This window comes from Bufo gargarizans, chromosome 2 (assembly GCF_014858855.1).
Source record: "Bufo gargarizans isolate SCDJY-AF-19 chromosome 2, ASM1485885v1, whole genome shotgun sequence".
NCBI lineage: Eukaryota > Metazoa > Chordata > Amphibia > Anura > Bufonidae > Bufo > Bufo gargarizans.
The window spans coordinates 62,227,134-62,495,759 of NC_058081.1; the positions used below are offsets into that span (position 1 = coordinate 62,227,134).

General features: G+C 45.3%; 4 protein-coding genes across 6 annotated transcripts; 1 reads left to right on the forward strand and 3 right to left on the reverse strand.

The window, feature by feature from the left end:
* Positions 1-3,139: 3,139 nt before the first annotated feature.
* Positions 3,140-33,592, reverse strand: LOC122927317 (gamma-glutamyl hydrolase-like). 2 transcript variants are annotated; one of them, XR_006387777.1, is made up of 11 exons: positions 33,487-33,592; positions 30,015-30,119; positions 27,516-27,630; positions 26,220-26,270; positions 24,726-24,810; positions 21,818-21,956; positions 17,427-17,533; positions 16,948-17,041; positions 16,728-16,865; positions 13,554-13,686; positions 4,192-4,219 (listed from the first exon to the last, which is right to left on the reverse strand). XR_006387777.1 is itself a non-coding variant. In XM_044279044.1 (10 exons), exons 2-10 carry the CDS (start codon positions 30,109-30,111, stop codon positions 4,098-4,100), a joined length of 948 nt encoding a protein of 315 aa, XP_044134979.1. In that variant the 5' UTR covers positions 30,112-30,119; positions 33,487-33,592; the 3' UTR covers positions 3,140-4,097. The 2 variants fall into 2 exon arrangements, 1 of the variants encoding a protein (XP_044134979.1); XM_044279044.1 differs by lacking the exon at positions 13,554-13,686 and having other exon boundaries at positions 3,140-4,219.
* Positions 33,593-45,348: 11,756 nt separating this feature from the next.
* ADAM9 (ADAM metallopeptidase domain 9) lies at positions 45,349-154,778 on the reverse strand. 2 transcript variants are annotated; one of them, XM_044279046.1, is made up of 23 exons: positions 154,474-154,778; positions 121,870-121,964; positions 120,210-120,271; positions 104,617-104,695; positions 99,190-99,266; positions 96,997-97,186; positions 88,891-88,956; positions 80,877-80,948; positions 76,792-76,961; positions 73,235-73,316; positions 71,965-72,098; positions 69,428-69,599; positions 69,079-69,171; positions 68,420-68,615; positions 67,800-67,905; positions 67,072-67,261; positions 66,862-66,942; positions 65,824-65,929; positions 64,967-65,102; positions 62,988-63,279; positions 62,589-62,656; positions 61,884-62,011; positions 45,349-45,578 (listed from the first exon to the last, which is right to left on the reverse strand). In XM_044279046.1, exons 1-22 carry the CDS (start codon positions 154,574-154,576, stop codon positions 61,933-61,935), a joined length of 2,649 nt encoding a protein of 882 aa, XP_044134981.1. In that variant the 5' UTR covers positions 154,577-154,778; the 3' UTR covers positions 45,349-45,578; positions 61,884-61,932. The 2 variants fall into 2 exon arrangements, with proteins under 2 accessions (XP_044134981.1, XP_044134980.1); XM_044279045.1 differs by lacking the exon at positions 45,349-45,578 and having other exon boundaries at positions 60,634-62,011.
* Positions 154,779-155,356: 578 nt separating this feature from the next.
* On the forward strand, positions 155,357-164,708 carry TM2D2 (TM2 domain containing 2). Its single transcript, XM_044282982.1, has 4 exons — positions 155,357-155,587; positions 158,266-158,353; positions 160,856-160,971; positions 164,225-164,708. The coding sequence occupies exons 1-4, from the start codon at positions 155,409-155,411 to the stop codon at positions 164,436-164,438; spliced, it is 597 nt and encodes a 198-aa protein (XP_044138917.1). The 5' UTR covers positions 155,357-155,408; the 3' UTR covers positions 164,439-164,708.
* A 2,580-nt stretch (positions 164,709-167,288) lies between these two features.
* On the reverse strand, positions 167,289-222,632 carry HTRA4 (HtrA serine peptidase 4). The gene is made up of 9 exons (XM_044282983.1): positions 221,788-222,632; positions 209,845-209,944; positions 205,503-205,707; positions 204,590-204,784; positions 204,434-204,466; positions 175,650-175,764; positions 173,211-173,268; positions 170,500-170,595; positions 167,289-170,345 (listed from the first exon to the last, which is right to left on the reverse strand). The coding sequence occupies exons 1-9, from the start codon at positions 222,227-222,229 to the stop codon at positions 170,180-170,182; spliced, it is 1,410 nt and encodes a 469-aa protein (XP_044138918.1). The 5' UTR covers positions 222,230-222,632; the 3' UTR covers positions 167,289-170,179.
* Positions 222,633-268,626: the final 45,994 nt, after the last annotated feature.

Genomic DNA, 268,626 nt, shown 5'->3' on the forward strand with positions numbered 1-268,626 from the left:
GACAGCAGCATGAGGAGACCACAGAGTGGCCCATTGACATAGTGGTGAGGTGGCAGCAGCATGAGGAGACCACAGACTGGTGAGGTGGTATCAGCATGAGGAGACCACAGAGTGTTGATGTGGCAGCAGCATGAAGAGACCACAGAGTGGTGAGGTGGCATCAGCATGAGGAGACCACAGAGTGATGAAGTGGCAGCAGCATGAGGAGAACACATAGTGGTACAGTAACAGAGTGGGGAAGTGGGGGGCAATACCAGTACCAGCTGAAGATGGTGGGTGGCAGTAGGAGCACCTGGCAGCAGGCATCAAGCGGGTGGGAGCATCAGAATGGTAGCTGAAGCAGGTAGGTAGCCAGAAGCAGGTCTCTTTTGACAAAGTTTAGGTGTTGCATTATGGATCATCTAGTCTGATGCATCAGGCACTGGTGTTTGAAAATCCTGGCTGATCCATGCCCGATTCAAATCACAAAGGTCAGCTTCTCTGCATTTTGGGTGGACAGGCGAGTTCTCCTTGGGGTAACTATGGCCCCCCGCCACACTAAACACCTACTCTGATGCCACACTGCAGTACGGGCAGAAAAGCTTGTCCAGGGCAAACTTGGCCGGTTGCAGCCACAAATAGAGTTTGGCTGCCCAGCAGTCCGGGGGATCTTCGATGTGGGGTGGCAGGGTGCACTCCAAGTATGCCACAACCTGCTGGTTCAGGTTCTTCTCTATGTCTAGCTTCTGCTGCTGGCGAGTACGTAGTTTCTTCAGTAGGCGGGTAAAGAAAACTGCTTATCTGCGACTCTAGACTTAAGTTGCTACTGATGGAGCTTATACTGCCACTGCATCCCTCCCTCCAGCAGCCATTACAGTGGAACGATTAGACCTGCGTGAGGATGGGCGATGGCGCACATAGGCAGCGGCCAACTGACTACAATAGTAGTTCAGTTTGTCCTACCTCTCAGTGGGTGGAAAAAAGGCCCCCATTTTGGACCAGTAGCGGTCTAACATGGTGGAGAGCCAGAAGTCATCCCTCTGCTGAATGGTGACAATTCGGCTGTCACTATGCAAGCAACTGAGCATGCATCGGGCCATTTGCGCAAGTGACTCGGAGGTACTCCCTGCCTCCATCTTCACTGCATACTGCCATGGTGTGTCTGGGTCCTCTGCCTCATTTTCCTTATCGCCCTGTAGCTCTTCCGCCTGCTCCTCCTTCTCCTGTCACCTGTGTAGAAAAAACTGCCATTTCTCTATGCATTGCTTGTGCTCGAATGTCCTCCTCCTCCTCTAGTTCAGCCCCCACAGGGCTCATGTGGCCATGAGATGTAGTCGCCACGTCTCCTGTCCCCTGGCCAGCCAGATTTAGCAGCATTTGTTCCAGGACATGAATCGGTAGAATGACGTTGTTCATCCTGTAGTCCTAGCGACTGACAAATAAAGTGACCTCCTCAAAGGGCCCAAGCAAACTGCAGGTGTCACACTTGCGCTGCCACTGGCTAACATCGAAGTTAAACAGGGGAGTACCTCTGTCTGTCTGTATCATCAAGAAATAGTTTAGAGCCTTTCTCTGTTCATATAATCGGTCCAACATATGGAGGGTGGAATTCCAATGGGTGGAAACGTCGCATATCAGCCTATGTTGGGGGACGCCGTTCTGCCGCTGCAGCTCAAGGAAGGTGTGCTCTGCGGTGTACGAGTGGCTGAAGTGCATGCAAAGTTTCCTGGACATTTTCAGGATTTTTGCAGATGAGGTGAAGACTTCAGAAACCGCTCTACAACCAGATTGAACACTTGCACAATGCAGAGTGCATCGCTCAGCCCTCCTTGACGCAGCGCAGACACCATGTTCTTCCCGTTGTCGGTCACCATGGTTCCAATTTTGAGTTGTCGAGAAGAAAGCCAGGATTCAATTTCTTGATGAGCAGTTCCTCACATGTGTGCCCAAGCAAACTAAGTGCAGAACAGCGTGACACCGCCGTGCCCTGCACATGTGGTATGCTGGAGGAGCACTGCAGTGGAGGCTGAGGACACGGTGGAGGCTGAGGACACAGTGGAGGATGAGGAGGCAGAGGCGGACATTGTCGCAGGACCAACGGTGTGAGAACTTGGATGGAGGAAGCAGTGTCACCTGGCCAAGTTGCTGGTGTGGCTGGGCAGGAACCACATTTACCCAGTGAGCCATAGAGGACATATATTGTCCTTGATCGTAGTTACATCTCCACATGTCAGCGCTGCCTTGCACTTTGGCAGACACCGACAGGCTCAAGGACTGGCCCACCTTCTGTTCTACAGAGGCAGGTTGAGGACAGTTGGGGGCACAGGGCCTGCTCCCGGACCATGCCAACTAAGCGTCCTGTCAGAGGAACCCACAGACTCTTGGCTGGAGTGTCTGATGTCACTTGTGACAAAGTCGAAGACAGAGTCAACAATTCAAGCACCGATGGGTTTCTGGTCAAGACATAACCGCTAGATGATGCTGGGAGCTCAGGCCTCTCGTTGCGACCCCCCCTTCTTCTGCTGCTACTTCTGCCTGCGACAGAAACATTTTGGCCACTGCCCGTTCCCTTTGAAGGGGCCTGTCACCTGTCTGTCTGACATACTGTATAATAAAATAATTTAATTAAAATTAAAATAATACACCCCAAAAAAGGCTGTAGTACAATGTAACTTAACCGCAGAATGGCAATTAAGACATATTCTTTTTACTATTAATAAACCCCCCCAAAAAGTAAAGCTATGTAAAATTTAACGCAGAACGGCTAATAGGACGTATGTATCTTTCCTATTAATACACCCCGTAAATGGCTGTATCACACAAAACTTGCACCCCAATCACAAGCAAGGTTTGCTAGAATTACTGATGTATCATATAGTGCAAACAACCTAAAAGCAGCAGTATAACTGCAACTTGGATCCCCAATTATGCAGCAAGGTGTAATAGAATCGTTCCTATTACCCAGGCTATATACTCCCCTATTGCACCCTGTTCTCCTTTTATAGCGTAAATAATGCCTCCCTATCCTTTCCCTACACCTTGAATAATCTTTCCCTGAACTTGTAAATCGATTTTTCAGCACAATGGAGTCTTTCATAGCACTGTCCCTAGCGCCTGCTTAAAATTACATATTACAGTATTTCAACCAGATAAATAAACATTCTTTTATGTTTTTTATTACTTTTTTTGTTGCTGTCCAAAACAATAAAAATCTTGAAATGTGATGCTTTCTGTAGATTTGCTGTATAGATTTAGACAGAACAGATTCATCTCATCAATCGAAAGTACAGTAGATAAGTTAATAGCAGCTCTATTGTACTGCTGGAGGCATAGATAAGGCAGGCTAGCAACATTATACGCTATATACACAGATACAATCTCCTGTCACTTTCTGGTCTCTCTGTACTCCATTGCCCCATGGAGCCTGTAGTAATCTACATTTTTCTGTCAATTCTGTCAACTGCCATTCATTTCACCTGTCATAAGAGCGCTGTACTGACTATAAAGACAATACAGGAAGGAGGTGTGTGTCTCCAATATGGCTGCTCTCTGGGAAGTTTAAAAAAAATGTAAAATATCTACAATGTTTAAAACTGATATTATTTTCTATAGACTTATGATACATCTAATGAATGAAACTAAGGCTGCTTTCACACTAGTGGCAGCACGGACCCGGCAGACTGTTCACCCGCCGAAACAGCCTTGTGCACTAGCGGCAGCACGGATCCGACAGGCTGTTCACTCGCCAGAACAGCCTGCCGGAGAAGGCTGCCACTAGTGTGAAAGTAGCCTAAATGAGCTCTCCCTCAAAACATGAACATCAACCCTTAGAGAATAGAGGTGGTTGTAGACACTTGGGGCACTGGTACAGGGGATGAGGTAGACAGAACTTAATGTGGTGATTGAGAGTGCAAAGAGACCCAGGGCATGTACCCTTGGTACCTGGTCCTATGAATACTGCCTCAGACAGGCAACCAACCAGAATACAGCATATCTGACATTATTTAACAGGAGAAATCTGTGACACTCCATCCATATGTAGGTCTGTGGTTCTTGAAGAAAGATTTTAATCTTGATACTGTCTTGATAAAGCCTTGGTCAAGGTTTGTCAGAGATGACTAATCGAAGAAATACGCCTGCTCATAGCCACTGATATTAGCTGTGTACGTCACTGGCCAGTTATAGATCAGAGCCAATTCTTCCTCTTTGGGGTTTGAGAAGCGATTTGCATTCTTTCGGGCTGTAAGACAGAAGAAGACAGTGAAAAATCTTTATAATTATTGTATTTTTACTAAGAATTGTGATGCCAGATCCTCCATGACTCCTGGCTGCAGTCTACAACTAAGAGATCATCAACAAAACTTATAGGTGGATGGTTCCTTTGGATCTTGTTACTACCTGACGAAGTTAAAGTTTTTTCTTTTGTTCTTTTTATTCCTCTCTCTCCAGTTTGGGTGGGGGTTGAGAAATATATGTGCAGTGGCCAGGTTTGGGCTTGTCCGAAAGCTACACTGGGTTCCCTGGACACTATCAAGGTATCGCCATGTGTTGCTGTTCACTGGGGGGGGGGGGGGGGGGTGGTAAGGTGTGGTGCACCCCAATGGGAAATAAGACCAGTGAGTCAGGGTCTGCAGTTAACCAGTGTTCTTCTTTAGTGGAGGATGTCAAGTAAAAAAACAATAGAGGTAAGGCACTGATTTGGCTTCACCAGTTTCCTCTCTGGCAGAACAAGGTTCAGCACTGAGGAAAGTCCTGAGCTAGCTGCCTTTTTCTCTCTCTCTCTTTATCTCTCTCAGAAAGCTTATATCCTGGCCCAAATGGCTGGTGGTCCAGGGTCAGTGGCTCAGTATCTCCATCTAAGCATCCTATTCCGGTCACTCATGCAGTCTGGCAGAGTCTCTTCTACAAAACACTTGTCACAATCTGCAGACAACTAGGGGCTCTGACTGCTCTCCTTAGATACAGTTTATAACGTAACTAGAACCTTCTAATGGGAGGGGTGGAGTAGAAAAGCACAGCCTAAACAGAAACATTGTTGCAGTTTCAGTCTGCCATAGACTTATATAGAGATTCAATAGAAGCCTATGGGAATGAACAGTTTTTCCAGACATAAACAAGCCTTCGGATGTAAAAAAAATAAAAAAATAAACAGAGCTAAACCAGAAAGTCAGAAGGTCAATGTGTCTATTTATATTCCTCCAAAATGTTGCTTAGTCCCTTATACTAACTGTGGGAGATTTCTAACTTCTCATTATATAGGTAAAAAGTGTAACAGCGGCTGCTGTACGCTGCTGTTCCCCCACTTATCGCCGCAGTCCCGGGCACCGAGCTCAGCGGTGACCTGTGGTCGGTGCTTCCCATTTCACCACTGTCTTCCTGGGCTCTGTTTCTGTAGGTGGTAATGCTTTTGAGAATTTCGCTCCACAGCTTCCACTTAGCCCTAGACACAGCAAGTTTGGCTGATTTTGTATTACACTGCTCTAAGGGCAGAGCGCATCACTCCCTGGGCTGTGTAGGTTAGGTCAGGTGACCTCGATGACCAACCCTGGCTCTCCTGCAGGTATTTAAGTGATTCAGCCCCTTCCCAGTTGCCTCAGTGTCAAGGTCCTTGAGTGTGCTGGTTTCTGATACTCTTGTGTGCTCCTGATTTGTACTTTGTTCCTGGACTCTGCTTTTCATCTGATCCCTGCCTGCTTGCCTTGTCTCTCCTGTTGCTGACCCAGATTGCCTGACCTATACCTGTGCCGCCTGCCCTGACCTTCTGCCTGTCTGACTACGCCTCTGCCTCATCCTTCAGTACTCACTGTTGCTCCTAGTAACGACCCTGCCTGCCTGACTACGCTTGTACTTTGGTACCTACTCAGGTATCTCCTGGTCCACCTGGACCAGCTGCCACTGACTCGGGGATTGCTCTGGAGTAGCCCCTGGCAACTACCCTAACGGCTCAAGTCTATCCTCACCACCAGAGGCTCTAATGAAGACACGCCCTGTTGTGCCTTTTCATAGTTAAATGCATTGATATCCAATTATTTTAGTCAAGATGAATGTTCATTCCCTTTAAGAGCCATGCTCGACTTTAGTTACAATTTTGTATGTCTTGAGAAGGCCACAATAAGGTCACACGAAGGTTTCTACTTTTTAGTGTTATTCTTCTCATGAATGTACCAGTCTGAAAAGAGGCCTCTTTGTCTACTTATAAATTTATGACGGGAGTTAAAGATAAGCTCTATGCAGCTGGTGATAATTACCTATACAATTAGGCATTTATCAATGAAGCAAATATATAATATTCATGTATTCATTTAATGAACCTTAGTCGTTAGCATAAGACAATCAGTAGAACATATAATATATATTATATTATACTGTTATATATTATGAAGACAACATGTATCCAGTATATTATATATATTTCTCATTAGGAGAGTATTCGTCTCTAAAAGAGTGTCTGTGAAGATGTGTGTTTTGTAACAATTATTCACATCTTTGGTGTAACAGGAGATACTGGTATCTCTGTGAGAAAACAAGGAGGTTCAAGTTATTTACGATACACAAATAAACAATGTGAGAAACATTTAGAGAGACGCCTAGAGGTCTGTCTCTAATTGCTACAAGTGTCAAATCTAATCCCTATAGCCTTGAATTAAAGCTTTTAAGGTCAAAATGTATATTATACCTTTATTCAGACTTACAGAAGTTAACCCTTTATACTAGGATGCAAAAAGCTTACACAGCAGTGCCACCTAGGTATGAGTAGGTGACATTACAACAGTAGCAAAAGTGCATTCTGGGTAAGGTTATGATGTCATTTCTTATCAATAGTCACGCCCATCCGATTATCATTGGAAACTTCCAAACTAGGAAGGTGTGTCTAACTGATAAGTTTGTGTTCATAAACCATACACAGGGGGGAGAAAAATCACAGAAAAATACACACAAGAAAGAGAGGAAAGAGAAGTTAAGCTCTTTAGAGGGGTCTATCAAGATGAAAGCCATGGTGAGATGTGCTATGATGGACCACCCAGCTTTCCTAGGAGCAGAAGTGAGATTTCTACTAGGACTTGGTAAGAGACACAGAAAATGATATTTCATTTTATTAAGACTAATTGGATAGTGTGGGTGAAATTATACCATCTAGATTGGCGAATAAATAAATGAATTAATTGATCATCTCCATATTGAGATGTAGTCTTAGGATATTGTGAGGCTTCATTCTACATGCAGAAGAATCAAGACTCATAATCTAGCAAAGCATTAAATAATTGCTTAGATATATATATACAGGAAAGACTTATTTCAAAGTCCTTCCCATTTAAGATATGATCTAGGGGGGCGTGGCTTGGCTTTCATGCTGCACGGAAGCTAAAAAGCAGAGCTCCGGCTTATCGCTGCCCAAAACCACAAATTAAAGCGGATCACAGAGAAAGGGCGGACGCAGGAGTTGATGAGGAGTGGGAGAAAGGGACGGAGGACCTTCTGGCAAAGTTTGGACACGCTCGCCATCGCGCTAGCAGGAGGAACGGAGACCGGACTGCGACGAGCGGGAGGAGGAGAAAAGGCGCGAACAGCTGCAGAGGGAGACGCCGGAGGAAGTAGCCTGAAAAGACTCACCTCGCAAGCATTCTGCAGAGACACCGGCGGTGAAGCGCCTGACGGCATCAGCAGTGCAGCGACGAGAGGAACCCCCACCAGCTAAGTAAAATCAGTGAAAGCAAAAGGGGGAAAACGGAGCTGTGGGGACACAGAGAGGCCGGTACTTTAAATAATCTGTAGTGAAGCAGAAAGGACTGCAAGCAACAACACAAATTAATAGAGACTCACCATATATCTAGCAGACAAGCATCCATTGGGAGCTTGCTAGTGGGCCTTTGGAGGGGTCTGTGGTCAGCAAAAAGAGGTTGGGATACAGGCTTAATCCTGGACTTTGAGGAACCTGTCATAAACAGCGCAGCCTAACCGTCCACAGGCACAATAGAAAATAAAAGCGGCCCCTCTCACCAGAAAATCCTCTTACTTCTATACCTCAAGCTGCATAGAAAATTAAGGAGGTATCAGCTAAGCATTTCAGACAAAAGAGGAAAGAAGGTTAAAGGCACAGACAAGTACAGATAAGCACACAAAAAAAAATAATATTAATTAATACAAAGGTATTACCTAATAAGTACGAAAAACCTCCTATACAATTTCAACATCGCAAATCGTACTGTACTATGCACCAATATAAACACAGCCACCCATATCAGACAAGAGGAATAAGTAATTTTGATCAACAAAGTACTCCTTCAAGAACTTCAACTTCTACTCATTTTTATGAATACGAGCACACGGAAGTCAACAGAATGCATAGCTCACAAAAAAGCAAAGCAAACGGTTCAAAAATAAAGCCAAACAAATCCATCAACAACAGATTTTCAACAATAGACAACCTAGATGACAATTTAGACGATGGAAATCGCTCAGATAACTCATCCGATACCTCAAGCCCAACCAAACAAAAAGCAAGAATAGATCAAAAGAAAGATTTAACAAATAAAAAAGAACCCTCTGCCGTCACGGAAGACATTACTACTGAATCAAATACTGATGCAGATTTAAACTCTATCACAGCTACGGACAAAACTGCTTCCGAATCCTTCATAAAAGAAACAATACTCCTCCTCCACAAATCCTTCTCCAAAGAAATTAACAACGCTCTTACGGCTACAAATGTTAAAATAGGAAAAGTAGAATCGAGAGTATCACATATCGAATCCAAGATGGAACAAATCTGCAAATCACATAACGATATTGCTGACGCCACCAACAATAACTCTGACGACATCGAGAGATTACAAATGAAATTAGCAGATCTGGAAGACCGCAATAGACGAAACAATTTAAAATTCAGAGGTATCCCGGAAAATATTCAACCATCAGAACTCACTGCCTATTTACAGAGATTGATGGCGGTGGTGCTCAAAGACTGTTCTCAGCACGACTTGGAAATAGATAGAGCTCACCGCCTACCCAAACCAAGAGGAATGGACCCGTCAATACCAAGAGACACTATAGCAAGAATTCACTTCTTCAAGATTAAAGAGCAGTTTACTCAAGAATTTAGGAAAATTAAATCCTTGCCGGAAGAGTTCAAAAGTATTCAAGTATACACAGACCTCTCTCAGTATACTATACAAAGCAGGAAAAAATTTCAGAACATCACTAATACACTTTGCTACCATAATATACCCTATAGATGGGGATTTCCGGTCAAACTAGAGCAGTTTACTCAAGAATTTAGGAAAATTAAATCCTTGCCGGAAGAGTTCAAAAGTATTCAAGTATACACAGACCTCTCTCAGTACACTATACAAAGCAGGAAAAAATTTCAGAACATCACTAATACACTTTGCTACCATAATATACCCTATAGATGGGGATTTCCGGTCAAACTATTAATCCAAGATGGAGGAAACACGAAAATAGTATCCACAGTAGAACAAGGTCTAGATTTACTGCAAAGATGGGATATAGCAGTTGAAGACACAGGACTTTCCTCTAAAGGAGCACAAAAGAGAGAAAGACAGCACCGAGATAACCCACGCTGAAGAGTTAATCCCCAAAATAGGAACTCTCCTAATAAAATTAATAACAATACTCTAAATGCTAATATGGGCAGGACAGCCAAAGAGCATTCACTTACCAAGCCTAACTGTTAGAAGTTTGTTTTTCGTGTTATACAATTAACCCCAAATTGTGTAGCGGATAGCTACTCTAAGTCTTTATACTATTCTTTATTAATAATAGTTGTTTGTAACATCGGTAACCCGGTGCTAAGTTATTGTTTGCTATAACTGTTATTGTTTGGATCCTCGAACATATATTGACCAGTCCTTGACACTGACCTTTAACCACTGCACATTTTTTCTCCCTTGCTCTCATATGTATACCTAACATTGATCGAATTGCTAAGCTAGAACTCATCTAAGGATCGAATATTTGTCAACAACTCTTTCATTGTGTGGAACCCCGACCTCAATAGGGTAAGACCAGACAATATATTATTTATTTTTATTTTCTTCTCTTTCATCTTCTCCACACAAACAGATCTCTCGACTGTCAGATCGAGAAAGGGAGAGATCAGGATGACACTACAAATCTTAAGTTACAATGTTAGAGGATTAAATAGTCCTCATAAACGCTCCTTCTTAAGACACGACATACAAAAATTTAGACCTGATATTGCTTTCCTTCAGGAAACACATTTTAAAAGCGATGCTCACCCCCAGATCAGGATTCCAGGGTACTCAAAAATTTACTACTCAAATACAAGTGCAAAAAAAGCGGGCGTAGCCATTTTAATCAAAGACTCAGTAACTTTTCAACTGATCGAACAATGTTATAGCCCAGTAGGTAGATACATCATTCTTACATGTAAAATAAACAACAGCACTTACACGCTAGTCAATGCATATGTCCCAAATAATAACCAAATTAGTTTTTTAAATAAGCTAATGAAAAAAGTAAACAGATTACAGAAAGGCACCCTACTGATAGGAGGAGATCTTAACTCAATTTGCGATCCACAAATAGACACGAATGGCAAAAGGAACAAAAATAGAACTATCATCACTAATTGGCTAACAGAAAATGCCCTATACGACGTTTGGAGATGCTTCAATGCAACAGAGAGAGACTACTCCCATTACTCACAAAGTCACAATAGTTACGCAAGGATCGACATGTTCCTTACAAAAGCCCAAACCCTCAACGAAATACCACTGTGTAAAATAAACAACATCACGTGGTCAGATCATGCATCCATCACCCTTGAAATAAAATTGTCAGGCCATCAAAAAAATGCCCCTTATTGGAAAAACAACACCTTCATCCTTTCAAACCCAGAAACGCAAGGAATTATTAGAAACAAACTAACGGAATTTTTCGAATTTAACCAAAACTCAACAGATGACCCAATACTATTATGGAGGACACATAAAGCCTTTTCCAGAGGGATTATTATTCAACAGACAGCCAGATTTAATAAAACACACCGAAAAGATATCAATGAAACCCTGAAAAAACTCAGTTCCTTAGAGAAGTTGCACAAATCAAATAACTCATATGTCACTTTACAAGCCCTTACATCCACCAGACTCAAACTACATGAACTTTTGGTTAAAAAACATTTAACAACGACAAAAAACATAGTAGCGAAATACTACAGAGATTTCAACAAACCCTCAAAGTTAATGGCCAGCCTCACAAAGCCAATTAGATCCCAATTTAGAATCAACCATTTAATCAATGATTCGACAAAGGAGAAGATATCTAACCCAATAGAGATTGCAAATCAGATTGCACAATATTATAAAAACCTATACAACTTAAAAGATGACACCACACTATTCCACCCAACTCAAGCACAACACAAACAATACCTAAACAATTGTAAACTACCAAAAGTAACTAGAGATGCTAAAGAATCACTTAATGCGCCCTTTACAGATGCAGAAATAGGAGCGACAATCAAGACATTAAAGTCGGGTAGATCCCCGGGACCTGATGGTTTCTCATCAGAATATTACAAAACATACAGTGATGTCCTGATTCCTTACTTAGTTAAAACTTTTAACAAAGCCAGAGAAGACGGTGAATTTCCCTCAGAAATGTTGGAGGCGAACATCATTACACTTCCCAAACCTGGGAAAGAGCCCACGTGTCCCGGAAATCTCAGGCCTATATCGCTGTTAAATACAGACATAAAATTATATGCAAAATTAATAGCATATAGAATACAGGACATAATACCTTCTTTAATACATATGGACCAAGTGGGCTTTACTAAATATAGACAACCATATGACGGATCTAGAAGAGTTATAGATCTAGCTTGCTGGGCCAAAATGAAGAAAACGCCTTCCCTGCTCCTCTCCTTGGACGCAGAGAAGGCGTTTGACAGACTTCATTGGGAATATTTGAAATCGGTCCTCAGACAATTTGAATTCCCGGAAAATTTCATTAAGACTATTTTCTCACTATACTCGAGACCATCAGCTAGGGTCCAGTGCAATGGAACTTTCTCAGATGCTTTTTACATAAGTAATGGAACCCGGCAAGGATGTCCCCTATCGCCGATTTTATTTATATTAGCTATAGAACCCCTAGCTTCAAGCATTAGGAACAATGGAAAAATTGAAGGCATCAAAATATCCGGCAGAACATACAAAATTTGCATGTTCGCAGACGACATGATCCTAACATTAACAAACCCAAATCAATCTGTCAGAGAGGTTCAAAAAGAACTTAACAATTTCGGGTTAATATCATATCACAAAGTAAACCAAAATAAGTCACACATATTGGGAATAAGACTGGACAAAAATATTATAGCCAAAATACAACAAAACTACAACTTTATTTGGAACCCTAAATCAGTAACCTTTTTAGGAGTAGAAGTAGCTCCAGATAAACAAACACTAATAAAAGAAAATTACCCTAAACTGCTTACCGAAATACAAAAAGAAATAAACACATTTTCAAACCGAGAATGGAGCTGGTTCGGTAGATTGATACTCTTCAAAATGCTCATTCTGCCAAAAATCCTCTATAAATTTAGGACAATACCAATATCGCTACCCTGTACCCTTCTAAAAAAATTACAAGCCCAAGCCTCCTCCTTTATTTGGAAAAACTCAAAACCCAGAATCTCGGCACACATCCTTAGTAAAAAGATTTCAAACGGAGGCATCGCATTTCCAAACTTAGCAGCATATCACAATACCACCCTTATAGCACAATCCATAGATTGGTTTAAAGACAAAGATAAACTGAAACCATGGTCGCAAATAGAAACAGACTCCCTCCAAACTTCCGATTGGCCACAAATTATAGTAAATGCCAATAAATTCTCTGACTTACCGAAGACGTGTATACCCACTATTAGAGCAACACTAGAAGCTTGGAACCTACACCTCAAAACAAACAGAAACCTTCCAAACTTGACAAAACATGATGTAAAACTAACACATCTTAAACATTTTACAACACTAAAAAACATAGATCCATGGATGGACATGGGAATCTCATCCCTTAAGCAAATAATTAGGGACAATAAGATCTTAGAATTTGAAGACCTCCAAAATAGCTTTCACTTAGCTAACAAAGATAAAACTACCTATATTGCTTTAAAAACCCTCACACAGAAATATATCTACCACACAACTTATCAAATCTATTAGATATATCATCTAGCCAACAAACAACAAACCATTTCAAAACAATATATGATCTAGCAAACAATGATATATCACAAGATAAACTTGTCTATCAACAAAAATGGGAATCAGACTTGAATAAACCTTTGAACGCACACCAATGGAGCAAAGCAATGATCTTGCTTAAAAAAGCCACTACTTGCACCAACCACAGAGAACAATTTTTCAAGACAATATCTAGGTGGTATTACACACCAGTAAAGCTACACAAATTTTACAACTCATGTTCGAATATGTGCTGGAGGAATTGTAACCAATGTGGTACTATTTTTCATATCTTTTGGACATGCCCAAAGTTGGGAAAACTTAAAAAGGACTTACATGAATTAATCAGCATGATAGCAGGAAAAAACATTCTGCTTACTCCGGAACTAGCCTTACTAAATATAGGAATGGAAGCGATAGACCCATCAGTCCAAACACCCATAATGCATATCTTCATAATTTACCGCACCTAGTTAGCAAAACATTGGAAAACAAATATGATCCCTAAAGTAAGTGAAGTTACAGAATTAGTATAAAAAAACTACATAAATGAACATATACATGCAACAATAAGGGGGAAGGGAGGTATTATGGAAAGAAAATGGAGGAATTGGTTGTTCTACTATGCAAAATAAAAATTATGCATATAACAGAGGTCAAGGACTGGTCAAACCTTTAAACCACTAAATATGTTAATGAATATGACATACAAATACGTACTCACAACAGAGGAATGTTAATAATGTTTTCTAAAATGTTTTTACTTTACTTTTACTTTTAGTTTTTCTTTCATATATTAATTTCATAATTTTCTTTTGTATTATTTCTTTACTTGAACTAATTAACATACTTGATCAGTGACATAATAACTGATTTTTATTGTATGTACAATTAACTGCAATACATGTAAAAGTATGATTCTCATGTCCTATTGACAGCTATTTGTCCCAACTGTACTTCTGTACATCTGTACATATACACAAGTATGCAAAACTGTTTTTCTCTCACTAATGAAGAAAATCCAATAAAAACTTATTATGACTAAGATATGGTCTAGCAATGATCCTAGATCCCTGTTATTTGTCTAAATAGTCTTACCAAAGTCATATGTGTGAAAATAGTCCAGGATGGGGCGGAAGGATACAGTTATCTCTTCTAAGTTATATCCTTGGATGGATTTGCCCATGCCTGAAGTCATGTGATGTGTAGTTGGTTAGAGGGGGCAGAATGTATTTAGCATTCCATATTGATGTCTAGGATTAGACATGCCCATCCTGATATCATGATGTTTCCTCTGAACAGCAGTACTGTATATAACTTATGTTCCTACTTTGATATCCTAACCTAATAATAGCTTTGTTATAATGTGACAAGTTATTTCCACTCACATGTATTGTTAAGCTTGTAATGCTTTATATTAATGCTATATATATTCATTTGCATGTATCATTGTGTTTATTTACTTATTTATGTTTATAATCTTGTAACCAATAAATCTGCATATTTTTATAATACCTGTGTATTATTGTATAATGCAGAACTACATGTTTTATCATTAACGTCATCTCACGTCAAAAAGAACTTATTTATCTGAGGAAATAGTCGGACTCAGATGTGAATTGTATCGATTAGGTCGTCCACAATTCACCAGGTCATGATTTTAAGAATTTATGACAAATTTCATAAATTTTATTTTTTATGATTAATTATTTTTATGACCATAAATAATAATCCTTAATTGAATTATTACAACCCGACAGCCCCTCCAGAGTATAGCCAGTCAGTGGCACAGTGGGTTTACCCACGCTGATCCATGACAGAAAGTCTGAAAATCTCTTAGTATTAGCTGGTTGTGCATTAATCCTTTGCATAGAGGAGTGCAATAACTGTGCAAATAAAAAGGATACACGGTATTACAATAAACATATAAGATTCAGTTCAACAGTATAAAACTGTACACGTGCACACAACAGCATACATCACAGTGCAAGTTAAAGGGGTATTCCAGTAGATAAAAGTTATCCCCTATGCACAGGCTAGGGGATAACTATCAGATTGTAGGAAGCAGCAGGGGCTATGGGGCCCCCATTCTTGTGATTGGTGGGGCTCCCAGCACTAGGACCCCCACCGATCTTAAATTTATCCCCTATACTGTGGATATGGGAAATCTTTTATCTACCCCTTTTAACCTTTCAAAGTGCAATAAAGCAGGGAGTTGGTGGCTTTGCATAGTAGCAATAAGGGCAAATGTCCACAAATGTCCATAGTTAAAATTACCCTTTCTCCAGGGCACTACACTTATAACTATTATGTGTTTTTTGTACAGTACAGACATGATTGTCGATTGTGAATGCATTTAAAGGGTTGTCCATTTTGGGTAACCCTTATTTTGGTCGAAGGGTTCCTTGAAAATAAATTGATCACAGTGATTTATCTGCAGGACAATCAAGTGTAGAAATTCCCTACAGTGCCACCCCAGAGGAAATGAAGCATTAGGCCCCATGCACACGGCCGTTGTTCACGGCCGTGTGCGGGCCGTGGAACCGCGGCCTGGATCCCTCCTGAGAGCAGGAGCGCACGGCGTCACTGGTTGCTATGACGCTGTGCGCTCCCTGCTGCCGGCACAGTACAGTAATACACTGGTATAGATCATACCAGTGTACTACTGTATTGCGGCGGCAGCAGGGAGCGCACGGCGTCATAGCAACCAGTGACGCCGTGCGCTCCTGCTCTCAGGAGGGATCCAGGCCGCGGTTCCACGGCCCGCACACGGCCGTGAAACACGGCCGTGTGCATGGGGCCTTACAAGGTGCTCATTGAAGTAAATAGACTTTTCTATTTAACGCATGGGTCCTCCAGAGAAGGCGATATTCTTTTCAGTTCTTCTCAGCTCCATAACATTGATGAAAGTGATAAATGAGAAACTGTTGACCAACTTTGATTTGATCATAATTCAGCTTATATGATCGCTCAGGAGTGGTTGAAGATCGAGCTGTCAAAATGCAGGAGCAGGAGCAGGAGCCAAATAGTAAAAAGTTACCAAAAAGGATTTTAACTTAATTACATACATTTCAATAAAATAAAAAAAAACTAAATGTATCCATAACCAGTTTTAATCTACCCCATCAGGGGATTTTCAGTTAAAAGTATAGTTAATTTTGGGAGTCCTCTGTTTAGGATCCTCATGTTTTGGTCAGAGTGGAGACTGGTAGTAAAGAGTGTCTCTCTCGATGGAAGACCTGTTCTGCATTACATAGACAGCCTATTGATTTTAATAGTCACTGTGTAATACTTCATTTCTCCTGTAGTGGGGGTATAGAGAAAGTGAACACTCACTACCCTATAGATGTTTTGTGATTGGCTTAACATCAAGAGACGCTCCTAACACATAGTGATTTCCCAAAGTAGAGAACCCCTACAATAGGACACAGGAGCATGAATGCATAAAAATGGGACTTGTGCTTTAGTAAATAAAAAAAGTCTATTAAATTAAGGACCTCCCATGATTACCTTCATCCACAAAGAAATTTGCAAGATATTGTGATATCCAAATAGCGTTGACAGAGTGTGGAAAGGCAAGATCACTGCGCCACTGGAAGCGGTTCACCTCTGGATGCCATTGTACTGCATAGATTGGATAATCCCGAGCTGTGGGGATGGAAGACATTATTATGACTTCTAGAATCATTCATAATCACATTTATTGTGATGCTGCTGGAAAGCTGCTCACCCTCCATGGTGGATATGAACTCCACATCATCCTGATCCTGGTTTGTAGATAGGATACGGTAAAATGTTGCAAGCTTTTCATTGGCAAGGAAGGTCTGTAGACAACACAGTGGAGAGAACAGACACCTATTAGGAAGGGTTTTCCAGGACTTATTGATGACCTAATGTTAGGTTAGGTCATCAATATCAGATTACGGGGGTCTCACTCCCTGCACCCCCACCATAAGATAACAGAAGGAGCCATGGTGGGCCATAACTATCTCAGCTATTTTCAAATGAATGGGACTGAGCATGCAGTACATTTTCTGGACAATACACCATGTTTGGAGATATGCTCGTTCTCGGTATGGGTGGAGATGCCAGTAGTCAGACCTCCACCGACAGTATCTAATATTGATGACCTATCCTAACAATAGGTCATCAATATTAAAGACCTGGAAAACCACTTTAAGCAGACATTGACAATTGTGTAACTAGTACCTTTGGGGTGATTCCAAAATGGTGGAAATTTGCTGTTATATTTTCTTCGGAGACTGCATGCAGCAGCTCCAAGGGAGCATGACGAAACATTTTGCTGGAAGAGACATCTGGTCCAAAAAGAGATATAAGAGGTAGAAACAAAGGGCAGGATGTGAGAGAGAAATAAATAGATTGATGATGATGACGATGAAGACAGATGATACATAGATCGATAGATGGATAATACAATAAAATTAGATTAAGATAAGATTAGATAGACAGACACAAATGGTTGAAAGGGTTTTCCTATCTTCTGGATAGGCCTTCAGTATCTGATCGGCAGGGGCCCAACATAAGGCCCCATTCACGCAACAGTATTTTTGGTCCGTAACTTATCTGCAAAAAATGCAGACATGCCCGCAATAAAGATAGAATATGTCCTATTCTTGTCCGTTTTGCAGACAAGAATAGGGATTCTTGCAATGGATCTGTAAAAAAAAAATTGATGCAACGCGGACATCATCCGTATTTTTGGCGCATCCGCGTTTTGGGGACCGGAAAATACATACGGTTATGTGAATGCACCTTAACACACAGGTTCTATAATGAACTATTGAAGACAAATTAAAATAAAGTACATAGATAAATAAGTAAAATATATTTAGAGATCATATTCACTCTGACAGCTAGTAAGATAATAAGGCTACTGGGATCCTAAACCAGCCATCAGAGATTACCTTTTGGGGGGACAGTTATTATGGCTGTTAAATTCGCAAATTATGGCACATGCCATATTTGCACCACAATTAGCAACTTTTTCAGCATGTGGCCACTTTTCTGAAGTGGCAAAAAAGGGGCAGGGATTGGCTAGAGGGGTGGAGCCTATCAGAGCCTGCCTGATTTAATATAATTTACGCCAGAAACTGGCATAAATTATAGCTCGAGTTGGATTTGAGATTCTGGCGGACAGAGTGGCAGAGATGAGACTAATTTATTAAGAGACATTTGCCTACTCTAGTTCATGGGGGATCAAGACTGGCATATGGGAATGCCAGTCTTGATAAATCTCCCTCAATGTCAAGGGGCCCCCATAGGAATTTGTTGGTGGCTTAGTCACTGGCATATTCAGTTTAAGGGTTTTTGCCCTAAAAATTCAGGGCAATTTTTTTAGGGGTTGGTTCCCCAATATTTGCTCTTCTCCTCTCTTGTTCTCCTCTCATGTTCCCCGGTTTCTGTTTCTTTCTCTTTCTCATCCCCCCTCTCTTTTATTTATTACAGCAGCACTTTCAGTGGCCAGATTTGGCGGTGACCCCAAAACTATGCATGGTCCTCTGGACATTGTCAAGGTGTGATCACTTATATACAGCTTCTAGCTGAACTAGAACCTTCTAGTGGGAGGGGCAGAGTGGAGAAGCGCAGCCTAAACAGATAAAATGTTACAATTTCAGTCTGTCATAGACTTGTATAGCGCTTTAATCTAAGTCTATGGGAATGAGTAAGCAGTTTTTCCAGACATTGAACATCTTCAGACATAAACAACAGAGCTAAGGCTACTTTCACAATTGCGGCAGAGTGATCCGGCAAGCAGTTCCGGCAAAACGTATGCCAACTGATGTCATTTGTAAGACTGATCAGGATCCTGATTAGTCTGAAAAATGCCTGATCAGTCAGAAAAATGCATTGAAATGCCAGATCCGTCTTTCCGATGTCATCCAGAAAAATGAATCCGGCATTTATTTTTTCACTTTTTTTCGGTCTGCGGAAGGTCGGATCTGCCATTCCGGTATTTTGAATGCCGGATTCAGCACTAATACATCCCTATGGCAAAAAAAAGGGCGGCATTTAGACAAGTCTTCAGTTTTTTGGCCAGAGATAAAACCGTAGCATGCTGCGGTTTTATCTTTTACCTGATTAGTCAAAAAGACTGAACTGAAGACATCCTGATTCATCCTGAACGGATTGCTCTCCATTCAGAATGCATGGGGATATGCCTGATCAGTTCTTTTCCGGTATAGAGCCCCTAGGACGGAACTCTATGCCGGAAAAGAAAAATGAAAGTGTGAAAGTATCCTAAACCAGACAGTCAGGAGGTCAGTGTGTCTGTTTTTTTCCCTCCAAAACTTTACAAAGATAAAAAAAAAAGTCATAATGTCTCTTAGTAACAGCTGGCTGTGTATTAAACCCACAGTGCAGTGCACATAAACATCAACATTGTAAATGAACAGGATATATTAAAATAAACATATAAATGCAGTTCAGCAATAGGAAAAAGTGCACGCAACAGCATAAATCACAGTGCAAGTTAACCCTTCAAAATGCATTAAAGTAGGCAGTTGATGGCTTTGCATGGTAGCAATAAGGGCAAATGTCCAGAGTCCAAAGTCAGCTGAGCAGAGCATGAGCAGTTTAATCTAGTTATTTCTAGTCCAAGAGCGGGGAGATTTTAATCTATTTATTGGCTGAAGTTGTCAATTGCTCAAAAAATCCCCTTTATATTGCAGTGTTTAACAGTGGTTGGAGTCTGTTCGAGAAGATTTAGGATGAGCCCCCACCCACCCTTTATGCTTTGAACTGTGTTTGTTAGCGGGAGTTTTGTCACCAAACTAATTCTGGCTGGACTGGTTGATATAATATCTGATGGACTAATTGATGATTTTAGTATTTTATGGGTTTTAATGAAAATATTATTTTTTATGAACTCATTATGCTAATTTATTGAAATATTTACACGTTACTAGTGTTGGGCGAGCATGCTTGGCCGAACACTAGTTTGGCTCGAGCATCGCAGTGTTTGGCCGAATACCGCGTGTGCTTGAGCGCAATGCTCGAGTCTCCTCCCCGCACGTTTGTTGGCTGGTACGCAGCCAATAAATGTGAAAGTAAGTACTGCCATCCACTGTAATGACGTAGCCATGTTGGCTGCTGGCATTACAGTGATTGGCTGGCCGGAACGCGCCATCGGGTGCTATATAGTTCGGCTCAGTATTAGTCAGGGAGAGCTGGAGAGCAGAAGGGAAAGATAGTGTAGGGATTGAAATAGCAATATTTAAGTTTTTATACTTGTTATAGACCCAAAAGTGCTTTTAAGGACTATTGTGTGTGGCATCAATATATATTTTTAGCGCAACCTAAATTGCTAAAACTTGTTAGAGACCCAAAAGTCCTTTTAAGGACTATAGTTGTATCTGGCAGCAACCTGCTCTAAAAAGCTTGCAATTGATTGGCCGCTGCAGACAGCGACAGTATCTGCGCTACATCTCCTGTGTAACATGTATGCAGCCTAAAAGTATCAGTGTATTTTTTCCATAGACAGTGTCCGCTGCGGACATTTACATGACCTGCGCTACATCTCCTGTATAACATTTGCGTATCCGAAATATCAGTGACATTCAGTAAAAAAATGTTGCTGCTGGTGGCAGCGACATTACTTGCGCTACATCTCTTGTATAACAATTTCCCATCCTAAATACAGTTTCAGTGTCCATAATTCAGTCAAATGTTTTATTAGCCGGTGGTGACAGCGACGTTACTTGCGCTACACCTCCTGTGAAATGTGTGCGCATCCTAAATATCAGTGACATTTATTCAGTAAAAAAAATTATTAGCCGGTGGTGACAGCATCATTACTTGCGCTATACCTCCTGTTTAAGGTGTGCGCATCCTAAGCATCAGTGACATTCATTCAGTGTCATTTTAGTACCATTTAATATCAGCAAGGTGAGCAGTAAGGGACGGGTAAGTGGCCATGCTGCTGATGGTGCACGCAGAGGTCGTGGCCCTGAGCGAGGTAAAACTGTGCCTGCTGCCAGAGCACAAGAAACACACTCATCCACGATACCTAGCTTCATGTCACCGTTTGCAGGGCAGCGCAGGAGACCGTTCTCAAAGTCAGACCAGTGCGACCAGGTGGTCGGTTGGATTGTAGCAGATAATGTTTCCAGTCGGTTAAGCTCCACCCTGTCTTCCACAAAGTCCAGTCTCAGTAGCCAAGAATCTGGTCAACACAATCCTCACCCTGATACTCCTTCCACCCACCATGGATATTTCGAGGAGCTCTTTTCAGCGCCATTCCGCTTGAAGAGGGACATAAGGAGATCTTGTGTCCCGATTCCTAAACTGGAGCATCCACAGTCAGAAGAAGATGATGGTGGGGAACGGCAATTAGTGTTTCACGAGGTGGATTATGATGAGGAGACACAGTCGCCAATAAGCCAACCGCAATTAGTGTCTCAAGACACAGTTGTCAATAACTGAGGTTCTTGTTAGGTCAACAGGTCAAGAGGATAACCAGAGTGAGGAAGTGGAAGAGGAGGTGGTGGACGATGAAGTCACTGACCCAAACTGACCCCTAGTCTAAAAACACACATAGGTACAATGGCATCCCATGAAACTGTACTTGAGATAGGGCTTACCATCAGTAAGGAAGAGTGGGAGGGATATATTCTCAGCAGACGTTTTACATAATAAGTTCTTCCCAGATGTCAGTGCAGTAAGAATCTGGAAACCCATACAAGTGCCCCAGATAGGGAAATAAATACCAGTGGATGCGGCCTGAGAAACAGACGAGAATCGGTTATTATATATCAATCAGAAACAGTAGCGTAACTAAAAATGACTGGGCCCCACAGCAAATTTTTGAATGGAGGCCCCCTTCCCCTAGTAACTTGCCTAGTAACCCCTCCTTTCATGCAACCTCCACCCCTGTGGCTAGTAAAGATTGCTCTCTCAGACCAGGCCTGGCAGCCGCTCCATGAGTTTCCTACACTGTCTATACGGTCACTGTACATAATGTCATTGTATAATAATGTTGAGGGAGCACTTGTGAGTCTGGGCCCCAAAGCAGCTTCTTCCCCTATAACTACGCCCCTGATCAGAAACATCAGCCTGATAATATTGGTCAACTCTATAGTCAACACTGATTGGAGGAGAACTGTCTACTGAAAGAGAAGTCCCACCAACACTTCCTTTTTCTGTATACAGCACCAACCTACCTAAAAATTACAGGCATTTTTTTAATGGAAAAGTTGGAAAACCATAATGAATGATACAGATTATAAGTAATACATGTCTATGTAGCTCAATATATAGATATGAAATTATTAATAGTGATGAGCGGCAGGTCCCATATTCAAATTCGCAATATTTCACGAATATGTGGTAGAATATTCGTCACATATTCGCGAATATTTGTATTTGAGATTATTACGCGATTGCGAAAAATCTGCAGTGTAAAAATTGCGTAATGCGAAATGGGTAAAAAAAAAAATATAACACTATAGAATATAGTGCTATATATTAGTTTTTTTTTGAATTTTCGTCATTTTTTTTCCATCTGAAGTGAACAGTCATTGCCCCACAAGCAATTTAAGCAGGGAGGAATCAGGAGTTCAGATGGAAAAAAATGATGAATATTCTAAAAAACGAATATATAGCACTATTTAGAATATAGTACTATATATTTGTTTTTAGAATATTCGTAATTTTTTTCAATCTCAATCTGAAAACATGATTCCTCACTGCTTCTTACTTGTGGGCCAATTAGTCATTGGCCCACAAGCAACTTAATCAGGAGGGAATCATGACATTTTCTAACATCTAAAAAACATGATTCCTCCCTGCTTAAGTTGCTTGTGGGCCAATAAATCATGATGTTAAAAAATGCCGAATATTCGATATAGCGGATATATACCATTATGTTCGAAATATTCATGAATTCTCGAAGTTGCGATATTCGAGATAAATATTCGTGATTCGAATATTCGCGCTCAACACTAATTAATAGCATTCACTGAGAGATGTAAAATGCTGATAATTTATCATAATACTCTTCTCAGGTGCCACCAGTCTCAAATATAATGTTGGACGCACCTATAAAATATCATGGATGTTGGAAAAAAGTACCCAATTTTTGCAGACTGTCTGTAAATGAAGAGATGGTTGGAAACTCTACTCTCTGTGCCCACTCAAACTTATAGGAGCCATTATATAAAAAGGTTGTCCAGCAAAGGAAAAACATTTCTCAAAAGGCTAGTAGTGTGTTAAAAACATAAATGGTGTGATACCCACCTCACCGATCCCCCACCTTTGTGGTCCTGAAGCTTACCAGATGACCGCTGGTCTCTACTTCCTGGTCCCATGTTGACAGACAGGAAATGGAAGGACATTTTCCCACAGCCAATCGCTGGTGGTGGCCCAACTCAGCCAGTGATTGTTTTAGGTGACATTTCCTGTGTGTCAGAAAGTGGAGGTCAGTGGAGACCAGGTAAGCATCAGAGTGGAAGTGAAGAGGAAGGGGGTATGGTATTAAACCACCCTGAATACTTTGATAAAAAATTTCCCTACTGAAAAACCCCCTTAAAAAGTTACTGTATCATAACAACGGAACTTCAAAAATATTTCTAACAATGTGCAAAACTAGAAATATGAAAAGTTCTCATAGCCATGGAGCAGACAAACCTCAGAGATGCATACTACCCCAGCGGTATAACATGAGACCTAGTGTTTCTGAGAGACACTTAAAGGGGTATTCCAAGACTTTTATACTGATGACTTATTCTCTGGATAAGTCATCGGTATCTAATTGGTGGGTGTCCCACACCCGGGTTCCCTGCCTCAGCTGTTTGAGAAGTCAACAGCACTCGCAATAGCGCTGCAGCCTTCTCGCAGCTTATCTTAGGCCATGTGATGTCATGTTCATCGGTCACATGGCCTAGGCACAGCTCAGCCGTATTGAAGTAAATTAGGCTGAGCTGCGATATCAAGCATAGCCGCTGTACAATGTACAGTGCTATGCTTGGTGAGCTGAGAGAAGGCCACAGCGCCACAAGAGAGGCCATCACTATAAAAGTCTTGGATAACCCCTTTAAAATACTCTATCTTTGTCAGTATTATTAGATACAGTGCATGGACAGCAAACAATATTTTCCTTGAGTAATGGAAAGCCCAACTATGGGGTGTAGCTATTGCTATAGCTGGTGCAATGGTAGCAGTCATACCTGTGGTGCCTGAGGGAACTCAAATGCCTCCAGAAACAAACTCCAGTATTATAAATAACACATGCTTATTGAGGAGCCCTCTTACAAATGTTGCATTGGGGAACCAGGAGTTACGCATTGTATAGCTCTACCTATAAAGGTCTGCAGATAAGTAGATGACCCGAAGAGGCCAGTCATACTTTGTGGGAAGCTCATTGGGTATTAAAGAGTCCCGTCAATTTTTATGGGGCAAAACAAATGTTAAAAGCAAATTGTAATTTTTTCCAGATTGGGGCAGATGTCACACAGCACCCATAAACTTTGTATCTTCCTCTTGGTCGCTCACCTCAATAGCTAGCTTATAAAATATGTCAGCTGTCCGCGAAAAGCTAGAATTCAGGATATCAACTGCTCCTCCCGGAAACAGGACTCTAAGAAAGAGATAGATAGCCATTATACAACACATAAATAATACATATATTATACCCCTGGAAATTGATGACCTTCTGGTGCTCTGATGGGTCAGTCTGACTCTGCTTTAAAAATACCCTCTGTTTTTGTGTAAGTCTCTCCCCGCAATTTTCATCTGTTTTACATTGGTTGGTTGTGTGGTGGAGAGGTAGAACCTCTTCCACCACCATATAGCAGGCTAAATGAATGGTATCCAAACATTCAGATGGCTTTGGTGCATCCTAGATGGTCAGGGAGGAGAGGGACCTTGCATCCCCACACCAGCTACACCAAAAGTAATATTTTTATTACGTTAATATCCACCATTTTGAGATGTCAAGAGATCAGTCCTAATGGCCCGAATATATTTTGTGAAGTATGCATATGTGCAGGTAGTTATTCCCAAAATATACACTGATTCCTTCTACTGATGCACATGGAGTTGACAATTGCTTGAACGTCTGGAAGATAAAGAAGGATCTCAGAGGGGATTGGCATTGAGTCACTAACTAAAAAGAGGAGATGTTCACATCACACAGGGTCGTTGACCAATACATCACTAATAATACATAGCAGCAATTTTCAGTTTCCTCTCCTATAACAGCTTTTAGGACGCCAACTCCAGGCAAACAAAGTCAGGGACTACACTATAAAATTTTCAGTTGTGATCCAGGACTTCACACAATCTAATTTAAAGAAAAAGTTTAGTACACAATACCGGTCATATCGGTCTATCCTGCATTATCTAGGTGGGCCATCTTCTACAAGACTGTCTACTGTATAGAGCGCTAGGAATTATTTTAAACACATAAATATTATAAAAGTTAAGTTTTATGGGTAAATAATATATGGGGATTAGCAATTCATAGGGATCAATTGAATATAAAATGTGACCTAAGGCTACCTGCACACATTTCAGATTATGAGTGGTTTTTCACATGGATTTTTATGTGGAAAAACCACAGCATAATACAGTACCAGCAAAGTGAATGAGATCTGAAAAATTTGCTTTTTACCATATGGAAATTTACCCGCCACGCAGATTTTGAAATCTACAGCATGTCAATTGTGGGATTCTGCAGCTTATCTATAGTGGTTTTACCTACAGACTTCAATGGGGTTGTTAACATAAAACAAAAATGAAAATCCAGAACAAAAACTTCTCCAAAACCGCAATAAATAGTGCAGATTTTTGTGCAGATTTCATGTGGATTTTGCAGGTACCCCAAGAGGGTGAAGAGGTCCCACTATCACATAAGATGACAATAGTATTATAAATGGTACATAGTACGAGTGGAAAGGGGGGGGGGGGGATGTTTTTGATTTTCAGTTTGGGGCTTTGAAGCTTCAAGTTTCACCTATTTATGACCTTCAAGCTCCCAAAACTCACCCATTGATGGACTTGAAAAGATGGACATATTCATCCTCACTCAGATTCAGCCTGAAATAGTAGAAACATCATGGTCTTAATTTGGTATGTGAAAGTACCTACTGATGTTAGTCAGTAGTCCTTTTTTTTAGCCTCCAGGGTTGGACGGAAAACAAAAGCTCAAGGTGATAAATGGCAACAGCCTATACATGAATTTAGCAAGGACATACACTCTCTATATATACATACAATTATTACACTTGTGCACCCACAAACCACCCATCATAAGTGGGTTTCGGTCAGGCAAGCCACTGTGACATCACAGGTGGGTTTAAGGCAAGCCACTGTGACATCACAGGTGGGTTTAAGGCAAGCCACTGTGACATCACAGGTGGGTTTAAGGCAAGCCACTGTGACATCACAGGTGGGTTTAAGGCAAGCCACTGTGACATCACAGGTGGGTTTAAGGCAAGCCACTGTGACATCACAGGTGGGTTTAAGGCAAGCCACTGTGACATCACAGGTGGGTTTAAGGCAAGCCCCTGTGACATCACAGGTGGGTTTAAGGCAAGCCCCTGTGACATCACAGGTGGGTTTAAGGCAAGCCACTGTGACATCACAGGTGGGTTTAAGGCAAGCCACTGTGACATCACAGGTGGGTTTAAGGCAAGCCACTGTGACATCACAGGTGGGTTTAAGGCAAGCCACTGTGACATCACAGGTGGGTTTAAGGCAAGCCACTGTGACATCACAGGTGGGTTTAAGGCAAGCCACTGTGACATCACAGGTGGGTTTAAGGCAAGCCACTGTGAAAACACATGTGGATTTTTAAAAGTAACACGGTGTAACATTAAAATTATCTTTAGTCAGGTAAACAATTGTCAGGTTATCTGCTGTGATGTCACAGTTAGTTTCCCTCAGGTGTCTCAGGGTAGGAAATACCATATGTCTCATCAAATTGGCAGTTGTAAAGATCAAGGAGCCCCTTTATTGTTTTTGTAGATGTCCACCAATGTGTCATTAGCCATGTGTGCCAGGACCTCTTGAGGAAATAACTATATTTGTAAGCTTGTTGGCATTGAAGAGCTATTAGTGCCAGTCAAAGAGCCTCTTTTCTTAACTGAGTATTGTCATCATGAAGACCTCAGTGGTTCATTGATGGTCAGAAAGGCAAGTGTTTTATCAACCCATTCAATCCTAACGTAATTATATCACACTGCATAAAGTCCTCACTTTACAAAAATGGATAAATTAGACATCTTCATATGACATGTTCAGCCTAAACTTGCAGATTTTATCATGGACGTTCACACTCACCGGATAGGAACCACTCTGCTACCAGCTGACTCAAGAAACTTTACATAGGAGTCCGCAATATATGTTTTACCATACTGAAGGAACACCTCATCTGAGACCTCCTGAGTTATGATTCCTGAGAAATGTGATACAGGATAAATAGGCTCTTATAAATATGCAGTATTATAGTCACACGTCTTCTAGTAAACTTACCAGGACCACGGTGTGTTCAATGTGTTCTGTAACACCTTTAATGCCACGAGCTGTACCCCTATTTCTCTAGCTGCCAATATGTTAAAGAGAACCCTTCAAGGGATAAAACACCTTACATTTATTTCACAATACAGGCAGGGGCGGATTGAGTGTATCATAGGCCCGGGGCTGTTTACCCATTTTGGGCCCCCTTCCTCCCTTTGCTCAGACCATCCCCCCTTTCCCCCACATTTATTTTTTCTGGTAAAATATACCACCAGGGGTGTAACAATTGCAGTCGCAGAGGGTGTGGCCTTGAACGGGCCTGGCAGGGGGAGGGGGCCCGCTGTGCTCACATGTAATAGGACCCCCGGCACTGTCACTGTACTTTATGCTGGGCCCCATCAGAGCGCTCAACTCACCTACATCACATGCGCTCCAGCATCTATCAGGCCCCAGCGCTGCCCTACTAGAATGCTGTACTGCATGTGCTGAAGGTGAGTCGAGCACTGACGGGCCCGACATGAAGTACAGTGACAGTGCCGGGCCCCGTTACATGTGAGTGAAGACAGGGGGCAGTGTGAGACACTACTAGGGGCAGTGGGGGACATTACCGGGGGCAGTGAGGGACACTACCGGGGGCAGTGGGGGACATTACCTGGGGCAGTGGGGGAACATTACCGGGGCAGTGGGGGAACATTACCGGGGGCAGTGGGGGTCATTACCGGGGGCAGTGGGGGTCATTACCGGGGGCAGTGGGGGTCATTACCGGGGGCAGTGAGGGTCATTACCGGGGGCAGTGAGGGTCATTACCGGGGGCAGTGAGGGTCATTACCAGGGGCAGTGAGGGTCATTACCGGGGGCAGAGAGGGTCATTACCGGGGGCAGTGAGGGACATTACCGGGGCAGTGGGGGTCATTACCGGGGGCAGTGGGGGACATTACCGGGGGCAGTGGGGGACATTACCGGGGGCAGTGGGGGACATTACCGGGGGCAGTGAGGGACATTACCGGGAGCAGTGGGGGACACTACTGGGGGCAGGGAAAGACATTACCTGGGGCAGTGGGGGACACTACTGGGGGTAGTGAGAGACATTGCCTGGGTCAGTGGGGGACATTACCGGGGCAGTGAGGGACATTACCGGGAGCAGTGGGGAACACTACTAGGGGCAGGGAGAGACATTACCTGGGGCAGTGGGGGACACTACTGGGGGTAGTGAGAGACATTGTCTGGGGCAGTGGGGGACACTACTGGGGGTAGTGAAAGACATTGCCTGGGGCAGTGGGGGACATTATTGGGGGCAGTGGAAGGGCACTATAGGGATATTACTGTGGGTGCTATTAGTTGTATTAGTGGTGGGGATATTATTATTACCAAAGACCACAATCACAGTCACAGAAGGTGAGACCGGGCACGGTGTTGGGGGGTCCTGATCCAGAGTTTGCCCTGGGGCTCATAGAACTCTAGTTACGCCACTGTATACCACATATATAGTATACCACCCCCAGTCCCACACAGTATATAGTATAACACCCCAGCCCCTCATAGTACATAGTATAGCCTCCAGTATATAGTATAACACGGTACTCAGTATACAGTATAACACCCTCTGTCACCTTCTCCTAATGTAATCTCCACATCAAACTTCAGAAAACTTCTTCTGCAGCAACACTCCTCCTGGATGCTTATAGGAGAAAGGACCTGTGTTTATGTCATTGTCATGTGACCAGTAATATCTACATGTTACATCATCACAGGACCTTTCTCCTACGAGCATCCAGCACTGCAATTCAAATGAGGACACCATAGTGCAAACCCAACAGACCCCATTATAAGTAAATGGGTTCTGTTGGGATGTCCTGATTACAGGTTCTCTTTAAAACCTAATTTTGAAAAGTTATTGTCGTACAGTCAACTGCCCTTTATGCAAAAATGTTACCTACGCACTAACTTTGATGGTCTATCTGTAGGATGGACCATAAATGTTTGATTGGTGAGGAACTGACCTCTGGGACTCCTGACAATTAGCACAATAGTGCTTCTATGAGTATTACATCGCCCTTCATGGTCTATACAGGCATGGTGACTTGTCCAGATGGTCATGCCTGATACTGCACCTTGTCTTAAATTTTAGAGGACTTGGATGAACTGTAGTCCTAGGCTTGGCCACTTAACCACTATGTCCCTGTAGACAATAAGGGAAGGTTTCCTTGTTATGCTAATCGGCACAGGTCTTGGATCGAAGGATATTATAACTAGATATTGTCCTCATCATAAAAGGGGGTGGAATAAATACAAAAAATTGACTCCAGTGGTATTCCAGCTTACCTATTATTGGCCTGTCATTCTCTCCCAGAACGACAGGGTGAAGCAGAGTAAAGCTTAGCAGGTAGAGGAGTACGGGGGACACTGCTATCAGGATCATCCTTGCGTCTGTAAGATGTCAAAGTGGAAGTAAAAGTACAAAGTGAGAAGCAGATGTTTTCATGTAAAATTGGGCTGCAAAAATCAGAACAGAAGAGTAGCCATAGGAGCATGCGGAGGTTGTGGTCATGCACAGGCCTCGGTGTGTGCTGTCACATAAGAAGACACCAGTATCATAAATGGTATGTGGAGGCCATGTTACAGATGTTTCACTGAGGCTCATGATCTTTAAAGTCAGACCTCTGAATCTTCATACAGGACCACTTCTTGCACTCTTCTCTCTGCTTCTACTTGTGCTGGACTTTCAGGACTATTGTGTGGCGCTCTACATAGGTACACAATGTAATTTCCAGAGGGTGCAGAGGTAACAATTGCATCTAAGCCCTAGTTCATGATGGGGCCCTAAAGCTTCTCTGCTACATGAGAGAAGACCATTTTCTTTTGTTTCTGTACTGTGACATCACTGTATGCATTATCCCTGTACTGTGACATCACTGTGTACATTATCCCTGTACTGTGACATCACTGTGTACATTATCCCTGTACTGTGACATCACTGTATGCATTATCCCTGTACTGTGACATCACTGTATGTATTATCCCTGTACTGTGACATCACTGTATGTATTATCCCTGTACTGTGACATCACTGTATGCATTATCCCTGTACTGTGACATCACTGTATGCATTATCCCTGTTCTGTGACATCACTGTATGCATTATCCCTGTACTGTGACATCACTGTATGCATTATCCCTGTTCTGTGACATCACTGTATGCATTATCCCTGTACTGTGACCTCACTGTATGCATTATCCCTGTTCTGTGACATCACTGTATGCATTATCCCTGTTCTGTGACATCACTGTGTATACATTATCCCTGTACTGTGACATCACTGTATGCATTATCCCTGTACCGTGACATCACTGTATGCATTATCCCTGTTCTGTGACATTATTGTATGCATTATCCCTGTTCTGTAACATCACTGAAGGCATTATTATCCTTGTACTGTGACATCACTGTATGCATTATCCTTGTACTGTGACATCACTGTATGCATTATCCCTGTACTGTGACATCGCTGTATGCATTATCCCTGTACTGTGACATCACTGTATGCATTATCCCTGTACTGTGACATCACTGTATGCATTATCCTTGTACTGTGACATCACTGTATGCATTATCCTTGTACTGTGACATCACTGTATGCATTATCCCTGTACTGTGACATCACTGTATGTATTATCCCTGTACTGTGACATCACTGTATGCATTATCCTTGTACTGTGACATCACTGTATGCATTATCCTTGTACTGTGACATCACTGTATGCATTATCCCTGTACTGTGACATCACTGTATGTATTATCCCTGTACTGTGACATCACTGTATGCATTATCCCTGTACTGTGACATCACTGTATGTATTATCCCTGTACTGTGACATCACTGTATGCATTATCCCTGTACTGTGACATCACTGTATGCATTATCCCTGTTCTGTGACATCACTGTGTGCATTATCCCTGTACTGTGACATCACTGTGTATGCATTATCCCTGTTCTGTGACATCACTGTATGCATTATCACTGTTCTGTGACATCACTGTGTGCATTATCTCTGTAATGTGACATCACTGTATGCATTATCCCTGTTCTGTGACATTATTGTATGCATTATCCCTGTTCTGTGACATTATTGTATGCATTAACCCTGTACTGTGACATCACTGAAGGCATTATTATCCCTGCACTGTGACATCACTGTATGCATTATCCCTGTACCGTGACATCACTGTATGCATTATCCCTGTACTGTGACATTATTGTATGCATTATCCCTGTACTGTGACATCACTGTGTTTATTATCTCTGTACTGTGACATCACTGAAGGCATTATTATCCCTGCACTGTGACATCACTGTATGCATTATCCTTGTACTGTGACATCACTGTATGCATTATCCCTGTACTGTGACATCACTGTATGTATTATCCCTGTACTGTGACATCACTGTGTACATTATCCCTGTACTGTGACATCACTGTATGTATTATCCCTGTACTGTGACATCACTGTATGCATTATCCTTCTACCGTGACATCACTGTCTTTACTACTTCTACACTGTGATGTCACTGTGTTTATTACCCCTGTTGTATGACATCATTGTGTGTATTCCTATATTGTGACATCACTGTAGGCAACAACCCTTTCCTACGATAGCACAATGTTTTTTTTCATGTAGTGTGATGTCACTTTATGCATTATTCCTGGGTTGTAATATGTTGTAAGTATTATTGCCCTCACTGGGTGAATCACTCCTGCCCTGTGACGTTCAGGGATGGGCCTACACTTGGAGATGACCAGTCAGTACATTATGTTGACACCCCTTTCCCCCCATAACGTACTGTCATATAATATACAAATAACCATTCCATAAGGTGTCTCAATTCGGTGTTATACAGTATAGTGCCTACTGAGAAAGCGCTGTCAAACAGTTGGATAAATAATAATAGTATATATTGCCGCCACCACTATACACTGCAGATATATTATCCAATTCAGTATCTAAGCAGTATGCCACGGATACATACCACCATAGAGTGCTGAAAAAATACCAACACCCAGTGAAAAACAGCAGCTTCATACCTTATCTAATAACACTGTTATACAATGGTTCAATAAAATAAAAGGGGTTTTCTCAGGACGGTAACTTCCAACATGGACTAACATGTGTATGAATGAGTTGGCATAACGATCGTTCACCAGATGACTGTTCAACCATCAACCTACTTTTAATGTGCAGGACCACCGTGAAGGGGCTGTCTCATCTCAGATAATAGGGGCATATCGCTAGGATATGCCCCCCATTGTCTAATAGGTGAGGGTCCCAGGGCTGGGACCTGCACCTATATCGAGAACGGAGCCCAGAAAGTGGTGAAGGGCGCCCTCCATTAATTTTCTATGGGTTTGCCGAAAATAGCCAAGCACTGGCTTGGCTATTTCTATCCGACCCATACAAGTGAATGGGAGTGGTGGCCGGTCATGTGCCGTGAGCTCCAATTCATTTCTATGGGGAGAGAAGTCCTCCAGCCACCACTTTGCGGGGCTCCGTTCTCAATATAGATGCAGGTCCCCGCAGTGGGACCAGCACCTATAAGACTATGGGGGGAGCAGGACCTGACCGGTCACTTCATAAAGGTGGGGGAATGGGAACGTTCTCAGGATCGGTGGAGGTCCCATCAGTCAGACCCTCAGTGATTAGTTATCTCCTATCCCTTGGCACAACCTCGTTAAAGACAAATAACATGAGATAAGGAAGCATATAAAACACACAACAATCAGGAAGACACAGCCTTACCTCCAGGATCAGAAGACTGAGCTGTTCGTTACTCACTGCTGGGAACGCATCCAGGAAGAAGAATGTCCTGTGCAATGACTGGGAGGGGTCAGAATAAGGAAACTAAACAAGTCAGCATTCGAGAAAGCAACCCTTACCCAAAGCTGCGACACAACTCCAGGAAGTCTACTAACAGTCATCAAATACTAAAACACAGCATATAAAATCAGGTCAAAAACAGATGTAAAGATCGGATGTCATATCTTATTGTGGACCTGTTTACACCTCGTTTTTGCTGTACATCAGGTGGATATGTTTATAGAAAAAAAAAATGCACACAAATTTTGTGGTTATCTATCTTTTTTTTTTTTTTACATATACGTTTGGGTAATGTATACATTTTTTGTTAAACCTTTCTTTTTTTAAATAAAGATTTGAAGGCATTACCTGAAAAACCAGATATGTTTAATGGATGGAAACGTGTCGTCTTACATTTTATATCACTGTAATGTAAAAAAATAAAATAAAAGTATACTTTAAATTTTTTGCAGGACGGAAAAGCATGGTATGCTACGTTATTCAGTCCTGCAAAAAAAAAAAATGTTCAGGAATGTAAACAGTGACAAACAGAGTCAAGCGTATTCACTTTTGGACTAGGTTTGCCCAATTATAGTCTATAGGTACATCAAGCCATACGTTTCTATACGTTATTTCTGTTTACAAACGTATCCACTTGATGTACAACAAAAAACGTGATGTGAACAGCTCCTAAATGTTTTACTTTCCCTTTCCCCCTTTTATTTTTTTTGAATTTTCGGGAAACATTAGCAAGCAAGTTAGCATTTACATCTTAAAGGGGTTTAACTTGGCTATTAGTGCGTGAATTATGGAGGGTTCACAACCAGAAACCGCATCTCTCTGGAAAATAAACCAGGGAAGACTTATCAAAACTGGTGTAAAGTAGAACTGGCTTAGTTGCCCATGGCAACCAATCAGATTCCACCTTTCAGTTTCCAAATTAGCTCTGAAAAATGAAAGGTGGAGTCAGTGGCATGCCTAGGTTGTTTGGCACCCGGGCGGGTCCTTTCTCTGACACCCCCCCCCCCCCTTAAAACGTAAAAAAAAAATCGTACTCCCTCACAGTAGTTATGCCCACATTGTGCCCCCTTAAAGTACTTACCTCTTCATTGTGCCCCCTTCACAGTTGTAATGCCCTATCTGTGCCCCTTCACAGTTCTAATGCCCTTTTTGTGCCCACTTCATAGTAATAATCCCCATTGTGCCCCCTTCATAGTAATAATCCCTCTGTGCCCCCTTCATAGTAGTAATGCCTTCTGTGCATTGCGCCCCTTCACAGTAATAATGCCCCTTAATAGTAGTAATGCCCATCGTACCCCCTTCACAGTAATAATGCCCTCTGTGCCCCCTTCATAGTAGTAATGCCATCTGTACATTGTGCCCCCTTAAAGTACTTACCCCTTCATTGTGCCCCCTTAAAGTACTTACCCCTTCATTGTGCCCCCTTCACAGTTGTAATACCCTATCTGTGCCCCTTTCCAGTAGTAATGCCCTATCTGTGCCCCTTCACAGTTCTAATGCCCTCTTTGTGCCCCCTTCATAGTAATAATCCCTCTGTGCCCCCTTCATAGTAGTAATGCCTTCTGTGCATTGCGCCCCCTTCACAGTAATAATGCCCCTCGTACCCCCTTCACAGTAATAATGCCCTCTGTACCCTCTTCATAGTAGTAATGCCATCTGTACACTGTGCCCCCTCCATAGTAGAAATGCTCATTGTGCCCCTTTGTTTAAAAAAAAAAAAAAAAAAAAAAACACAGTAACTACCCACCTTGTCCCGTTCCTGAAGCTCACATACCTCTCTTCCCTGCAGGCACAGATCGCTCTGCAGCAAGGTGTGGGCGGAGCTTTTGCAGATTTCCGGGCTGCAGACTCCTCCCACAAAAGGCTGGCAGCGCGATCTGTGCCTGCAGGCTGAATGGTGGAGCGGGCAGAAGTCTTCCTGCTTCACCATTGAGAGTGCCACTGGCCTGAAGGAGGGGAGGAGCGCGGGGAGGGACAGGACCCAGCGCTCCAGCAATGAGCGCTTTCATCTGTATTGATGGAAGCGCTCATTGCTTCTGGACTCTGGCACCCCCTGAGAAAGGCACCTGGAGCGAACTGCCCCCCCCTTAGCACGCCACTGGGTGGAATCTGATTGGTTGCTATGGGCAACTAAGCCAGTTCTACTTTACACCTGTTTTGATAAATCTTCCCTCCTAATCTCAATGAGCACTATGTCATGCTTCATTTAGCCTGCAGTGGTGCTTTTTAGGAATGATCATGGCTGTCGAAATCAGATTGGTGGGGTCCTACGCCTAGAACGCTTGCCGAATGCCTGACTGAAGGGGCTGCGGTGCTTACCTTCACCAGGCACAGTGTGTTACATTTGGTAGTGGTTGCACCTTGTTTCCCAGCTCAATCTAATTCACTTGAAAAGGACTGAGGCGCAGTACCAGACATGGCCACTACCAAGTCTACGGCGCTGTGTCCAGTAAACAGTGAAGGGGATGTAGCGCTTTCTGGAGCCCTTCAGTCAGTTGATCGTCGGGAGTGCTAGGAGTTGGACCCCCACCGGTCTGATAATGATGGCCTATCCTAGCCGCACAGATATCATAGGAAAGGTGTCTTCCCAACTTTATTAGACTGGTGAGCTCCCGGTTTATTCAGAAAGCAGAGCAGTGCATTGTGGGAGTTCAGAGGATAATTACACGATAAGGCCACATATGTCCGACATCGAGGAGGAGCTAAATGGGTGTCTGATAAAAAAAAAAATCCCAGTTTTTATTTAGTGTAAAAAAAAATGTCTGCCCTGTTTTGGTAATGGGGTTGTCTCATCTGAGACCATGGAGCGTATCGCTAGGATATGCCCCCATTGTCTGATGGGCGCAGGACTCACCGCTGGGACCTGCAGCTATATCGAGAACAGAGCGGGCCAAAGTGGTGGCTGGAGAACTCCGGTCCGGCCACCACCAAGCTCTCTCCCCATAGAAGTTATTGGGAGCGGCCACCGCTCTAATTCACTTCTATGGGCTTGACTATTTTCGGCGGTCTCATAGAAATAAATGGAGGGCAGCTGCACATGCGCAGTGCACCCTCCACCAGTTTCGGGGACAAGCACCTATCAGACAATAGGGGCATATCCTAGTGAAAAGGCCCTCATTGTCTTTAATTTTTTCTACATGCCAGTACATTAGGCTGTGTACTTACCTTAGTATGCCCTATCAACAGGAAATATTGGCCACACAGCACTTGGGGTCCTTTAATAGATACCCCGTAACGCAATTAAATCCTCAGGATAGGCTATCAATAGATGATCGGTGAGGGTCTGACACCCCACACCTCTGCCGGTCTGGTGTTTTGGAGAAGCTGTGAAAGTTGGTACCAAAACTACACAGCTCCGTCTAGTGGATGGATGTGATTACTGCAGCTCTGCTCCAATTGAAGTGAATGGGAGCAGTGCTACAGTAACCAGCTCTGTCCAATACATTACAGAGTTGTATAGTTCTTGCGCTATCCCCTTGTGGGGGTGTTGGGTGGCAGACCGCTGCCAATCAGATATTGGTGACCTATTGTGAAGATAGGTCATTGTGATAAATAGGTGGCCCTTCTTGTGACATACAGGTTAGTTGATTTTATGTGTTATGTCATGTATCCCATACTGTACTTATGTATACGTAGTCCCTCACACATGCAAATTACTTGATCCCTTGGAAATTCACTTGCAGCAGGAGGCCTAGAGGCAGCATGGATCTACATGGGCACATATCGTAGGCTGTAAATCCTTCCTGGTAAGACCTACATGTTAATCATTTTCATAATCACGTTTGGTACATCATGAGCTTCACAAATACCCCATACGTCCCCACGTAACAAAGATCTCCTGTAGAGCCTACATGTCTCGTTTTTAGTGTCTATACGATCCGTATGATGAAACGTGAATCAACTATAGTCATGTTTTGTTCATATTTTACATCTGCCAGTTGGATGGGGTGGTGGGGTGAGCATGCACCAGGATGGAAGGGGTTGTCCTCCCAACGCCCACCCCTGTTGTTGGAGATATAAAAATTTGGGATCACGAGGAGCATAGACATTTTAGGTGACACACGTTGGGAGACCCAGTCTGATTGGACGGTGTACATCTTCCCCGTCTCCGGGACTGCAAAGGACTTTTGCCATGCAACACACTAAGCTTTAGGCTTTCTGTTATTTCTCCTTATTATTTCCATACTGTCTTTGCACATGTACGGTATGTACAGATAGTATGTCTGTTTCTTTGTTTTTATAACCAGGTACTGTACCTTTTGCACATTAAAGTCTAAAACTTTAATGGTTTGCATTGTTGTTCTAACGAACCCAGGCACTCTCTATAGCAGGGATGCTCAACCTGCGGCCCTCCAGCTGTTGCAAAACTACAACTCCCAGCATGCCCTAATAGCTGTAGGCTGTCCAGGCATGCTGGGAATTGTAGTTTGGCAACAGCTGGAGGGCCGCAGGTTGGGCATCCCTGCTCTATAGAGTATAAGTGTGGCAGAGTGGGTCTTCAAGTGTTGGTGGCAGCAAGTTTGTTCGTGGGTGTGTGGACCGGTTGGGGGTGCGATTTATGCTCAATTGGCTGCCTGAGTGGAAGGTGGGTACAAGATTGAGTGAGTGGAGTAAAATAACCACTTGCAGTCACAGCCCCATCACGTGGTAGGATGGTACGGACATAATCATCAATATTAAAATCCCAGAAAACATCTTTAAGCCTTGCCAAAGAAAGTCTATAGGCCAGGCATCCTCAAACTACGGCCCTCCAGCTGTTGCAAAACTCCCAGCATGCCCAAACAGCCTACAGGTATAAGCCTATGCATTGTGGGAGTTGTAGTTTTGCAACAGCTGGAGGGCCGCAGTTTGAGGATGCCTGCTATAGGCAGTCTATTTATCCCCAGGACTGTGACGAGGGGACATCCTCTGCGTCTGCAGGAAAGAAGGTTTGTACCCAAACATAGAAGAGGATTCTTTACGGTAAGAGCAGTGAGAATATGGAACTCTCTGCCTGAGGAGGTGGTGATGGTGAGTTCACAAAAGAAGTTCAGGAGGGGCCTGGAAGCATTTCTGGAGAGTAAGGCTATTTTCACACTAGCGGCAGGACGGATCCGACAGGCTGTTCACCCTGTCGGATCCGTCCTGCCGCTATTTCGCCGTGCCGCCGCTCCGTCCCCATTGACTATCATGGGGACGGGGGCGGAGCTCCAGTGCAGCACGGCAGTGCACGGCGAAAGGCCGCCGGACTAAATATACTGCATGTCCGACTTTTTAGTCCGGCGGCCTCTCACCGCGCCGGAGCTCCGCCCCCGTCCCCATCATAGTCAATAGGGATGGAGCGGTGGTCCATCGGCACGGCAAAATAGCAGCAGGACGGATCCCACAGGGTGAACAGCCTGTCGGATCCGTCCTACCGCTAGTGTGAAAGTAGCCTAATAATGCAGTATTATAAGTTATAGGTACTAGAATTCTGGAGATAAAAGGGATTTAGTGGAATTGCTGAAATTGGAGTCTGGAAGGGATGTTTTCCTTTTCAGATGAGAAAAATTGTCTCCTTCCTCATGGCGTTTTTTTTTTTTTTTTACCTTCCTCTGGATCAAATTTGCAGGATGACAGGCTGAACTGGATGGACAGATGTCTTTTTTTTCAGTCTTACAAACTATGGGGGAGATTTATCAAACTGGTGTAAAGTAGAACTTGCTTAGTTGCCCATAGCAACCAATCAGGTTCCACCTTTCATTTTCCAAAGGAGCTCTGAAAAATGAAAGGTGGAATCTGATTGGTTGCTATGGGCCACTAAGCCAGTTCTACTTTACACCAGTTTGATAACTCACCCCTTAGTTCACTATGAACTGTACGTGTGAGCCAAAAGAACAGCCCAAACATGGTGTGAAAATAGACATATACATAGATACACGAGGTGCACAAGATCAAGTGATAAATTACCTCATCTTAATGTCTCGTCTCTAAGGCCATTAGGTGACACAGCGGCAACTGAGAGACAGTAGAGCCTCAGAGTACAGGGCTTTAAATACAGTCCACTACAAGCTAGCCATGTAAACCTTTAGGCTACATGCACATAATGAAAGTCTATGGGGCTATTCACATGGTCAGTGAATAGCAGCCATCAAAAAATAGGACATGTCCAATTTTTGTCCGTTTTCACAGCCAGGTGGACCACATTGGTATCAATGGGACTGTTTTTAATGGCTGGTTAGACTGGAGTTAAAAAAAGGTAAACTAGGACAATCTGACCTCATCCACTTTCACGTGCAGAGGCGGTCTCTCCTCTCTTCATTGAAAAGTACCTGCGCTCATAATGTCACCACGCGCTCATGGGGAACATCATTACTGCTGGGGCAACCATGGGGGACATTGTTACAGATGGAGCCACTATGGGGAACATTATGTTACTGAGGCAACTCCAGTGGTTGGGATATTTATAAAAAAAAAGCCATTGAAATTCATCCATTTTTCATGGCCATGCAAAACGGCCATTAAAAACGTACAGACGGCTAGAAAATGGTGCACAAATGGTTGAAAATGGCCATGAAAAACTGACTGTGTGTCTGTTTTTAATGATCGTTTTTCCCCCCACTGTCGTGTGCATGTAGCATGAAGGTGCCCATACACTGTCACCATAAACATGCGTGCTTGGACCGGCTGATCATGTACAGCATGGATGTCAAACTCATGGCCCTCCAGATGTTGCAAAACTACAACTTCCATCATTCCCTGATAGCTGTAGTATGCCCAGGCATGATGGGAGTTGTAGTTTTGCAACAGCTGGAGGGCCACGAGTTTGACATCCCTGATGTACAGTATGTGTTTTCAAATGGGGAGAGAGGAGAAAGCCGATGTCAGACACGTCTGATGATGACTTATATCCCAGGAAAACAAAAGGATCCATTTGTGACCCATACACTTTAGGCTACTTTCACACTTGCGGCAGAGGATTCCGGCAGGCAGTTCCGTAACCGGAAGTGCCTGTCGGATCCGGCAATCTGGACGCAGACGGATGCATTTGTGAGACGGATATGGATGCGGATCAGTCTCACAAATGCATTGCAATACCAGATCAGTCTTTCCGGTTGTCATCCGGAAAAACGGATCCGGTATTTATTTTTTTCCACAGATTTAATGGTCTGCGCATGCGCGGACGGAAAGAACGTATCCGTTTTGCCGGAACATTTGGGAGCACTAATGCATTTCAATGGTTCAGGATTTTTGGCCGGAGAGAAAACTTCAGCATGCTTCTTCTGCAAAAAAAGTTTGTAAAACAAATATGCAATTATTTTTTAAGTGATTTTTTTAATGCTGTTAACCTGTTGAGAGTAAGGGCGGAGTTCCATTGATTTATTAGATCGCCCAGAACTCAGTAGTTTGTTCGCCCCAGACGAAACCCGGGTCGGGAATGAACATAAGGCTATCTAGCGATGTTTTAAGGCATTTTAAACAACCTTGCTTGTGAGTATAATAAATTGTACATTTTAACCTCTTGTGGCGGTACTTCACTATTGCGCACGTCCCTTTTGAAGGTTATACCATCTACCAGGAGGGTTAAAGCCAAATGTGAAGATTCATATGTCACTACATTTGGAAAGTGCGAAAGAATCCTACTGGGAGAGGCTATCCCTTGATGGAGAGTGAAGCAGCGCGGTCCTTTACATAAAACGCATTGCTGTGTGAACTTGCCCACATCACTACAGGACCTGCAGCGCATCGAAGGAAGGCGACGTATTTTGAGACATTTTTTTCTTTATTGCTGGTATTGATTGTGGGCTGGTCCCAACTACGTTGCAATATGGATAATTTTGATTTTTAGAGCTAACCTTGTCTGTGACATTGACTCTATATTCTCTATGGCTCCGGAAAAGGAGCAAAGTAATGATTTAGACAATCTGTCCAATTAGAAAAGGATTTGACTAAAGAAGCAAGAACCTGGGATATCCTTGCACTAGAGAAATCTCTGGTGGAACAAAAGATCCCTGAAGGGTTGCGGTGGCAATTACCGTTGAGCTCTGATGATTGTGTGGAACAAGAAGAATGGGAGAAAGTTATGAATGAATGTGGCTTTATTGCTATGAGGTTCAGCATTTGTAAACAAAAAGACAAGTTGAAACAAGTAAGCAATAACATTGAAAGGCTTTATAAGCTATTACAGCAATATAGAAATACTCCCAAATATAGTGATTGGAGTAATAAGTGCCAAAATAGCATAAAAAAAATAGAGACAGAGGTTAAAAATAAAAAGCAAAAGAAATATATTAAAGTATGTGAGGATTATAGACATAAGGTGTATAAGTGGAAAACTAAAAAGATTGAGGAGCTTGACACTCGCATGGAGGGTTTGGTGAGCACAAATGTGGCAATACCTATACTGGGAAGACATATGAAAAACCACAATAGGCTGATGTACAATCAAAATGTGTATAATACTCCACAATATAGGGCAGCACATAATGCCCCACAGTACAATATGAATCAACATAATGGAAGAAGTTATAACCAATATCAACCACCTGGGGCTCACTATGGTTCTGGAGGCAACTACCACTTCGACTGCTGCCCTAAGGGTTGGGAGAGGGGTCGTTATGGAAGAGCCTGGGAACCATACGGGAACCAACATTCTTGGAATCAGCAAAGATGCCATTCACAATATCATTATCAGGAACCTAGGGAAGATCAATATTTTGTTCAACAAAGAAAGGAAAGAAGTCCTAGATGGGAACATGTCAGGGTGTTAGAAGGAAATAGTGAAAGGAGAGAGGAGGGAGTGGCTATTCAGAAAGAAAAAATGTTTCCACATCAAGCTATAAAAAGGGATACAAATGAACAAAAAAAAAAAATGGAGGAGGGACAGTCCAGAGAGCTGGTCAGAGCGACTCTCCAAAAAAGAAATATAGAGGAAGAAGAGGGAATGGGAAGCGAAAATCCAGTATCCAAAAAGAGCAAAGGAAAGTAATGGGGAGATTCAACCTGAGCTCACATACCCTGACCGAGCCCGAAAAAAAGAGTTCTGGGAAAGGGGTAGAATTTTGCACCGACCGCTATGCCCAATAAATTTTAGATGTTTTTAGATCTTCACAAATACATTAGAAAATTTCATATTGCGAAGTATTGTATCAATACACAAAAAAAATTATTGACAAGAGTGAAGTCCCATTCCCAAATAGTGAAGTATTGGAAAAAGAAGTAATCCATTGGGAAAAAAACTTCTTTTTTTCCTAAAATCAAAGAAAATGAGTGTGTGGAGGCTTTCAAGCGGGGTATGATAAAAGAATTTGAAAATATGGAAGTAAAACCGCGGTATTTTAATTTGACTAAAGAAGAAAGAACAGCTCTAAAGGATTTAGAAAAGGATTCCAACATAATAATAATAAAACCGGCTGATAAAGGGGGAGGAGTGGTAGTCATGGATCTGACTAAATATGAACAGGAACGTGAACGGTTAATATCTGATCAGACAACCTATGTGCCCCTGCAAGGAAATCCTATGTTCAAATATCAAGGCAAGTTGAACTCACTCCTGAAGTCAGGCTTTGACAAAAAAAAACATCCTGAATAAAAGAGAATTAGACTCTCTCATGACCAAGTCCCCAGTAGTCCCCATCCTATATCAACTTCCAAAAATTCACAAGGATTTGATAAATCCCCCGGGGAGACCGATAATTTCGGGGATCGATTCGCTGAGCAGCAGGTTGTCAGAATATTGTTTTTACAGAAATATGTGGTCAGTGCGCCCTCGAATCTTCGGGATTCGGGGAGTGTGATTGATATGATCAAGAATTTTGGTAATATCAAAGATGTCAGCAAATTTTGGCTAGCGACTGTGGACGTTACATCACTGTATACCAGCATCCCGTCCACCGTCGGACTGAGAGCTGTTAAAGCTGCATTAGATAAGGATGAGTTGATGCCAGAACAACAGGGACAATTTATCCTAGACAGTGTGGAGTTCTGCTTGAAGAATAACTTCTTCTGGTTTAAGGGACAGTATTATTTACAGCAGACTGGGACGGCGATGGGGGCGAAATTCACCCCCAGTTACGCTAATATTTTTATGAATCTGTGGGAGGAAGAACTTATCAAACCTATTTTGTCTAAGTTAATTTCAGGTGGCACATTAGTTGTCTGGAGAAGATACATAGATGACTGCCTGCTGTTTTAGGAGGGAGAGAAACGGGGATTGGAAGTCCTTATAGAAACATTAAACAGGAACAACTGGAATATTAAGTTTACAGGCACCATCAGCAATATCTCCATTGACTTCCTTGATCTAACCATTTATGTTGAACGTGACCGATTAAAAACTAAAAACGTAAAAAAAAAAAAAACACGGATGTCAATGGATATATTGATACCTCTAGTTGTCATCATGCCTCTTTGTTTAAAAACATACCCAAGGGGCAGCTTACTAGAATCAGCCGGAACTGTACGGAAGATGTTCTCTATGAAGAACAGAGCCAAATTATCCAAGATTGCTTTGCAGAGAAGGAGTACAATATTGGAGATTTGACTGAGAGCGAGAAACAGGTAGACAATGACAGAAGGTCGGGCAAGAAAGAAAGAGCGGTTTTGAAGAAAGAGAAGGATTTTCGCTTCTCATTTCTAACTCATTGGTTGATTTTGAAAAATTATGCCATTTTGGGAAGTGTAATACCCAAACAACCTGATATCATTTATAAGAGAGACCCCAATATGTGCAACCATCTGGTGCATAGTGCTATACAGGAGAGAAAGGGGAAGAAACATAAGCCACAATTCATATGGTGCGGCTTTTGCCTACCATGCAAAAATAGAGCCATGACGGATAGGGAGCGGTGCGCACAGACATTTGAATCGACAGTTAAAGGTAATCGCCATAAAATTAATGGAGAAATCACCTGGAAAATAGAAGGTGTTATTTATTTGTTGGATTGCCCTTGTGGGCTGCAGTATGTCGGGCGCACCACCCGCAAATTAAAAATAAGAATTCAGGAACATATAAAGGAACATCAAAAAGGGTCTTGAAACCCACAGCGTTTCACTACATTTTAAAAAGACGCATCCAAAAAATCCCAAGGGTTTGAAGTTCATGGGCATAGAACTGGTTAAACCATATTGGCGGGGTGGTGACCAGATTGCTAGAATCAACAAACGCGAAGTTGAGGGGATATACAAGCTGGCCACCCTGCAGCCAGGCGGTTTAAACGTAGAATTTTACCTCAAGCCATGCCTGATATAGTACTTACAAATGGTTGCGACATATGGGGTAGAATATTCCATCTTCTTCTTTTTGCAGCTAGGTATCTTAAAAAGACCTCCAAATGGTGGGTAGGGACCATGTGACTAGGTCCCGGATCTTGTGAATGAAAGTGGAGGAACTATAGTGGACACGTGATGGTTGAAGGATTTTGAATGAAAGCTGGTCCGCTTACATAAAAAAGTTCTGATATGTATTGGTTTTCATAGCGAACCAGTGGTATGCGATTTTTAAATATTCTTTATTTATCAATTTTCTTTGTATAATCACATAATAAAGAAGCATTAGGATGATACATACACGAGAGCGAGCGGTAACAGTACATATAAATACCAGCATTCTAGTACAAATAGTGCTAGTCAGCACTAAATGAGTGCAAAATAGAGTCACCTCTTGCCTCCTCTAAACTGTCTCAAATGCTATACAGTATCACTATAATACTTAATAGAAGAAAAAAGAGAAAGAGAGGTAAAGAAGGGTAAAGAAATAAATAAAAGAAGAAGATAGAAAAAAGAGAAAGGTAGAGAAGGAGGGGGGGGGGGGGAGGGGGGATGACACTAGGCGGCTACATCATGAGTATAAATGACATCGTCACCATTCGGCTAGGATCCATCTACGTCAGGTCTCTCCAAGGGCTCCAGATCTTGACAAATATTGTCATGTGTTCCATCTATCCAGCTGGTCATCTCTTCAAACCTGTAAATTTGAGTCATCTTTGCCTTCATCTCCTGCACAGTTGGGGGGTGGACATCCAGCCAATGCAGGGGGACTAATGCTTTGGTCGAAGCTATGATGTGAGAGATAAGTGGTATGCGATTTTTAATGTGACATTGTGTGGATATTACAAATTTGACACAAGTTTGTAAAACAAATATGCAATTATTTTTTAAGTGATTTTTTTTTTATGTTGTTAACCTGTTGAGATGAAGGGCGGAGTTCCATTGATTTATTAACAGTAAAAAAGTCACTAGTATACGTATCTGTAATCTTGCGCTGCAGGTTTTCAGTGCTATGTGGGAAGATCACAGAAGCAAGTAAATCAAGAAAGTGATTTTGTAACCCTTCTTGGTACGGGTTACAAAAGGCACGGGGAAAGGTCTGCAAGGGGTTAACCCGAGGATCTCTCCAACACTCCTGTGTGTAATTAAAGGTCGCAATAGTGAAGCCCAGACTGCCACCGTCACGTGCAAAATGTATTGTACAGTATCTCTGATAAAACAATGGTATGCACACTTTAGTATCGCCCGACCCAGGTTTCGCTGTCACACTTAGTCAGGAGCGAACATCTTAGCATCAGAAACCAATCTTAAATACCATTTAGGGTGCATTCACACGTCCGTGTGTGTTTTGGGGATCTACGCAAAACACGGACATCGGCAAAGTGCGTTCTGCATTTTGCGGACCGCACATCGCCGGCATTCTCATAGAAAATGCATTTTCTTGTCCACAATGTTCTATTTTTTTCGGGATCGGAATTGCGGGCCAGGAAGTGCGGATCCGCAGTTCCGGATCCAGGCAGCACATCGTGCTGCCCCATAAAAAATGAATGGGTCCGCAATTCAGTTCCGCAAAATGCAGAACGAAATTGCGGACGCGTGAATGGACCCTAAAAGGCACACCCTTTCCCTGTGTCACCACTCAGGGTCACACCTCCTTTGTTACAATATAAAAACACAATTCAAAAATACTTTCGCCCCCATTGCGGTCCCGGTGCACTGCAGGTAAAAAGTGTTCTCAAAAATACAATATTTATGGCACAAACAAAAATCGGTACATTTTAGTATGAAGTCCCTTTGGACAGGATTCATATTGGGGTTCCTGCTGAGGGCCTGCTCTACACCCCTCAGTTCCAAATGTGACCAGGTAGGACCTGGGATTGGGAGGAGTCCTTCTTAACTGGGATAGGATGAGAGGTGGATTGAAGGTCTGACTAGTCGAGTCATGTGATAGAATGAATGAGGTGATTGAGCATAGCCGCTGTGACCAGCTAGAAGGGGCCGGCCTGAGATAGAAGTGTGGAGGGGGATTGAAAGAGGTCGATTAGGAGCGAGTACTAGAAAGATGGTTTTAGTTGTTTTATGTATTTTGATACTGTGAATCTGAATCTTTTATTGAAATTATTTATACACTTCTTTTATGATAAATTTTGATGTATTTTTGAATTGTGATTTTATATTGTAACAAAGGGGGTGTGACCCTGAGGTGACACAGGGAAAGGGTGTGCCTATTAATGGTATTTAAAGGTAACCTGTCACTTGGATTTTGGGTATAGAGCTGAGGACATGGGTTGCTAGATGGCCGCTAGCACATCCGCAATACCCAATCCCCATAGCTCTGTGTGCTTTTATTGTGTAAAAAAACAAAATGATTTGATACATATGCAAATTAACCTGAGATGAGTCCTGTCCCTGACTCATCTTACGTAATTTGAATATTTATTTTAAATAATTAAAAAAAGGTTTTTTTTTACACAATAAAAGCACACAGAGCTATGGGGACTGGGTATTGCGGATGTGCTATCGGCCATCTAGCAACCCATGTCCTCAGCTCTATACACAAAATCCTGGTGACAGGTTCCCTTTAAGATTGGTGATGTTCGCTCCTGACAAAGCGTGACAGCGAAACCCGGGTCGGGTGATACCGAAGTGTGCATACCATTGTTTTATGCGTTTTATCAGAGATACTGTTGTAAGTACAATAAATCTTTGCATGTGACGGTGGCAGTCTGGGCTTCACTATTGTTGCGACCTTTAATTACCCACAGGAGTGTTGGAGAGATCCTCGGGAATACCTCTTGCAGATCTTTCCCCATGCCCTTTGTAACCCGTACCAAGAAGGGAGGAGGTGTATCAAGCAGCGCGGTTTTCCACTTTCTTGATTTCCATTGATTTATTAGACCGCCCAGAACTCAGTAGTTTGTTCGCCCCAGACGAAGAGTCAAGCGAAACCCGGGCCGGGAATAAACATAAGGCTATCTAGCGATGTTTTAAGGCATTTTAAACAACCTTGCTTGTGAGTATAATTAGGGTACTTTCACACTTGCGGCAGGACGCTATTTCGCCGTGCCACCGGACCGCCGCTCCATTCCCATTGACTATAATGGGGACGGGGGTGGTGCTCCAGCGCAGCACGGCGGTGCACCGCGAAAGCCGCCGGACTAAAAAGTCAGACATGCAGTACTTTTTAGTCCGGCGGCTTTCGCCATGCACCGCTGTGCTGCGCCGGAGCTCCACCCCTGTCCCCATTATAGTCAATGGGAATGGAGCGGCGGTCCGGCGGCACTGCAAAATAGCCGCAGAACGGATCCGACATGGTGAACAGCCTGTCGGATCCGTCCTGCCTCAAGTGTGAAAGTACCCTAAATTGTACATTTTAACCTCTTGTGGCGGTACTTCACTATTGTGCACGTCCCTTTTGAAGGTTATACCATCTACCAGGAGGGTAAAAGCGAATGTGAAGATTCGTATGTCACTACATTTGGGAGAGGCTATCCCTTGACGGAGAGTGAAGCAGCGCGGTCCTTTACATAAAACGGTAAATGAGATGGGCCTCCCGGCCCGTTCCCTTGCCCGCCATGCCCCCTTTTTTATAGGCCTGGCGTGAGTGGGGAAAACTTGCAGATTGCGGCACAAAGGATCTTTACACCACAATCTGCGCGAGAAATACGCCTGTTTAATAAATGACCTCCCAAATATTTTCAATGCAAAAGAGCCTGTGTGACAATACACCATTTTTTTCCATAAAGATTTTATTTAAAGGGATTCTGTCACCTCCCCTAAGCCAAAAAACGATTTTAAAGCAGCCATGCAGCACAGCTTACCTGGATTAGGCTGTGCTCTTTTATCTTGAAATCCGTCCAGCAGATACTGCAAAAAACGACTTTGATTGATATGTAAATGTACCCTGAATGTGCCCAGAGGGGCGTTTTTTTCTTCTTAGAGAGCCCAGTACCGCCCCTCTTACAGTGCCCAGCCCGCCTTCCTTGTACTTTCTAACCGCCGCCCCCAGCCTGCCACAGCCTCCCCTCCCTCTCCTCCCCCTCCCTCACGCCGAACGAACTCTCGCACAGGCGCAGTACCCACTGAGGGCTGCGCCTGTGCGATCAGCAGGAGACTGAGGGCAGCAGCTTCATCTTCGTCACTGGGCATGCGCCGAGCCCAGTGACGTCCGATGCTCGCTCTTCCCTGCTGACTGAGGGAAGAGCGAGCATCGGACGTCACTGGGATCGGCGCATGCCCAGTGACTAGGATGAAGCTCCTGCCCTCAGTCTCCTGCTGATCGCACAGGCGCAGCCCTCAGTGGGTACTGCGCCTGTGCGAGACTTCGTTCGGCGTGAGGGAGGGGGAGGAGAGGCTGTGGCAGGCTGGAGGCGGCGGTTAGAAAGTGCAAGGAAGGCGGGCTGGGCACTGAAAGAGGGGCGGTACTGGGCTCACTAAGAAGAACAAAACGCCCCTCTGGGCACCTTCAGGACACATTTACATATCGATCAAAGTCGTTTTTTGCAGTAACTGCTGGACGGATTTCAAGATAAAAGAGCACAGCCTAATCCAGGTAAGCTGTGCTTCATGGCTGCTTTAAAATCGTTTTTTGGCTTAGGGGAGGTGACAGAATCCCTTTAAACAAGAAACTCCCACAGGCAGTAGAGGTGCCTTCATGGTGAACCTGGAAATGAGTAAATGGAATGGATGTAACCTTGAGAAGGTGTGGGAGTAGATTCTTGTCCAAGACCATGGAGTGGACATGTTGTTTCTTGGTTCATGCTCAATCCAAATGTTGTACCAGCAGTCCATGCATGACACCATCTCTCCCCTCCCAGTGGGCACAGCTGCCAGAGCACTCACCTGCCCTGCTTTTTATTTTATGCCTTCCCGGCATGCATGGTCTCTGAAGTGGCACTGCTCCCTCCACTTCACGCAGGCTGAGGCCTGCTCCTTTGACTGCTGGCGTTAATCTTCCCCAGCTGGCCACCTTTGGGCATTTATGGCACTCTCCTCTGTGGAAGGGTGTCTGTGCAGTATGTTTTCTAGCCTGCAAAGGTGTGCTGTATTCCATCTGACTACCCGTATTTGACCCTCTGCTGTCTGACCTGAAATATATCCAATTCCCAGATTTGTGCTACCTCCCCTGATCTTTGGCCTGTTTCCGGATTGCACGCACCTTGCCTGATCCAACTCCCTGACTACAGTTTTGCCTGATCTATCAGTGCTCTAGACAAGTCTCTTAAACCCTGTGGGTCAGCAGTCACTAAACAGAGACTACTCCAGGAAGTCGTGGCCTGGTGGTTCCCCTGCAGCAGAGACCAGATTACCATATAGGGGTTAAAGGGTGAAGACCAGGGGGCCACCAGGACAATGCCCTTAGGAGTAAGGGCACAGCCGATCCACAGCCACTTCCATAAAAACAGTAAATGGTACCCTTTCCTCAAGATGGATGCATTACTACCATTATGAGAAGGAGTCCAACATCTAGGGTCTTCCTAATTCAGACAGGTATCCACAGGGTGGGTAGAAAATGAATGAAGGCAGTGAGTATTAAAAAAAAAAACATTCTTTATTGATTACAGTGTATTTTGTACACTCTTAATAAAAGCCCTTCAATAAAATCAAATGATAAAAAAGTCAAGTGAAATCTCAACCAACATATGTATAACGTTACATTAGTATGGGCATGGGACTAAACAACACAAATAGTGAGAAATCATCATTCCTGGCAACGCCATCAAGGTTTATCTAATTGCAAAACATGAGTTTTTAATCTGGGAAATAGGAAGCTCTGTAGTACGATGGGCCCCTATCAACATGGCAAAGGACCCTGGACACTCGTCAAGAACACATTGGCTTGGACTAAACTTGAGAAGTCATCATACCTCTCTATAGGCAAGTAGAGTACTCTTATCAGAGTCTGGATGGGTGGGTTACCTTACAGACCCTCAGTCCTCCTGGGTCCCATAATGGTAAGCCTCTTGTCCAATACGGTGGGATTGATCTTTAGCTGTTAAATTGCAATTAGAGAAAACCAAATCAAGCATTCCTGGTCATGTTACATACAATTGATTGCTTTTAGTATTATTCAAGTGAATAAATCATACAATAAAACTAAAGTGGTTTTATGAAGCTCATCAGTCCTATGACTTAAAGTCATTAAAAAGTTCAGTCAGTTGCAGTGGCGCAAAAGAGGAGTTCTCAATGGCCGAAGTGACTTGTGACAGTGGATAAATGTGAAGTGGACCATGTGACAGGATACATTCAGGATACAATAGGCCACAAGTACATAATGGCCCCTATCCATCCTCCAATCTTAACCCCCCCCCCCCCCCCTTTAATGGTAATGGAAGGTTTATATGAAGGTCCCATCTACATGACCTGCTTCATACCTGGGACCACCAGAGAACCATGGTGTCTGAGAGGAATATGAAGTTCTTAAATAAGAAAATAAAAAATGAACTCCATCCAACGCTAAATGTAGGATTTTGCCTGGAGTCACTTTTCCATATGTGTTGTGTGATCAAAAGTGTATCATCTATGGCAACGGATCAAGAAATTAGGGGCAGTATAAAAGTCCTCAAAAGTAGATTTTTTTAAAATTGAAATTGCTTATTTTACACTTCACACAAAGCAACCTAGATTTAGGGTATAGTTTCTGAAGTGGTCACAAGGCCAACACTGGTCTTCAGCTCTGAATAATTGTTGTTACATAGGAAAGCATTATACACTGTACATCTACCCACGTAATTTCCATTTTATAGACGTCCAAGCCACAGATCGGTCTAGATCAGTGATGCCCAACCTACGGCCCGTCAAGCTGTGTCATGCGGCCCATGCGACTCCCTGGAAAAATTCTAAGGCGTACCAATACGCTTAAGACTTTTCCCCCACATTCATCAGCACAGTGAGCGCTGTGAACGGCACAGGCAGCGCAGCGATGCTGCCTGCACCTGAAATAACCAATAGCAAAGCTCCGTACAGCAAGGAGCTTTGTTATTGGTTGGTATAGGCGGCGCCGGAGCGATATAGGTTCTGCAGCAGGGGAAGCCGGTGGAAGCTGGAAGGAGGAGGGGCTGGCTGCTGTAGGGAGAGCGGGGCGCGCTGCACGAGGACCTTAGACTTAGAAAACATGACAGGACCGCTGGAGACGTAAGGAGCCGTGGACTCGTGTGACTGGTCCCCGATGACCCTGCTCCCCCCTCCTCCTGTCACCTAACTAGCTACTATGCTTCCCCCTCCTCCTATCACCCCACTAGTGACCCTGTTCCCCCACTCCTCCTCCCACCCCACAAGTGACAATGCTCCCCCCTCCTCCTGTCACCCCACAAGTAACCCTGCTCCCCCCTCCACCATATTGGTTCCTCACCCCCCTGCCAAACCCCATGGGCTCTCCCTCCGGGGAGAGTTCAGACCTTGTTGAAGCTCCTGGCTGATGCCTTGGGTGGCAGCCTAGGCGAAAGCCGGGAGCATAGATGGGCGTACCCTTGGCTTCAGCTGAGGGTTGCCGTTTGTCCCAGTCCCTTGCAGGAGCTTCGGCCCCGGAGGGATAGGTAATGGTTTGTGGGGGGCCCTTCTTTAATGGAGAGGGCCTGCGATAGACCGCGACCTAGTGCAAGATTTTTGGGTGGCACGCTAGACTATTTTGTTCCACGGGGTGAGAGCACGACTTTGGGCTTTCGAAAAAAAATTATAAATAAAAAATACATAAATCTTGTTGTTTTGGACGGGATAAATCAAGACTCAAGTAAAAAGCTTGAAATATATTTTCTGGGATAATATGTGTAGATCATGCAGATTTTATGACCTCATTGAATATACTGATATTGAGAGATTTAGAGCTGGTTATTTCTATGCTGTAATTTTACAACAGTGGGTCAAAGGAGTAGCAAGGTTTTGAATAGGGACAGCGACTTGGAAATGTCCTTTGACTCAGATTCAAGTGACGAAGATGAGAATGGAGTTATCTGTGAAGTGGACAAGGAAAATAAAATTACCCAACGGCCACCTAACTTCTGATGTTCACATCACCCCAACAGAGGCAGTGTATCCTGATGCCTAGACCATGCCCCGTGACAGGTATCGATGGCTGAAAAAAAAATTCATCAGTCCCAGTACTGATTTTTCTGGTCAGGATGTCAGTAATGGTGTCCAATCCCGCTGCACACCACTGGAGTACATTAAGAAGTTTGTGACAGAAGACATGATCAGCGCTCAGTACAGTTTTCAGAAGAAAGGATCATCCATAAACACAAAGGAAATAGATCAGATGATTGGCATGTATCTGAAGATAGGTCTTGTCCAAATGCCTGGAGTTCGCATGTACTGGGAAGCAGACACAAGAAACAGTCCTGTCTCCGATGCAATGTCACAAAACATTTTGTGAATAATCTCACTGTGTCTGAGAATGAACAAAACACTAACAAACTGGAAACTCAGACCATGGCTTGATGCTTTCAGAGAGAAAAGCCTAAAGGTGGTCCCTGAAGAACATAACTCTGTTGATGAAATGATGATCCCTTTCAGGGGGAAATTCAGCAGCATCAAACAGTACATGCGCGGCAAGCCAAACCCATAGGGGTTGAAGCTCTGGGCAAGGACTGGAATCTCTAGTATACTTTGTGATTTTTATGTGTACCAAGGCAGTGTGAATGGAATACGGGCAAGATCTGAACTTGGACTATCAGGGGATGTTGTGATGAAACTTGCTTCCATATGGTCACAACTACAAGATCTATGCAGACAACTTTTTCACCAGCATCCCATTGATTGTTAGGCTGCTGGATTGTGGAATTTGTTACACAGGAACAGCCAGACAAGTGCGCCTTCCCAGACTGTTTTAGGCCCAGTTGGCATCTTCTCTTATCCTGATCGACACGGCTGTATCACTGCCAAAGCGAGGGCGACCATCTGCAAGCCCATCCAGGGGGGCCCCTTCACTTCCCAAAAGAGGCAGTATACAGATGATGGAGGTTCTTCAGATGCCAAGACAGCCAAAAAGTCAAATGCACACCCTCCAAAGGAAGTTTGCAAGGACATGATTGGACATTTTCCCATCAAAGCTGTGGTAAAGGCTACACCAACACACTTTGCAGGAAGTGCAATGTTCGCCTCTGCTTTTCAGAGCAAAATAACAGTTTTTAGGACAACCATAATTGAATAAATCAACAAATGAAACAAGCATGATTTGCACATATAGTCTGGATCCAGTGTTTTTTAAATATGATACTCATTTTTTGTATTAAATTGATAATAAAAGTTACTTTTTTTCTATTATAATATTCCTTATTGTGTAGATACATAAACTTATGTGGGTCTTTATAAGCTGTAAAGTACAAATAAACTTTTAATTGTTCCTTCCATGTGTTCAGAGTGTGAGTGATATTATTGAAATTCTTCTACCCTACAGGCCCAGCATTGCAATTTTACACCATCCTCCCCAAAAGTTACTAAAATGTCCAAAAAAAAACAAACAACAAAACACTGATTTAGGCATCACAAGCCTCCTAGAACAACCTGTTAAAGGTTGAAAAAAAAAATTTGGCTTTTTTTCTATATTTGGGTTTCTGGGGGCTTATATAAAAAATTTACATTCAAAAAGTCTCATCCGTTGTCTAATTCATATATATTATGGTGGAAAGAAAGAAATTTACTTCTTATGATTTCCTATGTGTGTGACGTAAAAGTGCAATAAAAATGGTTATGTCTGGGAAAGCTAGAGTAAACCAATATGGTCAACCATTATAATTTCACCCATCGTTAATGAAGAGCTGATTGAAATCCTCCATGAAAGACGCAATATGGCCATACTGGTTGTTGACCGGCTCTCACACAAGTAGATATAACCTAAGAACCATTAAATATCATTTTTAAGAACTTAAAGTGTTTGTCTTATCTTGACAACCCCATTCCATACGCGCAAATAGGGCACAATGAGGTCACTGAGAGGGGTTGTCCACTCAGGACGCCCCTCCTCCCAGTCAAGCAGCAGTTCTCATTCCGTTCATCTGAATCAGTACATAAAATACCTAATTTCTCCTGAAGCGGCCAAGTAGCTGATGGCAACGTCTCCCAACCAAATCAGTTCTTTGTTAGGAGTTTCAGCAGCCGATTCTCACATTAAAGTGCCGGACAAAGGTGAAACCGTGGATATTGCCTACCTGGACTTTAGCAAAGACTACTACAATGCAACATAAAAGGCTGAAAGATAAATTATTGAAGATTGGAATTACTCTAGATAATCCCAGAGCGTTGTTGTCAATGGGGTACATACTGAGAAGAGACAAGTTACAAATGGTGGCCCTCAAGGGTCTGTCCTGGGTCCTATTCTTTTTAATATTTTTGTAGGTGACATAGGAGCAGGTTTAGTAGGCAAGGTTTGTCTTTTTGCCGATGGCACAAAAGTATGTAACAGGGTAGATATTCCTGGAGGCATGAGGAACATGGAAAAAGATTTAGCTTCTCTGGATAAATGGTCCAAACAATGCAATTTGCAGTTCAATGTGTCCAAATGTAAAATAATGTACTTGGGGAGAAGGAACCCTCTATCTCACTATCCTATTGGCAGCTCTGTGTCAGCCAAGACTTCAGAAGAGAAGGATCTAGGGGTGCTCATATCCGATGGGTTCAAAATGAGTGCACAGTGTGGGGAAAGCAAGATGGATGCTTGGCTGTATAGCTAGAGGTAGAAGAGGGAGATTGTGATCCTGCTGTATAGAGCACTAGTGAGACTACATCTAGAATACCTACGTAAAGACCTTACCTATAAAGAGATAAAATGGAACGGGTGCAAAGGGAAATGGTGGCAGGACTGAAGCATAAAACATATCAGGAGAAACTTCAAGAATGTAATCCATATAGCCTTGAAGAAAGAAGGGAAATAGGCGACATGATTGAAACCTACAAATCTGTTAAAGGCATAAATACGGTTCTTGAGGGAAGTGTTTTTAATTAAAAAAAACTCAACACAAGAAGAGGGCAGAGTCTCAAAATTAGTTGGGGGGGAAGATCAGAACCAATGTAAGGAAATATTACACCGAAAAAGTCTGTTCAGGCTTGGAAAAACCTACCAGCAGATGTGGTTAGGAAATATACAGTAAGTGAATTTAAACCTGCCTAGGATAAACACCACCAATCCAGCGTTCACCAGACATGGAGCAGCTGTGTCACCACCTGACCATCCAGGGGAGGGAGCAGGTCGGTCTGTGGGGGTCACCACTGTGTTGGGATTATGTTAATATACAGTTTTAATGTTTTGTCTCCAGACAGATCCCAGATTATATTAATATTCAGCAATAAAACAGCCTTGAGTATTAAAAAATAAGGACAGACTAGATGGAGCATCTGCTGTCATCCTTCTATGTTTCTATATTTTTTGTGATGATCCAACCAGTTTAACATATCAGGAAAACTCACAGGCTTATATTTATCCAAGACTTTTTGATGCTGGATGAAAAACTGCGTGAAGTCCACTCAAAACATTGCAAACCAGAACCATTATATCCCCTTTGTATCCAGAGACATATGAGCCATATGGTCTGAAAAAGAAGTCTCTAGATAGTTCACAGGAGTTGGGGACCCCTGAAAGATCATCCATGGTCAAAAGTGACTGATAGGTGGGTGTCTTTTTTGGGGGGAAATCAGCTGATCTCGGAGAAATCATCAATCTCAGGGATCCTGATCAGCCCCGTTGATCACATTCTATAGCCCAGGAAGCTCACTAATTACAAAAACTTGGCCTAATTCAGTGGACATCTATAGTTCTCCTTTAGGTTTAGGCTATGGGTACAGGGAGACTTTGGTTGTGTGACGCCAAGATCACAAGGTCGCATTCAAGCTATGACTGGAAATGTACATAGTCTGCTCAGCATGCATGCTGGTATTTGTAGCCCCTGGATTCAATGAAGGCCATTTTGGCTCCACATAGACAAAAATCAAGGTGGCCCAGCATGCATGTGGGACCTGCACTTTCTGGATCCATGGTCGCTGTTATGGCACCCAACAGGTGAGTTTTAGTGTTAGGACCCTTCTTATAGAGGTCGCCTTGACGCCGGCAGAAGGGCTCAAATGATTTTGTACAAAATGTATTTGCCAAGCATCTCTAAGTTATTAGCATAGCACTTGCAATGTAATATACCTTTGTACTTTGCTTTTGGTTTGCAGAGTGCTGTTGCACCATGTTTGTCAGATGACTGGAAATGTAGTTGCGCAAAATGAAATACTGTAAACTGCAGATCAATGTAAATTTCGGGTCACTGCGTCCAATTGTGACATGTCAGCAGTAATTTCTTTTTTAGTGTCTAATGGGTGTTGTAAGTCTTAAATGGGGTTTTCCAGGATTACTATCTAGTGTCTAATGGGTGTCGCAAGTTTTAAAGGGGTTTTCCACGATTACATGGATTATAACAGCTATGTTCATGTAAATCTTCTCCATGCTTTATCTTTTTCAATTTGGCCTCTCCTGAACCATTCTCTCTATATAAACCAATCGCTCTGGATAGTTTTCATCCTGTATGTAGCACTTCCTGTTGCTGTATCCAACCAAACCCATGATGCACTTCTCCTTTCTCTGCCACAGCTCCAGCACTGCCCCTAACAATGCCCAGTTAGTTTACAGCCATTTACATAGACACTCCCCCTCACATGTCACTGCCCCGCCCATGGACATAACATCACAGGAAATAAGAAACCGCTGCATGGACATGGTCATGTGACCACAGCCCAGAATGGGAGACAGGAGCCATAAAGGTAAAAAGAAATTACAAAATTACAGCAACCTTCATAAAGGATTTTTTTAAAGGATGGTGATCCAAGTCACAAGCAGATTGTGCACTATTTTCAGTCATGTGACCAAAGTTGCTGTGTAGGTCATAGAAAAAGATAGAAAAGATCAATAGTAAAGCCCCTTAAGGGGTTTCAGAAATTGTTAAAATATATTGGATTTCCAAACAAACAATAAAAAGTTATGGGGGGGAATTTATCATGAGGCGAAAATTTGAAGTCAGTTTTGCGCGAGTCTGCGTCTCGCGTTACTTGATAAATCTCATCCTTAAATCTAACACTTTTGTCTAGAGAAGCTCCTCCAGTTTTCCTACTTCACCCTCCTGGAGTGAGGAGGTCTCAAATGATAAATATGGAGTGAAACTCAAAACATAGCACACCCACTTTTCCAACCACATTACAAAACTGGAGTGAGTGGTGTAAAAATGCAAAGTCGCAAAAAAAAAATAAAGTTGCTACATTTTGCGCAATCGTCTATATTTTGTGCAAAAGGTTACAAGAGCCCTATTTTTGCGACTTTTTGAAGCCAGAATTCAGGAGTGAAGGTATGCCAAATTAGGGCCATAGACGTGTGTCCTCATGACAACACTTCCTGCCCATGTGCTTTTATTGCTCTGTTTCTTATCTGGATACTGGAACCCATGGCAATGTGCGAGGAAACCGGAGTACCTGGAGGAAACCCACACAAACACAGGGAGAACATACAAACTCCATGCAGATGTTGTCCTTGGTCGGATTCGAACCCAGGACCCCAGCTCCGCAAGTCACCAGTGCTAACCACTGAGCCACCGTGCTGACACCAAGAAATTTGCTACAGCACAGGACAGGAAGTGTTGGTTTAGGGGTCCTACACTTTTTCTGGAAGCCTCCAGAAAACTCTGGGGGAGTTGGCAAGGACGGATGTAACCTACGCACTGCAACAGGTGAAATATGCTATGTGTACATAGGGTGTTTGTACTGTAAACTGGCGCGGAGTCTGAACTGAAAAGACGCGCCATTAATGCCAAGTCTGTCACGTGGCCATAAAGGGGTTGTCCCATTAGAGACAATGGGGGCATACCGCTAGGATATGCCCCCATTGTCTGATAGGTGCGGGTAGCACCGAGAACGGAGTGGGGAAATGTGGTGGAGGGCGCACTGCACATGCACAGCTGTCCTCCATTTATTTCTATGGTTCGGCTATTTCAGTCAGCCCCATAGAAATGAATGGGAGAGGTGGCCGCGCAAGCCCGTTCACTTGGGGAGAGCGCTTGGCGGTGACCAGACCCCAGGATCCTTCAGCCACCACTCGGCATAGGTGGGGGGAAATGGGGGGACCCACACCTATCAGACAATGGGAGCATATCCTAGAGACATGCCCCCAGTGTCTGTAACGGGAATACCCCTTTAAAAGGGCTTTAATTCTCCATTACATTAGCATATTACACATAATGAACACCTTTTCAGCTTCCAGATACACAGGATTACTCTATGTAGGTGGATAATGATCTACGGACAGATGTAAACTCTCTGGTTAAACAAATCCTACATTAAAAAATAGACTGAAAATACATAAAAATATGAGAAAATTTAAAGTGATTAGTAAAATAATTTAACGTTCTCATCATTCTCAGAAATGCGCCTCATCCAGCATCTATATTGTCTGCTTCACAGTATAACAATTCATAGGGGAACTAGGTAACCATGGCCGAAAGTGGAAGCAGCCATTTTTAGTGTCGGACAGTCGGCATGACAACACAGCCTATTTGGGACAAGAAGCAGGGATGGAGGATAAATAAAATGGCTTCTTCCACTATAGGTAGGTGGGAACACAATAGGGTCATATGTCAGAAGTAGTGCAAATAAAACAGAACTTGCTGCCCACAGCACCCAATCAGAAGTCGGATGTCGTGTCTGGATTATTCTGATTGGCTATTTTCGGCACTGCTCCAATTTTCTATTGAACTCCCTGGGGGAGATTTATCAAACTGATGCAGAGGAAAACGGGCTTAGTTGCCCATAGCAACCAATCAGATTATTATTTATTATTAAAGCGCCATTCAATCCATAGCGCTGTACATATGATAAGCGGTGCACATACATAATACAGACAATTGCACTAATCCTAAACCAGAAGAGTTACAGACTGGTACAGAAGGAGAGAGGGCCCTGCCCGCGAGGGCTTACAGTCTACATGGTATGGGAGAAGGACACAGTAGGTGCGGGTGAAGTGGGTCATGGCGGTATAGAGGCAGCAGGGTCACTGGGTTTAGGCTTGTCTGAAGAGGTGAGTTTTCAGGTTTCTTTTGAAGGACTCCACTGTAGGTGAGAGTCTGATATGTTGGGATAGCAAGTTCCAGGGTATGGGGGATGCACGGGAGAAGAGTCTTGGAGTCGATTGTGGGAAGAGGAGAGGAGAGAAGGAGGTCTTGTGAGGATCGGAGAGTGCGTGTGGGGATGTATTGGGAATGTAGGGAGGGGACAGGTTATGGACGGCCTTGTATGTATTTGGTAGTACTTTAAAGTGAATTTGTTGGGCAATGGGGAGCCAGTGAAGGGATTGGCAGAGGGGAGAGGCAGAGGAGTAACAGGGTGAGAGGTGGATTAGTCGGGCAGCAGAGTTGAGGATAGATTGGAGGGGTGCGAGAGTGCTAGATGGAAGGCCACAGAGGAGAGTGTTGCAGTAGTCTAGGCGGGAGATGATGAGAGGGCATGCACAAGCATCTTCGCAGATTCAAAGTTAAGGAAAGCGCGGATGCGGGAGACGTTTTTAAGTTGGAGGCGGCAGATGTTGGAAAGGGCAGAATCCAATGTCACTCCAAGGCAGCGGGCTTGGTTGACCGGGGAGAGTGTGCAGCCATTGATCGTAATAGATAGGTCTGTTGGGGGGGGGGGGGGGGGGGGTTTGAGCAAGATGGGGGGAAGATGATGAATTCTGTTTTATCCATGTTAAGTTTAAAAAAGCGAGAGGAGAAGAAGGATGATATAGAAGATAGACATTGTGGGATTCATCCTTTTATTTTTACAAAAGGAGCTCTAAAAAAATGAAAGGTAGAATCTGATTGGTTGCTATGGGTAACTAAGCCAGTTTTCCTTTGCACAGTCTTGACAAATCTCCCCCCCCCCCCCCCTTGTGCCTCAAAACTGTCTAATAGTAAAACTGTCTTTGTTACCTATAGCCACCAATCAGAGCTCACCTTCTAGATCGTTAACTGCTCTGGGAAAATGAAATCTGTGCTCTGATTGGTTGCTATGGGCAACAAAGACCGTTTTGCTGTTAGGCAGTAAGAATAAATATGGCCCTTTTTCTCCATATATTAGACATTGTCAAGAGCTCATAGTGGTAGAAATGGGTTTGAAAAATTATAGCCAAATACCCCTTTAATTTCATAGTTCATTTTTTAAGGGCTGATTCACACGATTGTGTTGAGTCCGGGAACCAAAAAGGGCTCCCCTGACCCGAAATGACTACATCATAGTGTTTTATGATGCAATCGGTTTGGGTTAGAGGAGCCGCAGACGTCCAGAGACACGCAACCAATCCACGACCGTGCAGATCATGGTGGTGTGAATCAGCCCTTAGGCTTCATCCACCTTTCCAAACTATTTTTGTGTATAAGACCACTGCAAGTAAAATGTAAAGTAATATTTCAAACAGTCCAGGTTAAAGTTTTTTGTGTTTCTACAGCACATAATTCCATTTTATGTGTCTCCATGGTAACAGACTACAAACAAACCCTGCGTAGTCTGATCCTGCAGTGTATATTGCCATCCAAATGTTAGTAAAAATTAGGGGAAGATGGAAAAGGAAATTTGACCTTCAGAGGCATGGGAGACATTTGTAGTCGGTTACCATGGAGACACATAGCTCTGCATAGGAGCTGTAGTCATAAACTGATCGAAGCATTGATACGTAAAAAAAAAAATTAATTGCTAATATGGACCTACCCTTTAATGACTATGAAGAAGACTGAAAATCCAGTGTGGGAAAACTAATGAAACCAAGCTGATGTGGTTGGTAAATAGACGGCATGCTAACACCCTATTATTTGGCCCAGTACAGGCAGCAATAGGTTTGTGCAGATGACAGGATGTTCTGAGGCCTGAAAATCCAATTCAACAAAAATCCTTCAGCAAAATCCTTCAAAAGTCTACTTGTTTAGGTGTGAGTAATACGTTTTTGAATGATTGCTCAGACATTTCTGAAGTCACGCGCTGTAAACTGAGAATCTATGACTGTGCTATGAAACTCGAGCACCATAGGCCTTAAGGCCAGCTTCATGTTTCTGGAAAGCAATCATTCTGTCTCCCAAGCATGGTAAAAGATGTGCCTCATGGAAACACATATGTACCTAATATTAAAGTCAGATAAGAAGGCTCTGCTGATCCGAAAAAGCAGCGTTATACTGGAGGAGCAGGCGGCGGGCGTGCTGGGGCGATGTTAAGATGTGTGACTTCTCTTTGGTGCGGAGGTGGAGGCCTGGAACGATAATATTAAAATGGAAGAGTATATCATCTTTTCTTTGCATACCCAACTGACGTTTTGCCCCTAGGCTATGACCCAAATAACATTTTTACTGTCTGTGGCCACCACTAGGGGGAGCTTGTGAGCTTACCGAAGACCATTTTATTATTGAGATGTAAAATTCCATCTTCGATAAGCGCCCTCTAGTGTTAGCTGCTGTAAGCAAGAATTGTATCATCTCACTCTATGCTTGTGCCACACTTCAATCCACAGGTGTGAAATATAAACGACAATGACCAATGGCTCCCTGGTTTCAAAATCCTGCAGCCATATGCAATGTTATATGACCAATGGCTCTAGCATAGTAAAGGTCCGGACACATGAGCTACTCTGAGGCTAGAAGCATGTCGCTAGGCAATGACCCAAACATATTATTCAGAGCATAGTTTACCAAAGCGGCCTGATGCCAGCCATCTGATTGCTATGTTCCACCAGTTTCGATAAATCTACCCCATTAAGGCTAAATATATTTTTGTTGGGGAGTGGTTACTGGATATTCCCGTTAGAACTCCATTAGTTTTTGGCGACTTACCTAGACGGTGTATGTTGAGGTTGTCTTACTGCATAGGTAGGAACTGCAGCGTTATTCGGTTTATAGGACTGTGAAGAAAGAATAAAATGTAAGTAACAAATTGTTTAAAATTATGTTCTTAGTTCTAGAAAAGGGTCCCCTGCTTGATATCCCCCAAACGCTATGTTCCAGAACAGAGTTCTGCTAACAGCTATAGCTCTGGTGGATGGAGTCTGTCCGTTTATTACACGGGCTGCCATTTAGTTGACAGGCCAAACGTAATACTACATTTCTCTTATAGTGACCGCTGCAGGTAAAATTAACAGCCAACCGTTCTTTAATCCCCACCTCCAGGCAAAATCATCTTGTGTTACTGATCCTTAGGTAGGAAATCTTTGCATCTTATATTTAGGTACTCACGTTTTCATATAATGGTTGGGGAATATTTCTGTTGGGTCCCATGGGTGGCACATTTCTGGGAGGAGCAGTAGCTGCAGGGCCCCCAACTGGTGGCACATTCTGCATATTTCTCTGAGGTCTTGCATTAGGGGGAAATCTAGCTGCTTGCATTTGTGATGCATTTCTTGGAGCACCTGTTGAGGCACCACCTCTATCTGGTACATTGCTTGGAGTATTTCTTGGTTCTCCTGCAGTTGGACCACCTCTGCCAGGGGCAGTTTTATGTATCTCTCTGTTACCATCTTGTGTTGTACTGTTGACAATCAAAAATAGACAGAGAAAGAGAATGCCTGGTTTAATCAGTGTTGATGCTGCAGTAATAATAGGACATTAGTAGCTGGATAGTCCCCCTCTACAGACACACAGACTGCATGTAATTACATATTTGGGTAAGCAGTCAAGTTACTTAAAGGGAACCTGTCATGTGGATATTTGATTATAATCTAACTAATTATATACAATCATTAACTACTAAAAAGTGCCTTAGATGTATTCACTTACTGGTGTGACAGATGGTTACCTCATAATATACACACAAAGATGCTGCATGCTAATTAGCTGATTTGAGTCCAGCGTGATGTCATTGAGTCCAGCGTATATTTAATTCAGAGATATAGACACTCCCCTGCCCCCCTTCTACTGATTCATATGGAAAATAACTGTCAATCAGCAGCAGGTGGGCGGGGAGAGTCAGGAGCTCATGAATATTCATGACTCATCATTATCAGCTGGAGCTTTTCAATACAAGATGTTGGCAGATTGACTGGGTTAATTAAAGAAAGTGACCCAGCATTTTGCTAACAGAAGCAGTCACTTATTTATGTTGCCCTTAGATAGGACACCATAAAACTGGTGACAGGTTCCCTTTAAGCTATCTCTCTCATTCATTCTCACTCTCTCTCAGCTGGGAGAAAGTGAAGGGCTACATTAATTCATGTATTGGATGTAAATACTAAAGGGGACCATTATCAATCTCTGTACACCAGAAAACTTGCATAAAGAAGTTTGTGACTATCCAGGGGCTTTGTGCCCCACTCAGCATGCTTCCAAAAATTGGGCAGAGCAGGGATTGGGTGATGCACGGCTGGGAATAGCCGATCATCACCGGCCTCCATAATGGCGTAGATTTCAGTTCTGGTACAGGCTTGCTAAACACATGAAATTAAAGTTGGCAGAAATGGCTGATTTCAGTCATTTCATCCATCGTTTGCAAAACTTGCATTTGCCAAATATCTTTATGGCCATATTGGATTTTAGTCATTGTTGGACGAAATTAATTAAAACGATTATTTTCCATTGTATCCGAGGATCATGGAATCAGTTTTTTTAAAATCTGACACCCTGATTGGCCAGTTTCGTCTGGCATGTTGCTGGTGTAATTATTCGTACCATGGACAACTCACCATTGACTAACGTAATGGTACAGCTCATTATAAGAAAGTTTGAATACATCTTATCAGAGTAAATGCCTTGTTCTCCATCTAGCAGCTCATCCTTCCTCCCCCTCTAAAGTCTACGGGCAGCATGTGAGCTGAACCTTCATTGAGCTGACAGACAAATTGTCTCTCAAGATGATGGATATAGCAGAACATGTTACTTTAGGAGGAGGAGGGGGAGAAAGAAGCTTATTTTTCAGCTAAGATACATCCACATTTATGGCCATCAATGTGTGACTTTTGGCAGTCCTACAGATCTGACGATCATAGTTGATTCTGTGCAATACCAGACATCACTGTCCATGTCTGGTACTTCAAGTGACTAGAGCTGAGCTGCAGTACCAGATAGATTCACATGAATCATGGCAGAAAACACATATTTTGCTGCTAGGGCTGTAGGATGCAACCCGGACCTTTAACAGTGTGCCAGGGTTCTCTACCTTCTATGCCACTGGTCAATCCACGACAATCAAGAACTTGCTTTGAAATGTTTTGATCACTTACCCGTGTGATCTTCTCCTTCCACAGAATTTCCTCTTTAGTTCATTTCTTCGGAAAAATACAAATACTCCAAGAGCCAACAGAGGTAGGACCAAGAGAAAGAAAACAAGCAGCCCATCCCTGAGAGAAGTGTCTTTATCTGTAATGTTCAAGAAACAAAATAGAAGCCTGTGGTCAGGAACAAGGACTAGAAATATACCGGTACTTCAACTCAACATGAATGTAACTTAGAATGTGCTGGGAAATACTGTAAAAAGAAAAACTACAACGGCATTACTAGACACTAACACAGGAGGCCTCACGGTCAAAGGGGCTGTCCACTTCTTGTGCAGTGAACAGAGCTGGTTTCTGAATGTTGCACCCATTGAAATGAATGCAGTAATCAGCTCAATCTACTACATGATGGATGGAGCTGTGTAGTTCTGGAGCTACTATTAAACAGCTGGGGGTGCGATCAGATACTGAGGACTATTCTGAGGATAGGCCGTCAATATACAAGGAGTGGACAATCCCTTTAAAGGTAGTCTGTAGCTCGATTAACGCGATTAACCACTATTAACCGACACTGACTATATGTCTATACCCCCCTCCCACTGTGCCTCCACAATGTAATATTTTGACAGGACTCATGAGTTCATGCTGAGGAGGACTTCTGCATTATGTGTGCATGCTCGTGAGTCCTGGCAATGTATTACTGGGGAATGTGGGAGGAGAGCACAGACATATAAAGTACCAGAGGTCAGTGTGTGGTCAATCAAGGGGACAGCCTCCCTTTAATGCTTTAAAACAGTTCTGATGTAGTATGAAGTTGTTATTCCCCATAAAAATTACTCCTTCACCACTAGTTTCCATTATCATACCGTTATATGTAGGGCCACTGTCAATGCTTCCACCATAACCCTTCTTTGTGCAGTCTGGGTAGGCCCAGCCATCATTACAGTGACAGTTCTTATTGCTGTTACAGACCTAGAAAACAAGAAGTCAGAAACACACTGATGAAATCCATATCTGCTTGTCACAGTGGTATTCCCACCAGAGATATTTAGCTCATATCCACAAGATATGCCATAAATGTCTCATATGTCACTCCCAGTGGGGAGACCCACACCTATCTCCAGAAAAGAGGTCTCCGTCCCACCTAGTGAGGTGCCCATTGATTGATAAGAATGAAGCAAGCATGGGCAGGACTGGAATTGGAGGACATGCCATAATTGTGTATTCATGGATTCACCTCTCTTCAGCCAAAAGGTTAGTGAGGTTAGAAACTGATGGGGGGGCTTGTTGTCCAGTTCAACACTAGAATTCTACAAAATGTCCCTTTCTCTTAAGATTTCTTTTACTGGAACTAAACACTCAACCAAAACTAAGGAAAACTGTCTCTTCCCCCAAACTATACAGGTGTCCTGAAATCTGCCAAACCTGGACTTGTTGGACTGAGGTTTTGGTGCAGCTGCTTAGCAATAGAAATTCAAACTCCAACAGTGCCACGTAGAAAAATACTTTTCATGAGTTGGCATACACACTTTTGATTTGAAAGGAGGAGGAACTGTATAGAAAAAGGGACCCTGTCATTCTTAAAATGTCTAAGGTTCCTCCCTGTTGAACTCCATAGATATAACATTTATGATGTACCTGTTTGATATGTCAAGAATGTAAAATTTGACAAACCCCCTTTAAATTGAGGAACCACATAGAAAACTGTTTGTCAACTCTACAATTTAAATAGAGGGGACCGTAATGGGTCCATCAAACACCCCTGATGTATTCCATGACAAAGAAGGATAGGAGCACATATCCAAAAACTTTACTAAACTAAAGCTGGTAATGATCATGACCCTACCAGAGAATGTGGGTTGAGATAAGCAACAAAAATGATGGATAAAAGGTGCCATACTCACCCCATTACCTCCACACTTATTTTGTACATCACAGTCATAACCCAGTACTGATGCATCAACACACTGGAAATCCTTACAGACCTAAAATGAAGAGACAACACAAATCCTTTAAAGACTAACAGATAAAATACAGATGACATTACTTCCTTGGAATAGAAGAATAATCAGTGTATGGCAAGAAAGGATCAAATAGGTTTTTGGAATCCTTACCTTGCCTTCTGCACACTTGGTGCCCTCATTGACCATAGCAGGATCTGGAACATCGGTACCAAGTTGGAAATCCACTCCCCAACAGGTTATACCCATACCTGGGACCACGGTCGTAATAATTGATGGCTCAATACCAAAGATAGGCATGGATTTCACATTTTCACACTGTAACTTTCCGCAGAGTGCATTCCTGGGGACAGAAAATGTATGAATATAACAGAGCCAGAAGACACATCAATGAACACAAAATACATGGCTGCGCTAAGTCCTCCAGAGTGAGAAACCCCACGTATGATGCCTGCATACATTAAAGGGCATACTGAAAGGAGCTGCCCCAACGAAAAAACCCCATTAAGAACACACAAAGGTCACTGCAAGTCACAAAAGTTGACTTTGCTGTTGACTGCTCATTTTCCCTGCAGCGGCCACTACAGGGGAAATGTAGCATTGCATACAGCTCAAATCACTCAATGAGAGTTGTCTTGTGGCTCTCCACTATGGATCATAGAGAGGGGTGTCTCAAGTTCGGAATCCCCCTCAATAATTTTACAAGTAGGGGGCTTATGCAAAGATACAATCGTGTGGTACACGTGGTCTTCAGTGCTGTATTTTACCCTATTATAAAGGTTTATCAGAACTGCAACTGATAGGAAATGCCAGGGTTCATATGCTGCTAAAAAAAGCGACCAAATGCCAAAGGTTTCTCCAGGCCGAATCTTACAACTTACCGTGATTCACACGATTTGTATGCACTGCCTTGATAACCGCAGTTCCCAAATCGGTCACCTTTGGAGTTTACATTTTGGAAACATATAGGAGCAGCTGCCTTTGCATCTACAACATACAATCATATACACATATTAGAAAGCTGCCAGGACCCTAATAGGACCACTTAACACCAAACTGGTTTCTAGGGCAGTGTTGTGCAAACTAGGTGTTGACTGAGAAACGCTGTCATAGATTGTAAGCTCTTAAGGAAACGGCTCATCCCCATAAGGTACCACCCACAGTGGTCCATGGACACGTTTGGTGTATGCACCGGGAGCATGTCCTCATGCATACGAAGTGTGAATATAAACCCTTTTACTTTCATACATAAAATTCTGAGGATGCCAGTGATACAAAAGTTTGGACAATGGATCTCGGTGTCCCTTGCCATCTCCGTGACCTCGGTTCCTAGAAAAGGTTCTCTACACAAAGGCTTCAGAACAAAACATACCTGCACTGTTTCCTTCGTAACAGCAGTTCCTCTCTGATGGCATCTAAACATGTGGCCATACTGCACATACAATAAGTAAATGGGAATACCAAATTGTGGCACAGCTCAATACTCAGGTCAAGCACTTACTCTGTCCAAAAATTCCTTGGCACTGGCCATCATAATACTGGCAAATGCCATTGTAACAATAGGCTTTGTTGTTCTGGCAGGGGTTTCCATTTTGAATGAATACGTCTGGTTGGCAGAAAGGTGAAGAACCATTGCAATACTCGGGGAGATCGCATTCATTGGTCACAGCTCGGCACACGGTACCACCAGGAGAAAACTGGAGGAAAAAAATAATAATTAAGAAGAGGGGATTAAGAAATATCGAATTTGGCAAAATGACTTCCACTACCCATGTCTTGGTAGTGTCAATCCATTTACATAGGGGCTTTCTAATAAGGCTACAAGCACACGACCGGGTGCCCCCGTGGCCGTATTGCGGCCCGCATATAGCGGGTCCGCAATATACGGGCATCGGTCGTGTGCATGTGGGGGTGCAAAGGGGTTAAATGACTGAGAACAAAAGTTCCTCTGATCTCAGTCAGAATGGTGCTGTAGCTGTGCAGAACAGTTGTTTTACTCCCGTCATGGTGGACTCAGAGGCACTGCTCCTGTGCTTGTACGCCCACTAACACCCCCCGCATAGTGACTTCTCATCGGCGTAGAACACACAATTTCAGCGAGTGTTCAGTCTTTGGCTACTCGATGAAACTCATGGGTAATAAACTGTGCATTACTCTCACCCGGCAGTTTTGGCAGCAGCCGCCATTCGCACACTCCGCTCCTGAACGCAGCTTGCACGTCCCAGGCTGGCAACATGGATCCTTCTCACATTCCTAGAAACCCCCCAAAAACACAGAAAAAGCAGAGAAGTCAATTTTTTTCCCATGCTGTGCAAGTCTCGTCCTGCCCACCAGGGCTAAATCATATTTCACTTTTTATACAGCAGTATGATGTCTGCCAGTTGCAATGGATGCAGCGAGATGTAAATTAATCATATACAGCACATAACAGCTTATTGCTTTTGTTGTGAAGCTACTTGGCCACTAGGGGCAGTGTTCCGTGAAGCCAACGGTATATTCATGCGCTCACCTTTTCATTTCCACAGTCGCACTCCTCCCCTGGGTCCACCAATTTGTTCCCGCAGAAGGGGGCGGTGTAGGACTCATCTGGCCTAGGCATATTCAGGAGGCAACTCCCTCCTTTGTTCAGAATCAGCTTCTCAAAGTCGTCTTCGCTGCAGCTGCTGAAGTTTTTAGAATCTCTGCCGAAAGGGGGATAAAGCAGGATTATATGTAAAAGGCCGGGCGACATGTGGCACAAGTTGCAGAAAAGTTGCGCAACAACAACAAAAAAAAACCAAAAAACAGCCAAGTCACACAAAAGTCAAATATACATTATATTATAGTCAGTGGAGTAAGTTGCATGCAACAACGCCAAATCCATCAGGTCTGGATTCTCTGCTGCCTCTCACTGCGACACTGACCATCATTATATCCAATGTCACCCCAGCCTAAGGCCTCATGCACACGACCGTGCAAAAAAAATATAAAATATAAATGCCTATTCTTGTCCACAAAGCGCAGACAAGAATAGGACATATTATTTCTTTTAGCGGGGCCGCGGAACGGAGCCACGGATGTGGACAGCACACGGAGTGCTGTCCGCATCTTTTGCGGCCCCATTGAAGTGAATGGGTCCGCATCCAAGCCGCCAAAACGGCGGCTCTGATGCGGACCAAAACAACGGCCGTGTGCATGAGGCCTTACTGTCATAATAATAAAATCTAAAGATAACGGAGGTTATTTATTATCCAGAAATACACCTGTATTAGGCGTATTTCTGGCGCAGACTGCGGTGCAACAGTTATTGTGCCCCAATCTGCGGCTTTCCCCCGCTCACACCAGGTCTAAAAAAAGCGGGCGTGGGGTGGGTAGGAAAGGGGGCGGGCCGGCCTAGTTTAGGCGAAGAAAATGGTCTAAATGTAAGAGAGCTAGGAAGCTGGCGCTGGATGCGCCGAAGTTATGGAGAGGCCTGTGCCTCTTCATAACTCCGGCTGATCCACCGCCAGCTATAGGGGTTCTTAAGACCGGCGTCTAAAACGCCGATCTTAATAAATAACCCCCAATCCCTTCCAGGAAACCACCTCTATGTAACATTTTCATAAACCCCATGCAGTTTCCTCCAGTGTGGATCACAGCCAGATTCTGTGGCAGACCCAGGCAGCAAGAGTTTAATTCTCCTGCAGCGCCACCACAGGAGAAATTAAGCATTGCATAGTTGTCATTGAAAAAAATACGGCTGTCCACATAATGCAAGGACAAAAAGGCGATCCAAAGCCTTCATGCACATGGCAGTGTCAGTATTTCAGTCCACAAAATATGGATATCTTCCATGTGCATTCTGCATTTTTCTCACTCCCATCAAGAGAAAGGACTATTCTCATCTGCAATATGGACAAAAATAGAACATGTTCTATAATCTGCCGAAAAGCCAACCAAAAAAAAAAAAAAAAAAAAACACAACAAGCATGTGTGCATGATCCCATAGAAATGAATGGGCCCACAAAAAATGTGCATAGCACATGAATGGAAAAAGATGGTTGTGTGCATGAAGCCAAAAGAAGACGGTGGTTGGATGCTTCCTGCGGCTCCACCTGCTGGACCCATCCGAACAACCTCTTCTTTAAAGGGGTTGTCTCCATTTAGCAAACAGCATTTATCATGTAGATAAAGTTAATACAAGGCACTTACTAATGTATTGTGATTGTCCATATTGCTTCCTGGATTCATTTTTCCATCAAATTATACACTGCTCGTTTTCAGGGGTTACGACCACCCTGTAATTCAGTAACCACCTCGTATCTGCTCTGCAGCTCCTGTACTGACCACCTTGTACCTGCTCTGCAGCTCCTGTACTGACCACCTTGTACCTGCGCTGCTGCTCCTGTACTGACCACCTCATATCCGCTGCAGCTCCTGTACTGACCACCTCGTATCTGCGCTGCAGCTCCTGTACTGACCACCTCGTATCTGCGCTGCAGCTCCTGTACTGACCACGTCGTATCTGCGCTGCAGCTCCTGTACTGACCACCTGGTATCTGGACTGCAGCTCCTGTACGGACCACCTCTAGTATCTTCGCTGCAGCTCCTGTACGGACCACCTCGTATCTGGACTGCAGCTCCTGTACTGACCACCTCGTATATCTGCGTTGCAGCTCCTGTACTGACCACCTCGTATCTGCGCTGCAGCTCCTGTACTGACCACCTCGTATCTGCGCTGCAGCTCCTGTACTGACCACCTCGTATCTGCGCTGCAGCTCCTGTACTGACCACCTCGTATCTGCGCTGCAGCTCCTGTACTGACCACCTCGTATCTGCGCTGCAGCTCCTGTACTGACCACCTCGTATCTGCGCTGCAGCTCCTGTACTGACCACCTCGTATCTGCGCTGCAGCTCCTGTACTGACCACCTCGTATCTGCGCTGCAGCTCCTGTACTGACCACCTCGTATCTGCGCTGCAGCTCCTGTACTGACCACCTCGTATCCGCTGCAGCGGTGGTCATAAACCCTGGACACGCGCAGTGTGAATTGTCAAATTCCAGTTTAATTAACAGCAGACTGACTTACGTGGCTCCGGAGTTCATAATGCAGTATTTCGTAGAGCAGGTGCAGCCTCTGTCGTCGTCGTGATTCATCCCCAAATTGTGACCCAGTTCATGGGCGACAATTGAAGAAAAAGACGGTACGTTCTGATTTGAGAACTAAGAGGAAGGACATAACCCATAATTACCAATCATAGAAGAAATCTAGAAGATCCTAACTCATCACAGTGCTTCACTTCCAAAGTATCAGTGGCCGCAGTGAGCCCTGCCCTATATGTATTCAGGAAGGGTCTGTGCTTGTGACCTGCCTGATATGCTGCCCCTCTTCTCACCACTCGTGCTGCTACATTCAGTCACCACTAGAGGGATCAGTGACACGTGCCGTATACAGGGTTACACTTGAGTTCAATGTGTAAAGCATATGCAGCAAGCTCCCACTAGTGGGGGCTGCAGACTATCATAGGCCTACGTAAGGGAACTGAGGTCCTGTATCAGAGCTCTGACTAAAATCTACTTCTCATCTCATCTGAGACTCTTCTAGTGCTTTACACTGCAGCCCTGCTTGTTCACATGCTTACCATGTAAGCATATAAGTGCCCCAGTGGAACACTCCAAAGGGTTAATTACTTCTAAAAGGGTTTATTATTTAATGTTACAAAGTTAAATGTCGTGATGTACTCTTAAAATCGCTTTTTTTATTTGCGCACTACGTATACATAATGGCAAGGTATAGACAACAAATGGTTAACTAACTGGCACATCTGGTTATATTACCAGGGTGATGGACTTGGTCCACCCCTCCTGCAAAGTAGGCCCAGAGAGAAGCCTCATCCAGGAAGACACCACTCCTGAGACTGAAAAGTTGTCAGAGAAGTATGGAACTGCCGGGATACCCGCGGGGGAAAGAGAAGAGACAACCATAGAAGGTCTCAAACCACCAAGGTCCTGCACTGGGTTTGGACAGTAAGGTACCACTTGTTTATAGCATTAAAGACTACTGCTGCGGCGGGAGTTCACTGCCTCCGGCATCCATCACACTTTCTAATGAACTGACCATGAAGATGTCAATTTTGCACCTCCCAGCCTGGGAACTGCAGAAAGAGTTAATGATAATGGAATAGCATGCCCATGGTTAACTTGAAAAGATAGCAAAGTGCTTAAGGAGTCACTCAGGAACTACTACTACCACCATCATCACTGCCGCTGCCGATACACTGGGGAAAAGTAAGCTCTGCCATAAACGAGTCCTATTAGGGGGTAGACTAACAGATATTGATACAGTACAGTTTTCATACCACATTTATTCCGCCAGCGTGGCTCCTGGAACAAACGGTACCCACAAAGGCCATTCCTGCGGTGCCCCCAAATCTTTTCTTCCTGCAAAGATAATAAAGAAAGACATCAACTAAATGCAGCAAAACTATAGTCTAATATCCGCTACAGGCTATGGCCTAATAATAACCACCATCATCTTTCATTATCAAGAGGGTACAGATACAACAATATCAGGCATTACACAGTAACAAACCAATCAGACAATAGGAGTGAGGGCCCTGCTCACAAGAGCTTACAATCTATCAGAAGATAGAGGTGACTCCAGAGGTAAAGGGGGAAGGCTTCGGAAGATGCTAGCCACAGATATAGAGATGAAGCACTGTGCAAAGGCTTCTGGAAGAGAGTGATAAGTTAAACTGTATTCTACAGCGGATGGGCATTGCAGTGACTGGAACAGGGGGGAGGCATCGGTCTAGTAGTGACTGGAACAGGGTGGAGGCATCGGTCTAGTAGTGACTGGAACAGGGTGGAGGCATCGGTCTAGTAGTGACTGGAACAGGGTGGAGGCATCGGTCTAGTAGTGACTGGAACAGGGTGGAGGCATCGGTCTAGTAGTGACTGGAACAGGGTGGAGGCATCGGTCTAGTAGTGACTGGCACAGGGTGGAGGCATCGGTCTAGTAGTGACTGGCACAGGGTGGAGGCATCGGTCTAGTAGTGACTGGGACAGGGTGGAGGCATCGGTCTAGTAGTGACTGGGACAGGGTGGAGGCATCGGTCTAGTAGTGACTGGCACAGGGTGGAGGCATCGGTCTAGTAGTGACTGGCACAGGGTGGAGGCATCGGTCTAGTAGTGACTGGGACAGGGTGGAGGCATCGGTCTAGTAGTGACTGGCACAGGGTGGAGGCATCGGTCTAGTAGTGACTGGCACAGGGTGGAGGCATCGGTCTAGTAGTGACTGGCACAGGGTGGAGGCATCGGTCTAGTAGTGACTGGCACAGGGTGGAGGCATCGGTCTAGTAGTGACTGGCACAGGGTGGAGGCATCGGTCTAGTAGTGACTGGCACAGGGTGGAGGCATCGGTCTAGTAGTGACTGGCACAGGGTGGTGGCATCGGTCTAGTAGTGACTGGCACAGGGTGGAGGCATCGGTCTAGTAGTGACTGGCACAGGGTGGAGGCATCGGTCTAGTAGTGACTGGCACAGGGTGGAGGCATCGGTCTAGTAGTGACTGGCACAGGGTGGAGGCATCGGTCTAGTAGTGACTGGCACAGGGTGGAGGCATCGGTCTAGTAGTGACTGGCACAGGGTGGAGGCATCGGTCTAGTAGTGACTGGAACAGGGTGGAGGCATCGGTCTAGTAGTGACTGGAACAGGGTGGAGGCATCGGTCTAGTAGTGACTGGAACAGGGTGGAGGCATCGGTCTAGTAGTGACTGGAACAGGGTGGAGGCATCGGTCTAGTAGTGACTGGAACAGGGTGGAGGCATCGGTCTAGTAGTGACTGGAACAGGGTGGAGGCATCGGTCTAGTAGTGACTGGAACAGGGTGGAGGCATCGGTCTAGTAGTGACTGGAACAGGGTGGAGGCATCGGTCTAGTAGTGACTGGAACAGGGTGGAGGCATCGGTGCAGTGACTGGAACAGGGTGGAGGCATCGGTGCAGTGACTGGAACAGGGTGGAGGCATCGGTGCAGTGACTGGAACAGGGTGGAGGCATCGGTGCAGTGACTGGAACAGGGTGGAGGCATCGGTCTAGTAGTGACTGGCACAGGGTGGAGGCATCGGTCTAGTAGTGACTGGCACAGGGTGGAGGCATCGGTCTAGTAGTGACTGGCACAGGGTGGAGGCATCGGTCTAGTAGTGACTGGAACAGGGTGGAGGCATCGGTCTAGTAGTGACTGGAACAGGGTGGAGGCATCGGTCTAGTAGTGACTGGAACAGGGTGGAGGCATCGGTCTAGTAGTGACTGGAACAGGGTGGAGGCATCGGTCTAGTAGTGACTGGAACAGGGTGGAGGCATCGGTCTAGTAGTGACTGGAACAGGGTGGAGGCATCGGTCTAGTAGTGACTGGAACAGGGTGGAGGCATCGGTCTAGTAGTGACTGGAACAGGGTGGAGGCATCGGTGCAGTGACTGGAACAGGGTGGAGGCATCGGTGCAGTGACTGGAACAGGGTGGAGGCATCGGTGCAGTGACTGGAACAGGGTGGAGGCATCGGTGCAGTGACTGGAACAGGGTGGAGGCATCGGTCTAGTAGTGACTGGAACAGGGTGGAGGCATCGGTGCAGTGACTGGAACAGGGTGGAGGCATCGGTGCAGTGACTGGAAGAGGGGGAAGGCTTCTATCTAGTGACTGGCACATGGCGGTGGACATATAGAGGAGCCTGGCTGCTGCCTTCGGGATAGATAGGAGAGGGGAGAGCTACATGAGGGGAAGGCAGATTAGTAATGAGTTACAGTAATCGAGGCGGGAATGGATCAGGGCCACAATGCGAGTTTTGTTTCCAGATTGTGGAGATGTTTTAGGTGCAGGTGGCACGAGCGGATGAGCAGGGGGAATGCATGCTGCCTAGGAGTTATAGTATACCTCAATGTATACACATGGAAATTAAGATATGAAATATCAGGTTTTGCTGTAACCTCTTGCATGGAGGCGCCACTCTAAAAAGGGCACACCCCCGGGTTACCAAAACGCTGTCCCTCAGCTAGCTTGTATGCTATTCTGTCACCCTTCCCCCTACACATTTCACCCATACAGGAGCTCATCAGGGAGGCCGGTAGCAACAGACAGCAAAAATACCCAATGGCTACCTGGCATATTGCACCCCATTTCTCTAAGGAGGAGGGATATAGTAAACGGATACCTCTGGACACGGAGGAAATATCAGGAAATGTCCGCTCAGCCAATCACCAGCGGAGGAGGGTGCGGCCAATGATATCGCCTGATATTTCCAGTGAGTCAAGCCCAGATCAACGGGGGCCCAGTAGGCATCCAAACGGCAGCTATGGGAGAGTGATTCATAACAATTTGCCCCTTATCTAAAAAAAAAAAATACAAAATTCCTTTAACTATAATCCCTTTAAGTATATTTCACCTTCTGCAAAAATTATACAGTAGCTGCAGACAACCCCTTTAAGGACTTAGGGTCGTTATATATTCTAACAGTGGGAAATGCTCTTCTTATCTATAGGAGAAGAAGCATTAACATCACATAACCAGCAGATGGCAGTGTTACCACCACAAAATATATACCGGTATTACATTAACCCTATTGAGAGTGCATATTATGGGTGTCTGTTGCGGATGTAATCAAATCACAGATAATGGGACTACTTATCATCGTTCTCCTGGTCTGTCACTTATCTATATTTCCAGTTAGCGCCAGTAGTTATAATGCAGCAAGACATGCACTGATTGAGTGCAATGGTAATAGCTTCCAAATTTAATATTGCCTCTACAGTATCCAACTCACCGATGAAAGTCTAAGAGTAAGCGACTACAACAGAAGAATGCTGCTGCATGAGGTAGGACAAAATAAGACCAGCCCTGCTAGATCAGCGAAGGCGGATTACTTACAGAACAAACTGTGCGCTGTCATGTCTGCGCCGCGGTATAAGTTGCGTCTCACGCCATTGCACAAAGCGGCCAAGCACTTCCCCGGCAGAGCCTTCAATGTTGATGTGATTCACATTTGTCCAGATCTCCAGCCCCACCAGGACAATTCTTATATTCAGCATGCTGTACATCTAGAGAAAATGAAAGACAACGCGCTGATCTCCAAGGAAGGTTAGGAATGGAGCTTGTAGGATCTGAACAGGTCATGTGGGCACTTATTAGGTCCTTGATCACCCCAACTAGTTGTTAGGGGGTCAGATATCTCCTCAGAAAATTGCCTGCTTCCATTCACACACAGTCACAGAATTAGGCTACATGCACACAAACGTATTTGGTTTCCGTGTCTGTTCCGTTTTTTTTTTTTTTGCAGATAGGATGCGGACCTATTCATTTCATCAGTATGTCCGTTCTGTAGCCCCGCAAAAGAAAAAAGAAAAAAAAAAAAGGGAGGGGGATGGCATAAGAATGTCATCCGTTTTTTTTTTTTTGCGTTTCCGCAATTTACTGACTGCAAAACACATACGGTCGTGTGCCTGTAGCCTTAAAGGGGTATTCTACCTACAACAATTTAGCCCCAATACGCTGTTAAATTGGCGCAAGTCCACGCATTGAGATCCCCACCAAACAAGAATGGGGGTGGTCCAGTGTCCCCCATTAGAACATAGCAGCTTTCGAGTATGCCAGGCATGTCCAAACTGCGGCCCTCCAGCTGTTGCAAAACTAGACCTCTGCTTAAAATTCCCAATAAAGAGTCCCCAATTCAAGACCCTAATTTACAGTGTCTGTGAAGGTTCTCATTTATCCAGGTCATGGTATATATCTGTAAAGAATAAATCAAGGCAACTGGACGTACTGTAGATTTCTTGAAAACGTTTCGCTCGTTCTTCCAACGAGCTTTCTCAATTCTGAGTGATTGTACAAAAATTCTGGGAATCAATATGTAACTGAATCCACATCTGGTAATTATACCCAGCATTGGGTCAAAGGTGTTGATTCCATTATCCTAATTGGAGTCAGTAGGTGATAAAGACTTCCCAGAAAAAGGTGTCAAGACAGCATTGTATGTGGCAGACAATAGATGTCTAACCCCCCCACCTCTATTCAAGCTTGGCTTCTCCATTTTTACGTAGATGGCCTCCTTCACGCCTCGTTTGTACCAATCGGCCTCCTTATCCAAAACACGTACTTGACTGTCTTCAAAGGTGTGACCTGTTCCTTTTAGATGTAAGTACACGGCTGAATCTTGACCAGAGGTTATGGCTCTTCTATGCTGAGCCATACGCTGATGTAGTTGTTGTTTTGTTTCGCCGATATACAGTTCTGAGCATTCCTCATTGCACTGGACTGCGTACACAATGTTGTCCATCTTGTGTTTAGGCGTTGGGTCTTTGGGGTGAACCAGTTGTTGCCTCAGTGTGTTGCTGGGTTTAAAGCAAACAGGAATGTGATGTTTATTAAAAATCCTTTAGAGGATTAACTGACGACCAGTGGTCTGACATACTAGAGGCGATACCTCTCTCTTCCTTGAGTGAAGGACGTAAACTCTCGCAGCTGTTTATTGTCCATAGAGTCTACAAAACACCGTTTTTTTTGTTCCGTATAGGGTTTAGACCCACGGATGAATGTCCAAGATGCTCTGTAGTGTCTGCAGATTTGATGCATATGATGTGGACGTGCGAGAGGTTGGGGAGATACTGGGAGATGGTACGTCAGACAACACAGGACGTTTACAAAGTTCGAATACCCTCTGACCCGAAGGTGTGTGTGTTGGGGTATGTCTCTGAATTGGCCACCGGTCAGGGGCATAAAATAGCTATAGGTAGAGTGTTGTATGTTGCTAGAAAATTAATTGCCCTACATTGGATACAGACAGCACCGCCAATTCTAGGCGAATATTTAAGTGCGGTTGACGTGATGCTGAGTTATGAACGGATGGTATACCAGAAGCGTGGATGCCCAGCGAAATTTGAAAAATTGTGGGAGCCATGGCTGTCGTTTCGACGTCTGAATAGAACTGTTTAACAATGTGCCTTTTGTATTTTGCAGCTTAGGGTGGGGTGGGATGGGAGGGGTGGGGGGGTTGGATTGAAACTTGATTACTACACATAGTCTGGTGTCCTGTTTGTTATTAGCCATGTGGACAATATGTCTCTATGTCATCCTTGTACGTACTGTGATGAAACGTGTAGTTACACTGTAAAATGTTCAATAAAAAATGATCTGATTTAAAAAAAAAATCCTTTTGAGTTTCTCAGACACCCCAGCTACATATGGGATAACCATATTCTTGCGTCTGTAATGCTTCTCGCCCTCACTGGTAGTCTTGGTGCTCTTTCTTCTCCTTCCTTCTGTTTTGACAAAGGCCCAAACTGGATACCCACAAGTTTTAAGTGCCCCTCTGAGGTGTTTGAGTTCCTTCGCCTTGGCCTCTGTGCTGGTGGGGATTTTCTCTGCCCGGTGGCGTAGAGTCTGGATGACTCCCAGTTTGTGGTCTAGAGGATGGTGGGAATCAAATAGCAGGTACTGGTCTGTGTGTGTGTGTGTTTTAGATAGACCGCTATTCCCAGCTTCCTTCCCTCTTCCACTGTTATAAGACAGTCCAGAAACGCCAGTTTGTTGTTGTGCATATCTTCCCGCCTGAAATTGATGTTATGATCCACTGAGTTGATGTGGTCGGTGAAAGCCTGTAACTCTTGTAAGTGGTCAGGGCTTTCCTTTCTACTTCCTCCATATACAGGTTCGCTACAATAGGTGAGACTGGCGATCCCATAGCACAGCCATGTTTTTGCTTGTAGAACTTGTCCTTATACTTGAAGTAGGTGGTACTCAGACAAAGGTCCAGTAAGGCACACACTTGGTCTGGGCTAAGTTCTGTTCTACAGCCTAAGGTGTTGTCTAGTAGCAACTGTTTCCTGACTGTTTCAATTGCCTCTGTAGTGGGTATGCAGGTGAAGAGGGATGTAACATCATAGGAGACCATTGTTTCTTCTGTGCCCAATACCAAGTTCTGGATTTTGGTGGTGAAATCTTGAGAGTTCTGTATGTGATGTGTGTTTCCAACCAAGGGCACTAGGATTCTGGCTAAGTATTTGGCCACATGGTAGGTCACAGAGTTGATGCTGCTGACAATTGGCCTGAGAGGGGTCCCGTCCTTATGTATCTTAGGAAGTCCATAAATACATGGAGGGGCTTCCCCAGGGTAGAGGCGATGATACATGGCCCGATCAATGATTTTGTCCTTTTCTAGTTGTAGTAGTTCTATAACCTTCTTCTTGAAGCCACTGGTTGGGTCTAGTCTTAGGGCCTTATATGTGTTGTTATCATCCAGGAGTGTGGTCACCTTGGCATCGTAGTCAGATGTATTAAGTACAACCGTGCATCTTCCTTTATCCACAGGCAGGATGGTGATGTTTGTGTCTTTCTTCAGGGATGAAACCGCCTTCCTTTCTTCTGTAGTCAAGTTTGAAGGAGGTGGTTTGGCACTGGCCAGAGCTGAAGACACTTTAAGGCGAAGTTGTTCAGCCTCACCCTGGGGTACTTCAACCCTTTCGCAAGGACATCCATCTCAGGCTGTCTTGACACCTTTTTCTGGGAAGTCTTTATCACCTACTGACTCCAATTAGGATAATGGAATCAACACCTTTGACCCAATGCTGGGTATAAATTACCAGATGTGGATTCAGTTACATATTTATTCCCAGAATTTTTGTACAGTCACTCAGAATTGAGAAAGCTTGTTGGAAGAACGAGCGAAACGTTTTCAAGAAATCTACAGTACGTCCAGTTGCCTTGATTTATTCTTTACAGATATATACCATGAGCTGGATAAATGAGAACCTTCACAGACACTGTAAATTAGGGTCTTGAATTGGGGACTCTTTATTGGGAATTTTAAGCAGAGGTCTAGAAATCCGTGAAGAACGGAGACATATATTCATCATATAATGACAATTTCTATATATTTTCTACAAATAAAGGAAAACTCCTTTAAAAGTAGAAGAACTGTGAGTAATAACAGCAGCAGATGTCAGGATTTTTATACTTACACTATCCAGGTAATTAGACAACTCCACCATTTCAGCTCGTACAGCGGAGGTATTCTGTCCCAACATGTCAAACTGCAAGAGATACATGAAGTTTATATATACATATATATATATATATATATATATATATATATATATATATACACACACACACACACACACACACACACATCACCTAATATATATCATGATTATAGATTACATTTATTTTTGTATTAAAGCTTGGATTGACAGATTGACAAAAGTAGACACTATGTAATCTAAACGTTTTTCTAATGGTTATCATTCACAGGGTATCTGATTGCCTCCAACTATTCCCTTGCTAGGTTTTTAATAGGGTTGATCCTGCTGACAGGTGCTCTTTAAAAGGGATATTCCCAATCTTGGTATATCCACAAAATAGGTATAGATCTAAGACCCCCGCCTATAAAGAAAATATGAAAACCCAGACCCCCAGGTAAGAAGGAGAAATAATACATAAGGGGAAGGCTTCTTTATAGTAAGAGCAACAGTAAAATATCAAGAGGGTGGCTGTCTGGCCGAGATTGGGGAGCATTTGGAGGGACTGTAGCTGGGGATATTCTGGCTATTAGTGGGCAGCTGTGAAAATTATCGCTGACTGGTATATTTTTGGGACGCCGTGGATGGCACTGTATGTGGGATAAACTGTGGCTGGCACTGTGCAATGGTTACTCCTCCCACCAATTCTATCTACAAGAGGCTCTGCAGCAGCTGAAGCCTTGGTGGCTTCTAATATGCTAATGGTTTACAGGATGGGGGGGGGTATAATTAACCTGAGCATCAGCGGTCTGTAATGCTGCGGGGATGAGGCCTTATGAAGGGAGGACACTGCGGGCGGAAAAAAACAACAGGGAGGAAATATTTGCTGACGGTTCTAATTAGATATTTGGATGTGGAGGCAAAATGACTGCAGCAGGGATGGAGTTATTAGGAGTCAGCGTATGGACACTGTGTTCATAGATTATGGAGATTAGAAGAGAAAGGGTGTGGACGCTGACACAGGGTGGAAATGTCCAGGGGAATTTTAAGAAATGATCCAATAACAGATGTGCAGCCACAGATCACCACAATCCACTGGAGTGCGAGGGGCACAGAACAACAGGGTGGGCACCGAGAGGGAGTCTGACTCCCAGCATCCAGAACAACAGGGTGGACACCGAGAGGGAGTCTGACCCCCAGCATCCAGAACAACAGGGTGGACACTGAAAAGGAGTCTAACCCCCAGCATCCACAACAACAGGGTGGACACCGAGAGGGTCTAACCCCCAGCATCCAGAACAACAGGGTGGAAAGGGAGTCTAACCCCCAGCATGCAGGACAACAGGGTGGACACTGAAAGGGAGTCTGAGCCCCAGCATACAGGACAACAGGGTGGACACCGAAAGGGAGTCTAACCCCCAGCATCCAGAACAACAGGGTGGAAAGGGAGTCTAACCCCCAGCATGCAGGACAACAGGGTGGACACTGAAAGGGAGTCTGAGCCCCAGCATACAGGACAACAGGGTGGACACCGAAAGGGAATCTAACCCCCAGCATCCAGAAGAACAGGGTGGACACCGAAAGGGATTCTGACCCCCAGCATACAGGACAACAGGGTGGACACCGAAAGGGAGTCTGACCCCCAGCATCCAGAACAACAAGGTGGACACCGAAAGGGAGTCTGACCCCCAGCATCCAGAACAACAGGGTGGACACCGAGAAGGAGTCTGACCCCCAGCACTATGAAAGTGCACTATGTGCCACAGGATTCTGGTCTGTCCGATCCCACAGTACCCACCGAGTACATAGGCAGTGCTTTCTTCTGTGTTTATTGGTGTCCAGGACACATATTTTCTGTCATCAGCCTCACAGACTTTGGTTTTTACTCATGTAAATATATTACAATAGCAGCTCTGATGCAGAACTAAGCAATTTTACTAGAAAAATACTCCATCTTCTGACAAGAATAGAACTGCTATAATACTGCCTTCTATGCACAAGGATATAACTGCTAGAATACTGCATCCTATGGACAAGGATATAACTGCTAGAATACTGCCTTCTATGGACAAGAATAGAACTGCTATAATACTGCATCCTATGGACAAGGATATAACTGCTATAATACTGCATCCTATGGACAAGGATATAACTGCTATAATACTGCATCCTATGGACAAGGATATAACTGCTATAATACTGCATCCTATGGACAAGGATATAACTGCTATAATACTGCATCCTATGGACAAGGATATAACTGCTATAATACTGCATCCTATGGACAAGAATAGAACTGCTATAATACTGCATCCTATGGACAAGGATATAACTGCTATAATACTGCATCCTATGGACAAGGATATAACTGCTATAATACTGCATCCTATGGACAAGGATATAACTGCTATACTCCCACATGTAAAACCACACAACTGATATAAAATTGCCTTATGTGTGCAGCTGGTAAAAAAACACATATGTGGTGAAACATGTCGGGGGAGCTCCGTTTTCTCGTTTAAATACAAAAGCATTCGTGTAGTGAAACAAGGCGGCCGACCTGCAGGCGTCCCCCAGGGTTTATCTGTGAGAAATAGAATTGAGCACTATAATGGAGGATATGTAGGAAATGGATTGTTTGAAAAAAAGCTAGCTCCGATTGAGCAGGTAATGAGTATTAGAGCGGCAGCGGTTATATCTAGAAAGCAAGCGGAAACTAAGGCTACTTTCACACTAGCGTTTTAGTTTTAAAAAAAACGCTTTAGTTTTGTATCCATTTATTGTCAAATGGGGACAAAACTGAACCGAACAGAACGGAATGCTCCAAAATGCATTCCGTTCCATTTCGTTCCGTTCCCGTACCCGGAGAGCAACCGCAACATGTCATAGTTTGCTTTCCGCCCTGGGATGCGGAGAAAGACCCCCAATGCAAGTCAATGGGAACGGATCCGTTTTCTCTGCCACAATAGAAAACAAATCCGTCCTGGCTATGTTACAGATAATACAACCGGATCAGTTCATAACGGATGCAGACAGTTGTATTATCAGTAACAGAAGCGTTTTTGCTGAATCCTGCCGGATCCAGTAAAAACGCTAGTGTAAAAGAAGCCTTAGCTGAAACTAAGTGAGTTGAATAGTGTAACAAACTACCTTACTAATAACAGGTAATGTTACCAATAGAGAAGGATTGACGCTTAGCACAATCAGGAAATAGAGCAGCTGCTAATATCTGATATTATATATCCATACCTAAATATTAGTACCATAAATACATACAGAAGATTTGAAAAAAGTGTGAGAAAAAACAAACAAAAAAACAACACGCTAAAAGGCTTTGAAAAAAAGATAACACATAGGGATATAAATACATATTATCTTGTCTTGTGTTTATTTTAAAATAATATAATAAAGGTTAATTTTTAAAAGAAAGTGAATAATTAGGCCTAAAACAGAATTGGTATAGCCCATGGCTATTGATTTGTGTTCATTTTCTAAAATATTCTGGGCCAAAAGGGAATTTTTTTTCTAAAATTGGTTAAAAAAATAAAAATAATGGGGACAGGGGCGGAGCTCCGGCGCAGCACGGCGAGAGGCTGCCGGACTAAAAGTACTGCATGTCCGACTTTTTAGTCAGGCGGCCTCTCACCGGAGCTCCGTCCCCATTATAGTCAATGGGGACGGTGCAGTGGTCTGGCGGAATAGAGGCAGGACGGATCCGACAGGGTGAACAGCCTGTCGGATCCGTCCTGCCGCTAGTGTGAAAGTACCCCAAGACTATAACTATATACTAGCACCTTTAAAACCACTGTAATACTGCCTCCTATGTAGAAAAATATTACTACAATAACTCTGCTCCCCATGTACAAGACTAGAACAATTACAATAATGCCCCATATATGCAAGAACATAACTAATATAATACTGCCTGCCAGCTTGACAAAGGCTCCATTGAGAGAGCTGAAATACTGCAATGCTGTTGGGTGTAATAAAGTCCACCTTTTTTTCACTTGAAGACCGGAGTGCTGCCCGCCGTTAATATAATACTGCCCCTATACAAAAATATAAATATAATTCTACCCCTATGTAGAAGAATATAACTACTATAATACTGCTCCTCAGGTACAAAAACATACTATAATACTGCCTACTACAGTCCTGATCAAAAGTTTAAAACCACTTGAAAAATGGCAAAAAAAAATCATATTTTACATTGTTGGATCTTAACAAGGTTCCAAGTAGAGCTTCAGCATGCAACAAGAAGAAATGGGAGTGAGACAAAACATTTTTTGAGCATTCAATTTAATGAAAACAACGAATAAACTGAAACAGGCTGTTTTTCAGCTGATCCAAAGTTTAGGACCACATGCCTTCAAAAGGCCAAATCTGTGCAAAGATGTGGATTCATTGTCATTCTCTGTCAGGTAGTCACACGTTGTGATGGCAAAGGCAAAAAAACTCTCGCTTTTTTAACGTGGTCGGGTTGTTGAACTGCATAAGCAGGGTCTCTTTTTGGAGATGTGGTCCTAAACTTTTGATCAGCTGAAAAACAGCCTGTTTCAGTTTATTCGTTGTTTTCATTAAATTGAATGCTCAAAAAATGTTTTGTCTCACTCCCATTTCTTCTTGTTGCATGTTGAAGCTCTACTTGGAACCTTGTTAAGATCCAGCCATGCTAAATATGATTTTTTGCAATTTTTCAAGTGGCCTTAAACTTTTGATCAGGACTGTATATACAAGAACACAAAAATATACCTTCTCTAATACTGCCCCATTATACTGTACCAGAAAATAACTACTACAATACTGCCCCTATCTACAAGAATAAAACTACTATAATCCTGCCCCCTATGTACAAGAATATAACTGCTATAATACTGCCCCCTATGTACAAGAATATAACTGCTATAATACTGCCCCCTATGTACAAGAATATAACTGCTATAATACTGCCCCCTATGTACAAGAATATAACTGCTATAATACTGCCCCCTATGTACAAGAATATGACTGCTATAATACTGCTCCTATGTACAAGAATATAACTACTACAATACTTCCCCTATCTACAAGGATATAACTACTATTATACTGCTCCTATGTACAAGAATATAACTACTACAATTCGGCCCTTACAAGAATATAACTGCTATAATACTGTTCCTATGTACAATAATATAACTACTATAATACTGCTTCTATGTATGAGAATATAACTGCTATAATACTGCTTCTATGTATGAGAATATAACTGCTATAATACTGCCCATACAAGAATATAACTAGTATAATACTGTCTCATATGTACAAAACTATAACTACTATAATACTGCTTCTATGTACGAGAATATAGCCATCATTTTCATATAATTGGAGATTTCTCTTAAAGGTTCTGATCAAACATTGATGTGACCTAACAGTTAATACTGGGTTTAATTAGTCATCCCTCACAGATCCTGTGAAATCTTGTACGGTTTTGTGTTGTGTCATGCGCTGAAGTAAAGCCAAAGGTTGGGTTTTCTGGACTCTTCGGTGAGGTTTCCAAAAGTTCATACAATGCTCTGTAGTTCAGAGAAACAGATGGATCACCCAGCGGCTGTTACTAGTAAAGAAGGGCTATTTACTTCCAGATTTCATATACTGAAAGTGTCCTTTCTGTCCCCAAGGGCTACAAACATAAAACCAGTACTGCGTATAACACAAACAAAAAGAACAAAGCTGCCGTCTAGCAGAAGACCTCTACAACTTGAAAGGGCTCTCCAACCTATGCACCAACCCTCTAGTCCATACAATGCAGATGCAAGGCTCAGAAGAGATTGCTCACGTTTTCCTGTGGCTTCAGGAGAACCCGTCTGTGCTCCAGCATTGGCACAGCGAGCCACTCACAAATCTGTGGGAGCTCAACAATCCAAGGTTGGTTCCTCTAGAAAGGAGACCCCTACATAAAAGGCGCCACACTGTGCCAGAAAACCTTATGACAAATGTGTAAAAGTGCACACACAGCAAAGAAAAATCATGTAGAATGTTCTCCTCCTCATAACCGCATGGACATCTGAATGGAATTATACAAATTCTTTGTTGTTTGCTTAATCTAGGCAGAGTGCTGGCAATGCACCATGGGAAAATAACATGCAAAGAGTTATCTCCTACTGAAAGAGAACCATCTGCTGTAGCGCCACCTTCTGGAAGTGGCTGTGTAGGAATCAAATTCTGACTTGTTATCAAGCATTGAAACATGACAAGGGTAAATAGCCAAGCCAAATATCCATCCGTGGACAGCTGCTTCAGGGAGTGCTTGCTCCTCAGACTTTGACTCAAAGGGAGCCACTTCCAGAAGGAGGCGGCTTGACAGTGGTTCGACAGTCCTTTTGAAATGAATGGTAAGCGCAGCGCGCAAGCATGGCTACTGCTCCATTCACTTCTATGGGGCTGACAGAAATAGCCGAGCCAACCCCTTTAAGACAGAAGGCCCAAAGAAACAGAAGTGAGTGCGGCCAAGGATTGAAAGTGCCATCAACCAGTAGGATCCCATCAACAGTGATTAGGTAGCCCAGGGTCACCTCCCCACCTGGGGCTTTCAAATTATCTAGCTACTGCCTTCAGTATGGTGACCGCCTGTATGAGGTAGTCAGCATCTTATTATTTGATTCCACTGCTATGTAAGAATGCCACGGGACCTGCTTCTGGTTTAGCCCCACTGAATAAAACTAAACTACGAGCAGATGCCGGTGGCAGTTTTCAGCAGCAATCGTCTGGACACTGCACCAAGAAAGGACATGTCGTGGCAACAGTGAGAGGCAGTTCAAGTGCAGCTGCCGGCCGCTTTTTGGTGAAGCATTTGAGCAAAATTCCTAAAAAGGATTTGGAGATATGGATGTAACAGAAAACCAGGAGCTCCCACCCCCACAATTATGGACCATGAAACCAATCAGCATAGAATTTGGATAGTGGAGCTCCCTTACATGACTCATTAAAAGGGATGGTCTGAACAAAATAAGAGATACTGACCTTACCGTTCTGACGCTTCCTGGTCTCACTGGTCCTGCTCGGCCAATCAATGTTTGAGGCAGGTCGTTTGCTCCAGCCAGTGATTGGCTGACCATTAATTTCCTGTGTGTCAAGTGGGACTAGGAAGCAGAGACCAGTGGGGAATCGGGAAGCATCGGATCAGTGAGGTGAATATCATTTTATTTATTTTTTTCATTCTGACCCCTCCATTACACTTAGGCTACTTTCACACCAGCGTTTTTAATGGATCCGGCAAGGTTCAGCAAAACGCTTCCGTTACTGATAATACAACCGTCTGCGTCCGTTATGTACGGATCCGGTTGTATTATCTTTAACATAGCCAAGACGGATCCGTCATGAACTCCACTGAAAGTCAATGGAGAACAGATCAGTTTTCTATTGTGTCAGAGAAAACGGATCCGTCCCCATTGACTTGGCATTGGGGGTCATGTCGGATCAGTCTTGCTCCGCATCCCAGGACGGAAAGCAAACTACAACATGTTGGGGTTTGCTCTCCGGTATGGAAACGCAACTAAACGGTACGGAATGCATTTTGGAGCGATCAGTTCAGTTTAGTTTTGCACAATTCACCATGAATGGGGACAAAACTGAAGCGTTTTTTTCCGGTATTGAGCCCCTATGACGGATCTCAATACCGGAAAACTAAATCATCATCACCTTATCATCTGTATTCAGGATCATAATCCCTGACAAGCAGAGAAGAGGATGAAGCAGATCTTTAGCTCAGTGTTCTGAAGTAACTCGTCCTACTGTGTGATGAGGACAGGTTTTGTGTGTACTAATAGGACAGCAGGGGTGCGTTACTATGGTTCCCAGACACAATGATACCACCCATCCACTGCGTTGTATGCCAAACAATAGTTCATATGAAATATGGGGAATGCAGGTAACAGAGGCGGTCAGTAGTAATTGTATTGGAGTACACTTGGTTGTTTTTTTCAAAAAGGAGGTACACTGTAGAGTGGAAGAGTTACCGTCCATGACTTACCCTTTCCTTGTCCACCACCAGGAACAGTTCCACATATCTGGTCTGGGGAAGGACCGCCCGCTTCTTCTAAACACAACAGGACAACATAGAAGACTATTACATGGGTGCACATATATCACCGGCTGGGTTTAGGCTACCTGCACACGGTGCGGATTACGCTTGGCTTTCCTGTGCCGATTGCCATGCATAAAACCCGCAGCGAATACCGTACACACTAAGCGAATGCGATTTGCCAAATCTTATGTACACATTGCACATTTAGACCGTCCAGAAATTGACCTGCATTGTGGACTTTATAATCTGGAGCCTGTCAATTGTTTGTGTGGCGCCACAACTAGCGTGTAGAGGTTTTCCTCATAGACTTCAATGGGGTTATTAACAGAAAAAGAAAAGAAAAAAAAGAAATAGCGATGCTTTATGTGTTTTTATGTGCATTTCCTGTATATACATATAGAAATCCATACCATGTGCAGGTAGCCTTTCAAAGACTTAGAGTTTTTCTCTATGATGGACACCACCGCAGCAACAATCCTATATGCTAATGAGCAGTTAAGGCCACAAAGGGCAAGGCCAAGCAATTCTGTGCACAGTTGCTCCTCCTACTTCCTCTGCCAGCCCCCCCCCCACCCTCCTTGATTGACAGGACCAAATTCCTGCATAGACCTCTCGCCTTGTCCGGTCAAAGAGGGAAGAGTCGGCAGAGGAAGTAGGGAGAGCAAGAGTGCACAGAGTGGCTTTGGTCCACCCTCGGTGCATATAACTGCTCATTTGCATAAGGACAGAAAGCACTTTTTCTCCAGAAAAAGTGAAATGTATCATTACTTTCAGGTGCGCTAGACATACAAGGCACTGTGCCTGGTTTCATTTTACTCCATGAAATACTATTTAATATTAATTTAAAAAAAGCTAGAATTTTAAAAAGCCATAAAATGAGAATGTGTGAAGGAGCCCTATGGAGAACAGCAGCTATATTGTTATTGAGATTACTTTATTTGGCACAGTATGTGCTCTGAATAACTACGGGCACCGACCCAAGAAAAGGAAATAAAATGCCAGTGTCATAAAGAGTCTTATCTATCTAAGCTAATTCAGTTGTTTGGATTATAAAAAAATAAAAATAAATTATTTAAAGGGAACCTGTCATCAACTTTATGCTGTCCATACTAACGGCAGCATAAAGTAGTAACAGGTGAGTTGATTTCAGGGGTCTGTCATTTATAAGTTAAAAGTAAGTGGTTGCCGAGAACCAACATCACAATCATTGCAGCCTGGGCCTGGAAAAGAGTCACTGCCACCTGAGAAGAGTCCTGGTTATCCATGAATTCCCGCTCTCCTCCCCACCTGCTGATGACTGACAGTCTTCTACCGAGTTGTCTCCCTTTCTCTCTAGGAGGGAACTGCCAATCATCAGCAGATGGGTGAGAGCGCAGGAGATTGTGGACAACCAGGACTCTTCTCAGGTAGATTTAACTCTTTTCCAGGCCTGGGCTGCAATGATTATGATGCAGGTTCTCAGCAACCACTTACGTTTAGCTCATGAGTGACACACCACTGAGATCAGAATGTCTGTCACTATTTTATGCTGCCCTCAGTGAGGTCAGCATAACTTTGATGACAGGTTCCCTTAAAAGGCTATGTACATCTTTTGAGGCAATTTTTGTTTACGATTGCATTTTTGGCTAAAAATCATATTTTTAATTGGCCTTTATTAAAAAATATTGAGCCATTCTGTCACAAAGGGTTAACACTCTAGCTGTGTGACTGGTACTTTCTCTAATGAACTTTATCTCTAAATTACTGAGAGGTCATAAACACTTATTTAAGCCTCATTCTTATCTGTAAGATAAAGACTGAGCTATAATGAATGTTTGTAATGTCAGAGAGCAGAGATAACTAGATTTTTGTACTTACCGTAAAATCTCTTTCTCTTCCGTTCATTGGGTGTGGACAGGCCTTGACCATGGGTATAGCTGTTGCCGCTAGGAGGTGGACACTAAGCACACAAGATGCAAGCTCCTCCCTCTTAAGCTATATCCCTTCCTTCAGGGACTAAGCTAAACCAGTTTAGTGCAAAAGCAGTAGGAGAAGCCAGACACAAGAAAATTACATTATGTATAAACCCCGAACCACACTGGCCCGAAAAGGCCCATAAACAAGAGAACGGGTGGGAGCTGTGTCCCCTAATGAACAGAAGAGAAACTGATTTTATGGTAAGTACAAAAATCTAGTTTTCTCATCTGTCTCATTGGGGGACACAGGCTTTGACCATGGGACGTTACAGAGCAGTCCCTGAGGGTGGTCTTAACTTCAACCTCCCTGCCAATCAGAGAACCGCTGCCTGCAAAACTCTATGCCCCAAAGAAGCGTCAGAAGATGCAAAGGTGTGCACTCTGTAAAAACTTGGAAAAAAGTATGCAAAGACAACCAGGTCGCCGCCTTGCACACTTGAAGGGCCAAGGCTCCTACTGCCCGAGCCGAATGAGCAGTCACCCGGAAGGGCGGAGCCCAGTCCTTAATGCAGTGCGCTTCCACAATAACCAAACAAATCCATCTGGAAATGGAAGTCTTTGACGCTGCCAGTCCTAGTCTCGGCCCCTCTGGAATCACGAACAGGGAATCCGTCCGCCTGAAAGATGCTGCCTGGGACAGATAGACTCGAACGGCTCATACCAAATCCAGGGTATGGAGCAACTGCTCCTGAGGATGAGATGGGTCCGGACAAAATGAACGGATAATAATCTCATTTAGATGGACTTCCGACACCATCTTTGGCACCAAGGACTGCACAGGGCGAAGGACCACCTTATCCTGATGGAGGATCAGAAAGGGCGACCGACATGACAGAGCCGCGAGTTCTGACACTCTACAGATAGAAGTAATTGCAACCAAAAAAGTAACGTTATAAAACATGAAGCACAGAGACACCTGCTTCAAAGGCTCAAACAGAAAAGATTGGAGAGCGTTGAGCACTAGATTAAGATACCAAGGATCCGATGGAGGAAGGAAAGTGGGTGCAGCATGCGCCACCCCCCCCCCGCGCAGAAAAGTCCGAACCGCCGAAAGCGAAGCTAAATTTTGCTAAAAAAGAATGGAGCGAGCCGATACTTGCCCTTTGAGGGAGCTGAGAGCCAGCCCCAAGTCCATACCCGACTGCAAGAAAGCCAAAAGCCGCTGCAAAGAAAAGCAAACGGGAGAAAGCCGTCGCCGCTCGCACCAACTAAAGTAGGACTTCCAGGTCCGGTGGTAGATTCTGGAAGACGACGGCTTCCTGGCCCGAATCATGGTCTGGACCACCGCATCCGAAAACCCACAAGCTTTCAGTACGGCGGCTTTAACAGCCATGCCGTTAAATGTAGCGACCCTAAATTCGGGTGGAAGATTGGCCCCTGCGACAGCAGGTCTTCCCAATGTGGAAGACGCCAAGGTTAGTCAGCGAGAAGGGCGACGAGGAACACGCGCCACACCCTGTGTGGCCAATCTGGGGCCACGAGAATGACAGGCAGTCCCTCGGACCCGATCTTCCGGAGAAGATGTGGAATGAGAGGAAGAGGCAGGAACACGTAAGGAAACGTGAACAGTCTCCACGGGATCACCAGCGTGTTGCATGCCAGGGTCATGGGGTCCCTGGACCGCGCAACGAATTCCTCGACCTTGTTGTTGAACCGTGAGGCCATGAGATCCACATCCGGCCGACCCCACCTCTCGCAGATGGCCCAAAAGACCTGCGGGTCAAGAGCCCACTCCCCGAGATAGAGACGCTCCCGGATGAGGAAGTCTGCGATCCAGTTGTCGACGCCGGGTATGCGAACTGCCGACAGTGCCAGAACATGTTTCTCCGCCCAGCTTAGAATCAGCGCCGTTTCCGCCATGACTGCCGGGCTCTGGGTGCCGCCCTGATGAATGATGTACGCCACTGCCGTGGTTGTAGGACTGCACCCGCACCAAACAACCCCTGAGATGGTCGCCACAATGTCGCAGAGAGAGACGAATCGCCCTCAACTCCAGAACATTGATTGGAAGGGAGTGCTCCTCACGTGACCATACCCCTTGAATAGAGAGATTTTCCAACACTCCCCCCCCCCCCCCCGACCCTTGAGGCTTGCGTTCATTCTTAACACCTTCCAACGGAGAGGGAGGAATGAGCGACCCGACCTCAACATTGGCGAGACCATCCACCATCTGAGGGCCCAGAGCACTGGGGCAAGGAGACGCACTGGCCGATCTAAGGAGGCTGGTGAGCGATCCCAGCTGGACAGAAAGGCTCGCTGAATCGTTCTGGTATGGAATTGAGCGTAGGGTACTGCTTCGAAGGCAGAGACCATGTGTCCCAGAGCCCGCATGCAGCGATGAATGGGAACCGGAGCTGGCCGCAACAAGGGGAGAATCTGAAGATGCAGAGCGGATATTTTTTCCGGAGGCAAGAACACCTTGACAAGTGTCCAGTACCATGCCCAGATAAGTCAATCGCTGCGATTCAGGATCCAGGGTGTCTAGAACAATGTTCAAGCTGTCCACCGTCGCCTGGAACGACGGACCCTTCACCAGGATGTCGTCTGAGTAAGGGATCGCCACGATTCCCCTGGCATGGAGCAGGGCCATGACCTCTGCCAGAACCTTCATAAAGATCCTGGGAGCCGTGGCCAGGCCGAACGGGAGGGCTACAAATTGGTAGTGAAATGGACCCATTGCAAACTGGAGAAACCTCTGATGACTGACGCATATGGGCACGTGAAGATAAGCGTCCTTGATGTTTATCGAGGACAGGTACTCCCCCGGTTCCATGGACGCAATGACCGACCTCAGTGACTCCATCCGGAATCTGCGGACGCGAAGGAAACTGTTGAGCACCTTGAGGTCCAGAACGGGACGGACCGTCCCCTCATTTTTGGGAACCACAAAGAGATTGTTTTCAGGGGTTTTACTCCAATCTTGCGCAGGAAACGGAACAACCACACCTTGCTGCAGCAGCGTGCGACTTGCCAGAAAAAAAAGAATCTGCGGCTGCGGGAGAGGCTGGAGGAGATGACCGGAAAAAACGGGACGGAGGGGAGGACTTGAAATCCAGCTTGTAGCCCTCTGCAATTACCTCCCTCACCCACGCATCTGAGACGTGAGCCAGCCAAACATGTCGAAACACATGAAGCCGGCTGCCCACCCGAACGGAGGGTGCAGGGAGCTGCCCGTCATGCAGAAGAGTTCTTAGTGTTAAAGGACTTGGAGCCCTGTTTAAGGAAACGCCAGGCAGGGTGCGGCTTGAAGGAAGGTTTGAGCTTCCGATCCGTGGCCGACTTGTCAGACGTCCTCTTGGGGCTGGAAAAACTCTGAAAGGGACGGAAAAAAGGCTTCCGCTTTTTTTTACCTATTAGACTGCCTGTTCTATGGTAAATGGGTGCTCTTACCACCTGTAGCGTCCGAAATGATCTTACCAGGTGCTTACCAAAAAGTCTGCTTCTGGTAAAGGGGAGAGCCGTCAGGGTACATTTTGAAGCATTATCTGCCGACCAGCAGGAGAGCCATAGGGTACAGTGAATAGACACCAACAGGGCTGATGAGCGAGCCATAAACCTGGCAGCGTCCAAAGATGCTTCACAAATATATGCACTGGCATGCGAGAGCTGCAGGGCCACATCTGCAAGTTGCCCCGAGGGGACTCCCGAGTCAAGACCCTTACGTAAATTACTTGCCCACTCTCCCATAGCCTTGCTCACCAATGTAGAGGCAAACACCGGCTGCAGCGCTGTGCCTACTGCTTCAAAGGCAGATTTTGCAAACGCTTCCAGCTTCTTATCTTTGATATCAGTAAAAGAAGCCCAAGGTAGCATGTTTAGCCAAGCGGGAAACCGGCGGGTCAACTATAGGTGGAGCCGACCATTTGTTAGTCAAATCCTCCGGAAAAGGATAAACAACAACATTCTCATCTGACCCTCTCTCCTTGGAACATGCCTCTTCAACTGAGGACACGTCGGAGTGAGACACTCTAGTAGGAGGAGGAGAGGCCGAGGAAACGGGAGACACAGACACCCTTTTGGGGGAGGATGTTCTAGCCCATTTTGTGGGACGGCCGTGATGGGCACGCGCCCCGTGATCCCCAGAGTCGGACCAGTTAGGGGACTGTCTTGCCAACAAATGCCCCAAAATATCCACAATAGCTTTTTGGTATTGGAGACATCCTGCACCACCCTAGACAGGGAACGCACCCATTCCGGTTCTTCCGCAGCTTGGGCAGCGGGAAGCAACGGGGCCGGAGCCGAGCCTCTTGATGCCGGCGCAGCACATGCAAATCAGAGGGAGTCTGACTGAGGGGATGGAAATTTAGCGCGACAAGACGCACAGGCAAAATGACGCACCAAAGGGACCGCCTGCTTCTGGACCTGGGTTCAGACATAATGGCACCCCTGGCATTCCAATGAGAAAAGAAGGAAAGGTTAGGCCTTGTAAGAAGGGACAAACAACACTCACCCAGCCTGTGTCCCTCCAAGCAACAAGCACCATCAGCGTCCCGCCAGGTGCTTAAAATCCCGGAAGTAGACGGAGCCCACTCTCCCTCTGCTCTGCTGTTGGTGTGGGGCGGGGCAAACACAAGCCCCACCCCAAATATGATGATGGCTCTCAGCGCCCACCCATCCTCTCTGGCCCCGGTCGGCATCCCCGGCCGAACTCAGACCGCCGGCCAGGGAAAAATAAGCCGCGGGGGAGGGCCCTGCAGGAGCAGGCTGCACAGAAGCTGGGGCCTCAATTACCAATGGCTCTGGTTGCCCCAGAACAGATGCGCCGACCAAGAAGTGGCGCTCAGGAAGAAACTCCGCCCCCTCCTCTCCCAGAAGTGTTTAGGAGGACGCCGACGTGAAAACGGACGCCCCCAGTAGTAGGCTCCAAAAGAAGCCTTGGCCTCAATTACCAATGGCACCGGCGGCCCTGTGGAAGCGGCGATATCCTCAACACAGAGGCGGGTCGGCCACACAACAGGAGCAGCCCCCTGAGCCATGCACCAGGTGCCATTTAACATTTAAAAGGCTCTTATTACTGCCCATGGTACAGGGCGACCACATGGGGACCATCACACATGGGGAGGAGAGGGAACTGGAGTGGGGCACTGTGGGCAGTCTCCTACTCACCTGTCTTCTGCCCCCCTGGCTCCAGCCAGATCACCACCTTCGGTGTGCAACCCCTTGGTGAGGGACGCTACAATGGAAACAGAGGGGACTTTCGCTGGGACGGCCGTGGTGATGCGATTGCTGGCGGGAGAAAGAGGTTTTTACAGGAACCTCTGGTCCTCCTTTTCTTCCGGAGAGCAGGAACGAGCAGGGGGTTTGCGTGACCCCCTGGTCTCCCGTCTCCTGGTTGGGAGTGCAGGCTGTTTAAAAGACTGCCTGAAGCTTCCCACTAGAAGGAAAAAAAAAAAAAAAAGAGACAAAATTAGTAAACTAGCAGACCTGCACGCAGGTAGGTCTGCCTCCTACAGACACTAAGCTAAAAATGGATTTAGCTTAATCCCTGTAGGAAGGATATAGCTGAAGAAGGAGGAGCTCACACTTTGTGTGCTTAGTGTCCGCCTACTAGCGGCAACAGCTATACCCATGGTCAAGCCTGTGTCCCCCCAATGAGACAGGTGAGAAAAGGAGTCTGTCTGCTCTACAGATGACGGAAAAGACAGAAAATCCACAGGCAGCTACTACAGCATGTCAGCTCTGGACACAAAAAAGGATTCCATATTGTTAATAAAGACCAACTAAAAAACTGAATTTTAGCTCAAAATAAGTACAATGCAATAATTTAAAAAAAATTGACCCCCAATGGTGTACATAGCCTTTATCTTTCATCTCGTATCTGTTTCTGAAAAAAAAATGGGTGAAAAGCAATATGGCCACCATTATAAATCCAAGAGGCTGTATCTCTTGAATTTCTGAGGATCCTTGATGGCGAAGGAACCTAGGTATGCAGCCTTACATCTCTGTATCAACGAAGACATGAACAGGTTTGCCATTCAGGATTCTTGAGCCAACTCCTGTAGGACGTGTAATGATGTCACCCAGGATATTAGAAATGTTGCTTGACAACCCCAGTAGGAAGTGTAATGATGCTGGTTGTCACCCAGTTACTGCTTACCCGGCGGAGTAGATGAAACATGCTGGGCGGGTGGCTGTGCTCACTCTCGGGTCCTTCTTCAGGACTGGAAACGCCGCACACCATTGGATCCTGCTTCACATCTTCAAGACGATAAATTAGGTGTTCAAAGTTGGAAGAAGACTGCAGAGGCTCAATGCCATAGCTTCCGTTACTCAGGTGTAGTAGGCCTCTGGTACAGACAGAGATTATCTTAGCGTTAATATCTGCACACTACCAGTCGTCTTCCGGTTTTAAGTGAATAAAGCTTATTGACTGTTAAAGGAGTTATTCCCACATTAAATGGGTTACCAAAAATTTAAGTAAAGGGGGAGTTTTCTAAAATACCTGTCCAACCTTCTGCCATTCACTGACCTATGCGGTCACGTGGGGTCAGGGACTACGCGGAAGCATTTTTCCTCTGCAGAGATGATGTGCTCGGCTTCCAAACAACATGACTGCTGAAGACAATGACTGGCTGCAGCAATTATGTGAGGTAGTTGGGGGTATCAACGCTGCAGCACTGGAAACAACAGCGAAGAACAGCAGGGAGAACTGGAAATGGAATGGTGGAGAGCAGACAGGTGGACAAGTATTGTTTTGGTTGGTTTATTGTAGAACACTCCATGCCTTTACTTTACTTTTGGGGGTCTTATAAAGTTTTTTATTTCCTCTGAAAAATAGTACAGATTTCTTACTAAAGGGATTGCCCAATTAAGAAACGTATTTTCTATCCGCAGGAGATAAGTGTCTGATTGTCTGATCGGCGGGGGTACGAACGCTGGTGACCCCACCAATCACGAGGGCAGGGGCCTGTGCTCCACCATCTGAATGAAACGACAACCATGCATGTGCGCTACCGCTTCATTTAACTCTATGGGGCTGCGGAAGATAGACAAGCCATCAGTTCCATAGACTTGCATTGAGTGTTGGACATGTTCCATTCAATCGGCGAGCATCAGACACATATCCTGTGGAAAGGAGATAAGTTGACTTAGCGGGACAACCCCTTTAAGATGGCAAGTGACATCTTCACCTTCCAGCAGCCTGTAGATCCCCTTTATCTGTAAATGTTCAGATGTTCAGAAACCTCCTTAATCACTAAAATAATTGTTTCTGGTGACATAGTAAATGTGGGAGAGGAGGGGGATGATGCTGCAGTCTCTCCTCCTCAGCCTGTGTGCTAGATGTATGCTGTGAGAGGGGAGGGGGAGCAGCAGTGCTGGGATGTGGCTTAAATAAACTGGGCAATTTTTTTTGCAGCTGCAATGTCACCTATAAAACATGTAACCCACTATGGTTCCCATTCTTCCTCCCTAAAATATCAAACTGGGCAATTATCATTATGACTCTCTTGTTTCTGAGCAATCCTAATGATCATTGTGATGAGTTTTTTCTCTCCGCCAGGAGCGAGGGTCGTCCAGATACATAATGTTTTCGGGCTGACGGGTGTCAAAACATAAATTTCACATGATGCCCGGTTGTCACATGACCTTCATTTTAGCGGGCAGCATGCTTATGGACGCTTTCCTGTTACAGCTTCGGTTACTGCTAGCAGAGAGATTAAAAAAAAAAATAAAAAAATAAAAAAAAAAATATTCATTTATAGGCTTTTTGCCTAGAAATTGAGGACCTCACCCAAAATTCTGCAGGAAACCTCCACCCATGTGCAAGAACCTAGAGGTAGAGATTTCACTCACAGAATAATGGGCGGTGTTGTAAGTCACGGAATATTGTACAATACAGTCGCAGGCAAAAAAAAGTTGTTTTTTTGTTTATTTTTTAAAAGGTAGAAAAATGTAAACTTGAAATGAGTAAAGGTGCCTTAAAGGGGGCTTCCACTTCTAATTTACAGATTTTCCCTGCACACCAAAGCCCCCGGCAACCCTATGGGCAGGGAGCTACAACTGCGCAATTCACCTCTGAAGAAAAGGTTAAAGGACCCTGGTGCCTTCGTTCTATGGATTAGTAAGGATCCTAGAGTTAGACCGCCACCAAAATAATCTTATGGCATGACCATGACCTTCACAGATGGGAACACCCCCCACAGGACAGGGTTCTGAGGGAAATAGCTGCATCCTTCACCTCCTTTCTTGAATACCCTTATTTATTGAGTGGTAGGTACCCTTTCAAAAGCTCCTGCCCGACAACTGGTTCGCAGTAAGCCTGGTCACAAAGAATTAAGAAGATGGTTACCTTAGACCTGAGCAGGTGCTGATGGCTACCCGGGACTCAGGATATCCTTCTGCATAGCCCTGATAATGGCACAGGTCCTGGAGGTATATAAAGAAGTGGAATAAGATAACAGGCACATGGACAACCATTCCTCATCTCACAAACAGAAATAGGAAATAGAAACGGACATTACAGGGGATTTTTAACTATCCTCTGGATAGGACCTCCGCCGATCAGCTGTTTGAGAGGCAACCGGTGTTCGCGGTAGCGCCGTAGCCTTCTCACCAAGCACAGCGCCATACACTGTACAGCGGCTGTGCTTGGTATCGCAGCTCAGCCCCATTGACTTCTATGGGGGTCAGCTGCGCCGAGGCCATATGACAGAAGAATGTGATGGCCTAGGAAAAGCCGAGAGAAGGCCGTTGATCGGCAGGGGTCCCTAGTGTCAGACCCCCTCCACGCCCCATCGATCAGATACTGATGACCTATCCAAAAGGAAAACGCCTTTTAAAAGAGGACAATGATCAAGAACTAAAGCGACTGTCCGGTTTAAAAAAACTAATATTCACATATCCCAAAAGAGAATTCTGAGTTGGCCCTTTTAAGATCCTCATCTCTTGGCCAGTGGGACCTTTCCTTCCCGCATTAGGGCTCGTGCACCCAAACGTATTTTTGGCGGGCACCCGATCCGCATTGTGGCTCGGATGTGGACCCATTCACTTAAATGGAGGCGCAAAAGATGCAGACAGGACATCGTGTGCTGTTCTCATCCATATGTCCGTTTCAGGGACCAAAAAAAAAAAAAATGGAACGTGTCCTATTCTCGTTAGTTTTACGGACAAGGATAGGACAGTTCTACAGAGGGCAAAATGCAGAACACACATGGCAGGTATCCGTGTTTTGTGGATCCGCAATTTTCGGACTGCAAATACTGCGATGGTCGTGTGCATGAGCCCTTACACTGATGAACCACTGATTTAAAAGGACACTGTGTAATGCTTAGTTCCTCCTGCGGTGGCGCACAGATCGCACAGAATGGTGTCCCATTCCCAGTAACAGCAATCTCTGAGCAGTGCCAAAGGAGCCTCTCATTCTGGTGGCCGGAGATCATCATCTGCGCCAATATGACAACTATCTAACACGTGCCTACGACATAGCACGAGATTGTCCTGGCAGGACTTCCCCCGAAACCACTCATATGACAGCTGAATCAGCTGGCTAATATGGAAGGAACCGTTCTTGCACAGTTACCCTCCAGGACGCCCGCTCATCTGACCAGTGATCTGCATTATTCCCTTCCCTTGTACCAGTTCCTGCCGCGTCTCTGACAACAGGACGTATGTGCGGCACACAATGTACCAGATCGTAAAACCGTTAATGGACTCAGGATGTACACGGCCGTCAAATAACACTCCTGGAAGGAAGAAGGGCCCACCAAAATATACAGTCCCTTTAGATATACGGACTGGACCGCCAAATGGACATGTATTCACTAGTGCACAGCTACCTTTCCCAAAAATCAACGCTAGAACATGTTTTTCTAAGAACTTTGCGTTGTATCATTACTCTGTTATTCCTCCTGGTAATGTCTGAATGAGCTGAAAACTGAACTGGACTCTGGGATACGACACATGGATGTGTGATCTGTGCGGGCCCGACTCCTGGGAATCCCACTGATTAGCAAAGTGTTAGGGGCAGCACCTCCACGGTGGTATTCAATACAGTGAAACCCCCACTGAGGAGAAGACGAGCGTAATGTGGTGCTCGATGGAGCCATCTAGACCGTTCACTGCGGTGACCTGCACAGCGCCATCCATGCAGTTGAGTACTGCATCTAAAGCTCTTTTCCTCTAAGCTGCAGGACCAGAAGCCCTACAGCCAAGGGTCCAGGGGTCTCCATGAAGCACCACATGCTCTTAAAGCTACACTCACAAGTGTAAGCATTTTGCGGCTGGCAAACCGCGGATCCATAAAACACGGATACCGGCTGTGCGAATGATGCATGCCCCGAGGACCTTCCATGTGCTTCCGCATCCGTGCAGCCATGACACAAAGGATAGGGCACGTCCTATACTTCGCCACAACAAGCGGACCACGGACATATTGAAGTCACCGCGATGAGATGTGCACGCAGCCAGTATCCGCACTTTGCAGACCGAAAAACACTTATGGTCGTGTGAAGGTAGCCTACATGGGTTGTCCCAATGAGACAACAACTCTAGGATAAGTGTCAGGTGGGGGTCCAACCTTTGAGGTCCCCGCCAATCACAAAAACGGGGGCCTATCATCTGCCACTGAAAGAACCGGCGGTCACGCACACATGCTGCTGCTCCGTTCAGCTCTATGGGACTAGGCCCCAATTCTCTCAATCAGGGGTGGTCCCAGTGGTCAGACCCCGCCAATCAGACACTTTAAGAAGTCTTAAAGGGGTCCTCTCACTTCAGTAAGTGGCATTTATCATGTAGAGAAAGTAAATACAAGACACGTACTAATGTATTGTCATTGTCCATATTGTTTCCTTTGCTGGCTAAATTCATTTTTCCATCACATTGCACAGTGCTCGTTTCCATGGTTACGACTAGGGTTATCACGATACCAAATTTTTTATTAGATTTCGATACCATAAAAAAATATTGTGATACTCGATACCACGCGAAAAAAAAAAAAAAAAAAAAAAAAAAAAATTTGCATTTCACATTTTATTTAACATCCAGCCCATAATGAAACAGTCCGATCCTATTTTTTGGGGGGACAAGGTGACAAAAAAAATGGCGAATCGAGCAGTTTTTTTTTTTTTTTTCTTTTACGGCGTTCACCATATAGGAGATATTTTCTAATATTGTAATAGTTTGGACTTTTCGGCTGTAGCAATATGTAAAATGTTTATTTATTGTTTCTGTATTTTATATGTAAAACTGGGAAAGGGGGTGATTTATACTTAATATTTTGGTGTTTTTTTTTTTTTTTACTTTTTTTTTTACTTTTTATTTAATAACTATTAGCCTCCTTATGGGCTAGAACCCTTGTCCTATTCACCCTATAGATCTCTATTATGGTAAATAGGACCTCACACTCTCCCTGCTGCCCTGTGCATAGTGCACACAGCAGCGGGGAGATCACCATGGCAGCCAGGGCTCCAGTAGCGTCCTGGCTGCCATGGTAACCGATCGGAGCCCCAGAATTACACTGCTGGGGCTCCGATCAGAAGCTGCCACTGTACCACCAATGAGGAGGAGGGGAGGGGACCCTGTGGCCACTGCCACCAATGATTTAATACTGAGGGGGTTGGGGGCGCACTGTGCCACCAATACTGGGGGTGGGTGGTTGGGGGCACACTGCAAATGTTTTTAAACTATTAATACAAATACAGGAGGCGGGTGCCGGTGGCAGAATCACATAGCTGGCACCCGACTTCTATAACAGGGCGCTGCGATCCGCGGCAATTAACCCCTCAGGTGCGGCACGACCACTACTGATGGATTGCCGGGTGGTCTGTAACCATAGAAACGAGCAGTGTATAATGTGATGGCAAAATGAATCCAGACAGGAATGGAAGCAATATGGACAATGACAATACGTTAGTAAGTGCCTTGTAGTAACTTTCTCAACATAATAAATGGCACTTACTGAAGTGTAGTGGCGTCGCTAGAGGGGGGCGAGGGGGGGCAATTGCCCCCCCTATGTTGTCCCTTGCCCCCCCGGGTGCCCCCCCGCTGATTCCCCAGAGTGAATACTAATGAGCGCTTCCATTATAGAAGCGCTCATTAGTACCGAAGGACCAGGAAGTGGTGAACGCTCTGTACTCACCACTTCCTGGTCCTCGGCTGTCGGCTGTGCAGGGCTGCGCCCAGCGTAAGGTCGCTCTGTGACCTCACGCTGTGCGCGCCAGTTTAGAGCACAGTCGACTGAGGAGAAAATGGCAGGCGGCATCCGTCCAGGAGCAGGAGAGGTAAGTGTTTTTATTTTTTATTTTATAAAAAATGTGGCTGCTGGGGGCATTATGGGGGCTAATAGGAGGCATATGAGGGCTAATTGGAGCCATATGGGGCATTTGGAGGCATATTTGGGGGCTAATTGGAGGCATATGGGGGCTAATAGGAGGCATATGGGGGCTAATAGGAGGCATATGGGGGCTAATTGGAGGCATATGGGGGCTAATTGGAGGCATATGGGGGCATTTGGAGGCATATTTGGGGCTAATTGGAGGCATATTTGGGGCTAATTGGAGGCATATTTGGGGCTAATTGGAGGCATATTTGGGGCTAATTGGAGGCATATTTGGGGCTAATTGGAGGCATATTTGGGGCTAATTGGAGGCATATTTGGGGGCTAATTGGAGGCATATTTGGGGGCTAATTGGAGGCATATTTGGGGCTAATTGGAGGCATATTTGGGGCTAATTGGAGGCATATTTGGGGGCTAATTGGAGGCATATTTGGGGCTAATCGGAGGCATATTTGGGGCTAATAGGAGGCATATGGGGCTGATAGGAGGCATATGGGGCTGATAGGAGGCATATGGGGGCTAATTGGAGGCATATGGGGGCTAATGGGAGGCATATGGGGGCTAATTGGAGGCATATGGAGGCATATGGGGGCTAATTGGAGGCATATGGGGGCTAATTGGAGGCATATGGGGGCTAATTGGAGGCATATGGGGGCTAATTGGAGGCATATGGGGGCTAATTGGAGGCATATGGGGGCATATGGGGCTAATAGGGGGCATATGGGGGCTAATAGGAGGCATATGGGGGCTAATAGGAGGCATATGGGGGCTAATAGGAGGCATAATGGGGCTAATAAGAGGCATAATGGGGGCTAATGAGGCATAAGGGCTGATATGGGGGCTAATGAGGCATAAGGGCTGATATGGGGGCTAATGAGGCATAAGGGCTGATATGGGGGCTGATATGAGAGGCATAATGAGGGCTAATATGGGGGCTGATATGAGAGGCATAATGAGGGCTAATGAGAGGCATAATGTGTCATCCACAGATGCCCCCATAACAGTGTGTCTTCCACAGATCCACCATAACAGTGCGCCTGTGCACTGACGAGAGACAGAAGGAAGGGGAAAGAATCCGTGGAAGCAAGCAGGGGACAGCACAGCAGACGACTGAAGTAGCTTCTTTTGTAAGTAAATTGCTTTATTATAACTGTATCCCTGCATACCGCAATTCTCTCGTATTTTGTAATCTTATTGATATATACTTATTTTGTTTGTGCCCCCCCATTTTTGACTGTGGTATCTTTGTGCCCCCCCTATATATTGTTCCTAGAGTCGCCACTGCTGAAGTGAGACAACTCCTTTAACGGGACAGACCCCCAATGATCCCACAACGATGGCCTATTCTAGGTGTAGACCATTGCTAGTGTTCCTATACGTCTGACGAGTAAAAACTAAAATACAGACACAAAATGTCAATCCCTATACACTCCCTATACATACCTGTTTGTGAAGCGGGCTTGCCAGCCGGGTCCCGTCTTCTGTGTATGTATAGACGGTAAAGTCTTTGGCTAATAAATCGCTGTAGAATAGTAAGAAGATAGAAGGAAAGTGTTAATATAAACTGTGTAAAGGTTTTTTGCATTTTTCAACCTTTTTATAATAATAATTATTATTATTTATATAATGTTTATATGATCAATTACCTTACCACTAAGCAGTGGTAGTTTGTAAGAATAACTAGTCTTCTCCACTAGCGGCTCTCATCCATATCCTTGTCCATAGGAGGGCAGCATTACAGCAGTTAGAGGGGCAGAACAAATGTGCATATACTAAAGTATAAACCCAATTCTAAACAAGTTGTATAAAATGTAAATAAAACCAGAATGCAATGATTTGCAAACCTCACAGACCCATATTTCATACACAGAACACATATCAGATGCTGAAAGTGAGACACTTTACCAGGTCATAATTTTTTTTTTTATTTAGAGCTGGATGGCAGCAACGCATCTCAAAAAGGTTGGGACACGGCAACAAAAAGCTGAAAATAAGGCGACTTTCACACTGGCGTTTTGGCTTTCCGTTTGTGAGATCCGTTCAGGGCTCTCACAAGCGGTCCAAAACTGATCAGTTTTGCCCTTAATGCATTCTGCATGGAAAAGGATCCGCTCAGAATGCATCAGTTTGCCTCCGTTCAGTCACCATTCTGCTTTGGAGGCGGACACCAAAACCGTCCTGAGCCAAACGGATTTTCACTGACACAATAGAAAACGGATCCGTCCTCCATTGACTTTCAATGGTGTTCAAGACTGATCAGTTTAGGCTATGTTAAAGATAATACAAACGGATCCGTTCTGAACGAATGCAGACTGTTGTATTATCTGAACGGATGCATTTGTGCAGATCCATGATGGATATGCACCTAACGCAAGTGTAAAAGTAGCCTAGGGTACTAATAAAAAAAACTGCCTGAGGAGCAATATTGCTAATAAGTCACATGACTGGGTATAAAAAAAATAAACGCATGTTAGAGACGTAGAGGTTTAAAAATCTGCAAAAAATTGCATCTAAAAATTGTGGAACTATTTCAGAAAAAGTGTTCCTCAATGTAAAATTGAGAAGACTTTGAATATCCCACCGTCGACAGTACATAATCTCATCAAAAGATTCAGAGAATCCAGAGAAATCCATGTGTAGAGTAGACAAGGCTGACGATCAATATTGGACGCTCATGACTTATGGGCCCTCAAGTGGTATTGCATTAAAAGCAGATTTGATTCTGCACTGGAAATGACTGCATGGGCTCAGGAAAACTTCCCAAAATCATTCTGTTTGAACACAGCTCACAGTACAATCCACAAATACCACTGAATGCTGCGGTATGCAAAGAGGAAGCCATATGTCCGCACGATCCAGAAATGCCACCGTCTTCTCTGGACCAAGCTCTTGTAAAATGTACTGAGGATAAATTGAACACTGTTCTGTGGTCAGATGAATCAAAATTTTAAAATTCTTTTAGGAAACCACAAATGACACGTCCTGCAGATTCAGGAGGAAAGGAACCATCCAGCTCGTTATCAGAGCACAGTATGGGGTTGCATTAGTGCCTATGGTGTGGGCAGCTTACACATCTGGAAAGGACCCATCATATCAATGCTGAACAGTATATTGAGGTTTTACAACATATTCTCCCATCTAAACAATGTCTCTTTTAGGGAAGGCTTTGCATACTTTAGCAAGACAATGCTAAACCACGTAATCCGAATACACAAATAGCCTTAAGCTATACCATTCTGTTTTAGGCCTAAATTGATGGTTATAAAAATTAAATGTTATTATATCCATCTAAAATAGACACAGTTGTATCATATCTCTTATGAAATGTATCCTGTATTCTTCTGTGCTACATTATTACAAAAAAGCCTTAGTGACATTAAAAGCCCAGTAAAAACATTGGTGTGTTGTTTTTTCAGATCCTTTATATATATCCCAGATAGTTTATAGCTGGGTATCGATATGTGCGGCAGTGGTGTTAACTCACACACTCCTCCGCTACATTAATCTTACATCTTTGTGGCTGCTGACTAACTTTGTTGCTAGTTTAATCATTTGTAACATCCAACAATTATCTTGATCTTATCAGAGTCTTCGTATCAACTGCCAGACTGGAACTCTTGGCTTGTTCTTACTAACTTTGTTGCCAGTACAGTAATTTATAGCCACCAGCTTTAACTTTATCTTATCTGCGTCTCTTAATATCAACTGCCAGACTATAAAGCTTGGTTTGTTCAATTCTAAGATCACTGGTTACTATTTATTCCTCCCCACGCTATCCTCCCTTTACTTTATCAGATCGACTCGTTCTTCATCAGTTGGGGGACGCCTGCAGGTCGAACCCCTTACTTTTTCAAACACTAATATTCCCCGATATTAAAACAAGAAACAAAGCTCCCCCAACATGTGGCGTCTTCAGGGGTTAGGAGCTTGTAATACGAGCGGTGGGCTAATCAAATCTTTATAGTAACCAAGGATCCTCCTCTCCTCCTTCTGCCCACTCACTACGCTCGCAACCAGATTGACACCTCGAATCACCTAGGGAACATGGACATGAAGATCACGAGACCTATAGGTGAGGACTCTTCCTCTGACAAGCTGATTCAAGTTGTCCAATACATCGCTGCGTGCGAAACTTAGGGCGCTTGAAGCGCTTTACCTTACCCTCTCGCCACGCTATGCTTCCCCTCTCTCCTTTCTGCGCATGTCTATAGACTTTGTTTCATTTTCCTACTAGTGCTATTCTTACTATCAGGTATCACCATATGAAGGAGAAAGGAGACTTGATCATACTGTATTCTAATAAAATGAATCATGTTATACCGGCTACATTCCATACTTTTATTCACTCATTAATGTCTATATTTTGAGATGGATGACATTATCTTCTATACCATGATCACCAGAAATTAGTAATGTGTCAAAATGGAGATTTGGAGTGGAATTAAAATTAGGGGTTGAGAGATCTAAAAAAATAATACAATAACTGAAGGCATAGCTGTACATATATTGATCCCCATTATTTTGAAATGTATATATCCCATATCAACTATAAGTTATTCTACTTCCTAAATTTTATTCTCTAATCATAATCTAGAATTACTCCTAAATTATTTTCTCCAAATTATGGCTTCTGTTTCCTAAATCATTAGAAATCATGGTCGAGTATCAATCAATTGAAAATCTTTTTATATAATCTCTTCACCAACATGATTACTTTTAACACAGGACACCTTCATGTATTTCCATTTGTCCTGATCGTCCCTTCATATTTTTAATTATCATCTCTTATTTGTTGTTCTTCTTTAATTTCAAAAAAAAAAATAAAAAAAAAAAATCTTTTTTCTCTAGAAACGATCAGGTGATTGAAGTGTGATATGCGACTTTTTTTTTTTTTTAAATATCTCAATTAGGTATCTTTTTTTATTTTTAACTTTTATTATTATCATCATCCCCTGTTTATATGAAGGCTGAGAATGAAAAGCCCTTATTGAGGCCTAATCTATTTGGCCTCATTTTGTAGTCATTTTATATCCAAATTCCCCCCTCTTGGTCCCATTTTTCTTTTTTCAATACCCCAGAATTTTAGGTTGTTTGGATTATTTTGATGGAAATATTTGATATGACGTGCAATCGATGTATCCTTATTTGCGCCGTCTCAATTCCTGCGTGGTTTTTCCCATATACAATTTGGGACAAGTACACATAGCAGCATAGATTACCCCCTGAGTCTTACAAGTTATAAGTTGTCTTATTTCATATCTTTTGCCATCACTTGGATTAGAAAAAAAACTGTGCTCTCAAAATAAATTTACAAATGAACAGTCCCCACATGGTACCGATCCCGTTGGGCCATCTTTCTTTTTCTTTTTGCATGCCTTCTGTTCTCGATAATGACTTTGCACGAGATGATCTTTGAGGTTAGGTCCTCTCCGGTAGGTTACGCTCGGGTATGAACTAATAACCGATTTCAAATCTCTATCTGATTTTAATATATGCCAATGCCTCTTTAGAATGGTATTAATTTCTTTAGAATAACCGTCATATGTTCCTATGCATCTTATTATTTCAGTTTTTTTCATTAGCTTTGGATCTAAAAGATCTAATAGTTTTTTTCATCTTTGCATTGTTAAAGCCTTTAAGGGGACGTATGGGATAGCCAAGTTCTTGAAATCGCTGAGATAGCTCCCCACTTTCAGCCATAAAAGAGTTCTCCTCTGAGCAATTTCTCCATGCTCTGAGATACTTTCCCGTTGGTATCCCTCTTTTTAATAGTGGGGGATGCCAACTGGTCCAGTGTAGGTAACTCTTTGATGACGTTGATTTCCTGTAAATGTCTGTATTCAGACTGCCATCTTCCAATTTTTTTATTTTTAGATCACGGAAACAAATCTCTTCCTCCTGCATCTCATGTGTATATTTCATACCAATATCATTAGCGTTTAGATTGTCAACAAAATCCTGAAAAAGTGATTTACTGCCCTCCCAAAAGATGAGGATGTCATCTATATACCTGCCCCAATAAATAATGTGGCAGGTATATAGAGCCATCTTATCAGTGAACACCACGCGATTTTCCCACCACCCTAAAAAAATAAAAAGATTTGCATAAGTCGGTGCACATGCCGTCCCCATTGTGGTCCTTTATTTTCTTATAGAACCGTTCCTGGAACTTAAAATAATTATGTTCTAAAATAAACTCATGTAGTGACAAAACAAAATCATTGCGTTTGTGAAAAGTGACACTTTTTGTGTTTAGAGAGTATTTTATTGCGTTTAGACCCAGACGATGCTGTATATTGCTGTTAAGGGACTCCACGTCCAAGCTTGCTAGAAAAGTGTTTGGAGGGAGAGACATATCATTGATTTTTAGGAGAAGATCTTTGGTATCTTTTATATATTAGGGAAGTGCTGTTACAAAACATCTTAACACTTGGTCAACGTAGTTACTTATTCCTTATGTTAGACTATCGTTTTCTGACACTATGGGCCTACCTGGCACTGGTATTTTCTTATTATGTACCTTAGGTAAGGCATAAAATGTTGGGACAGTCGGAGCTTTATTAGATAAGTACTGAAACTCATCTATACTGATCAAATTTAGCATTTTTTGCTCGTAAGAGAAGCTCTTTTAATTCTTGTAGATATTTTTCAGTGGGATTGGTAGAGAGAATTTGGTAGATTTGTTTATCATTCAGAAGACGGAGGACCGTCCTGACATAATCTTGTTTATCCTGTATCACAATATTACCTCCCTTGTCACTAGGTTTAATTATCAAGGTTTCATTTTTACTCAGTTGTTCCAAGGCCCCATTCTCTGAAGGGGTTAGATTAGATTTACTTTGTTCCTTTCTGAGTTTTAAAGTCTGTTTATCTTGCGTCACTAAGGTTACAAATGTATCTATTTCCTTACACTGAGAAAAGGGTGGCGTCAATTTTGATTGATGTAAGTTTCAATGTTGTGAATGGCGGATCTGGAGGAATTTCAAGGCCCTCATTTTCATGTAGTAAGCTTTCCAAAGCTTCCATACTTTCCTTCTCCTTTTCCTGTATTCATTTTATATCATGTTCCAAGTGTAAATGCATCTTATGAAGGGCAAGTTTTCATGCAAATAAATTGATGTCTTTCATCCACATAAATTTGTCGCATAATGGTACTGGTGAAAATGTTAGACCTTTTGACAGTAAGAATTCCTCCGCTTCGGTTAAAATGTGTGATGATAGATTTATAATCTGTTTATTTTCTGGTCTCTCATAATCTAATTCTTCTCTTATTTGTTGTAACCCCATTTCTCTCAATCCCGTAGCTGTACTCCTGGATGGTCTACAAAAATGGTCATGGTCGTATTTTTCTCCCCTGACGGGTTCGGTACCCCATCGCTGTTCTGTCATCTGATTTGATGAGTGCGTAAAAACAAAGGGTTGTGAGCCACCAAGTGATACCATAGGAGTGGTATTGAGGTTTGTATTTATTTCTTTTATCCTCCGAGAGGAGGTTTGAGCTCTGGATAATATCTGTTGTGTATTTCCTTCTGTATCCAGGCATGTTGATCTTTTTTCTGTCTTTTCTCTCGTTTGTCTTTTAGGTGTTTGATACCTTCTTTTCTTAAATTTCCTCTTTATACCTCCTCCTTGGTTATATGTTCCCGATTGTACTGAACCCACATAAGTGACGAAACATGTTGGGGGAGCTTTGTTTCTTGTTTTAATATCAGGGAATATTAGTGTTTGAAAAAGTAAGGGGTTCGACCTGCAGGCGTCCCCCAACTGATAAAGAACAAGTTGATCTGATAAAGTAAAGGGAGGATAGCGTGGGGAAGAATAAATAGTAACCAGTGATCTTAGAATTTAACAAACCAAACCAAGCTTTATAGTCTGGCAGTTGATATTAAGAGACGCAGATCAGATCAAGACAATTGTTGGTTGATACAAATTATTAAAACTAGCAACAAAGTTAGTTGCCAGCAAAAAATAAATCAGCAGCCACAAAAATCTAAGATTAATGTAGTTAACACAACTGCCGCACATATCGATACCTAAGTATAAACTATCTGGGATACAGTGAGGAACAGAAGTATTTGAACACCCTGCGATTTTGCAAGTTCTCCCACTTAGAAATCATGGAGGGGGTCTGAAATTCACATTGTAGGTGCATTCCCACTCTGAGAAAATATAAAAAAAAATATATATATATGTCACTTTGTATGGTTTTTAAAGAATTTATTTGTCTTGCACTGCTGAACATAAGTATTTGAACACCTGAGAAACAGCAAGAATTCTGGCTCTCAAAGACCTGTTACTGTGCCTTTAAAAAGTCCACCTCTACTCCACTCAATAATCTAACTTAGTAGCACCTGTCTGAGCTCCCTAAAGACACCTGTCCACCCCACAGTCAGACGCCAACTACTACCATGGGCAAGGCCAAAGAGCTGTCAAAATACACCAGAGACAAAATTGTGGACCTCCACAAGGCTGGAAAGGGCTACGGGGCAATTGCCAAGCAGCTTGGTGAAAATAGATCAATTGTTAGAAAATGAAAGAGGCTAAAGACGACTGTCAGTCTCCCTCGGACTGGGGCTCCATGCAAGATCTCACCTCGTGGGGTATCACTGATGATAAAAGAGGTGAGGAATCAGCCCAGAACTACAAGGGAGGAGCTGGTCAATGACATGAAGAGAGCTGGGACCACAGTTTCAAAGGTCACTGTCGGTAGAACACAACGCCGTCATGGTTTCAAATCATGCATTGCACGGAAGGTTCTGACTGGAATACATTGGCTAAAGTCTCAGTTTTTAACATCAGCCTGAGGGATTAGCCAGTGTTGTCAGTTGCATATCTTTGTGGTGCACCTTTTGAAGTGATTTATGCATTTGTATATTTTCATCCACACACTACTCCATCTTGTGTAGGATGCCTTTGTGGTGCATATGGTCCGCTGCCGACATCCTCCATTGTATGCATTTTTTTTGGATCACATGCAGAGGAATTGCTCCCCAGGTTATAAACACGCCACAGTGTTTGGGGTTTTTGAGCATTTCCTCCCATTTAGGCAGTTTTATTTTAGTGATTTTTCTTTATATGTATGGAATGTGCCATTGCGCAATGCTGGTAACATTCTGTTGCACCCGGTAGCCTGTATCGCATGGCCTGTTACAGGTGGGGCTTGCAGCCCTATCTCTTCTCCCACTGCATGAGTGATCTCACTATGGAGGTATGCGAGTTTGATCTTCGCACCAGTCAGACCGTGTTCACACACCATAGGTAGTCTAGTGGTAGGACCCATGCCACACTGAGATACCTTGACGGTGGTGCAAAAGGGCTCCGATGTGTTCCTGACTGGAATACATTGCCTGAGGGATCAGCCAGTGTTGTCAGTTGCATATCATTGTGGTGCACCCCTTGCAGTGATTTATCAATTACCACTTATATGTAGACTTCTGCGAAATTAAAACCACCTGTGCCGAATGGGAGGAGTGCTGATACCAGTAATAAAGAAGAAAGATTCAACATGCATATATCAAGGGGAGAAAAACAGAACTGGATCGCACATCCACTTTGCTGTTGTAGAGTCTGTGAAACTCCTGTAATCAGCTGGCTGTCCTGCCGCTTCTGCAATACAGTACATTACTCCTGGCTATATTAGATCTCTCTATGATCCACCTTCCTATAGTAGCAGAGAGAACTCACACACTCCTCAGTATCAGTGACTACTGGCACAAGGGAAAGTAGATCCCTCATGGACTGCAAAAGCAGAAATCCGTCCAGAAATTAAGATGTGCTGATAACAGAGAGCTATTAAAGGCAGCAGCATCCTGGACACACAGACCTCACAACCGATCTTTGGTTGTGCGAAGTGTGTTGCTGCCAAAGTGACTCTGTAGTCCCAGTGTGCAGTACAACCCTAAGCTCCCTCTAGTGGTGGCTACAGTCAACGATGATATTTTATGTCCATGCACGGTATTTAAAGCGCAGTATCAGAAACGTGAATATACAAAGATATCCTTTACGTAAGAGGCTTCTGCCTGTGACACATTTATTGTTCTACTCATAATAACGTCAAAGCTGAAATTGCTCTTTAACAGCGGCAATAAATCCTACACTTTCTGCTCCACCCGATTATGGACTTTGACATGCGCGTGACAATAGGACATATGATTATTATTCACAGTAAAGATAAAAAAAAATAGATTGTATGAAATAAAAACATATTGCTGCAATATACACTCTTCAAAACACTGAAATTGCAACATCAAGAAGGAAAAGTCATGGAATTAAGGAAATCACAGATTTGATAGACATGTTAATGATATGCAAATGATAATAAAATGGGAAGAAAATATTCAAAAATCTTAATTTAGTCAATATCAAGTATGAGCACCACACGCAGAAATACGCGCATTTACACTCCAATGCGGTTAATGGTTGTCTGAGGAATGTTCTGCCAGCCACCGGCAGACATCTCGTCCTAGGCCTGCAGTTATCTGCCGGATTGATAAAGGTCTCTTAGTTCAAGGATTCGGTCACCGTCCAATTGGAGATAAGTGGCACGTCCACGAACAGGAGGCATCACACCATCATGCCACATGACTTGACCTGATTTTTGAGGTTTCATGTGGCTAAAAAACTTTGCTTTCAATCTGGCTTTTATGGCCCTCCCACATGCCACAGATTGGAGCTAGGTGCTTGAAAATGTTATCATCTGGAGATCATAGTGACACCTACTACATCCTCGATTTGCATAACCTTACGGACTGTCCTTGTCGATGCTGCAATTTCAAGTTAAGGAAGGTATTAACTATTAAAAGGAAAAAAAAAAAAAATCACATTAACTGGGGAAGGAACAGAACACTTACCTGTGAACTCCTTTCCATCTGCTGATTATCTGGCTCCTGTCATTCAAGATGGCTGCTTCGCTTCTCAGACTACCACAGAAACATCACTCGGATGTTTACTCCAGGGCCCTGAACGTTGCGACCACAGGCTATTCAACTGTATCGTCATCCTCAGGACGGCAATATAATTAAATTAAAGCGGCAGGACGCGGGATCCAATGGTTCCTTGCCTCGCTGCTCACTGCCATAGACCGCTAGGCCTATGAAATAGTAGAATGGCACAGGCGGTAGCGATGTAATAACATCATTGTAACCGCCTGCCCTGGGTCTTAGGCAGGGCGATGAGTCCAGAGGTAAACATTGAAGAGGACGCAGCTCTCGCATGAGCGCCATGGCCCCATTAAACAGCTAATCGTGGGGGTGCGGGAAGTCAGACCACCACCGATCGGATATTGCTGACCTATACTGAGCACAGCTCATCAACATAATGAAATCAGACAACCTGTTTAAGCTTTGTAGGGATGTACCCGTCAACAGGCTTGTTGACGGTTTCCAATGACAATCAGCAAAACTGTGAATGCAGGTGTAGACTATGGCACAGGCAAGATAAGTACACGCTAAATTACTTCACTCTTCTAGGATTGTCTAGAAAATATAAAATTATAATATGGGGTGTCACAATTTAGCCGAAGGATCAGCTACAGTATGTTGAATTTCAATGTCTGACACTGAGGTGCTGCCAGAGATGTCTACCCTCTCCCCAGTCAGAAGACATGCAAGCTTAGCCAAGCTCCATGAGTATGGGGAGAAGGTCAGGAGGCATCGTTATCTGAAGACTATGTGCAGCCTTAGGGTCCTATTAGGCTGAATGGTTTGTGGGCCAATTATCAGGACAGGTATTGATGGAAAAGCTCGTTCCCAATAATTTTCCTGTATAATTGTGCAGTCAATCAACGGGAAAAAGCTTATTTGTCGCCTGATGTCCATCTTTCATCATAATGCATAGAACAGAATGAAGGAGGAATGACAGCAGTAACAATCGTTCCTCCCACATTCAGTTTGCATAGGCCTGATCGTTCAGGCTGGTGCAAATGAGCGCCAGTGGATGCGTTATCAGCAATCAGCGATTGGGTCCTTAGGCATGGACCAGTTTTCAGCCTCTGGACATGAAGAACAGTGCCATCTCTGTGCTTGGTTAGTACCAGACCAGGAGCATCTCATGCAAGTCATGAATAGATGAATGTGTAGCACCTAGTGGACTGCTCCATAGCAATCAATTAAAAAATGCCATTTTAAAAATAAAATGATGTATTGACAGTGCGACCCATAAAACTCCCGGAGCCGTGAACAAGCAGGAGAAGAGGCCTTGCTGTCCATACAGACCGGAGTCCATGTTTATGCTAATAATTACACTTCATCACAAGACTGTAATACATTTCTGATTGCCGGCCAGCGATTACATCATTTCTTCCTGTGAAACTTTTCAGAAACGTTCCGAGATGTTCCAAGAAAGACGACAAACAAGTCATGTTGGGATCTGTAAGCCAGACACTGTGCTATCAAGGTCTGCAAAGGGAATATATGTGTGTGTGAGCATGGGTGTCATAGTAGTTCTGGCTCTCTCCTTGTGGAGAAGGAGTCTTATAGGCCAGACAATGCTCCTCTTGGGGGGGTGAGCAAATTAAATCTCCTTCCATAAAATAAATGAAAGCTGAGCCTCTGATGCCACCTACCTCTGATGTAAGGTAGGTATCCTGTAAGCCAGGGATGCTCAATGCACGGCCCTCCAGCTGTTGCAAAACTACAATTCCCAGCAAGCCCTAGTAGCTGTAGGCTGTCCAGGCATACTGGGAATTGTAGTTTTTCAACGGCAGGAGGGCCGCAGGTTGGGCATCCCTGTTGCAAGTCACGGTTCGATCTTTTTTAAAACAGACCTTCAGTCATAACTTAGGAATATTGCCAAGCCAGTACCTCACATGCAGCCAGCTCTTTCAGGGTGATTGTTCCTCATCAGTGTAGAGAAGAAAGAACTGGCTGAACTTGGTGAGAAGCCTTTGTCTGGGATTTAGGGGCACTATTTCTCCTTGTGGAGAGCACCTAGAATGCATTAGGAGTCTTATAGGCTATGCAATGCTCCTACTATGTTCTCTCCACAAGAAGACAAGAAGAGATAGTCCCCTCGGGTTCCCAGACAAAGGCCTCTCACCTGTCTCAGCCAGTTCTCTCTGCTCTGCACTGATGAGGGGCAATCACCCAGAAACAGCAGTCTGCAGATGAGGTACTGGCTTAGCTAATGTAACCTATGTCTCAAGGCCTGTTTGGAAAGGTCAAACATTTTACTTATAGGATAGCTACCTTAAATCTGGTGGCATCAGGCTAAGCTTTCTTTCTTTTTTTCTTTTTTTTTTTTAGAAAAGAGCTAATCTGTTAAACTTTTTGCCCAGAGGAGCATCATGTGACCTATAAGATTCCTTACACCTACCAGGTGCTCTCCACCAGGAGAAATTGTATCCCCTGGATCCAGAACTATATCATAATGTTCTAACCCTAATTCCCTTTCCAGCTGGATGCCTAGCACATTATACAGCCCCACAAATTCTGGGAATAATACAGTTGAAACCTTAATGGACTTAAGTAACCCTAAGGACAAATGGTCTTCGAAGATCAACTATTCTTAGCGGTTCCTCTAGACTGCCTCCTCATCGAATACTGTCAAAAACAGCCATAGACTGGAAGGAAGACGTAGGGGGACCAGGTGAGACAGAAGACCGTAATGGTGGGAAAGCACCACAAATTGTGTTGATCTGTAAAAGTTCTTAGTTTATAGGCGTACAAAGAAGCAGAAGCATCAATTTCCTGAACATAAAAACTGTAGATCAAAGTCAAACCACTTCTCTAGTGCAAACCACCTTCAATGTCTGCAGGATGTTCATGGACCATGCACGGCTTGTCATCCTTAGGAATCATACAAAGATTTGAAATCTACGTTCCCGCGCTCATTCTGCAGATGGGTGTGGAAGACGCTATGGAAATTTCAACCCAAATGTAAAATTATCCACTAAGCACAGAAGTTTTAGATTTGTTCACAAGCTAGGTGATGGGCGAGGAGAAGGTGTTCATGCAACCAGCTGGCGTTCTGAAAATGTACAAGACCGGATGCTGCGAGGATCTGAAATAATTTGCTAAGACACCATTGAGGTCTTGGGATGAGGGGCCTTGTAGGAGTAGCAGTCAGACTGGTGGGAGTGCAAGGAACTATGAGGTCACTGTGAGAAATACTTTGTGAAAAAGCAGCTAAACCTAAAATACAAGACATCTTACAGTAAATGGGATAACCCTGCCCACAAGCTATGTTAGCTGAGTTAGGCTCAATGGACGGCCCCCAATTGGGACCCTGTCCTCGAAGAGTCAGAGTGAAGGGTCGGTCATGTAATAGTATGGTACAGGCTGAATGGCTGTCACGTAAGGCTGCTGCATCCACTAGTAGAAAACACCTCTCTGCTGACACAGCGACTGTCTGTCATATAACAACCCCTTTAAGAGCCCCCATATTGCAGCCACATAGGCAGCACTGCTTACAGGAGATAGTCTGACATTTATAAATAAAGTATTCTTGCAAACTGCAGAAATATTATCTAGGAAAGACCTTTAGAAGTGTTCATCCTGCTCTTTCTGGTGCATGCTGTTTCTGCATGTGTGCTGTGGTTTGTACATATAGTTTTTTTGCACATAGGAAGCACCGGGGGTGTTTAGATATACTTGTGGTGCCCCTTATCTATAGCAATAGCATTCTGCGCTTCCTGCTTCATGAACAATATGTTAGAATTATGCAGGGAGAGCATAGAAGAGAGCAAATAGGTGAATGTCCCCCAGTTCTATGAGTAGAAGAAATGACTGCCTTGATACATAAAGACTAGCTGATTACAGGGTCTCGTGCTGCTGGGTGACCGAGATCAGTGGTCATCTGCTGGGAAACCTGGTAGCAAGTGTTCAATATGTTTGCAGTGCCACCACAGGACAAAATAAACATTACATCGTTTCATTGGTGGGCTGTCTATGTAATGTATGGTCCACTAAAAGACAATTTTTGCAGCTGAAAGTTGGAACCCCTCAGAATTTCTTAAAGGGAGTCTGTCACCTAATCTGAGCGTTTTATAACGCTCAGATCATGTTATAGACTGTTCGGCCCTCAATACAAATGGTACCTCTCTTGTCTGTGTCCCTCGCCGAGAAAAATAAAAAACTTATGCAAAAGACCTTCGGCATTTGCAAGCGCCCAGGGGCAGCTTCTTTCAGCCCTCCCTTCTTTCCTACTATCACGTCCAACTGTGCCTCCCAGAACTTGTGCTTGCGCTGCTCCAGGGTTGGCCCGCACATGCGCACTGCTCCTCCCATTATCGACAGAGGAATAGGCATAGTCATATTGCGCATGCGCCGCCCCAGGGCACTTGCCAAAGCTCATTTGCATAAGTTTATCAAGTGTATTTTTCACGATCTCGGCGAGGGACACAGACAAGAGAGGTACCATTGTAATGGGGGCCAAACAGTCTATAACCTGATCTGAGCGGTCTAAAACACTCAGATTAGTTGACTCTCTTTAAGTACTTGAAAATATGTTAAAAAGTAACTAAACTTTTGCAAAACTTTCTTTAAAAACGTTCTAAACAGCCCAAAAATGACTATAATATATTTTGTTAATCGATTTTGTGGTTTTCCTACTCAAATAGGCACCCAAAGTCCTGGATGCTATCGCACCTTAAAACCATTATTCTAGTAAAGCGCTGCCATGTCAGAGGAGTATGGATTTCACTGGAGCCGCAGTGAAAGCTGCACACATTGCTGCTCCTGTCTATGCCCTCCTCAAGCTTGGGTAAATTCTGGTACAGCACATAGATACCCTGTACCCTCCATAGATGTGTTATGCCAGGGTTTAGCTGAGCCAAGTGAGCTCCTGCCTGAGCCTGTTTCGCTCAGCAGAAAACTCAATAACACAATGGTAGCAATGTGCTATAGAGAGCCTACATCTGAGCGGAACAGGCTCAGGCAGGGGCCCACTCAAGTCAGCTAAATCCTGGCCGGGCACATCTGTAAATAAAAATCATTTTTTGACTATTTAGAGAATTTTTAAATAAAGTTTTACAAAAGTTTACTCTTTAAACCAGCAAAATGAGAGAAAACGTTTACATAACAGAACTTACATTCATGAAACAGGTGGCACAGGATGAACAGTGTAATCATTCAGTTCTAAGTGCTAAGATGAACTATGGTTGCTCTCTCTCTGGGTGTGCTTACTGTACAGAAATAGATTTATGCATAGCTCTGTATTTGCCCATTTGTTATCTGTTCTATTGTGTTTGAAATAGGAATGGAAGATAAGAAGTTAAGAAAAAAAAACATCACTTTGAGAAATGTTCTTTCTTAACCAATAAAGTGAACATGCTGATAGATGCAATTTGACCCAGACAGGAAACGGTTATGTAAGATACTGTACATTTACTGGATGAGCCTGGACAGATTATCTATACTACACCAGAAAGCATACTTGTTCCATGTACAGTACAAGAATATCGCTACTATACTACTGCCCCTATGTACAAGAATATAACTACTATAATACTGCCTCCTATGTACAAGAATCAAACTACTATAATACTGCCTCCTATGTACAAGAATATAACTACTATAATACTGCCTCCTATGTACAAGAATATAACTACTATAATACTGCTCCTGTGTACAAGAATATAACTACTATAATACTGCCTCCTATGTACAAGAATATAACTACTATAATACTGCTCCTGTGTACAAGAATATAACTACTATAATACTGCCTTATATGTACAAAATTATAACTACTATAATTCTGCCCCCAAGTACAGGAATAGTAGTTATATAATACTGCCTTTTATTTGCAATATACAAACTATAGGTGAGATTTATCAAAGCTGATATTGCCCACAACAACCAATCAGATTCCACCTTTCATTTTTCAGACCTCCTTTGGAAAATGAAAGCATACATCTAATAGGTTGCTATGGGCAAGTAAGCCAGTTTTTCTTTATACCAGTTTTGATAAATCTTCCCCTATAACTCATAAAATGCTGCCCCCTAATATAGGGATGTTATACATTAGGGCGGGAGACACACCCACTACAGCAACATTTTCATATATTCCATGTTATATAGTAATGGAGAGAGGAATACCTGTTGTGCTCCAGATGTAATATGTGCTCCTTGCCTTCAGCCTGGATGACATAGGAAAGACCCTAAAAGATACAAGAGCGCAGTTACCCAATGACTGTGGTTATCGGGATTATAGCAGTATCCGTATATACGGTATATCACACAGACAAGCAAAGAAAAAACATAATGCAAGAATGGGGGGGCACCCATAAATGGGGAGAACCCTGCAGATCATAAATCCTTCAGAAGTCTTCTTCAGCCAAGATGATTAGTCACAACAGGTCCTGGGAGGTCCCCTCAATTCGAGGGATCATCTTCCAAATATGCTTGTTGTCGATCACTGCCTCGTGTAACGTCTTTTATGAAGGAAAAAAAAAATCATGGATTACTTACCTCACAGGTCCACGTGACTGGCTGAGCAGGGATTTCCTCTGTGTGGAGGTGGAACGAGAAAAGCAGAGACCAGCAGGGATACGGTAAGTGTTGGCACGGCAGTGGTGGGGCACCCGGGAGGTCCCTCTTTTTTTTTTTTTTTTTTTAAACCCACTCCACCAATTATGTAAAAATGTGTATCCTTTACGGAACGTTCACACTATGGATTATAAAGTGGAATTTTGGTGCTAAAAACTCACCAATGGCCATTTTTTTCTGCCTCTTATATACAGCATCTCAATGGGGCATGTCCCATCTCGACGCAGCTGTGGCTTCAAGCCACTGCTCTGTGATCCTTAGCGCTGCCTCCCAATGAACGAATGGGAGGCAGAAAGGAGACAGCCGCTGGCAGATTTTCTGCGAAATTTCAGTGCAGCTGTCCAGTCCAAAATTCCGCTGTAAAATCCGTGAACATCACCTTAAAAGGGTTGTCCGGGCTCTGAAAAAAGAAAAACTAGCTAACCCACTGACCTGCTCTGGTCATCCCAGTTCCTGTGGTGCATCTCCATTCCCACCAGCTCCAGGTTCCACCGGGCGGGAAGTGTGACATGCTGACTCCCCATATGTCACCGCTGACAACCAACCAGTTAGTGGCCTCGGCGGTCAGGTGCCATGCCTGCACACATCACCACTGAGACCTACTGATTGGCCACCAGCAGTGACATGGGGGAAGTCTGTACGTCACACTTCTGGCCAGGTGAGGACAGAGTTAGGATGAACAGAGCAGTACAATGGGCTTTTTGCATGGCCATCCCTAATTTAATTTTTTCAGGACGGTGACAGCCCCTTTAAATTAAGTACTGAACAATATGGCTGCCATTATGGTTCCAACAGATGTTATTACCAAAAACTACTGGAAGTAGACCCAACAAGTAAAATTCAAGGAGTTGGGGACCATCTACCTACAGGGGCAGATTTTGCTCATCTGGGGCCCCAGGAGTCTGGGGATCCCTGATGCACCGCTAAGCTCCTGCTAATGGTCTACTGCTGGGAAGGCACCCTCCGCCCATACCCTCTGCACGGGCAGTATGTTTACACATTTAGTTGTGCTTTTTTTTCTAGCCAACAGCTTGTGGTCAGCAGAGGGCCCTGCTGATCTCTGGGGCCACGAACATTTGCTGGGTTTGTGATGTAGTAAAGTCCATGCCTGCCACCTAAAACCCTAGTCTAGATGTCCACCTTCTATACCATGTATTTTCGGTGACTCAATGAAAGTACCCATAAGACCACTGATACAAAATTTAGTTACCTCCTTTAAGGAGCCAGACGCATCTCTTCTTAGACGAGTCACTTTCTGGGGCGTTATAATTTCATAAGAAGAAAGGAAAGATGAAGGGTCCAGGCCTAGGAAAAAAAAAAAAAGAACATTGTTTTTTAGAGCCCCACAAGCTTTATCTTCCAAGGGTGCAACGAACATGGCATATATGCTTAAAGGGAGTCTTTCACCTAATCTGAGCGTTTTAGACCGCTCAGATCAGGTTATAGACTCTTTAACCCTCATTACGATCATACCCGTCTCTTATGTGTCCCTCGCCCAGATAATGAAAATAACACTTTTTAAACTTATGCAAATGACCTTCTGAAGGTGCCCAGGGGCGGCGTTACTGGGCGATGTGCCCAGAAAAACACACCTCCAGCCGGCGGACGTCACGAGCGGCACCAGAGGACGGCGGGCTGGGAACTGGCCCGCACCTGCGCACTGCTCTGCCCATTATGGGCAGAGGAACATCCTTTCATATTGCGCATGCGCCGGCCGGCTGTCTTTAGTTGGCCGGCGCATGCGCAATATGAAAAGCTGTTCATCTGCCCATAATGGGCAGAGCAGTGCGCAGGTGCGGGCCAGTTCCCAGCCCGCCGTCCTCTGGTGCCGCTCGTGACGTCCGCCGGCTGGAGGTGTGTTTTTCTGGGCACATCGCCCAGTAACGCCGCCCCTGGGCACCTTCAGAAGGTCATTTGCATAAGTTTAAAAAGTGTTATTTTCATTATCTGGGCGAGGGACACATAAGAGACAGGTATGATCGTAATGAGGGTTAAAGAGTCTATAACCTGATCTGAGCGGTATAAAACGCTCAGATTAGGTGAAAGACTCCCTTTAAACTTTAAAAAAAATATATATATTTTTTTAAAATTGCTCCCCCCTTTTTTACACTTACATTAAGTCCCCTTAGGGGACTTGAACAGGAGATCGTTAGATCGCTTTAAGCATAGACTGCAATGAATTACCATTGCAGTGTATGGGATATTCAATACAGGCATGGGTTCAGGCATGGGTTCCATAGGAACTATTTCAGTGGTAGCTTCAGATCCTTCAGAAGGACCAAAGCCACCACAGGGAACAAACTGCTCTCAGAGAAAGCCACCACAGATGCCGTGGTGCAAACTGACCCCAGCATCTGAGAGGTTAAATGTCTGATCTGCGTCAACGCTGACCACAAACATTAGCCCCTGGTGTTTGCTGCAGAAACCTGGCAGCTAAGGCACGCGCTGCACTCTGGAGAGGGCGTCATATTTAAAGACCCAACTTCTGTCATACATGTACAGCGGAGCTCGGGAAGGGGTGAATGATAGTCTAAAAACAGAGGCTCTCCATTCCCTCACCCCTGCCTCCATGCATGAAGCAACAATATTTTTCATATCTCAAGATTCAGGTAAAAAAATTAAATGAGACATCATATAGTACTGGTCTGTCTCTTTCTTACAAAGCTAGAACCAGCCCTGTACCTCACATGGATCCAGAGATCTCCACATTTATTGCTCTGCTAGATTTATTTCAAGCTGGCAGCTCAGAGGGCATGTCCTTTCCCAGCGATGTGTCCTCTCAGCCACAGCTTCATCTCCCTGTAAATTTCACAGCATCTAACAGTAGATATGGCAGGTGGCAGTTAAAGGATGGAACTGGGCATGTGCGACCACCTCAGCAATGTCATTGAGGTGGACAGAGAACTAAAGAAAAGGAATTACGTGAAATTAGAGATACAGGTGCTAGTTTAAAATAAATTGTAAAGTAGAGGGGGGGATCCCGAAAATACCCCAGCAAGAGAATTCAGGTGAAGAAGGGTCAAGCATGTTGGAGTTCAACAAGTTCAATCCTTTTCTCAAGGGACAAAAGTGGTCACCAGGAGTCTGGTGGAGGCTTAAGGCCCATTTAATAATAGGCCAAACGAGTGTTCATAATAACGCTCAGTCCCTATAACTATCTACACCCTCGGCCTGGGACAGCTTAGAGTCCCATGGCTATCAGTATCACTTTTATGCTGACGAAACACAAATCTACCTCTGTGGTCCAGACATCACCACCTTACTATCCAGAATCCCACAATGCCTATCTTCCATTTCCTCCTTCTTCTCCTTTCTCTTTCTTAAAGGGATTCTGTCACCTCCCCTAAGCCAAAAAACGATTTTAAAGCAGCCATGAAGCACAGCTTACCTGGATTAGGCTGTGCTCTTTTATCTTGAAATCCGTCCAGCAGTTACTGCAAAAAACGACTTTGATTGATATGTAAATGTGTCCTGAAGGTGCCCAGAGGGGCGTTTTTTTCTTCTTAGGGACTCTTTCACACCTGCGTTATAGTCTTCCGGCATAGAGTTCCGTCGTCGGGGCTCTATGCCGGAAGAATACTGATCAGGATTTTCCTAATGCATTCTGAATGGACAGTCCGTCCTTCAGGATGCATCAGGATGTCTTCCGTTCCGGAACGGAACGTTTTTTGGCCGCAGCAAATAGCGCAGCATGCTGCGCTTTTTGCTCCGGCCAAAAATCCGGAACACTTGCCGCAAGGCCGGATCCGGAATGAATGCCCATTGAAAGGCATTGATCCGGATCCGGCCTTAAGCTAAACGTCGTTTCGGCGCATTGCCGGATGCGACGTTTAGCTTTTTCTCAATGGTTACCATGGCTGCCGGGACGCTAAAGTCCTGGCAGCCATGGTAAAGTGCAGTGGGGAGCGGGGAGCAGCATACTTACCATCCGTGCGGCTGCCGGGGCGCTCCAGAGTGACGTCAGGGCGCCCCAAGCGCATGGATCACGTGATCGCATGGACACGTCATCCATGCGCATGGGGCGCCCTGACGTCACTCTGGAGCACCCCGGGAGCCGCATGGACTGTAAGTATGCCGCTCCCCACTACTACTATGGCAAGCAGGACTTTAATAGCGTCCTGGGTGCCATAGTAACACTGAAAGCATTTTGAAGACGGATCCGTCTTCAAATGCTTTCAGTACACTTGCGTTTTTCCGGATCCGGCGTGTAATTCCGGCAAGTGGAGTACACGCCGGATCCGGACAACGCAAGTGTGAAAGAGGCCTTAGAGAGCCCAGTGTCACGGATGATCCGCGAGAATATTGAACTGTCCTCCCAATATTATCAATATTACTCTGCCTTATTGAACAGTGGGTCTATTAAACAGTAACTATTTCCCTAGGCCCCAGAACCTACAATTTGATTATTCAGAGCGTCTCCTTCTGTACTTCTGTTGTACCCAGAGAACAACATAGTCCTTTTGTTCAAGTCAGTCAATAGATGCCCAACAGATAACGCAATTACAGCTGGCTTCCTCAGGTTGACAAAAGAACTTTCCTGTCTGAAGAGATATCACAGCTAGGTGTGAAGACGGCACCTGGGGGGAGCCGATTGGTGTCGCTGCCATAAGGGTCTGTAAGATAACTTGCTGCAGACAGTCCGGCACCAAGGTTTCCCAGATTGCAACATGAATCTGAGATATGATTTTTACCTTTTTAAGAGAGCCCATGCATCTTACGGACGTAAAAATTACATCATCGTGTCACTCAGAATTCACTGGATGTTTACATAGGACAAACATAACTCTAAGATGTACCCAGATAAAGTTATGGTGTTACCCCATCATAGAACCAGTTATAATAGTAATATTTGGTATCCCTGAACTCCATATTTTGTGGGGAATGTGAATATGTGCTTGTTACTTGTGTACAGCGGAGACATCCCGCGATATGGCACATGCCATATTTCAGAACTGACATTCACCTCAGGAATACAGCCTGCCCAGCAGGCGGACTCTCAATTCCCCGCCTTGATTCTGGGACCCTTTATAACACAGACCTAGAATCTGCTAAAGGAGTTCTCCACTTTTAACAACACCTAAAGAGGGCCTCAGCCAGAGAACCTGTGGGCTGAAGGCATATTACACTGGACAAAGGCTTCTTGGACTTTACCCCTGCAACTGACTATTTCACCAACGGACATCTTTTCTGCGGAACCTAAGTATTTTCTTCCTTTTCTCCCTTTTGTTTATTGGACTATACTTTCCTTTATTATTGTGTTAATAATTACTGTGCATCGTGATAATTTGTATTGTATATAGATATATAATAAATGACCTCCAAGTCATTTCTCTAGCCATATGCCTGTTTTCAAACACTGCAAAAACTTACCCTAGCCTCTCCGAGGAGAAAGCTACTCGGTTGTGTTATCTAGCTAGTGGGTTCCTCGCTCCCATAAATTGTGAGGTGGTGGCAGTTAAACTACCCTGTGTGTAGTTCCGGTCGCAGTTCGTCGCACGCTTACTTGCGGTCAATCGGAGGTCCACTCCCTGCGCTTTCAGCCTATCGACTGTACGGACTCAAGTTAGACTGTTGGTGTGCTGAAAGTGGCTGGGAGGCCTGTTTGCGGATTGACCACTAGGGGCGCTGTGACGGTTTCGTGACGTATTGTGGCCGCGGCGGTCGCAGTTCGTCACATATTGGTAGGCAGCTACTGGGATTCCTTTTTGCATGTGTTTAGAACATCTGAACAGAGATTAACTAATTTACCTCTGTCAGAACCAAACCAATTTGGTGGTGGTGTGGCTGAGTGCAATACATTTATCTGTGTGTACAGAGAGACTGTGTAGTCCAGTACCCTCCCCGAAATCTTGTTTTCTTTATCTATCTTTTATTTGGCGTGAAAATGTCCGGGGAATACAAGAAAATGGCTTTGGCAGATCTGGAAAATCTGTGCCAAGAACGGGGCATTGAAGTCGGTCGCAAGACGAAGACCGACCTGATAAAAGACTTGTTCCGATGGGATAACCAACAACTGCGGCTGTTGGATGTGTCTACTGCGGGAGACACCGGCCCATCTGACTCAAGTCCTGAGGAACCGGAGACTGAGAATCCTGACTACTCGGAGGGGGAACATCCTGCGGGCCCTGTTGGCCCCCCAGCGCAGTATTTCAGTACGGATCCTAATTTTTCTTTAAGTACTCACCCGGAACCGGCCAGTACCAGACTATTTGTACAGACCCTATGATGCAGCAGGCCCTCCAAAAACTAATGGACACTGACCCGGTAAAGTACCTGCAGTACATGGCTGAGCGCGAAGAACGCCGAGCTGAGAGGGAGGCCGCTGCTGCAGAAAGCCAACGTCGGCATGAACTGAGCATGGCCAGAATACATCAACCCAGCCGAAGCTCATCACCCAACTTTCCTGCAGAAGGAGCAGCATCACACGTGAGTGCAAAATTTAAATTTGCTCCCATTGAAAAGGACACTGACATAGACTTGTTTTTGCGATCCTTTGAGAAAGCCTGCCGTCAGTATCGTCTGCCCCTAAGAGCAGTGGGCCAGACACCTGACCCCCCTGTTGCGCTACAAAGCGCTGGACGCGTTTGCGGAGTTATCCATGGAGCAGGATGAAGATTATTCCGCCATAAAAGACGCTATCATTGCTAAATACCAGCTGACCCCTGAAGTCTATCGGAAAAGGTTTAGGTCCTTACAAAAGGATCGTACGGACTCTTATCCGGATGTGGTCAGCAGCTTACGCACTACATTCCGCCAGTGGACTTTAGGCATAACAAAAGGGTCTTATGACATCCTAGATGACTTGATGGTGCTAGACCAGCTTCTTTGTATTTGCCCTGCGGATGTGAGACAATTCGTGCTAGAACGGAAGCCTGCGTCAGCAACCGCTGCTGCAGACTTAGCTGAGACTTTTGTCACAACCCGAGTGCCCGATCTGCGTAAATCTGCACCATCTCACTGGAGAGGAGGTCTGCCCAATGTCAGGGCAGACCCCCCTGCCTCTGTGGGCCGTCCACCACAGAGACCACCAAGTGCAGCTACTGCTTCCAGACCTGGGGCACCTAATGGAATCACCTGTCACTACTGCCGCAAGCCTGGACATATGAAATTCAACTGTCCTGAGCGGAGACAGCCACAGCCAGCATCTGAACCACCTGTACCTCGCCCACGACAGACACAGCCAGCCAGCGCATCCCAGCGTGAACCATCATCCTCAACTGTTTTGTTCGCCGGTGGGGAGGAGATTCACCCCATCACCAGCAATCACCAGCTTGTTACAGTGAATGACCAGCTAGTCGCCGGTTTCCGGGACACGGGAGCCGATGTCACCCTGGTGCGTCCGCACCTTGTGCCCACAAAGGACATCATCCCAGACAAGTATCTCACCCTCACTGGGGTGGGGGGCACTCTTTCTCACATTCCCCAAGCCCGGGTTTCCATCGACTGGGGGGTGGGTGTTCAAGAAAAGGTAGTTGGTATCCTAGACCAGCTACCAGTTCCTGTTTTGTTGGGGTCCGATCTAGGCAAGCTGGTATCCTATTATGAACCCGCCACGAACCCCTCGGGATCCCAGGAAGGGGGTCCGCCCTCTGCCCCCACCCAGGTGCTTGGCACCCGGGGGCAAGAGTCTGGGGGAGGGGGGTTGAATGTATCCAATATTAATGTTGATGATATGCATGACGTACCTGCTAATGTGATTTCTACATGTGATATTGAAAATGCTAATCTGCCTTGCTCCGAAGTCATACCTGTCCTAGCTGTGACTCGGAGTCGGGCCACCCAAAACTTGAACTCAGAACAGGGGGAAGAGGCTCCGGTCTCCTCCCACTCCTCTGACCCCAGGGAGGGTGACTGTCAGCCACAGGCCTCGTACGCCACGGGCCAGCTGGCTGAAACGGATCAGGCGGCCTTCGAGCACGCACTTCAAACCGATCCTAGCCTCGAGGGTCTCAGAAGACAGGCTGCTGAGCCCCTCGCGGATGGGGCCGGGTTCAAAGTGTACTGGGAAGGTGGGAAGTTGTATAGTGAGGCGATACAACCCACCGAAGGCGAAATGACCGTGAGTACCAAGTCGCTTGTGGTACCTAGTGCCTTCCGGGGGCATGTGCTGAAATCCGCACATGACATCCCCTTGGCAGGGCACCTAGGAGTTCGCAGGACACTTGACCGTATTCAGGGGCATTTCTACTGGCCTAGAATGAGGATAGATGTCATCAATTATTGTCGCTCCTGTACGGTTTGTCAGAGGGTTAAACGAGCTGGGAATCCGCGCAAGGCTCCCCTGTGTCCACTGCCAATCATAAGTGAGCCATTTCACCGAGTGTTGACATAATTGGACCTCTGCCCATTCCCAGCCACAGCGGCAAGAGGTACATCTTGACGCTGGTGGATTACGCGACTCGCTACCCAGATGCGGTCGCCCTCTCCTCCCTGAGGGCAGACAAGGTAGCAGACGCGCTAATTTCCATATTTTCCCGTGTAGGGTTCCCTGCGGAGATGCTCACAGATCAGGGACCCCAGTTTATGTCTGAACTGATGAACGCCCTGGCGGCAAAGATCCAGATGACGCACCTCGTCTCCAGTCCATACCACCCGCAAACCAACGGCCTCTGCGAGCGCTTTAACGCGTCATTAAAGCAGATGCTGGCCACATTCGTTGAGTCGCAGGGTGGGGACTGGGAACGGTACCTGCCTCATCTGCTGTTTGCCTACAGGGAAGTACCGCAAGAGTCCACCGGGTTCTCCCCGTTTGAACTCCTGTATGGCAGGAACGTCCGAGGGCCACTACAGCTGATGCGAGAGACGTGGGAAGGCAAAGGTGATCCCACGGATGTCTCTGTAGTGGATTACGTCCTGAAGTTCAGAGACAAAATGGAGTCACTCTCTGCCATGGTAACGGAGAATCTGGCCCAGGCCCAGGCCAAACAGAAACTATGGTACGACCGCACCGCGGGAGACCGGGCATTTGAAACTGGAGACAAGGTCTATGCCCTTCTTCCCATACGGCACAATAAGTTAGAGGCGGCATGGGAGGGGCCATACACCATAGAGAAGCGTTTAAACCCCCTGACATACTTGGTGAACATGGGGGGTAGAAAACAGAAGGCCTTTCACATTAACATGCTGAAGGCTCACCACGATAGAACCCAGTATGTACTCCCAGTGTGCAGCCGGTTAGAACAGGGCGAGACAGACCCTCTGGTAGATCTGCTGGCTGACACCCGGGAGACGGACGGGGACATAAATGTCAACCCGCAGCTCTCCCCGTCCCAGAGAGAGCAGTTACAGGAGGTGTTAGGTCGGTACCACCGGACCTTCTCAGGTATCCCGGGACGGACCAATCTGGTCGCTCACCGGTTAGATACCGGAGCACATCCCCCCATCAAGCAATCCGCCTATCGCGTCTCTCCAGAGGTGCAGGCGGACATGCAGCGTGAGGTGGGGGAAATGCTAGAACTGGGGGTCGTTCAGCGGTCCTGTAGTCCATGGGCGGCACCCGTCGTCTTGGTACCCAAGAAAGACAAGACAACGCGGTTCTGCGTGGACTACCGGAAGTTGAACGCTGTAACCACTACAGACGCCTACCCCATGCCTCGCATCGATGAGATGCTAGATAAGCTGGTGGCTGCCAGCTATCTATCAATCATGGATCTGAGCCGGGGGTACTGGCAGATCCCTCTTGCCCCGGACGCGCGGCAGAAGTCGGCCTTTATCACTCCCTTCGGGCTCTTCGAATTTACGACGATGCCCTTTGGAATGAAAAATGCGCCTGCCACGTTCCAGCGGGCTATGAACGACCTGCTGGAGGAAATGCAACCGTTCGCTGCAGCATATTTGGACGATATTGCGGTGTTTAGCCCCACCTGGGAAGAACACCTCAAACATCTGTCCCAGGTACTGCAACGGCTGGCTGCAGCCAATTTGACAGTTAAGCCAAGTAAGTGTCAGATCGGCATGACGGAAGTCCAGTATTTAGGGCACCGAGTGGGAGGGAACACCCTGAAACCGGACATGGGAAAGGTTGACGCCATCTTAGCGTGGCCTCGGCCTATCACCAAGCGACAGGTTCAGGCATTCCTGGGGACCGCGGGCTACTATAGGAAGTTTGTACCGGCCTATAGTGCCATCGCGAAGCCCCTGACGGATGCCACTGGTAAGAAGCACCCGAAAGTGGTTACGTGGACCTCTGAGTGTGAGAACGCCTTCCGGGCCTTGAAGCAGGCGTTAGCTAGCGCCCCTGTGCTTCAAGCCCCAGATTTCAGCCGTCGGTTCATAGTGCAAACCGACGCATCAGATTACGGTCTCGGCGCTGTCTTAAGCCAGGTGGATGGAAAAGGGGACGAGCATCCTCTTCTGTACCTGAGCCGGAAACTTCTTCCCCGAGAAGTCTCCTACTCAACTACAGAAAAGGAGTGTCTGGCGATTGTGTGGGCCCTGCAGAAGCTTCAATCCTATTTGTACGGCCGCTCCTTCACAATCATTACGGACCATAATCCTCTCAGTTGGCTGAACCGTACTGCGGGGTCCAACGGGAAGCTCCTACGTTGGAGCTTGTCGCTGCAGCAGTACGATTTTACCATCCAGCACAGGCAGCAGACATCAAAATGCGGATGGCTTATCCCGGTGCAACGGCGATCCAGACCGATCAGCGCAGGTTAGCGGCGACGCCACCCGTCTTGCGGACGGATATCTAGCCACAGACGCGGGGGGGGGAGGTGTCACGGATGATCCGCGAGAATATTGAACTGTCCTCCCAATATTATCAATATTACTCTGCCTTATTGAACAGTGGGTCTATTAAACAGTAACTATTTCCCTAGGCCCCAGAACCTACAATTTGATTATTCAGAGCGTCTCCTTCTGTACTTCTGTTGTACCCAGAGAACAACATAGTCCTTTTGTTCAAGTCAGTCAATAGATGCCCAGCAGATAACGCAATTACAGCTGGCTTCCTCAGGTTGACAAAAGAACTTTCCTGTCTGAAGAGATATCACAGCTAGGTGTGAAGACGGCACCTGGGGGGAGCCGATTGGTGTCGCTGCCATAAGGGTCTGTAAGATAACTTGCTGCAGACAGTCCGGCACCAAGGTTTCCCAGATTGCAACATGAATCTGAGATATGATTTTTACCTTTTTAAGAAAGCCCATGCATCTTACGGACGTAAAAATTACATCATCGTGTCACTCAGAATTCACTGGACGTTTACATAGGACAAACATAACTCTAAGATGTGCCCAGGTAAAGTTATGGCGTTACCCCATCATAGAACCAGGTATAATAGTAATATTTGGTATCCCTGAACTCCATATTTTGTGGGGAATGTGAATATGTGCTTGTTACTTGTGTACAGCGGAGACATCCCGCGATATGGCACATGCCATATTTCAGAACTGACATTCACCTCAGGAATACAGCCTGCCCAGCAGGCGGACTCTCAATTCCCCGCCTTGATTCTGGGACCCTTTATAACACAGACCTAGAATCTGCTAAAGGAGTTCTCCACTTTTAACAACACCTAAAGAGGGCCTCAGCCAGAGAACCTGTGGGCTGAAGGCATATTACACTGGACAAAGGCTTCTTGGACTTTACCCCTGCAACTGACTATTTCACCAACGGACATCTTTTCTGCGGAACCTAAGTATTTTCTTCCTTTTCTCCCTTTTGTTTATTGGACTATACTTTCCTTTATTATTGTGTTAATAATTACTGTGCATCGTGATAATTTGTATTGTATATAGATATATAATAAATGACCTCCAAGTCATTTCTCTAGCCATATGCCTGTTTTCAAACACTGCAAAAACTTACCCTAGCCTCTCCGAGGAGAAAGCTACTCGGTTGTGTTATCTAGCTAGTGGGTTCCTCGCTCCCATAAATTGTGAGGTGGTGGCAGTTAAACTACCCTGTGTGTAGTTCCGGTCGCAGATCGTCGCACGCTTACTGGCGGTCAATCGGCGGTCCACTCCCTGCGCTTTCAGCCTATCGACTGTACGGACTCAAGTTAGACTGTCGGTGTGCTGAAAGTGGCTGGGAGGCCTGTTTGCGGATTGACCAATAGGGGCGCTGTGACGGTTTCGTGACGTATTGTGGCCGCGGCGGTCGCAGTTCGTCACACCCAGTACCGCCCCTCTTACAGTGCCCAGCCCGCCTTCCTTGTACTGTCTAACCGCCCCCAGCCTGCCACAGCCTCTCCTCCCCCTCCCTCAGTCAGCAGGGAAGAGCGAGCATCGGACGTCACTGGGCTCGGCGCATGCCCAGTGACGAAGATGAAGCTGCTGCCCTCAGTCTCCTGCTGATCGCACAGGCGCAGCCCTCAGTGGGTACTGCGCCTGTGCGAGAGTTCGTTCGGCGTGAGGGAGGGGGGAGGAGAGGGAGGAGAGGGAGGAGAGGCTGTGGCAGGCTGGAGGCGGCGGTTAGACAGTACAAGGAAGGCGGGCTGGGCACTGAAAGAGGGGCGGTACTGGGCTCTCTAAGAAGAAAAAAACGCCCCTCTGGGCACCTTCAGGACACATTTACATATCAATCAAAGTCGTTTTTTGCAGTAACTGCTGGACGGATTTCAAGATAAAAGAGCACAGCCTAATCCAGGTAAGCTGTGCTGCATGGCTGCTTTAAAATCGTTTTTTGGCTTAGGGGAGGTGACAGAATCCCTTTAAACTTAACATGGATAAAACTTAATTTATCATCTTTCCCCCATCTTGCTCAACCCCCCCCCCCCCAACAGACCTATCACGTTAAATGGCTGCACACTCTCCCTGGTCAACCAAGTCCGCTGCCTTGGGGTGACCTTGGATTCTGCCCTTCAGACCATACATCCAAGCCCTTTCCACCACCTGCTGCCTCCAACTCAAAAATATATCCCGCATCAGAGCATTCCTCAACCATGAGTCTGCAAAAGTGCTTGTACATGCCCTCATCATCTCCCGCCTAGACTACTGAAACATCCTCCTATGTGGCCTTCCATCTTGCACTCTCGCACCCCTCCAATCTATCCTCGACTCTGCTGCCCACCTCTCACCCCATTACTCCTCTGCCTCTCCCCTCACTGGCTCCAGTTACCCAGCGAATTTAGTTTAAAATACAAAAAATAAAATAAAAATACATATAAAGCCGTCCACAACCTGTCCTCTCCCTACATCTCTGAGCTTCTTTCCCGATACACCCCCACACACACTCTCCGATCCTCACCAGACCTCCTCCTCTCCTCTTATCTTATCACCTCTTCCCACAATCGCCTCCAAGATTTCTCCTGTGCATCCCCCACACTCTGGAATTCGCTACCCCAACATATCAGACTCTCACCTACTGTGGAATCCTTCAAAAGAAACCTGAAAACTCACCTCTCCAGACAAGCCTACAACCAGTGACCCTGCTGCCTCTATACCGCCACCACCAGCTTCACCCGCACCTACTGTGTCCTTCTCCCATACCATGTAGACTGTAAGCCCTCATGGGCAGGGCCCTCTCTCCTTCTGTACCAGTTTGTAACTTGTCTTGTTCATGCTTAGTGCACTTGTCTGTATTATGTATGTGCACCCCTTATCATATGTACAGCGCCATGGAATGAACGCTGCTTTAATTATTAATAATAACTGTCCGGTACAGAAAGCGATCAGCAGCCAGGACGGGAGACGCATCGCTGGAGCAGTTTAACTGAACAAGCGAATGTTGTTTTTTTAATTCTTCGTGCACATGTGTGGTTGAACACAGATGCCCAGGGAATCCAGTGTCCTGTGGGACATACAGAGGAGACTGCACACAGGTAACAAAAGGGACCTCTTTAGCACAGTGGGGGCCGGAACATTTTGTCAGATTCTGACAACCTGTACATATGTACATATTTGTGATCTAATGTAATATAGGACATGACCAATCTGCTGTCACCCACTATAAAGCAGGATCACCCAAAATAGTCTGACCTCCCTAGCACACTGCTCCTCTGGCCTGGACCATTCAGGGACATGTGTCAGTCTGCTGATCTCCGCTCACCGCTCTTACAATGCAGGCTAATGTTCAGGAGGAAACATCTAGGACGTGATAACCAATGTCGTGGACTGCTGAGTCTGCAACACCAATTCCAAAGAAGAGAGGAACATGACAACACAACTGATACGTTAAAGATAATTATGACTCAATGTTAAAAAAAAAATCTGGTTTCTTTTTTATGACATTTTTGACTGTGGGAGTGCTCAAAATGTACTATTTTAAAAGTTCTTGGAGGGTCTTGTCTGCTGGTTTATTCTGGAAGTAAATAACTGTCAAACTAGAAAAATGGGACTCCCTAGTCTGGAGAGGACTATGTGACCACTATGGTATAGTGTGGTGGGCATGCTCTGTGACCTGTGCAGAGGTCAGGAGGTGGTCGTTAAGATATGATATAACCTATTGTGAATGGTGGATCCTGTGTTATCTATATAGATGAGTGTTACCTGTCTGTGATGATAAAGAGATGTCTGCTGAGATCTCTACAGAACAAGACGCATCAGACGATTATGGAGCTCAGTGGTTAAAACTGAAGGATTTCATGTTTTTTTTAAATAAAAATTATGATTTGTAAGAATCCACCAATTTTTTTTTGAAAATATGTTGAAAGGGATTGTGTCATCCAAGACGTTGGTGGCGTACGACTAGGATAGGCCACAATGACAGATGGGTGCAGCTCCGAAAGGCTGGAAACGGGGTCCCCAAAGCTCGGCTCTTCATTCACCACTAAGGGACTGCCAAAAATAGCAGGCTATGAAAGGAGGATGCCCCCATGGTTGCGTGGTGAACTCTCCTTTGCTTTGGGGGGGGGACATTATGGAGATAGAAGCAGGTTCCAGAGGTGGGACCTGTAGCTATCTAACACTGGTGGCATATGGTAGCAATATGCCACCAATGTCTGAGAAGAGACAACCAACCTGATTGAAACTATAGATCATTTTCTGACAACAAATTCCCTTTAGGAATGCTGGGAGTGGTAGTCCTTTTACTGTACTACCAGTAATGGTAATCTCTGGTGTCTAAAGGGTCATGTAGTTGTAAGGAGAGAAGCTGAGGAGCAGAGGAAAACTGAATATGGAATTATATTGCAGTGTCCTAATTATCAGTAATAGATTTTTGTACCCACCAGCCTCACCAAATAGGGACATATAATCCCTAAACAAGGATATGCCATCAATGTCAGATAAGTGTGGGTCCCACCTCTGGGACCCGCTACTCTATCTCCAGGATAGGACCCCTAAGCTAAAGAGAAAGCACACCCTGCACAGCACACAACAACCCTCCAGTTCATCCAATGTCAGACTGGGCAGGTACACACCTCAACTGGTAACACCCAGATGGACCTTTATTGCAGGCTGCTGGCAATTTATTCAGAAACGTCTAGTGAAGGAATTATGGCTCTAACACCTAAAGCACCCTCAGAACGTTCTGGTGACCCTAGTTTGGTTCAGTAGAACCACAGAGGCTCTTGGTTATACGTTGCCCCTTCTCTTAGTTCCATGTAGTGACTCCAATGCAAACATCTTAACTGACATATCTGCAACGTACACTCATTTTCTAATTAGTTGATATATTTTCCCTCTATACGAGGAGGAGAACGTAGGCAGGGTACTTTCATACTTGCGTTTTTCTTTTCCGGCATAGAGTTCCGTTCTAGGGGCTCTATACCGGAAAAGAACTGATCAGGCATATCCCCATGCATTCTGAATGGAGAGCAATCTGTTCAGGACGCATCAGGATGTCTTCAGTTCAGTCTTTTTGAAATATCAGGACAGAGATAATACCGCAGCATGCTACGGTTTTATCTCCGGCCCCCCAAAAAAACTAATGACTTGCCTGAATGCCGAATCCGGCATTTTTTTCCATAGGAATGTATTAGTGCCGGATCCGGCATTCAAAATACCAGAATGCCGGATCCGTCCTTCTGGTTTGCGCATGCGCAGACCGAAAAAAAGGTGAAAAAAAATAAATGCCAGATCTGTTTTTCTGGATGACACCGGAAAGACGGATCCGGCATTTCAATGCATTTTTCTGACTGACCAGGATCCTGATCAGTCTTACAAATGCCATCAGTTGGCATACGTTTTGCCGGCGACGGAACTGCTTGCTGGATCACTCTGCCGCAAGTGTAAAAGTAGCCTCACCTGGCTTTGAACCTTCTCCCCAGGCGTCCACTTAAGTCATGTTGCTAAAAAGACAACATTTGCCCTCCTTACACTTGGCAGTGGCACCTTACAAATGTGCCAGCCCGGATTAGCACTGAACCACGCTCTTAAGACCCCAAAACCACACGCCCCGTGTGACTCCTCACACCCAGCGCTGCACATACAAATACTCCTTTCAGACGCTCTGCAGTCACGGAAATATTTAAAGAAGTTATTTTCTCTTGGTCTGGAAAAGTGCTGACAAGTCTGATAATGAAAGCCAAAGATGGTCAGGACAAGGGGAAAAATAAAACTCCCCGGTCACAATACGGCGGTGCCAACCACAGATCTACCTGCACTGCAGAGATGTCCTACTTATAGATGCGGTATAATTATAGAGGAACGTACAAGGCGTGCACTGATCAACCAGGCTATTATCCAGAGCTGTATTCCTTCTACTATCTTCAACCTGACGTGTCCTCCATTTAAGGTCTGAGTGGACATCACTCTTCAAGAACATAAAGTGTTACATTTTTGGGGCAATTCTCTAGTGTCCCTAGTGCCTTCCCACCTAAGGGGTTGAGCTCCAGTAAATTGGGCATCCCTCGAATTTAGGGGTCGGCTGCTGTGAGACAAATCCCAGCATGCACCCTTCCTTGGCTGTTCTTCTAACGTCCACAGAAGTGAATGGAGGATTCTGGGAGTTCTAGTTTCAGAAGGGCTAGCTACATACTAGCAGCATGACTGAGCAAGGGGCTGTCCCATGAAGACAACTTATCTACAGGATAGGGGATAAGTGTCTGATCGGTGGGAGTCCGATTGCTGGGACCCCCTGCTGATAACATCATATCATATAGTACATGACAATCTCTTTCTAAGGCTACTTTCACACTGGCGTTTCTGGGTCCGCTTGTGAGATCCGTTTCAAAACGGATCAGTTCAGCCCCAATGCATTCTGAATAGAAAAGGATCCGCTCAGACTGTGTCCGTTCCGCCTCTATTCCGCTCTGGAGGCTGCTTGCAGTGTTTCGGTGTCCGCCTGACGATGCAGAGCCGTCAGACAATGGGGACAGATCCGTTTTTCACTGACACAATATGGTACAATTGGAAACGGATCCGTCCCCCATTGACTTTCAATGTAAGAATAATGCAAACGGATCCGTTCTGAACAGATACAAGCCTTTGCATTATAGGTGCGGATCCGTCTGTGCAGTTACAAGACGGATCCGCACCGAACGCAGGTGTGAAAGTAGCCTAACAAATGTAGAACCAGCCCTGTACCTGACATGGATCCAGAGATCTCTCCATTCATTGCTCCAATTGTTCTTCTAGATTCTTTATCCTGGTAGCTCAAGGAGCGTGTTCTATCCACTCCCTGTAACGGCCACAGCTTCTAACTGAACATATGTCTGGTGGCAGTTAAAGATTTAAACTGAGCGCGTGCGACCATCTCAGTGAGACTGACAAAAAAATAAGGAAAAGAACAAACAGCAGGTGGCGCTATACAGATACATTTTATTGAATAACTCAGTGGCTATGCTAAATTTTTGATTACATGCAATTACAAAAGTATTCAGATCCAGGTGCTGGTTTAAAAAATGTAAAATATGCTTCATGACACAACCCCTTTAAAGGAACAACCCTTTTAATCTACTTGCTCCTCAATGCTAAGTGCCCACTGGGCGCTACTAAAATAAGTGTGTAGGCCAATATACAGTACCTTCCGCTAAGGCCTCATGCACAGGAACATATGCAGAACCATTCATTTCAATGGGTCCACAAAAAATAAATAAAAAATGTTAGGGCTCATGCACACAAATGCATTTCCTTTCTGTGTCCGCTCCGTTTTATTTTCGCGGAATGTATATGTATGCAGAACCATTCATTTTAACGGAATTTACTCTGTGTGGGCTCGGTTTCCGTATGCCCGTTCCGAAAAAAAAAAAAGAATAGAACATTGTCCTATTATTGTCCGCATTACAGACAAGGATAGAAAATCTGGATACATACAGTCGTGTGCATGAGGCCTAATGCACACGTCATACGGACGGCAGTGTGCCTTATGTGGATGAAGATTATGTAACCTGTCCCACTCCGCACGGAGTGAAGGAGCAGTAAATTCCTCCCTTATCTGCTCTGTAACAGGATAATAGCAGCCGCCATCACAGGGCCGAGGACTAGCTCAGCTTCCTTCAGGTAACTGCGGACAGACATGGTCAGGCAGATAAACCAGCCATTGTCCGCCGGAGCCCGCTCCTGTGCGGAGAATACGCCCTGTCCCCCTAGAGCAAGCATGTCAAACTCAAAGGCTAACATGGGCCAAAAAAACAAAAGTTAAGTTTATGTGGGCCGCATCAAAAAAAAAAAAATTTTTTTACAATATAATGCAGACGGATCCGCTCTGAACGCAAGTGTGAAAGTAGCCTTAGGGGCGAGAACCTGGGATCTTTCATCCCTTGTCCTATTCAGCTCTATCAGGGTGAATAGGACTTCACACTGTCCCTGCTGCTCTGTGCCTTGTGCACACAGCATCAGGTATGTTACCATGGCAACCAGGGCTTCTGTAGCATCCTGGCTGCCATGGTAACTGATCGGAGCCCCAGGCTTACACAGCTGGGGCTCCGATCAGAAGCTGCCACTGCACCACCAATGAGGGGGAGGGGAGAGGTCCCTGTGGCCACTGCCACCAATGATTTTAATACTGGGGGGGTTGAGAGGGGCTGGAGCACTGTGCCACCAATGATTTTAATGGGATGGGGGGTTGAGGGGGGGGGGCACACTGCACCACCAATGATAAATTACCCCTTTATACAGGAGGCTGGTACTGGCAGATCAGCAGTTAACCCCTCAGGTGCGGCACCTAAGGGGTTAACTGCCTCTGATCGCAGCTCCCCGTCAGGGGCAGGGTGCCGGCAATGCGATTCTGCTGCCGGCACCCGCCTCCTGTATTGTGTTAAAGACTGACTTTCACTATCAGGCCACACAGAGCGGCGCCCAGCGATGTCTCAGCACTCACCATTAGTCCTGGGCGCCGCTCCGTTCGCCTGCAGTGCTCCATTACTGTCTCCTCTCCTGCTCCACATGCTGCTGATTACTATCGGAGCGATGGGAGGAGACATCAGCTTCACTAGTGGGCGTTCCTTCATCCTGGCTGTAGCGCTGTCCAATCGCAGCGCAGGGAGAAGGAACGCCCACTAGTGAAGCTGATGTCTCCTCCCATCGCTCCGATAGTAATCGGCAGCATGTGGAGCAGGAGAGGAGACAGTAATGGGGCACTGCGGGCGAACGGAGCAGCGCCCAGGACTAATGGTGAGTGCTGAGACATCGCTGGGCGCCGCTCTGTGTGGGAAATGGGAATAGTCCTATCATTGGTGGCTCAGTGCGCCCGCCCCTCTCTCCTCATTGGTGGCTCAGTGCGCCCGCCCCTCTCTCCTCATTGGTGGCGCAGTGCGCCCGCCCCTCTCTCCTCATTGGTGGCGCAGTGCGCCCGCCCCTCCTCCCCCCCCTCTCTACTCATTGGCGGCAGCAGCACAGGGGGAGGGAGGACAGCTTCCTTCTCCCTGTGCTGCTGAGAGAACGTGAGCGCGCTGATAGCAGCGCGCTCATGTTCAGAGATACTAGACTGCCGGGCTGCAAAGATATTCATTGCGGGCCGCATGTTTGACACCCATGTCCTAGAGGAATGTCAGATCCTAAACTGGGAAGACGATCCAAAAGTAAACTCCATGGAGAAGCCCGACTCATCACAGCGTTTGTGAGGTTTACTGATTCATTGCCAATTAAAAAGGTTTTTTTTCTGGAGTTCAATATAGATGACCTATCCTCAGTGACCTATCTGATCGGTGATGGGCTGACTCCTAGCACACCTCTCCCCCCACCGATCAGCAGCTAGAAGAGGCTGCAGCCTCCTCACAGCGCCGTACATTGCATAGTGGCTGTGACTGGTATTGCAGCCAAGGCCCATTCACTTGAATTAGGACTGAGCTGCACGTAGACCATGTAACTAATAAACGTGACGTCACTGACCCAGGAGGAGACCACAGCTCTCACCGTAGCACCATGACCTCTTCACGCGGCTGATCAGCAGGAGTCAGACCCCCACTGATCAGATATTGTAGATATAGGTCAGGGGTCAAAAAACGTTTTAACATGGTATCGCGTATGGCATACGCACTATGTAAATTAACTCTGCTCAGTTGGATACAGCTATGATCGTCAACTTCTGCACAGCTCCACTGTCCAATGACAGCTTGAAATAAACACTGCTGCTTTGTTCCTTCCCAATGCTTTACACTGCAGCTCCGGTTATAAGCTGGAAGCCAGTGCATGATTTCCATTGCAGGACGGAAAAACTACAAGCAACCAAACTGCTGATGAGAAATCAAGGATTCAAGCAATTGTCAAATATAAACTGCGGGAAATTACCACATTAAAGGGATTCTGTCAGCACGAAATTCACTGATCACCCAGGCACAATGCCTTTTAGGTCAAGCTCAGCTGAATGTAATGTAATGACTTTCAGTTAGCGATCCGTTGTTTCATTCGGGAGAAAAAGTACCTTTGATCTATATGCAAATGAGCTGCTAAGTGCACCAGGGGCGGGCTCAAGCCTCTCTGTGCACCCTTACTCCTCCTGCTTCCTCAGCCAGCCCCTCCCCTTCTTGATTCACAGGGCCAGGTTCCTGCACGGTAATTGATGGATATACATGAGTGCCTACCTGGATTATAAGTTCATAGTGGCCCTAGTTTTTGGTAGGAGAGCGAATGACGGGCAGTGCCCCCGTTTTTGGTAGACTATCGCTTGTACCCGTGTGGTCATGCGTCCATAGGATGGGAAATGAGTAGTGTTGAGCGAACTTGTGTTTTAAGTTCGGCGTCTAAAGTTCGGGTTATAGAAGTATCCCGTTATGGATTCCGCTACCACGGACCATAACGGAATTTAGAATCCATAACGGGATACTTTGATAACCCGAACTTTAGACGCCGAACTTAAAACACAAGTTCGCTCAACACTAGAAATGAGCTTTCTAGGAATGGAAAGTAAGTCCCCCTGTGTAATGTCAGAGATGATGGGAGTTATGACCGCGTGTCACGGCCCCGCTCACCATCGCCTCTCCTCAGGAAGCAGCAGCTCCCGGCAGGCCAAGAGGTTTCACTTTTTTTGGGAAATGTTCTCAGCATGTCTTGTTCCGGGATGTTAGACATATTTATGTTATCTGGGCAGGAAACCAACTTTCCTCTAGTAGTAACCAAACCACGGGACCCGTCTGGGGAGACGGGAAAACAACTGAGTGACGCAACCGCCCAGCAGTAGAGGTCTGGGACAGCGCTGTGTGCACCAGATGGAGCCAGTCACTGCGCAGGGGCAGGCAACCTCCGGCGCTCCAGCTGTTGTAAAACTACAACTCCCAGCATGCATACTTCCTCTGCTCTTCTCAGAACTCTCATAGAAATGAATGGAGCATGCTGGGAATTGTAGTTTCACAACAGCTGGAGTCCGGAGTGAAAATACACAAAAAGGTACAGAGCAGTACCTGGGGGTGAAGTAATAAAAAGGGGTGGGTGCTGGGGGGCACAACAAACCAACGAGCCTGATATGATGATATTGCAGACTGCTGCCCAATGGTCTCGCCAGAAACACGATCCGGTCCCTAAAATCTAGAAGAAAAAAAAAAAGAAAGACTTGCACGGACACTGCTTGCTGATTGGCAAGCAGCATCTGCAAGTTTCTTTTTTACCGTCTTTTTAAGTATACACCCCCAAAAACTTGGAAGTGGCGAGTGCGGTGCAGAAGTGCCCAAGCGACAAAATATTGTCGCACAAGCATGCACAAAAATGGAGTCTGGTGACTTTTTTTTACGCCAAAATATGGCCTGGCGTTTGTCGTAAATGACCCCATTATTTACAGGCAGATTCTGAAACCCTGTCCTGATCATGCCCAACAGAGATGGCTCCCATATACTGCAAGAAGCAGAGCGCCTGCATGAGCAGGACTAACTCAGGACAGGTTTTCAGCCTCTAGAAGAAGTTTCTCCATTCACTGACTGTAAACACAGATCTTGAAAATAGTAAGAAATTTAAACGCAAAGTATATCAAATAAAATCTGAAAATTTTCATTCTACTGTAGTGAAAAGGATTGTCCCATCTGGAATGTGTGGGTGGCCACAAATATCCCCAGAAGCCTCATTAAATTTTGGCTGCGCTGATTTCTCCAGAGGTCTATCATATCCATATGACATGTGCAAGGGGCTGTCGGGATAGGAATTTTGCAGGTTTTCCAACCATTTTTTTTTTTTAAAGAGTCCCTGTACTTTCACACAATTTCACTTCATTTAATAGAAAATGGTGTCACCAGCAAATGTCTAAATCACTTCATTTAAAAAATCTGCCTGCATCCACCTGAAAAATAGCTGAAAAGTTATGGCCACTCGGGGTCTCACATCCACCTAAACTGCAGTCCACTGTCTGTTAGACAAGATCAGTCCCATGTCACAGCTAGCCGAGATTGCGAGTCTGATAGAAGAACTGCTTCTTCACTGCTTCTGAAGGACAGAGAAGCTCCTGTGTGTCTGTAATTAGGATTCCCCCTCCTTATCTGTTCTGTGAGCTCCAGAGCTGAAAACAAACATAGTGGGAAGTAAGCCTCAACAGTACGGTGCTGGCACACTTCCATAGAAGGGATTACCACCCTGCTTGTGAGTGAAATGCATCTAGCTGTGCAGCAGAGACAGGGAATAATATGGCTAAAAAATAATATATAAATATAACTGTTCCTTCATAGTTATGACTGTACAAAGAAGCACAGCCATTATGCAATTTTTTATTTTTGAAAACTACGCTTTAAGCCTGTCCCTTTGGACAATCCCTTTACGGCTTTATTCAAAGGCTGCAATTGGTCTTCAGCCTTTCCTGTGGGGTCCTAATGGGATCCAATCCTGTTTTTGGTACTAAATATATGGCTTCCATGTGGAGCCATATTACGGCCAGCTGTATATAGCAGGGATATAAGCATGTAAACCACCAGTACAATACAAGCACAACAGGACTATTCCCAGCCGCCGGCGCACGTGTCTGCTCCTATGTACTACCATGTAGGACTGATGACATGGGAATGAAGCTCTGGGATCACACGACTTCCTGAGGATGAATGAGCACCCCGCAGTGAATAGCAGCTTGTGTAAACACCAGCCGCATGCTGCTAAAGCCCATCTAATCCTATTAAGACAAATATGACAAAGCCATTGTTTCATACGGGGATCATAAATGCAGGGCTAGTAAACCCGTATAAATGTGCAATGATGAACAGAATACAGAACGCCTAGACAGGATCATAACCCAGGAAGGTTTTAGAGGTGGCATAGTGAGTACTTGCCTAAGGGCCCATTCACACAACCGTATGGTCGCCCATGCCCATGTCGCGTTCTGCAAAACACAGCCACCAGCCGTGTGAACTCCACTTCGCAGATGCAGACCCGGTGACTTGAATGGGTCCGCGATCGGCAAGATATGGCAAAAGATAGGACATTTTTTGGGATCGGAAGCCAACGGAAACACTTGGAAGTCCTTCTGTGGGCTTTCGGGTCCTTGCCTCCGCTCCGCAAAAGATAAGACAAGACGTGTCCTATCTTTTGTCGTATCTTGGAGATCACCAACCCATTCAAGTCAATGGGTCCACACCGCAATACGGAGTTCACACAGTCAGTACCTGTGTTTTGCAGACTGCCATTTGGGGTCCGCAACTCGGGCACGGCGAATGGGCCATGTGAATGGGTCCTAAGGCTCATGTTTCCTAGGGGCTCACAAGGACACAAACCCCCAAGAGCAACCTGACAGAGCATTTAAAGAGCTTTTTCAGGAGTACTGACGTTCTGCCCACCAGTTATCAATATCTGGCCTAGGTCATCTACATATGATCGGTGGGGTCGAAGTCCCGACACCCCTGCTGATCAGCCTCTTCCTTGGTCAGTGAAGTTCCATTCATCGGTCACATGGCCTAATGCAGCTCAGTCCCATTCAAGTTAATGGTGCTGGGCTGCAATACCAAGCCTAACCACTATACAAAGTATGGCGCTGTGCTTGGTAAACTGTGAGGAGGCCGCAGAACTCACCAGAGCACCAACCTCCTCAAAACAGCCGATTGGGGGTCTGACGTCCGGTACCCCAGCCAATGATCAGATATTGATGACTTTTCCTGAGGATAGGCCATCAATACAGAACTCTTGAAAAACCCCTTTAAACTTCCCTCCAATTATAGCGCCACTAGGGACTTAGGCCTCATTCACATGTGCTTGTTGAAATCTGTGATAAGATGGTCAGTGATCATCCGTGAAGAATCCACGTTTGGTCCATGTGTCTGTTTTTTTGCTCTCCGTGTTCCACGGACACAGCACAGCTGAAAATTAAAAGGGTTTTCCGAGACTTAAATACTGATGACCTCGTCTGCATATGTCACCAGTGTCTGATCAGCGAGCATCCGGCGCACTATATAATGTACGGCGCTGTGCTTGCTGACACGGGTGTCGGACCCCCACCCATCAGATAATGATTACTAGGGATGAGCGAATCGACTTGAAAACATCCGAAGTCTATTCGCATAAAACTTCATTAGAATACTGTACGAAGCTTCAGAAATTTATTTCTACTGTTAAAAACCTTTTAGCGAACTCTGTTTCGGCTCCAAGTGGTACATTCTAATACTGTACGGCGAGACTTTGCGAAGTAATAACTTCGGCTCATCGGAGCCAATACATTCTAATACTGTACGGCGCGCGCGCTCCGTGCAGTATTCTAATAAAGTTTTATGTGAATCGACTTCGGGTGTTTCAAGTCGATTAAGACCGGCGTCTAAAACACTGGTCTTAATAAATGACCCCCATAATGTCCACACAATACAACCATCCAGGGCCGAAATAATGCCTCCATACAGCGATGGTCAGTTTGCAGTGTTCGCCAGCGAACACATGCGGGCTGCCATCTTTAGTAAGGTAGACTCACCTGTCCAGCGATGCACAGGAAAGCCCTTACCTGTGCCGCGAGCCGGTCTGAAATCAAATGCAGTCACCGGGAGCAGGCAGTTCTGAGAACAGCCCGATGAAGGCCCCCGGCGGCTGTTCTCGGAACTGCCTGCTCCCGGTGACTGCATTTGATTTCAGACCGGCTCGCGGCACAGGTAAGGGCTTTCCTGTGCATCGCTGGACAGGTGAGTCTACCTTACTAAAGATGGCAGCCCGCATGTGTTCGCTGGCGAACTGACCATCACTGCATCCAAATACTACCATACAGTGCCCATATTACACTGCCCGATTTATCCCATATAATTCTGTCATCCAATGCCCAGATAAAACTGCCATTCAATTACAAATTAATACCGCCACACAACACCTAAATTACCCCAAGAGGAGATTCAATAAATATCCGATAGATGTGCCAACCAGCATTGGAGCCCACACCTTTTGTTTAGAAAGGGGGGGGACTCCCCGACTCAATGCTGCCAGGATGTGACGGGCAGCGGTTGTCGGGACTATGGAAAAAGCCAAGCAGGCTGTGCCACGCTATGTCCACAAGTCCCATACAAGTGAATGGGCTCTACGGCTGCAAGCCACGACGTGACTGTGAAGAGGGTGCTGCATTGCGCCAACGTGATATGGCATTCGCCACATCTAGATTTTCGGATCTATAGTTGAAAACGTAAGAACAGGCAACGCTTCATTCCTCCCAACACAAGAAAACGTGCAAGTCATTTACCGACAACCAAAGTATTTTTAGTAAATGATTAAATATGTATGACAACTGAGACCATCATAAAAGCGCCCGCCCGCTCAATACTAAGAGACGCCTCAAAAGGACCAGCGAATGTCGATCTACAAAGAACCCAGATCAGTTTTGGGGAACATGTCTGACAACCAATAAAGTTACCATTCTATTCCCCCGGAAGTTGTCACCTAGGTCACTATGTTACACAAGAATAGTCCTCTAATTTCATCTGCTCGATCATCTCCAGCCCTGTACTGCGCGTGCGCCGAACACACTGCCGAAAGATTTGATCCACATTGCCTGGCCCTGTCAGTCAAAGTGGTGGGAGCACCGCCAAAAAGGAGTAGACCCTCTAGGTGCAATGGAAATGCACTCGTTGCACCAGAGGGCTCATTAGTATAAACTAAAAAGAGGATTATTTCTCTGAACAGGGGCGATGGATCAAGATGGCACAAAGGCCCCTTTCAGACAAGCGAGTGTCACACTGCGGACTCGCAACGCAGCACCTGTCCTGAACTTCGGAGTCGCATAGCATTATATTGATTTATGAAGCTATTTAACCTTTAGATGTCTGGAATGTACTGGATAACACTGACATAATGCCGTCAGGCCTAGGTGTACTGGAATGAGTGGAGAAGCGTACATCTATACAGGGAGAAGGTACCTGGTGACAGAATCCCTTTAAAGCATAATTTTCAGGTCCCTTATCAGAAGGCAGACAAGGACAGACGGGGAGATGATGAGATCAGAGATATATAATGAAGCAGGACTCACAGGCTCTCTCTCTCTCTCTGTGTGGTCGGGGGAAGCAGGACTCGCAGGCTCTCTCTCTCTGTGTGGTCGGGGGAAGCAGGACTCGCAGGCTCTCTCTCTCTGTGGGGTCGGGGGAAGCAGGACTCGCAGGCTCTCTCTCTGTGGGGTCGGGGGAAGCAGGACTCACAGGCTCTCTCTCTGTGGGGTCGGGGGAAGCAGGACTCACAGGCTCTCTCTCTCTGTGTGGTCGGGGGAAGCAGGACTCACAGGCTCTCTCTCTCTGTGTGGTCGGGGGAAGCAGGACTCACAGGCTCTCTCTCTCTGTGTGGTCGGGGGAAGCAGGACTCACAGGCTCTCTCTCTCTCTGTGTGGTCGGGGGAAGCAGGACTCACAGGCTCTCTCTCTCTCTGTGTGGTCGGGGGAAGCAGGACTCACAGGCTCTCTCTCTCTCTGTGGTCGGGGGAAGCAGGACTCACAGGCTCTCTCTCTCTCTGTGGTCGGGGGAAGCAGGACTCACAGGCTCTCTCTCTCTCTCTGTGGTCGGGGGAAGCAGGACTCACAGGCTCTCTCTCTCTCTGTGGTCGGGGGAAGCAGGACTCACAGGCTCTCTCTCTCTCTGTGGTCGGGGGAAGCAGGACTCACAGGCTCTCTCTCTCTGTGTGGTCGGGGGAAGCAGGACTCACAGGCTCTCTCTCTCTGTGTGGTCGGGGGAAGCAGGACTCACAGGCTCTCTCTCTCTGTGTGGTCGGGGGAAGCAGGACTCACAGGCTCTCTCTCTCTGTGTGGTCGGGGGAAGCAGGACTCACAGGCTCTCTCTCTCTCTGTGGTCGGGGGAAGCAGGACTCACAGGCTCTCTCTCTCTCTGTGGTCGGGGGAAGCAGGACTCACAGGCTCTCTCTCTCTCTGTGGTCGGGGGAAGCAGGACTCACAGGCTCTCTCTCTCTCTGTGTCGGGGAAGCAGGACTCACAGGCTCTCTCTCTCTCGTGTGGTCGGGGGAAGCAGGACTCACAGGCTCTCTCTCTCTGTGTGGTCGGGGGAAGCAGGACTCACAGGCTCTCTCTCTCTGTGGTCGGGGGAAGCAGGACTCACAGGCTCTCTCTCTCTGTGGTCGGGGGAAGCAGGACTCACAGGCTCTCTCTCTCTCTGTGGTCGGGGGAAGCAGGACTCACAGGCTCTCTCTCTCTCTGTGGTCGGGGGAAGCAGGACTCACAGGCTCTCTCTCTCTCTGTGGTCGGGGGAAGCAGGACTCACAGGCTCTCTCTCTCTCTGTGGTCGGGGGAAGCAGGACTCACAGGCTCTCTCTCTCTCTGTGGTCGGGGGAAGCAGGACTCACAGGCTCTCTCTCTCTGTGGTCGGGGGAAGCAGGACTCACAGGCTCTCTCTGTGGTCGGGGGAAGCAGGACTCACAGGCTCTCTCTCTGTGGTCGGGGGAAGCAGGACTCACAGGCTCTCTCTCTGTGGTCGGGGAAGCAGGACTCACAGGCTCTCTCTCTGTGGTCGGGGGAAGCAGGACTCACAGGCTCTCTCTCTCTGTGGTCGGGGGAAGCAGGACTCACAGGCTCTCTCTCTGTGGTCGGGGGAAGCAGGACTCACAGGCTCTCTCTCTCTGTGGTCGGGGGAAGCAGGACTCACAGGCTCTCTCTCTCTGTGGTCGGGGGAAGCAGGACTCACAGGCTCTCTCTCTCTGTGGTCGGGGGAAGCAGGACTCACAGGCTCTCTCTCTCTGTGGTCGGGGGAAGCAGGACTCACAGGCTCTCTCTCTCTGTGGTCGGGGAAGCAGGACTCACAGGCTCTCTCTCTGTGGTCGGGGGAAGTAGGACTCACAGGCTCTCTCTCTCTCTGTGGTCGGGGGAAGCAGGACTCACTGGCACTTTCTATATATTGGAGGGGGATACAGGACTCGCTGGCTGTTCCTATAAGTTCTTTGATTCAAATTAGAGAAAATGATATATCCCTGAGCTCAATGTCTCCCCTCTGTCCGGCCCTCACATAGAAGACCTGGCAGTAGCACTTTGCAGACAGGTCATTAAACCTGGTAAAGGTGAAATGAAAGGTTGGATCCATTAGCTCACAGCTCTTCACTAAAATGCAGGAAGTTACGTGGGTGTTACGGCGGTCCCAACTTGTACGTTCACGTTTTCTTAAGCCGGTATTTGTTTTTCTGTGTTTTCCAATGCAAAATAGCGTTTGTTGTTTTATTTGAGTATCAATGTCTTCTACTGTATTTGACCTCAGTGTACAAGGTCAGGAGGCCCTCCTGCAGGTCAGTGCACAAGGTCAGGAGGTCCTCCTGCAGGTCAGCGACGGTGCCTTCTCAAACTGCTGATTGGTGGGGGTGCCGGGTGTCGGACCCCCGCCGATCAGATGCTGATGATCTATCATCAGTTAAAACAAACTGCAGAACCCCTTTAAGATAGCTCCACAGTATGAGGGCACTGCAAGCTCCCTTAAAAAAAAAAAAATAATAAGCGGTCGCTACAGCAATCACCTCCACTGTATAGGGACACGAGGTCGCTGCAGCAATCACCTCCACTGTATGGGGACACGCGATCTCTACAGCAATCCCCTCCACTGTATGGGGACACGCGATCTCTGCAGCAATCCCCTCCACTGTATGGGGACACAAGATCTCTGCAGCAATCCCCTCCACTGTATCGGGACACAAGATCTCTGCAGCAATCCCCTCCACTGTATGGGGACACGAGATCTCTGCAGCAATCCCCTCCACTGTATGGGGACACGAGATCTCTGCAGCAATCCCCTCCACTGTATGGGGACACGCGATCTCTACAGCAATCCCCTCCACTGTATGGGGGGACACACGGTCGCTACAGCAATCCCCTCCACTGTATGGGGAAACGCGATCTCTACAGCAATCCCCTCCACTGTATAGGGACACGAGATCTCTGCAGCAATCACCTCCACTGTATGGGGACACGAGATCTCTGCAGCAATCACCTCCACTGTATGGGGACACGAGATCTCTACAGCAATCACCTCCACTGTATGGGGACACACAATCTCTACAGCAATCACCTCCACTGTATGGGGACACGAGATCTCTGCAGCAATCACCTCCACTGTATAGGGACACGCGATCTCTACAGCAATCACCTCCACTGTATGGGGACACGAGGTCACTGCAGCAATCACCTCCACTGTATGGGGACACGAGATCTCTGCAGCAATCACCTCTACTGTATGGGGACACGAGATCTCTGCAGCAATCACCTCCACTGTATGGGGACACGAGGTCACTGCAGCAATCACCTCCACTGTATGGGGACACGAGATCTCTGCAGCAATCACCTCTACTGTATGGGGACACGAGATCTCTGCAGCAATCACCTCCACTGTATGGGGACACGAGATCTCTGCAGCAATCACCTCCACTGTATAGGGACACGCGATCTCTACAGCAATCACCTCCACTGTATGGGGACACGAGGTCACTGCAGCAATCACCTCCACTGTATGGGGACACGAGGTCACTGCAGCAATCACCTCCACTGTATGGGGACACAAGGTCACTGCAGCAATCACCTCCACTGTATGGGGACACAAGGTCACTGCAGCAATCACCTCCACTGTATGGGGACATGAGGTCACTGCAGCAATCACCTCCACTGTATGGGGACACGAGGTCACTGCAGCAATCACCTCCACTGTATGGGGACACGAGGTCACTGCAGCAATCACTTGTCCCACAGGAAATCATTATTCCTCAGCAGGAGATCCGTATGTGCACAGTACGATCTGCTGCATGAAGATTTTGGGCGCTAGCAGAACGACACGTTCGTTCATTCAGCACATGATTGCCACCATCTTTTAAACAGGCCAATTATAGGCAACCAGTGTTTCTACAAACCCTCATCCCGGATAATCGGCCGGATCATCCGTCCACGGAAAAGGACCTTTAGCCGTACTGCAGTGGTAGAGAAATTTACAAGGCCATAAAGACACGAAGCGCAGAGCAATAAACCTTTAGATGGACTGCAGTATACACCGCCAATGGGTCACTAGGTAGAAAGATACGGTAAGTGGCGTCAGATAACGGGTACAGTATACCGGACAGCAGATCTGCTCTATTCTTCCTTTTCTGTCACATTCTTAAAAATTTCTATTGCGATATACTGACACGGGCACTACCATAGCTCCAGCCTAGGTTGTCACCCGGGATATGGTGGATCTCTACCATTGCATAACGGGGTATTCTGGTTCCAGCCAATGAAGGTTATCCTTTGTACGTTTTTTCTGTGTCTCCATCACATGACCGGGAGAGATCTTTATGCGATGGGACTAAACAATGAATGGTCCTTTTCAAAGAATACAAGCAGAGATCTTGAAAACCGCGAATTGATACAGACGATACATTAGGGAATTGTATCACTTTACATTATTTTAAAAAAAAGTTCATTTCCTCGTGTGCAGGGCTCATGCACACAAATGGTTTTTTTTTCCTTTCCGTTTATTTGTGGCCCTTAGCAGAATTATTCGCTTCAATGGGTCTGCAAAAAAAAAAAAAAACGGAAATGACTCCATGTGCATTCCATTTCCATATGTCCGCATGGCTATTTCGCAAAAATAGATAGAACCTGTCCTATTATTGTATGTTTTGCAGACAAGGACAGGAATTGCTACAATGGATCCGCACAAAAGTCACACGGAAGTCATCCGTATTTCTTGCGGACCGCAAAATACGTTGGAAGATGGCTGGTTGCTATGGAAACCCAGGCGCTTTTTCTCAGACAACTGTGTCTGCTAAAATCTCATCCGCTTTTCTACGACTGTAATACAGTGCGGACGTTCTGCCTCTAAATTCTGGGCAGAAAATCCACAGCGTATTATTCCCCCCCCCCCCTCCCCCAATGTGAATAAACACTAAGATTAACAGCTGCCAGTTTCTCTCACTTTGACAACGAACGCACAGACACCTACCCAATAATTAAGGTAGGTTCACACAATGTTTTTGGCATGTGTTTCATCACAGATTCGATCCTAAAACCGGTCGAATCTGCGCCGAAACCGCCTTCTGTTGTTTTCAATGGGAGGCCGTGCAGCAGTTCATGTGGCCAAGGATTTTTACTGTATGGTTTTCCATACCGCACCGAGAACGTTTAGGTCCATTCTCGACGCGCCTACTGTAGTAAACACCTATAAAAGCCACGGTGGCAGCCAGATTACGGTTTATATGATTTAGGGGATGCTCACCGGCAACTCCGGAGCTCGGCCCACTGCAAAATTTTCTAACCCCAAGTAATACCCAATTGGCTGGCTCACAGTAATTTGCATCAACCTATCAAAAATTACACTTTCATAGAAATAGTTCACATCAACTTTTACTGACATACAAAATTTACATTTTTTTATAGACCATTAATTGCCAAAGAGAGCAAATCTAACCCTAAAATGTGCTTCAATTATATAAATGGTAAAAAGTATAAATCTGAAGGTGTCGGCCCGTTAAAGAGTAATGAGGGGGGAGTCGCAGAGAGCGACGAGGAGGAAGCAAAGCTGTTAAATATTTTTTTCTCCAATGTATTCACTGAGGAAAATAAACTGTCAGATGAAATGCAGAATGTAAAAGTGTCCTGTCTGACCCAGGAAGAAGTACAGCGGCGTCTTAATAAGATTAAAATAAACAAATCGCCAGGGCCAGATGGCATATACCTCCGTATCCTAAGGGAATTAAGTAATGTCATAGCCAGACCCTTATTTCTGATATTTACAGACTCTATACTGACAGGGAGTGTTTCACAGGATTGGCGCATGGCATATGTGGTGCCAATATTCAAAAAGGGTCAAAAAACAGAGCCTGGAAACTATAGGCCGGTAAGTTTAACATCTGTCGTGGGTAAACTGAAGGTTTTCTGAGAGATGCTATATATCAGGGATCAGTACAGAGATCTATCCCATCAGATATATATTCCCAGGACTGACTGCGACGAGGGGACATCCTCTGCGTCTGGAGGAAAGAAGGTTTGTACACAAACATAGAAGAGGATTCTTTACGGTAAGAGCAGTGAGACTATGGAACTCTCTGCCTGAGGAGGTGGTGATGGTGAGTACAATAAAGGAATTCAAGAGGGGCCTGGATGTATTTCTGGAGTGTAATAATATTACAGGCTATAACTACTAGAGAGAGATCGTTGATCCAGGGAGTTATTCTGATGTCCGATTGGAGTCGGGAAGGAATTTTTTATTCCCCTAAACTGGGGGAAATTGGCTTCTACCTCACAGTTTTTTTTTTGCCTTCCTCTGGATCAACTTGCAGGATAACAGGCCGAACTAGATGGACAGAGGGCTTTTTTCGGCCTTATGTACTATGTTACTAAACAGAGAGCGGGACAACACCATTTACAATGAAAACCCACATTAGAAACCGCCAACGTCAAAATTCATGGTGTGAACCTACTGTTACTTTCCAGCATTCACTGATAATGATGGGAAGGATGCCATCGATCACCAAACCTTATATAAGCACATGCACACGGGTCGCAATATACGTTCACCGGCTGTGTGCGCAACGTTTCACGGATGCAGAAGCATTAACTTTAATGGAGGCACGGAGAGAACCCCCACGAAAGCGCTCTGTATTGCTTTCGTGGGGTTTCTCTCCGTGCCTCCACAAGTCAAAAAAATAGAACATGCTCTATTTTTATGCAGTGTGGATGGATCGCGGACCCATTCAAGTTGAACGCCTCTGCATCCATCAGCGCCGGCCACACGGATGTTTCCCGTACATTGGGGACAGCAATTTGTGGTCTGCAATGCACGGCACAGGCAGCACACAAAGATCTGCCCCGTATCTTATTGGCTGATCATTAACCATTTCATCAATGACAACCAAAAAGAACACAAAGCTGTTTTTTTTTGGGGTTTTTTCGGATCAGTCTTTTGCGGACCACAAAATATATACAGTCATGTGCATGAGACCGTATGAGGTCACTGTGCGCCATTTCATACAAAGAGACTTAAAACTGACACCATAACCACCGCCAATGACATTTCCCCCGTAATACTCATACCTTCAGCTGTGTGAGCACAACAAGGTCAGGAAAGACGGCCATTCACTGACAGCAAACAGAGATCTTGTAAGTGATGAAGAACTGATAGACAGTAAAGATTAGAAAGTTGCACAGTGGTTAATGCCCACTAGAGCGCCGCTGGGAGGCTTACCTAGGGCCAGAGAGCAGGTGAGGAGCAGGACAATCCCAGGGTACAGGGTGGCACATTTGCCCACAGCGGCCATGGCATGTAAATGTGCAGACAGCTGATGCATAGTGCAGCACCTTCTTCTCCAGAGCTGCAATCACTGCACTGCACACGCCTAACTGAGCCTCATAGTCCACAACACGATACCAGTCTATTCTTCCAGCTGATTACCCCCCAGATACAAAGCAGCCCCCCTAAAGTTATCCCCAGTCTGTGCCCTGACTACTTAACTTCCTCTTTCGCCAGAGGAGCCCTTATGCCCCCCTCCCCGGGAGGATGATGCTAACCCCCTACGTCCCGCCTCTGCCTCACTTCTCCCATAGAAGTGCACACACTGCACCCACCCCAGCTGATCACTCCCTGACCTCAATAATCCCAGGGCGCACGCGCGGCCCGGTTTCCCTCGCCGCTGCTCATTGGCTGACTGTTTAGCCTCAACAACAGCGACACCTGGTGTTCATATCGCGAACTGCAACTCACATTATTTTCGCATTGAGCCGACATAACGGCAGCAGCCGTAATCGTTCTAAGCCAGTCAGATAAAACATAACGTGACACCGGCTTATGATACAAGAAGAAGCGCCGGTAAATGACAGTGGACGTTTTAGCCGACAGATAAAACTACACCGTTTATAGGAGTAGGTTCACTCAAAGTGTGCTGCTGAAAAATGTCTGTTTGATTTCCTATGAAGAAGCCATGTTTAAGTAGACCGCTGTGAACCGTTAGAAACGGAAAAGACTATTCCAAAATGGCGCCTCTAAAGGGGACGAATAAAAGCTTCAGACGAGGACGTATGACGTAAAAAAGCGTCAACGTTACTGTTCTGCTTTGTGATTGGTTGACGCGAGTGTTGGCGGAAGAAGCCGGTTAGAGGGTGTCAGCTCGCGTTAGCAGGAATATGGGGTGGCTGTGGCCCCCTGTGAGTTACCTGCTGCTGGGGGGCCAGGGGCTGCTCCTTACCTTCTCCCTCATCGCCACCCAGAATAGCACCAGCCCCGCCACGTCTCCTGAGCCGAGCAGCACCCCGGTCCCCGAGCCCAGAGACCCCAGAGGACCCCTCGTATTGTGCGAGTACTTGTGAGTATGCACCATTGAGCTGTGATAGCCTAGGACCCCGCACAGCTGAGGGTTTGCTGCAGTGCATTCAGTCCAGGGGATTGTCTGCACTGGGTACAGTTGTGAGAAATATTACCCTTGTAGAGCCTTTCAGCTTCTGGATGGAAAATATTTCTATTCACTGACAGCCAGCAGAGATAATAAAAAACTGACGAATTCATCCAGAAAGCGGAGCATACGTTGTACACATTTTCATTATACAGTGGTTGGTTAAAGGGGATGTCCAAGAGAGACAGCTGATCAGCCTATCCACAAGAGAAGTGTCTAATTGGTGGGGGGTCTGACCGCCGGGACCCCCACTGATCACAAGAACTGGAGTACAGTGCCCCCCATATAAAGTGGGCGGGGGTCAAGCATGTGCACTACTGCTGCTCTGTCCAAAGTCTGTGCAGCAGATAGCAGAGCGCTGTCCTTTGCTTCTCTTCAGCTCTTCCATAGACTTTGAATGGAGTACCAGAGCACATGCTTCACCTCCAACCTGTTCAAACGGGGTGGGGGGACAGCTGTGACTCCTGAGAAACTGATGGCGGAGACTACTGCCACTGTGTCAGAGAACCGCAGTGACTACCAAGGAAGTGATGTGGCTACTGATGAGGTCATGGTGGGGACCTCTGTGGTGGGGAACCATAAGGACTTCCAAGGAAGTGATGGCAGAAACTGCTGTGATTAATAATGCAGGGGTGGCGGGGGCTGCTGTGACTACCAAGGAAACTGTGGTGGGGGCTGATGTGACTGCTAACAATGGGTATGAGGGGGACTGCTCTGACTTATTAAAGGGATTGTCATTTCTGCAAACAGGATTATTCATGTAGAGAAAGTTAATACAAGACACTTACTAATGTATTGTGATTTGTCTGTATTGTCTCCTTTGCTGCCTGGATTCATTTTTCATTATACACTGCTCGTATACAAGAGTTACGACTAGTGTTGAGCGAACTTGTGTTTTAAGTTCGGCGTCTAAAGTTCTAGTTCAGGTTATCGAAGTATCCCGTTGTGGATTCTAAACTCCGTTATGGTCCATGGTAGAGGAATCCATAACGGGATACTTCGATAACCCGAACTTTAGACGCCGAACTTAAAACACAAGTTCGCTCAACACTAGTTACGACCGCTCTGCAATCCATCAGCGATGGTCATGCTTGCACACAATAGGAAAGAGCACCTGCCTCTGATGCCCGGGACCATGGGAGTGCACATAGGATGGTGCTTTTTCCTACAGTGTGCAAGCATGACCACTACTGATGGGTTGCAGGGTGGTCGTAGCCATGGAAACGAGCAGTGTATAATATGATGGAAAAATGAATCCAGCCAGCAAAGGAGGCAATATGGAGAATCACAATACATTAGTAAGGGGCTTTTGTGACTATTAGGAGGAGGGGGAGCTTACTAAGGGTAGCCAGTTTAGCAGCCTTGTTAAACCCTGGTGTTCTGCATTGTGGGAATGATTTAATTAATTTCAGCTTGCTGCATCCTAAATGCATGCCAGACTGCACTGCGTGCCAGCACCCTAAGGTAGTGGTGGGGGCTGCTGTAAATACCAAGTAAAAGGTGGCAAGTGGACTGCTGTGACTGCAAAGGAAGGGTTGGCTGGGGACTACTGTGACTACTGAGGAAGGGGTGGCGGGGGCTGCTGTGACTAGTGGGGAAGGGGTGGCTGCTGTGACTAGTGGGGAAGGGGTGGCTGCTGTGACTAGTGGGGAAGGGGTGGCTGCTGTGACTGGTGGGGAAGGGGTGGCTGCTGTGACTAGTGGGGAAGGGGTGGCTGCTGTGACTAGTGGGGAAGGGGTGGCTGCTGTGACTAGTGGGGAAGGGGTGGCTGCTGTGACTAGTGGGGAAGGGGTGGCTGCTGTGACTAGTGGGGAAGGGGTGGCTGCTGTGACTAGTGGGGAAGGGGTGGCGGGGGGCTGCTGTGACTAGTGGGGAAGGGGTGGCGGGGGGCTGCTGTGACTAGTGGGGAAGGGGTGGCGGGGGGCTGCTGTGACTAGCGGGGAAGGGGTGGCGGGGGGCTGCTGTGACTAGCGAGGAAGGGGTGGCGGGGGGCTGCTGTGACTATCGAGGAAGGGGTGGCGGGGGGCTGCTGTGACTAGTGAGGAAGGGGTGGCGGGGGGCTGCTGTGACTAGTGAGGAAGGGGTGGCGGGGGGCTGCTGTGACTAGTGAGGAAGGGGTGCAACAGCACTCTGCAAACATTGAATATATGAGTGAACTAATGTGCTTACTATATTAAATGAATATGAGATACGTAGCAAATATATTTTGAGCATAATCACTTGTGCCCATCCACCACAGCAAGGTTACCTCTTCTGGATGCGTACCTACTCTGTATGATACTTCCTTCTGTGCCGATAGGCCTCTAATGAATTCCTGCAGAGCTGGCTCCACTTGTATACTGCACTGATTAAAAACAACCAGTGGGAAAGATGGGTTTATAAGAAGTGCACCACCGTGGAGAAGAGCACCACTGACATGTGAGGCCAGACGTGCACACCCTTGGTTGCAGTACAATGACTAGCCGTTCTGATTTTCTTCCATTTTCCCTAGTTGCTCCGTGGACCCTGCAGCCGCCTACTAATCCTCACTAAGATTAACAGAAAGTGACTTAATTCTCAGCAATCTTCACGTTCTTATTTCTGTTTCTCAGGCCAGAAGAGTTTATAGACTGCGATGATCCAGTAGACTACACTGGGAACGTGACCAGCCAGCTAGACCCAGACTTTGGCTGCACCAAGGTACTTACTGCTGGGGCTATAATAGAAAGGGGAACCCATTATAATACATTGGGCGAGATTTATCAAAGTGGTGTGAAGGAAAAATTGGTTTAGTTGCCCATAGCAGCCAATCAGATTCCACCTTTCATTTTCCACAAGAGCTCTGCAACATAAATTTGACATCCTGCTGCAACAGCCAAGATTGGAGCTAGTTCCGATACCGGCTGTTTAACCCCTTAGATGTCGCGATCAGAAGCAACTGCAGCATCTAAAAGGTTTACAGAGGGAGGGGACTCCCTCCCAACCCCATCAACCCCGCTGCTGAAGGCCGTACAGAAGCCTATCAGGCCTAGTGTCACTGTAAAACTGACAGGTACAATACACTGCAGTAGTGAACTATTGCAGTGTGTTGTACCAACAATCAGACCATTGTATGTTTAAGTCCGTTAAAAATAAAACATTTTAAAAGTCAAAAGTTCTAATAAAAAAAGTTTTTCCCCCCTTATCCAGTCTTTATTAATTGACAAGGAAAGGAAAAAAATAACATAATTGGTATCTCTGCATCCATAGCGACCTGATTTACCAAAAAAATAAACACATTAATTCATACCAATTCAAATCGCAAAGAGGGCGCGCACCGCTTTCATTTTTTTCATTACAGGCCACGCCTCTAACTCCCCCCAAAGCAAAATAACCGACTTTATCACAACTGCAGCAGCCGGGGATCTGTTAGGTGAGTATTAGTCCCTTTATTTATTTTTTACAGCGTGTGGAGCGCCTGAGACAATTTCTCACATTTCAATATCCAATTAAATATTAACACATAAATGATCAGATTATAGATATTTTAAGGTCCAACTTGAACCAAAATAATGAAGTTCTGGTCTAATATACAGGTAGGAACTATACGGACACTTCAGTAAGGAGCAATTTAGTAAATTTATTTATGCAGGTTTATACATTAATTCCCCAGGTCAAAAAGTGGGACATTTAAGCATCAAAGAGGGACATGGGTCAAAAAGAGGGACTGTCCCTCCAAAACAGGGACACTTGGGAGGCATGTTAACTATCGCACACTGTGAACACTCTAAACAAAAAAAAATATGAAAAAACAGTGACTGAATAGCTGTTTCTGGTCAAATCGCCTTCCAAAAAAGGGTATAAAAAAGATCCAAAAAATCATATGTACCCCAAAATGATACCAATAAAAACTGCTGCCCGTCCTGCACAAACCCTCACACAGCTTGGTCGACAAAAATAAAATAAAAAAGTCTTAGATATGTCTATGCAAAGTAAATTTTTTTTTAAATTAAAATTTTATGATGCAAAAGTAGTAAAACCTGGAAAAAAAACTTTATAAATTTGTTATCGTCATATTCGTATTCTGGTCCGACCTTCTGATGTGATGTGGTGTCCTAATAGTTCTGAAGTTGAGTGAGTCGGCTCGAGGTCAAGGCGCGCTTGCCGTCTCCCGTCTCTCTTCCTGCTCACTGCTGCTGTCCATGGCAGCTGATCGGCAGGGGTGTCGGGTGTCGGAGAACCCGTTTAAGCTAACACTACATATTATTAACTTTCATGTCACTATTGTATGAAATTCTGTGAAATACCTCTGGGGTCCAAATGCTCACTGCATCCCTATATTAATTCCTGGAGTGGTGCAGTTTCTAAAATTGGGTCTTTTGGGGGGGGTTGTTTTGGTACCTCATTGCCTCTGCAAACCTGAAATGGTGCCTGCCGAGTGTCAGACCCCCGCAGATCTGAACTTGGTGACCTTAATATACGCAAGTGATCCTCTAGGAGCAATGAGGACCTTGCCGTTATTCTGCAGCGCCCTCTGCACATTGATTGACAGGGCCGGGAAGGGGTATTCACTTTCATCTGTTGGATAAGTTAAAAGCGTCCTGAAGGCCAAAATTGGCTGTGTCTAGGGGTTGTCTGGACTACAGATATTAATGGTCTGTCCTCAGGGATAGATCATCAATATCAGATAGGTGGGGGTCCAACACCAAGCACCCCTACCGATCAACTGTTTCGAGAAGCCATGGTGTCAGAAACTACAGTGTATGGAGCTGAAGCAGAAGGCTTTGTACACCGTGCAGTTTCCAGCGCCACTGTACCGCAGCTCAGATCCTGCACCTCGACATGGCCATCGCACCATACACAATGTGGTTTAGAGCGCCGCTGTACTGCAGCTCAGCCTCCGCACCATACACAGTGTGTTTTCCAGTGCTGCTGTACTGCAGCTCAGCTCCCATTCACTTAAATGGTAGCTGATCTGTAGCACCCCGACATGGCCAATAGACCATACATAGTGTAATTTCCAGCGCCTCGGTTGTCCATTGGTGGGGGGTGCCGGTTATCAGACCCTCAGCAATCTGATATTGATAGGTCATCACTATCTGCAGCCCAGAGAAAGGCTGAAGGATCTGGCTCTTGATAAGTCGGACTATATTCATGGCCAGTGTGTTACATTTGACAGAACTGTGTATATAATCATTAATGCTTCCCTTTTCTCCTTCACAGTTTGGGGGACAGGCGTATGCTGAGGTTAATCACACAAAAGTATGGTGCCGAGCGTTGCCTGGCATTGAGTGCGATGGACCCCCTACCTTCCAACGTGGGAACAAGCCTTGCATCAAGTATGTGACTTCACACTGTTCAATGTGCCATTCCTATTATTCTACCTGGAAATGTACGAATTCATTAAGGACTGAGCATTCCCAAGTTTCAGACAGAATATGGACACACCTTATTCACAAGGAGAATACTAACTCCCCGCTGTCAGTTTATTTATACATTTCCAGGGGGACTAACAACTCAGCATTCTAAGAAAATGTGCTCCAGAATTATTGCATGTGGAATTCAAATCAGGAGAGATGATGATGAGTCCTTTTTAAAGGAGACAATTGGGCATAGGCTCGTCCTTCTAATTCAGGGGTCGGCGGCTACTGTGAGACTACAACTCCAAGCATTCATATTTGATTGGCTGTTCTTCTAACTATTGTAGGAGTGAATGGAGGATTCTGGGAGTTGCAGAACAGCTGGAAGTTGCTGACCCCTCTTGATTCATACCAGCTGAATGACTGAGCAAAAGTTTTAAAGGGGTTATCCCATTACAGCAATGTATGCCCTATCGCAGGATAAGTGTCTGATTGGTGGGGGTCCAACCGCAAGGGCCCCCGCCAGTCACGAGTACGGAGGCCATGATCCCCCGTTTGAATATAGCAGCGGACACACATACCTGTGCACTCGGCCATCTCCAGCTGCCCCATAGAGTTGAAAGGAGTGACAGAGCTCATGCATGTCCATCGCTCCTCCAGAACAGAGGAATACGGGCCCCCATTCTCGTGATTTGACCCACAATGGTTAGGGGATAAGTTGTAATGGAACAACCTCTTGATTGGTAGTAGTATAACCTGGGGCCTCAATCAGTCAGCAGATCAAAGGGGCCACAGTCAAGCTGGAATGTCATCCCCCTCCCCTTATTGCAGTGCCTGACACAGCACCCCTCTCACCATGTGACTGTTTCTGGTATTGCAGCTGAGCCCCATGAATATAAACAGGAAAGGGACCGCCGTGATCTCATCAGTGTTAGTCCCCTTGTCACAGCTTAGGTTTTTGTTACAATGTAATAGTGTAATCGGCTCTGTGCTAAATGCAGCAGCACAAATCTCTCTCTCTCTTAGGCCTCAAGCACAAAACCATATTTTTTCTGCATTTTTTTTTTGCAGATTGGATGCGGACCCGATCATTTCAATGTGTTCTGTCTGCGTCCACATGTCCGTCCAGCAAAAAAATAGAACATGTCCTATTTTTGCCTGTTTTACGTATTTTTACAATGAGGCCCGCAGAAATTGTGAGATGCACACGGCCGCTATCTGTGTTTTGCATATCCGTGATTTGCAGACTGCAAAATACATACGGTTGTGTGCACAAGGCCTAAAGCCTGTATTACACAGCCTGACGTGGCAGACAATTGTCCGGAGGGAAGTGTTCCCTGCCGGCAATCGCCTGATATTAAATGTAGTGATCTCCTCCGCAGCATGGGGAGGAGTGATCTCTATTCCAGCGCTCGCCCCCATGCTGTATAGTGGTTTGCTGGCAGTAGCTCATGATTGGACACCACGATCTGCCGTCTGCAAACGATAATTTTTTAACATGTCAAAAGATTTGGATTGCCCGATGATCAAACGTTTGCGTGTTCATCGGGCAATCGGCGGCTGTATTACACTGCCAGATGATCGCTAGTGAGCGTTACTACGAGCGAAAAATCGGGCAGTGTAATATAGGCTTTACCCTGGACTCCTGGCTGATTTGACCAGGTCAGGATGTTAAATGATTACATCAGCAACTCTCTTCTATGCTCTTTCTACTATAGAAATTCCCACCAGGCACTCGCATTCTCCATGATATGGGTCTTTATTCTTTTTGCATAGGGGGGCACTATTACATTTAGTGATAGCAAAGTATCCATCCTAGTCAGGACAGCTTCTAAATGAGCTCGAAAAGGTCTCTGCCCTTCCTCTGACATGCTTCACAGTTTAACCAGTGCCATATGTTATACCAATGGTACATTTACATGTAGAAAGGGACACTAGGCCTATAAATGAGATGGCCTGTATCACCTCCTGGTCTTGAGTGCATTCTGGCTATGAAACGGTCACAGTAAAATCGAAGGTTAACCCATCCTTGATGTTTCCGTGTGAGGGACAACGTCACAGACAAACGACGATGATTGGAAGAATGCCAACATGGCTGGAAATATTGCAGTTGTCCCTCTATACAAGGAGAGTTTGAGGTTTTGCCGCAGACTGGTAAGTATTCAAATGTTCACCAAGGAGCCTGGTCTGTAGGAGACATCCATGAGACATCATGTTGGTGAACTCCAAGCACAAAGATAGGCACTGGGAAAGAGAAAAGGCCCTCGTTCATGTCCAGGATGGTAGCTACGCTCTTCTTTTGAGGGTTTCCATTCATTTTAATGGCACAGCCTGGATGAATAGCAATTAAATACAGTATATTTAATAATTGAAAAAAGTTCTTTGAGGCCACGTTGAGTTCTTAAATGTGTACACTGAGAACGGAGCGGGGAAGGTGGTGGTCGGAGGACCACGGGTTTCCCCAGGTCCGGCCACCACCGAGTGCTCTCCCCAGTACTGAATGGGAGCGCACCGCACTTGCGCGGCTACCGCTCCCATTCATTTCTAAGGGGCCAAAAAGCTATTTTCGACAGAAATGAATTCAGGGCGGTTGTGCCCTCTATTAATTTTTATGGGGCCGCCGATAATAGCTGAGCGCTGGCTCAACAATTTCCGTTGGCCCCTTAGAAATGAATGGGAGCAAGTGCGGTGCACTCCTATTCAGTACAATGGGGAGAGCACTTGGTGGTGGGCAGACCCGGGGAAACCTGGGGTCCTCCGGCCACCACCTTCCCCGCTCTGTTCTCAGTGTAGGTGCGGGTATGCATTTCCTAGCGATATGCCCCCATTGTCTCAGATGGGAATACCCCTTTAACGAGGTTATCTGGTATAGAAAACCAATCAATACACTTTTTTGTGTGGCTATAAAGCATGTTTCCCACAATGCTTCGGCATGTTCAGCCGTTACCCTGAGCACATTGATCAGAACTGTGTAATACTTTTTTCTACCTGCGGGGGCACTGTAGGAATTATAATCACTTGCTGCCTATGCTTGATCTCTGATGGTCTCTGCAGCTGGACACACTGTGATCAGTTTTTTATCAAGAAAACGAAAATATTGGACAATCCCTTTAATTGCCAATTACCTAAGCAAAAGTTAATTGGTGTTATTTGACCTATCCTCGTCTGTGTGCATTGAGATGTCATTCTAGGAAGCTTGTGTTTCTATTAATGTCCTTTTGTCTTTTCACAGATACACAGGTCATTATTTCATTACCACCTTGCTCTACTCCTTCTTCCTCGGCTGCTTTGGGGTCGATCGCTTCTGCCTAGGACACACCGGCACAGCTGTGGGTAAACTCCTCACCTTGGGAGGTTTGGGCATCTGGTGGTTTGTAGATCTCATTCTGCTCATCACCGGAGGGTTAATGCCAAGTGACAACAGCAATTGGTGCACCATCTATTGACAGTGTTCCTTTAAGGAGGACGTTAATACATTGCAGCCATAGGCTGTCTCTGGGGCTCGTCCTCTCACAGGGTGGACAGGAGTCGCATCACCTCAGATGCACTCTTATGTATATTTTTCACATTCTGACTATACAAAGGAATAAGTCCATCCTTGGACCGAAGACCGTACTGAAGCTTTGCCGCATTCAGCCTGATTTGTAATATAAAATGCTGTAAATACGTTATAAATTCTGACACCATGTAACTATAATAAAATAACTACCACTGTAGCCCCCTGTGTGCTCTGAATGGTAGGGAGATAGCGGGCCCTGAACAGACCCATGCATAGTCACAACAAAAACTGTGTCTCAAATAATCACTGAATTCAATATCTCTTCTTGCTGTCAGTGAGTGGAAATGTTGTTTGCATCCTGAAGCTAAAAACATAACAGGCCTAATGCTTGTCACAGCCGAGCGATGTCTACAAAGCTTTGTTCAGACAGGATACCGCTAAGTCATCTGGATCCGTTCCACTTCTGCATGTACTTCTGTCCACTGGGTACAATTGTAGCAGATTCTCAGCTGTGAAAAGTAATGGGTCTGTGTGGCTTTTCTTCAAGGACAGGAACAATCATGAAGCAGATGGGTCTCCTTCTCAAACTCCATTCACATCTGGTTTGCATTAAAAACTGTGACGGATTGCAGGAATAGTCGCATGGCTGACGGCGCCGATATACCCATTGACTTATGGGGCCTTCCAGGGGGTCCATCATCGTTTCTGTTGTTTCGGCAAGAAGAATATTGGGTTTCTGGCAAAAGATTTTTCTCCTGCACACACGTGCACACGTGTATCTGCCACACGTGACGATGCCATAAAGCAGGGGTACTCAACTGGTGGACAGAATCCGGACCGCAGATGCCAGCTGTCCTGGTCCCTGTGTGTCCGGATTTAAACCATATACAATTGAATGCAATGATGAAGCAGGAAGCCGTCAGCTCTTCACCATTCCCCTACCATTGGTGCTTCAGCTCAGGAAAGCACGGTGAAGGGAGAAGACCTCATCGGGGAAACGTAAGATAGGTGAATATTCAAATTGGAGGAAATAAGGGACATCACTCTGTAGGGGCCACTTAAGGGAACAGCAAAGTGTTTGACGGACACTTAAAGGGCATCACTCCGTGAAGGGGCATGTGAAGGAGTTCTCCAGGGCTTTAATTAAATTCTGATAGCAGGGCTTCCTTCCACAGAATATCAGAAAGATGGAATTTAGTTAAAAGGGTATTCCCATCTGAGACAATGGGGGCATATTGCTAGGATATGCCCCATTGTCTGATAGGTGTGGGTCCCACTGCTGGGACCTTCACCTACACCAAGAACGTTTCCCTGGGTACGGCCACCACCAAGCGCTCTTCTCATAGTGCGACGCCACTCCCATTCATTTCTATCGGGCCGACAGGTATAGCTGAGCCAGCACTCGGCTATATTTGGCGGCCCCATAGAAATTAATGGATGGCGCATGCAATGTGCACCCTCCACAACTTTTGGGGCTCTGTTCTCAGTGTAGGTGTGGGTCCCAGTGAGAAAACCCCTTTAAAGCCCTAGAGAACCCCTTTAAAGGGATATCATACTATATGAGGGGCACTTCAAGTGTTGGGCCCAAATGGGACATTGATGGCATATCCTAGCAATATATCACCAATGTCAGATGGGTGAAGGAGAGCTCAGTTTATCACTTTGGAAGTTCTGAAAATAGCCAAGCAAGCACGCTCCCATAGCAGTGAATGGACAGTGCACCGCAAAAGTATGGCCACCTCCCCATTCACCACTAGGGGAGTGCTGGAAACAACTGAGCTCAGCTATTTTCTTAGCTCCCATAATGGTGGCTGAATGTTGGCCGCACATGCGAGGCTGCTCTCTGTTCACTTAAGGGGTGATATGCCATTAATGTCCCGGATGGGCCAACCCCATTAAGGGGGTATCATACTGTGTGTGGAGCACCAAAGGATCATTCTGATGTGAGCAGGGCACTTAAGGGCATCATTACTGTCTGAGGAGAGGCTATCACTATTATGGGTTAGCACTAGGGGGCATTCTTACTCTCTGGGGAGACACCATGGGGATGGAGTGGGGTTAAAGGAGTGACTTATTGTAAAATGCTATGCACCACTGCTGTTGTCTATCCTTACATTTTTCCCCTCTGACCTTCACCTGCTGGAAGACCCAGGTATGTGGTCCTTTACAAATAGTACTTGAGTGCCCCTGCCGTACAGGGTTCCTGAGGTTAATCCAAAACTAAACTTTAACAGGCCTCTTCTGAGTGGCTGGACCCACAGTGGGTTCATACTTACCTGGTGCCCGTCTCTGGGTTCTGGCTGCATCGCTCTATGGCCGCCTTCACAGGTTCCGGGTCTCTGTGAATCTACAACCTGTTGAGCGGCGTCACTTGACTGCTGCAGCCTGTCACTGGCCGCAGCGGGGACCTGTAATCTGTGCAGTACATGACCCAGTGATGTCCCACATGGGTGACAGGTCACCGCTGAAGTGCCATGACGCCCGTCAATGGGATGTTGCTTCCCAGAGACCCGGGACCTGAGAAGGCAGCCATTGAGCGGAGACCAGATAAGTACGAACCCCACTGTGGGTCCAGCCACTCAGAAGAGGTCTTTTAAAGTTTAGTGTTGGATAGACCCTTTAAAGAGGACCTGTCACCTCTCCTTTTAATAGCTACATGCAGTGGGGTCCAGATAAGTGAAGAGGTCTTTTAGTTTACTGTTGGATAACACCTTTAAAATATAAGATATTGACAGACGAAGCCATTTTCTTTTTGAATATTGAATGAGCAGCCATTACGTGTAAAAGGTAAGTGTACGTAACAAACCATTGTATTAGTAAAATGTAATCACATCATAATACAGGCGCGTTAAACATAGTATATATAATGTAAGTATAAAGTCAACATATTGAAATAAGTGTAAACTTATAACTCAAATGCTACACATTTTGTTTTTACATATTTAGGATAAAACTGCATAGCTGAAGAATATGATAGAGGAGATATAATATGGTGTTGATAGATGCACGTTTTTTAGTACAGGGAAAAAGACTTGTTTTACCTACGTGATGAGAAACTGCATTATGTACCTTAAAGGGGTTGTCTTGTTTTGAAAGTCCATTTTCTAAATTCACTCTTAATGAATGTTGGTTTCTGTTCAGGACTCTTCTCCATTAGTCAGAGTGTAGTATGGCTACAAAGGTCGGTTCTCACCCTGGAGGACCCAACACGCCTGCGCATTGCATGGACTTCCCATGGAATTCAATAATAAAGCCTATGTAATACTCAATTTCCCCTGCAGGGGCACTGCAGGAAGGTTGAGCATTCTCTTATTTGAGTATTTGGTAACCCAGAGCTGTATTTAAAATTCTTCAGGTAGCTTTTGGAACCTGTCAACAGAATGTCGACAGACACACTGTTGCTTTGTGTGTGTGATATAGCTGTATATAAACTGTCAAATGTGTGTTGAATTAGGGTACCCATGCAAAATTGCATTTCAAAGGGACATTTTTCCAAATTTATTTCACCCTGGGCAGAGCTTACAGTAATTTTCAGAGCGATGTGAAACATTCTGTAGATAATTAAAACTTAAGGGGTGTGGAGCCGGACACGTTATTTGTCATGGAGATAACAGCCACTACTTGCTATGATGTAGAAACAATACTGTGACCATAAACACAGGAGCGGGAGCTTTACATTCATCAAAACTTGTCATGGTAACCCCCCCCCCCCCCAAAGGGCCAGTTTTGTGTTATATAGCATACCCTTCCCCCCCACAAAATTTTTAGGTTACAAATTTACCCTTGCATTTTAGACAAGGCAATTGGGCCCCATCTACCACACCCATAGACTACCATTGTTCTTTATATGGACTTGTGATGGCCGAATAAAAATATCCATCACACGTTCTGTTTTTCGTGTGCATGTAGCCTTCCTCTACCATCTTAAAACCGCTGTCTCCTATATAATAGTAATTATGGTCACTGCAGATACGGGGGGTGGTTCCTGACTCCATATCCTTACATTGAGCTTTTCCCCGCTGGCTATCCAGGTTATATACATGCGGAGTACTCCTTAAATGCCTCTTACCCAATCGTATATGACCCAGTTACCCAGGAACCTTGCTGAAGAATCTGTTTTGCAGATAGTGGAATGAGGGGATGAGTCGGAGCATGCTGACATTTTTCTGTCGTAGGGAAGCACACCAGAGCGTAGCGTGAAACATGACCCCCCACAGGCTTGTTTTATCGTGCGCACCGCCATGTGCTATGATCCAAGCTTACTATGTAGATCGGCGTGAGTATATGGACCGGTATGTATTTGGAATAAACTAGTAAGATAATGCAATGTGTATTAGGCCTTCAGTATGTGCATTGCTAGCTCAATTGCATCAATCCCCATAATTGTGTTATTCTATATATATTTTCAAGACCGAGACGTGGTAACTTCTGTATATTAAGCTATTTTACACAGCTTATATAATACATTGCAGTTATTGGGGGGGGGTGGTCTGATTTTGAAAACCCATTTTCCAAAATCCAATTAGGTTGTACACTGTTGTATTATAGAAGCATGGCTGCTTTCTTCTAGAAGCAGCGTCACACTTGTCCATTGGTTGTGTCCGGTATGTGAATGGGGTGAGCGGCAATACCACACACAGCCTGTGGATAGGTGTGGCACTGTCTTTTTTTATTTTTTAAAGAAACCAACATTTTTCAAATCCTGTACAACCCCTGCAATAGATGGGTGTACCTCATTGAGAATCTCCAGCTGGACAACTCAGCATACCTGTACATAACAAGGAGAGCCCATTGATTTCAGTGGTCACCATGTAATACTAAATTTCTCCTGTAGTGGCGCTGTAGGATAGTTGATTACTTGCTGCCAGGTTCCTATGCAGATTACAGCCAGGGGTTCCCTGTGCTTGCGGGACATCCTATGATCTTTGTATTTTTTAGTGGGGTGGGGGGGGGGGGGGACCTTTCCAACAACAGTGGACAACCCAGTTAAAGAGAATTCTTAATGAATTAAAATATTGTTTCCAAAGTCCATAGGTATAATCTTCTATGGTCAACGTTTTGCTTTCTTCATATGTCTGCTTGGATCGTCTGTCCTCTGATGGGCTTTGTTTGAGGGATTTCCAGTCCATTGGTTGTTACTGAATTGGAGATTGAACAAAAGCATAGTATACAGGATATATACAGGGGTGGATTGGCCATAGACCCTTCAGGGAAATTTCCACGTGGGCCGATGCCCAGAGGGCCACTAGCCCTCTTGATGGCCACAGGTCAGGTACGTAATGATCTGATGCTCAACATCCCCATGTGCCCTCCTGAACTCAACTGTATTACTGTCCTCATGATGGTGATACAGTTGAATACTGTGGTTGGGGTGGCAGTTGGGTCAATTTGGACCCACCTACAACATGGGGCCACTTTTAAGGTTTTTTTCCAGGGCCACTTTAAGTTCCCAATCCACCCCTGGATATATACATAATATATATATATATATTGGTGTAATATTTGTGCCTATGGGATAATGATCCTCCCCTACAGCCAGTGGGTGTTTAGAGCAAGGACGTTGCCATAAAATGGAAACTCAAAACTGGAGCCGACTGGGGATATCCAAGCATAAATTTCTGTTCCGCGAGGCACTGTGAGGAGATGGGATATCTTACTGACGGATTAGAACATCTGTCCGTTGTGGTTTTAGCCCATCTCTTCCGGTACTATGTTAAGGATGATATCTTCATTGCCCCGTCGTACCACAATGGATAGCGTTTCACTGATCTTCACGGCTTCGCTCACGTCTTCTGTGGTGCTCACTGTTCTCCCATTAATGCTGATGATGACATCATGGTCCTTCATACCAGCACTGCAGGGAACAATGATAAGCAGAGAGAAATATAATATTTTACATATATATTCACTGCAAATTGCCTTGCCACCCATGGGTGTCAGTAGCCAGACCTACGGCGATCAGCTTTTGATGTGCTCCCTGGTGTTCAATGCAATCAATGGTCTCTTACCTTGCGGCTGCAGTTCCTGGGATGACCTCAAACACGTACACTCCTGCGTTAACATCAGGGAAATCTTTATCTCTCATCTTGAGTTCACGGATAAGACTGCAAAATTATAGAATATTTTCCTTCAATTTCAATCACTGTAATCATTTCCTTCATAAGCTATGAATTAAATCTTATTTGCACCTCTTAGGCCTCTTTCACACGGCCGTCATGTTTTTTGCCCGGATAAGAGGCGGGAAAATGCGCGATTTTTCTGCGCGAGTGCAAAACATTGTAATGCGTTTTGCACTCGCGTGAGAAAAATCGGCATGTTTGGTACCCAAACCCGAATTTTTTCACAGAGGTTCGGGTTTGGGTTAGGTGCTGGGTAGATTGTATTATTTAACCATGTTATAAGGGAAAAGAATAGCATTCTTAATACAGAATGCATAGTACAATAGCGCTGGAGGGGTTAAATTTTTTTATAACTCACCTTAATCCACTTGCACGTGCAGTCCGGCTTCTCTTCTGTCTTCTTTTTTGCTGTGTGCAGGAAAAGGGCCTGTGGTGATGTCACTCCGGTCGTCACATGGTCCATCACATGATCCATCTGCATGGTAAAAGATCATGTGATGACCGGAGTGACGTCACCACAGGTCCTTTTCCTGCACACAGCAAAAAAGAAGACAGAAGAGAAGCCGGGCTGCACGAGCAAGTGGATTAAGGTGAGTTAAATTATTTTTTTTAACCCCTCCAGCGCTATTTTACTATGCATTCTGTATTCAGAATGCTATTATTTTCCCTTATAACCATGTTATAAGGGAAAATAATAACGATCGGGTCCCCATCCCGATCGTCTCCTAGCAACCGTGCGTGAAAATCGCACCGCATCCGCACTTGCTTGCGAATTTCACTCAGCCCCATTCACTTCTATGGGGCCTGCGTTGCGTGATAAACGCACAACATAGAGCATACTGCGATTTTCACACAACTCATAAGTGATGCTTGAAAATCACCGCTCATCTGCACAGCCCCATAGAACTGAATGGGTCAGGATTCAGTGCGGGTGCAATGCGTTCACTTCACGCATTGAACCCGCGCGGAAAACTCGCCCGTGTGAAAGAGGCCTTACACGTTTAAAGGGATATTATGGTTACAGCAAGTTATCTTGATCCACTAGATTGGGGATAACGGTTATATCGGTAGAGTTCTACCTCAGGCACCCCCCAAAAATCTGAAGAATAGGGGTCCTGCACCCCATAGGAATGGATTGGAGAGATGGTCAAGCATGTGCACTGCCACTTCTTCATTCATCTGAAGTAAAGGCATGTCTGATTGACCACCATACCATTTTTATGGGGCCACACACTGTTCTCAACCTGCTGTGGGACCCAGTGGTCTGGTCCCATCAATATAATAATTATCTTATATCCTGTGAATACAGGATAACATGTCCCTAGTCTACTGCATATCTTACATATGCTAATGCTCCTTGATTTTTATTTATCCATAGATAAGCCTCAGCTTCTAGATACATTTCTTGTTGCAGGTTATGTTGCTAGCTTGAATATGAAGTGATGCTACCAGGTAGTCGATGAAAATGGGCTTCTTATGGAAAGCCACACTTGTAATTAAAGTAACAAATGGCATCAGTCCCTGCCGGTGAGTAATTTAGAACAGGAGCTCAAGACTCCTTGGCCCTGATGCAAATATGTGGTACACAAGGTTCCTTTTGGGCCTTTCATCTTCCACGGCCCATACGCAACTGCAAACTCCTCACCTCTTACAGCTACACAATTAAAACAAGCGTGCTTTGATGCTTGACATGCATTAAACATCAGAATGAGAAGATGAAAAGTATCTTAGGCCATTTCTAAGTGAAAATACAGTATGAACAAAAGGTCTAAACCTGAAGGATGAAAGTAAGATGAGAAAAATGTGGAATGTAACTGCCGTTGATGAGGATAACCAACATAACATGAACATAGAGAGTAAAGGAGCAGTAGATCAAAGACCATGGAGAAAAGAAGCAAGAACAGAGAGCTGAAGAACCAGAAGAGGCTCATAAAAGGTTAAGAAAATGTCCATCACCTAGTTACAGATTTGGGAGAACTATGATATAGTATAAAGAGCTTGGAGTTCTGTAAAAATTGGTTATGTCTTGTAAGTATGGGCATTTTAAAACACTACCCTTAACTTTTAATAATAGGATAAATAAAATGAACCCAGATCAAATAACTTAGAATAGTCAACCCCTCTGATGAGCAGTGGTAAACCAGGTCATCGAGGGGCTGAGAACATCTATGAGGTTAACCATTCTATGTTATTTGATCTGGGTTCAACTATATTATCATTAAAAGTTAAGTTTTATTATAGAAATCACCCCTTGATGCTTGATTTTTGTTTTAAATGTTGCTGGTGAAGTACCTCCATTGTGTTCAGAAATTGTTCTGGTACCTGGGCTCTGTCTGAGTGAGCTGTATACCTGGTCTCTGCACACACGTGCACACACTGGAGCATTATTCACTGCCCACATCCTGTCTGGGCGGAATCTCCTTTCCTGGTCGACCTGATAAAGGATGTGGCACCCTCTGGTGGAGGTAGAGGCTACAGCAGCACCTCAGTGTGTTATATGTCTTCTAGATGTATTTCATTCTATAAAGATCTCACAGACCAGGATACCTGTGGTGTGTACACTGTATATGACAAATGATCTCAAAAAAACTAAATTGTACCTGGAAGACAGCTGTAACATCCTCACCCCCATGTATTTCTTTCTTGAAATGGACTTTCCTGTAGAAAATAATTTCAGAAATTGTGTGTCAGCCTTTCAGTCCTTCCCTATCTTATAAAACACCAAGAAAAGTACAATATCATCATATATAGTAACCAGACAATGCTGGGAGGCGTAGTGCTTTATGTATAGAGTATAATATAATTGTTTTATGGTCATGTCCAGGGGTCAGGACATGTTGGGAGGTGTAGTGTTCTGTGTATAGTGTATGATAGAATTGTATTATGGTCATGTCCAGGGGTCAGGATATGTTGGGAGGTGTAGTGCTCTGTGTATACCAGGATTGATTATTGACTTATGTACTGGAATGGTCATGTTTGAAACAGTAGTGCTCTATATACAGTGGCCCCTATACATACAATAGTGATTTGTTCTGGCATAACCATTGTATGTTCAAGTCATAACTCTATGGAAAGCTGTTAATTGGTTCTGAAGCTTCAGAATTTCAACCCAAAAAAGGAGAAAAGGGAAGGTGGAAGGAAATACGGCATACAAATAACACAGACAAAGCAGGTTCTTACTTTAAGCAATTTTATCTGGTCTTAGCCTTTTGGCTGACACTGAAATGTGGGGCATTGGCTGGCACTGTTAGGGGGTATTGTGGCTGACCCTTATGGAGGGCAGAAGGTAGGGTTACCACCTAGCCAGTAAACCACCAGCCCAGGTGACATTAACATCTAAAGTCTGGTGCCCTGAAAATTGCTGTTATTGTGGAGTGACTTTTAATACAACTACATCCATGTCCTCAGCATGTGGATACAGCTGAAAACAGTGATGAAGCAGGGTGCCATCAATCCCGACGGCCAGACTGGGGAAGATCTGCATTTAGAGATCTGCTCTGCTCGGCATGAGAACATGGACATGTGTGCACTTTGTGGGGGACACAGCAGGGGGCATTATATTGTATGAATAGTAAAGCAGGAGGCATTATACTGTATGAGAGGCACAGCATAGGGCATTATAGTGTGTGTGAGGGGCACAGCAGGGGGCATTATAGTGTGCCTGAGGGGCACAGCAGGGGGCATTATACTGTGAGGGGCACAGCAGGGGGCATTATAGTGTGCCTGAGGGGCACAGTGGGAGGTATTATACTGTATGAGGGGCACAGCATAGGGCATTATAGTGTGTGAGGAACACAGCAGGGGGCATTATACTGTGTGTGAGGGGCACAGCAGGGGGCATTATAGTGTGCCTGAGGGACAGAGTGGGAGGTATTATACTGTATGAGGGGCACAGCAGGAGGCATTATACTGTGTGTGAGGGGCACAGCAGGGGCATTATACTGTGTGTGAGGGGCACAGCAGGGGGCATTATACTGTGTGTGAGGGGCACAGCAGGGGGCATTATGCTGTGTGAGGGGCACAGCAGGAGGCATTATACTGTGTGTGAGGGGCACAGCAGGGGCATTATACTGTGTGTGAGGGGCACAGCAGGGGCATTATACTGTGTGAGGGGCACAGCAGGAGGCATTATACTGTGAGGGGCACAGCAGGAGGCATTATACTGTGAGGGGCACAGCAGGGGGCATTATAGTGTGTGAGGGGCACAGCAGGGGGCATTATACTGTGAGGGGCACAGAAGGGGGCATTATAGTGTGTGCGGGGCACAGCAGGGGGCATTATAGTGTGTGAGGGACACAGCAGGAGGCATTATAGTGTGTGAGGGACACAGCAGGGGGCATTATACTGTGTGAGGGGCACAGCAGGAGGCATTATACTGTGTGTGAGGGGCACAGCAGGAGGCATTATAGTGTGTGAGGGGCACAGCAGGAGGCATTATACTGTGTGTGAGGGGCACAGCAGGAGGCATTATACTGTGTGTGAGGCACAGCAGGAGGAATTATACGTTGTATGAGGGGCACAGCAGGGGGCATTATACTGTCTGAGGGGCACAGCAGGAGGCATTATACTGTGTGAGGGGCACAGCAGGGGCATTATACTGTGTGTGAGGGGCACAGCAGGGGCATTATACTGTCTGAGGGGCACAGCAGGAGGCATTATACTGTGTCTGAGGGGCACAGCAGGAGGCATTATACTGTGTCTGAGGGGCACAGCAGGGGGCATTATACTGTGTGAGATTGGCACAGCACAAGGCATTATACTGTGTGAGGGGCACAGCAGGAGGCATTATAGTGTGTCTGAGGGGCACAGCAGGGGGCATTATACTGTGTGTGAGGGGCACAGCAGGGGGCATTATACTGTGTGAGGGGCACAGCAGGAGGCATTATAGTGTGTCTGAGGGGCACAGCAGGAGGCATTATAGTGTGTCTGAGGGGCACAGCAGGGGGCATTATACTGTGTGAGGGGCACAGCATAGGGCAATATTTAATTATAAACCATTCCAATGATTAAAATGCATTTTTAGGAAATAAAACCCTTACCCTTTAGCTGACGGTCATGTGATTCAGCCATGAATTGTCTGATTCTGTCGGAGGGAATAGCAAATGATATCCCTGCTGTCACCTTCAATGTGTTTATGCCAATGACCTCGCCATCCTACAGGAGGGAAAGCCAGAACACATCAGTCGTGGTCGGCAAAGGTGGTCATAAATTTTATATAGCTGTTGGCCAAATACTGGTTTGGCTATTTATCCCAACCTCCCCCCTATACACATGCATGCTAGGATCATCTGAGCCTGCATGTGTTCTTATTAGGAGAGAGGAATAATCCTCCCTTCTCCCATCATCTGCAGAAAGTCGGGACAACCCTGTGCCCTGTCCTGCTATAATCAGCCTGTTCTGCCGACATTAAGGGGGTTTTCTCGATACTGATGGCCTTTTATCAACATAGGTCATCAAAATCTGATCAATGGGGTTCCAACCCCCGGCACCCCCGCCGATCAGCTGTATGAAGAGGCTGCAGTGCTCCTTAAGCTCTACGACCTCACAGCTCACCAAGCACAGTGCCGTACATTGTATAGAGGCTGTGCTTGGTATTGTAGCCCAAGCCTATTCACTTGAATGGGACTGAACTGCACATAGGCCATGTAACCGATGAATGTGATGTCATTGGCCTAAGAAGAGGCCGTAGCACTCACCGGAGCACTACAGCCCCTTCACACAGTAATTGGCGAGAGTCAGACCCCCACGATCAGATATCGATCACCTATCCTGAGGATTGGCCATCAATGTCGAACTGACAGAAAACCCCTTTTGTCCAATTAGTATGGCCACCTTAAAGGGGTTGTCTAACTTCAGATTGAGTGTTAAATAGCGGGACCTACATATATACAGTTGCAAGAAAAGGTATGTGAACCCTTTGGAATGATAAGGATTTCTGCACAACTTGGTCATAAAATGTGATCTGATCTTCATCTAAGTCACAACAATAGACAATCACAGTCCGCTTAAACTAATAACACACAAATAATTAAATGTTACCATGTTTTTATTGAACACACCATGTAAACATTCACAGTGCAGGTGTAAAAAGTATGTGAACCCTTGGATTTAATAACTGGTTGAACCTCCTTTGGCAGCAATAACTTCAACCAAACGTTTCCTGTAGTTGCAGATTAGACGTGCACAATGGTCAGGAGTAATTCTTGACCATTCCTCTTTACAGAACTGCTTCAGTTCAGCAATATTCTTGGGATGTCTGGTGGGAATCGCTTTCTTGAGGTCATGCCAGAGCATCTCAATTGGGTTGAGGTCAGGACTCTGACTTGGCCACTCCAGAAGGTGTATTTTCTTCTGTTTAAGCCATTCTGTTGTTGATTTACTTTTATGCTTTGGGTCGTTGTCCTGTTGCAACACCCATCTTCTGTTGAGCTTCAGCTGGTGGACAGATGGCCTTAAGTTCTCCTGCAAAATGTCTTGATAAACTTGGGAATTCATTTTTCCTTCGATAGCAATCCGTCCAGGCCCTGACGCAGCAAAGCAGCTCCAAACCATGATGCCCCCACCACTATACTTCCTAGTTGGGATGAGGTTTTGATGTTGGTGTGCTGTGCCTCTTTTTCTCCACACATAGTGTTGTGTGTTTCTTCCAAACAACTCAACTTTGGTTTCATCTGTCCACAGAATATTTTGCCAGTACTGCTGTGGAACATCCAGGTGCTCTTGTGCAAACTGTAAACGTGCAGCAATGTTTTTTTTGGACAGCAGTGGCTTCCTTTGTGGTATGCCTCCCATGAAATCCATTCTTGTTTAGTGTTTTATGTATCGTAGATTCGCTAACAGGGATGTTAGCATATGCCAGAGACTTTTGTAAGTCTTTAGCTGAAACTCTAGGATTCTTCTTCACCTCATTGAGCAGTCTGCGCTGTGCTCTTGCAGTCATCTTTACAGGACGGCCACTCCTAGGGAGAGTAGCAGCAGTGCTGAACTTTTTCCATTTATATACAATTTGTCTGATGAACAGCAAGGCTTTTGGAGATACTTTTATAACCCTTTCCAGCTTTATGCAAGTCAACAATTCTTAATCATAGGTCTTCTAAGAGCTCTTTTGTGCGAGGCATCATTCACATCAGGCAATGCTTCTTGTGAAAAGCAAACCCAGAACTGGTGTGTGTGTGTTTTATAAGGCAGGGCAGCTGTAACCAACACCTCTAATCTCATCTCATTGATTGGACTCCAGTTGGCTGACACCTCACTCAAATTAGCTCTTGGAGATGTCATTAGTCTAGGGGTTCACATACTTTTTCCACCTGCACTGTGAATGTTTACATGGTGTGTTCAATGAAAACATGGTAACATTTAACTCTTTGTGTGTTATTAGTTTAAGCAGACTGTGATTGTCTATTGTTGTGACTTAGATGAAGATCAGATCACATTTTATGACCAATTTGTGCAGAAATCCATATCATTCCAAAGGGTTCACATACTTTTTCTTGCAACTGTACCTGCTTCCAACACCCAGTTCTTGGTCTGGGGATCTGCCGCTGTCTTCACTGCACTTTTGTGTCCATATGTAAACTTCCAGCAGTGATGTGTCTGCCAAGCGGCATGTGACCACAGTAATTAGTACATATTAGTAATATTTATAAAAATAAATAAAAAAGTTGTGTGGTTCAAGTAGTCAACAAAACATACAAAATAATCAGTATGATCTCCAACATTAGTGATAAATATAGGCCAAGACCGTAGCTTAAGTTCATAATGTGAGTGTTGAACCTGTCCCTCAGCGCCTGGATAGAAATCCCTAGGTAGTCAGCCGCCAAGATGAAATCTTCAAAGCCCTTCATTAAATAAAATCAAAATGTAAAAAAATTTGTGACACAAGAGGTGGAGCAGAGTCCAGCATAAAAACTGGCAGTGAGGCGCAGAGCCTGGCCACGCTGTTGAATGGCTGCTTGAACTTGTGCTTCTAGTCTGAGCTGGCTATATACCCCTTCATAAGCTGTTAACCTGCACAATTATGGGCAAGATTGGTAAAGAAAAGCCCAAAGAACAAGCTGGCCCCACTCCGGTTTGGGCAAAACAACCGGACATGGAAAGATACCTTCAGAAAAAGCTGCAGTCTCCTGCACGGGGAGCGGCCAAGAAGGCGCCGAATGCTTCCCAACACTCTGACACCAATGACATCTCTGAGACGGGAAGCATCTCAGACGCATCGGAGCGCAAGTCAGTCCGACTAGAACCCCCTATATCCAAATCGTTTCTGAGAGAGGTGCTCGAATCAGCACTCTCCCCATTGAAAAAGGATCTGACCGACATTAAAGAAGATCTACACCACCTGGGCCACAGAGTTGTTGCCCTAGAAAACACCCAGGAAGCAATCCTAACCTTTGGGGAGAAGACCGGGGACGCCCTGCAAGCCTACAAAACCTTACTTAATGAGTCTTTCCTTAGGCTGGAGGACCAGGAGAACCGCAGCCGCAGAAAAAACTGGAGGATTTGCGGCCTACCTGAATCCGTTGCCCCAGAGGCAGCAGCAGCAAGGGAGATATTCAGCTCCCTGCTTGGCCCCGAAAGAGCTGTGCATGTTACTATAGAACAAATTCACAGAGCCTTGAGACCAATGCCCAAACCTAACGAACCACCACGGGGCATCATTAGCGGTATATTGAGCTACGTAAACCAAATTGACCCAAGAGAGAGTCACCAGAACCACCCCATAGATGCACATCCGACAATAAATCAGTATCAAAAATATATAAAGTTTATTAGACACACCAATTGTATACAATTCGAACAAAGTGCGCTATGTAATAAATAATATATAACCAGCACATGCAGGTCCACTGAGTTGCCCCACCATAGGCAAAAATGTAAAACACCAGCATATAAAAATTCAATATAGAGTATAAAGCAAATATGACATAGGGTAAGACCTCTAGAAATACAAACAGACCTGAGTAGGGGCACAATCAAAGGGCCAAACCTACATGAGCGACTGGTTTAGTGGACCTGAGAGGATGAGAAAGCGCCATGTTATTGTTCATGGGAACCCCAAAGTGGTCACGAATACATGAATACATTTGTATTCGTGACCACTTTGGGGTTCCCATGAACAATAGCATGGTCATTTATATGTGTATTTAACACATGTTTATAAAGGTTATGGTGCCATCAGATTCCCTGTCATTTTTAATGTATAGCGGCGATGCGACAGGTGGAACGCATATGCGTTCCACCTGTTAACTATATTGACTTCCTACTTCCGGTTTCCGGTCATGCCTCGTCCTGCACGTCCATACATGGAGTCTATTGATTGATTTCTTGCTGCACAGGTGAATGTTATTTGCACTAAATTTATTATTTCATATAAAGTGATGCCCCAGCATTGGACTCTTTACCCCTGAGGAAGCCGGATTGCTCAGGCAATACGCGTTGGGCGCTTTCTCATTCTCTCAGGTCCACTGAACCAGCCGCTCATGTAGGTTTGGCCCTTTTATTGTGACCCTACTCAGGTCTGTTTGTATTTCTAGAGGTCTTACCCTATGTCATATTTGCTTTATACTCTATATTGAATTTTTATATGCTGGTGTTTTACATTGTTGCCTATGGTGGGGCAACTCAGTGGACCTGCATGTGCTGGTTATATATTATTTATTACATACCGCACTTTGTTCGAATTGTATACAATTTTTTAATGTGTCTGTTGGTGTGTCTAATAAACTTTATATATGTTTGATACTGATTTATTGTCGGATGTGCATCTATGGGGTGGTTCTAGTGACTCTCTCTTGGGTCAATTTGGTTTAATGTTCTCTCTCACCGCCCCTTGCACTCCGTAGATTATGTGGTGTGCCCCCTGATTCGGTTACTTAATTATATTGAGCTACGTAGATACTGCGGCACTTATGAAAACTAGCAGAGAAGCTACACAGCTCAGGTATGAAGGCGCAGACATTTTATTCTTCCAAGATCTGGCGCCATCCACATTAGCCAAGCGCCGCACCATGCGCCTGCTTCTAGATGCACTAAAAGCCTCGGCAACACCATTTTGGTGGCTTTACCCTTTCGGCCTGGCGATCGCAAAAAATGGCAAACAAATCACCATCCTGGGAGCCACTGGGAATTCCTCCCATCGACATTCCCTCCTGGATGCCCGCAGACCAAGGTGATCCAATACCTACTCCCCCTCGCGCAGATGACTGGCACCAAGTCTCGCCGAGGAAATCAGGTAAACCCAAACTAGCCCCCCCCCCCCCCACTATGCTGGGGTTTAGCCGGCTTCTTACCTATCCTGGTTTTCACACTCACCTTTCAGGAATCCCACTTTAAAATAGGTAAGACGCCTAAATTGCCACCTAGACAGTTCTCCCAATGGTTTCATAGTGCTTATACTTCTTCTAGCAGAGGCGTTAGCATCGACATTCACAAACAACTTCCATTTAAACATGCTTCCACTGTGGCTGACCCGGGAAGGGCGTTATCTCTTTGTCAAAGGTACAATTGCTGATACCACAGTTACCCTAGCAAACCTCTATGCTCCCAACAAGGGACAAGTTCAGTGGCTCGTTCGGAGGCTCAAGCTATTGGCATCTTAGAAGGAGGGATTAGTTATTTTAGGCGGGGACTTTAACCTCCCCATGGACCCAGAACTAGATTCCTCCTCCAAACGTACGCAAATATCACACAAACCTCTTGGGTCGCCTTAAGAGTTCTTTGAAAAACTTAGGAGTCACAGATGCCTGGAGAACCCTAAACCCTACTTGCATTGATTACACCTTCTACTCCCAAGACAAATCCTAATTTTCTAGACTAAATTATCTTTTCCTTTCTACTGCTTATATCTCACTGGTTACGAGGGCTAACATGGAAAAACATTACACTCTCTCCGATCATGCCCCAATATACCTTCATATTCTCTGAAGAAATCTGCCCCAGAGGTAATGGACTTTGCGTCTCAATGACACTTTAATTGCTGACCCCCTACATATTTCACAGCTCATTAGCTCTAGAGAGGAGTACTTCAAATTTAACACATTAACAAAAATATCCCCTTCTACCATATGGGAGGCACACAAATCTGTACTTAGAGGGGAACTTATAGCCTTGGGCTCTGAAATATAAAAAAAGACTCGCTAGGCAGCAATTGACACCTTTCTAGCCCAAATTTCTAAACTAGAAGTTTCACACAAACGGTCAAATGCAAAAGCGAATGCCCAAGACTTATCAAGACTGCGAACTGAGCTAAAAAACATTATTAAATCAGCCAAAGCACTTTGTCGTGCAAAATGTAAAGCATATGCACACGGAGATAAGGGTAATAAACTAATGACAGCTATGCTAAAAACAACAACAGTCTGATTCCTTTGCAAGTCCACAGCTGATATTGCAAAGGCTTTCCAAAATTTCTATGCTAACTTATACAACCTATCCCCCACCCCAATCCGCCGATTACCATGCTGGGCTCCACAGGAGCCGTCCTCTCATCCCTCAACTTGCCTACTTTGACCGCAACGCAATCGAAACAATTAACATTGCCTATCACTGAGAAAGAGACCTCACAAGTGCTATTCTCTATCCCATCGGTTAAAAGCCCAGGTCCGGATGGGTTTACTATCCAACACTATAAAACCTTTAAGAAAACCTTAATACTTCACTTCACAACATTATGTAACTCCCTTCTTACTGGTAGCACTTTGCCAAATCAAGCCCTAGAAGCTCACGTCACAGTGATCTGCAAAAGACAAAAAAGACTCACTGGACTGCGGGAGTTACCGCCCAATTTCACTCCTGAACACTGACGCCAAATGGTGGGCAAAAATCTTAGCCCAATGTTTACAAGTGGGTACTCCCTTTCATCATTGATCAGGAACAAGTGGGTTTTGTCTCTGACAGACAGGGAAAAGAAAATACAATCCGTCTGCTCATACTTATATCAAGGGGCGCAAAGTACACATACTCCCCTTACCTTACTTAATACTGACGCGGAAAAAACGTTCGATAGGGTTAGCTGGAAATTTATGTCAGCAGCCCTATCCAGCTTTGGAATACCAAGCCAATTCGTGCAAGCGATCTTTACTCTCTATTCCACCCCCTCGGCAAGAATAAAAATAAACCGCACTTTGTCCCCTTCGTTCAATATACTCAATGGCACTAGGGAGGGCTGCCCACTCTCCCCTGCCCTGTTTATTATGGTAATGGGAACTCTTCTCCGTAAGATTAGGCAAGACCCTGAGATACATGGATTCTCAGTAGGTACACATGTTCACCTGACCGCAGCATTCGCAGATGATCTCCTGATCATGACATCTAATCCTTTGGTCTCGTTCCCTCGCCTACTATCCATATTTAATTAATTTGGAACCCTGTCTAATTTTAAGATCAATTATAGCAAATCGGTAGCATTAAACATTTCTTGCCCAGCTTCTACTATCACTGCATTAAAGAAATCTACACCTTTTGTTTGGACGTCTAAAAGTGTACAATATTTAGGGATCCATATATCAGCCAGTCCAAATGAGCTGTACTTGCTAAACTATACTCTGTTTTTGCAATCCGTCCGGATTCAGCTCAGATCCTTTAGAATCCCCTTTATATCCTGGATGGGTCGGAAAAACTTTCTAAAAACTTACATAGTACCCAAGTTCCTCTATCTAATGCAGGTCCTTCCCATTCAACTCCCTCACACCTTCTTTACAGAGATACGTAAGCTGTTCTCCTTTTTCCTCTGAGGCGGAAGATCCTCTAAGATCGCAAATGCCACATTAAGAAAAGAAAGAAGATTTTGAGGCTTTGGTCTGCTGGACTTACATACATATTATAAGGCTGTACAAATGAGTAGATGTGCATCCCTTATGATTTTTCCCCCTCCAAATCTTTGCGCTGACCTGGTCTGGACTCTATGAAGCTCTGATTATTCAGTTCCCTTCTCCTAATCTACCTCTTGATCTCCTACAGCCCTATAGACAACCGAAGGTTATACAATCTTCGGGAGTGTGGTCCCAGCTGTCTAATCTCCCCCTTAAAGAGATCACTATGCTAGATGGTAGTTTGAACTGGACTACCATACTAACACTCCCCAGGGTCCAATCAGCTCCTTTTCTCCATCTTCTAGATTTTCGTAGAGACATAAGAAACCTAACGTTGCCTTATAACCCCTCTAGAACCAGCTCTTGGTTGGAACAACTGCTGGAGTAGACTAAGCTCCCTGAAACTTTACTTTCTCAGATGTATAAATCCATTCTCTCAGCCATGCCGCCGACAATTTATTTTCTACGGAACTGGGAGAGAGAGCTTGAGATAACTTACAGAGCCAGATAAAGCTTTCATTCTAACCCATTCTCATGGGTTTAATTGCTGTATCAAAGTTCAGGAAAACTCATACAAATTATTGACCAGGTGGTACAAGACCCCAGAGTTTCTACGTAGAATTAATCCTGATATATTGGACCAATGCTGGAGATGTGGCCTGATATATTGGACCAATGCTGGTGGTTTTGCCCACAAGTACAACCCTTTTGGACAGACGTGAGCTTTTTGATAAACCAAATCTGCTCTATTAGTCTATCACTGACACCTAAACTAGTTCTTCTTTGGTGCCCACAAGACGACTTCACCCCCTCTAAACACAACCTACCCACTGCTGCAAGTTTACTCTTACCTTCTCTCTGGAAAAGTGACCAAGCACCCGTAACCCAGTTATGGACAGGTAAGGTTCACCAGTTATATGGAATTGGCTCATTGGGAGTCACACAAACGTTCATCCTTTCTGAAGATATGGGGCCCATGGAGAGCCTACAGACACTTTGCTTCATAACACACTCCTACGACCACATACTTAGTATGCGCTCAGCCCACCTCTCACTCACAGCCTGGAAGCTGCTTATTTACTCCCATCCCGAGAGCTGTTAGTGAAAGTCGCTTCTTGGGGTAGCTTGAAATACCTCTAGTGAGAAGGTACACAACCAAGTCTGCCTATACCCCCACCCCACTTATAGCTGGCACCTTCACTCAACCAACATCATGTCACGGCTGAGAATGGGGGAAACCCCCAAACGTGCGATGTTAAAGGAATAGGGAAGCTGCTAGGCCAGGACAATAGGATCAGGGAGCAGGTCACCTCCTATTGCATCCCTAATTCTGACCCTGACTCCTAACCGTATGAGCCGACCCAGATGGTAGGAGGGCTCATACTCCGGAACCTCGGGCCCCTACTAGCCCTCAGGAAATCCCTGGACTAGGAGCAGGGTAAGATGACCCGTTCCTCCACATCACGGATGAACAGGAGTCTCAACTGGCCAAGCCACAAGGAGTAACATATACAGCATATGAAAATGGCAGGTAAGTGAAACCACTTCCACACCTACCTGCCACAGACACACTGACTGGAACCCGCGCACAAGTGCTGATGTCCACACACACATAAAAGGACACCGCACACACACAAATCACACAGGAAACCAGAACCATAGCTGCAATAAGGATAGACACTACACAAACATAATCTTAACATCTATACATTTGTTTTATGACCACAAGGGTGGCCCTCACTGGACAGATGGTATAAGAGACCAGGAGGACGACTCTAGCATAGAGCATGGCTGGAGTACCCCTCAGCTTCAGGTCTCCAGCGGAAGCTAAATAGCCCAAGCGACCACATCCACTCACACACACAAGGAGGGAGTTAACCCTTGCAACACCAGAGAGGGTAAGAAAGCCACTTAAAGGGAAATGCACACACACTAAACCCCGTGCACACCAAACAGACAAAGTGCACACCTACAAAGACAGGTTGCCAGGTGCAACCGCATGCTTTTGACAGCAAGCCGCCTAGCACTGCGGTACACAACCAACCTAACCGCTGGCAACTGCATGCGGCTCAAAGAGTCACGACCATAGGCCGTGACACATTAGTTATCTCTCTCACACTAGGCACTTAAGCACTGTATTGAAACCACTAAATGTTATGTCTACAAACATACCCTCACTTTCCCTAGCCCTTTTTCATACCCCCCCCCCCTCTTTTTACACTGGTATTACACACGGATATTTGGTTAGCCTCAGTTATGACAGTCTAGAGGTTTTGCATATATGGAAAATGCTTTGTTAACCTCACATTGTCGCCTATGTAGTCCTTACATGACGCAGTAAGTCTACTACTCCAAATACGCAGGGCTGAGCCTTAAACTATATTATGCATAGCCTGTTATTCTGCATTAATGCTCCTTATACCAGATTGTTTGTAACAATATGTTTCACTTTATTTGTATTACCTGTTTTATTACTTTCAATAAAAAGAGAATTGAAAAAAAAACTACCAGTGACATAGACTTCAAGTTTGGAGAAATCAAAGTCCAGTGGCTAAATTAGGATTTTTTAAATCAATTAACTGGAAGGCAGTCTGAATGGTTTTATCTAGACTTGCTGGTAGCCATGCGCTAATATACTAAGCTTAATCCCGGCCAGATGACTACCAATACTCTCTGTAATGGGAGGAAATAGTCTTTATTGTTCAGAAATGGGTTAAGAATTCTTATCATATCACCGCAAGCCCTTTCTGCAGTTTTTTTCTACATCCAGGTACACATTTCTAAATTCTCCCTTTCTCTCTGCTGTATTGATATTTAAAGCGGCTCTGTCACCAGAATCAACCTTATTAAACCAGACATACTGCCTAATAGGGCTTATTGTGCTGATTAAAATGATACCTTTCTTTTGTCTGTATGCTAAACAGCTGCTGAGAAATCAGCGTCTTTATTTACATGCAAATGAGAGGTTCAAGCACCAGGAGGCGGGGCTGAATGCTTGGAGCACTGCTCTGTAACACCCCCTGTGCTCTGCAAGCTCCCCCCTCTACTTGATTGACAGGATTAAGGTACTTTCACACTAGCGTTTTTGCTGGATCCGTCAGGGTCCAGCAAAAACGCTTCCGTTACTGATAATACAACCGTCTGCATCCGTTATGAACGGATCTGGTTGTATTATCTGTAACATAGCAAAGACAGATCCGTCATTAACTCCATTGAAAGTCAGTTTTCTATTGTGGTAGATTGTGGCAGAGAAAACTGATCCGTCCCCATTGACTTGCATTGGGGGTCATGACGGATCCGTCTTGCTCCGCATCCCAGGACAGAAAGAAAAATACAACATGTTACGGTTTGCTCTCCGGTCTGGGAACGCAACTAAATGGAACAGAATGCATTTTGGAACATTCCGTTCTGTTCTGTTCAGTTTTTTACCCATTGACAATGAATGGGGGACAAAACTGAAGCGTTTTTTTCCAGTATTGAGCCGCTATGACAGAACTCAATACCAGAAAACGTAAACGCTAGTGTGAAAGTAGCCTTAGACATCAGCATGCTGAGGGCAGAGCTGTGCCCTAGCATTTCCAATCATATACACTATGTACTATAGCTTCACTACACTGAGATCTGCTTAGAAAGATAATCTACAGATCACTGCTTTATTCACAAGCACAGTATATGATTATAAAGACACCAGTAATGTGTGTTAGCTTCTAGACATAGAAAAACATGCAGCTCTATGTGGTCATGCTATAGCTTTGTAGTAAGTGTATAGTTTTGGATGTAGAGATCCCAGGTTTGAATCCTCTGAGAGACTTCCAGGTTTTTTCTTTAGATATTATTTTACTTCCACATTTAAACCATAATAAAAGTCTATGGGGGTCATTTACAATCAGAAATATGCCTGTACTAGGCGCAGGTTTCGGCGCTAAGGTTATTTACGCCGCAATCTGTGACTTTTCCATGCTCACGCCAGGTCTAAAATAGTGGGTGTGGTGCGGGGAAGGGGACGGGCCTGTTTTAGGTGTAGAAAATGGTCTAAATGTAAGGCAGCAAGGTTGCTGGCTTACATTTACCCTAAGTTCACACCTGAGCGTTTTACAGCGCGTTCCTACGCGCTGTAAAACGCTCAACAAGGAGAAACCAATGCTTCCCTATGGGAATGGTTCTCATCTGGGCGTTTTACAGAGCGTACGTTAGCGCTGTAAAACGCCCGACGCGCAAACAAGTTCTTGAGCTTTTTTGGGGCGTTTTATCGCGCGTTCCCGTACATATATATTCGGGAACGTGCGACAATGGGCGTTCGCTTGTCTCTGTATGCGCGATTGTAAACGCCGGTACAATCGCACATACAGAGCTCTCCTTTCAGAACGCTCAGGTGTGAACCCAGGGTTAGGCCCCATGCACACGGCCGTGTTTCACAGCCGTGTGCGGGCCGTGGAGCCGCGGCCTGGATCCCTCCTGAGAGCAGGAGCGCACGGCGTCACTGGTTGCTATGACACCGTGCGCTCCCTGCTGCCGGCACAGTACAGTAATACACTGGTATAGATCATACCAGTGTATTACTGTACTGTGCCGGCAGCAGGGAGCGCACTGCGTCATAGCAACCAGTGACGCCGTGCGCTCCTGCTCTCAGGAGGGATCCAGGCCGCGGTTCCACGGCCCGCACACGGCTGTGAAACACGGCCGTGTGCATGGGGCCTTAGACCGGCACTGGATACTCTGAAGTTATGGAGAGGCCGGCGTCTCAACCGGTCTTAATAAATGAGCCCCAATATCCATATCAGATTGAAAATAATAATGTTTTTAGGCTTAAAAAGCGAATAAATATTCTGGTTTCTTTATAATCATATATTGTGCCTGTAAATAAAGTAGTAATATGTATATTATTTTCTGATCAGATCTCAGTGTGGTGAAGATATAGTACATAGAGGATATAATATGTAGATGCTAGGACACAGCCCCAACTCAGTCCTACAGACTGCTATGACAATTTCTTTCAGCAGTGGTGTACATAGAGAGGGCCCCATAGCAAGGATCAAACCAGGCCCCCCACACAGGACATTTTTCCACTGCCTCATTTGCTAAAAGTTGTTCCTTTAGAGGGTAGAGTCCTGACCAAGCTTTCACCCTCCAGTAGAAGAGGAGATGATCCCAACAACGACTGGGCCCCCTCTTGCCCTGGGCCCCATAGCAGTCGCCTGGTCTGCCGACTGCCGCTATGGTAGTTATGCCCCTGTCTTTCAGCTACATTGTGGTGCCCTCCAAAAAATATTGCTGCTCCTTGAATGCCCATTTGATAGATAATAACTACCAATTGCCCACATCATTCTTTCAGCCTGAGAAAACTTACTCAAGAAACAAGCACAAGGGCACAGATTGGTCAGTGAGGGTGACCCTTGAGACAAAACTCATCCCACTCCCTCTTCAGGTGCATCAACCTCCACAAAAAAGAGATGTAAAAGGTTGGACTAAACCAAAACTGGAGCTTCCATAAAGGCCTGCTTCAGAGTTTTAAAGGTTGAAACTGCCTCTGGACACCAATTCTGAATATGAGCTCCCTGATGAGATCAGTTAAAGACTTGACCATAGAAGAACAAATTACTAATATTTTCTATAATACAGTAATTGGCAAACCCAAGAAATCTCTGTAAAGCTGTGAGAGAAGTTGGTTGGACCTAGTCAACAATGACTGCCCTGGGCCTTAGCTGGTTCTATTCAGAAAGCATAAGGTGTAACGAACAATGGGTGTGGACTCACTGTACCAACTAAGGCTACTTTCACACTGGCAGTTTGGCTTTTCATTTCTGAGATCCGTTCAGGGCTCTCACACGCGGTCCAAAACGGATCAGTTTTGCCCTAATGCATTCTGAATGGAAAAGGATCCGCTCAGAATGCATTAGTTTGCCTCCGTTCAGTCACCATTCCGCTCTGGAGGCGGACACCAAAACGCTGCTTGCAGACGAAGCTGAACCAAACGGATCCGTACTGACACACAATGTAAGTCAATGGTGACGGATCCGTTTTCTCTGACACAATAGAAAACGGATGCATGCAGTTGTATTATTGTAATGGAAGCGTTTTTGCAGATCCATGACGGATCCGCAAAAAACGCTAATGTGAAAGTAGCCTAACCAGTTTGAGTTTGGTCTAGTGCTTAGAGTGTTATCCTGGTGATCCCCTGGTTTTAACCCTTCAACCCCTTCACAGGAATCTAGCCTTTGCTCTAAGAATAGTCACATTGTAGTTGGCAGCTAACCCACACCAGTGCAAAGGCCGAGATCAGGGCATAGTTTGTCCGTATCTGTGAAACTGGTCCAAGGTCAAGGCAGGCAACAATGGCTATAGTCAGGGAAGGCAGCAGATTATCCGAATCGATGAACAGGCAGAGATACGGTACACGGGCAGAGAAACAGATAAGCACACCTTCACTGGAACACTAACAAGCTAGGAAGCTAATTCTCAGGCAAAGGAGTGTAAAATAGCCCAGAATAAATAGGGAAGGTTAACCATTGCACTTCTACAGAGAAGTTTAACTGAATACTAGCCCCAATACACACAGGGTGAGTGGAGCAACACCTTTGTCTGCCCAGGATAGTGGGGCAGTTACAGACACAGGTCGCCAGTGTAACATGAGGGGTGAGAATGTATCCTCTGAATTTCCTGCACTCAAAAAGCACAAATCAAATTTGGTGTACAAATGATTCTCCCTCAGTCCCTGGAGAACAGATCTCAGTTGCCTGACGTGAAATAGCTAATTAGGGGAGAATACCAGTATATCATGAAGATCAACTACAACAAGTTTACCTGTGACAGACAGAAACAGATTGGTGGGTGTGGACCAATGGACAGTCAGCTGCGGTGCCCTTAATAGGACAGGTTCAAAGTCCTTAATCAAAGTAGAAATAGGTTTAACGGGTGCCGCGCTAATTTGTAAAGCAGTATACAGGATCAAGAACCAGAAAGCAACGTGCCAAATTCGTATGATGCACAAACAAAAAATTCCAAATCCATATACAATAATATACAGGCGGATCTCACACTTCCATATAAACCATGCGAAGATTTTCGGCAACCTATTACTCAGCTGCGCATATATGAAGACAACTGTCTTACGTCTCCCAGTTCACATGCAAAAAAATGGATGTCCGCCTGCAATATACAGTGAAATCTCCCCTTGTGATAACAGTCACACGAAAAGCCTGATCCGAAGACAGTCGGGAATTACCCTAATGAAGGACAGAAAAAGATTGTGCAATACCCTCGGGATTTAAAAGTAGGAATACTTTAATCTACTTACAAAAGGCAAGTTTTCACAAGCATATAAAATACCCGACCCGGGTTTCGCACTTAGCTTCGTCAGGGGCTGTAATCCAAATGCCGCCAAAGGTCAACACATATATAGCAGTCATTGACCTCGGAACAAGTACGGACTTCCGTTTGTCCGGCAAAATATTTAAACATATGTTTTAAAAAATAAATAATAAAATTGCCAACATAAATTCTGATAACACATACATTTAGCAAGATACATTAAAATACAATAAATTACACAAAACTAAAATAGTATTAAACATAGTGGAAAAACTTGCGTTATATAATAAAACATCTAAAAAAATTTTGGATTAAACCATACAGACAGATTTTATGTCCCACTCAATATTATGTCCATTTGGCTGCAATGTATTCATATCATAAATCCATTGCGCCTCCCTTTTATTAATCTGTGTGGCAGGATTACCTCCACGCCAGTGACGTTTCACCAATTCTACACCACAAAACTTTAGACCCGTGGGGTCTTTCTGATGGAACCTCTTATAGTGTGCAGAGACACTGAGTCTCGAGTCCTTTTTTAATATTTTTAATATGTTCGCCAACTCGAACTTTTAACTTTCTCAGTGTTCTTCCAATATACTGGAGACCACACGGACACTCCAGTACATAAATAACTCCCATTGATTCGCATGAGATACTACCACTGATTTTTTTAGAGATAGATTTGGAGGTAGACACAATATCATCTTTTCTGATTATTTTTTTATCTTCTCTTGTGCGATTTCTGCAGCATGGACAGAAGCCGCACCAAGTGAAGCCGTTGCGCAATTTCGGTGCACCAGAAGGCTCTCTCACATAACTGTGCACAATACGGTTTCTAACAGTGGGGGCTCTTTTAAAAATAAAGGGCGGTTTTTGGGGAATAAGTTCACCTATAACTGGATCATTTCGCAAAACCTTCCAGTTATTTTGAATTATTCTTTTAATATGGGGGCAATTAATAGAATAGGTGGTTGAAAAAGCAAACTTATATTTTTCTTGAATCTGTGTTTTATCTTCCGCAGACACTTTCTTTTTAATAGTACCCAAATTTTCCAACTTAATTTCTTCCTTTTGATTCAACAGAACTTCCTTTTTATATCCCTTTTCCACAAATCTATTTACTATGATGTCACTTTGTGCCTCATAATCTTCTATACTGGTACAATTTCTTTTGATACGTTTCAATTGTCCCTTCGGCACATTACAGATCCATGGTTCATGATGGCAACTGTTTCTTTCAATATAACCATTGCGGTCAGTAGGTTTAAAATAAGTGACAGTTTTTATCTTTTTTTCATCTACCCTGATCTCCAGATCTAAAAAATGTATAGTATTTTTACTAACATTGTGGGTAAAATGAATATTCCACTTATTTGCATTAATTTGAGAAATAAACCTCATTAACCCTATCTCCGTTCCATACCAAATGCCGATGCAGTCATCTATATATCTTCTCCAGAGTTGGAGGCTACCACCCTCCATCTCAACTTTAATAATCGGGTCTATATTAGACTGTTCCCAGTAGGACATGAACAGATTGGCGAAGCTGGGTGCGAATTTCGCACCCATCGCCACGCCCGACACCTGGAGAAAATAACTATCAGCATACCAAAAATAATTTATGTCCGAGGCAGTACTGTATGCAATCCATAATGAAAATTTTTTGCTCATTACACATTTGAACATCTCTATTCAAATAAAATCTTATCGCCTCCATGCCTATATCATTTGGTATAATTGTGTAAAGTGAGGTGACATCTAATGTCATCAAAATAGCATTTTCGGGTAAATCATTTATTTCTCTCAAAGCCTCAAGGATATGCCCTGTATCCCGTAGGTATGATGGTGTAATAATCACATATTTTTGTAAAAAAATGTCTATATACTCGGATACACGGCTAGTTATTGAGTCAATCCCTGAGACAATGGGTCGCCCTGGGGGGCGTTCTGCATTCTTATGAATCTTAGGTAAATAATATATAGTCTGAGTTTTTGGGTACAGGTTATTTAAATACTGATATTCTTTCTCATTCAGCACTTTTTGCATTAGACCCCTATCTAACAAAACTTTAAGTGTTTTTTATATTCAAATATGGGATCCCTTTTCAATTTTCTATATGTAGTAGTGTCGCTAAGAATTCTCTGCATTTCCGTGTTGTAGTCCTCATGGTTTAAAACAACTACACCTCCACCTTTATCTGCTGGTTTTATAATTATTTTATCATTCTTTTCCAGAGTTTTTAACGCCTCCTTTTCATTTTTAGTTAAATTATTCTTTTTTAAACCTCCTATATCTAATTGATCTAGCCCTTTGAGAACCCCACGTTTAAAAGCTTCTATACACTCATTTTCCTTATTATCTGGGAAAAAAGTGGATTTATTTCGCAGATGCGTGTATATTTTGGTATCTTGCGCATTGGAAGTTTTTATTGGATTCTTTTTCAAATATTTACATATATTTAATTTCCTTATGAATCTATGCACATCCAAATATGTTTCAAATTTATTTCCTCTATATATTGGGGCAAATTTAAGACCCTTATTAAGCACAGAAAGTTCATCTGGAGTCAAACTATGTGTGCTTAAATTATATATGCCTATGGAATCCCTCTGCCTTTCTTCGCAGTTTACCTGTGAATTTGAATCAAATTCTGAAAACAGCAGTGGCATTACTCAACCCAAATGCCATTACCAAATACTCATAGTGACCCTCGGGGACATTAAATGCCACCTTCCACTCATCTTCTTACCAGTTATGAACAATGCAATGAGTGGAAGAGGATATTGATTTTTAATGGTCATTTTATTCAGTTCATGATAAACAGTACAGGGTCTTAAACCACCCTGTTTATTCCTCAGAAAGAAAAATCCAGCATCCACCAGTGAAACAGAAGGTCTAATGTGGCCCTTACAAAGACTATCCTAGATATAATCTTTCATGGCTGCTTTTCAGGACCAGAGAGATTATAAATTCATCTCTTAAAAACTTGGAGTCTGGGAAAAGCACAATAGCACAATCATAAGCTCAGTGAGAAGGAAGTGTCTCACAACCTGACTCATAGAATACATCTGCAAAATCCTGAATCAGATAGAGATGGGCTGTGAGAAGAAGTAATAGAAATGGAGAGAAACATACAAGATTCAAAAGCTTTGGAACTCCATCTAACCATGCCATGCCCCCCTTCTTCCAGTTGTGGAAACATAACCAAGGGAATTCCAAAATCAGTTCTGTAGGCAAATTATCAAAGAAGGAAATTAATTAAAATGAATAGACCTCACAACTATGGCTACCAGCAGGGTAGTAAACTTAACAGGACCCTGAGACAAAAGGCATACCACTGTTGTTATACAGACTGGGCTGGAAAGCTGTCGCAACAGAATTGAACATTTTTGGGCAGCCTGAGAACCTAAAAAATTAGCTGCAGACTTACAATTCATTAAGGCTTGAGCTGAAACCACACTTTCTTTAAAGGAAATAGAGACAGGCAAAAATACTCGCTTAGAAATAATAGGAATAACTGGCCACCTATGTGGTCTTACCGGGAACAGCTTTGCTGCTGCCGTTTTCCGGCTTGGAACGCTTGGGGCAATTTCTGAGCAAATGGCCAGCATCTGCACTCTAGAAGCACAATCCCTAATATTTCAATTAGGTTCTATGATCCCGAGAAGACATAGTGAATCCTAAATTCATGGGCTTGTAGGATGATAATGGGCAGGTCTCGGGTTTACGTAAGGTGGCTGGCAAGGCAGAACATTCTTTTTTGTGCTCTCTCTTTAATATTAGTCAAGTCTAATGGCTAAATTCATGACCTCCTCCAAGGACAGTCTGCATGTAGTTAACCACAATATATTTTAAACAATCTGACAAACCCTGATGAAGAAAGAGTAGCTTAGCTTCTGCCACTGCCCTGCATTGTAATTCGGCATATAAAAGGTCTAAGGCTGCAAAAAATTACTCTACAGGTGATAGATAGTTCAGGGGCTTTGGAATCCAAGGAGAATGATCAGGCTTTTGAATCTCCCTGCAGAAGAGACATGATGAGACCCACCTGATGCTCTTCAGTATTAGATGCGTGTGGCCTCAAAAATAAAATATAACTTGCAACTCTCCTGGAAGGTGACAATTTTCTGTTGCCAAGGAACCTGTCTGGAAGATTTATCTTAGACCTTTGGCAAATTTGTAGGAAAAAGTGATGCATCTGTACTTCAGGCAAGTGCAGCCTTCTGATGTTGAAGCCTCCCTGCCAGATCTTGGAACAGCTGCATCAGACCCTGCATTTGTTCCACAGGATGCTACATCTGCTCCATAAAAAACTTTATTTTAGGCATGTGATTATGTTATGCATGCAGAGGTGAAAAAGGAATACCGGGTCACCCTCTGAAACCACTACTACCCATCTTCCTTCACCACTCCAGTTAGTAGATTTAAAGCTACCCCTAGGTATTCACCAGAGCCCGCTGTGAAGCTGGTTGGACATGGCTGCTAGGGACCCAGGTAATTTTGCAGAGCTCACAGGTAGCAGACCAATCAGATGTAGAAAGAAAGTCATAAGCAGGAAGGGCTGGTAAAGCCAAAACAATAGACAAGGGGTTAATTCAGAAACAAGCCAAGGGTTATTAGTATCTGATCATGGGGGTCAGACACCTGGGACCCCTGCCGATTAGCTGTTTGAGAAGGCACTGGTGCTCGCTGTAGCGCTGATGCCTTCTTTTAGCTTTCCCTAGGCCAGGTGATGTCATGTTCATCAGTCTCATTGCCTAGGCTCAGTTCATCCCTATTGAAGTGAATGGGGCTGAGCTGTGATACCAAGCACAGTCACTAAACAATATATGACGCTGAGCTCGGTGAGAAGGGAGAAGGCCAAGGCGCTCACAGGAGCACTGTTGCCTTCTTAAACAGCTGATCGGCGGGGGTCTCAGGTGGTGTCAGACCCCCACAACCCCCTATCAGATACTGATAACCTTTCCAGAGAATAGGTCAGTGAGTGAAGTTTTAAATTAATTTGTCATGAATCACTATGTTAAAACCCCATTCAGACTATCAATCAATAGGACCATTTTTAATGACCGCTTAGGCAGAAGTGCACCCGTCTAACGGCCATTAAAAACGGTAATACGCTAGTGCAATATGACCTTTTGGGTTTAAAAAAATCCACTTGCTCATACAGAGGCAGTCCATTTCTCTCTTGATTGAAAAAGACCTGTCGAAGGACCTGCGCTGAGTGTGATGACGGCACTGCGCGCTTCCAGCATGATCGCGTGGTGACGTCATCACTGATGATGCCAGCAAGGGATCAGGCACGAGTAAGTGGATGAGTTGAGTATCCCCCCCCCCCTCGTACTTTCTAAGACAAAACCAGCCGCCATTTTAGGAAAAATGTTTCACTTCGTTTAGAATCAAATTTTTCCTAAAATTTTGACCGAATTCCACTTTGGATGCTGAGCTTCGCTCAGCACTAGTCATCAGTACATAAGTCTTGGAAAACCCTTTTAATCCAGAAACAAGCCAAGCAGTCAAGACAAGAGAACCATAAGAAGTCTCCATACATGAAGCATTGCCTGTACCTCAGTCACACACATTCTTCCTTCCCTTCTGCATTCATCTAGCACTAGAGGTGGAAAAGCTGGCTTGACAAGTTACATTAATATTACTATGTGACATGTAGCAAGCACCTGGGATAAAATGTACAAGAAGGGACATGAGGTCTAGCAGTTATCTATCATGGGAAATGTTTGACACAACAAGTGCAGTCACCGCAGATAAATCTACTATTTTGTGGTGGATCTGCTGCTGTACATATAACCCTGCCGTATGGAGGCCGTCAGCAGTCTTATGCCCCAGGGCTCTATTACAGATTTAATAGCTATAGGATAAGTGATGTGTCATGAAAATTGTCTTAATCCCCTCACTACACACTAAACACATCATTGTAGCCAAAATGCACAATGTTCTGACCATGGATAGTCCAGTCCTCATCATTCAATTTCTACCTTCTCCTCCATTACTGCTCTACAGTGCCATCTCACAACCTATCCCATCCAACATTTATGGCTTTTAGATATTGATTGATGTTTTATCATCGGAGGTTTAAGTCTAGGAGATGTAGTGCCTCCTGAAGTTCTCTTTCATTTCTGTAGCCAACATAGTGCCATTCATATCCATGTGGCTGTACTTGGTATTGTACCTCAACCTTATCAAGTAAATGGTGGATTTACATATCAGTGTGGCAAGAGAGACCCCGTGATAGGAATTGAGTACTCTACAGCACTCCAGAGAGTACCATGATCCCTTCTTTCTGCTCATTTCTTGTAGTTCTGTGTATTAGGCCTTTCACACATCAGTGAATCATGGATGTTCGCTGTCCGTGGTCTCCACAGCACACCAAACTATTGTCTTGAATGTGTGTATTCAAGCATTAGTGGTTTTCTACTCACCATGGGTCTGTGGTGACGCCAAGGAAGTATGTCCTATTTTTGTCCATGATTATGGATCCCTTACACACATTATAGTCTATGGGCCTGTGATAACTGTGTCTGTGATTGTTGCTAGTATATGCTCTGGAAATTAATTTTTAGCCTAGCAGTGTATGTGAGATACGGATGACACGCGGAGGCCAAAAAACAGACACATGGACCAAACATGGATTCTTTACAGACATCTTCTCAGATGAACCACTGACCATCTTGTCATGGATGTCATCATGGATGTGTGAATGAGACCTCAGACCCCAACCAATCACACTTTATAGGCAATCCTTAGCCCCCAAGAACGCTTTCTCCCCGACAATCGCCTACTGTATTGACCCGTGTAAAGGGACCTTTAGATAATTAGCCAGTCCTGCCAAAATTGGTGGGTTCAGTCGACATTCCTGAATTGTGTATGGCCACCTTTTGCTTTCTAGCTGAAACAACACCATAAACATCTATGTGCCAATCAGAAGCTGGATACAAAAGGTGACTGAATATTCCTAGATTTTGAAAAGTACTAGTCAGGGACTCCAACCCTGCCACTTCTGTTCCATTGCTTCCTGGTCACCACTGGTCTCCACTTCCTGGTTCCTCTTGACACACAGGAAATGATCGCTCAGCCAATCAGGCTGAGACATGCCACCACAGCAGTCAGTGATTGGCAGAGAGGTCATTTTTAGAGATGAGCGAATTTTCAAAAATTTTATTCGGCCAGCTTGCAGAATTTTTCGGAAAAATTCGGTTCGATCTGAATTTATTCACGGCGAATCGCGTTAAAAAACGGCTATTTCCTGGCTGCAGAGAGCCTTTATAGTGGTGTAAAACACTGTGTCTTGTAGTAACACGCATAGGGAGTCTGCTGTGGTAGTGAAATAATACTGTGAGTCAGTATGACATGCAGATGACAGGCGTCGCTCTTAGAATCACTGCACACTTCACTCATTAGGGCAGTCACGGACCCATAACTGACCAAATAACTCAAGTGTGAACTCAGCCTTACAGGTCGTTGTTAGCGCCAAGAAGAAGCGCACTCCTTTTACACCGTCGTCAGCTGATTCCACATAGATGTCTACAGAACCTGTTCTATTAAACGCTTATACAAGTAGAGCCCCCGACAGAGTGAAGAGGGTGTCAGCAGTAAGTTTGTGTTGACGTCACTGATTAGTTTGCCCTTCCTCTGATCCATCAAAACAATAACCCCAAAAAACGGATCCTGTCTGTGGAGCATCCGCCTTCACTCTGTCAGCATTTGGTCAGTAATCCATCAGTATTGCTAATGCCAAAAAAAAAAAAACAGGAGTGGATCCAAAACAGAGATAACAGAGTCAACCAGCTGGGTTGCTGGTCAAGACACGACTGCTAGATGACACTGGGAGCTCAGGCCTCTCACTGCGACCTCTGCCTGCGCCAGAAACATTTAGGCCTCTGCCCATCCCCTGTGCAGGGTCTGGCACTTCTCTGTCTGACATACTGTTAGATCACATAAATAAATTAAAAGGAAATTAAAACACCCTAAAAAAAAGTCTGTAATTTTCTCACTTCACTGCACAACGGCTAATAAGCCCTTTTTTTCCCACTAATACACGCCACAAAAGGCTTTAGAACATATAACTGCACCGCTGAATGGGAAATATATTTTACTTTTGCCACTAATACACGACAAAAAGGGCTGTAATTTTCACACTTTACCACACAACAGCTAATAAGCCCTTTTTCCCACTAATACAAGCCAAAAAATGCTTTAGAACATATAACTGCACCGCACTAGGGCAAAAAAGACGTAGAAATATTTCCTTGTAATAAACCCTGTTAATGCCTGTTTCAAACAGCACTTGCACCCCAATAACAAGAACGGTTTGCTGGAATTACAGAGCTGTATAATGGCAATTTGGGTCCCCAGTCAGTGCAGCAAGGTGTAATAGGATTGTTCCCACTGAACCCTGTTCAACATAAATATTGCAGAATGATTCCTCCCTTACCTTTCCCTACACCTTGAATAATCTTTCCCTGCACTTGTAAATCTTTTTTTTTTTAGCACAATTAAGTTTTTTCCAACACTGTCACTAGCGCCTGCTGACATCTCTGTACAATGGTAAATGGCAGAATCTGAGATGGCTGAGGCTATTTGTAGAGCTGTGACATCACAGGGCTGGCTAGCTGCTGATTGGCTGCATGCATGCATTATGGGGGATCCCACCTTCCCAGAGTTCCTTGCTCCATGTCCTCACACGTGCAGCAGCCATTTTAGGAAAAAATGTGATTCGTTACCACGAATCGCGTGGAAATTCGGATTTGGTGAAAATCTAATTTTTCCGGAAATTCTGGTTGAATTCCACTTCGTCAACTTTGATTTGCTCATCTCTAGTGGCAGCAGCATCAGGAGGCCACAGAGTGGCACAATGACAGAGTGTGGAGGTGGCTGCAGCAGCAGCATCAAGAGGAGGCCACAGGGTGGCACAATGACAGTGTGGAGGTGGTGGCAGCATGAGGAGACCACAGAGTGGCACAATGAGGTGGCTGCAGCAGCAGCAGCAGCATCAGGAGGAGGCCACAGAATGAAACAATGACAGTGTGGTGGTGGCAGCAGCATTAGGAGGAGGCCACAGGGTGGCACAATGACAGTGTGGAGGTGGCAGCAGCAGCAGCATTAGAAGGAGTGGCACAATAACAGTTCGGAGGTGGCATCAGGAGGAGGCCACAGGGTGGCACAATAAGGAGGAGGCCACAATGAGGAGGAGTCCACCATGACAGAGTGTGGCAGCATGAGGAGACCACAGAGTGGCACAATAAGGTGGCTGCACTAGCAGCATCAGGAGGAGGCCACAGAGTGGCACAATGACAGTGTGGAGATGGCAGCAGCATTAGGAGGAGGCCACAGGGTGGCACAATGACAGAGTGTGGAGGTGGCAGCAGCAGCATCAGGAGGAGGCCACAAGGTGGCACAATGAGGAGGAGGCCACAATGAGGAGGAAGCCTCCATGACAGAGTGTGGCAGCATGAGGAGACCAGAGAGTGGCACAATGAGGTGGCTGCAGCAGCATCATCAGAAGGAGGCCACAGAGTGGCACAATGACAGTGTGGAGGTGGCAGCAGCAGCATTAGGGGGAGGCCACAGGGTGGCACAATGACAGAGTGTGGAGGTGGCAACAGCAGCATCAGGTGGAGGCCACAGGGTGGCACAATGATAGTGTGTAGGTGGCGGCAGAAACATGATAAGGCCACAGAGTGGCATCATGATTGAGAGTGGCAGCATGAGAAGACCACAGAGTGGCACAATGAGGTGGCTGCAGCAGCAGCATCAGGAGGACGCAGCGCCAACACCATGTTGTTGGTCACCATGGTTTCGATTTTAAATTGTCACGGAGAAAGCCAGGATTCGATTTCTTGATGAAGGACATGGAGCAGTTCCTCCCCTGTGTGACTCTGTTACCCCAGGCAAACGAGGTGCAGAACACCGTGACACCGCCATGCCCTGCACATGTGGTATGCTGGAGGGGTACTGTGAATTGTCTCTGCAGTGGAGGCTGAGGACACGGTGGAGGATGAGGAGGCAGAGGTGGACATTGTCGCAGGACCAACGGCATGAGAACCTTGAGGCAGAAGTGGCATCTCCTGGCCAAGCTGCTGGTATGGCTGTGCAGGAACCACACTTACCCAGTGGGCCGTAAAGGACATGTATTGTCCCTGACCGTAGTTAAAGCTCCACACGTCGGCGATGCCGTGCACTTTGGCAGACACCGACAGGCTCACATTTTCTGTTCTACATGTGTTTGCAGGGCTAGTACTGCCTTTTTGGCAAAGAAATGACTGGCTTGGGACTCTCCACCTCAGCTCGGCACAAGACATCAGTTCTCTGAAAGGTGCAGAGTTCACCACTTGGAAAAGGAGGGACTGCAGCACCAGCTTTGGTGATCAATTGCTGATGGAATCACTGACGAGGAGGAGGAGCCTTGACTGCCTGAAATCGGGTGCGTGCCACTGGGTGATGCAGCGGTTGCTGTGGCAGGCTGGACCACCACATCGGAGCCACGGTTCTCCCAGGCCACTTTATGGTGACACTGCATACAGTATGTTGACGCAGGGCCGTGGTGCCAACATGGCCTCACTTCACCTTCTGCCCACAGATTCTACAAATGGCCATGTTCACCTCCTCCGGCAGCTTAACAAAAAAATTGCCACATCGCCGAGTAGGTGATTTTACCCCCAACACTCCGCACTGACTGACTGCTACCGCCGCTGCTTCCGTGAACCCCTGCACCACTACTTTCCGGGCAGGTAGGCTCCTGTGAAGTGGGTGGTCTACTACGGACATGTTTGGCTCCTGACCTCCCACTGCTGCCACCCTGCTGACTCCTAACCACGCTAGCGACTTGCTGGTGCCGCCGCTGCCTCACAGGCAAGCTGCCACCCTCTTCTCCCAATGATGATGATGAAACCCCTAATTCACCCGGCTCCCAAGTGCAATCAGCTACATCATCATCATCGAGTACTGTCTGCACGTCACTGATGTCCTCCTCAACAGTCTCTGGGTATGGAGCCTGACCACTCGCAACACCAGCTCCCACGCCACTCTCCTCATCACTACTTGCCCACCTACTGGAGGAAGCGGTGGATGTCTCCTCCACATCTTGGCTGGCCAGTAGCTGCTGACTGCCCTCTAGTAGCTAGCGCTGTATATCTGAGCTGAGCCCACAGCATATAATACTTGTCTGGCTGAGTGAACAGAAAAGGACAGAGGCAGGTTGAGGACAGGTGAGGGCACAGGGCCTGCTCCCGGACAATGCCATCTAAGGGTTGTGTCTGACGAACCTACCAACTCTGGGCGGGGGGTGTAATGATGTCACTTGGGACAAAGCGGATGACCGAGTCAACCATTCAAGAACTGCTGGGCTGCTGGCCGAGACACGACTGCTAGATGACACCGGGAGCTCAGGCCTCTCGCTGCGACTCCTGCTGCTATGTCCCCTTACTCTGCTGCGACCTGTGCCTGCGCCAGAAACATTTAGGCCTCTGCCACTCCCCTGTGCAGGGCCTGGCACTTCTCTGTCTGACATACTGTTAGAGCAAATAAATAAATAAAATAGAAATTAAAACACCCCAAAAAAGTCTGTAATTTTCTCACTTCACCACACAACGACTAATAAGCCCTTTTTTTCCCACCAATACACGCCAAAGAAGGCTTTAGAACATATAACTGAACGGCAAATAATATATCTTTTTTGCCACTAATACACGCCAAAAGGGGTTTTAAAACATATAACTGCACCGCTGAACGACAAATATATATTTTTTTGCCACTAATACATGACAAAAAGGGCTGTAATTTTCGCACTTCACCACACAACGGCTAATAAGCCCTTTTTTCCCACAAATACAAGCCAAAAAATGCTTTAGAACATATAACTGCACCGCACAAGGGCCAATAAGACATAGAAATATTTCCTTGTAATAAACCCTGTTAATGCCTGTTTCAAACAACACTTGCACCCCAATAGCAAGAACAGTTTTCTGGAATTACAGAGCTGTATAATGGCAATTTGGATCCCCAGTCATTGCAGCAAGGTGTAATAGGATTGTTCCTATTACCCAGGCTGTAACCTCCCCTACTGAACCCTGTTCTGCTTCAATACTGTGGAACGATTCCTCCCTCTCCTTTCCCTGCACTTCTATTCAGCAAAATAAAAGTTTAAAAGTCTTTTCTAGCACTGTCCCTAGCGCCTGCTGACATCTCTCCTGCACTAAGTACGCTGGTGAGTGGCTGAATCCAAGATGGCTGAGGCTATTTATAGGGCTGTGACATCACAGGGGCTGGCTGGCTGCTGATTGGCTGCATGCATGGCATTGTGGGTGATCCCTTGTTCCCAGAGTTCTTTGCTCCATGTCCTAACACGTGCAGCAGCCATTTTAGGAAAAAATGCGATTCATTACCACGAAGCGTGAGGAAGTTTAGATTCGGTGCATATCGAATTTTTCCTGAAATTCGGATCGAATTCCACTTTGTCAACTTCGGTTCGCTCATCTCTAGTCATTTTCTATGTGTTGAGAGGGATGAGAAGGATAGCCATTGGCTCAACGAGACTCCACGACAACTGTCCCCTAAAGGCAGAGCCACCATGTTAGATTAGATTGCGCACCTTATGTCACTGGCTGGACTGGCACAGCACATTACCTGTCCATGGTGCTGAAGACAACATCTTATTTTGTTGTATACTTCTCTGTTCCAACATATCTTATTATAAGAGATACAATATCTCAAATATGTCACCGAAGAATATATTGTAACTTCTGTTAGATTGTATATAGCCATGGTATTATGGGATGTTAGGTACCAGAGCGGCTGTCCGCGGTCAAGATGGTGGACTAAAGCTAAATTAGTGCTCCAGAGAAACCCTAACGATCATCATTAATCCATGAGAGAATCTGGCAGCAGGTATTCTGTTTCTCTGCAGCAAAACCACAGGAAAAATAAAAGATTACACCGTAATCGATAAAAAAAACAATGTCCATGTCAGTGGTGCTCCTGGAGACAAACCATGCAGCTTCTATGGCGCACGGAGTGAGACAGAGACGGCGATTAACTCCATCTCTTGCCTCCAGACGTGAAACCACTGCATATTCCTGTAGCTGCCACTAGAGGGAGCTCAGTACATATAGATTTTTCCAGCTTCCATTAGGTGCAATGGTAACTGTATAAATTCCTATGCACTGAGCTCTCATTAGTGGTGGCTGCAAAAAGAACATTTTTATAATACACTGTGATGGGGAAGAAGAACTTTTATAGCTTTATACCAGATAGTTATTAATATATTTATGCCAGTTGTCTGGTGTAAATACATACAGAAATATGAAGTTCTAAATGAGTGCCTATATTGATGAAGCACCTGATCCACATTGTGCTGACATAGAAGTTGGGTAAAATGGGTGAAGTACAGCACGACTGTTTTGTATTTAAAAATCCCTCCATTTAAATTTGACAGAAATCTCACAGGGAGGGGATCCATGATATCTATGTACGCCACTGGTCCATGCTATGCATGCATGTGCTGGGTCCTCCAAAGTCAATAACAAGCTTTTCAGCTGCTCTCTGCTGTTCTCTGAACCAGATAATCCTTTAAGTTACTCCAACAGAAAAATATTGTAAGGAGAGTCTTCTGATGGTAAAGTCACATTGACAATATTAAGCAAAATGTAAAATATATCAATGCACATTTAAAAAAAAGTTCCTAGTAAATACTTACCAGATTCACCAAAGGTCCTCCAGAATTTCCATACTAAAACAAAAAAGAAAGAAATGATAAAGAGTATTAATGAAGCACAGTACCATCAAGTATAAACCTTTACATCTGAGTTCTGATTTCCTACATATAGCACAGCATGTAAAGCTGGAGACTCACATTAATGATGGCGTCTGTCTGGATGTAATCCATGTCAGAATCCTTCAGACCTAGCTCCTTCCCTCCTCGTTGGGTTGTGCTGATAATACCGGTGGTGACGGTGTTCTGTAGAGAGAATGGGCTGCCCAAAGCCACCACAAATTCTCCGGGTCGTAAGTCAGATGATCGGCCCAGCATGAGAACTGGAAGAGGTGCCTATAAACGAGATTTTACATTTGCAGTTGGGCTTGAATGGCCCATCGTGAGGTACTGATGGGCTGCTGTGCCTGAGCCCAAAGACTCCTTGCTCTGCCAGATGGTGGAGGCCCTTGGGGTTCCAACATTGATGGCCTATATCCTAAGTTACTATTAACGAGGAGACATCTTATATTCATTAACATTAAGAACTCTATGGGAAGGTACATATCAATAAATAAGTTCATTGAGACAATGGCCCACCACCTTCCCAGCCCCTAGTGGGTTGCTGGCACTAGAAGGGTAAGAAGTTCATAATACAATCCAATATAGGAAAAAACTACTGGCCTTTTGCATTATAAAAGCTCTGCTTGGGGTGAGTTGACACTTCAGGTATTTGGTCAGTTATTTCCATCAATTATTGTGCGCCAAAGCCATATCTGGGTCAAAAACACAGAACATTTCCAAACCTTCCCATTATAGTTTATCTCTGAGTAGGCTTCACTGCTGGTTTTGGTTCGCAATATCTGATGAAAATAACTGACCAAATAACTGAAGTGTGAACTCAGCCTATGCTATTAAGGGATGTGTCTGATAGCAAGCTTGCCGACTGTTTCTAGTGACAACCAGCAGAATTATGAATGTAGCTCTGGAGAAGTATACAAGCTCAAACACAAGATCAGTCCCATATAAGTAATGTAATATATCTACAAAGTGATTCAAATGGTTATGTACTTACATCAGGGTCAATCTTAATTAGTGCTATATCCAACTTCTGGTCAATGTCCTTGATCTTGGCATCATAATGAGCCCCATCTTTTACTTCTACTTTAATCCTCTGCTTGTTAGTAAGGACATGGGCATTTGTCACAATGAGTCCATCTTCAGACACAATAAATCCTGAGCCACTGGAAACAGGCATCTCCTGGCCAGTGAATGGTGACCTGCAGAAAGAAAACACTGGCTTGGATTACCACTACTACTACAGACTATTATCCTAATACCAGTCTTTTTCTTGGAGAAGCATAGAATAAAGGAGATGCTGAGCTCAAAGCTGTTTAACTGCTGGATGGACCCATATAAAAAGCCTTTGAGTCCTTTCTCCTGCAGACACATCAAGAAAGCTTGTGAGCCTTGATTCCCCCTCCACAAATACACAGAAAAAGCTTGTGAGTCCTGCTTAGCCTGCCTACACATAGAGACAGCCTGAATGTCCTTCTCTCCCTTGCCCACTCACAAGAAAGCCTATGAGTCCTGCTTCCTTTCCCACACAGAGAAAGCCTGTGAGTCCTGCTTCCTTTCCCACACAGAGAAAGCCTGTGAGTCCTGCTACACCCACCATCAAATAGAGAAAGTCTGTAAATCCTGCTTCCCCTGCCACACATAGATAAAGCCTGTGAGCCCTGCTTCCACTACACACAAATAGAGAAAGCCTGCGAGCCCTGCTTCCCCGGCCCACACCTAGACAAAGTCTGTGAGTCCTGCTTCACCACCCACAACTAGAGAAAGCCTGTGTATCCTGCCTCCTCTGCCAAAACATAAAGGAAAGCCTGTGAGTCCTACTTCCCCTGCCACACATTGAGAAAACTTGTGAGTCCTGCCTCCCCCATCCACACTTAGAGGAAGTCTGTGAGTCCTGCTATGCCTGCCCACCCATAGAGAAAACCAGTCTTTCTTCCACCATTCATGCCGACGGAGTCTGTCCACTACACTGGCTTTTGTGGGGGCTAGCGCACGTGCCCTAACTTGCACCAGCCAATGGCTGGCAAACCGGGGTACTTTAGGCACTTTAGGAGGTACTTTAGGACTGTTCCACAGGATTGGTGCTTAACAAATATGGTGCCAATATACAAAAAGGGGTCAAAAACAGAACCCAGAAACTATAGGCGAGTAAGTTTAACATCTGTCATGGGTAAACTGTTTGAAGGTTTTCTAAGAAGAAAGGGATGCAAATGAGCTCTTAAGACGCTCTGCCTCTGATGCCACCAGATGTAAGGCAGCTATCCTATAAGTCAATGTTCGACCCTTTAAATAGGCCTTGAGACATGACTGGAACACTAAATAAGCCAGCACCTACAGTCATGTGAAAAAATTAGGACACCCTTTGAAAGCATGTGGTTTTTTGTAACATTTTTAATAAAAGGTTATTTCATCTCCGTTTCAACAATACAGAGAGATTAAAGTAATCCAACTAAACAAAGAAAACTGAAGAAAAGTCTTTTCAAGATCTTCTGTAAATGTCATTCTACAAAAATGCCTATTCTAACTGAGGAAAAAGATAGGACACCCTCACATGTATTCCCTCTTAAATTGGCTCAGATCTCACACAGGTATATCACACCAGGTGCACATAATTAGTAGATCGTTACTCTGCATGTTGAATGAGGCTTGCCCTATTTAAACCTCAGACATTTAGTTTGGTGTGCTCCTGACTGTTGAAGTGAGAGTGAGCACCATGGTGAGAGCAAAAGAGCTGTCAGAGGACTTCAGAAAAAAGATTGTAGCAGCCTATGAGTCTGGGAAGGGATTTAAAAAGATCTCAAAAGATTTTGAAATCAGCCATTCCACTGTCCGGAAGATAGTCTACAAGTGGAGGGCTTTCAAAACAACTGCCAACATGCCCAGGACTGGTCGCCCCAGCAAGTTCACCCCAAGAGCAGACCGCAAGATGCTAAAAGAGGTCTCCAAAAACCCTAAAGTGTCATCTCGAGAACTACAGCAGGCTCTGGCTACTGTTGATGTAGAAGTACATGCCTCTACAATCAGAAAGAGACTGTACAAGTTTAACTTGCATGGGAGGTGTGCAAGGAGGAAACCTTTGCTTTCCAAGAGAAACATCGAGGCCAGACTGACATTTGCCAGAGATAAAGTTGACAAAGACCAGGACTTCTGGAATAATGTTCTTTGGACAGATGAGTCCAAAATTGAATTATTTGGACACAACAGCAGAGGACATGTTTGGCGTAAACCAAACACAGCATTCCAAGAAAAGAACCTCATACCAACTGTGAAGCATGGAGGTGGAAGTGTCATGGTTTGGGGCTGCTTTGCTGCAGCAGGACCTGGTCAGCTCACCATCATAGAATCCACGATGAATTCTACTGTGTATCAGAAGGTGCTTGAAGAACATGTGAGACCATCAGTTAGAAAATTAAAGCTGAAGCGGAACTGGACCATGCAACATGACAATGACCCAAAACATACTAGTAAATCAACCAAAGATTGGCTGAAAAAGAAGAAATGGAGAGTCCTGGAATGGCCAAGTCAAAGTCCAGATTTGAATCCCATTGAGATGCTGTGGGGTGACTTGAAAAGGGCTGTACGTGCAAGAAACCCCTCAAACATCTCACAGCTGAAAAAGTTCTGCATTGAGGAGTGGGGTAAAATTTCCTCAGACCGATGTCGAAGACTGGTAGATGGCTACAAGAACCGTCTCACTGCAGTTATTTCAGCCAAAGGAGGTAAAACTCGCTATTAGGGGCAAGGGTGTCCTATCTTTTTCCTCAGTTAGAATAGGCATTTTTGTAGAATGACATTTACAGAAGATCTTGAAAAGACTTTTCTTCAGTTTTCTTTGTTTAGTCGGATTACTTTAATCTCTCTGTATTGTTGAAACGGAGATGAAATAACCTTTTATTAAAAATGTTACAAAAAACCACATGCTTTCAAAGGGTGTCCTAATTTTTTCACATGACTGTAAATCTATGCCAGTTTCCTTGCTGACTTAAATTTAGACCATTTTCTATGGCTAAAACAGGCGTAGAAAATGATAAATCAGACAGGCCTGATGGCCTATTCCCTTCCCTACCCACACCTTGCCCACTTTTTTAGACTTGAAATGAGCGGGAAAAAGTCACAGATTGTGGCGCAACTGACCTTTGCACTGCAATCTGCGCCAGAAATATGCCAAAAATAGGCACATTTCTGTTAGTAAATGACTCTCCACTGTCTAACCTAACCAGTGTCTGATCACCATATTGACTCTTTGCTGCCTGCCCTGACCTCGGATTGTTTATGGACTTGCTCGAACTCTGCCTGCCTTTACCTCTGCCTGTCCCTGACTATGATTTTGCCTGATCCCTTGGTGCTCCACAATGGTGTCTTTGACACCCACGAGTCAGCTGTCAACCAAAAAGGTACTACTCCAGGAGATCAGGAGGTAACGACCTGGTGGCTCCGCTGCAGTGAAGTCTAGATCCTTGTATATGGGTTAAAGGGTTAGAACCAGGGGACTGGCAAGATAACATCCTTAGGACTAGCCAAAAGTCAAACCTGTTGGTTGACACAGTGGTTCCATACCCACTGCCGTAACAGTTTCTACCTTATTGACACACTATTTGTGCCAATTTAAAAAAAAGCTTTCCTGAGAAGCAAATGTGGAGAGCTATAATATGATGATCTCATAGAGCTTGAAGGTTCCCGCGTTTGCCAGCAGAATTATGAATACAGCTGTAGACTATAACACAGTCAGTAACTCAGGAGTAGTACAAGCAAGTTAAGTAATATAATGCATTCATTTACTATGTAGATTAACAATATTTCATCTGTCATCTTTTTACGTAAATTATATTTATCTGTAATATGGAGTAGAATAAACCCAGAGGGGTTTTTAAATTCTACATTAGGAATTTTGACTTTATAGATTGAGTTCCCCACACACATCCCTCATTTACATGCCCTGAGGACAGCAACTGCAAAGAGCATCTCTTCCTCTGGAGGACCCCCCCTTCCCCCCTCATGTCTGTGATAACCTGGGCAGTCCAGAAATGTGTAATACTTAATGTCTCCTGAGGTGGCACTGTAGAATTGAACCCTTACCGCCCAGAGAAAGACTGCCTCACTGCCTGTGATCATTTTATCCTCAGAGGACCCTTCTAAAAGATGGGATTATACAACATGGACAACCCCAGATGTTCTGACAATAAAAACACGATGGACTGGCCACCCTCAATATGTATATCTTTGAGTCTATGTTTAGCTTTAGCCTTAATGAAGACATGAAAAGAACATAATTTTTCTCATAAATGTGCAGTATATCAGTCAATCCTGATTGGATGTGACCCATGAAACTTGATGATTACCTTCTAAAAAGTTCCAGATGGACAACAGCTGGAGCGATCTTCTGCACCACGTCAGCTATGAAATTAAACTTGTATCTCAGGCTGTCAGGGTAACGTGAACCTTTAAAAAAATATTTTTCATGCTGTTAATATATCAAATAAATGTAAAAATAAGTGATTTCACAGGAAAAGTTCCATGTTATCATAGTCTCTTTAAACTAATCTGGTTTATGAAATAGGTGGTGACTGATTTAGAAGATATTTCCATGACATTGGACTGTCAATTTAATTCTTAAATATGATTGCGAAGAGTTGCTTGCCGGAGACGACTGCTTCCATCCTGAGTGTTTATGTTGGAAAACCATTTGTTGCACAAAAGTAGCTATAAAGTGAAAAAATGGCTGTAAAAGGGGTACTCCTGCCAGAAAAACAAATCACCTATCCAGTAGAAAAGTGATAAATGTTAAAGGGGGTATGTCAGCAGTTTAGAACAAGCTCAACTGCTGACAGCACTGGGTAGGGTCTTGGGAGAGCAGGACATACATTTTATGGTGATTTTATCATCTGAGTAGTGTGAATATAAAGCTTTACTCTGCCAGATTCAAATTGCTCCAGCAAGTGCTCAAGAGGCGGAGCTTTACTGTGAAGTGCTCTCTGCGTTGAACTGCTTCACAACCCCTCCTTTCTTAACTGAGTAACAGCTGTAGCATCCAACCAGGAGTACACTGCAGCTGTCACTCAGAACAGAGGGGAGGGGCTGTGAAGCAGATCAATGCAGAGAGCACTTCACAGTGAAGCCCCACCTCCTGGCCACTTCGTGGAGCAGAATCTAGCAGAATAAAAGTTCATATTCACGCTACGCCTGATGACAAAAGCTCCACAAAACGTATGTTTGCACAACTCTCCCCAGCCTCTACCTAGCACTGTCAGCAGTTCAGCACGGTCAAGACTACTGACAGACAGGATAGGTCATCCTGGCACTCACTAATTAGCTATTAGTGGCAGCCACAGGTTCCTGATGTAAACAGTGTATAGAGCTAGAACACCATAGCTCCATACACTGTGTATTCTTTGATTACTTGAATAGGAGCATTAGCTGCAGTACCCGTGAACGGCCACTACACAGTGTACGGAGCTAAGGTGTCCTGGCTCCATACTCTGTTTACTCCCACAACTTGCTAACAGCTGATTGGCGTTGCTGGGAGTCAGAGAGCCTCCTATGCATAGGTCATCAATATCTTGGCCCCAGAAAAACACCTTTAAGGGCTCATTCAGACAACCATAGTGTTTTACGGTCTGTAAATTGTGGTTCCGCAAAACATGGATATCGGCCCGTGTGCATTACGCAATTTGCAGACCGCACATGGCCGGCATTATGATAGAAAATGCCTATTCTTGGTCGCAGTTGCAGACAAGAATAGGACATTCTCTATCTTTTTTGCGGGGCTGCGGAACCGAATTAGAACAGCACACTGTGTGCTATCTGCATCTTTTGCAGCCCCATTGAAATGAATGGATCCGCACCCGTTCTGCAAAATTGCAGAACGGATGCAGACTCATTCATACGGTCGTGTGAATAAGCCCTAAATGATACAACAATTCTAACTGCCTGAAACCATTACTAGGTGGAGTTGCCTTTGGGTTTATACATCTTGAACTGAACTTAATGGAATTTGTATGCATTTGCATGTAGTGAGCTCGCCCTAGTGGTGGCTCTAGGTAACCACTTAGGCCTCTTTCACACTTGCGTTCTCCGGATCCGGCGTGTACTCCACTTGCGTTCAGTGTTACTATGGCAGCCAGGATGCTATTAAAGTCCTGGTTGCCATAGTAGTAGTGGGGAGCGGTATACTTACAGTCCGTGCGGCTCCCGGGGCGCTCCAGAGTGACGTCAGAGCACCCCATGCGCATGGATGACGTCATCCATGCGCGTGGGGCGCCCTGATGTCACTCTGGAGCGCCCCGGGAGCCGCACGGACGGTAAGTATACTGCTCCCCCGCTCCCCACTACACTTTACCATGGCTGCCAGGACTTTAGCGTCCCGGCAGCCATGGTAACCATTGAGAAAAAGCTAAACGTCGGATCCGGCAATGCGCCGAAACGACGTTTAGCTTAAGGCCGGATCCGGATCAATGCCTTTCAATGGGCATTAATTCCGGGACCCGGCCTTGCGGCAAGTCTTCAGGATTTTTGGCCGGAGCAAGAAGCGCAGCATGCTGCGGTATTTTCTCCGGCCAAAAAACGTTCCGGTCCTGAACTGAAGACATCCTGATGCATCCTGAACGGATTTCTCTCCATTCAGAATGCATTAGGATAAAACTGATCAGGATTCTTCCGGCATAGAGCCCCGACGACGGAACTCTATGCCGGAAGAAAAGAACGCAGATGTGAAAGAGCCCTAAGTTAGTGTCACCGAACTGGGGGAGGTTTAATGGTGGACCCCCTCTAACCACAGGCCCCATGGCAGCCACGTACCTTTATAGTCTGTGGATTTCAATGCAGAGGTAGTCATTCTCTCTGTGATTTGGAAGTAGAATATTGCAGCATATATCTCACTAGTAGACATGCTGATCGGTCTGATAAGGGCACATTCCCCCAACACACGCATGCAGCAAGAATCTGTATGTCACTGGGTGAGTGTTGCTGGAAGGCCGTCTCCCGTATATCCCCTACATATGTGCAACCAGCATGTTCTCGCATGATACTGACTCATAAACACACACTCACAGGTATTTCCCCTGCAGAAAGCTGCCTGTCACCTCCAGCTACGACACCGCAGATCAACACATCTGCAGCACGCTGCCTCACCACCGATAAACACGTCCAAGAAGAGAAAATCCTCCCTAAAAGGGCTACCACCTATAAATACTGTGGAACTGGTGGCAGGCTGAGTGGAGTTACTAGAAGGGGTGCAGAGGTAGCTGTCATACCCAGGCTCTGGACAGTGCCCATGCCTAAGGGCTCATGGATGGTGGGGGCCCTCATATACACTTTACACTGGGCCCCGACTGAACAGTCTGTAGGCCAGAATGCCCAGTGGAAACCTATAAAATATTTTTATGGTGGAGTTCCCATGTATTAATATTTATTAGGGATTATTTCTGACACCCTAATGTATCATTTCTGGTCAGCAACATCCACCAAGCAGTAGCCTAAAATAACACTGGATCTCTATGTTCTTGTGCCAATCTAACATACAAGACCAAGACAATGTGCATACTTCTGACCAGGGTCGGATTTGCCATAGACCCTACAGAGAAATTTCTTGGTGGGACAATGCCCTAGGGGGCCACCCAAGTCCTCCTCTCTGCCGCTGACCAGGTACATTACTCAACAGTAATTAACGCTGTGAGAATCAGGTACTCGTGTACCCGGCCACTGACTGCACATGCCCTCCTGAGTTCAACTGCTGTGGCCCGCACCTCACCTCCTAAGCCCCATGCTCCATAGTCAACTGGAGGAGGACCGAAGGTAGCTATAGATGACCACCACAGAGGGCCAGCTTTTGGGGCAGTATATTGTGCTACACTGTTATTTATGGTATTGTTGACCCTGCCTACTTCTGTTGTCGCGACTTCTGTTAATTTGGACCTGTCTACAAAATGGGGCCGCTTTTAGTTTTTTTCCAGGGCCACTTTAAGTTCCCAGTCTCAATCCCTTGCTTCTGACCCTGACTGCCAGGGAACGTGGATCTGGTGTGACCTAGTAGTGAAGAGGTCCAGCAGTGAATATATTATTCTTCCAACATAGATTATTTTGCAAGATGCCCATAAACCACCTATGACCTAGGTCATAAGATGTACCCCAGGATACAAAATCAGTATGTGATTGGTGGGGGTCCAACACCTGGGACCCCCGGCGATCAGGTGTTTAAGAAGGCATCGGCACTCACAATAGTGCCGCGGCATTCTCCCAGCTTTCCCTAGACCAGTGACAACACGTTTATCGGTCATGGCCTAGGCACAGCTCAGCTCCATAGAAGTGAATGAGGCTGAGTTGCCAGAAGTGAGCTGGTCCCAACCCTCTTATTGGAGTTGGAAGCTCCTCAGTTGAAGTGTGTGTAGGCTGTGTGAGAGCGGAGTGACGTGCTCTGTGAGCCAAGAGCAGTCGGCATAGTGATGGTGTGCCAACCCTGAGAGAAGAAACTGCTGGATTTAACAGAAGTTATAATGGCTATACAAAGAAGAGTGCAGAATGTATGTCAGAGAAGGTAATATCTATATTTTGGCTATAGACTTCCTTGCATTTTGGTTGGGATGATAAAACTCAGGTCCCTCAGCATATTAAAGAGACAGAATGGCCATCTGTTGGAGAACTGCACCCTGATGAGTGTACTGTGGAAATACAAATATAGGGGGAGCGAGAGAAATAGGTTGCACCCCTTGGCTGAATTGGGAGGATTTCTCAGGTTATCTGGAGAGGAACTAAGGGGGAACTTATAGACTGTCTACACCCCCTATACCAAATAGAGACATGCACACATTTAAAAAATGTGGACGCAAATAGCTATTTGGATTATAAGAGCTGCCACTATATGAAGTGGAAGAGAAATATACCGTACAGCCAGATGAGGAGAATTAGGAGAAACTGCTCCTAAAAATAGTACCATGGAGAAACAATTAGAGATCCTCAAACTGAGATTTATAGAGAAGGGATACCCAGAGGGTCTTATACTAGACTCAATGAAGAGAGTCAGGGAAGAAAACCATCAGACAGTCTTCAGTCTAAGAGGCCAATGAACTCCAAATCCATAAAACAATGCGTTACCAGAAGCTTCTGGAGAAAGTAATTATAAAAATCACTTTATAACACGGTAGAACGCAGCGCACCACAGAATTAAGAACATTCAGTATTAAACCAGCACTGGCCCGTCCTCATGGGAGACCCTATAATAGGGAAAATAATCCCAAAAAATCCACAGATTACATTCTGGAGGGCTAAAACTCTAAAAAAAACATTATGGCACGCTCCTGTCCTAAACTTAACGGTACTACAAATGGAAACAAAAGATTAGTCAATTCCATCAAACAAACAGTAGGGTCATATAAATGTGGCCCCAAGAGATGCAAGTGCTGTTCTAACCTCAGTGACAAAGTGAAAGAAGTAACCATCCTAACTTCTGGTGAAAAATTCCTTTAGGAGGCCGCATGGACTGAATATCACACAACATCATCTATATGCTAGAATGTCTGTGCGGTCTCCAATATATTTGGCGGGCTATACAGAGCGTAATAGACAGGACCAACTCCCATCGCTCAAATATAAATAAAAAATACATGAAACATAGCCATTTCGCACAGATCCATTCAGGTGACCCTACAGACTTAAAGATTACCCCAATTAAATGGGCCCCACTATCGTTCCAAACCCTGTGCAGAAAAGAGATGTATTGGATTTATCGCTTTTATTCTCTCACCCCTTTTGGCCTAAATGAAACACTAGAACACAATAATTACTAATAATATAAAAAAAAAAATATCTTAAATTATTCATGAATCAGTGCAAATATATTTATCTAGTTTTGCGCCCAATATTATTTATTATCATCTATTGACTTATACATTTTAACTTAATTTATTCTTCTTCCCTGTGCCCAATGGCATTAGAATGTATTCTGTTTTTTAACATGGGTTTCTATGTATTTTATTATTCCCATATATTTTATTACTATTATTGGTATTAAGATATATATATATATCCTCTTATATGTACTTATTCTGACATACTGTATCTATTGATGAATATATCTTATTGATATACTGTTTATTTATTCTACTGCCTTCTAGTCCAGATTGCCATATATATATATTCTTTTCTTCTCATTTTCTTCCCCAAACTTACTTGCCTCTGGCAAGTGCCACAGGAAGTGACCTCACAAGTCTAAGCCCACCTCTTCCTAAGCAATTTCCTATTTATATGTAAGTTTTTATGTGTATGTATGCTTGTATATCTTGCACCTGGGGAAGGGGATTTATTTACTTTCCCGAAAGGCGCCGAGCTCATTTTTATTGGCATGAAACAACCTTCTGTGAGGTCCCTGTTTTACCATTCCGGGATAAGAAATCCATTACATCTGTCAAGCGATCTCGGCGAGGGAGGTGAGGGTACAAGTGTATTGAGTTTATCTCGTACTCCCCTCCCTGGTAAAGTAAGTGGTTAATATATTGTTTCAAAACCTGTATCCACCTCACTCAGAAGTATGTCGTTTTTTATCTTTTACTTTGTAATTCTTCACTAACTAGCACTCCTAGGACTGGCATTTCTTTGGCGCCCCCACACTTCATGTGCACTCTGCTCTACACCGCTATACACAGCCTTGGGAAGTTTGCCTATGCCAAACTGTATCTATGAACTGCTGAGGTTGCCAGTAAATCGATTCCTCTATTACCTCCAAAATCAGCCCCATCAACACCTGATTTTCTATGGCATTATACTGTGCCTCCTCCACAAAGAGTGAGTCTCCAACAGGCAGGAGACCTCCCAAACCTAGGGTGTGCACCGAGGGGGGAAGGGTGCGTCTCTTCGTTCACTGCACATTCCAGGGAGTGAGGACTGCCACCATCTGCGCCACCACTACCTCTCATATCCTGCACAGCCCAGGGAGTGAGGACTGCCACCATCCGCGCCACCACTACCACTCTTATCCTGCACAGCCTAGGGAGTGCAGACTGCCACCTATTCGTGCTACCACTACCACTACTCTTATCCTGCACAGCCCAGGAAGTGAGGACTGCCACCATCCGCGCCACCATTACCTCTCTTATCCTGCACAGTCCAGGGAGTGAGGACTGTCAACATCCGCGCCACCACTGCCACTCTTATCCTACACAGCCCAGGGAGTGAGGACTGTCAACATCCGCGCCACCACTGCTACTCTTATCCTGCACAGCCCAGGTAGTGCGGACTGCCACCATCCACACCACCACTGCCACTCTTATCCTGCACAGCCCAGGGAGTGCGGACTGCCACCATCTGCGCCACCACTACCTCTCTTATCCTGCACAGCCCAGGGAGTGAGGACTGCCACCATCCGCTCCACCACTACCACTCTTATCCTGCACAGCCCAGGGAGTGCGGACTGCCACCATCCGCGCCACCACTACATCTCTTATCCTGCACAGCTCAGGAAGTGGGGACAGCCACCATCTGTGCCACCACTACCACTCTTATCCTGCACAGCCCAGGAAGTGAGGACTGCCACCATCCGTGCCACTACTACCACTCTTATCCTGCACAGTCAGGAAGTGAAGACTGCCACCATTCAAGCCACCACTACCACTCTTATCCTGCACAGCCCAGGAAGTGAGGACTACCTCCATCCGCGCCACCATTACCACTCTTATCCTGCACAGCCCAGGGAGTGAGGACTATCACCATCCATGCCACCACTACCACCCTTATCTTGCACAGCCAAGGAAGTGAGGACTGCCACCATCCTCGCCACCACTACCACTCTTATCCTGCACAGCCCAGGAGGTGAGGACTGCTGCAATGAGCAGGACCGTGGTACGGTTAAACGGACGCCAAATTATGCAGTGGGTCAGGATGAAGGTATAATAGTCTATTGTTTGTTCGTGACGCCAATTGCAGTGTGCGCAGGGTACTAACGCAGGGCCCTTTAAGGTGTTGTAACTCACGTACTAGGTTAGAAATGCCAGAGTGGTGTAATGTCTCTGTATGGTAGTGGTAATGGTGTCAATAGTGTCTCCTACCTGGGTACGGCTGGATCCTGGCTCACTTGCAATAAAATGAGTGTGGTGCTAGTAGGAGTAATTGAGGGATTTGCAGCAGTAATTGAGATCCAGACCTTAGGTAAAGTTCAAACTGGTCTTTACTAGTTGCAGCTTTCATCCAAGTGAGATACAGCATTAGTCTGAAGTCCCAGCAGGTATTGGCAATGTGTGGCAGGAATCTGGCTTCTGCTCTATCATGTGCCTGGAGCTTTTGCAGGAAAGCGACGTCTGCTTGGTAGCTCTGTAATGTGGCAGGAATTTGGCTTCTGCACTTACTATCTTATGCTGTATTGGGGACTGACTAGCTGAGGAGGAATTTGGCTTCTCCTGGGGTCTCTGGACGTTACTCACAGTTATTGTTGCAGGGTATGCTTCTTCCTGTAACTGGAGGTGGCTGCTTGCTTTCTCAGCTGAGGTTGCAAGGCTCAGGCTGGGGATGATGATCAATTGTCTCAGCCGAGACAAGATCCTGGCTTTGGATCCCTAGATCTGAGAGCTCCTAGCATGCACACACTACCCCTAGCAGGGGGTGGGTTACACTAACCTAACTTCCTTCTCTCCCCATGAGGCAGGATGTGGGAACATTCCACACCTCCTCACAGAGGGGGGGAGCTGAACTGGAATGTACTATTCCAGCTCAGAAACACTAAACTGGCTAAGTCCTTGCTGAACACATTGCTGCCACCTGCTGGTGAATATGGAAAATGACAACAATATACATTTACAAGTCTTAGAATGCACATATGTGAGAATATAATGTGAAATTACACAGGATGACAATGTTAATGCTCCTAACAGGTTATAGGGGGGTAAAAGAGTTTCGTAACCCAACTCTGGGGTGTTACACTGCCACCATCCATGCCACCACTACCACTCTTATCCTGCCACTATCCGTACCACCAGTCCACTACCAGTCTTATTCCGCTCAGCCCAGGGACTGAGGACTGCCACCATCCGCGCCACCACTACCACTCTTATCCCCCCTTTTCTCCCCCCAGGCTTACTGCACATACAATGAAATATAATTTACAGTATAGTAGGCAAATACCACCATACAGTACAAACAATTTCTAAATAGCACTGCTTTCAGTTAAGTTTAAAGAGGTATTCCGGTTGTAGCAAATTATCTCCTATCCACGGGATAGATCCTAGGGGTCTAATGGCTGGGACACCCACCAATCAGGAGAATAGAGACCCTTTACCCTGCGGGATGCCCCCAAATAAATGGAACAGCAGGTCTGGCAGTGTCACCACAGGAGACTTTCTTCCCTGTCATTGAAGCAAAGTTACGGAGGGCAAAAAGTTTTAGGCAATCCAATACCTAAGATCTAGATATCAAGCTGAAATCATCTTCTTGTTTCATTAAGGCTAGGCTTCTGCCCTGCTACTTTCCCTTGCTTTACACTGCAGCTCTGCTTATTGGGATCGGCTGCTGTGTACAAGCCAAGCAGGAAGCCAGTACATGGAGACAGATAGGCAGAACTATACACTATTCTGTATGGCTTTGCGGATATAACTCGGTCTTTCATAGTTTGGCTTTGTAACATGTTGTGGGAGGATTTGACTCATTTTTATGATATTGTGGTGTCCAGAAAAAGCTTTATCAACTTTAGGCCACATTTGACTTTTGACACATTGAATTGATCATTCCCATATGAGCTGGATGCTAAAATGTCCCCTCACATGTCACGGTCCAGGAAGCTGAGCTATAAGACCCTGTTTGTTAGGATCAGCATACTATAGATCTGCTTTATCTGTCCTAGTCCCTGTCGGCAACATAGTGGAAGCACAGTGGTCACCCATTATTTAAAGGGGTTGATCGATCCATTCAAACTCTATGGGACTGCCCTCTGGTCCTCATGCGTTAACTTCTGTTTTGACACAAATCATGTGGCCGCTGCAACCAGTCACAGGCCACAGTGGTGACGTTCCCCCCCCCATGGGCCATGTCACTGGGTTACGTGCAGGAAGATGAAAGTTCAAACAGGAAGTTGGAAGAAAGTTCAAACAGGAAGTTGAAAGAAAGTTCAAACAGGAAGTAGATTGAAGACCAGATGCAGGCAACAGCAGCTGGGGAGCTAAGGATCCTGAATCCAGCGGCTGGTAGAAGTTAAGCATGTTTCCCTTCACAGGTCCGCCACCGTGGGGGGTTGGTTGCCTATAAGGCCTCTCCAGGATGCACAACCCCTTTAACCTCCAACCCCTTTATCCCTTTATCTTCCATAGAATTTAACAGGGAGTAGTAAGCACAGTTATCGCAGTTCTAGTATCAGGACTCAACAAACATCTCCCTATATCTCAGCTTCCTAAGCCATTGTGAGACATGGGATAAAAACGCTAGATTTTAATGGAAGTAGACCCTGATTAGAGACAACAATTAATGTGGTTGCCCAGGATTCCAAAGACTTGGCTGCTTTTTTCCCAAAAAAAACAGCGCCCCACATGTCTATAGGTTGTGTCTGGAACTGCAGTCCGGCTCTATTAAAGTGAATGGGGCTGAGCTGTAATACCACACACAACATGAAATTCAAAAGAATCTATGAGGCTCGGTCATAGATATCAAGCTGGCTCAGCTGTTTCCATAAGGTGCCATGCTGTGTACTGCCTGTACCTAGGCGAATGCGCTTTTTGGTGCTGGCGTATGTGAACACAACTCTGCACTGTGCACATTTAAAAGGTCTGGGGAAAAATACCTCTGTAATACACCAGGCGACGATTTTCAGACATTCTGTATCAATTCAGAGGTACATGGCAGTATAGTTTGGCACCTCAGATTTCATGCTTAGTGCCTTATTCCCACAGACTTTAATGGGCACATTTGCAGCCACCTCTCTGTCTGCACCTCCAGATGTCTTGGCAGACCCCCATTCTCCTGACAGGTGGGACATCCTGCTATCAGGCATTTATGGCATGTTCTAGACTAGAATGTTTATTAGACATAGCAGGGCTGAATATGCCTTACAGCAGCACCATATTGAGCCATAGTGCTGCCTCATCCTCCTCTCTGCTCTGCTGGTCAGGGATTATGATCCTGAATACAGGTGAATCTCTGGGGGAATGGAGATGATGAAGGAGACGTGAGAGGAGGGTGAGGTGTGGATAATGAGCACTAGCTCTTGTATGCAGTCTCCATTACCACAGCCCCACGTTACCACAGTCTGTCCTGTCCGTCCTCTCTGTACTTCATGTCTCCTCATGAACTAAATTCCCCAGAGATTCAGCTAAAGTTCTTATCATCTGTATTCAGGATCATAATCCCTGACAAGTAGAGAGGAGGAGGAAGATGAGGCAGCTCTTTACCTCAGTGTTGTAAAGTAACTTGTCCTCATGTGTGATCAGGACAGGTTTTGTGTGAACTAATGGAACAGCGGCCATTTTGTTTCCCCTAATGATTGCTCCCCAGACAAAATGAGCCATTATAATGAATGAAAGGTATTTGAGAATATATTTATAATAAAGTAATATTTAAGTATTTTCATTTTCTTAATTCCCGGAGAACCCCTTTAACTTGACAGCTCTGCTATAAAAATAAATCATCTCCTTGGGGCTACAGATGTAGCAGAGCCATAGTGGTTATTTAAATCTTTTGAATTCGAACCATCATCTTTAGATGACATATCCAAAGACTTAACCGATCTGACACTGCTACATCTGTAACCCAGAGGAGACGGATGTATTATACATTTATGGAGCTGTGCTGCTTAGTTTTATCTATGATGTGCCATGGAGCCACATATAACATATCATGATATCACAGTGATACATGCCAAATGACAAACGCAGCACTGCTACATCTGCAAATTTCTCCAGTTTTAGGGCTCATGTGCACAAACGTATTTTCTTTCCGTGTCCATTCAGTTTTTTGCGGACCATATACGGAACCATTAATTTAAAAAAAAAACTTAGTTACTCCATGTGCATTCCGTTTCCATATTTCCGTTCCGCAAAAGAATAGAACATGTCCTATTATTGTCCGCATTACAGACAAGGATAGGACTGTTCTATTAGGGGGCAGCTGTTCCGTTCTGCAAAATACGGAATGCACACGGACGTCATCTGTATTTTTTGTTGATCCGTTTTTGCGGACTGCAAAATACATACGGTCATGTGCATGAGGGCTTAAAGGAACAAATAGTTGACAGTCACGATGAAAGCAAAGAAGGACTTCTGGAGACACTTACCTCACCTGGTCACCCTCCCACTGCAGTAACCCCTAATGCAGCTCCTTACCAGTATCACAGGGCCCCTTCTGGATATGAATGGCTGGTGGAGAATTTTGCAGTCTTGCCCTTCTGTTCTCGGCCTTCAGGTGGCACAGGTTCCTGTAGGTCTTCCCATCACTTCCACAGACTGGTTCGCTGGTACTACAGACACAAACACCTATTCTTCTCCTGGCCGTGCCTCCTACGCCAGGTAATACACACTCCAGACCTTCTCCGCATGGGGATCCCCCACGATGACCACAGGACTCTCCCTCACTTGCCCCACATACCGGACAGCAACCGCATGAGTCTCTCACCTCCCCCGCCTGGCAGGGCGACTGTGGACGCGGGCATCGAGATAGCTCACACAACCGTGGGCAGTTAGATGCCTGACGACGGGAAATACGAGGGACGGCGGAGGTGCAGAGGGAGAAGAGACATATGGAGATCAGTGTCCATAGGGGAGACATCTTCTTAGGTGGACCTAACCTGTTGAGCTTACCTCATCCACCTAACACTCCGCTCTTGGATCCTATGTCTAAAGACCGGACTCATAAAATAGGTCCCTAGCCTGTAACCCAAAATCAAATTTTTGGACACCAATGGTGAATAGCTTTCGGATTTGACCTCAATCGTAGGGTCTCTGAAGCTTGAAAAGAAGACTTGATGGACCTATGTCTTTCTTCAACCTTCTATATATCTATGTACCTTGTCATATACTCCGATATTATCCAGCGGGAGGATGACATATACAATGATCCTATAGAGAATAGTATCCTATGTCCTCCCTTGGTCTTCTCTCTCCTCCAGTGCCCCCTTTTCCCTCCCAACTAGAGACAAACCAGCAATATCCAGTCATTCGTGACAAGCGCCCCTGTGTTCTGGTCCCGGGACATGTAATCTAGCAAAAGACCCAGCTCTGCAAATTGTCTCCTCTCCTCATAGCCAGCTATGTAAATTTAGCTGGAATCATTGGCTCAGCCCTCTGGTTAGGTGATGTTTTTTTTCCATGAAGTCCCACCTCAGAGTGAAGCCGGCCCCTAAATTCCTGCCTCCATCGTCCCATCTCTGAAGCATGGTGCTGCAAGTGTCTGGAGAGACCTAGGTGAATACAACGAGAACTTTAGGAAGATATTTACTACAAAATCTATGGAAAATTGATGATAAATGAGGAAAGGGAGTGCATTTAGTATACCAATGTCAGGCAGCTGCTGGCAAAGCAAAATAGGTAATGGGATGCAGATGTGCACATGATGAGAATATGATTCTGACACTTTGCAAAGCACTAGTCCAGGGCTGGCCAACCTGCGGCTCTCCAGCTGTTGCAAAACTACAACTCCCAGCATGCCCAGTCTGCCTACAGCTATAAGTCTACAGCATGGCATGGTGGGAGTTGTAGTTTTACAACAGCTGGAGAGCCGCAGGTTGGCCAGCCCTGCACTAGTCAGATCACACATGGAGTATAGACATAGCAGAGCTTGAGGGAGATCAAAGGCAGGAATGGGTGGACTCTAGTACCAAGATTCCAAATGATCTAAATTGGTGTTTTTAAAGGGAGGCTGCTACCTTTCATTTAACGATCTCTTACTTCCTTCTTGAGAAAAATAACTTTGAATCCATATGCAAATGAGCAGTTAAGTGCACCAAGGGCGGATCAAAGCCACTCTGTGCACCTTTATTCCTCCTGCTTCCTCTGCCAGCCCCTCCCACTACTGGATTAACAGGGCCAGACTCCTGCATAGCCACCTCACCTGGCCCTGTCAATCAAGAAGGAGGAGGAGCTGAAAGACAAAGCTGGAGGAGCAAGAGAGTGACTTGGGTCCATCCTTGGTGCACTTAACTGCTCATTTGCATATAGATTAGAAATACTTTTTCTCCAGAATGAAGCAACAGATCTCTAAGTAAAAAAAACATTACATTCAGCTGAGCCATGTCTATAAGGTATTATGTCTGGATTTTCAGTGCAGCGTGCCACCCCACCCAGGGCCGATTGGGTCCCAAGGTTTAGGAATGCAGAGTGGTATATTGTGGCCCTAATAGTTTGTGTCACGGTGCTCCTATCTGGATACTGTCGCTCAGGTTTAGGCTCCATAGCAACAAAAGAGTTGTAGTTTGTGGAGTAAGTAGAGTCCAGACTTGGTAAAGTTTAATGTTTTTTGCTTGAATAAACTTGCAATAAACTTGTGTCATTCAAACAATACTTGATCTTTCTCTTGGCTCCAGCAGGCTAAGGGTAAACTGGCAGTAAACTTGAATATTTTGCTTTCTCTTTCTCTGCTGTGCTAATCTCTGGCTTCAGTCGGGTTACTGGACTTTCTAGCAGTTCTGGTACCTTTAAGTGAGGTGGCTTTGGCCGTTGCCCCCCTCATAATACTCAGTCTGTGAACTACCTGGAGTCGTGGTGCTCTACGAGCTGATGTCCCTGGAAGACTCCTCCTCCGGAAGGGGGGGATGCTCCCCTCTCTACTATAGCTTCCTGCAGCCCCTCCCTTGGTAGGAAGGACTAGCCAACTACTGCCCAAAAGGGGGGAGAATGGAATGCTAAGGGCTCTTTCACACTTGCGTTCTTTTCTTCCGGCATAGAGTTCCGTCGTCGGGGCTCTATGCCGGAAGAATCCTGATCAGGATTATCCCCATTCATTCTGAATGGAGAGAAATCCGTTCAGGATGCATCAGGATGTCTTCAGTTCAGGATCGGAACGTTTTTTGGCCGGAGAAAATACGGCAGCATGCTGCGCTTTTTGCTCCGGCCAAAAATCCTGAACACTTGCCGCAAGGCCGGATCCGTAATTAATGCCCATTGAAAGGCATTGATCCGGATCCGGCCTTAAGCTAAACGTCGTTTCGGCGCATTACCGGATCTGACGTTTAGCTTTTTCTGAATGGTTACCATGGCTGCCAGGACGCTAAAGTCCTGGCAGCCATGGTAAAGTGTAGTGGGGAGCGGGGGAGCAGTATACTTACCGTCCGTGCGGCTCCCGGGGCGCTTCACAGTGACGTCAGGGCGCCCCACGTGCATGGATGACGTGATCGCATGGCACGTCATCCATGCCCATAGGGCGCTCTGACGTCATTCTGGAGCGCCCCGGGAGCCGCACGGACGGTAAGTATACTGCTCCCCCGCTCCCCACTACTACTATGGCAATCAGGACTTTAACAGCGTCCTGGCTGCCATTTTGAAGACGGATCCGTCTTCAAATGCTTTCAGTTCACTTGCGTTTTTCCTGATCCGGGGTGTAATTCCGGCAAATGGAGTACACGCCGGATCCGGACAACGCAAGTGTGAAAGAGCCCCCCTAACTGAAGATCTCTACCAGGTAGACTGCCACCTGCTGGTAAACCAGGCAGAGTTCATGAAATACAATACATAACAGTTACATAGCAGCTAATGAATAGAACTGTAAACAGAAGGCATGGTGTTGTCACACATTAGTTAGGCATTTAAGACATTAGCGGGTTGTTGGAATAGTAGTGCCTCCCCTGGGTTACTACATCAGTGAATTTCTGCTAAAAGACTCCATTTAGGTTTCCATTTAAGTTTTAAAAAAATACAGTTCTAATAACTGTACATAATTTTTTACAGTATACAGGGTGGGCCATTTATATGGATACACCTTAATAAAATGGGAATGGTTGGTGATATTAACTTCCTGTTTGTGGCACATTAGTATATGTGAGGGGGGAAACTTTTCAAGATGGGTGGTGACCATGGCGGCCATTTTGAAGTCGGACATTTTGAATCCAACTTTTGTTTTTTCAATAGGAAGAGGGTCATGTGACACATCAAACTTATTGGGAATTTCACAAGAAAAACAATGGTGCTTGGTTTTAACGTAACTTTATTCTTTCATGAGTTATTTACAAGCTTCTGACCACTTATAAAATGTGTTCAATGTGCTGCCCATTGTGTTGGATTGTCAATGCAACCCTCTTCTCCCACTCTTCACACACTGATAGCAACACCGCAGGAGAAATGCTAGCACAGGCTTCAGTGCAGTCGTCCTGTCCCCTTTGCAGAAAAGCACTCCCAAAGTATGATGTTTCCACCCCCATGCTTGACGGTTGGGACAGTGTTCTTAGGGTTGTACTCATCCTTCTTCTTCCTCCAAACACAGCGAGTGGAGTTGATACCAAAAAGTTCTCATCTGACCACATGATCTTCTTCCATGCCTCCTCTGGATCATTCAGATGGTCATTGGCGAACTTCAAATGTGCTGGCGTGAGGGGGGCTCACAGGAGCATTGAAGATGGGTTGTGGCACGTTCTTCCAGCATGACAATGACCCGAAACACACAGCCAGGGCAACTAAGGAGTTGCTCCGTAAGAAGCATTTCAAGGTCCTGGAGTAGCCTAACCAGTCTCCAGACCTGAACCCAATCGAAAATCTTTGGAGGGTGCTGAAACTCAATGTAGCCCATCGACAGCCCCGAAACCTGGGAGAAGATCTGGAGAAGATCTATATGAAGGAGTGGGCCAAAATCCCTGCTGCATTGTGTGCAAACTTGGTCAAGAACTATAGGAAACGTCTGACCTCTGAAATTGCAAACAAAGGTTTCATTTCATAATAGAATGTAAATGATTGTTTCATAATAAAATGCAAATTAATTATTAAAAAATCATATTTTCAATTATTTTTTTCGATTCTGTCTCTCACAGTTGAAGTGTACCTACAATAAAAATTACATACCTCTCCATTCTTTGTAGGTGGGAAAACTAGTGTTGGATCACCAGTAGGGATGAGCGAACCCGAACTGTATAGTTCGGGTTCGTACCGAATTTTGGGGTGTCCGTGACACGGACCCGAACCCGGACATTTTCGTAAAAGTCTGGGTTCGGGTTCGGTGTTCGTCGCTTTCTTGGCGCTTTTTGAAAGGCTGCAAAGCGGCCAATCAACAAGCGTCATACTACTTGCCCCAAGAGGCTGTGATTGGCCAGAGCACCATGTGACCCAGCCTCTATTTAAGCTGGAGTCACATAGCGCCGCCCGTCACTCTGCTCTGATTAGCGTAGGGAGAGGTTGCAGCTGCGACAGTAGGGCGAGATTAGGCAGTGATTAACTCCTCCAAAAGACTCCATCCAGTGATCGATCTGCAGCTGTGGATGATTGAACTGCTGCTATTGAATTGCTCACTGTTTTTAGGCTGCCCAGAGCGTTTTTCAGTCACTTTTTTCTGGGGTGATCGGCGGCCATTTTGTGTCTTGTGTTGCGCCAGCACAAGCTGCCACCAAGTGCATTTAACCCTCAATGGTGTGGTTGTTTTTTGGCTAAATCCTACATCAGGGTGAAGCTGTCACACCAAGTGCATTTAACCAGCAATTGTCTGTTTATTTTTTGGCCATATACTACATCAGGGGCAAGCTGCGCCTGTCACCAAGTGCATTTAACCCTCAGTAGTGTGGTTGGTCAAGCTGTCACACCAAGTGCATTTAACCATCAATAGTGTGGTTATTTTTTGGCCATATCCCAGTCTAATTCTGTCAGTAAACGTATACCTGTCACCCAGCGCCTAAATACTAGGCCTCAAGTTTATATCCAGCTAAATCTGTCGTTACTGGTGTGGCTGGTCAAGTTATTTAGTGTCCGTCAAAGCACAGTTTTTGTTCTGGGTTGAAATGCAATTCCCAATTTAGCAATTTCCTAATTTAGTGGTTTCTGCTGTATCAGAGCTATTTGAAATCTATCCCTAAAAGGGTATATAATATTCAAGGTGCACATAGGGTCATTCTGAATAACTTCACACACACGCTACTGTGCATTTCCAAGTCTAATTCTGTCAGTAAACCTATACCTGTCACCCAGCGCCTAAATACTAGGCCTCAAATTTATATCCAGCTAAATCTGTCGTTACTGCTGTACTGTTGTGGCTGGGCAAGTTATTTAGTGTCCGTCAAAGCACATTTTTTGTTCTGGGTTGAAATACAATTCCCAATTTAGCAATTTCCTAATTTAGTGGCTTCTGCTGTATCAGGCCTACTTTAAATACATCCCTAAAAGGGTATATCAGAATCAAGGTGCAGATAGGGTCATTCTCAATAACTTCACACACACGCTACTGTGCATATCCCAGTCTAATTCTGTCCGTAAAACGTATACCTGTCACTCAGCGACTAAATACTAGGCCTCAAATTCATAGTCAGCTAAATCTGTGGTTACTGCTGTGCCTGTATTAGTGTAATACGGTACCTAAATAGATAGCCAGATAGTGTTAGGTGTCTGTAAAAAAAGGCCTGAATTTGAATTCAATACATTGGGCCAAATAATATTTTTGTTGTTGTGGTGAACGATAACAATGAGGAAAACATCTAGTAAGGGACGCGGACGTGGACATGGTCGTGGTGGTGTTAGTGGACCCTCTGGTGCTGGGAGAGGACGTGGCCGTTCTGCCACAGCCACACGTCCTAGTGTACCAACTACCTCAGGTCCCAGTAGCCGCCAGAATTTACAGCGATATATGGTGGGGCCCAATGCCGTTCTAAGGATGGTAAGGCCTGAGCAGGTACAGGCATTAGTCAATTGGGTGGCCGACAGTGGATCCAGCACGTTCACATTATCTCCCACCCAGTCTTCTGCAGAAAGCGCACAGATGGCGCCTGAAAACCAACCCCATCAGTCTGTCACATCACCCCCATGCATATCAGGGAAACTGTCTGAGCCTCAAGTTATGCAGCAGTCTCTTATACTGTTTGAAGACTCCGCTGGCAGGGTTTCCCAAGGGCATCCACCTAGCCCTTCCCCAGCGGTGGAAGACATAGAATGCACTGACGCACAACCACTTATGTTTCCTGATGATGAGGACATGGGAATACCACCTCAGCAAGTCTCTGATGATGACGAAACACAGGTGCCAACTGCTGCGTCTTTCTGCAGTGTACAGACTGAACAGGAGGTCAGGGATCAAGACTGGGTGGAAGACGATGCAGGGGACGATGAGGTCCTAGACCCCACATGGAATGAAGGTTGTGCCACTGACTTTCACAGTTCGGAGGAAGAGGCAGTGGTGAGACCGAGCCAACAGCGTAGCAAAAGAGGGAGCAGTGGGCAAAAGCAGAACACCCGCCGCCAAGAGACTCCGCCTGCTACTGACCGCCGCCATCTGGGACCGAGCACCCTAAAGGCAGCTTCAAGGAGTTCCCTGGCATGGCACTTCTTCAAACAATGTGCTGACGACAAGACCCGAGTGGTTTGCACGCTGTGCCATCAGAGCCTGAAGCGAGGCATTAACGTTCTGAACCTGAGCACAACCTGCATGACCAGGCACCTGCATGCAAAGCATGAACTGCAGTGGAGTAAACACCTTAAAACCAAGGAAGTCACTCAGGCTCCCCCTGCTACCTCTTCTGCTGCTGCCGCCTCGGCCTCTTCTGCTGCTGCCGCCTCGGCCTCTTCTGCTGCTGCCGCCTCGGCCTCTTCCTCCGCCTCTGGAGGAACGTTGGCACGTGCCGCCCAGCAAACAGGGGATGTACCACCAACACCACCACCACCACCTCCGTCACCAAGCATCTCAACCATGTCACACGGCAGCGTTCAGCTCTCCATCTCACAAACATTTGAGAGAAAGCGTAAATTCCCACCTAGCCACCCTCGATCCCTGGCCCTGAATGCCAGCATTTCTAAACTACTGGCCTATGAAATGCTGTCATTTAGGCTGGTGGACACAGACAGCTTCAAACAGCTCATGTCGCTTGCTGTCCCACAGTATGTTGTTCCTAGCCGGCACTACTTCTCCAAGAGAGCCGTGCCTTCCCTGCACAACCAAGTATCCGATAAAATCAAGTGTGCACTGTGCAACGCCATCTGTGGCAAGGTCCACCTAACCACAGATACGTGGACCAGTAAGCACGGCCAGGGACGCTATATCTCCCTAACTGCACACTGGGTAAATGTAGTGGCAGCTGGGCCCCAGGCGGAGAGCTGTTTGGCGCACGTCCTTCCGCCGCCAAGGATCGCAGGGCAACATTCTTTGCCTCCTGTTGCCACCTCCTCCTACTCAGCTTCCTCCTCCTCTTCTTCCACCTGCTCATCCAGTCAGCCACACACCTTCACCACCAACTTCAGCACAGCCCGGGGTAAACGTCAGCAGGCCATTCTGAAACTCATATGTTTGGGGAACAGGCCCCACACCGCACAGGAGTTGTGGCGGGGTATAGAACAACAGACCGACGAGTGGTTGCTGCCGGTGAGCCTCAAGCCCGGCCTGGTGGTGTGCGATAATGGGCGAAATCTCGTTGCAGCTCTGGGACTAGCCGTTTTGACGCACATCCCTTGCTTGGCGCATGTGCTGAATTTGGTGGTGCAGAAGTTCATTCACAACTACCCCGACATGTCAGAGCTGCTGCATAAAGTGCGGGCCGTCTGTTCGCGCTTCCAGCGTTCACATCCTGCCGCTGCTCGCCTGTCTGCGCTACAGCGTAACTTCGGCCTTCCCGCTCACCGCCTCATATGCAACGTGCCCACCAGGTGGAACTCCACCTTGCACATGCTGGACTGTGCGAGCAGCAGCAGGCCATAGTGGAGTTTCAGCTGCAGCACGCACGGGTCAGTCGCACTACGGAACAGCACCACTTCACCACCAATGACTGGGCCTCCATGCGAGACCTGTGTGCCCTGTTGCGCTGTTTCGAGTACTCCACCAACATGGCCAGTGGCGATGACGCCGTTATCAGCGTTACAATACCACTTCTATGTCTCCTTGAGAAAACACTTAGGGCGATGATGGAAGAGGAGGTGGCCCAGGAGGAGGAGGAGGAGGAAGAGGGGTCATTTTTAGCACTTTCAGGCCAGTCTCTTCGAAGTGACTCAGAGGGAGGTTTTTTGCAACAGCAGAGGCCAGGTACAAATGTGGCCAGCCAGGGCCCACTACTGGAGGACGAGGAGGACGAGGATGAGGAGGAGGTGGAGGAGGATGAGGATGAAGCATGGTCACAGCGGGGTGGCACCCAACGCAGCTCGGGCCCATCACTGGTGCGTGGCTGGGGGGAAAGGCAGGACGATGACGATATGCCTCCCACAGAGGACAGCTTGTCCTTACCCCTGGGCAGCCTGGCACACATGAGCGACTACATGCTGCAGTGCCTGCGCAACGACAGCAGAGTTGCCCACATTTTAACGGGTGCGGACTACTGGGTTGCCACCCTGCTGGATCCACGGTACAAAGACAATGTGCCCACCTTACTTCCTGCACTGGAGCGTGATAGGAAGATGCGCGAGTACAAGCGCACGTTGGTAGACGCGCTACTGAGAGCATTCCCAAATGTCACAGGGGAACAAGTGGAAGCCCAAGGCCAAGGCAGAGGAGGAGCAAGAGGTCGCCAAGGCAGCTGTGTCACGGCCAGCTCCTCTGAGGGCAGGGTGAGCATGGCAGAGATGTGGAAAAGTTTTGTCAACACGCCACAGCTAACTGCACCACCACCTGATACGCAACGTGTTAGCAGGAGGCAACATTTCACTAACATGGTGGAACAGTACGTGTGCACACCCCTCCACGTACTGACTGATGGTTCGGCCCCATTCAACTTCTGGGTCTCTAAATTGTCCACATGGCCAGAGCTAGCCTTTTATGCCTTGGAGGTGCTGGCCTGCCCGGCGGCCAGCGTTTTGTCTGAACGTGTATTCAGCACGGCAGGGGGCGTCATTACAGACAAACGCAGCCGCCTGTCTACAGCCAATGTGGACAAGCTGACGTTCATAAAAATGAACCAGGCATGGATCCCACAGGACCTGTCCATCCCTTGTGCAGATTAGACATTAACTACCTCCCCTTAACCATATATTATTGTACTCCAGGGTACTTCCTCATTCAATCCTATTTTTATTTTCATTTTACCATTATATTGCGAGGCTACCCAAAGTTGAATGAACCTCTCCTCTGTCTGGGTGCCGGGGCCTAAATATATGCCAATGGACTGTTCCAATGTTGGGTGACGTGAAGCCTGATTCTCTGCTATGACATGCAGACTAATTCTCTGCTGACATGAAGCCAGATTCTCTGTTACAGGACCTCTCTCCTCTGCCTGGGTGCTGGGCCTAAATATCTGACAATGGACTGTTGCACTGGTGGCTGACGTGAAGCCTCATTCTCTGCTATGACATGCAGACTGATTCTCTGCTGACATGAAGACAGATTCTCTGTTACGGGACCTCTCTCCTCTGCCTGGGTGCTGGGCCTAAATATATGCCAATGGACTGATGCAGTGGTGGCTGACGTGAAGCCTGATTCTCTGCTATGACATGCAAACTGATTCTCTGCTGACATGAAGACAGATTCTCTGTTACGGGACCTCTCTCCTCTGCCTGGGTGCTGGGCCTAAATATATGACAATGGACTGTTCCAGTGGTGGGTGACGTGAAGCCAGATTCTCTGCTATGGGACCTCTCTCCAATTGATATTGGTTAATTTTTATTTATTTTATTTTTATTTTAATTCATTTCCCTATCCACATTTGTTTGCATGGGATTTACCTACATGTTGCTGCCTTTTGCAGCCCTCTAGCCCTTTCCTGGGCTGTTTTACAGCCTTTTTAGTGCCAAAAAGTTCGGGTCCCCATTGACTTCAATGGGGTTCAGGTTCGGGACGAAGTTCGGATCGGGTTCGGATCCCGAACCCGAACATTTCCGGGAAGTTCGACCGAACTTCTCGAACCCGAACATCCAGGTGTCCGCTTAACTCTAATCACCAGTGTATCAAATACTTATTTCCCCCACTGTAGATATATATATTGTGACACAGTGAGGGGTTTGGTCTGGGAAAACAGGTATTTTCCTCCCAGCATGTGCTGCTGGGCTGATTTACAGCCAGGTGAGGTCAAATACCAGACGGGATTTTAAATACTGGTCCGGGTTTTGGCAGCACCTGGCTTTCCTTAAATAGGCAGCTGGGCTCAGAAGCTGTGTCTTTGTGTTGGGATCTGGGAGCCTTGTGTCTGGATGAAGGCTTGCTACCTGTTTGGCGTGAAAACAGGTTGGTGCTGCTATCAGCAAGGACTCTTTGAGGCGGAATTGACGCATGGTGTGAATTACCACCAACACCACAAGGTGACTTTTTGTTTGAATATGACTGTTTGTTTTGTCACTTGCCTAAAGTGTGAATAAAACACTGAACTGTTTGATCCAAAGAACTTGTTGTTGCCTCTATACTGCGTCTGCAAATCCTGTCTACCAGAGTGAGTCCCCACAATTGGTGGAGGATGCGGGCAAGTGCAGTGAGGCTGGCGTGAAGGCCGAAATATTTTAGTTTTTCCAGGCACGGTTGTATGTCTTACATCAAACCAGCGAGATTACAACCCATGTCTCTCGACAAAATGGAAGCTGTCGTGAAAGCCCTCGTGGAGGCTAACTTGCAACAGCGGGAGGCTAATGAGCAGCAGCAGGAAACCAACCAGCTGTTATTGCAACATGTGATGGCTTTACAAGCAGCAGGAGCATCCCAGAGCATCCACGATGCCCGAAAAGCGGTCCGTGTGTCGATCCCTAAGATTACCCCCTCAGACGACGTCGAGGCCTACCTAGCGGTGTTCGAGAAGGTGGCTGTGAGGCAGAGACTACCCCGAGATCAGTGGGCTTAAGTTGTCGCTTCGTTCCTGGCATCCAGACCCCAGCAGTTTTTTTTCGACTTACCAGATGATCAAGCGGCCGATTACACGACAGTAAAGAGTGAGATTCTGTCAAGACTGGGGTGAATGTGTTGGCCCAGCAGGTGCATTAGTGGGGGTTTAACCTTGCTGAACCTGCGAGACCTCAGTATTATGATCTGTTACACCAGTTGCAAAAATGGCTGCAGCCTAACGTGCTGAGTTCCACTGCTATGCTGGATCGTCTATTGGCTGATGTATTCTGGAGGGCTTTGCCGTACCCTCTCCAGCACTGGATCGGCCAGGTGTCTACTGGTAATGCCTTTAAGATGGTCGAACTGGTGGAGCACTACGAGGCTACCAGAACTCTACAGGGGGGTTATTTTGGGAGGGGGGCAGTCAAACCCCAGAAATCCTCACCCCAGACCCGGCAACTGGTGCCAGCAAAACCTGCCCGGGATATACCCCCTACAGACCTAGCTCCGATAGTCTGCTGGCGGTGTCAGGAGCCTGGCCACATAAGAGCCTACTGTCCCCATCGGGGAGAACCCATGGATACTAACTATGGCTACCGCCTTTCTTTGTATGCCAGGAAGCTGTGTGCAACAGGTACCCCAGAGACTATAGACAATAGCCACCTGTGCCAGGTGGAAGTAGGAGACACTCTGGCGGTAGCCATGCTGGATTCAGGGAGTCTGGTTACCCTGGTAAAAGCTTCCCTGGTGCAGCCCACCGAGTATACTGGCCGAAAAGTCGGGGTTGTGTGTATCCATGGAGACTTAAGGGACTATCCCACCGCCCTAGTGTCTCTGTCCACGGTGGCTGGCAGGTGGACCTATGAGGTGGCCATTGCCACCAATTTACATTATGAACTCCTAATAGGGAGAGACTTCCCAGGCTTTCCGACTCTGTGGCCTGCTATGAGAATGACTGATACCCATGAGACAGGGGTAACCCTAGCAGAGTGAACCGGCTCAGGGGGGAGACTAGTACCCTGGGAACCTGAGACCGATGGGCCAGCGGTAGGGGTGACCGCCACTTCAGTGGAAGAGGGGGAGACAACCCCGCTAAGTGTGATGATGGGAGACGCGGAGGACTTGCCCCCGGGTCCTGAATTGGCAGACCTCAATGTCTCCGGGGATAATTTTGGTACCGCCAAACGTTGGGACCCAACCCTATACCGTGACTGGGAAAATGTGTTAATAGTAGATGGTGAACCACAACAACCTGGGGCAGAGTCAGTGTTTCCCCGTTTTGTGGTTCAAGATATGTTGTATTGGGTAAACCAACTACGGGGTAAACCTATTGACAGTTGGTGGTCCCCAAGGCTTATCGCAAGCTTGTTTTCAGATCTAGCCCACCAACACGTTCTCGGGGGTCACCTGGGGCTGCAAAAAACTCAGGATCGTATTCTACAGCAGTTTTACTGGCCCAGCATATTCAAAGAAGTGGAAGAGTTTTGTAAGTCTTGCCCGACCTGCCAGATAACTAGCCCCCAGGCACATTTCCATAGTCCCCTAGTACCTCTCCCGATTATCGAAGTACCGTTTGACCGAATAGCTATAGACCTCATAGGTCCGTCAGAGGGTATCAACACATCTTAGTTATTCTAGACTACGCTACTCGGTACCCGGAGGCGATGCCACTGTGACATACCTCGGCCAAACTCATAGCTAATGAGTTAATGGAGATGTTTTCCCAAGTAGGACTACCTAAAGAGTTTCTGACGAACCAAGGGACCCCTCTTATGTCCAAGGTGATGAGGGAACTCTGAAAGTTGCTGCACATAAAACAACTACGGACATCCGTTTACCATCCGCCAACAGACGGTCTAGTAAACGGTTTAACCAAACATTGTAAAATATGTTGAAAAAGGTAGTGTCTAAAGATGGGAAGGACTGGGACCTCCTTTTGCCCAATCTCATGCTCGCAGTGCGAGAGGTACCCCAGGCCTCTACTGGGTTCTTGGCCTTCGAACTTCTATATGGCAGACAACCTTGCGGTCTCTTGGACGTGGCGAAAGAGGGGTGGGAACAACAACCCACTCCACATAAAAGTGTCATTGAGTACGTTACCCAGATGCAAGATCGGATAGAGACAGTGTTGCCTCTTGTTAGGGATCAAATGGAGGCAGCTCAGCAAGCCCAGATTTGGGCCTATAATAGGCAGGCTCGGGTCCGGTTCTTTAACCCGGGTGATCGAGTTTTGGTTCTGGTGTCGACCGTGGACAGTAAGTTCCTGGCTAGGTGGCAGGGGCCCTACGAAGTACTCGTGAAAATTGGACATATAAACTACATGGTACGCCAGCCAGGGCGGCGAAAGCGGTTTTGTAATGACTTTCGAAAACTTAGCGAGGTTTCCAAATTCGATGCGTATCCAATACCCCGGGTGGATGAGCTCATCGAGAGGTTAGGACAAGCCCGGTATTTTTCTATTTTGGATCTCACAAAAGGATACTGACAGGTGCCCTTAACGGAGGCTGCCAAAGAGAAAACTGCCTTCATCACGCCTGAGGGGCTGTATTAATATAAGGTTTTACCCTTTGGTCTGCATTGCGCCCCCACCACTTTTCAGCGTCTAATGGACATTGTGCTTCGTCCACATCGTCGGTACGCTTCGGCTTACCTGGATGATATTGTCATCCACAGTACCGGCTGGGAAAGTCACCTACCCAAAGTGCAGGCTGTAGTGGACTCCCTTCGGAAAGCTGGCCTAACCGCTAACCCCAAAAAATGTGCGATAGGGTTAGAAGAGACTTAGTACCTAGGGTATGTCATTGGGCGCAGAGTCATCAAACCCCAAGTGAACAAAATAGAGGCGATACGGAATTGGTCCCGACCTGTCACCACTAGGCAAATAAAGTAATTCCTGGGAATGGTGGGCTATTACATGAGGTTTGTTCCCCACTTTGCTACTCTAGCCGCACCCTTGACAGGCTTCTTGAAGGGACACAAGTCAGTGATGGTTCGCTGGGATGAGCGGGCAGAAGAGGCTTTTTCCAATTTAAAGTCGTTAAAGGCTTTTTCCACTTTAAAACCTGTGCGGGTCACCGGTTTTGGTGAAGCCCAACTTCAATAGGAAGTTCGTAGTACAGACCGATGCCTCCGAAGTAGGCCTCGATGCTGTACAGACAAGTATGGTCAATGAGGAGGAGCATCCCGTTGTCTTCCTCAGCCGTAAGCTCACCCCAGCCGAGACCCGGTATAGAATAGTGGAGAGAGTGCCTGGCTATCAAGTGGGCACTAGAATCTCTCCGCTATTAGTTATTGGGGAGAAAATTCCACCTGGTGACTGACCACTCCCCTATTAAGTGGATGAACCAGGCCAAGGACAGAAATGCCTGAGTCACCCGATGGTTTCTCTCCTTACAAAACTTTACGTTTTCGGTGGAACACAGGGCAGGCCGGTTACAGGGAAAACGCAGATGCCCTGTCCCGGGTACACTGTCTGGCGTCTGTTCACCGCCTCAGGGTGGAACAAAGGGAGGGGGGTATCTGACACAGTGAGAGGTTTGGTCTGGGAAAACAGGTATTTACCTCCCAGCATGTGCTGCTGGGCTGATTTACAACCAGGTGAGGTCAAATACCGGACTGGATTTTAAAGGCCAGTCCGGGTTTTGGCAACACCTGGATGTCCTTAAATAGGCAGCTGGGCTCATAAGCCAGGTCTCTGTGTTGGGATCTGGGAGCTTTGTATCCGAATGAAGGCATGCAACCTGTTTGGCGTGAAAACAGATTGGTGCTGCTATGAGCAAGGACTCTTTGAGGCAGAATTGCCTCATGGTGTGAATTACCACCAACACTGCAAGGTGACCTTTTGTTTGAATATGACTGTTTGTTTTGTCACTTGCCTAAAGTGTGAATAAAACACTGAACTGTTTAATCCAAAGAACTTGTTGTTGCCTCTATACTGCGTCCGCTAATCCTGTCTACCAGAGTGAGTCCCCACAATATATACTGCATATATATATATATATATATATATATATATATGTAGAGAAAAAGGCAGCACTCCAAAATAAAAATGAAGATTACTCTTTATTTACCCTTGTGGCAATGGCCATTGCCACAAGGGTGAATAAAGAGTGTTCTTTATTTTTATTTTGGAGTGCTGCCTTTTTCTCTACTTGTAAATTGCGGGATTGGCTTTTCCCTGTGGGCCGTGCACCCATATTAATTTGCAGGCTGTGCTGCCTTTTTTTCATTCATTTATATATATATATATATATATATATATATATACAGGTCCTTCTAAAAAAATTAGCATATTGTGATAAAGTTCATTATTTTCTGTAATGTACTGATAAACATTAGACTTTCATATATTTTAGATTCATTACACACCAACTGAAGTAGTTCAAGCCTTTTATTGTTTTAATATTGATGATTATGGGATACAGCTCATGAAAACCCAAAATTCCTATCTCAAACAATTAGCATATCATGAAAAGGTTCTCTAAACGAGCTATTAACCTAATCATCTGAATCAACTAATTAACTCTAAACACCTGCAAAAGATTCCTGAGGCTTTTAAAAACTCCCAGCCTGGTTCATTACTCCAAACCGCAATCCTGGGTAAGACTGCCGACCTGACTGCTGTCCAGAAGGCCATCATTGACACCCTCAAGCAAGAGGGTAAGACACAGAAAGAAATTTCTGAACGAATAGGCTGTTCCCAGAGTGCTGTATCAAGGCACCTCAGTGGGAAGTCTGTGGGAAGGAAAAAGTGTGGCAGAAAACGCTGCACAACGAGAAGAGGTGACCGGACCCTGAGGAAGATTGTGGAGAAGGACCGATTCCAGACCTTGGGGGACCTGCGGAAGCAGTGGACTGAGTCTGGAGTAGAAACATCCAGAGCCACCGTGTACAGGCGTGTGCAGGAAATGGGCTACAGGTGCCGCATTCCCCAGGTCAAGCCACTTTTGAACCAGAAACAGCGGCAGAAGCGCCTGACCTGGGCTACAGAGAAGCAGCACTGGACTGTTGCATGTCATTCGGAAATCAAGGTGCCAGAGTCTGGAGGAAGACTGGGGAGAGGGAAATGCCAAAATGCCTGAAGTCCAGTGTCAAGTACCCACAGTCAGTGATGGTCTGGGGTGCCATGTCAGCTGCTGGTGTTGGTCTACTGTGTTTTATCAAGGGCAGGGTCAATGCAGCTAGCTATCAGGAGATTTTGGAGCACTTCATGCTTCCATCTGCTGAAAAGCTTTATGGAGATGAAGATTTCATTTTTCAGCACGACCTGGCACCTGCTCACAGCGCCAAAACCACTGGTAAATGGTTTACTGACCATGGTATTACTGTGCTCAATTGGCCTGCCAACTCTCCTGACCTGAACCCCATAGAGAATCTGTGGGATATTGGGAAGAGAAAGTTGAGAGACGCAAGACCCAACACTCTGGATGAGCTTAAGGCCGCTATCGAAGCATCCTGGGCCTCCATAACACCTCAGCAGTGCCACAGGCTGATTGCCTCCATGCCACGCCGCATTGAAGCAGTCATTTCTGCAAAAGGATTCCCGACCAAGTATTGAGTGCATAACTGAACATAATTATTTGAAGGTTGACTTTTTTTGTATTAAAAACACTTTTCTTTTATTGGTCGGATGAAATATGCTAATTTTTTTAGATAGGAAATTTGGGTTTTCATGATCTGTATGCCAAAATCATCAATATTAAAACAATAAAAGGCTTGAACTGCTTCAGTTGGTGTGTAATGAATCTAAAATATATGAAAGTCTAATGCTTATCAGTACATTACAGAAAATAATGAACTTGATCATAATATGCAATTTTTTTAGAAGGACCTGTATATATATATATATATATATATCTACACACCATATCTCAGATCTGACCCCTATCGGCCTTAGATAGGACCCCATCAGCCTCAGATCAGACCTCTCTCAGCCTCATATCTGACCCCCATCAGCCTCAGATCAGACCTCCATCAGCCCCAGATTGGACCCCCAACAGACCTCAGATCAGACATTAAATTTTTTTTTTTAAATTACATTGCTTTTGGTGCTGCCACTCTGCAGATACAGGACTCGCTGTCCTGGTCTTCTTCCGGGACGTGCTGCACCGTGACCTGATGTCACACACCGTCAGGTCATAGCACAGGCCTAAGTGCACTACGTCTTGGCGCTGTATGTAGTCAGGACACAGTGTAGAGTGGGGACCGGAAGAAGACCAGGGAGGGTGAGTACAGCTGGTACAGCACTTCTCTCACCACTCTCTGACCCGGACTATAAGACGCACTGTAATTTTTCCCTCATTTTTGGGAGGAAAAAGTTTGTCTTATAGTCCCAAAAATACTGATGTATATCAGGGATCTCTCCCATGATCAATTTATACCCAGGCTTGTAACTGTGACAATGGGACATCCTCTACTTCTAGAAGAAAGGAGGTTTCTTCATCATCATAGATGGGGATTCTTTACTGTAAGAGCAGTGAGACTATGGAATTCTCTGTCAGAGGAGGTTGTGATAGTGAACTTACTACTAGATTAGAAGAAGGAACAGGTGCAGGGTTGGCCGATGGTGGAGGCAATGACCAGACCTGTTTGGTTGAAATAAATAGAGTCTTTCTTTACTGAATAGATGATAGGAGTTACAGTATAAATGTAAGCAATAGACACAGAGTAGACTTTTCCCAAAGGCTGCATATAGAAGGTGGCAATAATGATAGTAGTACTAGTAGGTACTAGCAGTGTTCCCAAATTGACCATAGGCATACACACACTCTAAATATACCTTCTGCAGTACTCAATTTACAGGGTACAGTCCTAGATCAGCTGGACAGTCTATCTGAGAAGTGTGGAGGGGCTTCAGAAGCGATTAACCCATTTCCCATTCTGTAAAGTCTATTGCCATAACTGTGCATGTACTTTACTGTCTCAGTCAAGCACAGCCTTAAAGGGGTATTCTGACACTTAATTTACTAGGATAGGTCATTAGTATCTGTTCATGAGGGTCCAACACCCAGGACCCCTGCTGATGAGCTATTTGAGAAGGCACCAGCACTCGCAGTAGCGCTGCTGCCTTCTCTCAGCTCACCAAGCACAGTGGTGTACATTGTATAGCGGCTGTGCTTGGTATCGCAGCTCAACCCCATTCACTTCAATGGGGATGAGCTTCACCTAGGCCATGTTACCGATAAATGTGACATTACTGGCCTCGGGGAATCTGCAAGAAGGGAGCAGCGCTACTGCAAGCTCTGGTGCCTTCTTGAACAGCTGATTGATTGGTCCTCAACCTTCTGTAAATATTCGGTGATTCCTTCTCTCAGGGGCTTCTTCCAAGCATCTTTAGACAGGGTAGTATCTCCAGGGAGTGTAGAGTTTGCACCCAGGCCCTTGTATCTAAGGAAGTCCAAAGGGTCCCTCTGTTCTCATACTTACCAACATTGGAGTTGCTAAATTCTAGACATGTAAGCCCCGCCCCTAAGAATGCCCCCAAACCTACCCCCAACATTATAGGTGGGGCTTTCTGAAAATTAGGGACAGTCCCTGCAAATTCAGACTGTTGGCAACTATGTATCCTGTATGAGGAGACCTGTGCCATAAAACATATAGAGTTTAAGTTTTGCACTTTACAACTTTGTATGCCTAATTAGTATATTTCATTTGTGGGAGGGGTTTAAAAATCCAAAACGGTCTCCACACGTGCTGGGCATTTGAATATAAATTGATATTGACACCGGGGGCATAGATGGGGGTGGTGGATAGTTGGTGGGTCATGGGACCTAGGTCCTGGGTGTCAAAGAGGGGCCACTCTGCCCTGTCTAGGGTGTTTAGATGTAGATTTGTGTTTACAATCCACATTCCAAATTTATAAACCTGTGGTTGGTTCTGCACACCAGGTCGACTGGAACCCTTGACATGCTATTGCCCAGGGCATCAACTCCTATTATGGAGTCTCCTGAGGCTAAGAATAAATCCTGATTATATTGCTCAGTACATTCCATACCGAATAACTGTCTTTTTTCAACAAATGTCGGAGCAGGTGATAAACTCTGCCCAAGGCTCACTTCAGACTTTATGAGTGGGTACAACTGATCTCGTAGAAGATCTCCCATTTAACAATATATCTAAAAAATTAAGATCTAATGAAAAGTGGGACATTTTTATTCTTGGCAAGAAATTCCTTTATATGACAAGAGTCACACGATGGGGAGATGTACTACATGTGGCCATACACTTCTCATTCAGCCAACAGCTATTCCTAATGAATTCCTTGGTTTGTCATAATTGCATGTGTCGTCAATGGGGAAAGTGGAATAGTCTTCAGTCAGTAACCTCTGATGATGGCTTATCTCTCTTGAAAAAAAAAGTATTGGGCATGTTGAAATTCAACAAATTTCGTCCCTGACATTCGCTGAACTGAATTTAGCCCCAAAATGATCTTGAACTTTCCCTTCAATTTCCTTGATTGTTAGAAGAGTCCCCTAAATGCTATCATGATCATAGGTGCCCAGCTCTAAGTAGTCACTTCCCCTGCAGCGTCCCCACAGGTGAAATTTGGTATTACATAGCTCTCATTGAAATTGATTCACGCATATGCAGAGTCCTCCAGAACTAGAGATGTTCTTTGTAGTTGCTGTCCACCCTGGCTAATACAAACCGGATTCCCCAGAAATTGGGACACTAAACAAATTGTGAATAAAAACTGAATGCAATGATGTGGAGATGGCAAATGTCAATATTTTATTTGTAATAGAACGTAGATGACAGATCAAACGTTTAATCCGAGTAAATGTATCATTTTAAAGGAAAAATACGTTGATTAAAATTTTCACGGTGTCAACAAATCCCAACAAAGTTGGGACAAGTAGCAATAAGAGGCTGGAAAAAGTAAATTTGAGCATAACGAAGAGCTGGAAGACCAATTAACACTAATTAGGTCAATTGGCAACATGATTGGGTATAAAAAGAGCTTCTCAGAGTGGCAGTGTCTCTCAGAAGCCAAGATGGGTAGAGGATCACCAATTCCCTCAATGTTGCGCAGAAAGATAGTGGAGCAATATCAGAAAGGTGTTACCCAGCGAAAAATTGCAAAGACTTTGCATCTACCATCATCAACTGTGCATAACATCATCCGAAGATTCAGAGAATCTGGAACAATCTCTGTGCGTAAGGGTCAAGGCCGTAAAACCATACTGGATGCCCGTGATCTCTGGGCCCTTAAACGACACTGCACCACAAACAGGAATGCTACTGTAAAGGAAATCACAGAATGGGCTCAGGAATACTTCCAGAAACCATTGTCAGTGAACACAATCCACCGTGCCATCCGCCGTTGCCAGCTGAAACTCTACAGTGCAAAGAAGAAGCCATTTCTAAGCAAGATCCACAAGCTCAGGCATTTTCACTGGGCCAGGGATCATTTAAAATGGAGTGTGGCAAAATGGAAGACTGTTCTGTGGTCAGACGAGTCACGATTCAAAGTTCTTTTTGGAAATCTGGGACGCCATGTCATCCGGACCAAAGAGGACAAGGACAACCCAAGTTGTTATCAACGCTCAGTTCAGAAGCCTGCATCTCTGATGGTATGGGGTTGCATGAGTGCGTGTGGCATGGGCAGCTTGCATGTCTGGAAAGGCACCATCAATGCAGAAAAATATATTCAGGTTCTAGAACAACATATGCTCCCCTCCAGACGTCATCTCTTTCAGGGAAGACCCTGCATTTTTCAACAAGATAATGCCAGACCACATTCTGCATCAATCACAACATCATGGCTGCGTAGGAGAAGGATCCGGGTACTGAAATGGCCAGTCTGCAGTCCAGATCTTTCACCTATAGAGAACATTTGGCGCATCATAAAGAGGAAGGTGCAACAAAGAAGGCCCAAGACGATTGAACAGTTAGAGGCCTGTATTAGACAAGAATGGGAGAGCATTCCTATTTCTAAACCTGAGAAACTGGTCTCCTCGGTCCCCAGACATCTGTTGAGTGTTGTAAGAAGAAGGGGAGATGCCACACAGTGGTGAAAATGGCCTTGTCCCAACTTTTTGGGGATTTGTTGACACCATGAAATTCTGATTCATATTTTTCCCTTAAAATGGTACATTTTCTCAGTTTAAACTTTTGTTCCGTGATTTATGTTCTATTCTGAATAAAATATTAGAAGTTGGCACCTCCACATCATTGCATTCAGTTTTTATTCACGATTTGTATAGTGTTCCAACTTTTTGGGAATCTGGTTTGTAGATGAGCATTCTGAATGTAGAACTGTCCTCTTTTAAAGGAACACTAAACATAGAAAATTCAATACTATTCTGAGTGGCTGTAAGACAACTGGGTGCAGCAGGAGCCTCCCCCCTCTGCCCTGTCTGCAGTAGGACAAAAAATATTATTAACCTCCACCCAGGGGCGTATCTATCACGAGGCAAACAAGGCACTTGCCTAGGGCGGCAAAATGCCTTGTTTGCCCCTTGTCCCATCAGTCTCATCTGCCTCCAGTATATTCAGAAGATCCGATGGTATATTCTAACCCCCAGGCGTTCCCATGGTGACGGGGACGCTTGCCTGGGGGTTAGAATATACCATCTGATCTGAGTTTTCACGCTCTCAGTGAGAGCGTGAAAACACAAATCCGATGGTATATTCTAACCCCCAGGCGTTCCCATGGTGACAGGGACGCTTGCCTGGGGGTTAGAATATACAGGGCCCCGCCGCTCACAGGAAAACATTTAAAAACGAATCAGTAACCTAAACTTTATTCATTAGTGATGTCTTACTGTATACCTTACTCTGTCTTTCAGCTCCGGTAACAGCAGGCAGTGCGGGTGGGCGGCGCTCACTCACTGACGTCACGCGCCTGCGCCGCCTAGTGGGAGGAGCAGGCGCGTGACGTCAGTGAGTGAGCGCCGCCCGCCCGCACTGCCTGCTGTTACCGAAGCTGAAAGACAGAGTAAGGTATACAGTAAGACATCACTAATGAATAAAGTTTAGGTTACTGATTTGTTTTTAAATGTTTTCCTGTGAGCGTCAGGGGGAGGAGGAATCTGTGGATGGCACCGTTTAGGGGAGGGGGGGAATCTGTGGATGGCACTGTTTAGGGGCGGGGGGGAATCTGTGGATGGCACTGTTTAGGGGAGGGGGGGGGGAATCTGTGGATGGCACCGTTTAGGGGAGGGGGGGAATCTGTGGATGGCACCGTTTAGGGGAGGGGGGGATCTGTGGATGGCACCGTTTAGGGGAGGAGGGGGGGATCTGTGGATGGCACCGTTTAGGGGAGGAGGGGGGGATCTGTGGATGGCACCGTTTAGGGGAGGAGGGGGGGATCTGTGGATGGCACCGTTTAGGGGAGGAGGGGGGGATCTGTGGATGGCACCGTTTAGGGGAGGAGGGGGGGATCTGTGGATGGCACCGTTCAGGGGAGGGGGGGGGGATCTGTGGATGGCACCGTTTAGGGGAGGGGGAGGGGATCTGTGGATGGCACCGTTTAGGGGAGGGGGAGGGGATCTGTGGATGGCACCGTTCAGGGGAGGGGGGGGGGATCTGTGGATGGCACCGTTTAGGGGAGGGGGAGGGGATCTGTGGATGGCACCATTTAGGGGAGGGGGATCTGTGGATGGCACTATTTAGGGAAGGGGGATCTGTGGATGGCACTGATTAGGGGAGGGGGATCTGTGGATGGCACTATTTAGGGAAGGGGGATCTGTGGATGGCACTGATTAGGGGAGGGGGATCTGTGGATGGCACTATTTAGGGGAGGGGGATCAGTGGATGGCACTGTTTAGGGGAGGGGGATCCGTGGATGGCACTGTTTAGGGGAGGGGGATCTGTGGATGGCACTGTTTAGGGGAGGGGGATCTGTGGATGGCACCGTTTAGGGGAGGGGGATCCGTGGATGGCACCGTTTAGAGGAGGGGGATCTGTGGATGGCACCGTTTAGGGGAGGGGGATCCGTGGATGGCACTATTTAGGGGAGGGGGATCCGTGGATGGCACTCTTTAGGGGGGATCCGAAAAAAAGCAATGGAGGCAGCATATCCGGTAAAAAAACCCTTTATTGGGTCCAGCCAAGTGAACTTGACGTGCAAAAAAGTAGTGACGTTTCGGCCGCTTCACAGCCTTTATCAAACACACTGTGTACTTTAAAGGTACCTGCTTAAATATACTAAAACACACCCCCTATCAATGGGGTGACCAATGACAGAGAAAAGAAATACTGATGTCATTCAAAGTGCACTTTGAATGACATCAGTATTTCTTTTCTCTGTCATTGGTCACCCCATTGATAGGGGGTGTGTTTTAGTATATTTAAGCAGGTACCTTTAAAGTACACAGTGTGTTTGATAAAGGCTGTGAAGCGGCCGAAACGTCACTACTTTTTTGCACGTCAAGTTCACTTGGCTGGACCCAATAAAGGGGTTTTTTTACCGGATATGCTGCCTCCATTGCTTTTTTTCGGATTCATCATGAGGGAGCCCTAAAGAATCTTGGACTCCAGGTGGGCTGTTGCATTCCGGTTGACCGTGAGATCTGGTGAGTGCGATTCCAATACTTTATTGTTTATCACTGTTTGGATTCGTGGAGTCAGCACCGGGGTTTGATCCTCCAACATGGAAGGCACCCCAGGATCTACTAAGGTCAGTGATACCGCCAATGTGAACTCGTGCTTATACACAGAGGAACAGATCCATAGACTCATACATGGAGACAGTGGGGATGTGGCTTTTTTAAGCACCCCCTCTACGGATCTGCTCAAACGTAAATTTGAGCAAGAGTCTAAAAGATTAGTCACATTGGACTTACACTTGAACACGCTGAGAGAATATTACCGCACACAGCGGATACCTCGGGGGTTGAGATCCCATCTCAGACCGACCCTACTCCCTAACAATGAGGAATTCTGCAAAAAATTTGAGTTAATTAACAACAAACATGCGTTTGAATTGATGCTGCTCAATATTGATTTTTTGGGCCAAGAAATCGAGGGGGTGAAAGTGTCCATGACAGCCTTGGAGTCACAGATTCACCACCTACTGACTAGTGACGAGGCCACCACGTTCTTTGATAAAATCAAGAACTACACACTTCGACATAAAATGGAAGTAGAGAAAATCAAACGAGACAAGTGGTACCGGGATCTGGATGATTACCAGACGGGCCAGGTCTACAATTGGCAACAACAGACGCAGAGCAAACCTCGCAGAAAGAAGGGGAGAAAGTTTGAGCAGAGTCGATTTGGCTTCACTACGGGCGAATCTGACTCGTCAGACGATACAGGCAAAGCCTCTTTTTTAGGCCCCCCGTCACACGGCCAAGACGTAGGTGCCGTAGGGGGGGAAGAAAACACCACAGACCCCAGAAAAACCTTACCGCCACTGTTCCAGAAACAAAAGAACATACGGGGACGGGCGACGAGACGCAACCAGATCTGACCCTGAACCTGGTTGTTAACATCTCCACGAGACAGCTTTCCGTTGAACAACAACGTGTCCTGGGACGTGGATTATCTTTTTGTCCAGGTCACGATATGGACTGGTTCGATTTGGAACTTGACCTCCAACGTTTTTTCCGCACACTCAGATTGAAGGCCTTCTTCCTTGATAAGGAGGAAAGGACGACGGTACCCACATCGGATGGAGCGGCGAATGCTGACTTTGTCCTAAAGGCATTAGATTTGAGGAACAAAAGTGATTTTGCTCCACCGCGTAGTAATCACATTGTGGAAACATATATTGCCATTGTTTCTAAACAGATTGAGACCTTGAGGGAGCTGAAGGAGGGGAGGGTGGCATCGAACCTGACAAGGGGGGAAAAAGAGGCACTTAAACAACTGACTGAGGACAAGTCTTTAACGATTAAATCTGCTGATAAGGGAGGGGCGGTGGTGGTGATGGACACACTTAGCTATGATGGGAAGTACATAGACAGCTGGGTGACCGGGAGGTATATGTTGAACTGCAGAATGATCCCAAGTGGGACATCAAACGTATTTTGGAAACAATTATCGGTGAAGCCCTGGTTGGGGGTATCATCGATATGGATGTTAGGGAATTCCTTCTGATTAAACACCCGGTCACTCCCCTGTTCTATGTACTTCCCAAAATACATAAAAGCTTGGTTGATCCCCCAGGCCGGCCTATTGTGTCGGGCAGGGATTCAATCTTCAGCAACATAGCGATATTTCTTGATAGGGTATTGCGTGTTCATGCCACCAGCGCCCCTTCATACATCAGGGACACCAGCCATTTTTTGTTGAAGCTCAGAGAACTGAGCATGCCTGTTGATCCCATCCTTGTCAGTTTCGATGTTGTCTCTCTTTACACCTCCATAGAACACACCTATGGATTGAATGTCGTCGATGTGGCCCTGGCCCGCACCGGGCTCTCCCTGGGCGGCCGTGGGTTTGTCCTCCATCTCCTGGAGGTGGTCCTGAGGCGAAATTATTTTCGCTTTGGGAACACCTATTATCAACAACTGCGTGGAGTGGCCATGGGTTCGAACGTGGCGCCCACGTATGCCAACATGTTCATGGCAGAGGTGGAGGACAGACTCATTTATCAGGCTGACTTGTTTAGGAGAGCCCGGTGCTGGTGGCGCTACATCGACGACATTTTCGTGGTGTGGGGGGGCTCCCAGGACGAATTACAACTGTTTTGTGAGTTTCTCAACAATATGGTGCCTGGGCTAGGGTTTACCATGACAATGTCGACAATTTCCCTGCAATTCCTAGACGTGATGGTACACATTAAGGAGGGAGGTATCGAAACAGATATTTTCCATAAACCAACGGATAGGAACAACCTGTTAGACTTCAGGAGCAACCACCCCCGACGGATGGTAGAGTCGTTGCCCTGGAGTCAGATGTTGAGGGTGAGACGGGTGGTATCTGGGGAGGAGTGCTTTGGGAGGAGGGTGGAGGAGATGGGGAAGAAATTCCTGGATAGGGGATACCCACGACGATTAGTGGATAAGATCTCACTGAAGGTGGGGAAGGTTGACCGAGAGTCCACGCTCCAAGGGAAGGTGAAGGAGAGGAAGGCCAAACGGATCCCGTTTGTCTCCACATACGGATCTAAGAGTGGTGATATAGCGCGGATCATTCGTAAAGAGTGGCACATCCTGCATAAAGGATTACCCAGGGTGGAGGAGTTTGAGGATTTCCCCATGATGGCATACAAGAGGGGGACCAATCTGCGTGACAAATTGGTGAGGACGGAAGTGGGTGAGCCGCGTGGGGAGGGGCAGAGGTATCTGAGACCAAGGAAGTTGGGTTGTTTTCCCTGCCTTGGGTGTTGCAATTGCGGTAACATGCTCAAGGGAGATACCTTTGCACATCCCTACAGCGGCAAGCCGTACAAGATAAAAAACTTCTATACATGCAGGTCACGGGACGTGATTTATATGATCACGTGCCCGTGTGGCCTCATTTACATAGGGGAAACCACTATGGAAGCCAGGGAACGCATCAACTCACATAAGAGCAATATCCGCAGGGCCCTGATAGATAAACCAGTGGCAAAACACTTCGTGGAGCGTGGACACTCGGTCAACCAACTACGCTTCAGAATTATTGATTCTGTCGGCCCTCTGAGACGAGGGGGTGACAAGGATCGCATTCTGCGCAAGAAGGAACTTAAGTGGATCTTTGAAATGAAAGCCCTGCAACCGTTCGGAATGAACATAGAATTCTCAGTTACAAATGTGTAAAGTGACTATGGTAACTTGTTCCCTGTGTAGTGTTTATTTAATTGTATTCTGTATTATACACACACGATTTCACCTATCCCCTGATCCGCACGGAGCAGAACACGGTGTGTTACAAGGGATTGATTCTTCATCCCTGACATGCAGGCGGTCGTCCGACGCCGCGCGTCACAGCAAGGGGCGGGTTCAGACCTCGGTTGTGTCTCTGACAGACGTGTGGGGAGACGGGCATGGGGAGGGTGGAGCCGCGACGTCACCAAGGCCGGTTTGTTGGCTGGAGGCGTGGCGTTGCTACCGGCCCATGTGCGGATGTCCCCCTGTGTGTGAGAGGACGCAGGCGTTAGGTGAGATACCCGATTTGCACAACCTGCTCTGGGGCTTGGCTGCTGGTGCTGTGGGCGCGATGCGCTGGAGCGATCGCTTGCAGGCGGCGGGGAGGAGGTGACTCCCAGGCGTCCTTGGCAACGGCGCCCATGCCGGGAGACTGGTAATGACGTGCGACGAAGGGGCGGAGCTTCCTGCGGTCAGCTGACTCGGAGTAAAGCGGCCAGTGACGTTGCTCCCTCTCTCCCGACATGCGCGCCAGAGCCCTGGATACGCCGTGACACACGTGCAAGGTGAAGGTATGTGGGACAGGGGACTTAACTTATAGGAATGAGACACTTTGAATGAGCACCTGTGGGTGCACTTTGAATGACATCAGTATTTCTTTTCTCTGTCATTGGTCACCCCATTGATAGGGGGTGTGTTTTAGTATATTTAAGCAGGTACCTTTAAAGTACACAGTGTGTTTGATAAAGGCTGTGAAGCGGCCGAAACGTCACTACTTTTTTGCACGTCAAGTTCACTTGGCTGGACCCAATAAAGGGGTTTTTTTACCGGATATGCTGCCTCCATTGCTTTTTTTCGGATTCATCATGAGGGAGCCCTAAAGAATCTTGGACTCCAGGTGGGCTGTTGCATTCCGGTTGACCGTGAGATCTGGTGAGTGCGATTCCAATACTTTATTGTTTATCACTCTTTAGGGGGGATCTGTGGATGGCACATAGGAAGGGGTGGGGTTTAGAGAGAAAGGGGTTTGGCCTTGACAGGAAGGGGTGGGTCAAATTTATATTAGGGGGGTGCCCGAGTTTAGTCTCGCCTAGGGCAGCACAAAACCAAGATACACCACTGCCTCCACCTCATAAGACCTTGCCATTAACCTTTCTCCGACCAAAAATGGAAGATAGCAGCAGGAAATTAACCAATTTTTGTTTTTTTGCAGTATTTTTACAAGACTACTTCTCTCAAGACCATGAAAAAAAGACTTGATGAAGTTGAATGGTTTTTACTTGAATTAACTTGCGATAAACTTGTGTCAACCAAACAATACTTGCTCTTTCTCTTGGCTCCAGCAGGCTAAGGGTAAACTGTCAGGCGAACTTGAATACTTTGTTTTCTCTCACTGCTGCTGTGCTAATCTCTGGCTTCGGTCTGGTTCCTATCAGCTTCAGTTACTGTTTCTTAGGAGAGTGAGGTATCATGTTACCTGTTTTGCTGAGTAGAGGTCTTTGGCTCCATTTTTCCTCTCAGAGGTGCTAGGTCCTATATACAGTATCAGGAGTGGGCTGCCCTCTGAGCTACTTTCCCAAAGCCCCTGCAGCAGTGAGAGGAAACGCTCCCACAACACACCATGCTACTTCACTCTCTTGCTCTAACTCTCAACTCCACTTCTCAATTTCTCCACTCTCGACTCCACTATAGCATCCTCTAACCCCTCCCTTGGTAGGAAGCATTCTATCTAAAGGTGCTCTCTGCCAGATACACTGTCACCTGCTGGACAACTAGGCACATTATATGTAATAAAAGTTGTATACCAATATTATTAAGGCACAGTATCAGAGGACCTGGAAATAAATACACAGATGACATTCTTTGCTAGCCATTAGAGAAGGTAGTTAGGTATAAGAATGGTAGTGCCTGGCCAGGGGTACTACACAACTAAGGCTACTTTCACATCTGTGTTTTTGCTGGATCAGCAAAAAATACTTCTGTCATGATAATACGACCGCCTGCATAAGTTATGAACGGATGCGGTTGTATTATCTCTAAAATAGCCAAGATGGATCCGTCTCTAAAATCATTGTAAGTCAATAGGGGACGGATCCATTTTCTTTTGTGTCAGAGAAAACTGATCCATCACCATTGACTTATATTGTGTGGCACTCAAAAACACTGCTTGCTGCGCTTTTGTGTGCGTCATGGGAATGCAACCAAACGGAATGCATTCTGTTGAAATCCGTTCCCTTCAGTTCAGTTTTGTCCCCATTGACAATGAATGGGGACAAAATTGAAGAGTGTTCCTCCGCTATTGAGAATATACGGATCTCAATAGCGGAAAGGGAAAGCACAGATGTGAAAGTAGCCTAAGCCAGTTCTACTTTACACCAGTTTGATAAATGACCCCCTATGTTTTTACATGCTATTTTTTTTTGTTAATATAATATTAAACATAAATAGACTTTTTATTTGTGTTAATTGTCTACTTCACTCTCTTGCTCCAACTCTCAACTCGACTTCTCAATTTCTCCATTCTCGACTCCACTATAGCATGCTCCCCCCCCCCCCCCCCCCTTGGTAGGAAGCATTCTATCTAAAGGTACTCTCTGCCAGATACACTGCCACCTGCTGGACAACTAGCACATTTATGTAATAACAGTTGTCTACTTTCAGGTAATCGGTTTGTTTTTTTGCTAGCTGTATCAGTGTCGTCGCCAGGGGGGGGGGGCCAGAGGGGGCCACGGCCCCCCCTACCTCATGCTGTGCCCCCCCCATATGCCCCCCCAACTAAAATGCCCCCCCCCCAAGTGAGCCGCCGCTGCCGCCGGGCACAGGGAGATGAGTGCTTCCATTGCGCTCATCTCCATTGTAATCTGCCTGTGCTGCGGCGGTGCAGGGGAGGGAGAGGTGTGTCCCTTCCTCTGATAGGCTGCCGGCCTAGTGCCTGCAGCCTATCAGAGGCCGGCGCAGGTGGCGCGATGACGTCATCACGCCGCCTGAGCCTTACAGCGAGAAGAGGCCTGCATCGCATCGCTGACACTGAGGTTAGTATAAGTGTTTTTTTTTTTATTACAATACTGGCACATGATGATGATGGGGGGGCTTAATACTGGCACATGATGATGATGGGGGGGACTTAATACTGGCACATGATGATGATAGGGGGACTTAATACTGGCACATGATGATGGGGGGGACTTAATACTGGCACATGATGATGATGGGGGGACACTTAATACTGGCACATGATGATGATGGGGGGACGACTTAATACTGGCACATGATGATGATGGGGGGACGACTTAATACTGGCACATGATGATGATGGGGGGGACTTAATACTGGCACATGATGATGATGGGGGGACACTTAATACTGGCACATGATGATGATGAGGGGGACTTAATACTGGCACATGATGATGGGGGGACTTAATACTGGCACATGGTGATGGGGGGGACTTAATACTAGCACATGATGATGGGGGGGACTTAATACTGGCACATGATGATGGGGGACTTAATACTGGCACATGATGATGGGGGGACTTAATACTGGCACATGATGATGGGGGGGACTTAATACTGGCACATGATGATGGGGGGGACCTAATACTGGCACATGAGGATGGGGGGGACTCAATACTAGCACATGATGATGGGGGGGACTTAATACTGGCACATGATGATGGGGGGACTTAATACTGGCACATGATGATGGGGTGACTTAATAACTGGCACATGATGATGGGGGGGGACTTAATACTGGCACATGATGATGGGGGGACTTAATACTGGCACATGATGATGGGGGGACTTAATACTGGCACATGATGATGGGGGGGACTTAATACTGGCATATGATGATGGGGGGACTTAATACTGGCACATGATGATGGGGGACTTAATACTGGCACATGATGATGGGGGACTTAATACTGGCACATGATGGGGGGGACTTAATACTGGCACATGATGATGGGGGGGACTTAATACTGGCACATGATGGGGGGCTTAATACTGGCACATGATGGGGGAGCTTAATACTGGCACATGATGGGGGGCTTAATACTGGCACGTAATGGGGGGGCTTATTACTGGTACGTGATGGGGCTTATTACTGGCACGTAATGGGGGGCTTATTACTGGCACATTGGGGGGCTCTTGTTACTGGCACATGATGGGGGGCTCTTGTTACTGGCAGTGGCACGTTATTGAGGGCACTTATTACTGGCACATTATTGGTGGGCACTATAGGGGCATCTACTGAGGCCACAAAGAAGGGGTGTTTTATATGGGGAGCTCTGTACAGTAGCATTTTATACTGGGACACATTATGGTGGGTACTATGGGGAAGGGGGGAGAGGAGTACTATGGAGTCCTCTACGGGGGCACTAAGAAGGGGTATTTTATACTTGCAAATTATGGGGGACACTGAGGGCATCTACTGGGGCACGATATATGGGGCATTTTATACTGGTACATTATGGGGGGGCACTAGCAGGAAGGGGGGAGAGGAGCACTATGGAGGCATTCACTGGGGGCAATATATAGGGGTATTTTATACTGGCACATTATGGGGGACATTAGCTCAACTAGGGGCATAAGGGGGTATTTTTTGCACTGTCACATTATAAGGAGAATTATTTCTACTGGGGGGCATTATGGTGGGTTTTATTACTCCCCCATGGTATGACCCCCTAGTAGCAGCACCAGCCTCTCCCTGCTCTGCTATCCCTCTGCCCCTTCTCCAAATCCTTATTATGAAATCTTTCTCATTAGAATAAAACACAACATCAGCTCCGCCGAGCCCCCGGCCAAAGTGTGGAAGTGGTGTCCGATATCCCCAAGGGCCAAGCCAAGTAATTGTAAGTGTTCATGTGAAATATGAGAAAATGCTTAGAGAAGGCTCACCTCCTAGGCAAAAAATGGAGCGGGTGCACCTGCAGGAAGATTACACCCAATCTTCAAAGGAATTTGGTGAATAGAAAGTATAGTAGGGCACACCTACACTTGAGGTCACACAGGAGAGTATAGTAGACAGTAATATATTTTATTTATACCAAGTATAATACAGAAAATACATAGAATACCTATAAAATTATTAAACAATATGCTATATAGACTTATATTCCTCTAAAATGGGTATCGCTAAAAAAATAAAAACACGTGTGTGATCCTATAGGAAGGATGTCCTGATGGTCAAGTTCCTTGCTACTGATAGTGTCCAGTACACTTGGTATATTCTGGTTTGTAATACCGAAGTTCACAGATTGAATTCAATACAGTCAGAGTGCCGATCACTCCAGTTTCTATTACTGTGAGTTGACAATGCAACAGATAGCTCTGCCTGTGTATACACTCGTTCGGCACTATTGTTACTTACAGTTCTGTAGGTTTGTGCCGGCTGTGCTGCAATTTCACGTGGCGTCCCACGTGTGATGCGTTTTACAGGCTGCGGTATATCCTCCAGGAGGTAAAGTCAGGGATCCATGGTAATCGATTGTAGAAATGCCGTCTCAGTAGTTTTGTAGACTTCAGTTCCTGCACAGGTGCTCATTCAAGCAGGCAGGTCAGATGTTACTGCGGCTGACGATTTTAGAAATTTTTCGATTTTTTTTCTACCAAATTTCGATTACCGATCCCCCTACTCCTGGTCGACTTGAAGCGCTTCAGTACATCCTTAGTCTCATGGGATTGTCCTACCAGACGCGTTTCGGAGTTAACTTGACTCCTTCCTTGACCACTGAGGAAGGAGTCAAGTTAACTCCGAAACGCGTCTGGTAGGACAATCCCATGAGACTAAGGATGTACTGAAGCGCTTCAAGTCGACCAGGAGTAGCGGGATCGGTAATCGAAATTTGGTAGAACTTTTTAGAGATACCCATTTTAGAGGAATATAAGTCTATATAGCATATTGTTTAATAATTTTATAGGTATTCTAGGTATTTTCTGTATTATACTTGGTATAAATAAAATATATTACTGTCTACTATACTCTCATGTGTGACCTCAAGTGTAGGTGTGCCCTACTATACTTTCTATTCATGTGAAATATGTTTGTTATATATGTACACTCCTGTGAGAGGCGGGGAGGGAGATCTGTGGATGACACTATTATAGGGAGGGAGATCTGTGGATGACACTGTTATGGAGGGGGAAATGGGGATGACACTGTCATGGGGTGGATCTGTGGATGACACATATAGCATAAGATGCTATATACAGTGGCGGATTACAATAGGGATGTTCGGGTCGGCAGCCCCGGGCCCAGGATCCGCTGGGGGGCCCAACACCGACCTGAACGCCCACATACTGCGGCGGGGCACGGGAGCGCATAGCTCCCTGTTCCGTCACCTATCACCGCCATAGGCTTCAGGCCTAGTAGGCCTGAGGCCTATGCGGTAGTGAAATCCCGGCGCAGGCGTGCGTGATGACGTCATCACGCTCCTGTGCCGGGACACAGCACATTGACGTGTGCACGCCTGCCTCATCCCGCCTTCGTCTGCGAGCAAGTGCCTGGCCCTGGACGGTGAGTATTTAGCTTTTCATTTTTTTTTTCATTTCTTATTTTTTATTTCATGTGCCTACTTTGGGGGACATGTGGGGGACGACACACAGAGGAGGACATATTAGGGAAGAGACCTCGAGTACATGGGAGGAGTAATGTGGGGGCTGTGTGGGGCTAAATTATTATGGGAGGGACTACTATGTGGGGGCAAATTACTATGTGGGGGCAAATTTTTATGGGAGGGACTACTATGTGGGGGCAAATTACTATATGGGAGCAGTGTGGTGGAAACTATTGTGTGGGGGCAGTGTGGGGTAATTGCTATGTGGGGACAGTGTGGGGGCAAATTACTATGTGGGGGCAGTGTGGGGGAAACTATTGTGTGGGGGCAGTGTGGGGGAAATTGCTATGTGGGGACAGTGTGGGGGCAGTGTGGGGGCAAATTACTATGTGGGGGGAAATTACTATGTGGGGGCAGTGTGGGGGAAACTATTGTGTGGGGGAAATTGCTATGTGGGGGCAGTGTGGGGTAATTTCTATGTGGGGACAGTGTGGGGAAATTGCTATGTGGGGACAGTGTGGGGGCAGTGTGGTGGAAATTACTATGTGGGGGCAGTGTGGGGGCAAATTACTATGTGGGGGCAGTGTGGGGGAAATTGCTATGTGGGGGCAGTGTGGGGGAAATTACTATGTGGGGGCAGTGTGGGGGTAATTACTATGTAGTAGAAATTACTGTGTGGGGGCAAACTACTATATGGGGCAGTTTGGGGGAAATTACTGTGTGGGGGCAAATTACTATGGGGGATTACTATGTGGGGCAGTGCGGTGGAAATTACTATATGGGGGTGTTGCTATTGGGGAGGCACTGTAGGGGCAATTCTATTATTTTTGGGGACACTATACAGGGATTATTGCCTGGAGCACAATATAGGGTGGTATTATTACTGGGGGCACTCTAGGGGACATTATAGCTGCTGTGGACACTATAGAAGCATTTGGGGTAATTTATCAAACTGGTGTATAGCAGAACTGACTTAGTTGCCCATAGCAGCCAATCAGATTCGACCTTTCATATTTGACAGCTCTTTTGGAAATCCAGTTCTACTTTACACCAGTTTGATAAATTACCCCAATTATGTCCATTAGGGTCACTATTTTTTCAGCAGTATAGTACCTGGGGCATTGTGGAGCACAGAGGGCACAGTATTGGGGCTGGCAGCAGGATGACACTGTGGGGACACCAGGATGAGGAGGTTGATAGAAAAAATTGAGAAATCTAACATGTCTGTGTTACAAACTGTAGAGACGAGATGCGGCTGAAAGAATTTGCCATGGTGGTCTGGGTCAAACGGAGGAGAAGAGGAAATAGAAGGTCTACATGACAGGAGATGTCACTGGATGTAAGAGGTATCTGGTGCTGTATTCTCCTCCATGTCTTTTTTATTATAATTATATGTATTTCAAATTTGGCAACCAAATTTTTCAGTTTAGGACCCAATTTAGGATATTTTCTTTTGTCTGAAGATGTCATATGGCCTAGGAAGAGACTGTGACGCTCATGAAGCACCGCAGCCTCTTCATACAAAAAAAACTAAACTAAAATGGAGGGGGGGGGGGGGGGCCAAGTTGGTTAGACAGCCCCGGGCCTATCATGCACTTAATCCACCCCTGGCTATATACGGTATGTGGCATCCACAGATCCCCCCACAGCAGTGTCATCCACAGATCCCCCTCTCTATAAAAGTGTCATCCACAGACAGCTGGACTTTTCTTTCCTGTTGCAGTTTTAGGTATTGGGTAAAGTAGCGCAGCATTTCTAAGCGTACTTGTGTAAATGTATCGTTGTTATAGCTGCCCCCCCTACTTTTGTCCTGGCCCCCAGTGTGCCCCCCCCCCCCCAAAAAAAATTTGAAAGCTAGAGACGCCACTGAGCAGTATGACATCGATTTGTGCAGGGAAGGATTTTTTTTTTATTCATCTTTACTTGTTATTATGGTCTGTCCCTTAAAGGGGATGTCTCACTTCAGCAAATAGCATTTATTATGTAGAGAAAGTTAATATAAGACACTAATGTATGTTGATTATCCATATTGCTTCCTTTGCTGCCTGAATTAATTTTTCCATCACATTATACACTGCTCGTTTCCATGGTTACAACCACCCTAAAATCCAGCAGCAGTGGCCGTACTTGCACACTATAGGAAAAAGCCCTAAACTATGTGCACTCCCACAGTCGCAGTTACCAGAGAGGCCAGTGCCTTTTCCTACAGTGTGCAAGCACGGCCACCACTGATGGATGGCAGGGTAGTCGTAACCATGGAAACGAGCTGTTTATAATGTGATGGAAAAATGAATCAAGCCAGCAAAGGAAGCAATATGGACAATCACAATACATTAGTAAATGCCTTGTATTAACTTTTTCTACATGATAAATGCCATTTACTGATTTGAGACAACCCCTTTTAAAGGTCAGAAAGTTAAATTAGGTGATTGCTTCACAACTCCTCCCCTCTGTTCTAAGTGACCACTGTAGTGTCCCTCTGGACCATTTTAAGAAATTAACCATCAGATAATTTTGCATCTAAAAATGACTTGATGATGAAATATGGAGATTCAGTTTAACGTTGATACGAGTGCAGAAATAACTTAGAAATATAGTATTTAGCTGATGCACAGTTCTATTATTTATCATCCATGAATGACCTTGGTCTGATATTAGGCGCCCTGAGGAGGCCCTGTAAGAGTGGGGGTCATATGAGTCGTGAAGCAACTCAAGTCTGATGTCGGTGCATAGTTGAACCAAATTTGGATTAAGAATGTGAATGAATCAACTCTCGCCTGGGGAGCAGGAGTGGAAGAAGGGTGCAACTAACATCTGCCTTAGTCTTTCAGTCTTCTGGGAGAATGAAGTGAAATAACATCTCCAAATGGAATGTCTTACCATTTTACTCTCACTATTAAAGGGGTTAAAGAGGTATTTCAGTGCAATAAAGTTTGGAGGCAGCAGGGTCACAGTGGCTTTAAAGTGGTTGGCTAGTTTCCTATATTGATGACCTATCCTCAGGATAGGTCATCAATATCTGATCGGTGGGGGTCCGACTCCTGGCACCCACCAATGGTCAGCTGTTTGAGGAGGCCACGGCTTTCTGGTGAGCGATGTGGGCTCTTGCTAGGCCAGTGATGTCACGTTCATTAAACACGTGACCTATATGCAGCGAAGTCCTATTCAAGTGAATGGTGATGGGCTGCAATAGCAAGCACGGCCACTATACAATGTATGGCGCTGTGCTTGGTGAGCTGTGAGGAGGCTGCAATGCTCACTAGAGCGCTATAACCTCTTCAAACAGCTGGGTGCCAGATGTCAGACCTCCACCAATCAGATATTGATGACCTAGCTAGCTATGCCTCCACTGGTCCACCTCCTCTGCCATTCCAGTACTGCCTGGGTCATGCTCATCTCTGTTTCTAGCTTCCATCTCAACATGCAGAAGAAGCCCATTCTGCCAATCATTTGGATGCATATCGAGATGTAGTATCACGTAGTAGCCCTATTTGTGGTACTTTTTTGGGTACTCTTTTACCAGTCTCTGGTATACGTTTTTTTGCCCCAAAGTTTATGATCTGCCAACATACACATCAGATTATCAGACGGTCTCCTCGAACTCAACAGGTTTGGACAACACAGGCCTCAGTATGCAATGGTGTATTGCCCAGCCCTGGCCCCAATACTTGCTGGTAGTCCCTGGGTGTCTTGTCTCAGATTCCCAGAACAGATTGGGGGTCATTTATCAAACTGGTGTAAATTAGAACTGGCTTAGTTGCCCATAGCAACCAATCAGATTCTTCATTTCATTTTCCAAAGGAGCTGTGAAATATGAAAGGTGGAATCTGATTGGTTGCTATGGGCAATTAAGCCAGTTCTACTTTACACTACTTTGATAAATGACCCCCATTGTTCATATTTTTCTTTTATTATTTTTTTTTTTATTCTTTTACCGAATGATTGGAAATGTTTTATAATCTATAATTTTACTGGTGAGGTTTATTTTTTGGTGTTTCACTAGTTTTAGTTACAGTGCTGCCCATAATTATTCATACCCCTGGCAAATTTTGACTTAAAGTTACTTTTATTCAACCAGCAAGTAATTTTTTGACGGGAAATGACATAGGTGTCTCCCAAAAGATAATAAGACGATGTACAAGAGGCATTATTGTGGGAAAAAAACATTTCTCAGCTTGTATTTACATTTGAGCAAAAAATACAAGATGTTCCGTACTGTGGAAAATCTCAGAGGTCGTGGTCGGAAGCCAAAAGTGACACCTGTGCTGGCCAGGAGGATAGTTAGAGAGGTGAAAAAGAATCCAAGGATCACCACCAAGGCCATCCTGGTGAATCTGGGCTCTGGTGGCAATGTCTCAAGGCAGACAATCCAACGGACACTGCACAATGCAGACCAAGGAGGACACCACTTCTCCAGATAGGCACACAAAAGCTCGCTTGGCCTTTGCAAAAGCTCATCTCGACAAAGAAGAAGACTTCTGGTCTTCTGTGTTATGGTCAGATGAAACAAAAATTTAATTGTTTGGTCACAATGATGTTTCCTTCATTTGGCGTAAAAAAGGAGAAGCTTTCCACCCAAAGAACACCATCCCCACTGTCAAACATGGTGGTGGTAACCTAATGCTTTGGGGGTGTTTTTCAGCCAATGGACCAGGGAACCTAATCACAGTAAACGGCACCATGAAAAAAGAGCAATACATGAGGATTCTCATCGACAATATAAGGCAGTCTGCGGAGAAACTTGGCCTTGGGCACCAGTGGACATTTCAGCATGACAATGACCCAAAACACACAGCAAAAGTGGTGAAGAAATGGTTAGCAGACAACAACATTAACGTTTTGGAGTGGCCCAGCCAGAGTCCAGACTTGAATCCAATTGAGAATCTGTGGAGGGAGCTAAAGATCAGGGTGATGGCAAGAAGACCCTCCAACCTGAAACATTTGGAGCTCACTGCTAAAGATGAATGGACAAAATACCTGTGGAGACCTGCAAAAAGCTGGTCTGCAATTATAGGAAGCGTTTGATTGCTGTAATAGCCAATAAAGGCTTTTCTATTGATTATTGAGAAGGGTATGAATAATTTTGGACTGGACACTTTTTGCTCAAATGTAAATAAAAGCTGAGAAATGTTTTTTTTTTTTCCACAATAATGCCTCTTGTACATCGTCTTATTATCTTTTGGGAGACACCTATGTCATTTCCCGTCAAAAAAGTTACTTGATGGTTGAATAAAAGTAACTTTAAGACAAAATTTGCCAGGGGTATGAATAATTATGGGCAGCACTGTATACTGAGCAAAGAAATTGAACATTTTCTTATATTCCCTATGAATTATGATACACATAAGACTGGCGTCTGGCAGAGAGTGGGTTAACAGGTGATAAGCCGACTCACAGCAGTAAAATATCTGCCTATAACAGGGATTTTTTTAAGGATGTGGCCTAGCCACAGGGGACACTTTTATCAGGAGTTAAATTCTAAAAGATTTTTTTCTCACTTTCACCGGCTTTCTATCTCCTGCAAGTAAACAAGATTTTTAACTAGTTCAATGCCAAATCTAGACAGAGCTTTCCAAAGTCAGATAACTCCATTGAAGCTGGTATCCATTCATTTTTTCCTTTGCCTATCCCAGAATGTTGTTCTTTTGAAGCTCTACCAGTGAGACACTTTGCTACAAGGGGAACCCGTTACCATGAATAGTGATGAGCGGGAGGTGCCATATTCGATTTCGCGATATTTCGCGAATATTCGAATGAATATTCGTGTTATATTCGTCGAAATCGAATATTCGTAATTATTCCAATTATCGCGAATAATATACGAATTTTTTTTCGCGTATTGCGATTATTTATCTTGATAGTATAAGGCAACGTTCCTATGCTAATTGACTATGGCTAGGCTAATATGTGTATTTTACGAAATTTCGTGATTTGCTCTAACTTCGTCTCTTAGAATATTACGAATATTCTAAAAGACGAAGTTAGAGCAATATTACGAAATTTCGTAAAATACACATATAGATTGTAATTTAGCTAATATACTGCTATAATCCCTTTTTTTGCCTCTAATTTTTTTTTTGCCTCTTCTGAACTTAAGTTTTGTAAATTATGTACACTATTAAAAAATAATACTATAGCAGTATATTAGCTTAAATACAATCTATGTGTATTTTACGAAATTTCGTAATATTGCTCTAACTTCGTCTTTTAGAATATTCGTAATATTCTAAAAGACGAAGTTAGAGCAATATTAAGAACATTTGCAAAAGCCGAAATTGCGATGCGAGTAATATAATACGAAATAATCGCATGAAGATTTCACCTTAGCACTGCTATATTCCATATTCTAGCCTAATATGGAATATAGCTGTGCTAAGTTAGCACTGCTATATTCCATACTAGGCTAGAATATGGAATATAGCAGTGCTAAGTTGAAATCTTCATGCGATTATTTCGTATTATATTACTCGCATCGCAATTTCGGCTTTTGCAAATGTTCTTAATATTGCTCTAACTTCGTCTTTTAGAATATTACGAATATTCTAAAAGACGAAGTTAGAGCAATATTACGAAATTTCTAAAAGACGAAGTTAGAGCAATATTACGAAATTTCGTAAAATACACATAGATTGTATTTAAGCTAATATACTGCTATAGTAATATTTTTTAACAGTGTACATATTTTACAAAACTTAAGTTCAGAAGAGGCAAAAAAAATTAGAGGAAAAAAAAGGGATTATAGCACTATATAAGCTAAATTACAATCTATATGTGTATTTTACGAAATTTCGTAATATTGCTCTAACTTCGTCTTTTAGAATATTCGTAATATTCTAAAAGACGAAGTTAGAGCAATATTAAGAACATTTGCAAATTTCGCAAGTTGCGATGCGAGTAATATAACACGAAATAATCGCATGAAGATTTCAACTTAGCACTGCTATATTCCATATTCTAGCCTAGTATGGAATACAGCAGTGCTAACTTAGCACAGCTATATTCCATATTAGGCTAGAATATGGAATATAGCAGTGCTAAATTGAAATCTTCATGCGATTATTTCGTGTTATATTACTCGCATCGCAACTTGCGAAATTTCGTAAAATACACATATAGATTAGATTGTAATTTAGCTAATATGGAATATAGCAGTAAGTTGAAAACGCCACTGACTGGAGCAGCCAGGAAGCCAGGAATCCAAAGGACAGGTAAGAACAACTTTAGAGAAGTGGGAAAGAAAAAAAATATTATAATAAAAAAAAAAAAATACGAATATTCGAATTCGCGAATATATAGAACGATATTCTAAATATTCGCGAAATCTCGAAATTGCGATATTCGAGAAAAAAATTCGTAATTCGAATATTCGCGCTCAACACTAACCATGAACACAGTCCAAACTGCAGGCAGCACGACATAGAGCAGGAGGAGCTGAGCAGACTGATATATAGCTTTATGGGAAAAGATTTAATATAACTCGCATTTTATTCATCTAAATCTCAGCTCCTTCAGAGTCAGGTAGGCGGTCCTAGTCAGTGACTACTTCCTATGTGTACACAGATGTCAGTCACTGATTAGGCCCGCCCACTGGAGTCCTTAGCTCAGAATGAGCAGAGATTTAGATGAATTGAATACGAGTTACATTAAATCTTTTCCCATGAAACTATATATCAATCTCTTCAGCTCCTCCTGCTCTGTAACATGCTGCCTGGAGAATGCATTGCATTTTCATGGTGAGAGGTCCCCTTTAAAAACGCAAATGAGTTCCAAAAGACATCAAAACGCTATAGTATTAGTGAAAGAGCACAGAAATAGCCTCAGCTGCACTTTAAGGAGATATATCTGGCATCCTCTTGGTATCTTCTCTGTCTTCAGCATATGCTGCTGTGTGACTGTAGGTAACAGGGCATGTGTAGAGAGGAAGACATGAGAACCAATATCATGTCCCAGTTGAGAGAACCTAATGGTGGCATCTACACCCAAGGAGTGGCTGAAGTATGCATCAGATGGTAAACAGGTAGTATGACCTAAATATTAACTAGATAGCATACAGACTCGGAAATAGTCTATAAGACAAGGGTGGTCCCACACACAAGCTTCCACAGCACTGAGAGGTGGCACACACTTTTTGCCACTATTTGACACTGTTATTAGGGAAAGAGTATATCTTAGTGATAAATGCCCTTTAACCCTTGAAATTCATTGTCTACTAGAGGTAACAGATTCTTCTTAAAGAGATTGTCCATAATCCCTGACTGTTAGAAGGATCCCTTAAAAATTAACTGATTACCAGGTATCCTACTGCTGGGATCCGCTGTGATCACCTGTAAACTGCAAGGAACCCTGAAGCAAGTGTTTAATTTCTCAACACTGCCCCCACAGGGGAAATAAAGTATTACATGGTGCCTAGTGAAATAAAATGACTGTCCCTGTAATGCATGGACATGTTGTGTCCTCCAGAGACAAAAGAAGCTCTTTTTAACAGGGTAACAGGTGGAGGTCCCGAATGTCCTATTAGGGCAATTAAAATGGGGTTTCTGAATCAGACAATCCTTTTAATAGAACGTTTATCGCTTCCCAGCATGTTCCAGAATCCAGCTGAATAATTCATTTTCTGCTTTAAAGGTCACAGATTGCAGCCCGACAGCATTTTTGTGATGTCATTCAAAAGCATACAACATCATTATAACAAATTACATTTTATTATTCCTCAATGACCCAGTAAATTATAAGGGCATTAGTGTGCAAAGCCATTAATAACAGGCAAAATCCAAATAGTGCACTGTTTGTCTGCTGTCCACACGTCCGATGAGACAGATATCTGTAGGAAGGCTTAAATTTGTGAGATGGTTCATGTTCTCAGAAGTCAGGATTAAGGAGGTGACATAATTTGACTGTGTTGCAATCAATCTTTATGTCAAGCCCTTAAGAAGTGTCTGCAAGGATTCCAGATTGTTTGCCTACTTCCAATGAAACTAAATGAAAGAAGGATCCAGGGGCGTACATAGAAATCATTGGGCCCCATAGCGAGAATCTGAATTGGGCCCCACTAACTCCGCAGCACGGGCACAGAGCCCTTACGTTCGTGTGCACAAGCCCTTATGAAGGGTCTACAAGGGTTCCAGATTGTTTGCCTACTTCCAATGAAACAAAAAAAAAAGAAGTATCTGTAAAGAATAAATCAAGGCAACGATACTTACTGTAGATTTCTTGAAAACGTTTAACGTTTCAAGAAATCTACAGTAAGTCCAGTTGCCTTGATTTATTCTTTACAGATATACCGTGACCTGGATATATTAGAACCTTCACAGACATAAATGAAAGAAGGATCCAGGGAGTACATAGAAATCATTGGGCCCCATAGCAAGAATCTGAATTGGGCCCCCTAACTCTGCCCACTACCCACCCCTGGCCCATCCCACCACCTTCCAAAGTTATGGCTCAAGGAAGATAGGGAAGAAAAATGAAAATGCAAAACTGAAAAAACCTCCGGTATCCTAATGGTTAAAAGGGTTATCCAACCCCTATTTTGCCCCCCCCCCCCAAATGCTGGGCACCATATACAGGTAATACTAAGGCCCAGTGGGGAAGAGGTGCTGCCAATAGCAGGCTGCGACGGAAATGAGCCTCCCTAGAGTCACCCGCGATGCTAGGGAGGCTCACGCCCATCGTGGCTTACTATTGACTGCCCCCCACATCTCCGGATGTTTTTGTCTGCACGATCGGGGGATGCAGTGGTGGCCGTGCAGGCATTAGGAGGGATGTAGGTAAGTATTACCTGTATGCGGTGCCCGGCCGGACATTTTGGGGGGCATTATAGGGGTTGGATAACACCTTTAACTCCTTGCTGCTGATGCTTAGTGTGCATAACCCTGCAAGGTGACTGAGTGGGGATGTGCAGCTGTGCTGGCCGGGCACTCTGTCCTCTATCAGCAAGCAGAGTTCATAGGGGGGGAGCACACTGTCCTGAGTTCTCTATCTATGAGCCTACAGTGTCCCCCCCAACCCCACATGACTGCTTGCATGCTGCTGCCCTCCCCCCACATTAACTTTCTTTACTCTTCTTACTGTGGGCAGCTCGGCTGTGGCACACATCAGGGGCGGGCAAGTGTTTATTCTGGGCCGGCGGCGGCGATGCTGGGGGGGGCGACATGGCTGTGTTCACTGACTGACTGTTCTCCAGTCCTGTCCGGTGGGTGGCTGATGAGGCAGGCGGGCAGCACGTGAGCGCAGTATATAGCTGCCGCACCCACACCCTCAAAGTTCTGTCTTCTTAAACCTCCTGTGCTGCTAAATGCTGATTGGCCAGTATGCAGTGCAGCAGTGCCCAAGAGAGAGAGAGAGCTAATCGCTATGCTGCGTGCCTGGGAGCCTGGATGGACTGGTAAGACAGGGAGGGTCTGGACTCAGGGCACCAGTGGAGCATGCTACCTGTGCCCACAATGGGGGGAGGTTGCCCTGACTGAGCATAGGGGAAGCAAGCAGGGCCTGAAACGGAACAGAGGACAAGTGGACGGGGCCTTCCATTCGCTCCGGGCCGCCCCTTACCACGGGCCCCATAGCAGCTGCGTGGTCTGCCTATATTGGCAGTACGCCACTGGAAGAATCTTAGTTGGTTGATGCTAATCTAAAGAATTCAAAGAACCATCCAGTTCTTCACTCTACCAGTGATTGCTAAGCACTCCATTTGTGGTGAAACTATGACTCCCAGCATGCTCCATTCATTTCTATGGAGTTCTGAGAACAGCCAAGCAAGTGTGCGTCTTGGGAGTTGTAGTTTTACCACAGCTGAAGTGCCGGAGGTTAGCCATCACAGTTCTAGGGCATGGTATGGACTTTATAAGTCAGATTTAGAGGTTGTGGCCCCAAACAGTAGCCACCAATTGGATGAAGCTGAACTGCTGAAGATGTCAAGGAAGTATATGGAGACTGATACAAATTTGAAGGTCGCAGGGTAGCCAAGAGCTACAATCAGGAAGACTCGGAGCTGAGCATAAGTATCAGGGAAAATCTAAGCTGTAACCAGAAGCTAGGATCAATATCGGAAAAACCAGCACACCAGGGAACCAGATGTAAATCTGAAGGGCCATAGGTCAATACATAATGAAATTAGTAACTAGAAATCAAGCATTGCGATATCTCTAGGGGTATCTCTAGGCACTAGGCAAACCAACCTGAGAATCAGGTGAGGTCTGGAGGCCTAAGAGAGGTTTAAATAGGCCACCTGTGGTGATGTCATTGAGCCAAGTTGCTGGTCGGAAGCAGGAGAGTGGTAATGGACCAAAGAAAAGTGATTTGCCCAGGGACTGCTATAGTAGGGGGAATTTGCAATGTCTAATCACATTAAACATTTATTTTATTTTCACAAATAAGAAATACCCTCCAAGATTGGAACTCCAAGACTCTATTTCTATAGATATTTCACACACAGAAAGCAAGACTTTGTTATTGAGGCTAATGGAAGCAATCACCACTTAAAGTGTCACTCCCACAAACATTTTTATTCTTTGACCTGTTAGAAAGGTGCATGATGTAAACTGTAGTGAATGTAATCTTCTCACCTCTCTTCTGTCCCTCAGCTGTGTCATGTGACCAACACTCTGATCTCCAACTGACACAGGATAGGAAGTCAGTTACTTCTCTATTCATTCCTAGGAGACCGATATTGAAGCACCCATAGGAATACGTAGAGAAATTGGCTTTCTGTCCACACATAAGACGCTTTGTTGTTTGGACAGTCAGAGTCCTGGTCACATGACACAGCTGAGAAGCAAAAGGGAGGTTATAACTCACAAATACAGTCACTGTAAGAAGATCACCTTCAGTACAGATTACATCATGTACCTTTCTAACAGGTCAGAGAATAAAAATGTTTGTGGGAGTGACACTTTAAGTGGTGATTGCTTCCATTAGCCTCAAGAACTAAGTCTTGCTTTCTGTGCCATGGTGCATCAAGGTGGACTCGTGGAAAAGACACTGTAGATTGGCACAGACAACCTTCTGTGACACAAAGGCACAGCAGTTCAAGAAATCTGCTGAAGTCCTGGAGATATGCCATTCCTTCTTCTAAATTGGTGCTACAGCTAAAGTTGCAGTGTGGACTATAATCCAGGGGCCCACCTAACTCTGCTATTCTAAATGACACCCAAAACCCCAGTGAAATGATAGTGCCCAGGGTGCCCAGCAGCTATGAAACTGATACTAACACAGTGTAACTACACCAGTTTTTCACAAGACTGTAGAACTGGACCCCACTTACAGCAGTCGTCCTTCCCCAGTTCCCAAGTCACAAGAAAGATATATGATGCACATATTACATATCAACACTGGCAGGCAACAAATACACATAAATAACCCAAGATCGCTGAAAAGAAACCAAATGATGATAGCCATGGATGGAGTAGCTAGGAGATGGTATGGCATACAGGTTGAGAGCGGATGAGTGAACAGAAATAAAGATATACTGAACTGACCCTGTTGTGAAATACAAACCAGCAGGATAGCCAAGATAAATCAAAAAGCAACTCAGCAAAGATAAGAACCAGAATCACAAGGAAATAACAGACAACAAACTTCAATGCTGACTTAACAGACTACAACAAAATACTAAGAATCTGGAAACAAATGTCAAGAGCATACACTATCCCTGACAACCATAGAAGAAAATGACCTGGACTTTTAAAGGCTGCACAATCAACAACTCCTTTCTAAATTGACCAGGCTGATTTAGGCGATAGTCTGGCCCAGATTCAGATGCAAGGCAGCTGCATAGCAAACAATGTTAGTACACAGGAGAGGAAGAGATAGCAAGCAAATCCCTGTTGATTTTAACACAATACACTTTCTGCTCTACAGGTGCTGAAAATGTGTGGCCTCATGGGGTACATGGGTCACGTGACACTTGAATTTATTTAATTAGACATTCACATGATAGCCTGGCACTGGGACAAAAAGACTGCCACCATTGATACCAAGTAATATAACATCTGAACTGAAGACAGCCCCCATTCCCCACCCAGGAGACA

Bases quoted from the DNA above. Each gene is read 5' to 3' on its own strand.
- TM2D2 (XM_044282982.1), top strand. From the start codon at position 155,409: ATGGGGTGGCTGTGGCCCCCTGTGAGTTACCTGCTGCTGGGGGGCCAG. The intron at 155,588-158,265 runs GTGAGTATGCAC...TCTGTTTCTCAG, and splicing joins CTCGTATTGTGCGAGTACTT to GCCAGAAGAGTTTATAGACT. The intron at 158,354-160,855 runs GTACTTACTGCT...TCTCCTTCACAG, and splicing joins CAGACTTTGGCTGCACCAAG to TTTGGGGGACAGGCGTATGC.
- HTRA4 (XM_044282983.1), bottom strand. From the start codon at position 222,229: ATGTCTCCCCTATGGACACTGATCTCCATATGTCTCTTCTCCCTCTGC. The intron at 205,708-209,844 runs GTAATCATCAAG...TTCTTTCTGCAG, and splicing joins CATCTGGAACTTTTTAGAAG to GTCACCATTCACTGGCCAGG. The intron at 170,596-173,210 runs GTACAATTTAGT...ATAATTTTGCAG, and splicing joins ATGTTACAGCTGTCTTCCAG to TCTTATCCGTGAACTCAAGA.
- ADAM9 (XM_044279046.1), bottom strand. From the start codon at position 154,576: ATGCATCAGCTGTCTGCACATTTACATGCCATGGCCGCTGTGGGCAAA. The intron at 88,957-96,996 runs GTAAGCAGTAAC...TGTTGTGTTTAG, and splicing joins TGTTTCATCTACTCCGCCGG to AAGAAGCGGGCGGTCCTTCC. The intron at 62,657-62,987 runs GTGAGTACCTAA...CTTTCTTCACAG, and splicing joins CCCAACCATTATATGAAAAC to TCCTATAAACCGAATAACGC.
- LOC122927317 (XM_044279044.1), bottom strand. From the start codon at position 30,111: ATGATCCTGATAGCAGTGTCCCCCGTACTCCTCTACCTGCTAAGCTTT. The intron at 17,534-21,817 runs GTAAGCCCTATC...TTTTTGGACCAG, and splicing joins CCCACTCTTCCTTACTGATG to ATGTCTCTTCCAGCAAAATG. The intron at 17,042-17,426 runs GTACTAGTTACA...TGTTGTCTACAG, and splicing joins ATTTTGGAATCACCCCAAAG to ACCTTCCTTGCCAATGAAAA.